The 288,358-nt window shown below is 43.4% G+C and overlaps 2 protein-coding genes and 1 long non-coding RNA gene across 6 annotated transcripts; 2 read left to right on the top strand and 1 right to left on the bottom strand.

The window, feature by feature from the left end:
- Positions 1-36,186: 36,186 nt before the first annotated feature.
- On the top strand, positions 36,187-43,718 carry LOC144727442 (peptide YY-like). Its single transcript, XM_078606673.1, has 4 exons — positions 36,187-36,475; positions 39,197-39,384; positions 40,372-40,443; positions 43,174-43,718. The coding sequence occupies exons 2-4, from the start codon at positions 39,200-39,202 to the stop codon at positions 43,196-43,198; spliced, it is 282 nt and encodes a 93-aa protein (XP_078462799.1). The 5' UTR covers positions 36,187-36,475; positions 39,197-39,199; the 3' UTR covers positions 43,199-43,718.
- A 36,903-nt stretch (positions 43,719-80,621) lies between these two features.
- LOC144720321 (protein PALS2-like) lies at positions 80,622-236,075 on the bottom strand. 4 transcript variants are annotated; one of them, XM_078596987.1, is made up of 13 exons: positions 235,808-236,075; positions 187,948-188,089; positions 119,953-120,074; positions 117,980-118,132; positions 116,958-117,122; positions 115,972-116,199; positions 112,375-112,509; positions 105,367-105,517; positions 103,336-103,407; positions 100,168-100,329; positions 97,980-98,182; positions 87,045-87,173; positions 80,622-85,413 (listed from the first exon to the last, which is right to left on the bottom strand). In XM_078596987.1, exons 2-13 carry the CDS (start codon positions 187,979-187,981, stop codon positions 85,237-85,239), a joined length of 1,731 nt encoding a protein of 576 aa, XP_078453113.1. In that variant the 5' UTR covers positions 187,982-188,089; positions 235,808-236,075; the 3' UTR covers positions 80,622-85,236. The 4 variants fall into 4 exon arrangements, with proteins under 4 accessions (XP_078453113.1, XP_078453142.1, XP_078453122.1 ...); XM_078597016.1 differs by having other exon boundaries at positions 105,409-105,517; XM_078596996.1 differs by having other exon boundaries at positions 112,375-112,506.
- Positions 236,076-241,599: 5,524 nt separating this feature from the next.
- LOC144720316 (uncharacterized) lies at positions 241,600-242,010 on the top strand. The gene is made up of 2 exons (XR_013585742.1): positions 241,600-241,695; positions 241,918-242,010. It is a non-coding gene; the product is annotated as an uncharacterized LOC144720316 (long non-coding RNA).
- The last annotated feature ends 46,348 nt before the right edge of the window (positions 242,011-288,358 follow it).

The following is a 288,358-nucleotide window of genomic DNA, read 5'->3' as shown; positions in this document are numbered from 1 at the left end:
CTCTAGATAAAATAGACGTAAAATAATTCCTTCCACAACCCATTGACCTCACGGCCTTCCGGGAGTAAATAATTTCAGGAGCATTGATTCAGTAGAAGCAAACTGTAGCTTGTACAATAAACTAGTTATCAAGTCTAATTCCAAACTCTAGTTTGCTTGTACGAGAGACATATGTATGTATATTTCAACATATGAAGCAAACCATACATATTCTTGTGGAGACATATATGTCAGAGAAAAATGTTCTGCTAATATATTGTGTTCCTTTTTCAGTGTAGTTGAGGCTTTGTGATCAGATACCCAACATCGTAAGCTTTATATAAAGAAAGCTCTGGTTGTACAAAAATAGTTCAGTAGAGTGTAGCAGTTGTACTAATCATTTGTATAGTTACAAAAATAAACACTAAAAGCTGTTATTATGACAAAAATTATAGCCCTGTGTAAATTACCATAATTATATGTTCGGCTAGTCTTATGCATGCTGGAAAAAACATTCTAAGTGATTTGTTGAGATGGGCTGAGATCTTCTGCTGTACTATACTCCAGTATAGCTAATGCATTTGCTCTAATTTTGTAATCCGTGAGATTGCGCTTACTCGGATGCTGCCGTGTTGCGATGGTTAGGAGACAATCTTCTGGTCGCCGATTCGATCTCCGGGTGTGGCAGTTGAAACAATGGTGCAAGTTTTTTTAAGTTCCTCTGTCGACACAGTTATTTGATCGGGATGTCGTGTGTAGTGGGGTAAGTGGGGGTACCCCTACCACTTCCAACTGTCCGGCCCGGGGTGAAGAGTAGGCCAAATACCGTCTAGAAGGGTTTTCTAAGAGCTCACTCTAGCGGAGGCACTTCCATCAGCGCCAGCAGTGGAGTGTGCAAGCAATTACAGGGTTATACCCTTACGCTTAAAATAAGCACGGGCAATGTCTGCACCTCTGGTGTCTAAAAAATAGAAAACAAATTCCACGTGCAAAGTTTCAGCACACGCTCAGTGTTAGCAGGGTTCAGGTCGAGTGCGCAGCAAACACTTCAAAATTACAACACAGAATTTCTACTTAAGCAGTGCTGCAGTTTCAATTGACAGATCGTTATTGCTCGTGCTTAGTGCGTCATACAAAATAGATCTAAAGTCCGTTCATCGCAGCTCAATTTGTGATATTTATAATTGTGAAATAGCTAAGCATATCAAGTGAACAGGATCAATATTCAGGAGACATTATGCGCTTAACAGTTTGCTGATTTAGATGGCACATTTCTTAATGCTTTGTATATGGCACCACTTAGGGGGGCTCTCAATTCTGGGCACTGACCCACAAATAGAGGTCAACAGCCCTAAATAACCATTTTGTGGTGGCTGATGGACTATCGCAGTGCGGTTTCATGCTTCATGCAACAATTATGAAATTCCACTTTAATAGAGCTAATAAACACAGCCCTTAACATTTGTCATACGGTATGGAACAGCATCATGATTATCATGTTTATTATAAATATTGGCCTGGCTTTTGATAATGTGTTGGAAGCTCAGCGTATATAGGTATAAACCTGGCCAAACTGGAATTCTGATGCGTTCGTCGCATTTATTTGACATCAGCCAGTGACAGATACATTTCAATTCTTATGATGCAAGTTTTCAGAAAAACAATACATTTATAGTTTTGATGACATATACGTTATGTATTTTTAATTATCTGTCTGTCTGTAATGGGGGGGGGAGGTGGAGGTGGGGTAGGCAGTAGCGCTTGCAAAGGTGATCTAATATGAATATAACTTTAGTATTTAAACTGTCCAATTGATTAAAGGGTTGCCCAGAACTCGGAGACACAAACCAGCGTTAAAAGCACTGGTTTTGGTGTCCTGGCACACTCCTTCCAGCAAAGCCACAATCCGAACCAAGTTGATAACTCATTAAAATGATCAAATAATAATACGAATTAAACCTTTATATAGAGTTATGCTGCTTTTAGGGACTTTCTGAGAGGCCAAATTGATCAAAGGGTTGCCAATGTGCTCCCCGGTAGAGATGGCATTTGGGACCCGTCGTCCCATCTTGGCTTACAGATGTGCTGCTTAATTTAATACTTCTGAGGAAAAACCCGTATTGGAAAGTATCATGATTTCTCGCACTTCCGTTTAGTATGGTTAACTGTGTGCAGCTCCGTCCTATCGTCTCCACCATTAAATCATCCACCTACAAACTGGCCCGATTTCTGTCGGAGACCCTGCTTCCTTTCTCCGGATGATTTGCTTGTCAGTTTCGATGTAGTCTTTTTGTTCACCAATGTACATGTACTTGACACCATTGCAATAATTGAAGACTTGATCCAACAAGGACTGAATCCAAATATACCAACTTTGGTAAGGCACTGTCTTACCAACACATACTTCACCTGGAATGGTACATTCTACAAACAAAATGAGGGTACCTCAATGGGTTCTCCCTTATCGCCAGTGGTAGCGAATGTTTTCATGGAGAAATTTGAGACAGATGCCATCCAGACATCCACCCTACGTCCTTCCTTGTGGAAGAGATACGTAGATGACACGTTCGTCATCTGGCCACATGGCCTGCCAGCACTGAACCAATTTCTCAGCCACATCAATTCCATACACCCGTCTATCGAATTCACCATGGAAGTGGAAAAGGATGGCAAGCTACCATTCCTGGATGTTTGATCAAGAAGAGACCTGATGGCTCGTTGGGACATTCGGTTGACAGCAAAGCCACCCACACCGATGCCTATCTAAAGCCTGACTCCCACCACCATCCAGCCCAGAAGAATTCCCTCATCAAAACACGACACCATAGGGCCCATTGCATCTCCGACCAGTACCACCTAGCTAGTGAGTTGGAGCACGTACACCACGCCCTCAGGATGAACGGATACTCGGACCGTACAATCCGCAAAGCTGCCTCCCCAACCATGAAGAGACCACCTTCTGAGGATCCAACCAAAACCATAACTTTGCCATACATAGCAGGGGTTACCAAAAATATTTCCAAAATCTTCGTTTCAACACAGTAGACAAAATCCGTGATTTAATCCCATCTGTAAAGGATGCGATTCCTGACATGCAATACCCTGGTGTCTACAAACTGAGTTGTGGTTGTGGCAGCAGTTACATTGGGGAAACGAAACGACATGTCTCGGACCGCGTTCGTGAACACAAGGCGGACCAATACATCTCCCATAGCTGACCATTGTTTTAATGCTGTGGGCTCTCACGAAATTGATTTTTCCAAGACGGAGGTACTCTGAAAACCTACCGGCTGACCTTCAGAGATTTGTTCATGAAGCCATCCAGATATATAAACACAGACACAACTTCAACCGAGAAGATGGGTACAAACTGAGCAACCATTGGAAGGACGTTATTGACCAGGTAAAGTCTTAACTGACTGTGATGTTTCCATCCTACCTGCCTATGTCAACTGTTATTTCGGACTCTCTGTGTGTCTTTCTCTCTATGCCTCTCTCTTAGATCTATCATGCTCACATGCCTTTTGGATTGCACTCTCATGCTCACATGCCCTTTCGATTGCACTCTCATGTTCACGTCCTTTGGATTGCACTCTCATGGTGCTCATCTCTCATTAACACTGCTGGTGTGCGCATATGCGCGCATGATACTCTTATGCGGTGACGGAAGCTCATTCATGCTAATATCCCTCCCTAATCCCTCTCTCCCTAATCTCCCCCATTAACACAACTGACGTGCTTGCATCCGGGGGTGGAATTTCTTTCCAGCTCAGACCCCGCTTCCTTGCCCATCGCCACATATATAACCTTGTTGTAACTGCTCTCTCACCAGTTCAGAGTTGCACTGCTGGATTATATTTTTCCTGCCTGAGGACGACCGCTTGTGTTGCGATTGAAACGTCGTAATTTATTTTATTTTATACCTACGTGACTTTACCGAAAGAACCAAAGAGTATAGTGTGAAATAATTTCAACATGCATACGTATCCGTTATTTTATTTGTTTTTAAACAATACTGTCATTCAACGTATTCAACTATATTCTACTTTTATTCTCTAGAAAACGTTAGAACTCTCAATGTTGCATTTCCTGACAATGTTTGCACAGGCCCTTTTTATTTGTCCATAAAATGTGACTTCTTCTACCTTGCAGAGTTGTACTTGTTAAGGAAAAACGATAAACGTAAAAAAATCACCAATATGTATTACAATAATGTGTTGAACAAAAATACACTGGAACATTTGTTTTCTGTTTCATTGTTAAGGGGTTCAGAGTGCTATTATCATCTTGATGAGAATGCCTAATGCTTTAAAGTAATGCCTCTGGGAGAAAAAGCCAATCCTGTCAAGCTCGCACGAAATCCTTTAAGAGTTCCCATTAAAGGGACATTATGACACGTACATCAAGATTTGACACGCATGTATAACCTCTTGAAAATCACACTAATGGCATCTCCCAGTGGTGTGGTAAATTAATGTTATGGTACTACAATTCCCAAATGCAATGCAATGTGTGGGAAAATGGCCACTTGTTTATTTTCGTTAATTATATAGGTTATACGTTTGTTAAATGATTTAGGAGTATATGAATGTTTAACATGCATTTTACATTGAACCCAAATTCGTGTCACTGCATATTGCAGGAATTTTTAAAAATGTATTGTTGTCTTAAACAATTACGTTCATTGCAATTTAATTCACAGAAGAAAATACACAGACATCACCAGTATTGAATTCTAAAACTAAAATATACGCAGTGTCATTATGTTTTCTAAGATAATTACAAACTTAAATATGTAAACACAATATTGGCGGAATCTGTAATTTTACTTGAAAATCTACTACAATTTCTAGCATGCACCCCAAGTATCTCGCATAGTTGTAATAACTATATTTAGTTCAATCTTGATTTGAAGCTTTCGTGACTGCAGGAATCCATACTATTTGGTTCTTTCGGTAAAGTCACGTAGGTAGAAAAAATAATAGATCACGACGTTTCGATCGCAACACAAGCAACCGTCTTCAGGTGAAAAAGAGGGGGAATCTGCTGAGGCAGGCTGTTTATAAAGGTTTAGAGATGGGCGGGGCAACTAATGTTAATGTAAATGCAAGCTCTGCGAGAGCTGAGCTCGATCAGGGCCCGGAAATTTGCTTGTAAATGTAAGAAAATTTCTGGACCTTGGCCGAGCACGGCCCTTGCCGAGCTCGCATTTACATTAACATTAGTTGCCCTGCCCATCTCTAAACCGTTATAAACAGCCTGCTTCAGCAGATTCCCCCTCTTTTTCACCTGAAGACGGTTGATTGTGTTGTGATCGAAACGTCGTGATCTATTGTTTTTTCTACCTACGTGACTTTACCGATAGAACCAAAGAGTATATTTAGTTTCTGAATTTATAGTAAATGTTACAGTTATGAACCACAGAGCCACAAGGTAGATAGTATAGTTACTTTAGATGATTTGCCTACTACACATTATCACATATGATAAGCCACTTCAATGAGCCATCAGCTATCCTGTGTGGCCAGAACACCTCTGAAAAAAGGCTAATAGCTCAATGGCCTTAACCTGGTAACTCAAAGTTTGATTTTCAGTTCATCATTCAGTTACCAGTGTAATTTTTTTATGTTTTAGGACGTGTTCCAAAACAGTTGTGCAGGTGTTATATTGGCTTACTGTTTCAGTGTGTGGAACCAAACTGAACACGTGGACTGTGCTTTTCATGCTGCTAGAGGGCAGCATTTCCCCATGTTCAGGCAACGTGCACGCATATGACAATTGAAGAAGTGGATCATGCAGTTGTATTTAAACTATATTTTAAATAAATATTTTAAAAATTATATATCGACACATTGAACAGCATATTTTTTTCAAGGTTTTTTTTCAGCAGGCATTTTGAGATTCACATTTATACTAGGTTCAAATCTCACAATGTGACTTGAAAGTTGTATTTTGCTGCAGCCGATTTTACATATAAACCTAGTTCAAGCCATATCATCTGCTCCGAAGTAGGGTAAATAAACAACAACCATTAACCAATAAGTGGCGGTAATGGCACCACGGCGCTTGTGCCATGCTAAGTGCACTTTGAGGCCACGTGAAGTGTCGAAGGCCGGCTGGCAGGAGGTCATGGAACAGGCCCAGGTGTTATGGGTTGAGTGACTGCGATGACTGGCAGATGCACCAACTGTGCTCCCCACTGCCCCAACTTTGCGTTTTATCCGCCCCTTGCTCCACTTAATGTTGAGCACGTCATTACTCTGCCCTCCGTTTTTGCTGGAGGGCAACTACCTCCAATTCCCCAGCAGCGCCCTTCACGAACCTCTTCCAAAGAGGCCAATCTTGACATTACTAGCAACAATAATTTTGAAAGTCCAATGAACTCCACATCCTTTTGTACCACATCATTCCATCTCTTCTCTAGCCTGTAAATAAGCAGACACTCAGCAGGAGTGGGAGGGAACCCATTCACTGAGCACTGAGGTGCACCAACTGACCCGGTCATCTAGATTCCAGCAGCAATCAGTGGGCATGAGTGGAAATGACAATTATATGTTTTAAATAAATGCACAAATTAAAGTATTTAAAACCTCTCTATGAAACCTCTCTATAACAATATCTTCAGAAGTATTATCTGGGTCAAAATATTCGTATGAACTCGAAATATCCAGCTTCAAAACATTCATTAATTCAAGCGGATCATAATTACGTGCAATTTTCGTGATGGCACAGGCAGGTAGGGGCATCTGTCTGCATCTCACTTTACGTGTCAAAACACAAGAGCGTTCACAGAGCTGACATGTCATCTGCAAGCTGTCTACTTAGAGATTCATAAATCCTTTATATCTTTTATCATCGTGGTTAAACACGATATGCTGAAAACAAGTTATGTGCCTCACTCAGGCTCTTGCAAGCAACACGATGTTAGGTGTCATGAAAATTACAAAATGAAATTTGTATTTTATTTACATATGTTTCTATTACTTACAATTTCATATTATGTCTATATGTACAAAATACTCTATATTTAAAGCATTCCTACACGTATGTAAAGTGTTTACTATATATAAAGCATTTCTAAACATTTCACGTGTTTATACCAATGTTAATATATACAGATAATTTTAAAATAAAGTATAACAGTCAACCAATATCCACCGAAAATCCACTAAATGACTGATTTAATACATCAGAAATAATAAATGGCATTACCCGCCTCACCAATTAATGCCACAATAGCTTATACCGCAATTTTTGCACCAACAGAGACATGCCAACTCTACAGTGCGCCATTACTTACCAGGCAATTTGCTCAAATTACCTGCCCATATAAATCGTACAGTTTTAAAGTGGCAGTCAATACACCATTGTCCATTCTACCGAACTGTGCCAACAATTCCAAAAAACCTGCAGTCGAATATTTGACATTACCACAGTTCTCCAGGGATTCTGAATAATATATCTTCTGAAGCGTGAATATAAAGTTGCTCTTTCATAATTTAAGGACTGATTAATTAAAACAGACACGAAAAAAAGTTTTGTTTTATCATTGATAGAACAGAAGAACACAAGCACTACTTGAGAACACGGACTAAGTTGAAGGGGCACTTCTCAGAATGCAGAAACCTTTTTGGATTACAGCAACTACAATGACCAAAAACGCAATATTGTACGTATATTTTACATAACTTGTAGCTAAACTGATACCAAGATAATAAAGTTCTCATTCAAAAAGTCAATTATTAAAAATTATGCACATGCATGGATCATGTAACGCTTTCCGACATATGTTTGTCTTTGGAAGCATTTGCAGCGCAGAAGCTGTTAGGACAAAATGCGATTGCATATTTACAAATATAGGTTGTGTCTCCATATTGGGCAATCGTTTTATCAATTTTGTCCAATTTTAATGAGGGTAAGTCCCAAATAACAACACAACTTTACACAAAAAATTCACTTATTTGTAATAATATTACCAATAGTAATCATGACCCCATATTACAGGCAGGCAGATGGAAAAACTGAGAGATATAATTATCAAACGCGTTCAACTTTATTGGAAAGCATTCAAAATGAGCAAAGTGCAATTATAAATGAACCCATTCTTTCTGTGAGATTACATTGACCTCACTGCGACGCATTAGCGTAGAGCACCAAAAACGTGCATGAGCATTAAACACCTTTAGGGCACTTTGGAAGATTGCAACAATTGGCGCAACTTGCTCTTTGCATTCTCTGCATGTGAATTAAAACTCGCTCTTCACATGTGTCTAATAATTATTGTTATTATTTATTATTATCGTCCTGTCACCTTGCCGAACCAGGCCACATCCGTTTCATCAGTAGCAGCAAGGGATGACGCTGAGATCACCGTCATTTCCAGTCACGGGGTACGAATCAACAGTGGGTGTTACATCGTCTGTCGCTGAGCATATGTTGCACACTCGAAATGAAGGACGTGGGCAGGTGCTCCAAATCGAGGGCAAACACATTTATTGTGGTTAATCTGTAAAATGCAACATCACGTGTATCACACACAGCAATATTCAACCAAGTCTCCATTAACCACGTGACTGGTGTACAAGTGCGGTTAATCAAATAACAGTTTCTATTAAAGCCAATTCTACGACTGATACACCATCTTTGTCTTTGACAATACCCTTTGCACTTCGCTATTCGAATATTACTTTAAACCTAAGCTGTATGTCTATCTATCTATACCATCCACTTATATCGGTTTCTTACACCCATTACTTGTACTGTATGTACTTGTCAGTTGTCATCATTGTACAACTTACTACTATACATGTGTTATATTCTCAATAGCATTGTAAGTAGTCATACTCTGGGTGTATGGGCATGGTTATAGAATAAACAGTATCAGGGTTAGAGAAGTACAATTATTAACTACATCATCCATTACAGCGCACAGTGCTAAAATCCCTCCTATTGAATATATCACAAACTAACAATTCAAAGCCGAGCTTGAAGTCTTGAACAAGTCTATACCATTTCTATAACGATCAAAAACAACCTTTGGGTCCTTTACCTGTACAATGCAACAGCAATCTTCAACCGAGTCGCCATTAACCATGTGACTGGTGAACAAGTGCTGTTAATCAATAACCCTACCAGCCGCCTACAGGCCCAACTTCGTTATCGCATGCTGGTGTTCACACGTGCATTGATGTACTGCACAGCACATAAGGACATTCACAAAACCACACTTTACTCCCTTGCTGCACGAGGAAATAATTAAAAGAGTGGTCCATTCCTAATGTGCCACACTCACCCACACAGTGAGTCGTCACGTTGGCCCCAGGTGTGGATGTTGGCTGTGCAAAATGGAACGCACTCACGTAGGAAGTGGCATAACACCGAACCTAATGAACCTTGAAGATAAACAGAGTAAATATTGGAAGATGGCCTTCCCATTAGGCCAAACCCCACCGTGGCTAGACAGCTAGATCATCAGCCAGACGATCATAAACGTGTCTCATAATGTACACTCCACTGGGCGACAGTCATCAAACCGGCTTGTTTGGCACGGAGGATGGATTTGATAGACTTTTAGTTCTAACAAGGTCGTCTTAAAAAAAGGTGTTGTTTGTTACCAGAGTAATAGAGGCAAATTAATGAAATTGTACACGTTTAGAAGGCTGTAATAAGCACCTGTCAGAATGTATTAACATTCCAAATAACGATTAGCTACATATACGTACTTGTGCATTCATTCATCATCATCTTCATCTATATCTATAAAAGGGAAATTTGTGAATATGTGTGTCTGTTCAAAATGTTTAGCGTACTTCCCGACATGCAACAAACTTGAAATTTGCCATGTGGGTACTTTCCAGACTGTACACCATGCCAAAATTCTAAAAAATACATTTTGTATTTTTTTTTTTTGGGGGGGGCGCAATAATGCATATATTTTGCACGGCAAGTGAGCTGTGACGTCACATCTGTCATGTCACCCGCGCTGACGTCACGCATCACCCCCCCCAACCCTCCGCGAGTAAAATGCCATACATGTTTTGCAGGTCTAAGGCGTTCTTCGCGCAGCATTGCTTTATTCTTTCAGTCGTTTACTGCCGTACGCACCCTGAAAGTTGTGTGTGTCTGCAGCAAGCGCGTGTATTTGTACCTATGGATGCGCTCGTTTGTGTGTGTGTGGGGGGAGCGGTAGTGTTGTGGTTAGCGCGCTGCGCTACAAACCTGGCGACCCGAGTTCGATTCCTGCTCACGGCCACCACCGTTGGTCGACTCAGCCTCAAACGAGTAACTAGTGTGGTGTGTGAACATCGCCACTGGGGGGATAAAGGCGGCCGGGCGTGGTGAATCCAAGTCCTGGGCAAAGCTGGGTAGTAAAGCTAGTATTTCACATATTTAACAGACATCAAAATAATACCTCAATTTAAGCTTTTCTTTCATATCCACCTACTAGAATGTCCATATCAGTATTGTACTGCTGAATTAAATTGTTAATTTGTAACGTTAGACTTGGTAGTTTAAACAAAATATTCGATGCAGCATTGCTGCATTGATTTCAACACAAGTCCATTGCAATTGTTTAAAACAATTGAGATGTACACAGATTTGAGGGTATGTAACTTTTCTCAAAAAATGACAAGCAAAAAAATTACATTTCTGAAGTCAAGTAGCTCTCAAGCGGCAAGACAGACAACAGAACACGAGCGCCTTTGATGTTGCTTTTATATAACTGCTGTCAGCAGCCTTCGCTAAAATCGTTTGCTCTCTGTCCAATACCAATAATACAATTGAGATCTACTATAATTGGTGATATTATTGTTATTCTCTGCAAAAATGTCAATGCACCGCTGTTAAACATGGCCCAAGTATGACGAAGCCAATTTACAATCGTAACTTCATGAAGATTCACACGTGCCAAATGTACAGCATTTAAATGTTCATCATTGCCCACACTCATCCCCGTCTCGACTCACTAGCTTGTCTCCGTGCTCTCAACTGGCTACCCATCGCCAGTATGGTCACATACAAGACCGCCTGCCTCTGCCACAATGCCTTCATATCCGCCTGCCCGCCGTACCTTTCTTCATTATTGATAACTTGCAGCTCAGCACACGGCAGATGCCTGCGCAGCGCGACTCACGACCTCCTTTTGTTACCAAGATCCAGGATGGTCATGTCTATGCGCCGCTTCTCGGTGGCAGCCCCAACAGTCTGGAACGATATCTCTCTGCACATTCGCAGCATCACCTTAATCGCCTCCTTCAAGAGAGACTTAAAAACTCACCTCTACAATCACGCTTTCGAGCGACTCTGAGCTTGGCTCCGCGCCTCTGAGTTGCGGCCACTACGTCTGCAAATTAGCGCGCGTTACAAATTGAACTATTATTATTATCATGCCTTTAACTGAAAACAGGAGACCTAAATAGCAATGATCATACAATACTGCTGTACACTAGTTCACATGTAGCGTGCAGAGATTCAATGGAAAGGCAGCTTTGAAGCATTGTAAACATGCTTTTAAGTCTTGATTTGAAGCTTTCGTGACTGCAGTAATCCATACTCTTTGGTTATTTCGCTTTCCCACCTGATGACGGACGCTTGTGTTGTGCCCGAAACGGCGTGATTTATTTTAATTTTATTTTATACCTACGTGACTTTACCGAAAGAACCAAACAGTTTGCTTTTAAGTATTTCACACATCGTGAACGAAGACTTGAAGATGCACACAGAATACTAAATTCTAGATTTGAAGCTTTCGTGACTGCAATGATTCATATTCTCAGGTTTTTTCGGTAAAGTCACGTAGGTAAAACATTAAAAGTAATGAAAGTAAAAAAAAACAAAAATAAAATTCACGACGTTTCGGAGGCAACACAAGTCTCCGTCATCAGGTGGGACCGTCACAGCCAGATTAGCTGCATCAAGTGGTGCAGCTAATCTGGCTGTGACGGTCCCACCTGATGACGGAGACTTGTGTTGCCTCCGAAACGTCGTGAATTTTATTTTTGTTTTGTTTTATTTTACTTTCATTACTTTTAATGTTTTACCTACGTGACTTTACCGAAAAAACCTGAGAACAGAATACTAAAGTTGAGCCATTTGGCATAAAACTAACAAAACGGGTAATATTTATGCTGGGGTCAACTTGCATATGGTTTATATTGTAAAATAAAAATACAAACATTATGGAATCTTCGTCAAAATTTGTATCAACAGTAATGGAGCACTTGATAGCAGGCAGGGTTGGGTGCAACCATTCTTTTTTAGAGAGTGGCAATCATGAGATAATGATTTTCAATTGCACATTTTTGAATTTGTGGGGGGGGGGGGGAATGGCATCACAGCAGCCCCATAATCAAATTTAATAATTTGCTTTCCACACTCTGTAATGTTCCAGGCCGCACTTCTGAGCAATGATGGCAGTAATTTGTGGTTCTACTCTTGCTTTTGTGTATCTGAAAGGTGTACCCCCCCCCCATACAATCCAAATTAAAGTGACATTTACTCACAAGCAGTACACAGTGGACGTTCCCTGTCTATCAAGTTAGGTAATACTGAAGTTATATTTGTCAAGCTTTAAAACACGCAAAAATATAAATTGCAGGGTTTCATTTCCTCACTTTAAAATTGGCACTGGCTTCCAGTTGGGCATGACTGAATGGTGTAGAGGAAAGTTGTAATGAGGATGGTTGAAGGTGAGAGTTAATGTTTGTCAGTATATGTACACAGAATCATTACAAATATCATCATTACATTATTGTTCTTGTCTTGTCAAGGTGAAAAAACTGTTCATTGCTTCATCAAAGGCAACGTGTTTCAACCCCTAAAGTAAGAGGTAGTGCTTCCAACGAGTTTTTAATCAGTGCATATTACCTGCTATCACATATACACGGGAAACATGAACATTGACAAATAATATGTGGAAGCTGAAAAGTGTGAAAACAAGCAAGGGGCCGTGTATGCATCGAAGTTAGACTGATAGAAAGAGAAATACATCAATCATAGACCAAATACAAGTTAGAGAGAGACATAACGTTGACTTGTAATAAAAGTAAAAGGGTTTGAGTAGGACACATAATTGCTCGAAGGTGTTATGGCCAGTGGTCAAGACTAACTATGGAGTGGGAGCCAAAAGCAGGGAACGTGCCAGAAAAGGATGTCCATTCGGGAGCAGCAGCAACACACAGAAACACATGGACTCATGTTGAATGTGTATGAGGACATCTGCACCATTTTATGGAACAATTACAATTTGGACTGCAGAATGTTTTCATGTCAGACAGATTCTTGAAGACGATCCCAGGTGAAGGTGGTCTGCGATGACTGCAGAGAATAAGGAGGATGCATTTTTGTGCAGAATCGTCCCCATCTGAATTGGAAAATGCATGACGGTGCCGATGTGTAGTGATGCGAAGAAGTAGCGTACGAATATCAATACAGTTACGCAGTTTTGTGTGTTTCAATGTTTCCACCGAGGGTACCGATAATGTGCAAAATGGCGCATAGTTAAGACGAACGTGCACACAAATAAATGTACAGAGACGCAAAAGGGGGACAGGGAAACGTCGCTACAATTTCACTGATGCAAAGAGGCGTGCAGGGCAATGCCGCGGAGGGTAGCTCCCTCTCTGTGCGTCCATTGCGCGCGATGCCTGGCACGTATGACCATTTTGCTATTGGGCACTGTGAAGGTCATATCTCATTGCGGTGATGACGAACGCTGATAATGTATTACGTAGGTAATAAGAAAAAATGGACAGCTGAGTGTTTCGATGTCTTATTTGAGTGTGTCGCAGTGCTAATGCTGCTGCACAGCAGATGCCAGGAAGGTTTGAATTATTTGAGATCTGAGTGGTTCTTAGACAAACCATTGCAAGTGTAGTGTCTTGAAAAATCACTCAGACGGACACGTTGTAACAAGTCACCTGCTTACACTTTATTAACCTATTCTTGCACCAGTTGTAGGCACTTAAAACTATCTACACGGTCACTTAGATCTAACTTCTTCCACTCGTCTCTACGTTACACCTCACCTATCCTGCCTTCGGCAACTCTGCTCCCAGCGACTCCACACATAGCTTAGTCGCACTCAACATCTTCACTCCCAGAGGCTTCGCACACAGCGCCTCGGCACCCAGCAGCTTCTCACACAGAGGCTTGAACACAGGGCCTCAGCACCCAGAAGCTTCTCATGCTCCACCGCTGCCCTCGCCTACGCTCCCTCAGACCCACTCACTCGTCTGTCCCGGGCGGGGGGATCAACCATCACCCGTCCGGTGACTCGTGAGGGATGAGGTCCGTTGACGGCTTGAGCGGCAGCGGTGAAGTGTCTTCACTCTTGTCCCCAGCAACAATTACCCCACTCCGCTCACTCACCTCTCCTTATATCCCCCTGCCAATTATCCGAGACCTCCCCTGTGTCTCTTTAAGGCTAGCCAGGCCATTAATCAACCCTTATATCCCATCTCCCTGGCAACACCTCCGGTGTCAGCGTGCAAACCCGGTTGAGCCGGTTTGCACCCGCTTAGCCCTTTAATTAGGTGGCGGTTTGTTCGTGCAACCCCATGTTGCACACGCGCACCTGTTTGCCCTCAGATGCCCTCGGTCAACAGTGTGCCCCGCGTATTTTACCACACTACACAAGTAATGTTCCCTTTTTTCCATCACCAACTGTTTTCCCTTATCTCATCTTATTACTCATAGCTTCTTTAGTAATTTCTACAGGCAGCTGTACAGTAATTATGATACAAAACATTCATATTATCAAGTCCCGTATCCCACAGTCGTCACACATCTCTTTTTCTCAGTTATATTTCATTGTATTGTAATGAGAGAGCGCCATCCAGTGGGTGCCAGAGGGTAACTGGGTACAGGCACTATTATGTAATCGGCATCCAATCCGAAGAGGGAATAACATCTGGGCCAAAGGTGACGGGCGGAGTCGAGAGAGATGCTTCGGGAATCATCGGGAATGTTCCACAAGGGGGCATGGCTAGAGGCAGAGCCTAGCTCCGCCGGGAAAATTTAAGTAGGGGCAGGGGAGGACTCGTGGTCGGTATGGGGAACCTGAGGTCCAGACTGCGTCGCTGCTAGTCTTTTCCGCTCTTCGTCACCGACCACGTGGCAGGTTCCCCAGTGAAGCGTGCCTCTTCTCTCCGGCACGCCGCCAGCCAACGACGAGACTGGGGGAGCGGAGCGAACCTCGCTGGTGGACTGGAGAGAGACGCCTCGTCCATGGCGTTGTGAGAAAGGAAATTACCCGGAGAGGGAAGGAGAGGAGCTGTCCAGTACTACAGTTAATAAAGAAGCACTCTTGCAACAATCGTTGTGTAAGTCGTTTATTACAGTATTATGATTTCTACGTCTTTAAAATTCTGAGTTGTGCTCATGTCAGATTTCATGGGAAAAGAGATACCTTTGTGAAATTTTACTTTGGGACGGGGTGACCAATTGTTATATTAACATGATTGGCGATATAAACCAAAAGGACCTATGCTTCATGTATTACATTAAGCCCATACCGGCTACAATTAGCTGAGCCATATGTCCACAATAAACTCAGAATGCAGGTCTATCCACAAAACACTATCACATGAAATATATATCCAGATAGATCAGGCAATGTAGTATTTACCCACCCAAAAACCCATTACCTTTATTCCCCTATCCTGCCACATAGAATTTAATCTGTTAAATGACTGCATGCAGATCATTATGTTTGACGAAGCAAGATACCATGACATATGCCACATCTGTAAATAGATATTACATGCGTCATAAAACAATGAATACTGCATTGCCATTTGTAAATTAGTTATATGTGTAAAAACAAGGCTGAGTTGGGTGTGATTTTATTTGTAAAATATTTGCATTCTTGTTCAACCAAATATATGCACCCGGTGTGACCAGGAGGCCCCCTTTTAAGGGAGACCTGTGTCAAAATAAATACATCATACGGAAAATGTTTCCCAGTGGAAACAGCTCAAAGTGCAAAAGATGAACGAATTAAATGATACGTGAAATGTATGTACGTTGAACTACATAGTCAACCGTGTTAATTAGATATGCAAATAACATTTGCTCAAATGAACAAACTTAAATGTGAATTTGGTTATTCTAATAGCTTATACATCGCTCATCATAGGGGAATGCATAATGGGGTTTCTTCAGGGCGGGAAAGGTGCCTCAATCGCTCCATCCCTCGTCTTCGGTACCGAGCTTGAGTAGCACAATGGTTGATTAAAGTCATTGAAACATCATGGTCTGTGGGAGAATCATGTCTGTTGATTTCAGAGGATGTAGAACCAGAGTGTTTAATAATATAATTTAACCAATGACTGGATATTGGCTAACGTTGCATTGCTGACTTAATGTCCTTCCTCCAGACCCTGACGTTTTTGTCACTGTTGTTAAAAAAGAATACTTTTTTTTCCACGTAACAATATAATAAAATAGTATTCAGGTTCATTCGGCTATGGGCCTTCTATGTTTCCCAGCATCGGTGGATGATTTCTACTTTCCGAGTTTTCCTATACGATCTAAGTCTAATAAACAGCGTATGGCCTGTTGGCAGATTGTAAGGAATACAATAACAGATACTAGTCTGTTTAATCGTTCAAATATGAAAAAACATAACATAAAATTCCATATTAGATCATCATCCTATACATTTTCTGGACCAGTGTTTGCCTGCAGTCTTTGTTTAAGCAGGTAAACTTTGGACTGGTTCTGATTGAATACATTTTGCACAATGAATCTGGAGAATATTAAATTGCTCCTGGAAAGGCAATTTCATTTGTGAAGTATCTATACAGTTTTCCCTCGTTATTCACGAACTTGCTATTTGAGATTTTGGCTATCCGCGAATCGCATCTGGAACTCGACGTCTATTTAGGAGCAACGACATCACAACGATCATCAGCATCACCATCATCATTATCATTGTCATCAGCATCATTGTTACTGCATCCTCCTACAGCATCATAATTTAAGGTAAGTTCGTTTATAAACTATTATTTCATACTTTAATATTAATTTTTTTTACGTTTATTATAACCAATGATTGGTGTTCATATGATAATCTTCACATATTTATTACATTCTTTATGAATTTCTTTAAGGTAATTAAGGTTTTCGTAGGCCAATATCTTCCACGAAATTTTCTCTTCACGAGCATCACTGAAACGAATCCCTCGTGAATAACAAGGGAACACCGGAAATAGATTCACTTTTTTAATTTGATCAATGTGTATATTAATATATCACATAAAGCACAACGTGCCAATGTCAATTTAAACTATTAAACATTCAGTATCCTGACAATATTTGGCCCACTGTCTTCCCCATTCCAAAAAATGTATATATCTGTAGGGGTGTCAGGAGAAGGATTCCCACCAATAGGTGGGTTAGTGGGAGGGGTGATCGAGGAGATATAAGGAGAGAACGGGCGGGAAGAGGGGGCCTTTGGCGGGAACGATATTGGGACGGCTGGGGACAGGTGTGGATGGAAGAAAAGGATTAAAGGACGAAACCCCTGCAATCTTGTGTCGGCTCTCCTTTACATATCTATCAAACGACTGACTCAAATTCATTGAGAGCAACAACACTTTGGCACAGGCAAGCCATCTTAAAAGAAGATTTAAAAAAGGTGTGTGTGTGTGTTTTCTGTACTTGCCTAGTATGCACATTACACAGACAATGCTCCCCAATATAGCCTTCAACAGACTGTTGGGGTAAGTGCTGTTAGCGAGCACTTATGAAGGCCAGCACAGCATACGAAGGAATGGGTGGTCAGAACCACCCTGCCTTTGTCTCCCCAGTGCTGATGTTTACACTGCACTGGGTACTCATTTGAGGCTTAGTCGACCTAAAGGAGGCCCAGCACCGGTTCAGATTATCGTCACTGGTGCTGGTGTTGGCCGTAAGTGGGAATCGATCTCAGGTCGCCAGGTTCGTAGCACAGCACACAACTGCTACACTACCGCTCGCCACAAAACACACTGTCACAAATATTTTATCAAATTGGCTTTTTATTTTAGAGTTATTGTTCAATATATCAGGAGCAAGGACAGCTGATACCATTGCATTGATGGCAAACACTTATCCAAGCCATTTGCAAATTTCCCTGGAGCAAGAGCCAGCACAGTTTAGCCTCAGAGAACTCTGTTTGCTGCCTGTGTGTAAAGCTGTTATGTTATTGGCAGATGTATCGCGTGTCCTGGCATGTGTGTGCAAGGTTCATCGGGCTCATCCATAATTTTAACTTTAAGTCTTCAATATAGTTAAACAGAGAGATAAACCCAAATGATAATCAATAGAGCGGCGATATACATTTCACTTTGGAAGGCACTGCTTGTTTGTATATCGATGTAAATGAAAGTTGACATTAAAATATTCGGAGTGAGAATGTGTATATGTCAGAATGTAATTGTGGCTAATCCTGCACAGGTTATCATTCATCTTCAAAGCTAATCCTGCACAAAGGTTTAGATTCTAGCCTTAGTGCTTGTCTTAACCTACTAAATCAGGTAACTGACCATTAATACATGTATAATTATCATCTGTTATTTGATGTAAATATGCTGCCTTTGTTGGGAGTAAATTATGTTTTTACATAACAAAACAAGTATGGCAGTATCTCTGTAGGCTAAATCTGAGTTAAATATGGAATAAAATTCCGAATATTGAACTTACATTTTGTAATTATCCTGGGTCATGTTATGCCATTATTACAACTACAGTACGTATTAGGCAATGTACATTGGGTGAAATTCAGATAATGCAGTCAAATTACGGCTTCTCAAAGGTGCCCTGGGATATCCTATTTCTTGAACCATTCTCCAACGTGAAGTGTTGCACAGCTGTAATCCCAATGGATGTTTAGTCTCATGACGTGATGCCTGTAGCACAATCAGGATAAAATTACAAAATTGAGAAAAGTATATACACCTACTACATTTTATACACGTAAAAAGCGACATGCAGAAACAGGCATAAGTACGCCCGCAAAGTTACATGAAAATGCCAACCGAAAGCAATAAAGTTAATACTAGCATTGCAGACTGTAACAATGCAATTACAAACTTAATTTGGAGCTTTCGTGACTGCAATAATTACTCTTTGGTTTTTTCGGTACATTACATCCAAGACACATAGTAGAATAACCGTAATCTAAGACACATAGCAGAATAACCTTAATTTGTAATCCATATAAATGTAACACTATTATTATTTTTAAAGGCCAAAAATTACCACGTAAAGGGCTAAATTTTATATTAATATAAATTATGACAAACCTGAAATTGAGAAAATTAATAGAGGAACCCCTTCGATTATATTAACGACCTCATTACATTAACAGCATTGACTCTTTTCAGCCACTGTAGCAGGTTCCAATTAGATAAGCAAATGGATTGGCCTCAGATTAACAATGCTATCTGGAGCACTTTACTCGATTACCTCCAAAGGTATTTAAACTAGACTTCTTCGTAGCTATATTTAATTTTCGAGTGTTAATTCAAGCAATTCTCTGTTTTAATATGTTAGTTTTTTTTATTAAATTACAAATTGCAACGTATATGTCCTCCAAGGCTTTTTTTAAAGTTGTAATCATACACACGAACTAAAAAATGGTAAATGAACTTAATTTGTGTAATTACTATGTACATCCATAAGAGGTGTTTTGGGTTAGATCGTGTAAATATATAAATGTGTCTTTAAAACCCGCCACCACCCGACAGAACTTCAACATTATCAAAATCAATTGAGTGTCCTTTATGTGCGAAACTAGCTACTACTGGCCAAGACTAATTAGATAACCTATCGAAATTTAAAGAAATACAAATAATTGTAACCGTTCGGATAGCTACCGCCTTAGTGCTGTGTGGAAGCGAATCATTAAACAATACTTAAAATTTTCGTGACTGCAGGAATTCAGATTCTTTGGTTCTTTCGGTAAAGTCATGTAGATATATAGAAGAAAACATAATTAAAATGAAAATAAAGTGAATAAAATATATCACGACGTTTTGATCGCAACACAAGTGGTCTTCATCAGGAAAAGGATTATCCTCTAAAGGCAAACTGTTTATAAAGGTTTGGAGATGGACGTAGCCCAAGTGTATCAGCAGCACCAGCAGCATGGTTGGGGCAGCAATGCCAATGCACCAACATTGCCAATGCAGTAGCAATGCCAATGGAGTAAAGGGCTGCCAGGAAATCACAACACCCCGTTCCACACACCACACTGCTGACGGTGGAGGTTGATTGACAAAAAAACACAAGTCAAGTCATGACCCATCATCAACCACTTTAAAGGGCACCATACTTCAATAGGGATTACCGTTGGCACGGCTATTTTAATACACACAATAGACAGGAGGGACAAGATCAAAAGGCTCGCATAATGCACATGCATAATGTATGATGACTCATCAATCCCCCCCCCCCCCCACTTTGCACAAGAGCGCAGAAGTGTGGTCACCACATCTACGCCTCTATATAAGGAACGAAACAGGTGGACTTCTTTACTCTTTGGTTCTTTCGGTAAAGTCACGTAGGTAGAAAAAAAAACAATAGATCACGACGTTTCGATCGCAATACGAGCAATCGTCATCAGGTGGGACAACCACAGCAAGAAAACACTTCTGAAGTAGGCGAGAGATCTGCCGTGGCACGAGGTTATATAGGCCTCGGCAGTAGGGCGGAAGAGAGAATGGGGGTTGGAGGCGGGGCAGAAAGTGGACCCCACAGCAGCACCCGGGTCACTGTCTGAGACCCTGCTTTCTTTCATGGGCAAGACCACCTCAGCTGTACTGAACTCAGCTCACTTGGTCTCTCTAATAAAGGACATCTCACTGTCTCCAGATGATTTACTTGTCAGTTTCGATGTAGTCTCCCTGTTCACAAAGGTACCTGTACCTGATACAAATGCAATCATTGAAGACTTGGTCCAACAGGGACTGAATCCAGATGTACCAACTTTGGTAAGGCACTGCCTTACCAACACTTACTTCACCTGGAATGGTACATTCCACAAACAAAATGAGGGTACCCCAATGGGTTCTCCCTTATCGCCAGTGGTAGCGAATGTTTTCATGGAGAAATTTGAGATACATAGATGACACATTCGTCATCTGGCCACATGGCCTGCCAGCACTGAACCAATTTCTCAACCCCATCAATTTCATACACCCATCTATCAAATTTACCACGGAAGTGGAAAAGGATGGCAAGCTACCATTCCTGGATGTTTTGATCAAGAAGAGACCTGATGGCTCGCTGGGACACTCCCACTACAGGAAAGCCACCCACATGGATGCTTATCTCAAGCCTGACTCCCACCACCATCCAGCCCAGAATAATTCCCTCATCAAAACACTACACCATAGGGCCCGTTGTATCTCCGACCAGCATCACCTAGCCAGTGAGCTGGAGCACGTACACCAAGCCCTCAGGATGAACGGATATTCTGACCGTACAATCCGCAAAGCTGTCTCCCCAGGCATGGGGAGATAACCATCTGAGGATCCAACCAATACCATCACTTTGCCATACATAGCAGGGGTTACCAAAAAGATTTCCATAATCTTAAACAAACACAAGATCCAAGTTCGTTTCAACACAGTACACAACATCTGTGATTTGACCCCTTCTGTAAAGGATGTGATTCCTGATATGCAATACCCGGGTGTCTACAAACTGAGTTGTGGCTGCGGCAGCAGCTACATTGGGGAAACGAAACGACATGTCTCGGACCGCGTTCGCGAACACAAAGCAGATCTGAAACACGGTAGGACCAATACCTCTGCCGTTGCTGATCATTGTTTTAACACAGTGGGCTCACACGAAATTGACTTTTCCAAGACGAAGGTACTCTGCAAACCCACCGGCTATTATCAGAGATTTGTTCATGAAGCCATCCAGATATATAAACACAGACACAACTTCAACCGAGAAGATGGGTACAAACTGAGCAATTATTGGAAGGACGTTATTTACCAGCCGATCTCTATAGTGCTGCCACGGTGGTCCACTTTACTCGTAGTTTTCGCATCCAATAGAATTACAATACAATTTTTGGTTATAACACATTTAAATTTGACCGCATCTCGATATGCTGCTGTAAAGTAAGAAGCGTTGTAAGGTTGATGCTATTCTTGCGATGGTTTTTGTGTAGTCATTGGTAACTGGACTGAGGCCATCAACTCGATAGACTTCAAAACCCAGCTTAATCCGGAATGTTTTGCCCAGAATAAAACTTTACAATCTTAGTGGAACAAACTTTAGTGGTTTAGGGTGGAATTAGCCACGAGCTTCTGCTTTGATGCCCGAGTTTGAGAGAGTGATTGATAAGCAATATAATGATAGGCCCTGATTTTCACCAGCTTGAAATCGTTAGAATTATCTTTTGAATAAAACGTATACAATTTGTTGCATGTATGGAGCTATAGTAGATTTGTGAAAAAACCAAGTACAGCACTGCTGACCCAAAATTAAATCTTAAAATTATCTAATATGTATGTATGTAGAACTTATTTTGCACGGTACATAGTCAACTGTGCGAATCGAAAGTGCAGGGGAAGGACAACAACCTAAAAGTAACAGTTCCCAAGGGGAATGCTGTAATATGGCATTGTTTTATGTGCCTCGAGGTTAAAAAAAAGAGCTCAACTAAAATTTTCTCAGCATTAAGAAAACATTGATTGTGCCTACACCGATTACATTTACTACATTTCAGAATTGTGAACAAGCTACTGATTTTTTTTCGATTTAAAGCTTTCGTGACTGCAGGGATTCATCGGCTTGGTTCTTTCGGTAAAGTCACGTAGAAGGGAAATAATAAAGTAATAAAAATACAAATAAAACATAATTAAATAAAATTCTCACGACGTTTCGGCCGCAATGCAAGCAGCCGTCCTCAGGTGAAGAACAGGGCTGTTGGAAAGACAGCGTCGAAGCTGCTGATTCCCATTTGGACGTGAGAGCATTTTTGTATGATTTTGGGACCCAAAAAGAAAATAAATGGCACGTTCTTAAAGTGTTGCTCTTTTACTTGAACATGGGATGAAAAGTATCGTTTGTGAAGATGAGAAAGAGACTCCAAGATTTGAGTTAACTTTTTCTTCCAGCTGTGTTTTCGGAGTATGTTTGGACAATAAATTGGCATTATAGAACTTTACAATATAAAACAAACTTTCATATATTTTCACAATTGTAAATGAATTAAACTTCTGGATAATGCACTTTCTTTCATTAAGTCTTTTGTCGTGGAAGACATTTTGACATCAATAACAAATTCCCAAATATACAAAATAAACAAATGCTGTTCCTTATGTAACAAATAACTTGAGAAATATATCAGTTGAGAATAGCAGGACAAAAGTTGTGTTTTAATGGTTTCTTGCCAAAGCTACTCCACACAGCTGCTGTCGATAAATGCTTCCCGCAATCAGTGAACACAGACACCTCGACGGTCAAAATGTAATTACAAATTTTTTAACGAGGATCAATGCTCATAAGCTGTGCATGGTATTGAGTTTAGAGGTTTTTTCTAATTGCCTTAGCGCTATCTCTGTAACTTTTGATGTTTGTGTGATCAGTCAATGAAGGGCTAACTCAATTAACGAGCCTTTTCATTGATCACATGTCAAGTCACTTTCCTTGCCCTTAAAGTGCACTGACCCCTTACAATTTGCAGGATATAGTTTCCTACACGTGGGAGTGAAAAAGGCATCTTGACACAACCCTACACAATACATGTAAATAGATTAATGTATATTGCCCCGTGCTATCCGAAGAACATATACCGAGACCGTAATTGTAACGAATGTTAAAGGTACAATAAAAATGATGTGTGGAATTGTATTTCCTCATTTCTTCAACACTTTATATTGCTACCCTTTTGTGTGGCTCATTCATTTGTATCGTTTATAACTTTAATAACAATTATATAACATTGATGAGATCAGTTCCTGTGCAGGAAATACATTGATTGTTGCACCATAAGCCGTTTTGGATAAAAACAAATTCATTCGACAGTGGAAAGAGCATGGCTGAAGATAACTAAAAAAAAATTCAAAAAATAACAATTGTATGCACGATATTTTTTTTTATATATAACGTGTGTAAATATTAGAATTGCCAATGGTAAGATCTATTCCATTGTAAATAGATCGAATAACTTGACATGCTTATTCAACCTTACATCGATCAGCATGTTTTTTTTATATTTTTATAACTTTGCTGTTTGCAAAAGTTATCTTTTTTTCCACAACGTATGTTTATAAAATGGTGCATGATATATATTTGGAATGTGATTGTAATTACATTTAAATTTCATCCTTAGGGTCTCAGAGGGGGGTGTTTCCATGTCAATAATTGAAAAGGGAATTCACTGTTAATCCAATTAAAATTTAAATTCCAAAAATCGCTCCCTATGCTGGCAAAAATGGTACTCTACGATGCTTCTCCTCAGGCTACCTCCAGATGTCTTTGAAGTTTCAAATAATGTAGGAATTCACATCATTAAGCCATGAAATACATTTATCATGACACCACAAATACTGCATCATCATCATTGGCCATAATCTATACACTGCTGGATGAAGGCCACCTTCCACTATCCCCATCTTTCACAGTCCTACAATGTGACAGTCCATCCTCACTCCTGCACATGAGCTTAATCGCACCGCCCCAGCTACTATATGGTGGTGGTCGTCTTGGGCATGTTTTCTCATTTGGCTGTTTCAATATACCCATTTTTCAACTGGTATTGCATTTAAGGTGACAATTAAATGGTAGAAATCCATTTAAAATGGACTCCAGGTGCAAAAACAGACTCTTCTCTTGAAAATCACATGATGACACCAATTATGCCTCTTGATTGGCACCATGGATCATCATGAGCTATCAGAATTGATCAGATACTACTGCATTGGTGGTTTTTAAAGCAACACCTACAAACTGCAAACTACCCATCACACGCTCCCAAACCTAGCTCTCTGATCAGGAAGAATTCTGTCATTGTCACAAGTCAGCTGTTCCACGCATGCATCATTTGCCCTGTTCATTATTTGTGAAGCGAGGATCGAAATCTATTCAAGGCGAGCTCATATTACAACTGCCCAATCGCAGTTACATTATGATCGAGGCACTGTAGTGTGGTAGGTTTTGGCCTGCCCTTTCCTCCGTTCTCATGCCTGGTACAGCCCAATACGTAACCTAGCTAATTTGCATTGAGTTACTGCTGTGCATTGCTCACGAAACAATTATGGACAATGGTTTTTAAACATGCATATTTTTGCGTATTATTCCTATTATGTTAACCAAAACAGTAATTTTATGTATTTGTACTAATCCTCAAGTCTAGTGTTAGCAGAAATGTGTAGTGTGACTTGATACTGATGATTAGTCCATAAGTAGGCTTCTATAGTGGGTGCTACAGCAGCTTGTAGACGTTTCTCCTTCAAATAAATTGTTCAGGTCGGCTTGGGTGACACAGTGGCGAAAAGTTAACTCCCTTGCCTGGTATAGAAGAGTTCGTGGGTTCGATCCCGACCCTGACGCCTGTATATTTGGAGTTTGTTCTCCCCGTGGTCACGTGGATTTTTCTCTAAGTCCTCCGGTTTTTCCCTCCACATTTAAAAAATGCGTTTCGAGTATTTGGCTGCTATACATTTTCACATGATAAGCCCCTTCGATTTAAAGCTTTCGTGACTGCAGGGATTCATCTTCTTGGTTCTTTCGGTAAAGTCACGTAGAATGGAAATAATAAAATAATAAAAATTAAACAGATTATGTTTTATTTTTATTATGTTTTATTTGTATTATTTTATTATTTCCATTCTACGTGACTTTACCGAAAGAATCAAGAAGATGAATCCCTGCAGTCACGAAAGCTTTAAATCGTGAATTTACCGAAAAAACCAAGAAGATAGGCCACTTCGTTGAGCTATCATTTGTTGCCATATCACTTCTGAAAAAATATCTGTATAGCTTAGTGGGCCTTACCTGGTTTAAAATAATAATAAATATATAATAGATTCATCTTGATTTTAAGCTTTCGTGACTACATGAATCCATACTCTTTGGTTCTTTCGGTAAAGTCACGTAGGTAGAAAAATAATAGATCACGACGTTTCGATCGCAACACAAGCAATCGTCATCAGGTGGGACTACCACAGCAAGAAAAAACTGCTGAAGTAGGCGAGAGCCTTCTTGTCTTGCAGTCTGTTAAAATATCTAATAGTTGTGTGGAAACCCTCTCCGTGTAAAGCGTCATTCTTAAATCCTTTATATTAAGTTCACTTGCTTGCTTGCTTGCGCGCTTACGACCGTGCAAATCTTTCGGTCGTTTTTTAACCCACTTCCCGTGATCCAATCGAGCTGACATTTTGCACACAGACTCGTTGTGCGTGACAATTTATTTTCGTGAAACATTTTTTTCCAAAATTTTACACTTGTTAGGAAAAAAATAATTATATTTAATTACCAATTGCTTAATGGTGGCAGGCAATCATCTGACCCATAGGTGGCAGCCATCTCAAGCCAGAGGACGAGATGACTCTAGCCGCCACGCATATAAAGGATTTATAGTGAAAAACTTTGTTTTTACGGGTAAATATTTTTTTTTTATCTAAATCCTACACGTGCTAACAATGTGCACATTTCCAATGTCACAACCTGAGCTTCCATTTGTCATAAACTTTACATTTCCAGATATTACGTGGACAAATGAGATATGGTTACACACACACATACATTTCTACGGACATGAGATCCACAACTGAATATAAAAGTCCTCTTCGGTTATGTATATAAAAAAAACTGTCATGTGAGATTACTTGGTCTCATAGAAGCACACTTAAGACACGTGCCACAAAAAATGAATGCCCCTGAGAAAATGACAGTCACTCGTCACACCAGGGTACCCCTGAATCTTTTGTGTCCTTGGCAAAATATCATCAATCTCTCCTACTTGTGAGACAAGCGCTGATGAGACCCATCACTCCTGGTTAGCCAGCTTAATAACAACCTCATTTGTATGCAATTACCCAAAGCCAATTGGCACAGCTGCTGCAGGTTAATAATACATTGTCTGAGTCCTAGTGTTAATTCGAGTTCATTATACATTTTTTTGTTGCTTCTCAATAGTTCGACTTTTTAAGTGTATATTTTTAATCTCCAGTTTAGTATACACTCGTTAATGATGTCACTCATTTTTACAAAGGAAATTTAAATTTTAACCTTATCAAAACGTGGTGAGCTGCCATCACTTTGATAGCCCTGAGCGGTCCAGTTAACTCACCTTCAAAAGCTGATACCATGATTTCAGCCATTATTCTTAAATGGCATATCATTGTATCAACTCCGGTGCTTGTGTTCTCATACCTTAAACTATTTATAACATCTTATGCCACACCTAATCTTTCACCACGTAAAATTCCATTTCGATTTGCATTTTTGTTCAGCATTACAGTATTGCACTTATAGAATATACAAACGAATATTTGCTTGTAATATTAATAACAGTAATGTCACGTGCTTTTAGGTGTTTTATCTTCCAATAACGATGGATAAAACATGACACGAGCAGAGACACGGTGGTTTGCACACTGACATATGAACCAGGCAACCTGCGTTAGACTCGGCCAACATCAGCAGCAAGCGATATTAGAGCCAGTCTCGACGCCCATCGACTCACCAACCCGCTGAGGCCTGTGTGGCAAGGCCGTAATTATAATATATATTGGGGGGGACACATCCCCCCCTCAAAATAATTGCTATGCTATGTAAATAAAACATTTTTTTTCTAAACCTTGGCCACAATATCTGGACTTGTCTTCATATAAATCAATGCATAGATTTCTGTTTATTTGATTGTGGTTATGGTTGTACTTTATTAATCCCTAATCTCTGCCATTACATACAATGAAGCAAGAAATGGTAAAAAAGTAAAAACAGAGCCATGTAATACAATACACTATTAGACATTATTATAAAAAATAAATAAAAAGTCCATCCCATGTGTTAGTGAATCTTTAAATATTTTAGGGATAAAATTAGTTTAAAAATGTAGATATTTTCCTGGGTTGGGACCCCCAGACGCCCTGGAAGATTTGGTCCCCTCCAATGTTGACTCCATGGCTACGGCCTTGCTGTGGGGTAAAATATGACCAAAGCCACCCCTATGATCAACAAGTCAAAAATAAAGTAAAAGTGATTTCTTCTTCAATGGTAATTGAAGTGGTGCTTATCTCTTGTTTACAGCACTGAGCAAGTGATGCAAGTTCCACATTCCAACCGCCGTCGATTTCCTCGTAAAGTGGTAATCATGTATCGACCCTGGAAGGATGATGTGCTGAGTCAACCACCAACCTTGATTTCAACTCGCAATTTTCCGAATGTGAGCCGCTCACACCCATGACTGAGCTACCTGATCAACAAAGGGTTATAGATTACTATTTTTATTATTATTATTATTTTAAATCTAGCCTAAACATTTCGATATTTCTCATCGTAAACCATAAAGCTGGTCGTAAATGGGCTCGTGTTTAAAACTAGAAAAGTAATTCGAAATGCCTCACTGAACCTCAAGGATCTTGTTAAGTGGGTCCTTATTAGAATTTTTTCCAATTTTCCTTTTCAGAAACAATCAAAACTTTAATGGTGGCATCAAACTCTAATCTCAGGTGAGATAACTGCTCGCTATACTTACGACATTGCTCCCAGCATCAAATGGATAACATATGCTCCTTTGATATATGCCTCATTCACATACAGTATGTCTATCCCACGGAAAAATTAAAGTAAAGAAAGACTCTGTTGATGATATACTTGATGTCAAAACTGGCCCATAGTTTGCTTGTGCTGTTGCTGAAATGATGCCCTCCCAGAAGGCCTTGGGCTCGATGGGTTGTGTAGAAAAATAATTAAATTTTTTCATGTACAGAGACAGATATATTATCGAGACATATTGTTTGCTTACCTATGTTGGCTATGTACGGTGCGAAAGAAGTTCAACAAATATATACTTAATTACGTGTACGGTAATTGTGCTGTGCAGATCAACCAAATGATCTCCAAATTGAAAGGTATTCCATTATTCTGAATAAAGCAGGCAGTGGAAATTTGTAATGAAGGGGTGTGTTGTTAACCGAGCCCTCATAGTGCATTGTCTTTGTACTGTTCGCCTTTGGCGTTCTCTGGTTTACACTGGTGATACTAGGCCCTAAAGAAGGCTGTCTCTGGTGTAGCCAATCAGTTGCAAGGACAATGCATACTATCAGAGCATGTTTTATTTGCATGTTCACCACAAGTATGTGTGGTTAATGCAGACATGATTCCTTGCAAAAGGTTTGTATTTGGTATTTGAATATCTTAACACCTGTTTTCTTGCCAGATAGGGTAAAACCTATTTTTATTTTTTCATCCTTCTTTAGAATTCTCCAGGATGCCTCTTCTGCACAACCTCTGTGTGCTTTAGTCGTCACGTAAACCTATTTATATTGCATTTTAGTCATTCTTTGAGGCCCCGGGGCTTCTAACAGCTTGTATTTTAATCACTTGAGGTGTTTACATTATCTGAAACGACTCAATTGTGACACCCTTGTTTTTCACAGATGACCTTTTCCAAAATATTGACATATTGACTGTGAACGCCACTCATTGCCTGCTCTACAAAGGCAGGAGTTTTACAGAATACAAACTACCTTAACTGTTGCGTTTGTGTTCTAACAAGACTGGACATTGTCTCAAGTTACAAGACGTTAGGGATACTCGAACATAATAATGACGGACTGTAACCTGTCTCGTGGAATCAATACATGCTGAGCAGTTGTCCACTTTAAAATAACCATGAATGATTATAATCGTCATTATTTGTATAACACCTCTCTCAAAATGTTTTGAAAGTTCTAAGTTCTAAACAGACGACAGAAACTATTAAATAAAATGTAACTTCGTTTTGTAAATCCATAATGCGGATTACGTAATTAGCATCCAAAATGTTCTGATCATATCGAAGTGAGATTTCTCTCACCATATTTTCATTACAGTGATCTCATCATAAGAGGGATTAAATTATTGCCCAGGTGCACAATACACCATTGGTATTGTATTTTACATGTCAGCGAGGCTGTAGAAATGTAGAACGTCCCAATGTTCATTTTACATTTTAATAACATGAGATACATGTTCTTGTATTTTGTTTACACACAATAGATTGATATTTCACACCGCACTCTGTCTACACCAACTTCACCATATCTTTCAACCCAGAATGCACTTCCCTATTCCTCTCTCTCTCTCTACCATTAACTCAATGCAATTTTTATCATTAGGATTATGCTTGAAGATTATTCCTTACAAGCAAAAACAATTAAATATTTTAACGTGACCATCACGGTCCACGTACACTTTACCAAAGCTGCTCTCAGTCCCGTATCTCACTCTACCAGACACTTCTCTCTCACACTTATTCCCTACACTGACCTCACACACAATCTCCCTCCACAGACCACCCTCCCAACCATACATGGTGTAACCACAGGAGACTGGCAAATATGCACTCTCGTAAATATATTTCTGTATAAAAAAAACTATTCAAAGACAATGCACAAACTGCCTTGTCTTATCCATAAGAGTTTTTTTTTGGGTTAGATCGTGTAAATATATACATGTGTCGTTAAAACCCGCCACCACCCGGCACAGCCAACTATTAAGGGTTGTCACGTAAACAAAACATGCCAATTGTGTCACTATTACAGCACACTGGTGTGTTGGAGAGCCAAGCCACAACATTTACAATCTGAGTATGACGTTTCGTCAGTAATTACAACTAGCTTACAAAATCATAAACATGTATACTTTTTTATATAGCATACAAACCATAAAGCCAAGACAAAGCATTTATAATTGAAGTTGTTTTTGGGTTAGATCGCGTAAATATATAAATGTGTCGTTAAGACCCGCCACCGCCTGACACAGCCAACTAGTAACATGCCATACTCGTAGGTTTTTTCGGTAAAGTCACGTAGGTAAAAAATGTAAATATATATATAAATAATAATATAAATAAAATAATAAATCAATTTATTTATTGTTATATTTCTATTTTTTTTATTAACTACGTGACTTTACCGAAAATAACCTAAGAGTATGAATCTTTGCAGTCACGAAAGCTTCAAATTTAGTAACATGCCAGTTCGTCACTAGTACAGCACACCAGTGTGTTGGAGAGAAAAGCCACAACATTTACAATCTGAATCTGAGTATGACGTTTCGTCAGTAATTACAACTAGCTTACAACTAGTTGTAATATATAATTTTACGCGATCTAACCCAAAAAAACCCTTCAATTATAGATGCATTGTCTTGGCTTTATGGTTTGTATGCTATATAAAACAGTATACATGTTTATGATTGTTTTATGAGTGTACATTCAGAATATATATGCTTAATAAAAACATGCTTTAAAAAAATATCGAGGACTTTTATCTCACACAGGGAGATAAATATTAACATGCTGCTCTTGTCCCTCTGCATGTTGCGTTAGTGCCACCCACAGCAATGATAACTTATAGCACAACATATGCAGCATCATACCTTAAGATGTATGGCTAATGTCTTTGCATCTTATTTATTGAAATTGTTTACGTTTTTTAAACTGCCACCACCAATTTATGTTACCTACTGTTTGGTAACATGAATACGGAATTTCCTTATGAAAGACAAACTTCGTTTGGGATTATATCTAGAAGGAATTTAAATCTTGCGGTGGAATGACTGGACATTGATATATCTCAAGAAAAGTCTTGTGCATCTTTTTGGTTCTTTCGGTAAAGTCACGTAGAAGGGAAGTAATAAAATAATAAAAATAAAACATAATAAAATAATTCTCACGACGTTTCGTCCACAACGCAAGCAGCCGTCCTCAGGTGGCCGAAACGTCGTGAGAATTATTTTATTATGTTTTATTTTTATAATTTTATTACTTCCCTTCTACGTGACTTTACCGAAAGAACCAAGAAGATGAATCCCTGCAGTCACGAAAGCTTTAAATCGAAAGTCTTGTGCATGTTAATTTGATTACTTATAAAGGACCATATTATTTATGGTTGAGACCTACTTGTCTGCTAGGAAAGTGAAATCTTCCTTTTGAAAGTTAAATATTTCAGCAAAGTAATTTTGTGAGAACTCACATTTAAAAAATATATGAGTCACGACACCATGGGGAAACTCATTTTTGCACAATATTTTCTTATTTCTTCAATACATTTCCACAATAATTTGTCAGAGGGTACGGGGGAGCTGCTGACTCACATGATGGGCAGTTAGTGTGTTCCAAAAAATATTGACGAGAATAACATATTCAATGAAAAACACCCCCACTTTAGCAAAGATATATGTAATAACAACAAGAAACACAATTCATGCAGTGTCAAAACGTAATCAGATGTTGAGATGCTTTACAAAAATGAAGAATTACAGTAGGAGGGATGTAAAGAACTCAGTGGAAGGAAACATGGGAAAAATAGCACAATGCCGTGGCACAGTCCCAGATGAAGAAAGGAGGTTCCAACACCAAAATTATCCTCATATAGATATTTGGGGCAGTCAGAGCAGCACCAACGAGTCTCAGGGCATCCTTGAGGGCCAGAGGCCTTCACTAACAAGCCCCAAGGCAGAATTGTGTCGGCGCAGGGCATTTTAGCAACAAATCCCAGAGCATATTGGCATTGGGAGGCAGGCTGAGACCCTTCACCAATGAGTCTCAGGGGCAACTGGGGCAGTATAACGAGTTCAATGGCAACCCTGGCAGCAGACAAGGCCCAGGGCAGAGATGGAAGGCAGCTTTGATACGTTAATATATGGATTAAAGGTCAGGCAAGGATTTAAAGACAGTGAGCACAGATGGGGGACAATAATGAGGTGGGTGGAAAGATACAAAGACAAAAGAGAGGGAGATGGAAGGCAGGACTCAGGAAAATATGTATGAGATATAAAAAATAGTTTTTTGATGCCACTGACTGGAAACAAATATTCAGCCATTTTTACGTAACACAAGAATGAGCCCAGACAGGATCCGGTAGTCTGCGATGTAATGTAACAGTGGAAAGAAACAGGATTATGGGGATATGGGAAATCAGGTATCAGGCGGAGAGATGTACCAGTAAAAATTCTAGAAGCGAAAGGATTGTGACTGAAAGAAGCAGTGAAACTAGCTAAAAAAAGAGAACCACGGGAGAAATTAATTTGATCCCATTGTCATTAAAGAGCCAAAGGAATGGGCAGATGGCAAGGACAATTACACAAAAACATATCATTCAATTCACAATAATACGATTATATAGTAACGATTTTTATCAATTAATTTGTAAGAAAGAATGACAATCCCAAAATATGATTGTTGCAACTTTGTACCATAATAACCATTGTATTCAATGGAGGAAATACTTAAATTATGGCAATTTTGTATCTCAACGAATGTGTAGTGACTGACTCAGAGGCACTAAGAGTAGGAGGAACTCTGTTTATTAACACTTAGTAACTACGGTTCCCAGTCAGGACAGCTGGTAGACTGCCTGACTGGCGACACCGAGGTGGTGAAGACGGAGACTGCGGCAAAGACTCCAGCAGCATGACGCGATCCCACTCCAAACGACAGCCCCGAGGTCCCCTCCCGGGGCCCCTCTTATACTGCCAGCGTGAACTGGCTCCGCCCCTGGCCACACCCCCCTTCTGGAACCTACTAACGGGTTCTCGATGTGCTCTTTCCGTAAACTTTCCCCTACATCCCTCTCTGGTCTATCACGTGACCTGCTGTCAGGGCTGCTGTAAGCTGCAGATCCCCTTACTTGTCAGCAGTCAGTACTATGCTGCTACGTGACCGATTCTATGTAACTCCAAATGTAAACACATGCCATGAAGCGTGGTTAAGAGTAATGTGGGCTCTGAACGTACCCTGACAAGCAACCACCTAAGAGCTTTATGCTCGACAACGAGCACCTCTCAGCTCGGCAAAGAGCACCTCTCAGGGTGAGCAATGCTCCGTCAACCAACTTAACAGGCTCTCTCCTGTGATGTCCTTTCTAATTGTTTGGCTCTTTCAGCAAAAACTTTAGTGGCTATTTACGTATTATGTATGGTACATTCTTACATGCAGTACATTAATGGTAGTGCTCACATGGCCAGAGGAGTAGCCGCACTTTATTACTCTATACAAATGTGCCGGGAGAAAATGCATGCCACTGATAATTATAGTGGTGGGCAGTTATTATTTGGGCTGCCATAAATGCATTATTTTTGGACATTTTAATACAAACGGTAATGGTATGGTCAAAATTTGCCTTTGTTAAGCAACTTGGAAAATGCATGTTCAAGATTATAATCATGTATGCATTTCATTCACTGCATACCATTAATAAAGCATAAAATATCCACATGAATGGGTATAAAACACAAGTGTCCGGTAATGTGTGCTGAGAGGCAATTCAAAACATGTTAAGTAACATTAACCTGAAGAAGACTGCTTGTTTTGCGATCGAAATGTCGTGGTTTTTTTTTTGCTTTTAATTTATAATTTTAGTTTTCTATGTACGTGACTTTACCGAAAGAACCAAGAATATAATTAATTTTGATCTACTCTTTGGTTCTTTCGGTAAAGTCACGTAGAAAGAAAATAAATAAAATAATAATAGAATACGACGTTTCGATTGCAACACAAGCAACCATCATCAGGTAAAAATGAATGAGAAAACAAACATAATAAACATAAATATAATGCAATACAACACAGAGAGTCGGCTAACACAACAGTCAACACCCTACCTGTTTGATTACGTTCTTCCAATGATTGCTAAATTTGATCTACTGATTTTTTTCAAATCCTGCCCATAAGATATACACTTAGTTGTAGTTTTTGGCATTTTAATTGTTACCAAATAAACCCAAATCAACCAATATGCATCAAACCTCATAATTCATGCAGGGATGAGGCAAGTTAGGTAATAATTGGTTTGGTGCCCATAAGGACTTTCCAGATGTTGTAGGCATTGAGGCTGCACAGTCTGGCTAAGAGATGACAATGTTGGCCATCAGCATTCGATATTAGGAAGCCACTGGAGCTATGTAGGTTCAAATCTAGATTGGAAACTCATTTTTTTAAATAACTGCTTTTGTGTTTAGTTTGTTGTTCTGCCCCCCCCCCCCTCAAATCCGATTGGAACGGTTGGCTACGTACGGTGTGAAGGAAGTTCAACATATGTACTACATATGTCACCCCTCGTATAAATGGGGTTTTTCCGGGTACTCTAGTTTCCTCCCATATACTGAACACTCAATAATAGAATTGGCCAAACGTTCCAACGCAGGACTCTCCTAAAAAAGTTTATTGAGACTTAATGTGACTTTCCTTGGTCATGAATTGGCTTTATTACTAGTTATCATGCTTTTGGTGTGTTGAATGGGGTAAAGGTGGAGATGAAAGGCGAAATGACCTCTACTTTACATCACAAAAAGACTCCACGTTAGCTGCAGCTGTCATCAAGGCAGCAAGGCAGCTACTGTTCAGCTCCCACTTTCATATTTCATAAATCTGACCGAAAATCCACCTTTAAATGTAAATTAGTCTATCAACTTAACATTGGGATCACAACAAAAATGAGAACATCAACATTCGATCAAAGCTTTTTTTATTGGAAGCATAAGTAGGATGGGGGAAAAAATGTCCTCAGGTTTATTTTTTACAGCAGGAAAATTAATGTTTCTACTATTGCGGTGATCAACTGTCTGCCCTGATGTCTCTGTGTTCACCCGCAGTGGTTAAATTAAGGGAAAATGAGAAAGAACATCGTTTCTCTGCTTTTGGGGTTGATAAATGTGTTTGCTGGTGCAGTGCCGGCATGCAAAGTAATAACAATGATAAAATAAAATACATTTGGAGGGGGGGGAGGCAAATAAAAATGAAAGTATGAGTTAAAATGAATAGAAAAGCAAAATAACAAAAAAATATGGCACTGAGTAATACATACTCAATATTTTATCCGCATTATCTTCTCTCAGATGTGAATTAAACGTTTGCATGCTGGGGTGGATTTGTTCGTATTGTGAGTGTTCTTCTACCAGGGCGTGCTGTGCGCGTGTGTGTCCTGCAGCGCGTATGTGTGGTGTGTGCCCACAGCCAGGCGTTGAGTATGTCCCTAGCGGCGGTGAGCGCCGTGGGTGAGCAACGTGGGTGAGCAGCGCCACTCCACGACGCACCACCTCCTCGTTAAAGATCAAGTGGGGCAGTGCTTGTGTTTTCTTTGAAATTTTTTTTGGTATCCGTTCTGCCTAATTGAACAACCGTGGGGCTCCTCCGGACGACAGCGGCTAAGGTATAAATGAGAGGCGAGCGCAGGCGACGGCAGCAGAGCTTCAGGTCACAGGGAGGAGCCACCCGACAGAGACGCTCAATCTTCACAGCCTCATCTCCCGCTCGCCCGCCCGCTCGCCCGCATCCGTGAGTCTTTCTGTCTCGCCCTGCGCTCGCTCAGTTGTGGCTTTTAGCACCTGGCTCCGTCCACCACACTCAGTTGGCTTTGCCTGGAATTTTATTGTGATTTTCTTTTTTTACAAAACACAGACAAAATACCTCGTGGTGTTTTACTTGAAGAGGCGAAAGGATCTTCTAAATCATGTGCAGTATGCTCCAGAACTCAAAATAAATGTTAGATTAGTCTTCTCGAATAGTTTGTTGCTTATGGGAGAAAAAAAATATTGGACTTTGAAATATTACTGGAAAATGTCTAATCACTTTTCCGTAGTCTAATCTGGAAATAGGATGCACAATGAATGTGAATTAAAACAAATGAGAACCTTACGGTAATAATTGTCAGTAAAAGCCCGTACTAACTTCTGGAGTTTGACAAGATGCTATCGAGCAATAAAGAACTACATAACATGTTTTAACATACTATAGTAATAATGTACAACCCACAGTGAATCAAAGTTAATAAACCTTTTTTGTTCTGAATGAAAATAACTTCAAACGAGGAAACAAACGCGGGAAACAAAGAATCCTGCATCACATCTAGTCTTTCCTATCGGCAGGTTGTACAGTACACTATTTACGCGGCGTGTCAGAAAAAGTGCGCATCTCATTCGTGCATCGGCACAGCGACACTGGTGCTTGAGTATAATTAACATAAATACAGGACACGCAATGAAACAACCCATGTATTTTAATTATATTTACTTCATAAAAGCGTTATTTATAGGATGATTATTTATTTTCAGAATCTTCTCAGTCTTTAGCCAACTTCTGGAAATTATAATAGAAATATACCAGTGAAAACATTTGGTACAATTTTAATTCAATAAATGTAGAGTACTGCAAAGTAAATACATTGATGCTGATTTAGCACATACCAATTTTGAAACATGAAACAAAAAAAATCGCACCTCTGACAACATTCGAATCTATCAGTAATGTACATAACCTATACACATTGTAGGATGCATGTATATGTGACGTAATAAAAAAAATTGCCTGTGAAATGCAATGGTCTATGGGAATCCATGGTTCTATAGCAATGTATCTATGGCCATGTACACGTCTTGTATGGAGAATGTGTGAAGTGTGTGCCTAATTGCATTATCTTCTCTATGAGAAATGCCATTGCTTAACCAAACTGTGACAACTACATTTCATTGAGTACATCAATTTTCAAATTGTTTATTTTTTGCCGTATGACTGAAGTTAAATATGTAAATACCCCGTTTATGTAACCTATTGTAACTGTGTTTAAGCCACTGTATTTAAGCCATTAAGCGTCCAATCAAGATTATAGAATAAATAAAACTCTAATACATATAACATTTTGGCTTAGTGCTTGCGTGACTGCAGGATTTCATATTCGTTTGGTTTTTTGTTAAGTCACGTAGATAGGTTAAAATTAAATAACCATAAACTACGACGGTTCGATCGCAACACAAGCGGTCGTCGTGTGTTGCGATCAAAATATCGTAGTTTTTGGTTTTTTTTATTTTCTTTGAACATATCTACGTGACTTTAGCGAAAGACCCAAACAATATCTAATACATATTGCGAACAAAGGCCACCTTGGCATTACGTGCATAATCCAAATGTGTCTCATGGGATGTTTTGTCTTTTGTTTTTCAAAATATCACACATTCTTTGCAGACATGAGGATTGTTTTTCACGAGACTTTTAAATATACATTTTAAATAAAAGTACATTACTTATATGTTGCATTTGTCTTCAGGTCATATGCTTTTAAATATAATGAAAAAACTATTGTACCATCTTTCTTAATTTGTCATGCTATTAAATATAAAGGAATACGTCAGAAAAGTACTTGCAATAAATAAATGTGCATCAGTAAAACATTGAAATATAAACGCTAATTATTATACAAACTTGCTTTTCTGATTTTTGTTGTTTTAATTTACTGAAGAATTCCAACATGAAATGCATTTGTAAACGTTAACACACTGCATTTGTAATGTCACCATAGAGAACATCCACGATCGTGCGTGTTCACTCTGTCGCTTACATAAATTCTTTACTCCAGACATATGAGACCTGTACAATGTGTACCAGATCTCACTTTGAAGAGATATTCGTTAATGTATTTTAACCCGGTTACACATCGTGTTAGTATGTTAGCGTGCATTAATGTATTATGCATACGTGCATTGTCTACACGTATGCATAATACATTAATTATGTATAACATACTCTACGCACGCAGTGATAACATTCAATGTTGTATTATTGCCAACGTATGGCATCATGTAAAGCATTCTAAATAGAATATGCGTGATTATTTATGCACAGACGTGAATGTGTCGAGAGTGTCGTGTGGTTAGCGAGCTGCGCGAGAAAATCAGCAACCCGCTGCACTGTTCACGGCCAATGCCAGTGACGATTCATCTGAACCGGTCGTGTGCCTCCCCTAGGTCGACTCAGCCTTATACGATTACCTGGTGCGATGTGTAAACATCGCCACTTGGGAGACAGAGGGGGGGCTCGCGGGGTGCTGGCCACCCACCCCTCGGGTACCGTCCCGGCCTTCATAGGCGCTTGCTGACAGCACTAACCCCCCAAAACTGTTCACCCTATACGGTAGATCTTTGCCTTTAGTATCGGTGCATTATGCATCGTGAATTTATATGCGCGCGTGTGTATGTGGGTGGACGCTGCCCATTGTGACGACAGACGATGGTCTCCCCACGTGTGCGCCTGGCCGCTCTGGCGCTGAGCGTGTGCGCCATCCTGTGTCTGGGAATGCACGCGTCTGCCTTCCCGCCCAAGCCCGACAACCCCGGAGACAACGCGTCGCCCGAGCAGATGGCTCGCTACAAGGCGGCCGTGCGCCACTACATCAACCTCATCACGCGCCAGAGGTCCTGGCGGATTCCCGCTCGCATTGCGGCTCTCACGCGGCTCGCATGGCACGCGTGGATATGTCGTGGGCTCGCACGCGAGTCGCATGGCACACGTGTCTCGCGTGACGCGTGTGAATAACATGGACTCACCCACATGGCTCACATAGCTCACATTACACGCGTGAATAACGTTGGGCTCACATGATAAACATGGCTCACATGGCACACGTGAATTACATAGGCTCGCATGGCTCACAAAGCACACGTGGCTCACACGCCCCTCCGATTAGCACGGTTGACTAGTCACGGTGCGGAAGAAAGTCAACGTACATGATAGACGTGTGAAACATGGCTCACGTTGGAACACGTGCAAAACACTTCACACCAGGGCACACAGGCTCACACGGCTCCCGTGGCTGACACAACAGACCCGCAACAGGGATACACGCTTGCTGACACGACTTAACCCAGGTCATGTACATAACGCGCATGCATGCGTGCGCACTCACTAGTATTTGTCCCTTGCCCGGATTAATGTGAAGTTCTCACACAGGCATTAATCTCTACGGCTCGCAATCCATAGGCATGCATCAACATGAGAACAATTGCAATGAAACTGTCAATCGTTTCGGGATGTATACTTCGGTAATTATCATTACCGGAAGTATTTGAATTTACATACGAAGTCGCGAGTATCACAAGTGCCGCATATGATGAATACGGAGGGGGGGGAACATACGTATTACAGTACTGGTGGAAATTGTATTTTGTATTCATTGCCATATTTTACCTGGATAGTCTCTTGAGATGGAACGCTTCATTTGCACGGTTGTCCAGGGTGTCAAGTGACGCACAGTAATGGCAACTGTACGTATATGTATGTATGTTGAACTTCTTTCGCACCGTGCCTTGCCAACCGTGTGTTAAATTTACGAGTGCACACGTCAATTCTTGCCACCCAATACAGTGAGGTTAACATTGGCGTATACGTGCGCATGCCCACAGGTATGGTAAGAGAGCCCTGACCCCGGAAAACTGGATCTACCGGGACCCGGCAGAGGAGAGGGTCACCTATGGGTGAGAATCGCCGTCACCTCTTCAACTCATCCTGAAGTCCGCTGTCGTGAAGACTCACCTTAGTCCATCTGGATTTTCTCTCTCTGCTCCGATAAAAAAAAGGCTTATATCCAGAAATATGTTGTGTTTTTTTAATGTTGTAAATAAGCAGGGTGAATGATGGTGGTGAGTTCTTTTTGGTTTGTACTTATACAGTTCTGCAAATGCAGCCCCTTCCTTTTATACACTTAATCTTCTGAAATAAAACGTGATAAATTTGTGCATTCATAAATGTACTTACTGACTTATGCCTTAGTTAAGCCCATTTTAAATGAATAATCTGGACAATGTCTATTATGTTAGTATTAACCGAAAAGGAAGACAAATTTACGAACCTCTGAAGTATGCAAATGTTCTCAATCAGTTCCATATTCATCATTACTTCGTTTACTTTATTTAATAGATAGCGTGCCATAACCTTTTCTATTTCACCAATCTGCCAGCAGAGTTCTAAAATTCGTTGTATTAGTCCTGATTTGTCACTGTCCGCAGAGGAGCGATAATCAAAATTGACCAGATAGTTTGGGAACAAACACGCATTTAAATAATACATAGATTGCATGAAAGAAAGTTATAACATGAAAAACAGTGTGTTCAAAAATAAATCACACCGACTAAAATTTATTTAAAGGAATAAAATTTGCCGGAATATAACCCTCGTGAAAAATATTGTACTTGTGATATATTTTGTTCACGTACATACATAGACACAACAACTACCGTTCTACACTAATTGGTGGTGATGTCACCACGATGCGCCTTGAGGCAAGAAAAATGCAAATATCCCCCGTGTAGCCTTTACAGACTTTTTGGGCCAGTGCTGTTAAGTGAGCTCACATGAAGGTCGGCATACGAGGGGGTTTGTTTTGCCAGAGCCACGTCCTTGTGGCCATGTTTACACATCGCACCAGGTCCTCATATATCCTCGGGGAAGCCCAAGGACAGGTTCAGATAATCGTCACTGTTATTGGCCATGTGCTCCTTTGTGACACACACACACTCTCATGCAAACATTGAATACACGTGGCGTGTCATCAATGTGGCGTGTCATCAATGTGGCACAGTTGTGCTTTGGCCACAAAACCGGAAAAGTATATTGAGTCAACATAATACTCGTATGTTGCTTTACAAAATGAAGACCCGCAATATATTGGGTTGTATAACCAAATGGAGTACAGAGTAAGCAAGCGATGGTGCACTGCTACACCAGGACAGGCCACGATAAACATTATGGTTCACGGCATGATGAATCACCTTTTTCTACATCATGGGACCTCCTTTTCCAGTACCAAAATATGAGAATAGGTTTTCCCCTTTCTTCTGGCAACAAAGCAGGCGTTAAGATGTTAAAACACCAAAGGTTTCAGTTTGGTGTTTTAACATCTTAACACCTGTTTTGTTGCCAGAAAAAATGGGGAAAACCTATTCTCACCTTTTTCTGTTTCACATTTATTTTGTATTTGTTATATGGATGGTTCTGTTCCTGGCTAACAAAATTGATCCATGCTGTGTGAGCACAGCAACAACAAAACAAAGACATAAATATTGCAGAGAACGAGTACACGGTTCTTAAGAGGTATTAATGGTAGTGTAAACGAAACGTGCGAATGTAATGTAATGCAAATGTTAAATGAAAAAGTTATGTACACGTGCAACTAAGCTCTACATTTTAGTTTAACAGTGACAAAAACACAGGCAAATCGAAAGAGACAGTGTGAACATCTGGGAGCTAGAGGCACCAGAAAACAAATATAGGTACAGGCGCAAGTGTGCTCTGTGTTTTAATTTAAAATAGCATGAGGTGCATATCTCCTCTAACTGTAGCATACAATATTTGTTTTAAAATAAAGCTTATTTATAAAATGCTAATGCATCACTGCAGTTAGCATGCAAAATTTACCCAGGGTTATCTAGCTAGGTTTCAAGCACTGCAGCAGTATGTATCCCATATCACTGTAAGACTCGATTAATAATTGTTTTACTGGGGCTTAACACACCTGTGGTCCCTCTTCTATGGAGCATACATCGCTTATTTGTGTGGTAATTTGTGACCAATATTTTTTTATACATCAAAATAATACCCAACACCATAGTGTGACAGCACATAGAGCCAACTGGACAATGCACTCAATTCTAACTCTGGCCGCCAGTTAATTGAGCTCTTCATAATTACATTACTAACACTTTTGTGATAAGTCAAAAATAGTTAGCGAATAATTAATCTTGTTCCTGCTATGGGAATGTGGAATTTACACCACTTGCTCAGGACCGCCAGCTGAGTAAATACGGGTAAAACTAATTTTTGTCTCGTAATTAAATGAATGTTTACAATTCAGGGTCATTAATTGAAAGGTTTTTGTTTTTTTACAATGTGGTGAATATGGTATACCGGTCTCTAACCATCGCAAGGGTCACATGAACCCATTTTATGGAACATTGATTCTTACGCATTCAGTTTGATGCATTTATTGTGAGCGTCATAATAAAAATTAACCAGTGAACGAGGTACGCTCAAAGAGGAGATGTTTGGATATGGAGGAGATATGTTAGCTTGGACTGGAGTTACGCAAAGCTACTTTTTCCTTGAACAGATAACAGTCACACATTGATTGTGGGCTCAATATTGATGGCACACTATCGTTGTTCATGCATACAGAGCTAACAATGGTTCTTTGTGTGTTCCCTACCCAGGTTGGACGATTATGCAATGTGGTGATGGCGGTACATCTCAAACCTCGCCTTCCTCTTCACCTCCTCTTAAATTATTCTGGCATCAAGGTTACTTTATGAGCATTTAATATCACGAGCCTACATAGTTTACTGATTCAATTTATTGTAAATAAATATGACATTCATGAGGTAAAATAAGACAACTGTCTCAGTATATTGCGTATTAAATCACAATGTAATATGTTTCATTCTATGTGACACTATTTTCATGCCTGACTGTAGGATGGTTTAAGTCAAGCCACTCTCCAGTCACATGGCTGCTGTAGTCACGTAACTCGCTTATTCACCACGAAAATAAAGTGGGACTACGCAACTATTCTGGTTAATGTCAAGCGCCGTTAAGTCAAATAAAATTCAAGGTGATGTAATAGATCCGTTGTCGAATGTGCTCTTGAGTTGCACTGCATGTTGTTCGGCATGACGTCCGACGTTTCACTACCATGACAAACAAACTCGCGGGGGTACAACCCGAAACAATAAAGGAGAGCTATATGGAAGCGCTAAAACGTACACCGTCCTGTCGTATCTGTTATGCGAGTGATGTGAACAGCACATAATTCATGCAATACTACTGGAACCTTTTCCTTTCGTTGTAATCATGTGAAACCTTATCTATTGTGATAACAGTGTTAATATCTACAATGTTATCCAACTCTCCCTAACTATCCCAGCAGTATTACACATCTCAATAATGAGCAGAGGTCAATACGCATTATTTCCAGTTAAAATTGTTAAACGGGGAAAGATTCACGGAGTATCACGATTCTTTTCCAAGCGCGTCCTGCACTGGGATATTTGGTCATCACCATTAATGAGTGTGTGGGGGTATATGGGATAATACGTGAATACGGTACTTCGTGAAAACCAACAGCGCATGAATGCATTATTCTGAGCCCTGCCATCTCTTGGCCATACCTCCAAGCTATACGTCTACCCCACATGACAAGCCCTGGTGGTCAAATCTCAGCAGACACCGCAAAGGAAGGTCCACAACAATGGATACACATGAACTGCACTGTAGTCATTCACAACGATGACAGAATTTACGATGCTAGACTACGCTTGCGATGACTCGAAAATCTTGAACCCAAAAATCTACGCTATCAAACCCAATCCCTCGTCCATTTTTTCCCCTCAAACTATTAATTTGTTCACGACTAATCAATCCCTCGGTCAAACATGTTTGAGTAAATGGTCAATTAAATTGAAGGTTGTCTCATTGTTGTTCTTTCCTGTTCATATTGCTTGGACGGCATATAATAATCTGCCTATGATGCCCCCAAGATTATCTTGAGTTTGTTATCTTTCGAGCTGGCATTTAACCTATATACCACCCATATTAACCACGTTGGCATTTATCTGCGTCTGTCACGAAATTTGTTCTGAAGCCTGAATAAACCCATGTAAGTAAATACATCCATAACCGTCAATGCAAGACGAGCACCCACCCGTTGACATGGCACTCCTCTGCCACATGCAAGATTGACATATGGGACAGTGAAATTACTACAATATCCACTGGCAGACAGACATAATTCCAGCGCACTTATCATCATCCTCACGCTGGGCTCAGTGGCTTCTTCACTTTATCACATACGCATGTGCTGCAGTTGCGTTCAATCCTACCAAGCTACAATGCACCTGCATAACCCACGTATATTATGCAATGATAAAACACCAAACAACTATTTGAAAAAACACCCGTATTGCATGTGAAACGCCTTGGTTTCCATCAGAATTATTCTAGATTGAAAACCCATTTCTATAGAACTGCTTTTTGTGCTGAGTTTGTTGTCCTTCCCCCGCACCTCCAATTAGCACGGTTGACTATGTACCATGTGTAAGAAGTTCAGCATACATATGTAATGACATGATGACACCTGCTGGGTGGAAAAGGGAAGCACGGGTACGGGTACCGCTAAGACAACATCCAATCTGAAAGGGAGAGGTATCTGAGGCTAAGGTAATAGGAGGGGTTGGCCGAGATGCTCCGGGAACCTGATCGAAGGTTCCACGATAGGGCGTGGTCAGAGGCGGAGCCTAGCCATGCCTGGGGAGATATAAGAGGGGGCGGACCAGGGCTCGGGGTCTTGGGTCTGGACTGCGTCGCTGCTCGCCGTCATCTCTCTCCGTCGTCCGGCCACGTGGAAGATCTCCTGCGGGCTTCCATCACCATCCTCGTCACGCCGCTAGCCAGCGGCGTAGCCAAGTGTGGATGGTGGAACTGCACCGAGTGATCGACCGTGAGTGTGTAGCCAGTCGAGACACTAATATCTAAGTGTTGTACTCAGAGTGAGAAAGATAAGGTTGGCCTGTGTTGTGCCTGTGTAAGAATAAAAGAAGACGTACCCTCTACACGACGTGTCGCAGAAGTCGCTCATTACACATACATAATCAATGTAATAATATGTTACCCCCACATCAACAATAACCGAGTCATGATGACAACAGTTTTCGGGTCGTTTAAAGTTTCACTCCACATGGTCTATGATGCAACATGCTGATAGCAGTTGGGGGATCTATTCCCTTTGTAATGACGACTTGACACACTTGCCTTGAGATGGTTTCTTTATTGAAGAGACACGTTCACTCGAACAGGCGGAAACTTCACAACAACAGCCCCGAGTCTCCCACGCATCTTCCTTATATATGGACCGAGGCCACGCCCCCATTCACGAACCTTCTCGCTGACTCTGGACGCTGGCTCTACCAGCAGACTCTACCCTCCTCTTCTGTCACCTGGCCAAGGTCCAATTCTCGATCATTCCCGTAGCCATCAGTCTCACCGTACAGCAAGCGGACACCCCTGTCATTACCTCCCGTGGCCACTAGTCCATTCGCACTGTAGGCTGACTCCCCTGTACTTACCTCCCGTGGCCACTAATACACTCACACCGCAGGTTAATTCTACTGTCATTACACCTTCATGGTGACCAGCCCATTGTATTTCTGGACAGCACCAATCCACACGTATTGACTCTGCCCTGCTGCACAGGCCCTCCACTTTCTCAAGCTCTATGCTCCATTAAACAACGTCGCCAAAAAAGTAATAATCGGTTCCAGAGAGGCATGTGGCTCTCTTCACACCCACACACAGTTTCTCGCATCACCACACGCCGCCTCCTATGCAGCCCCCTGCCAGGCAGCCCATCACTGCCTCTCAGCCTCAAACTGCTCCTCTCCTGTGCTCCACACCACACCAAATTTGACTCGTCATAACCCATAGAAGCTTTTGCTGTTACATTTAGAAATTATATTGACTCAGTTGCACGGCTAATAAACTCTTACACTCACCCAAATTGTGCCACTCTATCTCCAGCAGCTGCAATGGTGGCATCTCTCCATCAGTTGTCAGCACTGCCCCACTATATGTTGGGATCGGCACCGGTCGGCTATCCCAGTGCTAAAGCAAATAACTTAACACTTACGAAGGTCCCCAGAACAGCTTCTCAGTTGCAGGAGACACAAGTCAACCAGGCCGTTGGTTAGCGATACCTGCATAGCTCAGCCCATCAGCAAACATACACTTTGCCGTGTCCATTTCCTGTGGCCAGTGCAAGTTCTGGGTCAAGTGGCATTCCAGCGGGTGATGCTGCGCATAATCACCGAGGTGAATGCCACACAGCATTTCAGGGTGATACAACCCTCTGCTCTTAGTTTTGCTCACCTTCCTTTTCAGAAGCTCGATGCTTCAATGAGTTTATTTGTCAACACATATCCATTTGCAGTGAAAAATAAATGCACTATATGTGAACGTGCATGATTTAGAATGTTCCAATTTTGCATATGCCGTACTGTACGTATCAATACTTGATTGTAATATATGAATAAAGAAATACGTTATTATAATCAAAGCATGCTTACTTTCATATGTACAAAATACGAAGCGTGTGTGTGTATGTATGATGCTTTTTCAGTTTATATATACAACTGTGGTCTATATATGTCTGTTAATTAATGCTTGCTTTGTACTTCAAAAATTCTAAATTATAGCATTCATTATATACAAAGTAAATGGGCCATGCCACCCACAATTTAATCAAACAGAGCCCTATTTGCATGAATGTTTTTGAATATATAATTTCTCACACATAGCTAAGCAGTTGAAATAAATAGCATCAGCTCATTTGTTTTTCCAAAACTCTTACTCTGTAAACTGTTCCAGAACATCATTTTCATTTAAGCTACATTTTATTTAATTTGCTTTACAAGTTTCTCAAAGTTATGGACATTTAAAGTTAAATATAGTTCAATGACACAATTTATTGTATCACCTTTCCTCATATATTTTTGCATCTATAATTGTTTAACAATGTTTTCAGTTTAGATTTCAGCCATAGCAATGAAAACCCCAAAATATAACTTTCATTATAATTATAATATTGAATGGATTCCTGTATTTGCAATAAAGACACTTTTAGCCCAAAATGCTTAATTCTTTCCAGATGTATACAGATTTTAAAACAACTATATGGTAATGTCGTTTTAATACTGAAATACACACCATGGGCTCGATTGAGATAGAATTTGGCCATCATTATGCCATTTTTTGGGTGCAATGATGGATAATTTCCATACATAACCAGAAAACGTCACATTTTGCCATTAACGTGCCATGAACTGTGTACAAAAAAACGTCTCATGCTGAAATTTAAAAATGGCCTAAAGTGAGCGGGGTCTGGGCAGAGACAACAATGGCAAAAAGTTTGCGTAAAAGTATGCAATTTCAAGAATTTTCTGATAATGCAAGAATTGCACAAAATCATGAAAATCGGCCACATGCCTCAGTCTTCATACCATGAAATCATCTCCTATGTGCGTTGTTCATCTCCACCTCTTGAGACCATTGTGAAAATTGTGCCTAAATAATAACCTTCGAGGTTATGCACAATTCAAGTAAATATTTCAATAGTGATAAATATTTAATGTACTGTACATTATAATTGTGCTTGCACTAAAACTGACACGCAAGATAGATCTTTTTTAGCTAATAATTTAGATTTTAATGTTTTGCTTATCAGTAAAAAAAAAATATGTTATAGGTAAAAGTAAAAAAAACCGTAGTATTTTATTAAGCATTAATATTTTAAAATAATGAAGCATTAAACAGCACAATACAAATAGGAATCTGGAATAAAAATTTTACTTCCTCTAGCCATCATCTAATGGAACAAAAAAATCGTATTGCATTTACAAGGACATGCACTTTATTAAAATTCTTTGGGCCCAGTTATAAGGTGAGCGTGCCAATTAAAATACACATTGGAGAGCTCTCAAAACACATTTAAATTCAGTGATGGCATGCCTGGAGACATTCTGATAAAATAAAGCACGGTGTTCACTTGACCATATTACTTACATTTACGATAAGAGTAATTGCCATTGGCCAAAGTAAGCATGTACCTTTCATTGCCAAATACACATAATTGTTCAAATGTAGATTTGAAGTTTTTGTGACTGCAGGGATCCATACTCTTTGGTTCTTTCGGTAAAGTCACGTAAATATAAAACAAAATTAATTAGATCACGACGTTTCGGGCGCAACACAAGGTGGTCTTGCCCGTGAAAGGAAGCACGTCTCAGACAGAAATCGGGCCAGTTTGTAGGTGGGTGAGTTAATGGTTGAGACGATAGAACGGAGCGGAGTACCTTCTTTATGGATTTTTGGAAGGCCATAAAATCTGGGTGGTCTAGCAGCAGAAGATTTTAGAGAGAGCTGCTTGGTCGGTTCGATTGGAGAAGTCGAATTAGTGATGATATTGTTGGTTTTCGTAGCCATGCGGTTGGTAGGATCTCTATTGATTTTGGTATAGCTGCCATCATTAAGAAGGTCCTGCATTTTGTTGTTGTAAGTGGTTTCATCCATGATGACAGTGACATTGCCCTTGTTGGCTGAGAGGATGACAATGTCATCTCTCTTTTTCATTGAGCGAGTTAAAAATGCTCGTCCTTGCTGATGTTGCTCATGGGTTTCTTAGCGTTTTTGAGGATAGCAGCGATTTCAGATCTTGCAACGTCTGCCAGGATGTGTCCCAAACCTCTTAGGGCTACGTCGACCTAGGCAATGAAATCTTCCACTGGGATGTGTTTTGGGGTGACTGCGAAATTTAACCCTTTAGCTAGTACCGATTTTAGGCTGTCGGAAATTGGGCTGTTACTCTGATTGATAACAATCTTGTTAACATCTAACTTTTTAATGTGTGGCTCTAATTTATTTTTTGACAGGAGGTTGAATTTAGCAATCAGGTTAACTTTGCATTTGGTTGACATGGAAGTAGCTGAGGAAACTGTAAAGTTATTTACTTCAATGTCAACCAAATATAAAGTTAACCTGCTATACCAAAATCAAGACACAAAGCACTGTTTCGTATTCAACGTAAAACGCTGTTTTTCGTTGCAACGAATCAACCTCTCTCTCCCGGGCACATCCATCAGCGAGGTCACGTCGGGACACCATGTACAAAACAAGCCACTCGGCCATTCCTAACATCCCATGCCCCATTTGTGAATCACGTTCGGTGTTGTTCTTTTAGCACACACTCCAGGCACTACCGTAAAATACATAAAGCTAATATTACCTTGTATCCTGGCGCAGTAAATGAGCTGACTTGAGAGGGTTATCGCAGTGGCGTGAGAAAAAAAAACCTCTGCACATTTTGCTCACCGGGAAGCAATACCAAAGACGTCCTGCTGCACTGGAACAGGTCATGCCAGAAAAGCTTCTCCTCAAAGAGTGTGCGGAGTGGGGGGGGGATTGACAAATGGGAAGCTTTTAGAAAGTTTGATCTTCACATCAGCAGCAAGTATCACAGTGTATCTACACCATCACATTCAGGCTATTTTTATTGGGGACCGTTCATAAATGACGTCACGCGATTTTTGACCCCCCCCCCCCCTCATCACACGGCGTCACAAAAAAAAAATCGCTTTAAACTATTGTCATTGTAGTGCGTATTTAATGTGGCGCTGCACTCGGATGTTTTAGGAAAAAACATTTATTAAAAAGTATATTTCATTAAGTAGAAGGTGTTGTCTATATTTGTTTAAAGTTGCGGATTTTGATGTGACGTCACATTTCTCAACCCCCCCCCCCTCGTCACACATCGTCACAAATGTCTGACCCCCCCCCCTAGGTGCGTGACGTCATTTATGGACGACCCCTTGGTAGTTTATTTTATACATTATTTCCCATTTGAGTACGTGTGATTTTGGGGGAACTGTCATAATATTTAACAGCATTAAAGAAAATGTATATGTTGTGTTGAATGAAGAACATGAAAGTTAAACGCATGTAAAAATAACACGTTTTTAAAAATTTCATGTTTAAAACATTACCCACTTAAATGACCACGTTTTCAACCCGATGACTACACTGTTCAGAATCGGTGCCAGGTGGGAGCACTTGAAGTATCAGGTCACACTAAATGTTATAATGTCAGGAGGCTATTTATAATGTATCTGGCCATGCAAGAGCTCACTCATATTATATTGTACCACAGACCTAGAACAATAAATAAATACATTGTTATTTATTTATTCTTCATCACCCACCATGGTCAACCCACTGCTTGATGAAGGCCTCCCCATGCCACCACGATCTATTGTGATCCTGTGATGCAATCATCTACCGAGGACCTGCACACAAGGTGATTTCATCACTCCATCTCCTCCGTGGACGTACTATCAGACGCGTTCCTTTCTCTGGCTGCAACTTCGTCATCATTGTTATGGTTAGGGATTTTATTTTACCAATAAAACCCTTTGATGGGGTTACATTTTCTGTATTGTCCAGCAGATTAACGAACATCTAAAAAACACTGTCTTAATATAATTAATTTTACTAACTATTCTCAGTTATATTCGTCCCAGATACAATCCAATAAATTACTGTCAATATGCTAAGACTTAAATTTTAACAAGAACTAAGATAATAGTTTTTCAATATTTGGTCCAAACCCAAAATCCTAGACAAGTACAGGACATAAGAGTCCATGCAAATCCCAAATGGCCCTACTCGTAATCTTTTTCTGATATTCAAAATAATTATAAAATACAATATCCGATGTTTTTTGTTAACCAATACTCATTCCTTGGCCATATAAAAAAAAAGCTAATTCACATCGTGAAACAGTAGCATAATGGCACCGTTTTGGAGATTTGCCTATGTTGATCATGGACATACTCGTATCTGTACAATTTGTCACAATTGGAAAAGAAAATGCTCCAACGTGAACTGGCCCAAAACACTTCAGTCACACCTCAATATATGCAAGAGATGCCTTGCTGGAGCTTCGTTCGTATGTCAAAACGTTGTATATTGAATAACTTATAACATAAAAACTGTTTTTTTTTACCCTTTTATCTGGCAACAAAACTGATATCTGCGGTCGGAATGCAAACAAAAAACACAACTCTGATAATGTATGTATTGTCCTTGAAATTGATTGGTCCACACCCGAGACAGCTTTTCTTAGAGCCTAGTCTCACATGGTGTTGGACCAGATGACGCCAAAAGGCACACAACTCAAAGACAATGCACCATCAGAGTATGAGAGCTCGGGGTAAGCATTTACACCATTGGAACCTCCTTTGCCAGGAGCTAAATATGATCATTGGCTTTTTACACTTTTATCTGGCAACAAAACTGACACCTTTTTCACAAGTGGTCATGTTTTCATTGACCACAATATCTGCAGTCGGAATAAATACAAAAAATACAACTCTGATAATGTATGCACTGTCCTTGAAATTGATTGTTCCACACCCGAGACAGATTTTATTAGAGCCTAGTCTCACATGGTCTTGGACCAGATGACGCCATAAGGCACACAACTCAAAGACAATGCACCATCAGAGTATGAGAGTAATTTTATTACCTATTAATCTCAGTGTAATTCTTTATTACTTTACTTTGGGCCCCCCCCCCCCCCCCCCCCATTAATATAATGGTAATAAATCCAATGTGCGTTATACTGAAACTTCGTTTATCGAATATTCGCATATCGAGGTATTACTATAACAGTACAGTACTCCGATTTAGCTTCTACACTAATTTCTTTCCACAAGAGGGCGACTTGTAAACCAGCACAGCACCCTTTGCGGTGCTCCTCCGAGTTTAAATGGGATAATGTACTCACAAATACCCATCATTACCCACTTATCTCAACTGAAAACGCAAATTATTGCAACGAGTCACGTATAGCACATTCATGTATTTATAATGATTAATAGGAGTAAAAATAATCACAAACTTTGTCAAATGTCTGTATGTCCAGATGCATTCATGTCTTATTGGTCACCCCGTGCTCTTATAAAGCTCAACGTTCAGCCTACAAAGTCCCATCACAAGGGAGAAATACAAACAAATAGAAAAAAAATATGTTAATAAACAAAAATTGTTTACGTATCAATGTTGATAATTGGTGTCAATAATGTTACGTATCATGCTACTGTCCGTGACCTTGCATGCTGCTGCTGCTTACTCTATATGTGGATGCACACACTCATGTTGTAAATGTACAACGATAAACGCAGACAATGATTAAGGGTTAACAATACACTATCATTCATGTACATCCCAATTCTGTTTGTACAAATTTCAGGGAATCCTCAACAGAAATGCTTTACGAAATGTATTGTCACCAACACAGGTATTGTCACCAACACAGGTATTGTCACCAACACAGGTATTGTCACCAACACAGGTATTGTCACCAACACAGGTATTGTCACCAACACAGGTATTGTCACCAACACAGGTATTGTCACCAACACAGGTGGTGACAATGATTCGGCTGCTGTTGGCCGCTACGAGGATCGCTAATCTCCAGAGTAACAAAAAAAGCTGTCCCATGACTTTTTTTTTATCTGGCCGTATGATTTTTTTGCTCATATTGAAACGGCTGTATGCTATATGGAGCAAAACAAAACCTCAATTTCCCTCTAGAAGAATACAGGTAAATCGTGTGGGTTAGAAAGGTATGCAGATGTGTAGCAGCATTGACCATTTCAATTGCATAACTACGTCCAGTATCGTAATCAGCCTCCCCAAAGCCACGAATCACCATCTCTAACGGTTCTGCGATTTAGCAATCGACCGATAATCTACGCACGACCTGATTTCATCCTCGCTGGACATTTGATTGAATGAGTTCCAATCCTTGGTGGCCACTCCATCAATATTCTTGACCATCGGCCATCATCCCTTCGAGCTTGAACCACAATACCTTGCTGATCTCGCCAAGGAGAATAAACCATCACGCAAACTCCTGTCATCCTCGCAACGGCTTTTGGTTAGCCATCAAACAAGGACGGTCACTGCATCGTGTGCTTACGGATGCGATGCTAGAAATCGCTGGAGTTATGCACTCTCAAATCTAGATTGGAAACTAACTTCTTTAGAACAGATTTTGTGTTTAGTTTGTTGTCCTTCCCCCGCACCCCGATTAGCACGGTAGGTTATGTGCGGTGCAAATGAAGTTCAACATATATAGCAACGTGTCATGCCCAAGCCCACTTATGTTTTTGGAATTTTGAATTATGTCTCCAACATTACAGGGTATGAATACCAATTGTGTACCTTATTCCATGTTAGCTATATGGAATTAATATTGTGTAATTATTGAAACTGAATAAAAAATACAATAATTATGCTGTGTGAATTTGTATACGAACGCGCTCTAAATATGTTATGATTCTCAAAATAAAAATCCAATACAAATCCCGTGACCATGAAAAATGTAATCCTCTGAGCTTTGCTTTTTATTCTGTGGAACATGCTGAGGTTACGCAGCACAGCGTCCGTAACTAAAGGTTAACGCAAAGATTAACATCACCACGAGAGAAAAAAAAGTTCACAATTAAAGTATGAAACATGGCCTGTAAACATTCTTAGTTGCACCTTCCAATAACGTTGTTAACATCGATCATACTCCTGAAAATGCAGTGCTTTTAAAGCCAAATCCATTGAAATCTAATTTGGGTCAATAGATTAAAGAACAGATCCACTTTAAAACCTCTTAGTCTTAGCAACCTTTTCACGGTGTTATGCCCGTTACTTTCTAGTGAGGTATTCTGAGAACGAATGCAATGATGCAGCATTGGCGTCATGTCACGAGACGAAGTATGACAAGCATTGCGACCATTATGTTTGAGAACGGCCCAGGGAAGTGGATATCACAGAGCTACCTCTGAGATTTCTTCAAGTGACCTCTGGTCCACACAGTAGAGGGCAGCACTTCTCACTTTCTGTCCTCAACTGTGTGAGGGTGATATTTGTTGCACGACACTCAAACGATGTGTTTAATTCTCAGAGCGGTGTTTAGCCAACTGAATTGGAGAACCACATCTAATATAATGATGTGTCCAGTCGTCACTATAGTATGTAGCAACTAACCTCTAGTGTAATATGTATTAATGTACTGAAATTAATATATTTGTAGTGGATTCAACTGAGTCGCAGACCTACTCCTTGGAGGCAACACATTTACACATTTATTGATACCAACAAACGGGGTAACTGCCCGTTTACCAGATAACAATCTATGGTGGTGGACCACCAGGCTAACTACACTAATTACACTGGGAGTAGCTACAATGGACAGGACCCCGGCTTGGTGCCAGGTCCACGTGTTGGTGACTCTTCTCGGATGTAGAACGTAGATCTTCAGGATAACAACAGCAACGCTAAACCCCGGTCCCTCTGGGGACCCGTTTTATATCCTCACTGGTCGTGGCTGGCTCTGCCCTTGGCCACGAGCACCTTCTCGAATCCTCTAGCAGGATTTCTCCCCGACACGTGACCACCCCTAACCCCCACTTGGAGCCCCTGTGCAAATTTTACCTGTCACGTGCCTTCTAGGGTCAACCAGAGTGCTATGGCCTACATTAACCCCATTCATGGCCGGCACTATCACACCCCCTCCTATAGGGGACAGCACTGCACGCCGAGCGTGGTGCCACTCAGCGCTCTCTATCAGCGCGAAACGAGCCTCTCTAGGGCTGGTACTACACCCACATATACGGGGTGTCCGCGATGTCACTACACATTGTAAATATGGAAGACTGCTGCCCTCACAGTATGTTCCTGATGAGCTCTATCTCCATAGCAGAACTTAAATCGTGTTATTTAGTTCCACTCTCTAGACTTGTGGGGCCTGATTTAATCACAGGCAACTAACCAGATTCAAACTTCGGACCTCAGTGGGGCCAGCTCAGTGCTCTGACCTCTGAGCCACGTGGCCAACTCTACTTGCAGTCTATTGTTACCACAAGGGAATGTAATGCTGGATCATGCCAACAAAGGTTCTGCGTTTCATGCAGTTCTCAAACCCGATCTTTCCTGTCATATCATACTCCAGACGCCATAAAAAAACATCCACCATCGCGCCTAGTCCATCCAGCCCCAGTTTTAAAAAATATGCAAATTTTAAATGCATACATCTAAAAGTAATGGCAAAAATAAAGTTATTAATAATTCGAAACGTTCTTGAAATATGGTTCCTCAGAGGTTTAAACTCATTACGCAAAATGACAAGAGCAGATGATGGGCAAAACTATGAAATGACAAACAGGTTGGATAGATAGACAGACAATTTAACATCTATAGACAACTCCACAAGAACAGATGAATCTGTCACTGCGATACAGAAGCGGGTCTGGACACAGAATGGCTCCAATGTCTTGCCCATGTTTCTGGTTTGTTTACAAATGTGTCTATCTCTAATAAACATATGCAGCTGTTACAATTTAATGCAGATACTTTTTTCAATGTGACAATTGATCTTAATTTGCTGCATCTATCAGCTTTGTCCAATTTTGACAAAAGTTTTAACTAGACCATCCAAACACGCTGCACATTACATGATAATGTGATGGTTATACAGCTGCAGAAGGGGGCATGAAGTAGGTGTACATGGAGCACATTCGAATTTTTATAGGAAAATCATCAATATAGGAGGAAAATGCCCACCTATTAGTTTCACAGTGCCTTGGTAATCCTGTTAGAGCAGTATTCTTCACTAATCTTCAGAGGGTGGCCACTTTCACCGACACGACTTCACTGGTGTGAGGTCCGCCACACATTTGAAACCATTGTGTTTAACAGCACGATAATATGGAGTGTTTGTCACACGTTGTGTATTGTCGGGAGGCCGCATGTCAGAGGCCGCACTAAAGGCCACCAGGGGCCGCTAGTGACCCGCGGGCCTTGCAATGAAGAACGCTGTGTTAGGCCATACAAGTGCAATACGCCCTCTCACCAAACATAAGACAAAAGCTAATCCTCAAGATTACTTATGTTAACTCTCTTCCCTCCGCACACATGACGAGCATATTAGGAAGCCACTGGAGATATGCACTTTTAAATCTAGATTGAAAACTAATTTCTCCTAGTACTGCCATTTGTGTTCAGTTTGTTGCCCCCCCCCCCCGCACCTCCGATTAGCACGGCTGTCTACGTACGGTGCGAATGAAGTTCAACACACCGTACACACGAACAATATATCTCTCATCCCCCACATTCTCCCTACTTGCCCCCCCCTCCCCTTATCACCCCTTTTGGCCCACCTCACCTCACATTGTTGTGCAGACAAAGTAACATCATTCCAATATAAACGCGTGCGGTAGAATTACTCGTTGTACAGTCAATGTTTCTTTTACAATAACATTCCCACAACAAAGGGTGCAATGCCCCCACCCATATTTTACTGTTCTTAAAATAACTTACTGTTATTATAAGTGCCTGTTCAAATTGCTCTACGTTACCAGTTTCACTCACCGTGCCAGAGCCAATCTCTCACGCCATAAGAATGCAGTGTCCGTCATCCTATCCATCTTTAGTTATTTACTTACGTAAGAGGTGTGTTCTAAATTTGGAATTACAATTGTAAGTTTAGTACCGATTGCATGAATGTGTTACTGTTAACTATAATTGAGATTAATTGCAAGCATTTTACTAAATTATGCAAAAGAACATTCAAGAATACTTTTGCATAATTTTGCCATATTCGCGTCACACATTTTTATTGACGAGTAATGTGTTTCCTTCTGGGTGACTGGGCGTTAATGACTAAGGTCAAATACTTCATTTACTTAAACTAAAGCCTGCACTTTTAACACGATCAAATTAACTGTAAGGATACACACATGATGATGTGGTAAGGGGCACTTTAATGGTTCAATGGACTTGTGGGAGCCCACAATGAGACAGCATTTCCATAACCTCAATATGCTTGCTCTCCATTCATGATTTAGATTGATGATTTTGTCTGTGAATTGTTAGACGTAGTCAAATGGACAGAGGTAGGCGGTTGCGTCAGGAGGCCTGTAGTTTGCAAACTGTGAAAATCAAAGTGTGCCCCTTTATGCTATGACCACAGCACTCCGTGAATTGACCTAACTCTTCCACGTTGTCGAGTCGTACATCCCGAAGATGAGGTCCCACATTTGCGCACAAAATGAGCAATCCACCAACTTTGACTCATTGTGGTATACTCATTCTGATGTTAACTGCTCTAGTGGGAGCTGTCACAATGTATCAACCACTTTGCGAATTGGATTGTGACTTAATTGTGTTTTGTACCTGTATGTTGCAAAGATTTCCAATTTTAGCCTATCAATTCAAATCAACGTTTTCTTTTATGACTCTTCAGAATAAAACGATGAATTTATCACGTACAATCGTGCATTTAGAAGTTAAAGTCCTTTGTGGGAAGTCCTTTGTGGTCATCCAGTGGAGAGGCTGGAGAGGCCGAGTGCACTGAGGAGATGGAGCGATGAAATCAGCGTGTACATTCGGGTTATATTTCCCTTCGTGTTGCAGGTATGCAGGTAAGAAATGACTGGCATATTCCCGGTGGCCAGGGTTCATTTAGCAGAGCTTGGGAGAGATCTACTGCTCCAGCTGAGGGTGTGCCAAGTGAGTAGGATAAAAAGAACACAAAAAGGTGTTTGGAGCGTTTTTAAACAACAGGGAATTTGACGTACAAGTTGCTCACCCGTACTGAAAGCCATTGTTTATTAATGGCCCCACGGCGTCCGTGCGATAGGAGTGCAGTTTCACGGTGGCAGCCCCGGGTGGGACAATGCATGCTGGAGCGGGTGGATTGATGGATGGAGGGATGAATGCTTTGGTGAAATAACTTCTACTGCCGCTTGGGGTTGGCACAGTTCCGCATGGGTTACTTTCTAGATGAGCCCATGTGAAGAATTTGGAAAAAATTAATAATGTGATTCTCTCGACAATATTTTTATGGGTTTATAATTGTGCTTGAATTCAGGCATGTGGCGTGTGATGCGGAAGATTCTAAGCATGTAAAATACATCTAGTATAAAGACTGTCACCTTTACCACGTGCAATATAATTGTGTAAATGTGCATGTCAAATCACGCACTCAAACCAAGTGTAATAAGTGGCTCCGACACGATAAGAACTTGAGTCGTTTATTAATAAATCTTCGGTACAGCTTGGTTGTCTCTCGTCTCTCTCTCACTACGGATGATTGCCGCCCAAGCGGTTTCGCCTCCCCGCGCCACGTGGCGCTCACCCACTCTCTAACACGCCGCTGGCTGACGGCGCGCTAGGGAGCGGTTGAGTGGCTGGAGGTCGAGGCAGCAGCGATGAGGAGCTCCCCTTGATTCTTCACACACCGACCCCGCACCTTGCTCCGGCCCCCGCTTATATTCGCTCCCCGGCGACTAAACCCCGCCTCTGACCCCGCCCCTCATGGAACCTTCGGGAGCGTTCCAGAGGCTTCCCGGTTGGCTCCGCCCTTTCCACCTGATGACGGAGACTTGTGTTGCCTCCGAAACGTCGTGATATTTATTTTATTTTTTTAAATCCTTTATATTAAGTTCGCGTGCTTGCTTGCTTGCTTGCGTGCTTGCTTGCTTGCTTAGGACCGTGCAAATCTTTCGGTCGTTTTTTAACCCACTTCCCGTGATCCAATCGAGCTGACATTTTCCACACAGACTCGATGTGCCAGACAATTATTGTTCGTGAAAAAAAATTCCCAAAATTTTACACTTTTTAGGCAAAATTGTTTTATTTTACATATATTCAAATAGAACGCATTCATGGCTTTGGCTGAACGTCAGAGTGTAAGAGCCCAGAGCGTAACCCCTCCGCAGGCCGTGGCGGAGTAGCGCAGTTGGTAGTGCCCTCGCTTCCCATTCCAAAGGTCGCAGGATCGATCCCCGCGTCCTCCACAGGCGAATATATTTTTAAATCCTTTATATTAAGTTCGCTTGCTTGCTTAGGACCGTGCAAATCTTTCGCTCGTTTTTTAACCCACTTCCCGTGATCCAATCGAGCTGACATTTTTCCACACAGACTCGTTGTGTGTGACAATTAATTTTCGTGAAAAAAAATCCAAAATTTTACACTGTTTAGGGAAAACAAATTAAATATTTAATTACCAATTGCTTAATGGTGGCAGACAATCATCTGACGCATAGGTGGCAGCCATCTCAAGCCAGAGGACGAGAGGACTCTAGCCGCCACGCATATGAAGGATTTATAGTGAAAAACTTTGTTTTTACGGGTTTACTTGTTATTAATTTTAATTTCATTTTTAACCTACGTGACTTTACCGAAAGAACTAAGAGTATGAATCCTTGCAGTCACGAAAGCTTCAAATCTAGAACTTTCACCTTTGTTCTAGATGTCAACCCTTACCCCAAATAAATCATCACTGCATAGCAAACAACACCCCACATAATACAGGAGATGGCGCTCTCATTACACAAGCATGGTGTTGAAGTTAATCTCCTTTGTTGACCCTCAGCAGAGAACATATAATCCCTACGTGGAGACCCATCCCTCCAATAATACATGTACATAATTATACAATGTATATATGTCATTGGAAATCAACAGCATTTCCATCATATTTTTTTGTATAATATACGACAGTTTATAACTGCTTCATAATAGAGGTTTTGGATTAGATCGCGTAAATAAAATGTGTCGTTAAACCCGCCGTCACCCAACACAGCCAATTAGTAAGGTTTGTCACATAAACAAAACATGCCAATTCGTTACTAGTTTAGCACACCGGTGTGTTGTAAAGTAAAACGAACAACGTTTACAAAATTGTAAATTTGTGGGTTTACTCTCCAACACACTGGTGTTAGTAACGTGACAAACCTTACTAATTGGCTGTGTCGGGTGGTGGCGGGTTTAACGACACATTTATATTTACACGATCTAACCCAAAAACTTCTATTATGGATAATATTCGTCCCGAAAGCCCATATGTTAAACTGAATTTTACACTGATAAACATTAACAGTTATAATTTCATAATATTTGTAGAAATTGGATGTGTACGTGTCAATATGTAATCAATATAAAAAGAGCCTAAAACAACCCTTATCAGTGCTGTGAATACCGTACCTCTTTATCCCACCATGTACGTATGTATAGAGATTTGTCTGTGTGTGTGCATGTAGTGTTCTGGGTAGCGGCAGTGTAGCGGTTAGCACTACGCTGCGCTAAGAACCCAGCCACCCGAGTCGAGATTCCCGCTCACGACCACCAACACCAGTGCCGATTACATGACTCGGTGCTGTGCATCCCCTCGGTCAACTGAACCTCAAAGGAGTACCTGGTGCGATATGTAAACATTGTAACTGTGCCGTGCCGGCCTTCATAGGTGTTCGCAAACATCACTTCTCCTAACAGACTATATACGGGATCTTTGTCGTATATATGCAAATATGTATAAAATGCATTAACTTCAAAAGAGCTACGTTTCCCTGTTACCTGAATTGGGTTATATGCACACTGCGCCCGTGAATTCAAGAACCATAATTTTTGCAAGATATTTTCTCAAGCGTTTATAATGTTCACACCTCAAACTCCCCAGGGTAAATTCATTTAAATTCGAAAATGTGCATGTCGCGATGAGGCTGATAAAACTGTAGTGAAAGCTGTGAAATACGTCTCTTGGTTTGCAATCCCCATCTACTTGTTCATAACTATTAAAATAAAAAATAGGCATTTAAAAATGATGCTAGGAAATGTGCACGTTATTAAAAGGTGCGACCTCATTTAAGTACTGCAACAAAATCTAAATGAACTTTCGCGCTACATTATAGTGCTTTGTAAAATGTTTATTTCAGAAACAGGAACGACAAATGAATACACATTCTGATTAGGACTTTAATATTAATTGCTCGAACGTCATGTCGTATTTTAGATTTTTAAGGGCCCAACCAGCAACGTGCCACGTTTTCAAGGTCAGGTTGGTCATGAAAAGATGAAAGTTAGCACCCACTGCAACAATTATGCTCTAAAATTTGAATTTTTACAACCCGTTCAAAAGTGTGAAGTTGCCATTAGCAGCTATTACCGATTGCTTTTATATGCACTTTGGTAGTAAAATATGTCAGCAGAGGGAGCTGAAGATGCGTTGGATAAAATTTAGAACCGGGAGTTATTCCACTATTGATGGAAATGGCGTTGTTACACGTGTCTAAAGTCATAACTCTCACAGCAACAACTTTACATAACCCATTCACCTTCTTCTCCTACGCTACTCACACTGAAGGCCCAAGTAATGACTGCAATTGTGTATTATATTCTATAATTGTTGATTGCATTTGCATTGTATGGAGACGCTATTAAGAATAAAAAAATGTGCTGATGACATAGACATTGCAACATCAAATTGAAATGAACTCAAGAAAATGATAGCATCACTGAATAAAGAAGACTGAAAGTGGGGCTCAAGACAGACATGAGCAAAACCCGAGTGATGCGAAAACACGTTTATGGACCTGGAACAAACTAATGGCAAAACGTGTTTTTAAATCTAAGTCCTTGGAAAAAACTGAACTTAACTTACCTTATAAGATCTCTTTTACCAGTGGCAAAATATAGTAGTAGGTTTTTACTCTTTTAAACTGGTAAAGGTGTCAGTTTTGTACCAGTTTAAAAGGGTAAAAACCTACTACTATAATTAACTTACCTTCTATGACATGGATTTAGGAACATGGACGTTGACAAATGAAATAGAGAAAAAATCTGTAAAATGCAGCTAGTAGCATGGGGAGGTGCATTGCGTGGAATTGCAGAGAAAGAAAGGGGAACACGTGGTTTAGAGTTATATACACAAGTTACATAGATCGCATTGACTACTAAGAAATGTGAGTCGGTGTGGGCAGGACATGCCACTAAAACGGACTATGGCTGGTCATAGTGATATAAGAATGTCGTGGCGGCCAAGGGAGAGAATGCGTCTGATAAAGCAATGCAACGTGAAAATGGAGGATAATCAGCTCTGGTGCTGGATTGATTTACGCAATGCGGGACCGTGAGAGATGGTGACAGCTTGAAGAGGCCCTAATCCCGCAGTAGATTGATGACGATTGATTCCGACGAAAAATAAAAAAAATCCTAATCATACATTTAAATGTATATTCCGGAGTTTCTAATACACAACTTGCCACTTATAGTATTATGCTACATACAACTGAACAGGTAAAAAAAAACCCATGAATGGATGCAGGGCTGTGCAGCTGTGCAGTGATAACTGCCCAGCTGTTAGCACTCCATCACTACCCTCCCTCAGCTACAAGACCACAAAATATTGAAAGATAGAAGCTGTACAAAATATCAGCCCCTTACAAAATGCCTCTTCCTAACATCAAAGTGCATTTTCATGAGAGGCAGACTGAAACACCTCGCACACATATGGTTCAGATGCAATGAATAGTTACATATGAAAAAAAATATTTCCATTGATAATAATCTGCAGATCAATCACATTGAAAAATCTGATTAACTTGGATTAATACACAAATTCACTTAAGTCCAAATAGCACTAAACAATGTATATTCGTTCTTCTATAGACAACTAGTAAAGAGTTGTTTCAATCCATACAAAATGTTGCAACATAACAAGTTACATCGATTCACATATTATCATAATTTAACATGTTTAACGGCAAAGTACGTATATATCTGGTGACATGCAGCTACACCGTGTCGTTTCAGGGTGCTCGGGCAGTGTTGCTGGGCATCTCTGAAAAATAGTTTGATACCTCATCAGATTAATCCAGAAAATACGTACAGGATTCCGATTCCGAGTGTGCCAACATACCAGGGACAGCCATGCCCCCTGCAAGATGCAGTCCATCAGGGCACCCAACAAAACCCCACGGTCGCATGGCATCTGTGTCTGCCACATCACTTACCAAAGAGAGTGCCAAGGCCTCGTGTGCATAACTACACGATGGTGTGCCAAGGGTAATTGCTTGGCCAAGGCTGCCACGGGCATTTATGATCTCCCTGGGCCTTGCCTAGTGGGGGTGATGCAGCACAAATATTTAGCTGACATCTCAGGCAATGGCTTCTAAGCGGTGACATATGCATGTGTTGGACACCCACGACCAGATGGGCCACTTACATTATGGGATGTCACAAAGAGGCTGATATCACAACTAATTGTACGCAGTGACAATTTGTGAAATATGTATAAAACTACTAATGGTTTTGAAATTCATTGATGAAGTAATATATAAAATAAGGGCATTGTGATCCCAGAATTACTCTGCTGTATTGTACAGGGTTTTCGCAAGCACCAGTGCAGTCAACGTTGATTTTTTTTAAACCACAGTGCAAATTAATATAAACTCCAGCGTATATACATTATCGAGTGCTGCATTAGCTGACCTTAATTTAATTTTGTTTAAACATGTTGCAGTCTACCGCTGACGTAAGATAATGCAACGTATGTCATCAAGATAACAGATTAAGATTGCTCCTTTCATCAATGTGATGACATTTGACAAGCCAGTTTGGTCACCCATACAACCCCTATCACTCACCACAACTACTAAACAAACTTCCCCAATCCTCTTACCTCACCTCTAATTTTACACGAAACAATTAGTGTAAGTGTTTTATACCATCACGTGTGTTTTGTCAGTAATACACTTCAAGTAAATTGCAATCACAGTCCATTCATGCAGGATATAGGTTTACTACAATACTTTAGACATACTCAGCTCACATTGGGATATATCTGGACACAAAGCCATTAAACATGCACCAATTCGTCCCTATTCATATTATTAGGTTTTTCCGGTAAAGTCACATAGGTAAAAAAATTAAAATTTAAATTAATTATTGTAAAATAAAAATAAAATAAAAATCACGACGTTTCGGAGGCAACACAAGCTTCCGTCTTCAGGTGGAACCGTCACAGCACGATAGCTGTATCAAGTAAATGAGAGATTACAAGAGATACCACTCCGTATATATAATGGTTGAGGGGGGGGGGGATGGGCCAGGAACGGCCCACTTTTTAATCCTTTATATTAAGTTCGCTTGCTTGCTTGCATGCTTGCTTGCTTGCGTGCTTGCTTGCTTACGACCGTGCAAATCTTTCGGTCGTTTTTTAACCCACTTCCCGTGATCCAATCGAGCTGACATTTTCCACACAGACTCGTTGTGCGAGACAATTAATGTTCGTGAAAAAAAAATTCCCAAATTTTACTATTTTTAGGCAAAAAAAAAGTATTTAACATATATTCAAATAGAACTCATTAATGGATTTGACTGAACGTCACAGTGTAAGAGCCCAGAGCGTAACCCCTCCACAGGCCATGGCGGAGTAGCGCAGTTGGTAGCGCCCTCGCTTCCTATGCCAAAGGTCGCGGGATCGATCCCCGTGTCCTCCACAGGCGAATATATTTTTAAATCCTTTATATTAAGTTCGCTGCCACGCATATAAAGGATTTATAGTGAAAAACTTTGTTTTTACGGGTTATACTTATTTATTAAATCCTTTATATTAAGTTCGCTTGCTTGCTTGCATGCTTGCTTGCTTACGACCGTGCAAATTTTTCGGTCGTTTTTTAACCCGCTTCCCGTGATCCAATCGAGCTGACATTTTCCACACAGACTCGTTGTGCGAGACAATTAATGTTCGTGAAAAAAAAATTCCCAAATTTTACTATTTTTAGGCAAAAAAAAAGTATTTAACATATATTCAAATAGAACTCATTAATGGATTTGGCTGAACGTCACAGTGTAAGAGCCCAGAGCGTAACCCCTCCACAGGCCATGGCGGAGTAGCGCAGTTGGTAGCGCCCTCGCTTCCTATGCCAAAGGTCGCGGGATCGATCCCCGTGTCCTCCACAGGCGAATATATTTTTAAATCCTTTATATTAAGTTCGCTGCCACGCATATAAAGGATTTATAGTGAAAAACTTTGTTTTTACGGGTTATACTTATTTATTAAATCCTTTATATTAAGTTCGCTTGCTTGCTTGCATGCTTGCTTGCTTACGACCGTGCAAATTTTTCGGTCGTTTTTTAACCCGCTTCCCGTGATCCAATCGAGCTGACATTTTCCACACAGACTCGTTGTGCGAGACAATTAATGTTCCTGAAAAAAAATCCCAAATTTTACACTTTTTAGGCAAAAAAATTTGATTTTACATATATTCAAATAGAACTCATTCATGGCTTTGGCTTAACGTCACAGTGTAAGAGCCCAGAGCGTAACCCCTCCACAGGCCGTGGCGGAGTAGCGCAGTTGGTAGCGCCCTTGCTTCCCATGCCAAAGGTCGCGGGATCGATCCCCGTGTCCTCCACAGGCGAATATATTTTTAAATCCTTTATATTAAGTTCGCTGCCACGCATATAAAGGATTTATAGTGAAAAACTTTGTTTTTACGGGTTATACTTATTATTATGGTAAGGTGCGGTTTGAGACTACGGCTAGACTACATAACAAATGACTGAGCCTATATTATGGTGAGGTGCGGCTTGAGACTACGGCTAGCCTACATAACAAAATGCTGCAAATGAGACCGAGCCTCTGCCATGTAGATGGTTAAAGCACAAAAGCAGGTCAGGAAGAAACAGCCTCCTGCTATGTTGTTTGGTGGGTAAAACTTATAGCAGGAAACCAGTGTGTGCAAAAATGAAGTTAAACCTGGTAAAACAAAACTGGCTGTCTATCAGTAACCTGTACAGTAACTCAAGAATAGTTGTCTGTCAAATAAGATGGTCCAAATAAGTGTAGTTAAATCTTTTTTGCATGGTAAATCACATCTTTCCAATGATTACTCAGTTTGTAACCATCATCACGGTTGAAATTATGTCTGTGTTTGTATATTTGTATGGCTTCGTGTACAAACCTTTGATGGTAGCCAGGAGGTTTGCAGAGCACCTTGGTCTCGGAAAAGACAATATCATGAGAGCCCACAGAGTTGTAGCAATGATCGGCAACGGCCGAAGAATCAGTTCTGCCGTGTTTCAGATCTGACTTGTGCTCTTTTCCGAGACCAAGGTGCTCTGAAAACCTCCTGGCTACCCTCAATGGTTTACAGCTATCGTGCTGTGACGGTTCCACCTGAAGACGGAAGCTTGTGTTGCCTCCGAAACGTCGTGATTTTTATTTTTATTTAATTTTTATTTTACTTTTATTAATTTTAATTTTTTACCTACGTGACTTTACCGAAAAACCTAAGAATATGAATCCTTGCAGTTACGAAAGCTTCAAATCGAGAATCAATTCGTCCCTGTTAATCATCACAATATTTGTTCACAATTTGATTCAATACATAGTTCACAGTGTGGCGCATCTTAAACCTCCAGTGGCTGCAGGAGTCATGTACAAGTGGGGCACATCCTTTTTGTCAACCCACTACTGGGCGAGGGATTCCCCACTGCCATTACTGGTTGCAGAGTTTTTTTGATCATACTTCATCATGCTGGTCAATGTGCTTTGGTGAGAGTGGAGAGCATAGACATCGGATTATAGAAGTGGAGTACAACAATGTTTTTTTAAAATCCTTTATATTAAGTTTGCTTGCTTGCTTGCGTGCTTGCGTGCTTGCTTGCTTACGACCGTGCAATTCTTTCGGTCGTTTTTTAACCCACTTCCCGTGATCCAATCGAGCTGACATTTTCCACACAGACTCGTTGTGCGTGACAATTAATTTTCGTGAAATTTTTTTTCCAAAATTTTACACTGTTTAGGGAAAAATAAATACATATTTAATTACCAATTGCTTAATGCTGGCAGACAATCATCTGACCCATAGGTGGCAGCCATCTCAAGCCAGAGGACGAGAGGACTCTAGCCACCACGCATATAAAGGATTTATAGTGAAAAACTTTGTTTTTACGGGTTAATTTTTCTTCACTGCCCTTTGCTGTTCACAACATAGCCCTTTAGTCCGAATGTCCGATGGCAACCTGTTTGTTAACGGGAGTTGTGGGGGCCGTTGGCCCCCGGGGTCCCTCCCGCCTGCATCCCCGATTCAGTTTATGTTACCCCACCACCCTAATACCCGCTAGGGTTTCGCCGGCCTTCGAACGCGACGCCCCTACCCATACGGCTTCACGTAGCGCTCCCCCGCTGCAAGCATACGCGCGCACGGCATCATCAATCAAACGCCATACTCCCCCTCTTTACACCGCTACGTACAGCTCTCGCCCGCTGCGAGTGTGTGCCCGTCTACAGCCCTGTGTGGCACTCGCCTCCACGTCGAATAACCACGATACCAATGTGCACCCGTATCCGACACGTAGCGAACGTACGGGCACTCACGCACACAGCTCCCCGCGGCACTCACTCACCGCTGAATACTCACGTTGTGATCGCGCACCTGTATCATACACGTAGTGAACACAAGCGCACCCACACGTGCAGCTCCGCGCAGCGCTCACTCACGTGGCGAACCACTGTGTACGCAGCACCACACACGTTCACACCTCTCCACGAGATCACACGAGGCCACGATTCACTATTAATGATTTATTGTCCGCTGTTGTATACTAAACCCTTCTTCCAAACTTGATATTTTTATATATTATCTTTTTACTTGATATATAATGAATGAAAACACCCCAAAGCGCAGCAAACTGCAAAACACCAGGTGTTGTTAAGTGATGAACTGGAGGAGGGCTGGGATGACAGAATTTGCAACCTTGCCTCAAGGAAAGATAAATCCAGGGTGAGTGGTCAAACGAAGTGGGTCAGCTCAAGGCTGTGTACACAGGGGGGGATGATTTAAACAACCCTGCACGGCTGAACGTGAGGGGGCCTTTGACCTGAAATTAAGAATAACACTCCCAGAGCAGAAGGTTGGATGGCCACAGTGAGACGAATAAGAGCGTTGTATATCTCAAGGATGCAGACTCAGCTGAATAACAAGGCTGCGGGGGTCACCAGAAGTTCGCGTTCGCCTAGTTAAGACGAAAAACTCAATTATTCTGTACTGCTATTAAAGTAACGTTAAAGTCAGAATTTAACAACAGGGTAGGCTAAAGTTATTGATATTCACACCCACTCCAATTAAACCAGGCCACAAGTTACGCCTACTGAACCATCACCATCATTAAGTCAATATGAAATGTTATTTCCATACTTTAATATACAACTCGACCCAAAGCATATGACAATCAGAACCTTCCTAAGTCAAAATTGAATCGCACCCAGAGAGGAGCGAATAGTCGATATAAGGTTGAAGAGGGAAGGAAATTAAGAGCACGGCGAACTGCAAACGTAAGCAAAAAAGCCGGGAACACACCAACCCAGCGACCCACCAGCCCAGCAACAGCGAGTCGGGCTTCGACAGGCCATAAAAGTAGAAATAATAACTCCCGGGGTCAGGGGACATCAGAAGAAGCAGGCAGACAAAAACCAGAACTGACTCCAAGGTTCAACCGCCCTCACCTACAAGGAGTGACGGAAATTAATGAGGCCTTGAGTTAACGGCGTCAGCTGGACAGCAACAACAACGGCGAGCAGAGACAGAGTGAGGCAAAACCTGCGAGGCTATGAAATGCAACTTCATGTCAGTAAAGCCCTGACCAACAAGTTAAGTTAAAGACATCACAATACATAATATCGTACATAACATCAATGTTAACGCTATTCACCGTCAACTATATTCCGCTTATATAACCATGCAGACACCAAGGAATACGAATTCCTAGGATCAAGAAACTTACCCCTTAACCTAAGATATCGGAAATAAATTAATAATAATAAGCCTATGCATGAAAAGACAAAAGTAAAACTTATGAAAAGCCAGGATAGCGGGATAAATCACCACCAGGTCAAAATAAAATACATAATAAAAGAGCGATGTTAAACCCAGGGTCGGAGAGAAAGGGAGATCCCGGCCGTCTTTGTATCCCCGCAGCGCGGGATGGGAGTGTGTATGTGCTCGGGGAGGCACCTCCACTTGGGTCAAGCACCACGATGGGAAACGACACACCTTAGGTTACATACAGAATCATAACTGGGAAATGGTAAGGGACAAATGTTAATTTAAAACTTTTTAACCATGTCTGTGTGCGTCTGTGAGGGTCGGAGGGAGTGTGCCCCTCCCTCCAGGTCGTGCAACACGGACAGAGGCGCCTGTGAGACGATTTGTAACGTCTGTGTTTTGGTTCATGAAGAAGGCCAGACAAGAGATAATATTGCACCCAGACAGAGAGACGATTTCGAGGCAATTTGTAACATCTGATTGTTTGCTCATGGATTTTATGGAGGGAGTATGACAACGGAATATACCGTGGGTGATGCACACAAGGACACGGACGTACGGACACACACATGGACACACCTACCTACGGACAGATCCTGACACAGCAAAAATCGAAAGAAACCCCGCCTTGTGGGCAGGACCCAAAGGGATTTTTCGGCATAAAAGAAAGGACCCTGAGCATTGGAAACCAGTTCGACCAGGAGGGTCAACTCATCAGCCGAGTTCGACCAGTGGGTCGGCTCAGGAGTTCGACCAACAGGGTCGGCTCAGGAGTTCGACCAGCGGGTCGACTCAGGAGCGAGCTGCGACCAACGGGTCGGCTCGACTCTTCAGCTCGTCTGGGACTCAGCCGAGTTCAGCCGGCTCTCGGGGCTCGACTCAAGCGGCTCCCCATCTCCTCTGCAGGCGGGCAAGACCCGCTTGACAGCTCAACTCGGCCTGCGTGGGTCAACCTCTGCCGAGTCGGAGGTCTCTCTGCAGCTGAAGGTCGCGGTTTGGCGACGAGGCGACGACCCAGCACTGCGCGCTGCGAGCGAGCTGTGGGCGCCACCTACCGACCGGGTTCCGAACTACGACAGCGTATCAACAGGCATCCAAACCAATTCAACACGGCGACAGGAGAGCGACTGATACGTATGACGCGCACCGCCCCCTCACCACACGACCACCAGGCGTCTGTTTGACATAAAGAACCGACTCCGAACATTGACTATTCAAGACCACTCTTACCACTCAAACACACTCGAACCCATAAGCCATCCGTGGCTGTGAAGAAAACACTCGAGACCGAGTGATGGCCATCCGTCGTTTATAAGAGTATTCGTAATTTTTATCTTTAATATTTAGTGGGCTGTACTCTTAATCGCATAAATTCCCAACAGATCCATCAATACGAATTGATTCTTGGCACCTCCTTCCGCCGAGCCACGCTCACGTGGGGAGTGGTGGCCCACCAGATCCTTATCAGGTGATCTGGTCCCCAATTAGTAAATTTGATATAAGATAACGATCTTCGGAAAAGGAGCACCGTCGCAGGCCCTTACTCCGAGCCATTCTGTTGTCAGATAACCTGCCGATGTATCTGTTGAGATTGGTGCCTTTAAGAATAAAAACTGTTTTGATTGTGTTTTTTTATCGCCGTATAATCTTTCAAGTATCTTTCGGTCATAATCGCCGCACGTACTCGCATCCTCTACAGAATATTCAACTGTCCCGTGACCCAAGGTGCTAACAACGTGATAAGGGTTGCGTATGATCAATAAGGAGGGCGGTACTGCATGAACAATATTGAGTATAATCATTCATTAAAGTTAAGGTTTTTCTTAGCATAGTATTTGCATGTTTTAACGACTCTCTCTCTCACTAACAACCATCGCGTTATGCGGGATCCATGTGCCGTTGTCAAAGTTAAATCAGACAATCATTGATGATACTGTATTGATGCCGTGTTGACGTTCCGGGATTGAGAGTTCGCATACTATATCATAGTTGAGGTTGAATTAGTAATAAATTGATTAATACAGAAGTGGTTGTGTGATTCCTTCCTGAAATCTATGCATAAGATCTGCTTCTGCGTTGAGATCTGAACTTGGTGACCTTAATAAACACACTAACACATACTCAATAAATGTTAAAGCGATAACGGGGTGAACCGGGGACCTAAAAATATAAGCGAGAATGAGACGAACCTAGACAACGATGCCGAGTTAATCTAAGTTAATCTTGCATACTTACACCACACCTGCATAACTGCATACGATTAATTGCCTTATTCCGATCGATAACCCACCCTCGTCACCGAGGCGGGGTCTGGTTATCATAACGACTTGCATTATCATAATTACACCCACTCGCATAATTACTACGATTACCTCTCGAATTGGCATAATTAAATGTGCATAATTACCTCAATTAACATATTTCCGGATAATTACACATTTGGCCAAATTTCATTTGATTATTATTATTTTCACTGAATATTCATAACCCACATATACAACATAATAATTTCACCCACGCACGCATACAACACATCAAAATTTTGATACCCAACATATACAACACCGCTACCTGGAACTAGGTGTTAAATCAGTGAGTCGACGAGGCTGGCCTACGCTGATACCTTTATGCCTATTCCCGATTTATCTGCTATGATTCTAATTCACCTCCTTACTCACTGTTAGGTGCTCACGGCGGGTCGTTGATCCCCTGCTCGCAGCGTACCTCGGTGCGTCTCACGGACGTCTGGGTCGCTGGGCTGGAGCTGCGTCTTGTCGCCTGGCGCTGGAGTAAGAGAGCCCGATCTCTCCTTTGCCCCCCTTTTTATCCTCCCTACATCAAAGGGATGCGGCTCCGAGCGGGATGGCGGCCCTCAGCTTTTCCTTAACAATGGGCTCGCGCCCTCTAGCACGCGCACCGCGGTTCCGGGCGCCTGTGATATGCTAATCAATGTGCGGCGTTGCGCGGCGTAAATTCTAATTAATCCCTTTCCCTCCCTAACAATGGTGCCTGCGCGCTCAAGCGTAATTATCCCAACCATCCATGACTATGCGCAAGAGAACCTGCGGTCCCGCTACTCATGCTGTCTCGTCCCGCCCCTGCTTGCCCCGTCGACACGTGGGTGGTGTGTGTGGGGGATGCGCTTCAACCGCGGTGGCCGAATGCCCCTCGCCGTGGCCATACCATCTTAAGGCCGGTCGCAGCGCCGCGGTGCAAAGTAGCGTCGGGGGAGGCCGTCCAATTCCCTGATCGCCGGAAACCGTGAGAGTTAATCCCGATAAGGGTTTCTCAGATAAAAACCGGTCGATCAGGTGAGCTTCCCTTCCAGCTCTATGGGGGGGGGAATGCGTGCGGGTGTGTTCATGTGAGGTGAGGTGAGGGGGACGAGGGGTTGGCTCCGTTGCTTGGTGGTGGCGAGGTCGGGGATGGGGCGCCTGCCGAACGGCTTCGTCACGGCGGCATCACAGAGTCACCCATCCAACGCTGGATCAACGTTGGCCCAACGTTTGCATGTTTACAGGGCAGGCTCAACCTGCTTAGCTTGCGCGATCCCACAGGATCAGGTGTATTGTGGGTGATGTGGTCATAGTCAAAGATCTAATATAACCTCATTACATTCAATTTATATATGAATCCAAATTGGTTCTCACATGCGTGATTCCATGCATGACGGAGAACATTATAATCAACGTAAAATGTTGAATCGATTGGTTACAACACCCATAATCTCCATAAATACTGAATAAGTAAAGTATGCTTCTATACCAAATAAAGGTCATAATTCTTTGATAGATTTGGCGTAGATAGGAAAGCTACACGAATTTGTTGCAGTACATTGATCATGCAGAGTGTCCCCAGGCCAGTGGTGGATTGGCCACAACCCTGAAATATTGATGATTTGCTTGCTGCCACTGTACCTTAACTCCTCAACACCACAATCCATCACAGCTGTCATAATCCATATAGGATGACATCAAAATGCAGACAGCGCTGGGAGCTGGGGAAAAGTCGAAGACATTAGCACAGCTGCTAGACCCCGAGTCACATTCCACCTTTGACCCTTTGCCACAGTTGAATTGCTCAGTAATGAGCACTGTCCTGCAGCTTGTACTGTGGCGCTTCAGACAGCTCGCCACCTGCGTGTGTGGACCATCCTCCACTCAGGGAAGGAAACTGCCAAACAACAGGGAGTGGCTCATCTTCTACTGTATTTTAAACTTATAATTTGCATTTTTCACGTAAAAAAAGTTGTTCAAGAGTGGAAAATTTGGGGGCTGAAACATATCTCAGCTTTTAACATGGGAGTCAATGGGAAACCGATGATCACTCAACGAGTTTTCGCTTAACGAGCAAAATTTCGTAGAACGTATCTCGCTCCTTAAGTGAAACATGCCGGTACAGGAATTTCGAGTCTCGTGCCATTGGCTGTGTCGTTGCCTGCTGAATATTTTTTATCTGAATCTTAATTTACGTGATGAACCCTTTAACGTGTTAGATTATTTGGCTGCGATAAATGTCCAAATGATAATCCACTTTATTGAGCTATCATTTGTGGCCAGGTCGATTTTGAAAAATAAGTTAATACCTCAGTAGGCTTTGCCTAATAGCATGGGAAAGGTTTAGTTTTATTCATATTCTTGGATATTTCGGTAAAGACAGAAAATAACAAAAAATAACAAAAAACTACGATGTATCGATCCGCTTGTGTTGCGATCGAAGCGTCGTAGTTTTTTGTTATTTTTGTTAATTTCTTTGAACCTATCTACGTGACTTTACCGAAAGACCCAACAATATGAATTCCTGCAGTCACGAAAGCTTTAAGTCAAGATTTGGGTGATTTGTTTACCTTTCTTGTACTTTTCACTCCTATCGTGTTTTTGTAGTGTTTGTTGTTGTAACCTCTTTGCCTCGTCAGTCTGTGACCTACAGCGCGCACTTGAACGGTATGATGCCGAGTGTGAAAAAGGCCGGGATGAGGATCAGCACCTCCAAAGCTGAGTTCATGGTTCACTCCCGGGAGAAGGTGGATTGTTCTCTACAGGTGAGAGGGGAGGAGTTTAAGTACCTCGGGATCTCCTTCGCCAAGTGAGGGTAAGTGGAGGTGGGAGATTGGCCGGCGGATCAGTGCAGCGTCTGCAGTCTAGCGGGCGATGTACCGTTCCGTGGTAGTGAAGCGGGAGCTGAGTTCTTGAACAAAGCTCTCGGTTTACAGGTCGAACGACGTTCCCACCCTCACCTATGGTCATGAGCTTTAGGTAATGGCCGAAAGGATGAGATCGCGAATACAAGAGGCAAAAATTACGTTTCTCCGCAGGGTTGCCGGGCTCACTCTCTGTGATCGGGTGAGGAACTCGGCAATCAGGAAGAGCCTCAGACTTGAGTCGCTGCTCCTCCAGATTGAGAGGAGCAAGTTGAGGTGGTTAGGGCACCTGGTAAGGATGCCCCGCGGTAGATTCCCCCTGAAACTCTACCGGGCAGCATGTCCCACTGGGTGAAGTGTGATGCCGCCGCCACGAAGCCGCTCGGCGGGCGCCCCATCCCCGACCTCGCCACCACCAAGTGACGGAGCCGACCCCCGCGTCCCCCCACCTCACCTCACATGAACACACCCGCACGCATTTCCCCTCCCCCCATAGAGCTCCGAGGGGAAGTCACCTGGCCGACCGGTTTTAATCCGAGAAGCCCTTATCGGGATAACTTTCATGGTTTCCGGTGACCAGGGAATTGGACGACCTCCCCCGATGCTACTTCGCGGCGCTGCGACCGGCATTAAGATTGCAAGGTCGCAGCGAGGGGCCACTCGGCCACTGCGGTTGAAACGCACCCCCACACTCACACACGTATCGACGAGGCAGGCAGGGGAGGGACGGGGCGGCATAATTAGCATGACAACAGGGGCTCTTGCGCGTAGTCGCTGATGGTTAGGATAATTACGCTCGAGCGCGTAGGCGCCATTATTAAGGAAATTAGGGAAGTTAAAGGGTAAAATCTGGAATTATGAATAATCATAGGGGCGGAGGCACGCGGGGAGCCCGTGCACAAATTCCCACGGCGAGCCTTTGTGATGGACGCCGCGGCATAATTGGCATAACAAAGGCATCATGCACCGGCGCAGTCAAGCCGACCACCCATTGTGATGGGGAGGCATGAGAATGGAACTGATTAGGATATGCGCCACGCATAAACGCCGGAGGAGGGAGAGGGCAGGGGAGGCGGGGCCTGGGACGGGGGAGATAGGATAAAAAGCGAACGTAACGAGGCAGAGGGATCTCACTCCAAGAAGCCAGCGGTCAAGGCGGCTCCCAGCTCTGCCCTCCGGACGTCCGTGTGACGTGTCCAGACGAGCATCGAGGAAAAGCCAGAGGACGCCGAATACTTCGAACCGTGAGTAACAAGGTGAATTAGTATCATAAGCCGATAAATAGGGAATAGGTCCAGGGGTAGTAGAATAGGCCAGCCTCGTCGATTCATACTGATTTAACATCAATTCCCAGGTAGCCGAAAATAAATCATTAATAGCTGATCGTGGCCTCGTGTGATCTCGTTGAGAAGTGTGAACGCGTGTGGTGCTGTGTACACAGTGGTTCACCACGTGGGAGCGCTGCGCAGAGCGGCGCAAGAGAGGGTGTCGCGTGTGGAGCTGTGTGTGGGTGTGGGCATACGTTCGCTACGTGTAGGATACAGGTGCGCGATTGGTAACGTGGTTATTTGGCGTGGAGGCGAGTACTGCTCAGGGCTGTAGACGGGCATACGTATACTCGTAGCGAGTGAGTGCTGCGCGAAGCTGCGTGAGGGGGAGTATGGGGTTTGATTGATGATGCTGTGCGTACGTATGCTCGCAGCGTGGGAGCGTTGCGCGAGACTGTAACAGTAGGGGCGTCGCGTTCGAATGCCGGCGAACCCCTAGCGGGTATTAGGGCGGTGCGGTAACGCAACCGGAATAGGGGATGCAGGCGGGGGCGACCCCGGGGGCCAACGGCCCCCACATATTGGTGTCAGAAACGGGACGATCCCCCGCACCCCCAAGGGAAAGAGGCCCCCCAACCCAGGTTAAAATCAAATGCACATTTACGGGCAAAGGAATTCCATCATGGAAATCGTTTGCCCGCAGCATCAGGGGGGCTAAAAAGGTTAATGGCTGGTCAGATGAGGAGGCGTTGCAGCAGTTAGAGCTACATTTAGATGGGCGGGCAGCTGACTTTGTGGAAGCTTTGCCCGCAAGCGCACAAACTCAGTGGGAAGAATTAATGTGCCAACTCGAACGGCGCTTCGGCACCTATGACGAAGAGGAGGCGCAGGCGGCCTTAGAGGCACGCTGCCGCCAACCCGGCGAGAATCTACGAGATTACGCCGAGGACGTACACACGCTGACCCAGCTCGCGTACCCGGAGTACGAGGCAAAAATAATTGAGGGCCTCGCCGCCGGTAAAGTCCAGCGATATTTGGCATGCACCCCGTGGTGGCAGCCAAATGTAGACGGTGCACGCCTCTCCTTTAACACCCTCGTCGAGCGCGCGCGCAAATGCGAGAAACTCTCGGGTGAGCGCGCGCAGCCTTGAGGTAGGGGACGAGAGTGCGCCGTAGCGAGCCTACTCTCCGACGAGGAAGAAGAGCTCGCCATCGCAGTAAGGGGACGGGCAAGGGAGCCCCAGAGACCCAGCGAGACAACCCCGGGGTGGGTAGCCGGGTTACAGACCGGCATGGGAGATATTGCTGGCCGGGTAAACCAAATGGACGGTAAGATAACCCAAGTAGGTGAGAGGGTAACCCACGTAGGTGAAAGGGTAACCCCGGGGGCCAACGACCCCCACAGAAGAACCCCGTGCCGGCCCAGGACACGCTGGTGGGACTATGTCTACGTGTTAAACGGGACTATGTCGCTTGGCTGGCCTGGGAACGCCTAGAAATTCCCCAGGAAGAGCCAGAGAAAGGGAGGTCTGGACCGACACAACTCAACATGCTGTTGCCGGAAACCTCACCAGAACAAGCGGATTGAGATACGAACGAACTGGCCTTCAATTTGAAGTATAGTACTTACATTTGTTTCCCCAACTCATTTTCAGAAGAAAAAATAACACACCATACAGCGTTCTTATGGATTTAAGTTTAAAATAAAATAATCTCTCATTGATTACATTTATTAAGTAAATCACACGTAAAAGATTTAACAATTCCTTACAACCAACTGCCTATACAGAAGGGAGTCGTGTAATGAGCATTGTGCTCAGCCACCTTTGTCTCAGCTTCTTTGTTTTACGAGTTATTGTTGAACTTCTTTCGCACCGTACGTAGTCAACCATTATAAGCGGAGGCGATGAAAGGCGCTTAATAATATTACATAACTACTCTTAATGTCTATCATACCACAGCAGGTGCTCAATTTAGACGGAGTGGCATCGGGTGAATATCTAGAGCAGGCGCAAATACCAATTTCCTATTTGCATTGCGCTTGGCCAGAAATTGAAACGTAATGACTTGGATTCTAACAATGCGCACTCGTCACTGAATCTATGACTGCACAAACAAGCATACCAAAGACACACTAAGACACAAATTATTAATTAAATACAGCTAATAAATGACACAACTAATGTTCTGTACATCGATAAAAAAATCAACCATTAGTTTGCATTTTTAAACAAAAAAAAAACTTTATTACGTGGTTGCACAGAGTTCACACAAAATAAATATCTCCATTTTGTTCGGGATCGGGCATGTTGTCAAATCAATAGTTTTACAAGATGTGCGTTAATATGAAAAAGCATTCCTTTAGAGCTATTACGCGAAAGTGGTTCAGATTGTTTTTAGTGATTCCATCCATAAAACATGAACGTGCAAAACCAATCGTGTACTATATATCGAGACTATAATTCTAAGTGTACCACAACATGTCACACACAAGTCACAAATTATATGTTAAAAATGCCATTGAATGAGCACACAAGGTACATGGGAATACAGGATTTGAAAAAAAATCCATTCTCTCTTCTCATAAAAGACTGGCTCATGAAACTAAAGGTCGATAGTGGTTCTAAATGCACTCACATTCCCATTACAACGATGTCAATGTTTGTGCAACATAAAAATGTTTTTATTTAACATTTAATTACAAAGTGTTAAATCCATCCAAAAACTAAAGAAGTGCAGATTAACGATTTATAAATGTGAAAACCTCCTTTTCTGAATACAGTTATTGGACCGGAACCAAGGCTGTTGCAATCAAATAGGCCCACTTGATCCAGAGAATAGTTTCTGAAAATCTATCAGTACCATTTTGTAACGTTCATACATTTTTTACGACACATTAAGTAATCACTGAAAGTAAACACGTGTATTTCAAATATTTAAACAAAGTGGCGCGTTTAGCACAATTTGAGACGTTTTATTCCATAAAAATATTGGTCAACGGGGCACATGTTGAATCAAAGGTGAAAAACTATGGTGCCTTGACAAGGTGAGACTTAAAAAAACACTTTACACTCAGTGCAGAAAATATTTAGATGAAGTAAAAGAGAAACAAAAACATCCAATCTGAGATAAGAAATGTCAGTCAAGGATGCATTTGTCTACCATGGCACAAGTCACGCACTTGTATCAGGTATGTGTATCAAGCATTATGGACAGAATTGGTTTGAATTCTAAAAAGCGTTTTTTATATAAAGGTAAAATATATTTTTGGCACTTTTGGTGACAAGGTGAAAATTTTGGCACCACTTTCCAGCTTTTGGAAATGCAGCAGATCATTGCACGGACACATTATTCCTTATAAACGATCAGAATTTAGTAAATAAGAGAATCGCACGGGACTTTCGTGTATGTGGAAAAAAAATGTTGAAACTTTTCAGATTGTTTTATCATTTAAAACAATTGTTTCAATGGAATGTTCCAAACTGCGTGTGTCCTGCACCACTGATGGACCGTGATTATAGCTTGACAATTAGTACAAAATGTATGAGGAAAGAATAAGAAGCTTGATATTCAGAATCCTTCTACTAGCACTAAGTCAAATTGTGCCTCACTGACAATGATACATATAGCACACTACTATGGTTAGTCCACTTTGTTGTTGCTGAAATATTGTAGGAACGAGTAAAATTTACTCAACATAAATGAGTGGCACTGGGATGCACCAGGGTCTCTGGAACGATGCAAATGTACTTCTTTACAGATCTAGAAATGGCTGGATATAAAGAACCTCCCATTGATCTCCCCAACAGTGCAAGCAAAAAAAACATTTGCAAGTGTTTTACAATTCTGTTATGTTCTTTTATCCGCAAACCCTCAAAAATTGTGCCTACATCCGCATGTTGCAACAATCTGACAATGCGCTGTTTAATGTTTGTACATTTTCCGAAAAAAAACCGAAATGAAAGATTACGTTTCTTCTTCCAGCTTGGGTACCTTGTTTCCTCTTCAACATACAGCTGTGATAGTCAACCAGTATTGAGCAGGGCTAAAACAGCGGATAAACGAGTGTATAATGCATTATTCCCATGAACAGATACATTTTATTGTGCTAATACATAATTTAATCCACATAACGGTGCCTGCCGTGTTCACCATCTACTTAGTAAACAGCAGGGTTTTAATCCATGGTAACCTTAAGAAATATGCAGTGTTATGTTTAAGTCGCATGTTCGTATCTCATTCAAGTGATCCTGTCAACTATGTTAAAAGAGAGCAACGTGGAAGTTTCTGTAGTGTCCTATTATAATTAACTTTCTTCAAATCACACAAATTCAACTCCGTTCATCAGGCAGTCTGCTTTTATAATTCCATCGTATTGTTTCTAACAATAATGCTAAATTAGTTATTTTAAAATCGGAATTAATACACTCGTAATAACTTAACAGTGCTAGAACAAGTAAAATATAATACCCACCGAACAATTTTACAAAATGACCACTGTCCATGTGTATAGCAATTCTATACATAGCAATGCAGCTGCACATCCCTTGGCAGGTGAGGTTGGTGTGAGAAATAATGATTTTCTGTTTGTGTTCGTGTGCACATAGCATACACATATATTCTCAATGGCATCACTCGTGACGATTATGATAATAAAACAAGCAAAACAACTCTCTCTAAAACATCTTCAATACTGACATGACTCATTCTATACAATAATGTCTTAACAGTGAGGACTGCAGCTCAGAACAGCCGGCTCTATTAGCAAATACATCTGCCTCAACCCACCATTAAAAATATCTATATATATACGGTGATACAAACTCCTTGAAGAGTGTAAAATATTTATTTTATCGTATTTCTACCGACGTGACTTTACCGAAAGAACCAAAGAGTATAGTGTAAAAGATTGTTCGCACAAAATAGATGTCGGCACGGCCTAGTTGTCGGCACAAGAAGCAAGGCAGTTCTTTAAAAAAGAATTCTCAAGAAGCAATTATGCCTTTTTTTATTTTTAAACGTGGAATGCATATTCATTTACTACAATTTACATATACGTGCACTACCTTAAAAAAAACACTTGAAACAATGCGTTTAATGGATAATGAAGATGTTTATGCTTCAACAGGAGAATCAGAGAGATGAAACATTTGAATAGTTTTGCGTAAGTTATCTTACGATGCTATAAACAAATGTGACTGAGTGCAAGTTTCGGCCGTGCTGAGAATTTCAACAGGTGCAATGCAATCAAGTGTCAGGTGTTTACCGGATTAAAACAACATTTGAGAATCACCTTTGATGTAAAAGAAAAAAAAACACATTCCACACAGAACTATTGGGAAATAAATTACACTTTGCAGTAGGATAAGATGAGCACTTTTTGTAAGCAGCAATCACTGGCACATTTCACATCGCCCAGCAAAAGCACGTGGATCTTTGTGACAATGGAATTTTTTGTATTTAAATCACCATCTTCAGCAGTGGTAGGTGGTACGTCAACAGCTCACATCACCATATGGATCCGCCAACATCAGTCCTAAGACCAGGACAGCTCAGACAGGTTACAGATAGAGTTGCGGCTCTATCTCCCAGATCGTGTTCAATTAAAGATACCGATCTGCGATTTGGCAATGCCTTGTCTTTTGCCATGGGGTTGTGCGAGGACTAGCGGTGCCACATGTTCCGCGTGTATTCATGGAGTAACCTTGTGTTTTTCATTCGATGTTTAATAATGATGCGACTTCGAAAATCTGTATTTCTCCTGGAGAAATCCGATGAGCTACGAAGCTCTTTACAGATGTCCAGTAGATCAATGAGGACTAAAACAAAGATCAACAAACTCTGACTGAAATTAAAATGATAAAACATTTCTTTTAAAATGGATGAGATGTAAGAGAAGTTACCATGAGACTGGGTATAACCTGTTAAGCCCCGAGGTGGAACTAAACTATAAAACCCAAGATACAGTTTATATAAGCCGATGTGAGTCACTAAAAATAAAAGCCAAGGTTGTAAAGATTCATGGCCTTGATATTTTCATTGTATTGAAAGCAGTGTATGCATTACGAGAATGTTCACCTCTGCTTCAAGTCATAAATTGGGGACTCACAATACAGATGGTGTGTGCAATGTTTTAAGACTAATAATTCTACACGCACGTTTTTTCACTAAATATACAAAATGGAATTTTAACTGGAAATTATGTTTTCAGAACTCACTTAAGCATGTTAGGGTCAGATATGACTTGGAATTAAAATAACATACATGTGTGTAGTGTACCCTATCCATCTGGACACGGCCGACATGGTGTGGGAAGTCCTTCATCTAGCAGTTCAATAGTTTTACAAAGGCTGTAAAGAATTATTTATATTACTTCTACTACCGCATCTTATCTTAATATATATAGCGTCTTGTCCAAGGTAGTTCAACAAATAACGATTTATTTGTAAAACGGCATAGTGTCATGAGATGAGCCAAACTAATGAGAAGGATGGGAGTGCAAGATGAGTATGATGCGTGAAATAAACAATGATGCGAGTGACAAGGAGTGGTTAATAATGATGAGTGAGTGTGATGAATGGGTAGAGAAGTTGACAATAGGGATGATGATGGTGTTAATAATGGGGAGGGGGAAGAGCGAGTTTGGGCAAGCGGAGGGGGAAGAGCGAGTTTGGGTAAGCGAGGGAAAATAAGTGAGTTTTAAGGGAAGAACGAAAAAGAGGCAGTGAGGCTGATTGTTTGACGTGTAGGGTTAAGCCTGTTCAAGTATAAGGGGGCCAGAAGCGAGAACGAATGGAATTTGTGATTGGGCATTACGGAGGTAGGGGAAGAGAGAGCTGGGATTGTTAGCAGAGGTGAGAAGGAGCATAGAATGAAATGTTTATGTCCGCTTTCATGTGTAACATTGTTCTGATTAATGTAAGTAAAAATTATGTAAACGCCAGTTGAATTAGTTCAACGCAGCAGTACAAAAGACAGCACGAGTTTGTTTGTTTCAATATCACTTGAGAGTAAAATAGTGATACCTCAACATTTTCAAGGAACCAGCCAAATTGAACAATAGATGCAGGAAAATGTTTAATCAGGGAACATTCTATTTATGTCAATGGAGACTTTGGAGCCTTTAAAATGGGATGCTAAATAAGGGAAAATGTACAAAGAGAAAATGTAATATTTGAAAGTATTGTAGATGTCCATAATATAGTTTTTTTGGGATTAGAACCTCTATTATGGATGATATTGGTCGCGAAAGCCTACGTGATATATTGTAGATGTATGTATGCTGAAATGATTTCGCACCGTACGTAGCCAACCATGCTAATGCACAGACACCCTTGCAGATGAACAAAGTCAATTCCTGTCGGTTCATGTTTGGCTACATTTAATCAGAAGTATAAATATTGATACATGTCATGGATGGTTGCTTTCCCAGTTTTATGAGTATATTAAGGTTACCTATGAAATATTCGGCACATGTTAATATTTTCCAGTGTTTAATGGTCCATTTACAAGGCTGGAGAGCCTAGTGGTTATCACAACAGTTGTAGAGCTGGCTGAAATAATCTCAATTCTGTAATGTTGCAGGGTATTATCAAAGTAGGTCATGTGGCCTAAACGCCCAGTAGCATTAATGTATATTTTAGAGTAGATATTGCATGTCAGTGTCATTGACAAAATGTGCAGGTATCATATCCCATTTTTATAAAACGTAAAAAGGACCACCAGTTTAAAAATGAAAATAAAAAGAGGACCAAGTGAAGGCCACTCCATTGCATCAGGGTTAATTGAGACCTGTTCTATCCTGGGAGTATTTCCTCTCGACTAAAATGGCAGCATGGAAATGACACACAAACCGATATTAAGAAATGTATGCATTCTTGCGTGTCCACAAATGGCACAAAATATAACGGCACGATATTCTACGTGTCAAAGGCATATAATATGGGGCTGATGAAGACAATAATAAAAAATCACAAGAACATAAAACTTATTAGTGCAACAAATTGTGCACGTGCATTCAGGCACAGTTACATCAACAAGGATGATAATTTCACACAAATCCATCAAGTTCCCTATACGTAGCAACAGAGAAGGCGACTTCAAATACTTTCCTATCATCGTCATTCGTCCAACAACATAGGAGCAAAGGTAAGGCGCTTTACAACTTTTCTGGCTCAAATAAAGCTGCAAGCAAGTAGCAGATATCAAAACTACCCTCAATAATATTTGGTAAAACCTTGCTATGTGAATGAGAGGTTTAAGTATAAATAGTAGCAGGGTATTATTTCCAACTGCAAATGGGCCGATTCAAACAAGTCCATAAAAAACAGTGATCTAAAGAGATAACCGTTTCGATTTTTTTTTAGAAAACAGTTGTGCAATATTAGGTGAGTGTTACGATTTATTTTTTAAATACAGATTGGTTAAGTACCTGTAGTTTATAAACCAACTGTAAAACTGATTACACAGAAATCCACACTGTTCATCTTGTATACACTTTGACACAATTGCCAAGCGATAATCAAAGATCCAACTCAATTAACAGATTGGCCTTTCACAGCTTCCTTTCCCATTAAACGGAGACTACCATAAGTGACCATGAATGAAAGTGCGCTGTGCCTGTTTTGTAGGCCTAAGGGCTACAAGGCCTGCACAACAGCTTCTCGTTTATAAAATATATATTTGTCGCAAAAATGTATGCGACTGAAATATTAACAGATGTTTAATATTTTGCCTAATTTAAGGCAAAAAATAAATAAGATTTGTTTATATTCTCATGCTAAACTTATGACTTGCAGATATTTTCAAGGTGATTTCATGCTTGCGTAGATGAAGAAATTTCCAAGAAAAGAGAAATGCAAAAAAAATTTACACGAAAGATGTAACAAATAAAACATAATACTCTCTGTATAACGATGTGGGGACAAGCATGACAATGCTGACCAATGATATTTATTCCCCAGCACTAGCTTATATGATTAAATCAACAACACATCACTGTATGTGGAACACCACCACTGCTGCTGCATTACAACATAAACAGACATGTCATTTGTGAGATGAATGCTCTGAATTCTGAATTAATATAGTTGTCAAAGATGGACTTAAAGGTTTGATAAAGGTTGCCTGGAGCTAATTTTATAGAAATAAACAGCACCATTATACGCACAGGCTGGCATGAGACAACACATTGCATGTGTCCAGTGCAATGGTACACACAATAATCTCTTTGAACCTTTACTGCTAGTCACACAAGGTAAACCGTCCCTATCAACAAGCAAAAGCAAATGAAGCAAACCCAGTTCAGTGGACACAGGTGAAGTGAACAGGTGTCCACTTTACAAAACAGGTGCTAAGCTTTCATTTGGTTATCCCCAAGCACCACATTTGCATGCCAAATATTCCGCTACGCTCCTGCGCTTCCAAGAAACGTGTGATGGGCAACTCAAGAGGAATCTTCTCCACCGGGCCCACCTGGCTTTGAAATCAAAGGCCGCCACCAGTATCCTCGACAGAGTGGCAACCTCGTTAAGGTCCACAAGGGGCAGACAGTGAGCTGATGTGATGACCGATGGGTCTTTCTCATGAATGCCCCTGTCAGTACACCCAGCTGATTGGCACCCACTGGGGCTCCTTGACCAGCCTCTCGAGGTAAGCGCGCAGATTTGCAAAGGCCTCGTCCATGTTGTCGTTGACTATCGTCAGGTCAAAGTAGTGGATGTATGCGCGTTGAATGCGGGCACTCTCATCCACCGTCTTCTTCAGGTCAGCGTCCTGTGGCAGAGAAATTGCAATGTTACCACGCCGACTCCCGAGCAGTAGACATGGCCAACCCATAGGCCACACAGCTGGCACAGTCAGACAAATGATACTGGAAAATTATAAGTACTGAAGCTTGAATTAATATGTTACCTTGAGTATATTACTGCAGCCATTCTTAATCCACCTATGTTGGTTCTGAAGTATTTTGACTATACTTTAGCATGCAAAATAAACAAATAAACAAATAAAATGACGGTCGGTGCGGATTGACAAAGGGGGGGGAGGGGTTTCTGATATCACTTGTACTGATGTTAGCAAATCAGTCATAAAACATTTAAACAAACACCCCAATGAAAGGCTCCCTTCAAAGAGTAGCAAGATGCAGTGCCACATTCCTAAATAAATAAAGGACTATGATTATGTGTGCCTGAGCTATTACCAGGTAGAGCTTCGTGTTTAATATTAAACTAAAACTATACCGTACATCAGCAGTGGCCAATACATAGATCACGATCCATGAGTGGATCGTATTCCATGAGTAGATCGCGATCCATGAACAGATTGCAAAACATGTTTTTGTCGATCTCAGGACAAATCAGAGCACTAACATAAGCACTTAATAATTTTCATGTGGCTGATGGAAAATAAAAATCCCCGACTAAGAATTCATACATTTAAAAGAAAACATATACCAATTGATGGTGTTGGTACATTATGTCTATACTGTAGTATATTACAGGGCTGCATGTATGTTGAACTTTTTTCACACCGTACATAGCCAACCGCGCTTATGGGAATCCATCCGGGTAATTGTTGGTCATAGCCAGGGGTGAGTAACATGTGGCTTTTTAAGGACTGCTTTGCGGCGTAATTCACATGCATTGTGGCTCTTGAAATACTGGTATTGAAATTTTAGCAATTTAAGAAAAAATGGCTCCTCTTATTTTGGTTGCCAACCCCTGATCATGGCTTTCTAGTGGATTATAGAACCCATTGAGATCCACCAAACAGGATCACAGTGCTTTGTGTATTGTATAAAATGAGAACTATTTCTTTTCACGTGGCTTTCTGTTATTTCTGGACTCAGCAGGTTACACTCACCAAAATAAGCAGTTCTTTTGAACCAGTCCAGGGCCCCCACTTCGACCTACAGGAAGCCCAGGACCAGGTCAGATAATCATCACTGGTATTGGCTGTGAGTGGGAATTGAACTCTGGTTGCTGGGTTCTTAGTGCTGCATGCTAACCACTGTGCCACCACTCCCTACACTGAGGACACAAAGATAAAGATCCCCCTGTATAGCCTTAATAGACTGTTGCAACAAGTGCTGTTAGAAAGCACCTATGAAGGCCAGTACGGCACACGAGGGGGTGGGGTGGCCAGCACCATGCCTGGCCACCTTTGTCTCCTTAGTGACAATGTTTACACACCGCACCAGGTACTCATTTGAGACTGAGTCGACCGAGTGGAGGCCCAGGACCGGGTCAGATAATCATCACTGGTGTTGGCCGTGAGCGGGAATTGAACTCGGGTGACCGGGTTCGTAGCGCAGTGCCCTATCCGCTGGGCCAATGCTCCTCACACTGAGGACACACACACTCACTTTCACACGCCTGCATGTAGACACGCAGTGGGATACTCACGGTGAGATGTTTTGCGGTGAGGCCAGCGTCAAGTGCTGCCTTGTGCATAGAGCGGAGGATCTCCACCGATGGAGCAGCGATGAACACCACGTAGGGCATGAACTCGGCCGTCCGCAGTAGCTTCAGTGCCTAGAGCGGGGCACACACGGCACGGATCCCTCGGGTACATTACCACACCGCTCTGTGAATCACAGAGTGCATCAGGTGACGTGGTGACATCATCCTGAAACCTGTCATTAGCCTTCTTATGCAACAAGAAACATGATCATTATCAACAATAATTATCAACAATAATTATGTTTTGGCATATTAGATTTGATTAAAAAAATATTTTGCATCATACAATCTATAAAAAAAGTCAAAAATTGTGGGTTTGTGTGTGGGTGTGTGTGTGGTCGCGCGCTTGGCTCTCCAACGGTGGGGTTTATGTAAAAAACAAATAGCCAGGCACCACACCGTAAGCCCCATGGTCAGCAAGCGCTATTCCTTTTTCATACCCGTCAACTTTAAATTAGTTGAATTAGGGATTTAGTGCGATTTTTGTGCGCTAGAATTTTTATTATTTATTTATGACGCCTGCACGACCGTACCAACTCACGCGCCTTTGGTGGGGGGGGGGGGGCGGCCCATGCCAAGTCCCACGCCTTCGGTGGGAGTGAAGGGGACATTTTCTTTCACATAAAAAATGCTTTAAAATTACACTAAACGCTGAGCTTAAATCTTCACTGTGTGATGTCCCCCCCACCCCGATGCGTGCAGTTACTCATATATGCAGTCGCTAGCACTAAAGGCTGTAGACCTTTCACTTATTTATTTATGACGCCTGCACAACCGTACCAACTCACGCACCTTTGGTGGGGGGGCGGCCCATGCCAAGTCCCACGCCTTCGGTGGGAGTGAAGGGAACATTTTCTTTCACGTTAAAAATGCTTTAAAATTACACTAAACGCTGAGCTTAAATCTTCACTGTATGATGTCCCCCCCACCCTGATGCGTGCAGTTACTCATATATGCAGTCGCTAGCACTATAGGCTTTAGGCCTTTTATTTATTTATTTATGACGCCTGCACAACCGTACCAACTCACGCGCCTTTGGTGGGGGGGCGGCCCATGCCAAGTCGCACGCCTTCGGTGGGAGTGAAGGGGACATTTTCTTTCACGTTAAAAATGCTTTAAAATTACACTAAACGCTGAGCTTAAATCTTCACTGTGTGATGTCCCCCCCACCCTGATGCATGCAGTCACTAATATATACAGTCGCTAAATGCTACCACTATAGGCCGTAGATATTACTGCAGAGCGGCCGGGGAGATCGTGGCTTGGGAAGCAGTCAGGGGTAGCAGCCCAGCCCCAGCCTGCCAAGGTGCCACCTCGACCGGCTGGACAATCTAGGCGAGGCCGGAGGCTCTGCACGGGACTAGGCCTCACCACGCCACTCTGTCAGTTGAGTACTTTGTGCTATAGAGTCGATAAATACTGCTATAGAGTCAGCATGTACTACTGTCGTGATAGCAGGTACCACCACAGTCGGTATGCACTGCTGTAATCATAGCAGGTACCACCACAGTCGGTATGCACTGCTGTAATCAAAGCAGGTGTAGGGGTGTTACGGAGGGGCTGTTATACAATGGTATCAGACGGTGCACAGGGGGGTGCTCACAGCGACGTCCGCACCGGGCAGCCTGGGGGGCTGACTCGGAGCTGGGATCCCCCGGGGCCCCACCCCTCAGGGGGGAGTTGGTATATAAGGGGGTGAGCCGGAGGGCTCGAGGCAGAATGTATGAAGCTTAACCAGTGAAGAAGGAAGATCTGCTAGATAGAGCCCTGGACTCCCCTGGATCGCCGCCCTTGTCAGGGCCGACCAGGACCGAGCCAGTGGCGTGGCACCGAGAGCCAGAGCCGGTGCTCTTGTCAGAGCTGGTCTGGGGACTCCGGGCGCCGTGAGCCCAGATGGCCAGTGCTGGGCTAGCTAGCCTCCCCTAGCCCGATAGTGGAGGACCGAGAGGTAGGCTAGGGGTAGCCTAGAGTGTGTCTCCCCAGTAAGACGGGTGAAGGGGCCGACACCCCTTCCAGTGTTGTATGTCCCGGTCTGTATTGCGCCTTGTACGGAATAAATAAGTGTGCCTCCAACCCCGGCGTCCAAGTCCTCCTGAACGTTATTACATCTGGCGTCAGAAGTGCTCTTCTACGAACATGGACACGCGACGGACGGCTCGTGCCAGAGAACCGGGGGCGGAGGAAACCTGATGCCGACTTTGAGCCCGAGATGGCTGACGGTGACGCCGAGCAGCCAGGGCCGGGTCCATCCACACCACAACGTCTGGACGGATGGGAGCCGTCGGCTGACGGACTACGGCAGGCTCATTCGCGACTGGCGGAGCTACTTTACGCTGCTGCCGCCACACTAGAAGAAATTACGCGGCTGGTGGAGCGCCGCGGAGCGACGACAGCCGACGGCCAGCGCTGGTTCCCGCCGTTTCCACGGGGCCGGATTTCGAATTTCCCGCCATGACTACAGTGGGTGCTGAGGGCGGGGCCGGCCTGAGCCACGCGCCCGACATCGGGCATACAGTAGCCGCCACGTCATCAGGAGCGGTCAGCGCGTCACCAGCAGAGCGACCGGCGATGCCACACGCCCTTCCCGCCAAAACCGTGCCGAGTGACGGGAGCGACGGGGGGCGACCATCGACTGCGGCCGCCGTGTTACACCAGCGCTTACCACCTCTCAAGGAGTTCGTGGGCGAAGACGGTGACTGGGGCGGTTTCCAGAGGCGTTTTCTCGCCCACCAGGAAATGGCGCAGTGGACGGATGCCGAAGCTCTCCGCGCGCTGCCGGCGATGCTCGACAGTGATGCCCTCGCTACTCTCACCTCGGCGCCGAAAGCGAAGCGCGCCACACTGCAGATGGCGTTTCAACTCCTCGCTGCAGTCTATGGACCACCTTCGGACTGCAGGCAGCTGTTTTATGATCGCCAGCGGGGTGCCAAGGAGTCGCCCCTGGCGTACCGTATGGCTCTCCTGGCACTGGGGAAAACGGCTTTCCCGCGGATGGATGAAGAAGGGGTGGACGCTATGGTCACGGAAAAAATCCTGCTGTTTGCTGACGAGTTGGACATTGTCGTCTTGGCGCAAGACGACACGGAGATGTGTTCCCTGCGGGCCGCGCGACACATCCATGCAAACTTGCTGTCCCAGCGTCGAAAGGCCAGCAAGGCGGCGGCCGTCCATACCGTCGCTGCAGCCACCCTCCCAGCGGAAGAAATCTGCGCCGTCGACCGCCCGATGGAATGGAGATCGGGAGTACGACCGGCTCGGGACAGACCGAGCCGCCAGGACCAACCCAAGTCATCGGGAGCACTTACGCGCTGCTACAATTGCGGCCTCCGGGGCCATGTGGCCTCGGGATGCCGCTCTCCTCGGCAGCGCGGCAGGACGCCTCGACAGGACGTCGCGCCTCTTCCCAAGCCTCACCAACAAAACCCGGCGAGTCGCGGCACGCCACATGTTTGGCCCACGCACACACCCGTCGCACACTCACGCACCGCAACGGACGGGGGTCGTAAATTACCTGTCGTCGCGCCAAAACGTACCACTGTGGAGACTGCATTTCAGCCCAGCCAGTGGTCCGAGTTGGCCCATCGTGTTGTTGCCGCATCGTCGGGGTCGTCGGTCGTTGTTGGGCATATTGACGGGGTTGAGGTGCGAATCCTTGTCGATACGAGAGCATCGGCGACTATTGTTTCCGAATTGATTTATAACATTCTTCCTGTTCAAAGCCGTCCTTTGCTTCCCGTTGATGTTCCGTGCTACGCTGCTAACGGGGGCTCACTGGGCATAATTGGACAAATCCGCGCACAAATTTGTATTGGGGATATTAAATTATCTGGCCCAATATTGGTCTCCTCCTCGCTGGCGGTTCCGTGCCTGCTGGGGACAGATTTCTTGGCCAAAATGCCGATTCGTATCCTGGTCGATCAAGTTTGCATTGAGCTTCCGTCGGGCCGACGTGTTTCGTTCCTGCCATCCCCCTCTACGGGTCGGACGGCGTTTGCAACAGTACCGGCGCTGGTTGCAAGGACAGTACGCGTACCGCCGGGAGCCCAGATGCTCGTGCCTCTTAGGCTACGTCGACCATTTGCTAAGGGGATTGGGGACCAGGGGGTTCTGCTAGGACCATCTAGGGTCGGGGTTAGCGGACCTGACATATTACCGGCCCAGACCATTGTGAGAGGGGACGGGGACCCTTTCATCGCGGTCCTTAATGTGGGGTCGCGTACGGCGGTGGTTCCTCAAGGGACCGTGCTTGCGCACGCAACGCCGGTGCCCTGTGAGGAACCCGTCATTAATCACGTAACCACTGCTCCTCCACCGCGACCACATACGGACGGGGATGAAGGGTGGCTCGATGCGCTTTGTGCGGGATCGTCGGACCTGTCCGACTCACAGCGTGAAAAGCTTAGAATCCTTCTGCGCGAGTTTTCCGACGTTTTCAGTCAAAACAAATATGATTTGGGCTGTACTAATTTGCTGCGACACCATATTGACACGGGTGACAGCGCGCCAATACGCCAGAATCCTTTTCAGTTGAGTCCCGCCGAAAAGGAACATGTCAAATCGGCCGTTGATGACATGTTAGCCGCCGATATCATTTCTCCTTCTACCAGCCCTTGGGGTGCGCCGATTGTCTTAGTTAAAAAACATGACGGCTCGTTGCGCTTTTGCGTCGATTTTCGTCGGCTGAACAAAATTTCTGTTGCCGACGCATACCCGCTCCCTCGGATGGACGAATCGCTTGACGCCTTGGCGGGGGCGCGATTCTTCTCCACATTGGATTTGCTTTCGGGATTCTGGCAGCTCCCTCTGGATGACGATTCAAAACCTAAAACTGCTTTCCGTACACCGCACGGCCTTTTTCAATTCAACCGGTTGCCGATGGGGCTCCACTCAGCGCCGGCAACTTTCCAGCGATTGATGGAATGGTTTTGGCTGGGTTGCAATGGGATTCATGTTTGATTTATTTGGACGACGTCATCGTCTTCAGTAAAACATTCGACGAACATCTCCAGAGGTTGCGGGCAGTTTTTCTCAAAATGCGGGCTGCTAATTTGAAATTCAAACCCCAGAAATGTCATTTGTTACGCGAATCAGTGCGGTATTTGGGACATATCGTCGGACGCTCAGGTATTGCTACCGATCCCGCCAAAACGCAATGTGTCAGCTCCTGGCCGACTCCCACCTCTGTGGGTGAGGTCAGGAGTTTTGTTGGATTCGCGTCATACTACCGACGGTTTGTCGCTAATTTTGCGACGATTGCAAAGCCCTTACATGCTTTGACATCGAAGGGGGTCCGGTTTCACTGGGGACAGGAGGAGGAGGCTGCTTTTCGATCCCTCCGGGACGCTCTGGTGAGAGCTCCGCCATTGATTTATCCGGACTTTACTAAACCATTTTTGCTCGATACGGACGCGAACAACACGGGAATTGGGGGCGTGCTTTCGCAGGTGGTTGACGGCGTGGAACGTGTGGTAGCGTACGGCAGTCGGGTGTTGTCTCCGGCGGAACAAAGATACTGTGTCACCCATCGGGAACTATTGGCAATTGTCATTCAACAGTATCGCCCATATCTGTACGGTCGTCATTTCACCGTCCGCACAGATCATGCGGCACTACAGTACGCCCTGCGAGTTCAACAGCCATCGGGGCAATTGTCTCGATGGTTGGAGATTCTCCAGGACTTCGATTTTGAAACCACGTATCGTAAGGGCATTCGCCACACGAATGCGGACGCTCTGTCACGGCTGCCAACCACCTCCGAATGCGCGTGCCTCCTTGGGTCGGGGCGTTGCAAGCCTCCGAATGACATGTCTGATCCGGTTTTGGCGGCTGCCGCTGACGCGCCTTCAATGATGGGTCCGATTGAACAACAGGGAAAGGATTCCTTGCTGGGGTTGCCTGTTGCTGAATGGGGGCCTCTCCAGATGGAGGACACCTCCCTCCTCGCTTTGCGCCGTCGCATCGGGGGAGCCGGTCGGGGGGGGGGATGTCGACTCGTGCAGGGATACGTCCTCGACAAAGGTGCTCCGGAGCGGCTGCTGACCGACCAGGGTAGAAATTTTTCGGGTAAACTTCTCCACGAAGTCTGCGAGCTCCTGGGAACGAAAAAAATTCGTACCTCCCCATACCATCCGCAAACTGACGGCATGGTGGAGCGTCTGCATCGGACTATCACGTCCATGCTGTCCCAACAGGTCTCTGACTCACAGACCAATTGGGACCTTCAGATTCAGGGGGTGTTGGCGGCATACAGAATGGCTCCCCATGCGGCAACGGGATTTTCGCCCTTCTTCCTAATGTACGGCCGCGAGCCTAACCCACCTGTTCCGACACAGCTGCAGATGTCCACGCCGCGGGGTAAATCTAAATTGGCCGAACATGTTAAATTCAATATCGAGAAATTGACAGAGGCACGGGAGGCGGCTATGCAGAATTCGGACCGCCGCCAGAAGGCTAATGAGAGACTCCGGCTGGGTCGGGCGCATGTACTTCAGTGGAAACCAGGTGACAGGGCGTGGTTGTACTGTCCCCAAGTACCACTGGCAACCTCCTCTAAGCTGGGGCGGCCGTGGCGGGGTCCTGTGGAAGTGGTGCAGGTTTTGCGGCCACAGTGTGGCTCCCCATGCGGCAACGGGATTTTCGCCCTTCTTCCTAATGTACAGCCGCGAGCCTAACCCACCTGTTCCGACACAGCTGCAGATGTCCACGCCGCGGGGTAAATCTAAATTGGCCGAACATGTTAAATTCAATATCGAGAAATTGACAGAGGCACGGGAGGCGGCTATGCAGAATTCGGACCGCCGCCAGAAGGCTAATGAGAGACTCCGGCTGGGTCGGGCGCATGTACTTCAGTGGAAACCAGGTGACAGGGCGTGGTTGCACTGTCCCCAAGTACCACTGGCAACCTCCTCTAAGCTGGGGCGGCCGTGGCGGGGTCCTGTAGAAGTGGTGCAGGTTTTGCGGCCACAGTGTGTGCGTATCAAATGGGGGAAGCGTCGGTGGTTCGTGCACCCCTCCAGATTGAAACCGTTCGTTGCGGTCCATGTTCCCACTTCACACACGCATGGCCAAACATGTGAGGGGTCCGCCAACTCCCGGGGTCCGGCTTCGCTGCTCTCGCCTAACTTGCCGTCAACTGTTCCGCCTCCAGGTGCATCGGGAGTGACGGGCTCATGCCCGCCAACCCCCCCTGGGGATGTCGGGGGTGACTCAGCAGCACAGAATGACTCCCTCGAAACCGGACTGTTGACACCTACCATTGCACCAACCGGGGTTGCCCTGTGTGACGGGCCTGCTGCAAGAACGCGCGCAAAAATGCGCAGACTTTTGTGAGATCCTCAAAAATGTATATATGTTGGTTTCCTGAGATTTGTATATGTGTTGTTTTTTTCCTGAAAATTGTATATATGTTGTTTTTACGGGATTCGGTATTTATTCGGGGGGGGGTGCGTCGGGTTGTTTTCTCTTCCTGTTGTTATTGTTGTTAAAAATTTGTGAGGCACACACGGGTTCAAGGGGGGGATACATCTTTTTTGTTATTTTGTTGCAGCCGGGACGGCTGCGAGCTGTACAGGGGGGGGGGGTGATGTAGGGGTGTTACGGAGGGGCTGTTATACAATGGTATCAGACGGTAAACAAACACAGTGGGCGTGGCTATGTCGGTGCACAGGGGGGTGCTCACAGTGACGTCCGCACCGGGCAGCCTGGGGGGCTGACTCGGAGCTGGGATCCCCTGGGGCCCCACCCCTCAGGGGGGAGTTGGTATATAAGGGGGTGAGCCGGAGGGCTCGAGGCAGAATGTATGAAGCTTAACCAGTGAAGAAGGAAGATCTGCTAGATAGAGCCCTGGACTCCCCTGGATCGCCGCCCTTGTCAGGGCCGACCAGGACCGAGCCAGTGGCGTGGCCCCGAGAGCCAAAGCCGGTGCTCTTGTCAGAGCTGGTCTGGGGACTCCGGGCGCCGTGAGCCCAGATGGCCAGTGCTGGGCTAGCTAGCCTCCCCTAGCCCGATAGTGGAGGACCGAGAGGTAGGCTAGGGGTAGCCTAGAGTGTGTCTCCCCAGTTAGACGGGTGAAGGGGCCGACACCCTTTCCAGTGTTGTATGTCCCGGTCTGTATTGCGCCTTGTACGGAATAAATAAGTGTGCCTCCAACTCCGGCGTCCAAGTCCTCCTGAACGTTATTACACAGGTACCACCACAGTATGCATTGCTGCAGTGAAAGCAGGTACCACCACAGTATGCACAGCTGTATTCATAGCAGATACCACTACAGTATGCACTGCTGTAATCATAGCAGGTACCATCATAGTCATTACGCACTGCTGTTAGATTTTTTTAAGTAGCTTTGAAATATTTTTAAGACCCGGGCAATGCTGGGTACTTACCGCTAGTGCTTTATATTATTTACATGCAACTCTGCACATAGATATAATTTGTTTATGCATTGTTGTCAATGATACTGTACATAAGCTCTCAAACTAACTTAAACATTTTTTTCCAATAACCATTCAAGCCAGGCATTATTGTTTTCTTCTTGATTGATGATCTTGACTTTGGGAGACAAGTTAACATCATCTGAATCAGGCCATGACGTATTAAGTGCTTAATCCACATAATCTGTCATGCCCATTTGGAAATGTATATAGACAAATTTGAGTAATAAATACGTAATTCTGCTTTAATTAAAAAAAGATAATAGGTTTTCTATACATAAACTTAATATTGTAATAATCAGAAAGCACATTATATTTTTTTCTTCAGAAATTAATTTGTTCTCAACAGCATTTACTATTTATTTATTTGTTTAGGCAAATAGTGTCAGTCCCTACAAAACTAGTGTCAAGTTATCATTATCCTAACCCTGATTCCATTTAGCCAGTATTTACGTATTACGTTGAACTTCTTTCACACCGTATATAGCCAAGGCGTCCTAATCGGAGGTTAGTTGTCACCGTTGTTCATACTTTGCAGAAGATAGGACACACTTGATTAATGCATGCTGGCTCCCTGAAACCAAAAACCAACACACCACCCTGAACACACCACCCTGATGCCCCCACCCCTTTATGGCAGTGGTCCCCAAACTTCAGCTTATCGTGTATCGACGACCAGCCCTATCAACTTGTCAGCGTACCCCAACAGAGAATATGATACTGCAAATTATTAAATAACGAAACAAATCACATTTGATTACATTGAGATGTAATTAACACCCAAGCAATTGATTTGACATTTTACCTAAAATCAATGTACTGCAAATCTACAAATTCATATTAAGACGTTTTTAACATATAGATTTTTACTATTGTACAGTTTAGGTCTTGGCACCTATCATCACCATGAAGCAGAGGGGGGAAAGCTCGGCTTACCTGTGTAGTGACATCGCGAATGTCACTGTGTGGTGCTGGCGCTAGAGGGGCACGGCATGCGATGTACTCGCATCGCGGACATCACGTATGTAGCGACATCGTGTATGTCACTGTGTAATGCCGGCTCTAGAGAGCACGGCGTGTGATGCATTGTCATCGCGTACACCCCGTAGGTGGGTGTAGTACCAGCCCTAGAGGGGGCTCGGTGAGCACTGGGATAGCGCAGTGGCACCACGCGTGGTGTGCAGTGCTGACTCCTACAGGAGGGAGTGTGAGAGTGTCAGCCATGGGATGAGGTTACCCAAGGCCATGGCACTCTGGTTGACCCTGGAAGGCACGTGACCAGTAAGATCTACACAGGGGCCCCAGGTAGGGGCTTGGGGGTGGTCACGTGTAAGGGTGAGATCCTACGGGAAGGGGCGAGAAACTTCAAGAGGTTTCTCGAAGGTGGTCGTGGCCAAGGGCGGGGCCAAGACCCAGGAGCATATAAACCAGGTGGCTGTGTTAGTGAGACATTTAACCTGTTAATGTAAAACCAGAGAGTCGAAAATAACTACTAAAATCTCACTAACACAGCCACCGTTGCTCGTTTTCCTCCATGTGGCGGTGGCTGTGCAATCTTACATTGACATGCTAATCTCTCACAATACAATAGCCACCTCCGCAGCTTCGTCGTCGTGGACGTAGCTCTCCGATCTTACATTTACATGCAAATTTCTCACTTTAACATCACTAGCCCTGCCCACTTCGCTTATGACCCTTGGGCTACACCCATTTCAAACCTTTAAAACATCCTGCCTCAGCAGCTTTCCCGCATTTTTTTCTCCTGATGACGATTGCTTGTGTTGCGATCGAAACATCGTAATTGCTTTGTTATTTTATTTTAACCTATCTACGTGACTTACCGAAAGACCCAAGAATATGAATTCCTGCAGTCACGAAAGTTTTAAGTCAAGAAATAACTGACTCATTTCAATTTAAAGCTTTCGTGACTGCAGGGATTCATCTTCTTGGTTCTTTCGGTAAAGTCACATAGAAGGGAAATAATAAAATAATAAAAATAAAAGATAATAAAATAATTCTCACGACGTTTCGGCCACAACGCAAGCAGCCGTCCTCAGGTAAAGAACAGGTCTGTCATTCAGACTCTGTCTTTCCGACAGACCTGTTCTTCACCTGAGGACGGCTGCTTGCGTTGTGGCCGAAACGTGAGAATAATTTTATTATGTTTTATTTTTATTTTTTTATTATTTCCCTTCTACATGAGTTTACCGAAAGAACCAAAAAGAACTGACTCATTATGACAACAGTCTTCAGGGCGTTTAAAGTCATATATCCACGTTGGAGCAAATTTGATTTGCACTTCCGATTAGAACGGTTGGCTACGTACGGTGTGAAATAAGTTCAACATCCATCCATCCATGGGACAATAGAAAAATAATGCAAATAAAGTACAGCAATGAAATCAAATATAAATCGGCTCCAAAAACAACTGCGTCACGTGAGAAATCACCTGGGGGTTCACGTCCAGGATGCACATCTTGCCGGCGCGCACCACACCGTGGATCGACTCGATCTTGGTGCCATACAGGTTTCCCTCGTACTCGCCGCTTTCAAGGTAGCAGCCAGATTTAATGTCCACCTCCATGTCAGCCCTCGCCACGAAGTGGTAGCCCTGGCCGTCCTTCTCGTCGTCCCGTGGCCGCCTCGAGGTAACTGCGGGCCCGGGCGAGGGTGTTCGGCGTAGTCAGACGATGCGCCATTTTTTTAGGACAAACTAATCGTCGCACATCTCGGAAATCTTCACACCCCCACGCCTGCTCACGATCGTCTCGCGTTATTTACAGAGTGTGTTCCAAACATTGACCTGCAATGTGTAATTACTCGTGCTCAGTAAATCTTTGAGGATCAATTTTGTTAAACTGGGTCACGATCACTACTCTCTGGGTATTCCAATTTACAAATAAAATCTACTTAATATTTACGTAGGATGATAGCTGATTGTCTGCAAAAGTGTACTTTAGGGATATAATTGCTCTATAATGCTACTAAATAATTATGTGTATGTTCTAAATCTGCATTTTATTAAAAGCCAAAATATTTTGCTGAAATTAGAGTACATTGGTTATGTTACGTAACCTTGGTTATGTAAGTAAATTGATTGAGGTTATTTGAACCGTATGGCGGGACCCCAGGGTCCCTTAAGCCCCCAGCTCTTGCATAAACATTATATTAAAATGTCAACAAAAACTTTGCTCTTTTTCACCAATGGCTTTGAAGGATAGTGGCAAGTGTTGTTAAACTATAAACTATGCGCTTTAAAACTACTTACCTGCAGTACCTCTATTTAAATACACTATCGAAAAAATGATCTACACCACTCTGTCAATCATCATGTTTCTCAGTGTGGATTTGTGAACGCACTTTGTAAACAGTACATAAAATAGTACGCCTTTTCAATGCGCTGTTCATATTGTAACAAGCGTTTATATCAATGTTACTCTACAGAGTAGTGGGTCGCCGCTCCTCTTATCCACATGGATATGAGCGGTTTGTGGGGACTATCTGCACAGATCCATACAGACAAGATAAGTATTATCAAACAGGAGGAACTAACGGTGCAACGCATCTTATCTGTTAAATATGTGCAGGTAATAGGATTGTCATCGATTGATCCTGGCAGCAGACATTGGTTGGTCACAAATAATAATGAAGATAAGAGAGCAGTATCACTGTATGATGCATACCATTATGACAAATAAAGGACTTAAGTCGTGCAGGCAGTTTGAGCAGCTTTGGATAATACTTATTATGATCCTGCCCATACCCGAGCATGGAGTGGCATTCGCTTGTTCAGCTCTTCTGCGCATTCGTTCTCGCTGCGCTTGGACGACATGACAACAGAATGATCCGCGCTAGGTGGGTCACGGCATTTATGTGCGTGGTAGGATGGAGTCGCCAAAAATAAATAACTTAATTACGATTTTCACTGACGTTTATTCGGGACCCCGGGGACCCGCCATAAGGTTAATTTACTCCTTATGTATCGTGATCAGCTGGAAACAAGGTAGAGCAACACAGACATACTACTTCTAAATGCAAGTTGTGTTCGTGCTTGTCATACAATAACTATTGAAAACAAATGTCATGTGTAATTGTTTGGGCATTCACACCAGTGATAGTGTAAATCTCAAGTCTAAATTTACTATTCATGTGCTGAGCATTGAGGTTTTTTTTAAATAAAACTATAAAACATGTGTCACTTTCTTATTATCGAAAAATCAAAACGTGCTAAATTAATAATTTCAACTTGTAACGTGCCGTATAACACAGGACAAGTGAGAAGGCAGCAGCCACAAGGTGAGCTGGCGATAACTGCCAAAGCTCTGCTGTCCTCATAAATGAAGGTGTTATCAGCAAATTAATTCGCGTTTATACGCGGGAGGAAGTTGGAACACCCGGAGAAAGCCCACATGTGCAAGGGGGTAACACTATCCTGTACAGACCGAACAGGTGAGGTCTATATTTGCTCTCTTGCCTTCTCCTGGCAAGCCTACGGGAGGCGAGTTTCACGACATTTGTGCGATCCACCAACCCTCGCCTCCGAGGTGCTGGATTACAGGCGTGCGCTCGTGATCTGTATTTGGATGAGTAATGGACCGTGCGATCGAAGCGACAAAAGAACCACACGCAGCTCTCACAGGGTATGGTCATGCCGTATCGCGATAGCTCGGATACCAAGAGGCGATTCTTCAGGCTCCTTCGACCGACACCCTGTGCTCCAATCAGCACCAATGTCTTCCGCTGGAAGGGGGGCATCTTGGCCATCTCTTCGTAGATAAGGATCTCATGACGGTCAAACTCTGTTTCAGACGGAAGGGATAGAGATGGACACATTGTATGAGGTATACGGTAAAGGTGCAGCCCGTGCAATTGCCAGCTCCCACCACTGCTGGTGGAAGGACTGCCACTACTAAAAGGAGCTCGAGAAGGTCCCTATTAGAGGGTAGTTTGGCCAACTATTCCACTATGGCCAGACATCTTGGAGTAGAAATAACGTTTATATCATGTATTGCTTTAATTACGTTACGAATAATGTGAGCATATTGATTCACTTAAATATTATGATATAATATTGCATGAAAAAAATATATAATGTTTATGATTTCTACATGGCATCAAGCTTTACACTTTGAACCATGGCTTCAACAAATTCGTAAGAGAAGTATATATATTCAACTATCCAATTACATAGCACTTACATTGTGCTCCATGTATTTTCTATTTTTAAATCCTTTATATTAAGTTTGCATGCTTGCTTGCTTGCGTGCTTGCGTGCTTGCTTGCTTACGACCGTGCAAATCCTTTGGTCGTTTTTTAACCCACTTCCCGTGATCCAATCGAGCTGACATTTTCCACACAGACTCGTTGTGCCAGACAATTAATGTTCGTGAAAAAAAATTCCCAAAATTTTACACTTTTTAGGCAAAAACAATTTATTTTACATATATTCAAATAGAACTCATTCACAGTATAAGAGCCCAGAGCGTAACCCCTCCACAGGCCGTGGCGGAGTAGCGCAGTTGGTAGCACCCTCGCTTCCCATGCCAAAGGTCGCGGGATCGATCCCCGCGTCCTCCACAGGCGAATATATTTTTAAATCCTTTATATTAAATTCGCTGCCACGCATATAAAGGATTTATAGTAAAAAAACTTAGTTTTTACGGGTTATACTTATTATGACTTAAATCTAAACGACATGTTTTCGCACGTTATTTGTTCATGCAATTTACTTAAAAAAAAATTTTTTTAATGAAATTCCTATCACATTTTTATTTCTTATTGACATTCATTGATGATGAACAAATGAAATGATTTATTTTACTGGAAAATGAGGAGGGAAATAGAGACTGCAGAATTACAACTTAGATATGCAATCTTGAATGAACAAAATAAACCGTCACTATTGCTGTATATGTAGATCTAGCCTAGCAATTAAAAACACAAATGATGCATTGCCACAATAATAAAATGAGATATACTTGTATACAATGGAGCTGCAAGAAATGTTAGAAGTACGTGATGATCAAGAACACTGAAAAGTTGGGCTCAGGATAAATGAGAAAAACAAAAGTACAAAATATCTGTTGGAGGGGACATTACTGTAAAATACTGCAGCATATATACCTAGGCTATCTGTTATAAGTGGACTGGAATTAAAGTTATGAAATCAAGAGGCAGAGAAGAGTTGGTAAGAGTGATTTCAGAAAAATTAATTTGTTCATGAAAATTAGCATAGCAACGTACCTAACAAAGAACGTTTAAATCAGCATACATTACTTGCTGTGACAATTTGCGTACTATCTGCGGTGACTTATGGATCATAATCGTTGACATTAACAAAGAGAATGAAACAATGACTAAAAAATTGCACAAAGCATGGAAAGATGCGTGACTGGAATTGCACTGAAAAAAAACTGAATGAAAGAACATCTATATATATAAAAAAGTCAAAAATTGTCTGTTTGTCGGTTTGTGGCTTTGTGTGTGTTCGCGCGCTTGCGAAGGATTTGGCTCTCCAATGGTGGGGTTTATGTTAAATAAAAACAGCCAGGTACCACGCCGTAAGCCCTGCCGTGAGCAAGCACTATTCCTTTTTCACATCCGTTAACTTTTAATAAGTTTAATTAGCGATTCAGTGCGATTTTTTCGCGCTTTCGTTTTATTTATGAAACATGCACGACCATACCAACTCACGCACCTTTGTTGGGGGGTTCGGCCCATGCCAAGTTGCACGCCTTCGGTGAGAGTGAGGGGGACATTTTCTTTCGCGTAAAAAATGCTTTAAAAATACACTAAACGCTGAGCTTAAATCTTCACTGTGTGATGTCCCCCCACCGCGATGCATGCAGTTACTAATATATACAGTCGCTAGATGCTACCATGATAGGCCGTAGATATTACTGCAGAGCGGCCGGGGAGATCGTGGCTTGGGGGGCGGTCAGGGGTAGCAGCCCAGCCCCAGCCTGCCAAGGTGCAACCTCGGCCGGTTGGACAATCTAGGCGAGGCCGGAGGCTCTGCATGGAACTAGGCCTCACCACGCCACTCTGTCAGATGAGAACTTTGTGCTATGGAATCGATAAATACTGCTATAGTCAGTATGTACTACTGTAGTGATAGCAGGTACCACCACAGTCGGTATGCACTGCTGTAATCATAGCAGGTACCACCACAGTCAGTACGCACTGCTGTTAGATTTTTAAGAGTAGTTTTGAAAAAAAAAATTGGCCCGGGCAACGCCGGGTGTATAAGCTAGTATATATTATAGTACAGAAGCAGGTTAAATACATCATTCTAACTTCTAATGAGAATAAGTTTGCTGGGCAGCATGTGTCACGAGAAGGGAAGAAGGCCAATAGTTAACAAACATGAAGGAGCAACAATGAAGGGAAGGAGTGAGTCTGAGATTACATCCACCGAGGAGATGCAGTGATGAAATCGGCTCGTGTGCTGCTGCTAGGTCTACTTTTAACCTAAAGCAACATGAGACGGTGACAGGTTGGCTGGGCCTTCATTCAGCAGTGGATTAATCATGGCTGGTGATAATGTACACAATGAATTGGAAATATGTAACACTAATTGTTATTTTGACAGTGTTTGGGAATCTTTTATCACTTTGGGAATTTTGTAATGAGCAGTTATGTGAACCATTAAACACCTATGATGCTAATTGGAGATACGCTTTTCGCAGGAAAGAGATTTGACATCACACCACACGGCTACTCTCTGTGGAGCCTTATGGGATGGAAGAAGCACCCACAGCAAGGTTCTCTGGTGAACATCGAGTCAATCCTCTCTCAAACCGCACCTGCGTTTTTGGTGGACATGTACATCAGCTTCTTTTTCTTCTTTCCACCCAAGACTCCACACAAGGCTCCTCCTGTACAGGGCTCTTAGGTTAAGGCATTGACTTACAAATAAGCACCGTCACCATCCACGAATTAACTGACTTTCAGAATTCCACCTTCACAAAAGTCTACACAATGTGCATTAACTTTTCTTTTGTATGTTTTTTAAGCAAAATTTATTTATTTTGGATTAAAATAATATAATACATGGAATTATTTATACATGAAAACGTTGGATAGATTTTTTGCTGTTGGTAGATACACTTTACTTTGTATCATAAGACTACGTGAACAGTGATCTTTTTATATTAATCTAGTTTTTAACACAAAAAAGCTATGGAATGCATTCATCAGCATCGCAGGCTTTGCAGATACATGAATTCATGCAAATATATTGTAAAAACAAATGTAAAATACTAATAATTTCGACTTAAACTATGTAACTGTCATAAAACATATGCTATTGTGATGATTTATAAACCGTATATATCTGTGATAGTTCACAGTAAAATTGTATCATTATTTTTATTATTACAATTATGTGTCGAATGTGAGTGGGAAAATGGTTCAGGGTGAACGAAATAAGAACTTTGATCTGAACATACATCACACATTCCTACTAGAAATGTGCATTGCATGCATTCACTATTAAACACATCTGATAAAAGGTCTTTGTATAAAAGCATGTTAATAAAAAAAAACCCATAAAGCTACACACTTGTTATATTTTCACTTTTCCTACAGAAGAAGTCAAATTGAATATACACGATTCACACACGTTATCCTTTGCACAAGTGCAGAGATGAGTGGAAGTTTACATGTTAATTTAACTAGTTCGATATTAATAATAATGTGAGTTTATGTTGCGTTTAACCAATTGTGAATTCATGAAATAATGAAGCATTTCCCTACTTGCATTTCACTACCTGTTGAAAAAAGTCGAATTTTCAATTAACAATATAATTTTAAACTATTAGCAGCTAAGTTGATTTGGGTTTACATTGAAGTATGGACATATTTTAACACTGTTCTCACAGTATCCCCACTCACCATGCTCAGCAATCTACCTAGAAAATTTACACATTAGTCTGTGCAGCATTAGTCTGTGGGATCGAGTGGTTATGCTTAGAGACCCCTCATATGAGCTACAGAGTGTTTGCCAGGCACACATCCTCTAATTATTCGTGCAGTCATTCACTCCTGCTTCTGTTCTGGTTACAATGTCTCTTTACTTCACAGGCCCAGAGCAGATATTTCACTTGTTGGCAACATTATGGCTCAAATTTGTCATATTAGTCTGATGCCTGTATATTTGTAGTTTGTATGTGCATATTTTATCCGGATCCTCTGGTTTTTCCCTCCACATTTAGAAAAAGTGTTTAGATTACATAGATTATTTGGCTGCTTTAAATGTCCACATAAGCCACTTCGTTGAGCTATCATTTGTGGCCAGGTCACTTCTGAAAAATAAGCTAATAGCTCAGTGGGCTTTACCTGGTAAAATGAAAATAGTAAATTTTTGTGATTTGCTTACCTTTCCTATAGTTTGCACTCTTATCATGTTTTTGTATATGTTGTCATAACGTTCTGACCCACCCCGACTGGATATCTGTGAAAAAGAGATTATAGCTTATCGGATTCCTTCAGTAAAAGTAAGATTCTGATTCTGAACTGGAATATATACATCAATCATCGCCACAGGCAATTAAAAAACAGCAGGACCCTCCTGAAAAAGAGAATTGAGACTCAGCGAGGCTTTCCTGTGTAAACAAATGGAATAAAATAAATTCTGGATTAATCTTAGGTTACATAACCAAGTTGTTGAACAATCTGAAATAAATCAACATTTATCGAAAGGTTAGTGCTTTAACTTGACTCAAATTTCATGCCATCTCAGGGTGGTATCAACGTCTGCTCTGGCACTCAGCTAGCTGCCATCATGGTGAAGTGCGGTGTGGCTCGATGAGAGGTAAAGTGTAAAGTGTGCACACCTTGGTTAGGCCCCTCCGGGAGACGAGACGCTGCACACTCACCGGAGGCACTCGTGAAGTTCACCTCCTGCCGCACGTACGCCTTCCGCTTCTCCTCCAGCATCTGGCTGGGCACCAGGCCTGCACTGCCCCCGTCTTGTGCTTTGCATGCCTGAGCAGCACGTGCACACGGTTATGGTATGTATGTTGTATGTATGCATGTTGAACTTATTTCACACTGTATGTATCCATCAGTGCCAATCAGAGGAGCGAGGTTAGTGGCATCGATAGCAGACGAGCTGAAGGAAGTTATTTACGGAGTACACAGTAAGCATTGGACAAAATGTCAAAAGTGCCATCTCCGTGCTCACAGAGATAATAGAGCAGCACTCATTTCCTTCGGCAGCCCCGAGCCACAGATGGAATTCCATATTCCGACGGTAGGGAGAAGTCTCTATCATGGGATGACCGCTTGAATTGCCACAATATTTCCTATAGAGCAAAATCCCATTGTGAGCCAAGCACATGAATCCTATCACCCCACAGAGGAAATGGTAACAATATCTAATATACGAATAGGTAAACAGTGGCATAGAGTAATGTGTTCTAAACCCGGTGACCAATGTTTGATTCATGACCATGGCTAACGTCAGTGGCGAATGATTTCTTAAATCTTCCCCCCCATCCACCTCTACTCACCAATCTGCATGAAACAGCACGGTGAGGTATGCTCAAACAACCCCCCCCCCCCCATAACCGACACGGGCTTGACCAACAGTGCTGTTATAATCAATTATTACATGAAAATGGTCTCGTGGAGGTTTATCCAGCCCAGGTGGTCCTGTGGGAAGTCATCAGTGGTTGTCTTATGGAGAGAATGACCCCCCTACTAAGGAAATGTGGCAATTCCACCACAGACTTAAGGCTCCCAAGTTTACATGTGTAATGACATGCTGACACCTGCTGGCCGAGAAAGGGAAGCACGGGTACGGGCTCAGCTAAAGTAACAACGAATCAGAGAAGGAGAGGTATCTGGGGCAAAGGTAACAGGTGGGGTTAGCCGAGATACCCTGGGAACCTGCTCGAAGGTTCCATGAGAGGGGCCTAGCCACGCCTGGGGGGATATAAGGAGGAGCTGGACCCGGGGCTAGGGGTTTGTGTGTGGATTCTTGGGTCCTGGCTGTGTCGCTGCTCGCGGACATCTCTCTCTCTGTCGTCTGGCCACGTGGAAGATCTCCTGCGGGGTTTCCATCGCCATCATCGTCAAGCCGCCAGCCAGCGGTGTAGCCGAGTGAGGGTGGTGGGACCACGCCGAGTGATCGGCTGTGTGTAGCCAGTAGAGACGTTCATATCTAAGTGTTGTACTTAAAGTGAGAAGAATAAGGTTGACCTGTGTGATGAGAAATAAAAGAAGTACCTTCTACACAACGTGTCGCGGAAGTCGTTCATTCCACATGTAAAACAATCTGTGTGTCAGGGGCCTAGAGATAAAATATTCTTACAAGTGTAGTGACACAGCGCCGACTGCTGTACAGCAGCAGCAACTACACTTAGCGCACATGTTGTTGAGCATATGAACCTTATGGCAGTACTCGCATAATGTCCGTGATGCAGTAATTTTTAGTCTGTTGATGGTCGGTGATGCGGAAATCGACTCATCTGGAAGAGCTGTACACGATGCATTATGGTGCATACGAGCGTTCAGGGTTTCAGCACAATCGTGCTCGCTGCGTTTCGACATCGCGGAGTAGCACTGATTTCGGATTGATTGGTACCCCAGTCACGGAGTTAAGATAATGGGTTTCATACACCATCAAGAAGTTTGCATAATAACATCTGTTTAGTATCAAACTAACCATGTTGTTTACGTGTAGTTGGCAAAACTAAAATATTCAAGCCAACTACAATCCAATACTTTAAGTTTCAATAGAATAAATGATCACAAATTAATATATTATTTACAATTTTGTAGTTAAACAATGCTAGTGTAGTGTAATAGTGCCGGCTAGTGGACAGCGGCGCCAGTGAGGGTGTGCACGGTGTGTTGGCAGAGGGTAGGAACTAGGGTAAGGGTCACAGAGGACCCCGTCTGGAGGCCCCTGGAGCCTGCTAGCGGGTTCAAGAAGGGAGGCGTGTTCAGGGCGGAGCCAGGCCGCGCTGGGAGCATAAAAGGAACTGAGAGTGGGAGCTCGAGGCTGCCGGTTCTGGGAATGGACTAATCTCGTCGTTGCTGTCGTCGAGTCGCCGTCGTGGCTAAATGTCTTCGCTAGATATTGCGCTATGAAGGATAGTAGTTTGCTATCTGAGTCAGCGCCGTCAGTGTTAGATGGCTAGTGTTGTGTACAGGCTAAACTAAGCTACTGTGGAGAGTGTGCAGATGAGACCATGAAAGTTGTTATCAAGAAAGTGCTTCCTAAGGGCCTCCAAGGGCAGCATAACAAGCTTTAAATCCTGCTGGACATCACAATACAGAACAAACACTGGTACCGAGTGAGCCTCCCCCACGTATTAAAACTGAATCTCTCTGTTTTGTAGTATCCAGAGACGAGCCACATCTGACAAGACCGGCATACACATCCCATATCCACTACTGCACCTTCCTTAGAAGCTAAACTCCCATTGAATATTAATGTTGGTAAGACATTGGAGAGTTCTAAACTATTCTCGTCCCACAGCTGCATGTTCCAATGCTGAATGCCTGTGAACATGTGTTGGAAATTCAAGTTGCAATCCAAAAGTGAGTTTCAATGCATGACAATATTGCTCTGGCATACTATAGACTATATTTTTTTAAATCATAAAATAAGACTTGAATCTAAAACAAATGTCTATGTTAATATTGATAGGATCGTGTAGTTTATTTTCAGTTTTTTCGAATTTTTGCTACTTTATTTTAATATGTGAAATGTAAAATATACACCAAAGTAACAAAAAATGTCTTTAGCACACATATTGACTGCCCTCTATTCATATATTGCAGCATACACAATAACACAAGGCACTGAAATTTAATATTCCAAGACATGTATACAACACTGCATTAAAATCTCTTGAATCCAGACTCAAGTAGGAATTCATGAAAAGCCAGAAGGCTTTCTAAAGTAAATACATTCTAACCAGAAAATAGTTTGCATGCTCATTAAGCAGTATGGAGGAGTAGCAATTGTACAGCTAAACACATGTTCAGTGCAGCTGCAGGGAATTATAAAATTAATTAGCTCGGTCGCCATATGCCCTGTTAGTGCTGTTGCCATTTTTCTTTTCTCCTTTCACAATCATCATATGCTTATTATCCAAGTAAGAAAAATAAATTCTACAAGCCTACCAGAACATCTATTCACCAACTTCTACATCCAGTGAACCTGAGCCTTCATCATCTTGCTACACAGTGATGGCAAGTGGCTCGGTGAAACTGTATAGAAGTGAATTGAGTTTGCTTCAAAATTGTAAAAAATATATATAGTGTTAATTGAATGTCTTAGGTGTTACATTTAAATGAAATAAACAATGTAGTATTTTCTCAACACTGTGGGATATCTCCTGCATTGAGAAAGGCTCTCCATGCAATTAGTCTGGGCTTCAAGAGGTTTGATTGCAAGTTTAAATGCACACAGAGTTTGCACACATAACCATAATGCCAATAGTTGTTACTGGTCATATGCTGGCCTTGTAACTTAACACGCAATCGTATTTATTATAATCATTCTTATGTGAGCCCTAACCGTGTCTCTAGTTCATGGAAATGCAATGCAGATGAGCATATGAGTGCAGTGTGCCATTTATTAATCTTTTGGGTATAAGATGCCTGTATCAAGCCAGAGGAATGTTACTTTCATTACAAACCACGAGCATGCTGATGCGATAATAGCGTGCATGTAAGCTGCTAAGCCTGCAATCCCAAATCCAAGCGATAATCTTCGGCATTTATTTGTGCTTAGAACAATGATGTACTCCACGTTTGTCATTTGAGCAGCGTTCACATTTCACGTCTGGGAAATGCAATTACTTCTGCTTTCTGATTGTTACCAGATTCTCAATCAAGGGGGCAGCCAGAAGTCACAGGATGTTGTTATGCTCACAAACATCACCATGCAGCCTGTGATCTATGTTGCTTTGGGATTATTCTATAACATCAATGTGTATTACCTGGCACAGAAAGTTTCCAGCTGCATTGGCAAAATAATCATAGAGTTTATATCATCATGTGAGGGAAAATATGTTCTAAATGCAATCAGAAAACAGTGGGTGCAATAACACACTTTGACTTCATGTTTATATTGATAACTTTGCAAAAGAAGTGTTACATGTTGATATTGCAGTGTGGTATAATTTCAGTTTTGTGGCGACATGCCTGTAACCCAACAACGTTATCATTAAATATGTATGTATATACAGAAGAGCGTAGTTTCTGTACTATATAAGCAAATAACTAAATAAAAAAATAATATAAATAGACGCAAAATAATAAAGCAAGCATATTATGAAAAGGACAGTTATTTTCACATGCAGTACAGTACAAATATGATCTAAGTGAAAATGCTTCATGAAATACATTTACGTTTATTTTCATGAACAGTATCAACAATGACATAGTCTTCTGTCTTGTAACATAAAACCCACAACAATGTGCTAAGGTGTACTGTCACTTAAAAACAAAATCAAACTGTCCTTTGGAGTGAAAAGCACAATACCGTCCAATTCAACGCAAGTTATTTTGTTTCAGAATAATTTTCCTCATTTTCAGCTGCCCAAAGACTTTAAAGCTCGTTATTATTGTCAAACAACGAGTTTGGGGGGAGGCATCATGACTACCCCCCCCCAACTCAGCAGGGTGCCCCATGCTCAACACTGCAGGAGCAGCACACACTGTGCACATGACTCACGTTGCTGTCAACGCCGCTATGACTGCACACAACGCCTGGTGCCATGTCTCCAAATTAACATTTCTCAAAATGATGCTAACTTTAATTATAGTGATTCCTCCGTTTAACATGTACCTCTGTGACAATAATAAAATGGACACACACGCAACGATCAGAATGCCTTATAGGCGGATGAACCAAGCGACGTCAGCTATTAAGGCCATCATCTCAAACTGCTTCCTTTTTAAATCCTTTATATTAAGTTCGCTTGCTTGCTTGCGTGCTTGCGTGCTTGCTTGCTTACGACCGTGCAAATCTTTCGGTCGTTTTTTAACCCACTTCCTGTGATCCAATCGAGCTGACATTTTCCACACAGACTCGTTGTGCGTGACAATTAATTTTCGTGAAAATTTTTAAAAAAAAATTTACACTGTTTAGGGAATTTTTTTTAAATATTTAATTACCAATTGCTTAATGCTGGCAGACAATCATCTGACCCATAGGTGGCAGCCATCTCAAGCCAGAGGACGAGAGGACTCTAGCCGCCACGCATATAAAAGATTTAGAGTGAAAAACTTTTTTTTACGGGTTAATTTTTTCAGACTCAATGCCGCTGTTAACACAACAATTGAGATACTCTCTTTTGGATAAGCCAACCAAAGGTAGTTTGAGCTTATTTGATTTGTTACGCGGGTTGAGTTTATTTGATTTGTTATCCGGATGATCCCATTTAGCCAGTTGTGCCACTATTTTAGATCCAGATCAGGTTTAGATGCCACATGCCACCAATCATACCGGGCTGAGAAATGAGCTGCGATTGTAGCACAGGCCACAACCAACGACACACACTCACTCACATTCTGACATTCAAATGTCATACATATTTTAGTTTTAGCAACATTCCCTTGTATGACTATTATTCAACTGAATGCATGCATGAACATTGTATTTTTCGGGTTTGTGTGTACAAATGAGACTGTGAAATTGTCTTTCAGGCTGCGTGAACCTTCTAAATGCTTTATGGTGCCCATTACTCACTCTGCTACTACCTGGCTGCTCCACACATTCTAATTAGCATCCATGTGTTCACCTCCTGTCAAAACACAGGATGTGCAGGCATCATTTGTATTACTTAGAATGAGTTCCAAAGTATCAAATAGGTTGTTATTTTTCTTATTGCATGCTCACGCTAGTGGAAGATAATATCGGCTGCAAAAATGTGGAGACAGTTTTATTCTATAGCATTTTCCCCACTTTAACTTTTTTCTTCTTTGAAGTTTGCAAAATTTGGGAACTGATATGAGCAAAAACATGCCTCATTTAAAAACAGAATATGCAGCATTCATGCGGTAATGTCCTGGCATGGCACATTTACAAATATAAGATGACATAATGGAAGAACAAAAATGCATAATAATGGGAAAGGCGAGAATAGGTTTTCCCCTTATTTCTGGCAATAAAACAGGTGTTCAGATGTTAAAACACCAAACTGAAACCTTTTACAAGGAATCATGTCTGCATTAACCACAATATGTGGTCAGAATGCAAACAAAAAACATACTCTGATAATATATGCATTGTCTATGAAACTGATTGGTCCACACCAGAGATGGCTTGCTTTTGAGCCTAGTCTCAAATGGTGTCAGACCAGAGGACGCCAAAAGGCGTACAGCACAAAGACAAGCATTATCAGGGTGAACAGCTACATCATGAAATAGGAAAGGTATCACTATTGACCGCTAAGTATGTGGACATAGATAGGCCACTTGGTAAAAGATGATGGCCCATGGATGACTGGTGATGGTATGGCAGGCAAATGAGAAGAAAAAAACACACCCAAGAGGATGACCACTGAGGAACAGTACTGACATTAGCTCATGCGCAGGAGTGTGTTTTTGGCATTATGGGACTGTAAGCAATTGCGACATCCAGAAGTGGATGGAGCATTGCTTGATAATGATTAATTTAATTCATGTTCAAATACATTTACTTATGTATTCAATGACCTGAGCATCATATTATAGCGTTGAATGTTTTGCACAGAAACACAATTGTCTAAAAGGACAGAAGCATTCCACGAGTCTTCATCAAGCGTGCACGCAACGGTGATGACAATGTAAAACGTAGCAAGGTAATTGTATACGTTCCCATGGATCGTTAAGAGTACCTGCCACCAGTCGGGGTCATCCTGGCTCACGATCTGCAACACATCCCCCTGGCTGAACTTGAGGCCCGCCTCCTTGCATGGTATCAGCTGATCATCCGCAGGGTTGTAGTCAAACTGGCACTTCACAAAAAGCTGCTGGCACATCCAAGCACACACAGACGGTAACAGTCACGGCATGAAGGAGACACAGCGTTTATTTTGTGCGAGCTTTGTAGCCAGATTCCTGTGCCAATGCTGTCGCACCGTATGTAGCCAACCTTGCAAACTGACAGAGCCTAAAGCATGAGCTTTACCTAAACACTGTAGCTCTTAGTCATGTAGAGCTGAAGAGCTATTTTTGAATGGCGACCCCGTGGCAGGCATAGGAAGCAATGCATCCGTAGGCCCCGAAGACATACCGGTGCTCGGATAGCGACTCTGCCGGGGAGGTTTCAAGAAACCTTTGATCAAGTTGGCCGTTTGTTTGTCGGGCAAGCCCCTTACTGCGACCGAACTTTGTACATCAGTTTTGTGCACACTGGAAAATCTTAATGATTGTTATTGTGACCCTCTCATTCGAGACAGATCGACGGATGCTTGCAATTTCAGTTGTAAATGCTACAAAGAGCATGATTTAAGAATAATAATTACTGACGTTTACAAAATAGGTCTAAAGAAATAGTGTCCGCTTGAAACCGTGTAATTATTTTCAATAAACCTGAAATGTATTGCTGGATTTATTACATCATAAGAGATGGCGGTGGCGTAGGGAGGCCTTCGTCGAACAGTGGATTGACCTTGGATGATGATGCTTATTACATAAGGTCGCTACAGTAGAAACATTAAAGCATAGATATTTCATATGGCTTCTCAAACGCTTGCAAACTGTGTTGTGCGGTGGTAACCACCAATTCCAGCATTTCCTTTCCATCTTCACTCCCACCACTGTACAGTGTAGGAATAACAATTGTATTTATATACTGCCAATGTGTGCTAAAAGCTCTGAGTAATAACAATGCTATTCTCCTCATATTCATAGTTGCAGAAAATTCATATGCATATGCTGTCATAAAATATGGCCAGGAAAATTTGATTACTACTGTAATTAAAGATCATTATTACATTGTTAGGAAAATATACAAGTGGCTTTGGTTTAGATGGATGACACAAAACAAAATAAAGTGATTTTTCACTGGTATACGGAGCTTAATGTGATCTTTGACTCTTGGATTTATTTTAGAATGCTGTTATTTATCGTTAAAACATGTGGCATTCTAGGTTAATAAAAAAACGAATTGTTAAGGTATACGGCTGCAATTTTCCCCAAATCAACGACTGCCTGTTTACGAAGTGATGCTTAAAAGAATGCCATGTGTAGTGGGTACAAATGGACAAATGGAGACGAGGCTTCTCTAGAGGCAACATGTTTATTTAGGTAGTCCCTCCGGACTAACTAGCCCTAACACAACTGGGGGAGGCCGTCAAGCCTGGACCCCGACTCGAGTCCTGGTCTTGACTTCGGGGCTTCTTCTTCAGGAAGACGTCTTCACATCTTCAGATGAACAACAGCAGTCGGACCCGTTCAGGGGTCCAGCTTTTATTCCCAGTCCCGGGGCTTCCTCCGCCCCTAGGCAAGCCTCCCTTCTCGGCCCTTCCAGAGGCCCCTGGAACCGGTCCCGGGGTCCCCGAGCCCCCCTCATTGGGGGCCTCACCCCCGGTACTTCCGGCCACCAGCCCTCCGGGTTCATCCCCCTGTCACCCCTGCGCCGCTCCAGGCGCTCTCGTCCCCTAGCCTCCAGGGGCTGACACTGCACACGGAGTGCAATGTCGCACAACTGCTGTGCTGTAGGTGGTGTGAGCAGCGTGTCTCCTGCTCCACACACAGGCCAGCCTTACGTGGCATGCAGTGGCATCCACCGATGCCACTACACATGTAAGCATTTGCTCAGCACATGCATGTGTTATGGGATGTGTTTACCAAGGTTACACCTCTCCTAGGACATGTTAACCACATCCAGAAGTATCACCCAATGTGTAGTATGCAGGTAGTATACTACACATGATATTCTCAAAGAGAAAAGCATTAATCATTATCAACAGCAAGGCTGGAGTTAAAATAAAATTCTTCAGAAAAATCGGAGCAACCAAGGCTAAATAGACGCTGCATTTCTCATAAATCTGGGGACATTCACAATTGCGAGACATGTGCTGAGCGGTCTTTCCAGTCGTTAAAAAGTATTGCAAATGTATTTTGATATTGCTGACTTGATTGCAGCAGATTTATATGCCAATAATATTTTCCCCCCATGAACATTTTCCAAATTCTTTCGGAAAATAATTTCCTTACACAAATCACGGACCCTGAACCACATTTAGATGCTGAATTATTAATAGATAGATGCAATCAAACAAGTGCTGTTCGACACATGTCAGCAACTCTTGTGTTAAACCCAACATTGTATTATTCTTTCTACAGCCATTGCACAAATACTAAGTAGATGCTACTTATAAATATATATATAATGGTGTGATGAAAGCACATCAAGCGAATAACTAGGTCTCCTGGATTTATAAATAAATAAATCTAGATGCAAAAATATCCACTTACAATAATGAACAGCTAAGTGCATATTGGGTATGTAAAAAACAGATATGCCTGCTTAAAGCAGGAAGCTATAAAAGCTGGCACAGCATATAAAAGGGCTGATATAGGCAGCCTAATGCCTTTCTCTGTATCCAGCTTTCATACTGCCACTATACAGTATGTGTATATGCTGATCTGACCGAGAAGAGGTCAATGCCAGATTTAGACTCATTACAGCTGGGTGGAGTGGTGCACCCCTATAATCCTGAGCTTGAGGGGCTAAGTTGATAGAACTCAAAGCAGTTTGAAACCCCCAAACTTGCTCTGCTGTAAGATGGCTAGTTGATGGCAGTACAGAAAGTAGGTTTATTAACTCCTCTATATGGTTCTGTTGGTGTTCTCCTTGTGTGGTTTTTCTTCGTGTACTTTTTTTTTTACCAAATTCAAAACACTGACGCACAAAGAATTGGCTAAGTGACGACACACCCCAATGTGAAACTCTTGAAAAAGTCGTGAGACTCAGTGACTCCTTGCTAGAATACTCAATCACATAATTATTAGGGTTGTAACAATTCACCCACTGTGAGATTTGATAATTATCTGTCATGATTCAGCGTTGATTCTATTTCGAGAGTCCAATACGTACAGGGTATGCGAATCAACAATTCTATTTCCTGCTCGCATGATTCTAAACATACATTGCGAGCAACGAGGATCAATTTTAACCCATAAGCCGGCACGTTGTTACACCTGGGTTTGTTTTCACCATCTCCCATGATGCAATGGATAGCGATCGATAAAGAGAGCACATGCCCATCAGCTTTGGTCCCATTTTTTGTGATTTGTTTACCTTTCCTATACTTTGCACTTCTATCGCGTTTTTGTTTCGTTTGTTGTGATAACTTTCCAACCCGCCCCAATTGGACATCTGTGAAAAAGAGCTTTATATACTCATCAGATTCATCTGATTCCAGTGCCTGCTATGCATGTGTCCTGTGGGGCCAACCAAACCCCCCCTCCCTCCCGGTGCGTACCAGTGCGGGGTTCTGTGGCAGCGTATAGCTGGGCAGGATCTTGAGCACGACGCTGCCCGTGGCCTCGCGCAGGTAGCGCTGCAGCCCCACGGGGTCATTGCTGACGTCACGGCCGTTGACCTCGCGGATGACGTCGCCCACGTGCAGGAGGCCCTGCTGGTCGATCATGCCGCCCCGCAGGATGCGCGCGATCACCAACTCGTTGCTCTCCACGCGGAATGTCACGCCCTGGCGGGTGGCGTGCATGCGCAGACACCATGTGCACTGTTTAATTAAATCTTTAAAAATATATATTTCTGCTGGCTTTTTTTGGAGAGGTCTCAAAGTGAAAAACCTACCCAGGCCAGGGTGATTTGCTCAACAAAAAATCATTTAAATTTCGTTTGAGGGTTGCCTCAGCCCATCATCCCCCCACGGACAATACAAATAGTACTACTTTGTGAATCAAAGATTGGTTGTACTCTTGTAAGAATGTCTCCACCATGGGTAGTGGGCTTTTGAAAGCTGCCTTCGGGAGTCCATTGGAGAGGAACACCAGCACAATGCGTTATTGAGCATGAAGATATGGGCTGATATGACAAAGACAACATGAAATATAAAAAAGCCCATCATTGCCAAGCATTTAATTGTTTTGTTATTACATGAAATGCAAACGCTGGCCCCTTTCAGAGGAATGTGGAATTTCAACCATTGATTTAGGTCCACCAAAACAGAACAGCACTACCCAATGCTCTTTTGAGCAGATATGCCAACCCCTTTCATGTTGCTTCCTTGCTAAGAAAAAAAAATGCTTCCCCGAGATACAACAGATGACCAATTTTTTGTTACAACAAAAGATATGTGCATTGAACTTCTTTCGCGCTTTACTTTGCGAACCGTGCTAATTGGAGGTGCGGGGGGGGCAACAAATTAAACACAAAAAGCAGTTCCAAAGAAATGACATTGCAGCAGCTCTACAGCTCACGCGGTGAGTGCGTCGCACCTACCAGGGGCTCTCCCTCCATCTTGCGAATCCCGACCATGCGGATGGCGTCTGTCACTCCCGACTCGAGTGTGCCGAGCTCATCGCCGCTGTCCGCGTTGAGGTGCGGGCTGCACGGGAGGCACTCGTAGCTTTTGGAGGCCACCGAGTCATGGGCTCCTAAAAGCGACTGGCATTGTCGTGCAAGGGGGGGGGCAAAGTATGCGTTTGCATATTTAAGGATTAATTACCTCATTTATTATACCTGCTGTGATTGCTGTCTCCCCGTCAATGTACTGTCATAAAAACGCAGCCTTTGGGGTGGGTAATCATAGCATCCACAAAGAGGACATGACTGTTAGGGGCACCACAAGTGTTTTTTTTACCTGATTTTACCGACCAATTAAAGAGCGTGCGCATAATGAACAACACAAACACATATGGCTTCCATGGTGGATAAGAAATTGCACTAAATGATGTTGCCATAGGAAAGATGCTGAAATGAATCACGATTAACTGAAAAATTCTCAGGAGATAAAATGCTGCACATTTTGGTATTAAGCGAGTACTCAGTTAGCTAAGAGGTACAATGGTTGTGACACAATCAGAATCAGAATATGTATTTATACTGCAGGAATCCAATAAGGTCCAAAGCTCTTTTTTACAGATGTCCAGTAGGGGTGGGTTAGAACATTACAACACAAACAATTCAAAAACACTATATGAGTGCAAAATATAGGAAAGGTAAACAAGCCCACTGAGGTAGTGACTTATTTTTCAGAAGCGACCTGGCCACAAATTATATCTCAACAAAGTGGCCCATCATTTTCACATTTAAAGCACCAAAATAATCTAAATAATCTCAATGCATGTTTCTAAATATGGAGGGAAAAACCGGAGGACTCAGAGAAAAAATCCACGCAACCGCGGGGAGGGAGAGACATGCAAACTCCAAATGTACAGGCGTCAGGGTCGGGGTCAAACCCAAGCCCTCCTGCATACCAGGTGAGGAAGATAACATCACGCCACCATTAAGAAATGCCCAACCTGAAAGTGGGGCTCCTGGAGGATGGTGGCGAGCTCAGCAGCACTTTTGTCTCGCTCCGTCATCGGGGATATGTCCTCCAGAATCTCCTGGACCAGCTCTAGGTTGTTCTCGCTCACCGCTTCTAGCTTGGGTTCCTCAAGCTTGCCCTGAGCCTGTGTATGGCGTGGAGTGGGTGGAGACGGCAGGCAACACCAGGAGGAGGAGTTAGAGGAGTAAAACATTCCAGAGTGCACACGTGTGAGATTCTATTTGAAGCATGGGGCAAAGAGTTAAGTGGCATTACAGCAAGATTATATAAGTGTTTTATAGTATCAGTGGCAGTTGAACCATATTGAGAAGGGAATAACATCGGCCTTTTCACTGGCTAGTCACTTACAACCTAAACAATGGAGGCTTGAGCAGCGACTCTAAACATCATTGCCAGAATCAGCCATTGTCTATCCACTGCTGGATGAACCTTCCCCACACCATAACCATTTAGATGCAATCTCTCTGCTGCACGAGCCAATCTCCACTTCTGCAGTGATCATCCTCCAATTATCACAGTTTCCTACGTACTCCTCACCTCCGATAAGCACAGTTGGCTACGTGTGGTGCGAAAGACGTAAAATAAAAAACTAACACTGTCTGTTTTGGCTGCCATTCTGTCGTCAGTCTTGACCACTGGCCATCATGCATTCTATGTGTCCTGCGCAAGCCCACTTATTTTTTTTAACCACCAACATGATCTCCCCGATTTTTCTTTGTTCAATGACTCGTGTAGTCTTCTTTCTGCATCAGCGTAATTCCAATCGTGGAACTCACAATGCTTCTTTACACTTTTCAACAGTTTGTCCCATATTCCTTGTCACTGTGTTACATTTATGATCCATGTCATAGCTTGTGATACGAAGTTGTTGAAAACCTACTTTTTCTTCGGTAACATCGTAATACCGCTTTTCGAGATCAAATTCAGTTTCCCAAAACCGCTCAGTCATGCTCTTATTCACATCATCATTTCGATCCTGATGCATATTAGCTAATCGCCCTTGTTATACACATTATGCTGTGCTTTCCAGTTACGTCCTTCCGATAATTATTTTATTTAGCCAACTTGTTGTATGTGACTTTATGGTGCTCATGTTTGTTGACTTTCAACACATACCATTATATTTTTGTTGTCTATGGTGTGCAGTGTTATAAATAATACGCCTCTATGTAAAATGAATGATGAAAAAAATGTCAAAGTGAAGTAGGAGGTTAACGGTTATATTATTTACACATCTTAAACATCCCAGGTATATGCTTTGTGTTAGTGTGCCATGTTGAATTAAATCCCAAAAAAAAGCCTTAGTTTGAAAGCACATATGATATATTTACGAATTTTGAGGACTTACATAAAGTCTGAATTATACAAAGGGTCAGTGCATTTTAGGGCAAGAGTCGTCAATTATTTATGAAGGATTAACCGGTTTAACAAGACTACCAACTCTGTCATAGTTGCCTGAAGCTGAAGACGCCAGGTATGAATTGCACAAACCTTGCCATGTCCTTGGTTGACAGGGAGGTATGGCTAATACTCAAATAATATACCCTTGAAAATGGAAATAATGGCTGTAAAATGTAGACAAAAGTCTGCCAACATAAATTAAAATATAAAAACCTAGCCTGCTCTTAACCAACCTCCTGGTAGATATAGGTGTATGAATGATATCATGTTGCGTTTACTCAGGCCATGATAAACTTTTCGTTATAACAATGCTCAAGCTTCCTGAAACACCCACGTAAATAAAATAATTACGGATGTTACCATCGTCTCTACCCAATTGGCAAATTAAAATGTCTTCTTCTTACTTATTTCGAAAGGTGGCATTTTCCCAAGTTGATATAAGAATTGAGTGTGATACTGCATGTATTTTAATATTCAGCTGTAAAATTCCCATTGTCGTAAATGCGCTTGGGAATATTTGTACTGTAATATAGCTCCACCAACCTTGGCCAGACACTGCACCACGGGGCTCTCCATGAGGCCTTTCAGGAAAATGAGGTCAGTCTCCTTGGCGCTGGCAGTGCGGGGCATGTCCGGAAATGTCTTCAGCACCTGCTCCATGGCTGCTGTGCGACACACGGAGAAAGGGGGCCATGAACCACATTACCACATTTGGGTCAGACGCCATGACACACCATCCAGCTATGCATGTTATTGCTTGGAGAAAGTTTGCATTCATATAGCGTATCCACTGGTTGTTATTCATTCGTCAAGCATAGCCAGCGAAGGACCGTTGCACCAAACGTGTAACCTCTTGCAACAGCGTTGGCATAAAATGCTCTTGCTGTCATACACCGGTGTCGAAAAATTTGTTTTATCCACTAATCACGGGGACTGCGCCATTCCTTTGAGGGTCGCAGTCCACTTTGAACATCAACTGTCAACTGAAGTGTTATGCATTCACATATTAGCTCTCCCTACTGTTGGCCAAAGTCAAATCTGTTCACAGCGACGTATTTATTTTATTCATTAAACAAAAAAATAACGATACAATCGGTGAACCTGTGCCTTTAGATGCCTCGGTAATCCACATGCCCTGCGAGTGGTTTCTCTTGGTTTATTACATTGATTTAACATTTACCTTACAATACATCGTTTATGGCCATCATAAAATGTCCCTTTCACATTTAGTGAACTTCACTTTTTTATTCCTACTTCATGGTGGTTGTGATGCAGGTTAAACTGGTAATGTTTGAAGAGTTATTAAATGGTAAGTATAGTTATTTAGCAATTATTGACTCACTTTCAGACTTCTGGACATCTCCCACAGCAGGATTTTTTCTCTGCCCAAATTAGACCAGCTTCAAGAGCTTTAACTGCATTGTGATTTGGAGAATTGCTTGTAAGACGTTTGTGTCTGGTATATCACTAGAGTTGTATATTGCTTATTATTGCCAATTGTAAAATAAAGCCACAATGACCTGATAATTATTCAAGTAGCATAGTGCACAGACTATATGCACTTGACAGTTAAATGGAATGAGCTAATAAATTCAAAGAGAGAGAGTTTACCAACACTTTCCTATGGAGTTTTTATAGATGAATACCTAATGCAGCACACGCCTACACTAAAAGCTTTTAGAGCATTGACGTAAACGGAGAGTGATGGAATTCCCTTTGACAATTAAATACAACGGATGAATGGACACAATGCTTACGGCTGGAAGTTGTAAAAGTGCTACTTCAAATAACGCTAACACTTCTTATAAACAAATCAAGAATGTTATGTAAATGTTATGCTTGAAATAACTGGTATTTTCCATGATACACACGAGAATACATTAAGTGACGTCTTTGGATGTAGTAGAATTATTTTCAAATTGGTGGCTGATAAAAGTACCATCCTGACGTTGAAAATAGACATTTTCTCAACAAAATTGCAATAAAGAAACGTCTTCTCGTTACCCCCATCACCTTTAAAAATAACGCATTTAAATGATGGACCTTTAAAGTGATAGATATACTACATATCGATAGGTTGTCATTTCACTCTTAGCAATGGAAATTGGATGTGAGCCAAACCCACGGAAATACTCAAGCAAATTAAACATGTGGTGATTTTATGAGTAGATTCTGAGGAAAAGGACATGGTGAAAACAAACGAATGTAACGGGACTATAACTTTCCAGGCCTTGTAACCTTTCGGATGATTTTATGTTCCAGGAACATATGCCAATTCATGTGAAAAGGAACTTGCCAATTACCTCGTGCAGAGTGTGACTACAGGGGGTAAAGTCTCCATTTTTTTTATATTGGTTCACTTGAAACCAACACAAAGGAACTTAGCAACGGCGACCTGTAGAAACGGAAAAGGATTATTGTGCAAAGGAAGGCTTTGAAATTTGAGGAGAGAGATAAGAGAGTGTGAGTGTAGACAATCAACAGGTTTCATATTTCCCTGAAAAATGCGATTAACAATAAAAAAAAGAAAGCATCAGGGCTGTTAGTACACTGTCCACCAAGTGGACGTATTGGCGGTATACCAGTGCGCGGTATATTAATTATTTTACAATTCGCAACCCCGGTCATAAAATCTTGTGGTAGGCATCAAAATCAGTTCTCGTGATGTCGAAGTAGTTGGAAAACAAATGTTATGAGCAGCTGAACACGAAGCTTCACTGTCTGTTGCCGTATAGCTAACCAGCCTGTTGACGATTGGCTCCAAGTTCCAAAGGCAGATTGGACTCGTGTCATAGACTTGGTTGGACAATTCCTCGATTAACTTCTGGAATAATTTCTTGGCGGACAGTGGCATCAAATGATGATGGCTCATGTCGCACGTTCGAATGGAAAAGTAGCTGCTGAATCAAACACCTTCTGATGGAGAGTCTGCAGCTCACTCAAGGGCAACAGCGACACCGTCAGACTGTTTTATGAGAACCGGTGTACCACCAATATGTTAATATGCATAACATGTGTCTGTGTGTGTGTGTGTACCATTCAGCATGCAGTATATTACACTCATCACTGAGCTAACATCCTTACAGAACAGCCCTGTGATGTGTTTTTGAGTTGTACCACGTGTTGATTGGCATAATGTCTGCGGTTTTGCTTTATGTGATGAGAACTTCTTCAGGATTTGAATTCAAGAAGCTCCAAAAGCATGTGGTAATGAAGGGCATTAACATTAAGCGCAGTTTGTTATCAAGTGGATTCTGAGCATCTTATGATATAGTTTAGTGATCTACATTTAATTTACAGTAAAATGTATTATCATGGTACAATACCAAAATGGTTACTCAGTAGCTGGTTTCATGAACACACATTAAGGGGAAAGAATTGACCAAGTGGCTTGGAGGTGAAAGCGCTGAGCAAGCACTATTGAGAACCTGGGCTCGACCCCAAGCAGTGATTATACCGAGTAATCAAGTAAAAAAAAGTCACTAGTCTCAGCCCAGTCACCAATATGTCCATAAAAAAACAACACACAAAGTTTGGTTATGCACCTGATTGGATGAATTCCTGTTCCGAGAATTTAAAATAATGCTTTAACTGTCAAGTACCAAATAATCTATTGGCAGAGTGTATGGCAAAGTGTAATGGTTATTTTTGTCTAAGAGACAGTCATTCCTTATCATGCTATATGGGAACATAATAAAACAGCAGGCAATATATCTTCTTCATATATTTTATGTGGATGGACAGATATATAAAGGCAATATATTGTCTGCTTATTCATTTTTATACATATACTCTCTACAATGATGCTAATGATTATTTTGTGTTATATATTCGAACATGGGTTATCTGCTCTCGCTTTCCATTTATTGACTTGCACGACCGTTTGTGAAAGATTTAATTTTGAAAATATGTACTACGACAGGACTTCATACAGATGTAATGTCTTTACACTGGTTAATTCCAAATTACAAGCAGTTGCCTACCCGATTGGTCATACTGGCCTTGAATTTTATCACGGATGACTATGTACGGTGCGAAAGAAATTCAACATATGTAAAAAACACACATCGCTGAATAACACTAATAGCCTGGATATCTCAGGCAGCAGAAAAGTAGGCTCTTGAAAGTGAACTTCAGGTTGACATGCCACCCAGGGTCAACTACATAAACATTGGTATCAATCACTCGATAACTAAATTGTATCACTTGGAGCAGCGACTGCAGTGCTTCCTGAATAATCTGGTTGCTGCCATAAAAAAAACATTGAAACATAGATGAGCGGCCATCCAAAGTTTTAACGAAGAGGGGAATGGTTACCTGTGTAAAGGAGACAAATAAGCTTTTAATTGTTATGCAAGGGGAAAAGTTATCTCCTTTCATCTCTCCCAAGGACACTGCACATGTTTTTACAAAAAACTACAAAGCCTCTAAATGAATCACTTATGAAAATTACCACACTACATTACCACTACAGCACAGACCCAGAGAGTTTCATAACGGAATTGGTGACAAATTAATTTAAAATAAATGCTATCGTTATTTTGCTTACCAAAGCAATTGGTGCACGTGTTAAAATTTTAGCGTAGAAGCGTTAGTGCGTGTGTGTTTGCTGTCTCGTGGCCACAGCACAGGGTGTGTTCCCACATGGAGTGCAGAGCCCAACTCATTGTATATGTAGTGACGTAAATGATGTCACTATGGTGTTAGCGCCAGGCACTGTTATGAGAATGCTACTGTGCGTCTGGAACCTCTCTCTGGGGCCAGAGTGAGTACGGCATGCGAACGGGCCCTAGGGGGCATCGTCCTGGTGACGGTCTGAGAGAGGGTACGCGACCGGGACAGGATAGTGAGGGGGGCCCGAGGGGGGCTTGAGGGACACGTCATGCTCGGTCGAGGTCCTTCGGGAAAGGTCTCGAAGGGGACGTGGCCGAAGGCGGAGCGAGGCCACGCTCAGGATCATAAAGGGGCAGTCCCGAGAGCAATTGGTGCACGTGTGTTAACATTTTAGCATAGAAGCGTTACTGCGCGTGTTTGCTGTCTAGTATCCACAGCACAGGGTTTGTTCCCGCGAAGAAGTACATAAATGTTCCTTTGCGCACAGGTTTAGAATAATATTTTGCTTGTTTTTTTAATTGCAGTCGGAGCTCGGTACAGAGCGCAAACCATGATGTGGGGGGGGGGGGTAAGTCCAAAATTCCGTGCACCTGAGTTTAGAGAAGGGGGGAGATTGGGCTCGCTGCCCCACCGAGTGGGGACCGCGAGCAGGGTGCGTGTGTATTTTTTCATATGGGAAGTTGTGAGCTCTGTGTTTCGATTAGTACAATTGGCTACGTACAGTGCGAAAGAAGTACAGCGTACATACGTACACCACATTGTAGGAGGTCGACATAGAATGCCCCTATGGATACAGTGGTGGCCGCTACAGGAGTGTAACATTTCCAGCAATGGCTCGGGAATGGAAATAAGGATGAGCACCAGCCAAAGCACACTTTAGTATAAAGGACATGATATATAAACTCATTTAATGTGTAAGAGGTGTCTTCGTTTCAGCTCAGTGCTTTATGTTTTATATAAATAATATTTGAACGTCATACAATCTAAACTGTTCTACAGTTATTAAGTCGAATGCAATATTGCATTAATGTTTGCACACTCTCTTGTGCCAAAAATAAAATGCCTGGTGGTGTGATTTGTTTTATTTCAGCATAAATTCACATTCACTTGCATCACAGTCTTGGCACACGCTGCTGCATTTGACTCAGGTGCATTCTATTCCTTACAAATACTTAAAGCAGGTTCACCAAATGTCAGCCCAGCACTGCAAAGGCAGCAGCTGTAAATGTCGATCACAAGAAGAACAACCTATTTTACAATTTGCATCAAACACATAATGGCTAGAATTAGTGCATATTATGCTCGTACTAATTTATCATGCCCCTGGCCATCAAAATTTCTGGAAACGGTTTAATTGGCATTTTTACCATGCTCAAATGCATTAATGAGGTGTACTAAATTGTTCTGGCAGCTGTAATAATAATAATTAACATTTATAATATGCATTCCATCCTAGGATCTCAATGCACAATGCATGGAAAGCAGTAAACTAAAAGATAACCAGGGAAACCAACCAAACTAAAGTGGGAAGGCTACTTCTTTCAATATTTGATGATGAATTGTGAGGCCGAACTTTCTCCAAGCACGTTTTGCTTTATGGATGGTAGTTTTTTGCATCCTCAATTTTGCAGTGTACCATAGCGAAGGGCGATGGGAAGCTATACAATGGGTTCGGAGGGGAGCCAAATGATCCAGGATCTCTGACAAAACAGAGTAATATAATTGAGCAGCTTTTTCAACGGGAAGCACGCACACATCGGGTAGTGGCGAACTCGATGGGGCATCTATGAGAGAGGACAAGGTGATAGATGTAATTTTGCTAAATTAAATTCGATGTTTAATAGAAGGACCAGGAGGGGGGAGGGATGTATCAGGGAATCATAGCAATCCACTCATAGGCAGAGTTTGACTTTTATATTTGAGATGGTAGAGATTCGCTTTGTCCCTCGCATTAGGAATCGCGGGTGCATATAATTAATGTATTTTTAATCTTAATTGTAAACTACTGAAAATAAATTAATAAAGGTGTCCGGTTGGGCGGGGGGGTATTACCCTCCCCCAAACTTCGCGCATGAATCTACTGACTAAATAATATAAGGTAACTACTTTGACTTGAACTGTCATAATTGGGGATACACATATATATCAGGGTGTTTACCTCAACCGCAGTGCATCATCTTGGCTGTACTGATGGGGAGGTCACAACTTGGATACGTCACGTCAGAAATAATGAGCTACTGGATTTAGCTCCCTCAAGAGTGAGCGAACCCAAGAGTCATACTGTGTTGCACAATCTAACGGAGCGATCAAATCGCTTGTTGAAATCAAGAGGAAGCCTGTAAAATAAATTGTGTTGTGACCAGTTTCGAGTGTGGAGCAAAGAAATAATGACCATTCCTCTAATAGTAAAAACTAAAGGTCAGATATGTTAAGAGGCATGGCTGTCCCATTTTTGTAAAACTAGAGTTTTGGCAGCCTATGGCCGATTTATTCTCACTCCTGCGGAGATCTTCTCAGTGCTCCACGCCTCGCCCGTCTCCCCCATTGATGTCCTCTTACCCCCCCCCCCCACCATGTGTGCAGATACTGCTAACTCTATTGTATGCTGAACGATTTGGGGAAAACATCTAATTGCGATTTTTCTAACATTGCATTACATTTTTTAAAGTCAAGCTTCAGTTCAATATTCACTGTGTAATAGATATAAAACATGTGATGGAGCATTACCACATGATACCATCAAAATATGAACTGCTCTATATATTCTAATGCAAGGATGAGAACTTAAAATATATTAAATGCTTCCAACATTTATTTATAAAAAAAATTTTAATTGAAATAGAACGATCAAACATAGAACAATTATTAAGTTAAATAAATAAAGTTATAAGAATACAAAATAAAAAATTCCAATAAGAAAGTAATAGGGGACTTTTCAAATCGCCAAAAATGGCAGCTTTTGTGATTTTCTAATCGCATTGTTTCAAATTGCGATTTCGATTTGCAATCGATTAATCGTTCGGCCCTAGTGTGTAGTCATATAAGAGGTACGTGGATGACACTTTTGTCATCTGGCCACATGGCCGGCCGACTCTAGACCAATTCCTCGACCACATCAATTCCATACACCCAGCCATCAGATTCACCATGGAAGTCGAAAAGGATGGCAAGCTACCCTTTTTGGATGTCCTAATTAAAAGGAGACCTGATGGTTCAATGAGCCACTCTGTCTACAGGAAAGCTACCCATACGGATGCTTACTTAAAACCGGATTCCCACCACCATCCCAGAAGAATTCCCTCATCAAGACTCTACACCAGGGGTGTCCAAACTTTTTGCAAAGAGGGCCAAATTTGATAAAGTGAAGATGCCCGGGGGCCAATAGTTCCTTCCGACATTGTTTTACCACAAAAGTTACGTGAAAACACACATTGTTATAAAAAAATTTCATTGTCACAATTACCTTTATTTTTCAAATGACAATGTAACCAAATATAAGTCACTCAGGCAGACGTGAACAACTCTAAAAACACAATTCTGCCTTTCATTCAGTCAGATAACATTGAACAAACTGTATAGAATACCTTAAATTTCCATGAGTTAAATATCTTTACCTCATGAACATTTTAAACAGGAGTTATAAGTAATGCAAAGTGGTCTGTTATCATTACACTTTTAAATGAGTGAATTTTGCCCTTGCCTTTTACAAGATCTTTCAGAAAGCAATAGTTTGTGTCACATCTACAGGTACATAACATCAACAGTTATAACCAAATCTTATTCAAGAGTTTAATAAAACAAGTGCCATAAGTCCAAGTGCATTAGTGTGCTTTAGGCTTTTCACTGTTAATAGTGACAGATGTTACCGTTCAAAACACTCAATTTCAGATTGATCAAGGAACAGATAACTTGCTGATACTAATGAGAAGAGTGATACTGAGATATAGATTTCAGTAAAGAGACCAGGTCTGACTTGAGGGCAGTGGTTGAGATGCGTAAAATGCCACGCAAGTGGGAGTCACTCATCCTTGACCTCAATCGGTTCTTATTTAAGTTCATGACTGAGAATGTTTGCTCACACAAATATGTGGAGCCGAATAAGCTCAGCATTTTCTTAGCGAATGACCGCATTTCTGGAAACCTGCTTTTGTCCAGCTGCCGGTAAAAGTCAACAAGATAACACTGCTGGTGTTTTCCGCGGCACTCATCGTCACACTGCAGCTCAATGAGCTCCAGCTGCAGCTGTGGAGGAGCATCATCAGGGTCCACGGAGAAGGGAGAAGAGAAAAGCAACATGTCCTTTTAAATAACTGCAAAGTCCCGAAAGCATTTGTTAAATTCCACAGAAAGAGATGCGATAGCTGTTGCATAACTCTTCATTTGCGCACCGATGTTGTCCTGTGGGAAACTGTCAATGACCTCTTTCAAAGTTGGGAAGTGCGCGGTGCAGGGCTCTGTTTGGGACAATTGTCTTTGGAAAAGTTGCAGTTTGGTTCCAAAGGCCTTGATGTGAGCATATAGCTGGCTCACCACTGCATCTTTTCCTTGAAGATTAACATTCAGCGCATTCAGATGCTTCGTTATGTCAACCAAAAAAGCCAGATTTGCCAACAATACAGGATCGGACAGTTCTTCCATTGGTTGTCCCTTCTCACCCAAAAAATGTCCAATTTCCTCTTTGAGAGAGAAAAATCGATGCAGTGCGGACCCCCGACTTAGCCACATCACATCGTTGTGATATATTACGTCATCGTATTCAGCCTGGATGTCACGCAAGAACTGCTGAAACTGTCAGTGGTATAGAGCTTTAGAGCGAATATAATTGACTGCCTTTGCCACTGGTTTCATAACATCGTCAAATTTGAGATGTTTGGCGCAGAGAGCCTGCTGGTGAATGATACAGTGAAGTTTAAAAGTGTTGCCTCTGCTTCTTCGCTGACTTTATTGCAGATCAGTGTGAACAATCCACTTCGCTCACCAGCCATGGCAGGTGCACCATCGGTAATGATCCCGGAAACTTTACTCCATGGTAGTTTCATATCAACAGCTTCACAAACAGAAACGAAAAAATCTGTTCCTCTGGTTTGCCCATTAAGGCTTTTGAGGTCAAGCAGCTCCTCTGTCACGTTCATGTTGTCATCAACTCCTCTTAAAAAAATAAGTAGTTGTGCAGTGTCAGATGCATCGGTGCTTTCATCGCAGGCTGATGAGAAATAATCAAAAGCCACTCCCCTGTCCCCCAGTTGTCTCTGAATATCTGACGATATGTCCTCAACTCTCCGTGCCAGTGTTGCGTGACAGGCAAACATTAATAAAATCTTGCTTCTTCTCGGGGCAAATGTTCTCCACCATTTTCATGACACAGTCTTTGATAAATGCACCTTCAGTAAAAGGTTTGCCATTGTTAGCTATTAACATGGCCACTTCGTAGCTGGCTTTGGTGATGTTTTCCTTTGACTCACAGGCCCGCGTGAAGAATCACTGTTGCGATGCCAGAGCAGCACGGAGTTGCTTCACTTTTTCAGCGCGGTCACTCCCTGTTAGCTTGTCGTATGTTGTAGCATGTTTAGTTTTGTAGTGTCTCTTTATGTTGAAATCCTTAAACAAGGCATCCGTCTCTTTACAAATTAGACAAACACAATTGCCTCGATTTCCAGTGAAGAAGTATTGTAATTCCCACCGCTCCTGAAAGTGGCGGCCCTCACTGTCAACTTTTCTCTTTTTTTTTTGCAGTCGCCATGGCAGAAATAATTCGAGAAGGGTTCGCGGCACGTATGCAAAGCCAGAGGGCATTAGAATGGTGCTGCACCGTGTGGCGGAAGGAGGAAGTTTTATGATTTATTTATTCTGACAGAGATAGCGAGCCATAAATAACACATTATAAGAAAAAAGCTGCGGGCCGAATGAAATCTGACCGCCGGCCGTTAATGGCCCGCGGGCCGGACTTTGGACATGCCTGCTCTACACCATAGAGCCCAATGCATCTCCGACCAGGAACACATTGCCAGAGAACTCAAGCACGTACACCAAGCTCTTAAGGCTAATGGTTACTCCAACTACACAATCCGCAAAGCCATCACTCCAACCATGAAGAAGGATCCTCTTGAGGAGCCATTCAAAACCATCACCTTATCCTACATTGTGGGGGTCACAAAAAAGACCTCCAAAATCCTGAATAAACACAAGATCCAGGTCCGATTCAACACGGTACATAAAATCCGTGATCTGATCCCATCTGTAAAAGATGTGGTTCCAAACATACAGTACCCGGGCGTATAAAAACTAAGTTGCCTCTGTGGTAGCAGTTACATTGGATAAACCAAACGACATGTCTCGGACCGAATCCATGAACATAAAGCAGACCTGAAACACGGTAGGACGAACACCTCAGCCGTGGAATATCACTGTTATAATTCCGTGGGTTCACATGACATTGACTTCTCCAAGACGGAGGTTCTCTGCAAGCCATCCGGCTACCATGAGAGATTCGTTCACGAGGCAATCCACATATACAAACACAGAGACAATTTCAACCCAGAAGATGGATTCTGGCTCAGCAACCATTGGAAGGACGTGATAAACCATTTCGGGTCTTGATTGATTTTGTTTTATGGTGACTTTCAGACTGCAGTCCATTTGCTGGCATTGCCTCTTAGTACCTTTCACGCGACGGTCAATGGTATGGTTTATAGCAGATTGTATAATAATAAATAGTATAACAGTATAATGTTTAATATCATTCATGAGGTAATATATAGTATCGTAATTGCATAGTGAATATACAGCAGTGTGGTATACAGTAGGGTTGGTAGAATAATACATAGTGTAATATTATAAGTCTAATATTATTATAGTCTATAGTAACGCAGTGTATAATTCAATGTTGTGGTCTGTCTATGGCAGTTTATAATATGGGGTATAGTCGCGTGATGTAAGAAAAAAAATTAGATGGAGGCATATTATAATAATTTTTGCGACATTGAAGTGTAATGTATAATGACGTATTGTTAGTAGCTCAGCTTATTGGAGATTATATTGAGTATATTGATGATATTGATGTAGTTTATATTTTAGTTTTTGTTTATCGGTTCACTATATGATAGTCATTATATAATGTATTGTATACCCAGTTACTTAATGTTAATAGCTCAGCTTATTGGAGAATATATTGAGTACATTGATTATATTCATGTAGTTTATATTTAGTTATTTCACATCGGTTTATTATATGATAGTGGGTGGTTGCAGTTCTTTAGTGTCAATATACTAAACGCCACTGTTGATATGTAAACTCTGACTTTAACATAGCCACTTCCGTGACCAGTTACTTGCTAATTCCTCACATTAACATCACGCTAATCTCCCAGTTACATGCTAATTTCTGACTTTAACATCCTGCTAATTTTCTCACATTAACACAGCTTATTCATTGCTAAATTCTTATGTTGATATGTAAACTCCTTTGTCAAGGCGCTCTTCTCCTCCCACGTAGCTTATAATACGCTGCCAAGCTTAGCAGTGTTCATTCGAGCGCTGTCTTTCAGACAGCTTTATTGTGTTGTATTTTTATTATTTTATTATTTCCCTTCTACGTGACTTTACCGAAAGCTCTAAATAGAAACTCTGTTTTGTTGTAAATACTGTTGAAAAAGACCCTGCAATGTAAACAACAGCTCTTCAATGGTGGAACATGCAGTACGGGCTGAGAACCATTACAATTAATGATACTGCCAAGTGGATGTACACGTAGTTTGTATTCATTAATTCCTTGAATAAAGGTTTTATTTGGTTCATGATTTTCAAGCACTAAAAGGCTGATAAAATATCGAATATATACACAAAAATATAGCTTGCACTAGTAATGCTGGCATCTAAACCATTACTCAGGCTAATTAAAGTGTATATCTTAAAATACAGGGCTCTTTTAACAATAGTGGGTTACAACTTTCTCCAGAGACGTTTAATACCACATATGTGAATAAAACATGACCTTAATTTCACGTCATCTAAAGATAACTGTAACCTGTGACATTCCAAGATCGAATCACATAAGGTTGTTTTGTGTTTTTTTAATCAACCATACATTCAGTTGCATTGAATTTCAATATAAAAGATGAGGGGCCAATGTAAACCGCTTACGTTGAAAGATTTGAGAGATATCAAATGTAGGCTATTCGCTTTATTTGGGCAACACCATATATTGCAGACATGATCAACTCTAGTTACTTTTAATTTACTTGCACGTTTTTGAATGAACCACTTTTGTGTGGATAGTATTAATGCAGCTGGCCTATGTGTTTCAGCTCCCTGGAGGGAATGCCTAGGATTGAAACGCAGCATCTGCTTGCCTGCCAGGTGCCATACAGTGCACAGGAACAGCTCTTAAAATACTTATTAGCAAACTGACCCTACTGATACAGGTCCCCATGACAGACTCATTGGCGGAATACAATTCTTTGAGTCTGGTCTTTTCATTACGCACAACGTTTTTAAGCCTTAAAAATAAACCGTTTATTAAGATTCCCACCATCTCCCCCACTCCCCTTCATATGTATTTCGCCAGTTAGAGACATTCACTTACACATCATGACTATCATGCATCTTCATATGACCGCTGATGTTGTAACTTTACCATGACGCATATAGTTCAAAACAGCAGCCATGCACACTGGTGCCTATGGCTGGAAGCAATGCTCCAGATAAACGACAGGATGCTATAATTAATGCATACCCCATACGTTAAACATTCACGATTGTACAGGAAAAGGTGCATCCTTGTAATTGCTTGGTCATACCACTGCTTGCGGAAAGGCCACCACTCCGGGGAGCTACAGAGAGCCCTTTTCAGAGGGTGTTTTGAACTAACTACCGGCGTCTGGGAAGAGGTTAGAGTACCCACACTTTACCCCACCACAAACAACCTGCCGATTTTAATAACTTGTACTGCTCGGTGGGCAGAGGCAGGATACATTTAAGAAACCTGCCATATTTTGAGAATAGGTTTTCCCATTTTTTCTGGCAACAAAACAGGTGTTAAGATGTGAAAACACCAAACTGAAACCTTTCACAAGGAATCATGTCCGCATTAACCACAATACTTGTGGTCAGAATGCAAACAAAAAAGTACTCTGATAATATATGTGTAGTGACTGTACTTGTCACTGTGTGGTGCCGGGACTTGCGAAGTCACGGCCGGTAATGTTGTGGTCGGGTGAGCGCTGGTTAGCGCGGAGGCACCGCGAGCAGTGTACGGTGCCGGCTCCCAGTGAGGAAGCGAGAGCGAGCATCAGCCAGCCAGGGTTACTCTGGGGCATGACACTCTGGCTGACCTGTTGTCACGTGACCGGACGATACTGGAGGGGGGCCACCGGTGGACGGGGGCCAAGGAGCGGTCACGTGGTCCCGAAGAGCTCTTGGGAACATTCGAGAAGGAGCTCGAGAAGCCTGGAAGGTGGGCGGTGCTAGGGGCGGTGCCAGCCCCAGCCTGGGGGCATATAACGAGAGCTCCGTGAGGAGCTCGGGGTTCTTCAAGTGTTGGTGTTCGAAGATCCACGTCGGGGAGAAGAAGCCTCGAGCCACGTGGTCCGGGACCCAGCTTGTGGTCCGGACCGGGATGGCGAATCGTGTCTAGTTCTGCAGTAGCATGGTTAGATGGGCATTCGAGACCCGAGCGTAGGTTGTGTATGTTACGTATTGTGAATAACTAATGTTGCTCCCAAGATAACGTCTGTGACTCAGTTTGACTCACTACATATGCATTGTCTTTGAAACTGATTAGTCCACACCAGAGACAGCTTTCTTTTGAGCCTCGTCTCAAAACGGTGTAGGACCAGAGGACGCCAAAAGGCATACAGCACAAAGACAAGCATTATCAGAATAATGAGGGCTCGGGGTGAGCATCTACATCATGGGACCTCCTTTGCCAGTACCAAAATATGAGAATAGTAGTTTTGAGGAGAGACCACGTCTGTGCCTCCAGCACGCCAGCGGCCACGTGGCAGGCCGGAGGCTGTCTCCCGAACGCCGTTAGCCAGCGGTGTGAGGGAGCGTGGGAAGCGAGCGAACGCCACGCTCGGGTAACGGGAGTAACGGGAGAACCGGGAAAGAGGAACCCAGCGATAAGAGAGAGCTGTGTAACGAAGAAAGAATAAAGACAAGACACGAAATTATGGTATCGTCCGGAGTGGGTTTATTACACATATTTCACAAATTCTCACTGCGTACAATTAGTTGTGATATCAGCCTCTTTGTGACATCCCATAATGAAGGTAAGTGGCCCAACTAAACACAAACAGCAGTTCTAAAGAAATTAGTTTTAAATGTAAATTTATATAGTGCAATGACACCTCATGTGCAGCACTTGCTGTGAGTGTTGCAGGGGCTGTGTCCATGTGGGGTGTGGGACAGCATCAGCGATTGATGGTTGACACTGCACATGGACCCTCTGCACGTCACACCCTCAAGCTTTTTGCTTTCCATCCGGAGGAAAAATTTTTTTGCCGTCACTCTAATTCTGCTTCAGAAGGCTGAAACAATTTGTTACTTTTATATTATACAAGGAGTCTCTATCAAATAAGTGGGGGCAATAATGAAAGGTTCTCCAGAAGGCAATAAAAAGTAAATAAAGATGCTTGATGGTTGCATCGCTGAGTTCATAATCAAATGAGCAAGAAGAAAAGCAACTGACATAAAGATCCGGTCCATACTGAGTGTCGGTCCATACTTTACACTGAGTCCCTTCCATGACTGTGTTCTTACATTTACCAACTTGAGTTTTTATTTCTATGAAGCAAATAAAGTAAAACAGAACCAGGATACCCTACCATGAATCAGATGGTCTGACATGAGGGTGGATGTAGCGGGGCCATAGTTGTGCTCTAAGGATATGGGTCTTTAATCCGCACATCGTTTACCAGGCAAGTCACACTTGTGTAATTAGGAAATCGTAACTTCTCCCATTGAAGGGGGGCACATTGCACCTGAACCTACTGAGCTGTTGAAAGTTCCAAGTCGTAGGGGTACAGGCGTGGAGAACTAAGGTTTTGTAAAACTGAGTTTAACCTGCCTGAGGCTTTGTGGATGGGGTTCACTCTCACGCTGTATTATAAATTTAAACAGGGCGTACAAATATATGTCATATCATACTTAAAATATATGAAATATAACAAATACGAAATCTAATTGTAAAAAAAGTAACAAAAAAAGAATGCAGGAAATCAAATAAGCTACAGAGCAACTCTCGTCTGCTGCTGCATGTCTGGGAAAGGGAAGTAATGCTGTTGGAGCTATAGGGAATATCATCGGTGAAGTAAAAAAACACGCCTTTACTATGACAAATAATAAACTCGGTTGTCTATAGCACGATTCCCAGAAGGCCTCAAAGCTCTTCATGTAATACCTTAAGTTATGAAGAAAGCCTACAAAAATAGGTGAGTTTTAAGATGTGATGAAAAAAAAAGCATAATGGATCGAGGAAGGGAATTCCACTATCATGGAGCCTGGGTGCAAAAAAGCTCTTTCTCCCATAGAACAAAGTCTGTTTTTGATATGGATTATACAAAAATCTGAGATTGGATCGAGGTAAGACGGCTGCATGCAATGTCGTGGTACAAATGCTTGCATGAATGCAGAGGGTACGAGATTGTAATTTGCCTATAGATTAACATTACTAAAGTAATTTTACATTTAGTAGCAATACAGTAATCCCTCGCCACTTCGCGGTTCAAGTTTCGCAGCCTCAGTGCATCGCAGATTTTTCGAACTGATTTAAAGGCCTCATTATACCTGTGCAGTAACATCATCATCATCATCATTCATCATCACATTCATCGAACTGCACAGGTCTGTCATCATCGTCATTGTCATCGTCATTGTCATCGTCGTCATTACTGGAGTCAAGTCTCAAGATACTACTGTCATTGGTGAGTGTAGAACACCATAATACGTATCGTATGAGAGAGAGAGAGAGTGAATGTATAATATTAAGGTTTTATAATTAAATAGATTTAAGTAAAATATATATATAAAGTATAAATATACATATTTTAAACATTCTGGTACCCACACACACCTATATACGGAAATTCCTAGGGGGCCAATCCTACTTCGCGGATTTTCACCTATCGCGAGGGGTTCCGGTCCCCATTAACCGCGATAAACGAGGGATCACTGTACTGGAGTAGGTATCATGTAAAATTTCTGACCAAAAATGGCAGGCAAAACACAAACTGTTCTAACAACCTCACTTTTTGATTTGCACTATTTAAATATTCCTGAGCAGTACTGCTTAATCAATAATTCGATTTGTTGCCTGTTTAAAAAAATACTGGCATAGTTTTGAAGTTTAAATCGTAGAGCTTTGTTCGAGAACTCAGCTCCCACTTCACTACCAGGGAACAATACAGTACCTGCAACACTGCGGACACAGCACCGATCTGCCGGCCGCGACCTCCTGCCCCCACTTACCATCACTTACCGAAAGAGACCCCGAGGTACTTAAACTCCTTCACTAAGGGCAGCTGTCCCCCCCTCACCTGGAGAGCACAATCCACCGCATCTCTGGAGTGAATAATGACCTCAGTTTTGGAGGTGCTGATCCTCATCCAAGCCACTTCACAATCGGCATTAAACCGTTCAAGTGCACGCTGGAGATCACAGACTGACAAGGCAAAGACAACTTCATCTGCAAAAAGCAGCGACACCACCTCCCATACTGGATACTCTACTATAGCTGTGCCTTGATATCCCGTCCATGAAAATCACAAACAGGAGTGGAGACAAGACACACCCTTGGCGGAGTCCAACACCCACAGTGAACGACTTTGATTTAACACCAAGAATACAGACACAGCTCTCACTCTGGGAATAGAGGGACTGGATTGCGCACAAAAATGTCACCGGTACATCATACTCCAGCAGCACCTCACACAAGACATTGCGGGGACACGGTCGTCTACATTTTCCAAGTCTACAAAGCAGAGGTAGACTGGCGAAGCATACAACCATGACCTCTCAAATATCTGTGAGAGGGAAAATAGCTGGTCCATTGTTCCACGACCATGTCGGAATCCGCATTATTCCTCCTGAATCTGAGGTTCGACCACAAGGCAGAGCCTCCTCTCCAGTACTCTGGCATAGGCTTTACCTGGAACACTGAAGAGTATAATTAAACCTTATGGCAGTACCCCGGGGTATCATAGTACCCCAGCTCTTTCATAATGTCCGTGATGCAGTCATTTTTAGTCTGTTGATGGTCGGCGATGCGGCAATCGACTCATCGCGACGAGCTGTGCACAATGCACTATGGTGCATACGAGCGTTCAGGGTTTCAGCACAATCGTCCTCGCTGCGTTTCGACATCGCGGAGTAGCACTGATTTCGGATTGATTGGTACCCCAGTCACGGAGGTAAGTACACCCCTGGAAAAAATAGTGTCCCAGAAATATAATTAATTGCCTCGGCCATTTTGTATTATTTGGTACCCCGGGGTACCGCCATAAGAATCAATTCCTCTGTAGTTGGAGCACACCCTTTGGTCGCTTTTTTTTAATGGGATCCACAAACCCAGTTTGCCAGTTCAGAGGTACTGTACCCGCCTTCCTTGGAACACTGAAGAGGCGTGTTAACCACGACATGCCTACACTGTCCAGCGCTTTAAACAACTTTGGGCGAATCTTGTCCACCCCAGCAGCTTTGCCACTCGACCGCTGCAGCGACTTCGGCAACCGTGATGGATCCGACCCCCCCAGCTGTTTCCAGGGCTGTCTCCTGAAAGGAGGGCATGCCCACCGGGTTAAGGAGCTCCTCAAAGTGTTTCTTCCACCTCTCGTTGAGGTCAATGTTACGCCACCCTTACTGAAAACAGCCTGGGCCACGTCCGGTCGACCTCTCCTAAAGCTTTGCCAAAACATCTTTGAGGCTGTCCGGTAGTCCCTCTACATGGCCTCTCCAAACTACACCCACGCCCAGGCTTTCGCTTCAGCGAGTGTTGCAGCTGCCATCGTCTTGGCAAGCTGGTAACCTCTCAATTAAATCGGAAAACCTTTTTCTAAGCATAGTTGGAAAAGCCTCCTTCTTCAACTTGACAGCTTCCCTCACCACTGGTGACCACCAGTGGGTCCTAAGGTTGCCGCAATGACAGGCACCAACTGCCTTCACGCCACAGCTTTTCACAGCTGCATCCACAATCAACGTCCTGAATATCGTCCACTTAGACTCAATGTCCACGACATCCCCTGGAGTGCAGGAGAAGTTTTCCCGGAGGTGGAAGTTGAAATCTTTATGCACTGGGTCTTCCGCCAGACGTTCCCAGAAATCTCACACTATTTGTTTGGGCCTTCCACGTCTATCTGGTCGGTGCCCCAAGCATTGGAAACAACTTACCACCAGGTGATGATCAGTTGACAGCTCTGCCCCTCTCTTCACCCGAATGTCCTTGAACATAAGTCCTTAGGTCCGATGATACAACTATAATGTCAATCACTGACCTTCGGCCCAAAGTGCTCTGGGACCATCCCTCTCCCTGCCATACTAGCATCACACCCGCCCCTCACCCTTCATCCTGCGGATAATGGGCCCACAGGACGCGCTACGTAGCCATTTCGGGGTGGACTCGACCAGGTTATGTGGGTCACCTGGCCACCAGGAGCTTGCCAGCGAACACCACCCCCAGGCCGGGCTCCAGAGGGGTGTCCTGGTATACCTTGTCCGGGTGAGGTTCTCTGATTTTTGTATTTAACCATTCATGAGGGGATTTTGTTTCGGACCGTTATTTGTCTGGAACCTCCCCCCAGACCTGCTCGCCAAGGGAGACTCTACCAGGAGTACAAGACTCCAAGCGATATAGCTCTGAGGGTCATTGGAACACAAAAAATCCACCACCACAATAACGTTACGATCCCTCGGTGGGGGTGTTCTGCATCTATACTAAAGAAATATCAATCAGAAATAAAAAATAAAACAAATTTAGGAGGGTTTTATATGTAATTATGAGCAGGTAATTTTAAGTGATGATTCAAAACGTCACACTTGTGGTCTTATCAAGTCAGTCATGCTGTCTGATGTTGGTAACTTTTGTATAGTTCTCTGTTGTACGAGCATTACTCCTCACACAGCGGATTAGGTTTAGGAGCACCGCCGCTCAACCCAAATCACCTTAATGCACCACCACGTTTCTATCCACATGCAATTCCACAATTCCTTGCCTGCGAATATTCAAACTATAAATTGTATGCATTTGCTTAAAGATGAGTGAGGGAAGTTAATCTGTCTGGTGGCCAGTGCTGTAAAAGTAATGCATTATCATGATTATGGTTGTTTACTCCATAAAGCCGAGTGTTAACTCTTTTCAGGAAGGTCCTGCAAAGTTTTCACAAAAAGGAGCTGTGTATTCCCAATTGAGTCGCTTGCGCGTACATTTTCCGAATTGAAATGTTTGGCCAATGCCAGTTACACCATTCGGATTTTTGTTAGCTATGAGAGGAAACTGAAAACCCCAGAGAAAACTCATGCAGAACAGGGGGAGAACATACAAACCTCATACAGAAAGGTGCCGAGTTAGGGATACAACTCAGACTATTCTTGCTGTGAGGCACAGGCGTTACCACTGTGCCACCCTGCTGCCCAGTGACGAATATTTGAACTACTCAGGCCTAGTGTGTTTCTATAGGGCAGTCAGTTAAACTATCTAATTGGGTCCCCAAACAGCTCAGCGATAGGCTCAGTGTGCGTGAGTTAACGTGTTAATTCCCCACAGCCATCCAGAGGATGCTGTGGGGAATTACTAATGCTTGAAAATTGTCCTACAGCAGGCGTTAAAGACCCTGTTACAGCATTCACTAAAGTGAACCACTGTGCTCCCGGCATCATAGGTAAAATATCAACATGTACCTAATCTATATATGTAAAAGGGAAATTTGTGAATATGTGTGTGTTCAAAATGTTTAGCATACTTCCCAACATGCAACAAACTTGAAATATGGCATGTGGGTAGCTTCCAGACTGTACACAATGCAGAAAGTATAAAAATTGACTTTTGTATATGGGGGGGGGGGGGGCGCAATGATATATTTTGCACGGCAAGTGAGCGGTGACGTCACATCTGTGATGTCACCCGCATGCGGCAGCGTCACACAGTGTGCCTGCTGACGTCATGCATCCCCCCCACCCTCCGCGTAGGCCGTGTATTAATCCAAGACAAAAATCGAAGTCCCGGGCGAAGCCAGGTAGTAAAGCTAGTTATAGTATAAACTACAATATAAATGCCTCTCATATAATTTTATATTGGAGGCGATTGGTGGATCCTATTATCTATGAAAGGGTCCTTCTTCCGAGAACACGTGCTGTTAAGAAGGGCCGTTGCTATCACCTCAAAACGTTGCCCTAAACGTTGCCTATTATGAATATATTAATTTCGTGTTAAATTTGTTTTGTTATTTATGCTTGTGTATCACGATCATCAAATAATGAGTGATATTTCTGCGGCTTGCTTAAGGGATTTAATGCAATTAAAAGGTAACCGACATGTAGAGTGAATTCACACGACGATTTATTAAATATTCAAGGTTACCCTTCCAGTCATAATTTATGCACTGTGGATACGTCCACTGATGTGGCACACGTGCCCCATTCAAGGCACTTTCATGCGACGATGTGCACAGGTGCGCATGTGCTATAGTACAACATACACCATAAAAAGTAAACAGGCATGTACGTGCATTGCAAAGAAACAGACATTCGCATAATTTCAAAGAGCAATGCCATATAACATATGCTTCCAGGCCTGTACTCTATAGAGACTGCTTCACTTGCCGAGAGCCATCCCAAATAATCAATTTGTTTCATGAATTTCAGGGTGCTTACGTTATACCAAAGCACACACTTTGGATACGCTTTGAAATGAAATTCATTACTCAAACTACGTGAAAATTAAATATTGCCTGCTAATATATTCCATAGTTTATAAGGCCAAAGATTGTGATGATGATGGATGATGATGGATGATAATGCACAGATACTTTTTGATGCTAACTATCCCTAAATTAGAAATATTGTGTATCACAACTAGAAATGTTCTATATCACTAAAAACGAATTTTAAATGTCAATGAGTACGCTATAGTAAGTGTTCACTAACCAGTACAGAAATATTAGAGTTAACAATAACTTTACAAAGTTCTTGCACAATGGCTTGGTGTCAATTAAAACTCCTGCATTGGTCAATCAAGGATTATACCAATTCATGAAAATCAATTACCATTGTGCCTCGCCTTTGCAGACTATGAAAAAACATTTGATCCAGTAGATATTGATGCAGTCATCAAGGTTTTCACAAACCAGGGCTAAACAAGTATTTACAAAAACATAACATACATTAATATTCCTTGAAGTACCAAAAATACATTAAAAACATTTCAGCGATATTAGAAGATATTTTTCCTAAAAGTGAATTGTCGAAACTAAGGCATCAATTATAAATTAAGAAAACATTAACCATATCAGATTTGCTGATGACATTGTCATTATAACATCTAATTGGAATGAGTGGCAAGGAAATGGTTGAATAACTTAATTAATTTTTAAAGGCTGCAAAGTTGGGCACAGCAGACTATGTATACTATTACAGGTAGAACCGAAATCAACATCGTGAAATATAGAGGTGGTGGGCGAGAGCAGGTTGGAGTGCTTTTGGGAAGCTAAAGTTGATTAGGAAGAGTATCACACTAATGTTCCTAAAAGAGAACGTTTTTCATCACTGCATACCACCAAATACAGTAAATTTAGCTGTGACGGTCCCACCTGAAGATGGAGACTTGTGTTGCCTCCGAAACGTTGTGATTTAATTGATTTATTTTCATTTATTAGTATTTTATTTATTTTATTATTTTTATTACATTTTTTACCTACGTGACTATACCGAAAAACCTAAGAGTATGCATTTGCATCACACAAAGGCACTATTCAATCCACACATTACAAGAGGGTTGGGCGTGTATTTTAAATGAAAGGTTCAAGCATTATTTGTGCTTTTACTGACATGGCTGTATATAAATATGTTAACATAGTCCAATTTAACCCTATACATTTCTCAGATAAAAAAAATTAGAACAAAATAAAAACTAGATCATGAAAGGGACTTCCACGTCAAATGGCAAAAAGCACCTCTTAAACTGTAAGCATGGGGAGTGCTGGCAATGTGGCATGAACCTGGTGAACTGAGTTGGATTTCCAGCCATGGCAAACATCAGTGGTGAGCAATAAACTGAAGCAGTCCTGCGTGCCCCATTCACCAAGCTGCCTTGACCACTGTACAGTGGTTTAATAAAAAAAAAACCTTCACGAGCAACACAAAGAGTGGAGATGCATACATCCAGAAGTGGATTTACAAAGGGCTTTACATTACTTAATTTTTTTCAAAGCAACAAAGAGAGGCGACAGCACAATGCAACTCAGCCATGGCGGATTTTTCTCAAGGTCCTTCTGGTTTTCACTCCAGAATTCTTAAACATCCGTTTAGAATATTTGGCTGCTATAAAGTTCCACATAAGCCACTTTGTTGAGCTATAATTTGTGGCTGGGCCACTTCTGAAAAAGAGCTATATAGCTCAGTGGGCATTAAATCGTAAAATAAAAAGTTTAGTTTGGTTTGCATGCACCTTTATAAGCTGCGACTGAGACCAGAAGCTCCACGAGCATCACTTTTTTTAATACAAGCTAACATTTGTATGGGGACCTGGCTTGGTGAACCAAGTAGACTGTTCCATACACATAAGGGTGTATTAATGAGCTATGGGCATCTGTTTGAATGGTTAGGTATAAGTGGAGTTTGGACTGCTGCCCAATCTCCACTTGAAAAATCCAGCACCAACATTGCACTCTCAAAACTTTCGAGTTTAATATTACTTCACATTTGGCCATACTCTTTCAGATGTTAGTTTTATTACAAATGTTGGTTTACCTGTTCCATTTATGCTTTCACTGAAGCAACCTACCCTACAAATCAAGCTCTGTCGGCTTTTCATTGATTTGAAATGCAATGTATTTAGCTTATCGATTAATCTACTTTGTTATATAAAAACAACTGGCACTAAGAATCAAAGCTATTTGACTACGGTATTAAGGAAGCCATTTGAGAATATGTTACAAATGCAGTGTAGCCTATTTGTGTCAAAAGCACTGCAATTGAAACATACACTTCAATTTGATATTATTACTGAGGTCAGTACAATACATATGTAATAACAGCCATAGAGGGTTCACGTGGGGATTGGCTTGCCGGTCCCGCTTTGTAGCCAATAAGGGGTGAGCCAGGGAGCATGGCCTCGGCGTGATCACGGCATGTTAGCAGGGGTGATTGGCCTGGCCAATCGGGGCCTCAGCTAATGGGAAGCCGGATCAGAGGCGTGGTCCCGGGATTGACAGGGAACCATCGGGAACGGTCAACGCTGTTTACGAAGGATTGGCTGGGGGGTACCACGTGACGAAGGGATTAAGAGAGAGAGGGAGAGAGAAGTCGGGAGCAGACTTGGGAACGAGAAGAGCAGGAGTCACGTGCGTACGGGGCTCTGGGTGCCACGTGCGCGGTGGGGACTTGGCGGGAAGTCTGCCCGCTTTACGTTGTCTGTCAGCAACGGGGAGTGTGTGAAGTGTAACTGTGGAAGTTGAAAATAAAAAGGACTGATTCCGGAAGCCGTCTCAAGAAGGTTTATTACATTGGTGTCAGAAGTTCTTCTGCGACCGTTTGGACGATCGTCAAGATGTCCAAGCACCTCAGAAAAAAGAACCTGCCCGAGCCTCCATCGGAGGAAGAGGCCGAGACGGACGAAGATGAGCTGTTGGGGGCTACAGCCCCTATTCCGCCTGCTGATACTGCTCTCCTCGATGCCTCTCAGCGTCGACTGGGAGAAGATGCGACCACCTCAGGGACGAAAGACGGATGGCGGCTGATGGCGGAGCAGATCGAGTCGTTACGCGCCATTCTGCTGAGTCTGGTGACCGCGGTAGCGTCCTCATCAGCCGTGGGTCGCCAGATTGCGGATCAGCTGGACGCCGCGGGAAGGGGTCCTACAAAAGAATCGGAGTCCGCCATTGCTCCTGCCACGCGGGAAGAAGCCGACGTTTTGGGCGGGGCGGCTGCGCTGAAGCCGTCGGCCGCCATTTTGGGCGCGCCTGCCGCCACGCGGCCGCCGGACGCCATTTTGCCTGCGACGGGTGGAGCGCGGGAACCGCAGTCGGAGACGCCCGCGGCGCGCGCTTGCCACCGTGGACATCGCCTTCCACAGATTAAAGAATTTCTCGCCGGGGGCGATTGGAGTGCTTTAACGTGGCGCTTCGAGTCAGCCTTTAGATCCGTGCATTGGACGGAGGAGGAGGCGCTGGGAGCGCTACCTACACTGCTTGATGATGTTTCTCTGGGGGTCTTCCGCTCCATCCCGGCGTCCAAGAAGAAGACACTGCGAGATGCGTTCGCAGAGATGGCGGAATTTTACGACCCACCGACATCAGCCACCAGAAAATTTATGTCGCGTCGCTGAGGATCGGAGGAGTCGCCTTTGGCTTATCGGGGGGCGTTGATGGCACTGGCCATGGCTGCCTATCCCGACGCGATGGCCGATCATTTGGATCCTCTCATCCTTTCCCGTATGCTGGAATTGTCTCAGGAGCTCAACATTTCTCTACCAGTGTGCGGCCATGAACCGCTTATATCGCGATGGGTGGCGCGCTGCCTGGACGCCAAGTTTAACATCAAGCGCTGGGACCAGATGGCGGCGTGGACGGGGAAACCCGAAATCGACGGGCCGCCCTTGGGGTGGTCTCCACGACGGGTTGTCCAATGCTCCGACGACTCTGGCGACGACGACGTGCTGGCTGCTGCTGTTCCGCACGGGATTCCGGGACGGCGGCTGCGCGATCAGCGTGGTGACTACGCAGGCCGACCACGTGCGGGGGCCGGGTCATCCGACCGCCGGCCGAGAACGGCCGTGTGTTTCAAGTGCGGCAGACGAGGCCATTTCGCCCGCGACTGCCGCTGCCGACCTCTGCTTTTGCCTCTTCCGCCGAGGGGACCTCCATCTCCTCCACCTGCTGCGGAACTGCAACAACCTCGGGCGAGTCGGCACAAATCAGACACCCGGCAGGTCGTGTCACATCATTCATCCACTCGCACTCATTCTTACACTCCTAAGGATAATTTTACTTCTTTTGCACCATTTACACGCTCTGCTACACAGTGGAAGAAATTGGCTCGCAGGGTTGTGGCTGCGGCGTCGGGCTCGTCGACGGTACGGGGTACCATCGACGGCGTTGACGGCCGTATTTTGGTGGACACTGGCGCATCTGCCACCATCATTTCAGATGTTATTTTTCATTTGTTGTCCATTCCTACGTCGCGGATACGCAGGGTTAATGATGCGTGTGTAGCCGCAAATGGGGGTAGCATGGGTATCTGTGGTCAGGTAGATGTGAGCATCGCTTGCTTGGTACTGATTTCCTGCGCCGGATGCCGCTGAAAATACGGATCGACCAGGATTGTTTGGAAATGCCGGGGGGTCGTAGGATGTCGTTCCTGCCTTCCCTGCTGGCCAGTGCGCCTACAGGTAACGCAGTTACTGCCGTAGTCGCTGCTACGGTGGAGGCTCCGTCGGGAGCGCAAATGCTCATTCCGCTGCGTTACCGAAAACCCCTTCAAATTGAAAGGGATGCAAAGGGCGTGCTATTATCCCCATCAAATTCGGTAGCTAAATCTTTTTCCTTGGCGGCGGCACAAACGATCGTGCGACCAGGTCAGGCACCTTTCATACAGGTGTTGAATGGGGGACCTGACCGCGTTGTTGTTCCAGAGGGATCGGTGCTGGCTCACGCCACTACCGATTTCGCCTCTTGTGACGAAACGCCGCGCGCCCGGATGCCCGCTGGTGGGCCTCCACACGATTGTTCGCAAGAACGCTGGATCGCAGATTTATGCGGGGAAAATTCTTCTTTGTCGAATGAGCAAAGGAATGCTCTGCATTCATTATTGCTACGGTACGCGGATGTTTTCAGCAGAAATGATTTGGACCTCGGCCGCACGTCGCTTTTGTCGCACCATATCGACACCGGTGCGACACCTGCCATCTGTATGCACCCTCATCGCATGAGCCCAGCGGAAAGGGAACACGTGCGCGGAGCAGTAGATGAATTGCTGGCGGCGGATATTATTTCGCCGTCCCAACAGCCCTTGGGACGCGCCCGTCGTTCTGGTTAAGAAAAAAGATGGCGGTACAAGATTTTGCGTTGATTTCCGCCGGTTGAACAAAATTTCGGTGGCGGACGCGTACCCTTTACCGAGGATGGATGACTCATTGGATGCTTTATCGGGTGCTAAATTCTTTTCCACCCTTGATCTGTCCTCGGGCTTTTGGCAGCTTCCCCTCGATGACGAGTCAAAAGCCAAAACGGCATTCCGCACGCCGCAAGGTGTCTTTGAATTCAATCGGTTGCCTATGGGCTTGAATGCGGCTCCGGCGACGTTTCAACGGCTCATGGAATTGGTGTTGGCTGGACTACAGTGGGAAACGTGCCTCATATATTTAGACGATATCATTGTTTTCAGCCGCACGTTCGAGGAACACCTCCAACGCCTAGAGACGGTTTTCCAAAGAATGCGGGCGGCTGACCTCAAGTTTAAGCTTAGAAAATGTCACCTTTTGCAACACTCCGTCCATTACTTGGGTCATATTGTCAGCTCGGACGGCGTGTCCACTGACCCTCTGAAAACCAAATGTGTTCGAGAGTGGCCCACACCCACTTCCATGGGTGATGTTCGGCGGTTTATTGGATTCGCTTCCTATTATCGCCGCTTCGTTAAGAACTGTGCGACATTGGCGAAACCATTACATGTTCTAACGGGCAAAAATCAAAGGTTTAAATGGGGAGCGGAGGAAGAAAGTTCTTTTAGATCACTTCGGGATCACCTCGCCACGGCGCCTACGCTCGATTACCCAGAATTCTCACAGCCGTTCATCCTTGATACGGATGCTAGTGATATCGGCATTGGGGCCGTTTTGTCGCAACGTAAGGACGGGGTTGAGCGAGTGGTGGCTTACGGCAGCAGGGTTCTGTCTCCTGCGGAAACGCGATATTGCGAGACAAGGCGGGAACTTTTGGCGATTGTGCATTTTGTTCGTTTGTACCTGCCGTACCTGTATGGAAGGAAATTCCTCGTTCGCACTGATCATGCGGCTTTGCAATACTCCTTGAAATTGGACCAGCCGTCAGGCCAATTGGGTCGGTGGTTGGAATCGTTCCTTCCATATTACATATCGTAAGGGGGCCTGTCACGCGAACGTTGACGCGCTCTCAAGGCTGCCACCCGTTCCTCTGTGCACTTGCCTGACGGGCACGCACCGCTGCGCGGCACCGCCCACCTCGCCCTGCCCGGTTATGGGGGCGATAGCGAATGAGGACGACCAGAAGGTGTCGGTGGACACCGATGATACCTTACGGCTGCCGCACGTGGTCTGGTTACGTGAGCAGGAGGCTGATACCTCGCTGTCTCCGCTACGGAAATTGATAGGGAAACAAAAAGCTCAATTGGCGGGATGGAAGTGGCAGATGTTCCGAGGCAAGTCGGGACTGTTAATGTGCACCGACGGGTTGTCTGACCGACCACGCTTGGTCGTGCCTACTTCGCTTCGCTACGACCTGCTTCGCGCTCTGCACGCTGATAAGTTGATGCACCTCGGCGTCCAGAAGACTTTGGCCGCGATGCAAAAGGGTTTTTTCTGGGCCGGCATGACGGCAGACGTCAATGACTTTGTCCGCTCATGCCATGATTGTGCGAAGAGGAGACCGCCTCGGAACCAGTATGTACCGCCGTTACGTTCCATTGAGGTGTCCCGCATCAACGAATTAGTTGCTCTGGACATTTTGGGCACGTTTCCCCCGTAGGCTAGGGGCAATAAATACCTTCTGGTCGGGGTGGAATATTTTTCTCGATGGCCGATGGCCTGGCCTCTACCCGACCAAACGGCTGCGTCCATCACCGACGCTTTCTTGAACGGGTATGTCATGGATAAGGGGGCACCTGAGAGGCTGCTCACAGATCATGGGCGGAACTTCTCCTCTAAATTGCTTAAGGAGGTTTGTGACGCGCAGGGCACAAAGAAAATTCGCACTTCCCCATACCATCCGCAAACGGATGGTATGGTGGAACGATTCAACCGTACCCTCTCGGCTATGCTTTGTCACACGGTCAGTGAAAAGCAAACCGATTGGGACTTGCACATACCAGGCATCTTAGCGGCATACCGCATGGTTCCACACGTGTCCACGGGATACTCACCATTTTATTTGATGTATGGCCGTGAGAATGTCCCACCCATCGATGTGCAACTGGGTAAGCCGAGTAAACAACTGTCCCGCTCCTTGCCTGATCACGTGCGGGACTCGCTTGAACGAGTTACGGAGGCGCGAGAGGCTGCCAGGTGTGCGACGGCCCGTGCCTGGGCAAGGAACGAACGGTATGCGCGTCGATCGCGTACTCGCATGCCTTGGTCAGTGGGAGACTTGGCATGGCTCCACTGCCCCCAGGTGCCGGTGGGCACATCCCCTAAACTGCACAGGCCGTGGCGAGGGCCCGTAACGCTGGTGGATGTTTGGAACTCACAGAGTATCTGCGTTCAGTACGGAAAACGTCGGTGGTATGTTCATTCCTCGCGACTTAAACCCTATGTTGATACGCGTGTCGGTCCCTCATCCCCACTAGCTGACCTGCCGGGTTCTGCCGGGCCGATTACGCCGATTGCCACGCCCGTTGATCCCAAGGGGTTCTGAGGGCTGAGGAAGCCCCCGCTGCCCCCCCTCCAACAGGGCCTGCCCTGGACATGACCGAGAACCAACAACCTTCTTCTTCAAGCCTACCACCTCCTGTCGATCTGGCGGCAAAGCGACCATGCGCTGGAAGCGGAGAGGGTCCCGCGTCGCGTACGCGATCGAAATCTCTCCCGTTTCGTTAACGTTTGATCGTCTAGCTGTTTCTTCCCTGTCGTTACCGCGCTGCAGGGGCGCCCTAATGTATGTCGGGTTTTTTTTCATGGGTGACTGTTTTTAAGTGTTGTTCGGCGCGGGGACGCCGTTTCACCCTTTATTGTTAAATGCACCTTGGTGCCCTAATAAGATGATTTACGGAATTGGTTGATCACCCTTTTCCCAGCCGAGACGGCTGATTTTTTTCACCAGGGGGGGGGGGGTGATGTAATAACAGCCATAGAGGGTTCACATGGGGATTGGCTTGCCAGTCCCGCTTTGTAGCCAATAAGGGGTGAGCCAGGGAGCATGGCCTCGGCGTGATCACGGCATGTTAGCAGGGGTGATTGGCCTGGCCAATCGGGGCCTCAGCTAATGGGAAGCCGGATCAGAGGCATGGTCCCGGGATTGACAGGGAACCATCGGGAACGGTCAACGCTGTCTACGGAGGATTGGCTGGGGGGTACCACGTGACGAAGGGATTAAGAGAGAGAGGGAGAGAGAAGTCGGGAGCAGACTTGGGAACGAGAAGAGCAGGAGTCACGCGCGTACGGGGCTCTGGGTGCCACGTGCGCGGTGGGGACTTGGCGGGAAGTCTGCCTGCTTTCCGTTGTCTGTCAGCAACGGGGAGTGTGTGAAGTGTAACTGTGGAAGTTGAAAATAAAAAGGACTGATTCCGGAAGCCGTCTCAAGAAGGTTTATTACACATATTAAAGACACATATTTTGCACACACCAGGAAATTTATTTTTCAGGGTTTACAATCTAATGGCATTATTTCTGAATTTGTTCTTGCTTTTCAGTAATCATTGCCAAACATCAGCTCAGTATATGCATCGGTCAAAATATTTTTTTTACAGGATATAAAAATAGTCAAACGAAAGCTTATCGAATACTGCTTGTATTAAGTTGTTTTGGCTTTAATTGTAAAATTCGTATCGTTTTATATATTTCAAACGATTCAAAGCAAGACAAAACGATGCTTATTTATATTTAAAAAGGCAAGACACATAGCAGTATTACATAAATGAACAAATAAGTTCAATGTTGATAATTATAATGACTGTCCAAGTATAATTATTTAACTTTTTCAATCTACTTCATAAGGCCTTTAACCTATCACCGCAAAAGCCAAGGTAGTCTCTGATAACTACTGCCTCAAGCGTTCTGGGTCACAAGATAGACCAGGCACTGCCTACATTTAGATGTCACGTGTCACAAGCAATCACCGTCCTAATTTTCTGCATTTGCCTCGGCAGTCATGCACCACTCAACAAGGTGCTGTGTGTTTGTGGGGGGGAAACAGTTCGGTGCTACGTGCACGCACATAGGAGCCACTACTCAACGTAGTAGTTTTGTATGTTAGCTGGAATCCGCGCGAGGCACTGGATCGTACCGATATCGGTTACGCACATCCAAAATGCGTGACAATCAGTAATATAAATAGCGTGCCGCTATTGTAACATCAGTATCATGGTCGTACGTGCTATTAAAGCTCACATTAATAATGCAATGGCACATATTATTGCGCTGTCGTTTCAAGATTGTGATAACGTGGACCTGCCTGAATCAGGGGGAATTGCTTAATATTTACAATCCTGTGGCAATGCGGTGACTTTCTCAAGAGGGTAAAAAGTTTCAGATTATCTTCTTTGTTCTTTCGGTAAAGTCACGTAGAAGGGAAATAATAAATAATAAAAATAAAACATAATAAAATAATTCTCACGACGTTTCGGCCACAACGCAAGCAGCCGTCCTCAGGTGAAAACCAGGTCTGTCGAGGCGACAGCGTCTGAATGAAACAGCACCATGCTTGGAGCATATATTTAAGCTGGGTTGGAAGGGGGGGAAAGGGCACCTTGACAAAATAATTTGCATATCAAGAGGAATTCAGCATATTTATGGGAAATGCAGGTATGTGATTAGTACTACTTATGCCCGTGCATTATGCAGGATTAGCAGCATCAAAGGGAGGGGATATGGGAAATGCAGGTATGTAATTAGTACTACTTATGCCCGTGCATTATGCAGGATTAGCAGCATCAAAGGGAGGGGATATGGGAAATGCAGGTATGTGAATAGTACTACTTATGCCCGTGCATTATTCAGGATTAGCAGCATCAAAGGGAGGGGATAGGGGTAGCATTAATAAAGGGAAGGAGTGTTAATAGTATGTAGCTGCAGTAACTAAAACCGCCACGTAAACAACTAAAGTATAAACTACATAGTATCATCAGTATACTAAATATACTCTACAATAAGCTGAGTTATTAACAGTAAGTAATACATTACAATTATACGTCGTAAAAAAATATTATATGCTTCCATCTAAACTTTATTCTCTTACATCACACGAGTCTACACCGTACTATATACTGCCATAGAAAAAAGTTTCAGATGAATTATTTTCCCAGCATACAAGTACACAATACTCAGACCTATTTAGGGTTCACACCATTGGAACCTCCTTTGCCAGTAGCAAAGTATGATAATTGGTTTTTATACCCTTTTATCTGTCAACAAAACTGACACATTGTGAGACTAGGCTCTAAGAAAAGCTGTCTCGGGTGTTGACCAATCAATTTCAAGGACAGTGCTTACATTATCAGAGTTGTGTTTTTTTGCATTCCGACCGCAGGTATTGTGGTCAATGCAAACATGACTCCTTGTAAAAAATGTGTCAGTTTTGTTGCCAGATAAAAGGGTAAAAAACCAATTATCCTATTTAGGGTTATTTATTTTGTATTTTTAAAGTGCCACTCATCAATGCAGTTATAATTTCAAAAAGCATGATATGTATGTATAGTATTTCTTAAGATATAGCCTATGCAGCAGTAGCACAGTTATTCGTATAATGCACTGTCAAAACGGCAACCTGAGTTTTATTCCTGGTTACTGCCAACATCGGCAGTGAGTAATTTTCTAACCGGTCCTAAGATCCTCCTTTATGAACCTGCATTGACCAGCATGGTGATTCTTAAAACAACCCTGATGGCTGACATGGCGAGGAGACGCCTAAATCTAGCAGTGTGTTAAAAAAAAGGTCAAGTTATTGTATTATTACTATTATTATATACCCAGTACTGAGGCGATAATGAGAAGTCTAACCCTGGCCTATTCTAATAATGCATCGCGATTTGATGAGAATGCCTGCATGGTAGAGCATTAAAGAGCAGCACGCATAAGTGTGCATCATTTATCAGACACGGGGCCGCTAGACTTAAATGGTATATCTCGGCCGTGAACGCTGTCTCGCATCTGTCAGAAAAAAATTTGAGGCAAGTGACAATTCTAGATTGTTATGTTGAAGATTGTGTCGTCACCCGACTCAACTGAGCATGGTGTAAGTATTCAACTCCACCAGTGGTCCAAAGCAAGTGGCAGATTTTCCACATTTCTATGACAGGATAACGTTTAAAGTTGAACATAATAATGAGAAAGAGCATAGCAATGTGTCTGAAGAAGAACAGTTTAAATCAGTGCATGCTGTCATCTATAACGTACAGATGAGCAACATGTACACAAACAAAGAGATAAGACACAACTGCAGAAACATCGTATTGATAATTAAGAAGAGTAAATGGGCTTTGGCCAGACCCATCTCTGGCCGATGGAACAAACCGGTGACAGAATGTATGTTGAACTTCTTTTACACCGTACGTAACCAACCGTGCTCATCAGAGGTTGAGAGAATGGCAGCCTAAGGAGAGAATGAGTCCAAGAGGATGACTGCAGAGATAGAGTGATGCTATCAGTTGATCTGCAGGTGTAAGATGGATGGTAGCAGCGCTGGACAGTAAAAAATGGTGTGGCGTTTTTTTTCAGCGGTGGAAAGACAACTCCTGATTAATAAATTGAAATCAAGATTGAAAACTAATTTCTTGAGAACTTATTTTTGTGTTAAGTTTGTCCTTCCCCCCGCACCTCCGATTAGCATGGTTGACTTTGTACGGTACGATAAAAGTTCAACATATGATAGCAAATGTATGAAGCTAGATTTGACGTGGAGAACCTAGAACAGAGTAGAGAATGAACAAGTCAGCATTAAATCTTGAATTAAAGTTTCGTGACTGCAGGAATTCATATTCTTTGGGTCTTTTGGTAAAGTCACGTAGATAGGTTCAAATAAATAAGAATAAAATAAACAAAAAACTACGACGTTTCGATGGCAACACAAGCGGTCGTCATCAGGCGGATAGAAAAGGAGGGTAAGCCTCGAATGAAACTGTTTATAAAAGTTTAAAAGTGGGCGTGGCCCAAGTGTTAGAACGGAGTGGGCAGGACACAAGAGTCTTGGTCAGCAGTGGATAGAGCATCCTATAGAGATGGAGTCTAGGCCATGATAGAGCAAAAGCTATAGAGATGGAGCCTAGGCCAGCAGTGGATAGCGCATGCAGTAGGCATGGTGTACTAGAGGTAGTCTAGGCCAGCAGTGGATAGAGCAAGCTATAGCCAGTAGTCTAGGCCAGCAGTGGATAGATCAAGCTATAGAAGTAGTGGTCTAGGCCAGCAGTGGATAGAGCGGGGCTCCTCACCTCAGCTCTCTCCCCAGCGGTTGCAGACGGAATGAGTGGAGAATGTTGCGTGAGGGGTTAAAAAACTGGTGAGCATCGGAGAGTGTTAAAAATGGAAAAATTACAGCAGTTATGACTAAAACTGGTTGATAACGTCCTTCCAGTGATTGCTGAGTTTGTACCGAAAATCTCGGTTGAAATTGTATCTATGTTTGTAAAAATGGATGGCTTCATGAACGAATAATTGTTCATAGCCAGTGGGCTTGCAAAGTACCTTCGTCTGAGAGAAATAAATTTCGTGTGAGCCAACCGCACTAAAACAATGATCAGCCACGGCCGAAGTGTTCGTCCTGCCGTGTTTCAGAACCTGCCTTATGTTCACGAACACGGACCGAGACATGTCGCTTAGTTTCCCCGATATAACTACTGCCACAGATACAGCTTAGTTTGTAGACGCCAGGGTAATGCATATCAGGGATCCTATCCTTCACAGATGGGATCAGATCACGAATTTAAAGTACTGTGTTAAATCGAGCCTGGATCTTGGTGTTTGGTTCAAGATTTTGGAAATATTTTTGGTGACCCCTGCTATGTATGGCAAGGTGATGGTTTTGATTAGGTCCTCAGATGATTATTTCCAAATGGTTGGGGTGATAGCTTTACGGATTGTGTGGTCTGAATATCCATTCATTTGAAAGCTTGGTGAACGTGTTTCAGTTCACTGGCTAGGTGATGATGGTCGGAGATACATGGAGCTCTATGGTGTCGAGTTTTGATGAGGGAATTTTTCTGGGATGGATGGTGGTGGGAGTCAGGTTTTATGAGTTGCTTTCCTGTAGACCGAGTGTCGCATTGAGCGATCTGGTCTCTTTTCGATTAGAACATTTAAACATGGTAGCTTGCCATCCTTTTCCACCTCCATGGTGAATTTTATGGATGGGTGTATGGAATTAATGTGGTTGAGGAATTGGTTCAGAGCTGCTTGGCCATGTGACCAGATGACGAATGTGTCATCTATGTACCTCTTCCACAAGGACGGACGTAGAGTGGATGCCTGGATGGCATCCGTCTCAAAATTTTCTATGAAAACATTGGCTACAACCGGAGATAAGGGAGAGCCCATTGCAGTGCCTTCAACTTGTTTGTAAAATGTTCCATTCCAGGTGAAGTATGTATTGTGGAGGTAGTGTCTAACCAGGGCCGGTACATCAGCATTCAATCCTTGTTGGACTAACTCTTCAATGATTGCAATGGTGTCGGGCACAGGGACTTTGGTAAACAAAGAAAGTACATAGAAACTAACGAGCAAATCACCTGGTGATAGTGAGATATCCTTAATTAAGGATACCAAACTCTTTGTTTTTTTTCGGTAAAGTCACGTAGGTGAAAACAAAATAAGATTTATTGATTTATTTCGTTTTTTTCACCTACGTGACTTTACCCAAAAAACAAAGAGTATGGATCATTGCAGTCACAAAAAACTTATAATCTAGAATTAAGAATACCAAGTGAGCTGAGTTAAGTACAGATGAGGTGGTCTTACCAGTGAATAATTGCAAGGTCTCAGACAGAAACCAAGGCCATTTTGTAGGTGGGTGAGTCAATGGTGGAGACGATAGGACGAAGGTGTGTACCTTCTTTATGGATTTTTGGTAAGCCATACAATCTGAGTGGTCTAGCAGCAGAAGGTTTTAAGGAAAACCGTTTGGTTTGTTCAATTAATGAAGCTGAATCAGTGATGATGCTGTTGGTTTTTGTAACGAGGCTGTTGGTGGGATCTCTTTTATTTTTTGTATAGCTCCCATCATTAAGTAGGTCCTGAATTTTGTTATTGTATGTGGTTTTGTCCATGATGACTGTGGCATTGCCCTTTCGGCTGAGAGGATGACAATGTCATCCCTCGTGTTTAACTGAGATAGCTCAAATCGTTCATCCTTACTGATGTTGCTGATTGGTGTCTTGGCGTTTTTAAGGATTGCAGCGATTAACCATTTTGCTACATCTGCAGCGATGTGTCCCAACCTATTAAGGGCGACATCGGCATGGGCAATGATATCACCCACTGGGATGTGTTTATGGGTGACTGCAAAGTTCAACCCTTTAGCCAAAACCGATTTTAGGCCGTCGGAAATTGGACTATTACTCAGATTAATAACAACCTTGTCAACGTCTAACTTTTTAATGTGTTGATCTGGCTTATTATTTTTATTAATTTGAACCTATCTAAGTGACTTTACCGAAAGACCCAAAGAATAAGTCAGCATTAATAAAATTAACACACAAAACGATCTGCCAATTGGAAACCTTAATATATTAAATATTTCAAACATTGATGTGAAATAAAAGGCGTACAATAATTTTACCTTAATGACACAGCCAATTACTAAAGACGTTAATGAGGCACATGAAGTATTGACATATTACACAAACGCATTGTAGGGGAAAACATCCACGAAAGATCAATACCTTGTAAAACGGCAATATATCACAACAATTCACACGATGTATTGACAACTTATATGAACGTAACATATGCCTCCCAAATATCACACCACTAAAAAGCATTTAACAATGATCGACCCCAAGCATGTATTATCAACAGGTCACACAGTGTCAACTGATTTAACCTAGCCTCTGTCAGCCTTCATGTTTAATTGTGTAATTTGCACAACATCTCAACAGCATTTTCCAAACTAAAGGGCAGTGCATGCCTACGCAAAATGTACACAACACTGCTTCAGGATCAAATTGGGCATTGTTGAATATAAATCGTTTTCACGTTGGTTTTGTGGAAAACAAAAAATATTAATTGGAATATAAAGTGTTTTATTCCTGATCTCGAACCACAGCCACTATGTATTTTCACACCACCTGTGGTGGGATAAGGCTGTTGGCGTTGGCATTCACCATCTTTTCACTTTTGTGACAAAGCACAATCGTACCTAAAGGGTTGAGAGACAATTATTTAGCGCCTTACGAGGTCAGCTGTAAGTTTTGCAGCGCCGAGAATGACTTAGCAGGCCAATCCTTGAGTGGCAATCCTTGCCACATAAATTGCAAGTGAATGCGGTGGCAGCTCCAGAGGTATTCATTGCTTTTTCTTTACGTCGCTCCCTTTTGGTCTGCCAAGCAGTGTGTGTTTTCTCCTCGCCTCTCCTGAGGCCTGTTTTCACAGCCTGATGCTAACTGAGTCGGTCGCCGGCAGTTTGCTCCCAGTCACCTGGGTTGATGTCGCAGCTCTTCATGTCCCGTTTGCAGACATCTTTGAAGCGCCGGACTGCGCAACCAGTGGCTCGTGTGCCTGATGCCAGCTCGCCGTACAAGACATCCTCGGGTAGTCTTCCATCCTGCATGCGGCGCACATGTCCAAGCCATCTCAGGCGCCTATGACTGAGTAGAGAGTACATGCCGGGAATGTTGGCCAAGTTGAGGACTGAGGTGTTGGGAATGCGATCTTGCCATTTGATACCGAGGATACGCCTGAGACAGCGGAGGTGGAATGTGTTTAGTCGATGTTCTTGATGGGCGTATGTTGCCCAGGACTCAGACCCATAGAGGAGGGTGCTTAGCACACAAGCCCGGTACACCTGTACTTTAGTGTTGAGCTTTAGGGATTTTTCTCCCACACTCTTTTGGTCAGCCTGAACATAGCTGTAAACGCCATCCCAATGCGCTTGTCAATCTCTGTGACAAGGGACAAATTGCAGGTGATGGTGGAACCCAAGTAGGTGAAGTCCTGAACGGCTTCCAGGGTGTAGCTGCCAATGTTTATAGAAGGGGTGTATCTGACATCCTGGCCCATGACATTGGCCTTTTTCAGACTGATTGTCAGGCCAAAGTTGTTGTCGGCATTGGCAAGGTGGTCGATGAGTGTCTGCAGACCTTGTTCTGTGTAAGCTGTCAGCGCGGCATCACCAGTGAATAGGAGTTCTCTGATGAGAACTTTGCGGACTTTGGTTTTGGATCTGAGATGGCCAAGGTTGAAGAGTTTGCCATCAGATTTTGTATGGAGAAAGACTCCCTCTTCTGCTGTCCAAAAGGCATGTGTGAGCATAAGTGAGAAAAATATGCCAAACAGTGTTGGGGCAAGCACGCACCCCTGCTTTACACCGCTGAGTATAGGAAATGCCTCTGAGGTGGTGCCGCTATGCTGTATTGTTCCTTTCATGTTGTCATGGAAAGAGGAGGATACGTCCTCTCAGCTAGTATCTGTAACCTGCTGAGGACCACACGGGCAAAGGTTTTCCCCATGATGCTCAGCAGGGAGATGCCGCGGTAGTTATTGCAGTCCCTCAGGTGTGATGCCGTCCTGTCCCGGGGACTTGCCGCTGGCTAGTGAATTGATGGCTTTATCAAGTTCCTTCAAGGTTGGAACATTGTCCAGTTCGTGTATCGTTGGTAGGGGCTTTACAGCAGCAAGGGAGCTTCCGACACACCATTGTCTCGTGAGTAGAGCTCTGAGTAGTGTTCTACCCACCTATCCATTTGCTATTGTTTATCAGTTATGATGGCCCATGTGCTGGATTTCAGGCGGGCAGTCCTCCTGATGTTTGGACCAAAGGCTGTCTTGATGCCTTCATACATGGCACAGATATTACCAGTGTCAGAGGCGAGTTGGCTCCTACTGCTGAGGTTCAGCCAGTCGTTGTTGGCGCAGAGTCTGGCGGTCATTTGAGCTGCACTGCGGGCAACTTTCAGAGCCTTGAACTTCGAGAGCACCATGCGCTTGGCTTGGAGGATGGGTTCCAATATAACCAGGTGTTCCTCAAACCAGTCTGTGTTCTGCCTTGTCTGCTTGCCGAAGGTATTGATAGCTGCATTGAAGAAGGCGTCTCTGATGTACACCCACTTTGTCTCCACACTTCCATCTGGTGTGTCATGTAGAAACTGCTCAAGGCTGTGTTGGAATAATTGAGTGAGCTCTGGGAGGGAGGTCTTGTCAGAGTTAATGCGTAGGTAGCACTTTTGTTTGAGGCGGTGTATTTTCTTGGGGCGTAGTCTGACCTTGCTGGATACCAGTGAGTGCCAATTAAGAGACCTTGGATGTCTCCATGATACTTTATGGCAAGGTTTTGTGAGAAAGAATGAGTTTGTGATACAGTTATTGTGGTATGATCAGAGCTTCAGTAGTCTTTGGCCAATGGCATTCATCTTTCCAATGCCATGATAGCCAAGGCATTCGGGCCACGCGTTGTGGTCACCTCCATCCATTGCATTGAAGTCTCCCCACAGAAACATGTGCTCAGAGCTGGGGATTTGCGAATAATATTGTGAAGCTCTTCATAGAACTGGTCATGAATCTCCGCAGGTGAGTCGAGTGTTGGGGCGTAGACACTAAGGATGTTTACATGGCCAGAAGCAGTGAGCAGTCTCATAAGCAGAATCCGCGAATATATTTTTCAGTTTTTGTTAATTGTGCTTGTGCATCACTGCCAATGCAGCACCACCAAATAATTTGTTTCACAACGTAGTATGGCTGATTAGATGCAGTGAATATCACTTTAAAATCCACACTGTGAATGAAGCCGTTACATTATAATTAAAACGAAGTGAAGCCAAGACAAAAAAGCACATGTAAAAAAGTGGATTGTATGGCATTAATGTATAGGTTAATGCATTAACTTAATCAACCCTATGGCATGCTGTTCCAGAAAGTGAAAAGATATATACAAAAACTTGTAGGCTGTTTATTTTTAAAGTAAATCTGTCAGTGTCTACTAGAAACAATCTGTGCGGTGCAGTCTTTTTGGCTATGAAAGGCTGTTAGGATACATAATGTGAAATGAACACTTACTAAAACTGAGTATAGTAACAACACTCAGTCATTAACAAGCCACTGAACAACTTGTTCAACAAATGTATTTAAAATTTAAAAGTAGACTTTAGCAACTACCATTTCGTGTTAATGGTGGTGGTGCAGAAAGTCTTAGCAATAGTGGTTTAAACTTAAGAGGAACAACTCAGCCGTTGGCACTTATCTTGTAGTATTGACTTGGCATGAGACCATGGCAACAATGGAAGGATGATAATTTTACTGGTAATACTTAGTAAGATTTGAATGTAATACTGAAACAATGTGTCTACCTTTAGCCACAAAAATATCAAAGTATGAAAAATAAGAATAGGTTTTACCCTTTCTGGCAATACAACAGGTGTTAAGATGTTCAAACACCGAAAAGATACCTATTGCAAGAAATCAATTATGCATTAACCACACGTACATGTAGTGAACATGCAAACAAACTTGCTCTGGTAATATAGATCGCATAAATATAAATGTGTCGGTAAAACCCGCCACCTCCCGAAACAGCCAATTAGTAAGGTTTGTCACGTGAAGAGAACATGCCAATTTATTACTAGTGTAATGCGGGCGAAAGCGACCTTCCGGATGTGACGTCACGAGGAGGCGGAGCCAGGTGACGTGGGTGAAAGGTAGGGGGTCCTTAAGCGCGTAAACCGGAAGGAGAAGTCAGTCGGGGTGTGAGCGGAAAAGAGTGAGGCCACGCGGGCGAGTGTGGAGAGGGGGGGGCGCCGACGGCCATCGGGAGCCAACCCCGAAGATAAGAGGAAGCTGCGGAGTGGTGTGCAGCTGCAGATGAGACAGCCAGAAGGGCTGCGTGTTAGAGGCAGCGGTGTGGCTGCCAGGAGGAGCTGCGGAGAGAGAGAGAGAGAGGGCTGCATGTTAGAGGCAGCGGTGTGGCTGCCAGGAGGAGCTGCGGAGAGAGAGAGAGACAGCAGGAGGCTGTCAGAGCTGCGGAGGGAGAGGAGTTGCAGCGAGTACAGCCAAGGGGGGCTGTGTGAGAGAAACAGCAGCGGAGCTGCTGTTGTGGATCGGGCCGACATTGGAGTCAGCACCGTGGAGAAGCTACAGAGTAAAGACAGCCGTGTGGGTGTACAGCACGAACCCGAATAAAGGACACTGAGCCAGACATCGTGGTCCAGTCGTTTATTACACTGGTGTCGGAAGTGCAACGGCATGTCGAAACAAGTGAGGAAGAAAGTTAATCCGGCGCCTGCATCGGCTTCTTCGTCCGACGACGACGAACTCCCTCCAACCACGGATCCTGTTGGGGTGGTGGAGGAGAGCCCGGCTGAGGCGACCACGGGAACGGGAGTGGAGGATGTTGGCGCGGTGGCGGGTCCGTCGACATCATCAGACGCGGATCAACGATGGCAAGCGATGGCGGTACAACTGGAGGCACTTAAGGACGTCCTGGCGCATCTATGCCATCTCGTCGCGCCAGGGACGATGGATGATGCAATTGGTGCTCCGCGGGCCGCCACGTTGCCTGTCCTGCCGCCGCCATTGCCCACGCGGCAAGAGGCCGCCATTTTGCGCGCTCCGTGGCGCCAAACCGCCATCTTGGCCACGCCGCGGGCCGACGCCATTTTGAATTTGCCATCACAACCACCACCATTGGAAGGCGGCGGGAAGAGGAGTCGGAGTCGCCACCTTACAACGGTTAAAGAATTTTCCGTCGGTGGGGACTGGAGCGCGTTCGCCTGCCGCTTCTTGGCGGCGGTACGCACAGCAAGATGGACCGATGCGGAGGCTTTGGAGGTGTTGCCGACTCTCCTGGACGACGAATCTGTCCGATTCTTCCGTTCCATAACGACCGATAAGAAGGCAACTTTATGTGGTGTTTTTCAAGAAATGGCCGATGCTTATGAGCCACCAGATGATGCGCATCGGCGATTCGCTCAACGACAACGAGCACCAGAGGAGTCGCCCGTGGCGTTCAGGGGTGCGGTGCTGGAGCTGGCCATGGCAGCTTATCCTGAGACGCCACAGGACCTGCTCGAGCCTCTCATATTAGGGAAAATGTTGGAGCTGTCTCGGGATCTAGGGATCCCCATGCCTGTGTGTGGGCATGAGAAGCTAACTTCCCGGACGGCTGCTAAGTGTCTCGATGCGCAATTCAACCTCCGTCGCTGGAAACAAGTGACGGCGTGGAAGGGGGGGCCCGTCAAAGAAGGGGATGCGCTGGGGTGGAACCCTGCGCAGGCTGTCTATGTTCCGGATGACCGGGGCCCTCAACAACTGACGGCCGCCTCCGCTCCATGGACGGGACGCGGCGGGCCGAGACCGCGCGCGGCGCTACCAGAACGGGGCCGTCAGGAGGCGAGGCCTGCGCTTCGGCGCAACGAGGCCGAATGTTTCCGCTGCGGGCGTAGGGGCCACTACGCCAGAGACTGCTGGGCCCGCTTCCCGGCTCCGCCGCAGCAGGAGGCCTCGGCACCGGTCAAGTCGGCTAAAGATCCTCCGAAACAGGCATGTCGGCACGCACCAGACACTCGGCAAGGCTTTACACCTCACCCATCACCGTCGTTGCGCCATCCTAACGTTGTGGTTAAAGCATGCCCTTCGACGGGGCCTTGTCGCTCGGTCACGCAATGGCGCAAGTTGGCACGGAGAGTCGTCGCGGCCGCTACGGGCTCGTCCACTGTACCGGGGTCTATACAAGGGGTGGACGTACGCATTTTGGTCGACTCCGGCGCGTCTGCGACTATTATTTCGGATGTCATTTTTCATCTGTTGGGCACCCCGCCGGGGGCTGTGCGTCCGGTTTATGGGTCGTGCGTCGCTGCGAACGGGGGTAGCATGGGTATCGTGAGTCAGGTGGATGCTAAGATATCTATTGGGGATGTGTCGGCCTCGGGTGTTGTGTTGATATCGAGATCTTTGGCGGTTCCTTGTTTGTTAGGCACCGATTTTTTGGCTAAGATGCCCATTTTGATCAAAATCAATGAGAATTGTATTGAACTGCCGGGGGGCCGTCAAATCTCGTTTCTGCCGTCGCCCTGGGGGCGACCTGCTTCGGCCGTACAAGTGCAGGCGCTGTCCGTCGCATCTGTGGACATCCCACCTGGTACACAGATGCTTATACCCTTGCGGTATCGGAAGCCCCTGCCTGATCGGCTAGGAGCAGTAGGGGTCTTGTTGTCACCGTCCGCCGCGATAACAACCGGGTTGGCGTTAGTGGGGGCACAGACCATCGTCCGGCCGGATCAATTACCGTTTTTACAGGTGCTTAATGCGGGGGGAGAAAACGTCCGTGTCCCGGCCGGTACGGTTGTGGCACATGCCACTACGGCGTTTGCGACCCATGATTGTCCACATAGCCGGGGAGTTGTTGCTGGGGTTTCCGAGCCAAGGAGTTCGGATGATCGTTGGGTTGCTCATTTATGTGACGAAAATTCTTCCCTGTCCATGGAGCAACGTGGTGCGCTGCGTAAATTGTTGTTGACATATTCCGATGTGTTCAGCTCCGATGATTTGGATTTGGGCCGCACTTCGTTGCTTTACCATCACATTGAGACGGGCGATGCTGCCCCTATTCGATTAAATTCGCATCGGATGAGTCCTGCGGAGCGAGAACACGTACGGGGGGCAGTGGAAGACATGTTGGCTGCGGACATTATATCGCCATCTAACAGCCCATGGGGCGCTCCAGTCGTCTTGGTTAAGAAGAAGGATGGCAAATTGCGATTTTGTGTTGATTTCCGCAAATTGAATAAGATATCGGTGGCAGATGCGTACCCCCTGCCGCGTATGGATGACTCCCTCGACGCATTGTCGGGGGCTAAGTTCTTTTCCACACTGGACCTCTCTTCGGGATTTTGGCAGCTTCCCCTTGACGAGTCCTCACGGGAGAAAACCGCATTCCGTACGCCGCAGGGGTTATTTCAATTCAACTGTCTCCCGATGGGATTGAATGCGGCCCCTGCTACATTTCAAAGATTGATGGAGCTCGTTTTGACGGGGTTGCAGTGGGAGACATGTCTTATATATTTGGACGATATCATTGTCTTCAGCCGCACATTTGATGAACATTTGACGCGGCTGGAGACAGTGTTCACGAGGATGCGTTCTGCCAAATTGAAATTCAAACCAAAGAAATGTCACCTACTGCAACGGTCCGTCCGCTATTTGGGGCACATTGTGAGTGCTGAGGGAGTGTCCACGGATCCGGAAAAGACGGCGTGCGTCCGGGATTGGCCGACTCCGGCCACCGTGGGGGATGTTCGGCGGTTTTTGGGATTTGCCTCGTATTACCGAAGATTTGTGCCGGGTTTTGCGACGATTGCGAGGCCCTTGCATCTCCTTACGGGTAAAGGACGGAAGTTTGTTTGGGGACAGCCGGAGGAGGCGGCCTTTCGGAGTCTGCGTGATCTATTGGCCACGGCCCCAACATTGGATTATCCCGATTTCGATCACCCATTCATTCTTGATACGGACGCGAGTGACACAGGTATTGGGGCGGTGTTATCACAGTCTAAAGGGGGTGTAGAGCGTGTCGTGGCGTATGGTAGCCGAGTCTTGTCTCCTGCGGAAACCCGCTACTGTGTCACTCGCAGAGAACTATTGGCGGTTGTTTTTTTCCTACGGCAATTTCGACCATACCTCTACGGTCGTTCTTTTATTGTGCGTACGGATCATGCGGCCTTGCAATATGCCCTTAAAATTGACCAGCCATCCGGACAGTTGGCACGTTGGTTGGACACGCTACAGGAATTTTCCTTCCAAATTCAACATCGGAAGGGAGTGCGCCATGCGAACGCTGACGCACTTTCCAGATTACCGCGGCGCGCCCCTTGTAAATGTGAGTCGGGGACGCATAGGTGTTCGCCGATTCCAAACCCCCCTCAGCCGCTTACGTTGGCCGTCGAGAAGTCGGACACTCCGATGGAACCGGGACCGGCTGACGGGGTTTTGAATCTGCCGCGGTCTGTCTGGATCCGGGAACAGATGATGGATGAGTCATTGGTGTCCTTGCGGAAGCGGTCTGCTAAGGACAATGGGAGTCCGAGTACGGCTGTGGGGCCGCAAACCGCTCTCCGAGATGGTCTGCTTATGTGGCGGGAGGGGTTCCAGGAACGTTGGCGCCTGGTGGTACCAACGTCCTTGCGATTCGAGTTGATTAGAACCCTCCATTGTGACACTCTCTTACATTTAGGGGTGCAGAAGACCTTGTTGACGTTACAACGTCATTATTTTTGGCACGGCATGGCGACAGATGTCGTAGGGCACGTGCGCGCGTGCCCTGAATGCGCCCGGCGTAAGCCGCCTAAACATCCTTACGTGCCGCCTCTCCAGTCGATTCAGGTGTCTCGAGTCAATGAATTGGTGGCACTGGACATATTGGGACCCTTCCCACCATCGGCGAGGGGAAATAAATATTTGCTGGTAGGGGTTGAGTATCTCTCCCGTTGGCCGATGGCCTGGCCGTTGCCCGATCAGTCGGCCGCGGCCATCACCGACGCCTTTTTGTTTGGGTACATTATGGACAAGGGGGCGCCGGAGAGACTCCTCACGGACCAGGGCCGAAATTTCTCTTCTAAATTATTGGCTGAAGTGTGCGCAGGCCTTGGGACTAAGAAGATACGGACATCTCCATACCATCCGCAGACGGATGGTATGGTTGAGCGGCTGAACAGGACATTGTCTGCCATGCTTTGCCATACTGTGAGTGAACAGCAATCGGATTGGGATCTGCACATCCCCGGAGTGCTTTCGGCGTACAGGATGACGCCCCATGCGGCTACAGGGTATTCGCCGTTTTACCTTATGTATGGTCGGGAAAACGTGCCTCCGGTGGATGTGCAATTGGGTACTGGGGTGAAGGGACCTCGTAAACCACTCCCTGAATACATTCAGGACACGGTTCGCCGGGTTACGGAGGCGCGGGAAAACGCCCGCGTGGCTACGGCCAAAGCCCAGGCCCGGAACGAGCGGTATGCTCGGCGGTCTGAGGGGGAGTGCCCCTGGAAGGTGGGAGACCTGGCCTGGCTCCATTGCCCGCAGGTGCGGCCGGGGACCTCTCCTAAATTGCACAAACCTTGGCATGGTCCTGTGCGCCTCATTGAGGTTCCCAATCCACAGTCGGCGCGCGTTCAGTTTGGTTCTCGCCGTTGGTTTGTTCATACGTCGCGGTTGAAACCATATGTTGCTCCCCTACGTGATGCGTCATCTCCCAATGTTGCCTTGCCGGGGTCTGTTGCTGCTGACTCTGACTCTTCCCCGCCTGCGTCCATTGATCTTGCTGGAGCGCCTGTCGTACCTGTTCCAGACAGGCCGACCGTGACACCGCGGGGGAGGAGTGGGCCTGTTCGGAGGGCGCCTGCCAGGGCTGCGGTACCTTCAAGCCCGGCGACCCTTCCGACCCCGCTGCAGGCGCATTCGCGGAATACGACCAAGACTGATTCGTCAGGGACACGAGATGTCGGTGGACTTCCAATCGCAGCAGGGGAATTACCCCCTGTCATTTCTCGTGTTCCATCGCGTCCCCGTTCTACAAGTGGGCCGCCGACCGTCCGGGACGGGCCGGCGACCCGCACTCGTTCCAAATCGCTTACGTTTCGTTGATTGTATGTTGTTATTGTTCTTGTTCTTGCCGTCGTATTTATCGCATGCTTTCGTACGTTCGTCGATGTTACTTGTGTGTTGTTCTTGTTGTTATATTGCATGCTTAGTGTCCTTTAAGGGGGAAGGTCGGTTCACCGCATTACGCTTTGGTGTTGTTCAGCCGAGGTCGGCTGGGTTTTTTCTATGGGGGAGGGTGGTGTAATGCGGGCGAAAGCGACCTTCCGGATGTGACGTCACGAGGAGGCGGAGCCAGGTGACGTGGGTGAAAGGTAGGGGGTCCTTAAGCGCGTAAACCGGAAGGAGAAGTCAGTCGGGGTGTGAGCGGAAAAGAGTGAGGCCACGCGGGCGAGTGTGGAGAGGGGGGGGCGCCGACGGCCATCGGGAGCCAACCCCGAAGATAAGAGGAAGCTGCGGAGTGGTGTGCAGCTGCAGAGGAGACAGCCAGAAGGGCTGCGTGTTAGAGGCAGCGGTGTGGCTGCCAGGAGGAGCTGCGGAGAGAGAGAGAGAGAGGGCTGCATGTTAGAGGCAGCGGTGTGGCTGCCAGGAGGAGCTGCGGAGAGAGAGAGAGACAGCAGGAGGCTGTCAGAGCTGCGGAGGGAGAGGAGTTGCAGCGAGTACAGCCAAGGGGGGCTGTGTGAGAGAAACAGCAGCGGAGCTGCTGTTGTGGATCGGGCCGACATTGGAGTCAGCACCGTGGAGAAGCTACAGAGTAAAGACAGCCGTGTGGGTGTACAGCACGAACCGAATAAAGGACACTGAGCCAGACATCGTGGTCCAGTCGTTTATTACACTAGTGTAATGATGTTAAATGGATCACTATGGCGCATAGCGCCAAGTGCCGTTGAAACAGGCGCAGAGGCTAACATACCGTGCAGTACCATTCAGTGGGCCACTAGGGCATGGTACTGGGTGCTAGCAGGAGGAAGCCAGATGAGTCCTACCAACAGAGTAGGGGACTGCAGCCTCCACCAGCGCCGCAGGGAATCACCACAGAGTGCGCCACTGGAAGAGTGTGGTGGGGGGCGACTGGTGGTAGGATGAGTCACCCCAGCACCGGGTTAAGCACATGATGGGCCGGGGTAAATGTGGGCCAAAGGTGAACGAGGGGGCACGGGGGGAGTAGCTGAGAACGTCTAGAGAGTTCCCGATAGAGGCGTGGTTAAGGGTGGAGCCAGAGAGGGAACAGGTGCGGTGTCTTCTGTAACCGTCGGGAATATTCTGGACGTAGGGCACGGCCAAGAGTGGAGCCAGGCCGCGTCGAGAGAGATTAAAGAGAGATAAAAGAGAGATAAAAGGGAAGCCCCGATCAGAGATCCGGGCTGTCTGCAGGTGAAGTGGAACCTAAGTGCTACGTCTACGTCTTTGTCCCCGTCTTCGACATCGTGGGTCAGGCAGCACGTGGCTGCTCTGACCCGATTATAGTTATCCTGTATGCGAGATAAATAGGTATATTGTGGTCCTATGCATAAGAGTGAGAATAGGTGTATTTAGTCCCATGTGTAATGGTGCTGTGTAAAGTGTAGACTAAACGTTGTTGCCTCCTAAATAGTGTCTCTGAATGACTCACTACACTAGTATAGCTCACCAGTGTGTTGGAGACCAAAGCCACAACATTTACAATCTGAGTACGACATTTCGCCAGTAATTACAACTAGCTTCATCAGGTGACAGCACGAGACTAAAAGAACAACAAAATATTAAATACTCCCAAATACAACTGTCGACAGTGGCAGAACACACGTGCCAACAAGGACACTCAATTGTTTTTGATAATGTTGAAGTTCCGTGCAAAACTAGTTACTACTGGCCAAGACTAATTAGAGACTCTATCGAAATTTAGAGAAATAATTTTAACCGTTCGGATAGCTACTGGCTTAGTGCTGCTTCGAAGTGAATCATCAAATAATTAATTGTTTAAGGTCACCATACATCAATGAGGATACCTCAGGATTGCACGCAAACCACAGGAGGTACAAGAACAATGTGCATGCATAATGTAAATGCATAATGTACGTTGATTACCATATTAATAACCCAACTGGCAATAGATACCCCATTGGAATTTAAATGCATTCATGAATCCCCCCCCCTTCGCACAAGAAGGGCTCACAAGTGACGTCATCACATCTATCCCTCTATTTAAGGAACGAAACAGGATTTCTCCACAAATCTGGCTACCCTCTGATGAAGCTAGTTTAAATTGCTGGTAAAACGTCGTACTCAGATTGTAAATGTTGTGGCTTGGCTCTCCAACACACCGGTGTGCTGTACTAGTAACGAATTGGCATGTTCTGCTTATGTGAAAACCCTTACTAATTGACTGTCGGGTGGTGGCGCGGTTTAACGACACATTTAGATTCATGTGATCTAACCCAAACAACCTATATTATGGATATTGGTCGCGAAAGCCTACGTGTTAAACTTAACATATGATGGTAATGGGTCTTCTACTTTTGTTTTAAAGGTACATGTCTTTGAACTAGCGGTCTTTACAACTGACACTCACCCTGCAGGCTGTAATCCAAGGAATGCAGGAATCACTTTGATTTCGCTATATTTTTTTGAGTTTATTATTTGTTAGGAATTTAAAAGCGTCAATCTATCTTCGCAGCCATTTTTCCAAGATAACTAATGCTACATAACCATAGTCTAATATCAAGTATTACACATTGTTTTCCAAGCCAATTATTGTAATTAAAACGGTGTTATTGCCACGTCAAAAAAGCTATAGTTTTGACATGCCTAATGTTGACAGATTATGCTTCATTATAGATATCTAACGAATGTTATGGAAATTAATTGTGACAATAAAAAAAACTTTAATACATGGTTGATGACAAGCAAAGATTATTTCTGTGAGCTTTGTGAATACAAGTTGGCATGCCTTAGGCAGGATTTTTTTAACAGGATACACTGTGTAATAGTTTATAGTGTATATTGTAGTCTTTTTCATTGTAGACTTAGCCCTTATAGGATTTGGCCCTTATATATATCTCTAAAAACTAAACCATTTTTTCTTTTACCAGGTGAGGCCCACTGAGTGAAATAGCTCTTTTTCAGAAGTGACCTGGCCACAAATGGTAGCTCAACAAAGTTGATTATCAAGTGGAAATGTATTGCAGCCAAATACTCTAAACATTTATTTCTAAATGTGGAAGGAAAAACTGGAGGACCCCGAGGAAAATCAACGCAACCATGGGGAGAACATGCAAACTCCAAATATACAGACATCAGGGTCGGGATCGAAATTACGACCTCCTTGCGTACCAGGTGAGGCATTTAACATCTCGCCACTGTGGTGAGATATAATAAATGTACAGCATTGTGGGACGCAATGAGCATGAATGCTATGGGAAGGCGTCTACAGCTATGTTTAGGTTGACTAAAAGAGTGTGTGAGAACAAATCCCTAACGCTCAACACCAAAGTACAGGGTCTGAGTCCTGGGCAACATACGCCCATCAAGAACAATGACTAAACACATTCCAACTCAGCTGTCTCAGGCGCGTCCTCGGAATCAAATGGTAAGATTGCATTCCCAACACCTCAGTCCTCAACATGGCCAACATTCCTAGCATGCATGCTATACTCAGTCATAGGCGCCTGAGGTGGCTTGGACATGTGCGCCGCATGCAGGATGGCAGAATACCCAAGGATGTCTTGTATGGCGAGCTGGCATAAGGCACACGGGCCAATGGTCGCCTAGTCCTGCGCTTCAAAGATGTCTGCAAACGAGACATGAAGAGCTGCGACATCAACCCAGGTGACTGGGCGCAAACTGCCGGCGACCGACTCAGCTGGCAGCAGGCAGTGAAAACAGACCTCAGGAGAGGCGAGGAGAAAAGATACACTGCTTGGCAGACCAAGAGGGAGCGACGTAAAGAAAAAGCAACAAACACCTCTGGAGCTGCCACCGCATTCACTTGCAATTGCTGTGGCAAGGATTGCCACTCAAGGATTGGCCTAAGTCATTCTAGGCACTGAAAAACCTACAGCTGACCTCGTAAGGTGCAAAATAATTATCTCGAGACACACAAGCCTATTGATTGATTGCTTGTCTTTAACATACTTACGTGTGTTGTTGTTGAAAGTACAAATACAACTTTTAAAAAAAGTTGTACGTAAAGGTACATTTGTAAGGGCCTGCATTTCAACCACCAGGTTTAATGATTGATCTAGTATACTGCTGCTTCGTTGCACACTTGTCTCATTTTGCCAGATGCTCTAATTAATTCCAGTATAGCCAAGGCTTTTCAATCACTGCATTCAGTTAAGCCTCTTGTGGTCTGCCCTTTGGCTTCAATATCAATATGAACATCGCTGCCACACAACTGCAATACAAGGATTCTCCAACAAGAAGAGTCAACAGCATTCATTGCGTAAAAAATACCATATGGAGGGCATATGTTATCCGTGTCATTTTACTTCTCGGTTTTCTTTTTTGAACAGTGCCAGTATATTTGGACAAGGACTATATTGCACCGGTGGCCACTAGTTGGATGCTTCCTTTAGGTGTGTCACAGAATTTGGTATGGTGTGTGCACCGCCTCTCAATACCGATTTGTATGAATCCATGTTGCTGCCACTAACACCCCTTCTCTACGGATACCTTTCAAACTGTCAAAACACAAGCACTGCATGCCAGCGAAACCAGCTGTGTGCACCACAGACGCTCCACCATTATTCCACACTGCCTTTCTAAAAAGTAGATGTCGTGGCTTCATCACATGAGACCGTCTAGTAAGAGAAGGCTCGATTACTTCTGAAAAGCGCCTTCTTTTGTGACCCATTTCTATATGTTATGGAGAAAATCAGTCTTTTTTACACTCTTTTATTTAACTCACTTCGTCTGTTGTATCCTCAAAAAAGAAATATTGTAACTCATTTTTTACACACTTCCCAATGTGCTATCGACTGCAAACTTTAAATAGCTATGTCATACTAATGACAACACTATATTATATCATAACAAATCCAAAACATATATTTTTTAACATTTTACACGCTTTTATTTAACTTACTGTGTGTTGTCGTATCCAAAAATCTTGTAACTCAATTTCAACCGTATTCCCAATGTCGTATCGACTGCAAACTTGGTATAGGTATGTCATACTGATGACAATACTATATTCTATCATTAAAAATACAAATTTAATATTTTTCAACAATCTTTTTTACGGCTCTAATTGTCCACGCTCAACTGACGTTGCCTGTAAATCACCACGGTCCCTTACGTCACGGCAAGCCTCGGGGAGCCACGCCCAGGGGTGGGGGATGTGGAAGGAGGGGAGGGGCGATGGGGGAAGGGGGCAGGGGGAGGGGCAGCTCGGATAGTACATTTCATTAAAGCGTGATTTTTTAAAAAGTATTTTTTAATATTATATTTTAGCTAATGATGTAGATCACAATCAGCGCATTATTTGAGCATATACGGCAATATATGCATTTGTTTTGGAAATATTTTAAACGAATAAATGCATGCTATTAAAATGGTTGTTATTGTTAGGCGTGTTAGATAATTATTTCGCTAATTATATCTGATATAACAAAATATCTCGCCGCGAAACTGTACAAACACAAAACAAATATAGCACTGTATATTGTGCCAAAATAACTCAACTCCTGTATAACAATAATGTATGTCTATGCCAGAGAACATTGCTTAGTTTCCAAGCATCTTTTTCAAGAAGATCGTGTTTGTGATGTGTAAATAAATCTCCGTTGAGGATGTGTTGATGTGTGGAAGTAAACCAAAGTCAAAAACTTTATTTATCCTGGAGGAATCCGATGAGCTTTGAAGCTCTTTTTCACAGACGTCCAAAGTGTAGGGCAAAATCCACCCACGAGGAAAGGGCTCTCAAAGTTCGCACACATGCTTGAGCGACAGGTTAGCAACCTCATGTTCTGTAACTTCAAAAAAATACAGCTAAGTATGGTCCACCAATCCTGACTCCAATTTAGTGTATTGCACGAAAAAATAAGGTTCTCTACAATGTATCCAGAAGTAACGCAGTACAAATCCAATGCAATAACATCGCAAGAGCATTTTTAGGTTAAAGTAGCATCACACACGTCTGTACACAAGGTGTTTTAAGCTTCTGCTCTAACGCTGGACATTATTCGACTCTTGTGTATAGCAACAAAATCAGGAGCTAAATGCCAATGTCGAGGTCTGCTAGCCACGAGAGGGCTTCAGGAGAGAGTTTGGTGCAGCTCTGCTATTCCTACGTTTAAGGGCGAAAGTGTTTTAATTCCTGAATGTGAATAAGCAACTGCACGATAATGACCGCGAGCCTGCAAGGGAGCAGGGAAATTAATTTTAACTTGAAAACATATCAACGTGCTTTGGGTATCTCGGTGCCAGCAGCTTGACACCAACATGAGCCTCTAGTCACTGGCACCTATTTTTAGCGCCACCACGGCAGAGATCACATACAATAACGCGTGCAATACATCACGTGCAGCGGGGCCGCCACCCCTGAGCACGTGACTTCTATCTCGACGTTTTGGTGGCAGTGCTCTTCTTCACAGCCTTCAGTACAGTACAAAGTCACCTATTAGACCTACTGGGGACTAGAACACATAGGCAGATGTGTGAAAAGGTCAAATATGTGAATATCTATTTTTTTTAATGTAAATTTATAGGATAAGAGACAACAATATAGTGCAATCTTCTTCAAACATTGGAAATGTATTTACTTACTTTAGAGGTACGCAAATGTAAATGAGATTAAGAGCATAGTATATTACTTTTCGTGAAAGGACATTTCTTTTACATCTTTGGAAAATGGCAGTTGCACAGTGCACACATATCACACTAGGTGTGGGCAGTTAATTGGTCCGGGTGGATATGTGACAGTCGAATGTTGTGCTGCATGTGGCAATACCGTACCGACTTACTGTGATTATTGTGGATGGAAAACTGTCTGGTAATATCAGGCGTTGTATGCTTGAGCTATGAGGTCACCAAGGAATGGCAGTCGAAAAATTAATTCTGAAATCTGAGTGACGAGTTTTCGGTGGTATACCTTCATTATATATGTTGAGTTTCTCTCGTTACTCTGGTTTCCTCCCACATGGCAACAGCTCATGCAACCTTTCCCATTCCGAGATGTCTGCGATTTGCAGGGTGGATCCTGTTCACAGCTGAATTCCGGAATGCGCAAGCGGTTAGCGTTAATTTTATTTAGAGGCCTAGCGCCGCTGTTTTTAAAGACATTGTACTCACTGCAGAGAACTGTAGCGACACGACCGCACTCTATGACCTTTCAAAAAGTAATGATCAGGGACATACATGAAAGTCTATCAATTGTAAATACTACTTTTCTGTTATTCAAAATAAAATAAAAACTGAAGTGGTGCATATAAAACAATTTCTCATTATTAGATGGACTTATAAATACTTATCATGGCTGACTTTTCCAAACCTGGAAAGGGATTTTATCTGATTCCATGACATTACTGGTATATGAATGTGATCAGTATCTCAAAAGTGTGCCTGTTTAGGAAAGTAAAACTCTGCTTTAGATATAATTGCATTTCACAGCTTTATGTTTATTGAACATCTTCTGTAATATCTAGCCAGGTGGCTCAGCAATAGAGGAGGCCAGCTCGCAATCCGTAGGTCCCAAGTTCATCCTGGTTTGGGGTTGACTCAGCCCATCAACTCTATGGGGCAGATAAAATTAGTACCACAATGGTTCTCCTATGGATAGACTCAATTCCACCATAATAACGTGGAATTTGCACTATTGGCTGAGGGCTCTTAATTGGAGATGAGCTCCCCCTCAATGCTCATTTGATCAGGAAACCAACCTGACTGCGATAATATTGTGCCGTTATTGAAAGATAATTTATCGTGACTTAAAGCTTTCGTGACTGCAGGAATTCATATTCTTTGGGTCTTTCGGTAAAGTCACGTAGATAGATTCAAAGAATGCAAACATGCAAACATTCTGACCGCAGATATTGTGGTTAATGTAAACATGATTCCTTGTAAAAAAAAGTTTCAGTTTTGTTGCCAGAAAAAAGGGAAAACATTTAAATTGACAATCTGGAAGGAAAGACCTCTTATTCAGAGACTGTATTTGCAATGCAGATGTGATGTTGCATATTGGATCACTCGTATTTCAAATGTATTATTTATAGAATAATAGACTGAGGGGGGTACAATATTGTTGCAATTAGTATGGAGAGCAAATTGAAATATATTGTGAAAAATGAAAGATTATTACTCAGACGAAAACTATTAATGATCATTATCGCCATTGTCATTTTATATTGAACAACCATTGTATTTGCAATCCAAAAATGTCTAATTAAATGTTTTTTTTACGAATGAATGAAATAACTTTTCTGATTTGTTCTAGAATTTTTGGAATGGATAATCCGTATATTCTGGATAGACAAACTTTTTTTTCAGCTGAATATTCAGGAATTATTTTGTAAAGGTCACATTGAATATAACAAAACACATATAAAAGAAGGCAGAGGTGGCTGTCTTTGAGCAAATGCAGAAGCTCTGCTGTGCAACCAGTGATCTTAAACGTGTTTCTTTAGGCTAACATACATTACTTACATAATTGAGAACATATTAGAATTGACATATAAGAATTGAGAACTGAGTTGTGACTTGTCGTGCCGAGATCTACAACTAAGCCTTGTTGTGTTTTTAGATAACACTGTAACGCCACCCTCTGCTGTTTAAAGTCTGAGTCGCCTTCCAAACCTTTGAACATTTTATTTCATTAATATTCTGCCAAAATAATACTTCAAAGGACATGGCCGGTTTTCTAAAAATCAAACCTTCAGAAAATTATTCAAGTGAAAAGTGCATGTTTCGCTTTCATATATTCTCGTGTTAACTATATTGTAAAATACCGTACATTGCAAGAGCCTTTCAATTACTTTAGTGTCTATACTAGGCACATGACAATACAAACCTTAACGAAACAGATGTGCTTTCATGGTCTAAATATATTGGTTGTGTATGTATAAAAACATCTTCCCTTTAACATGTTCAGAAAATGCAGCTTCCCACATTACTTTGCTTTTCAGAGCAATATCTACTGAAAATGTCCCTTTTGCAAATGTCATCCGAATAACTGCTCTTCTTTAATGCAATGTAAATGAGACGATACTTAATAAATAACGTCACAAAGCAGTCTTTATAGAGCCGCTTGCGGCTCTATAAAGACCGAGTTACGCATGTGATGGGCCAGGGTGAGGAATGTGGGCCAAATGTGAATGAAGGGACACGGGAAGAGTAGCTGAGAAACATCTGGAGAGTTCCCGAAGGGGGCGTGGTTAAGGGCAGAGCCAGAGAGGGAACAGGTGTGATGTAGCCTGGAACCGTCGGGAATATTCCAGAGGTAGGCGTGGCCGAGGGTGGAGCCAGGCCGCGCCGAGGAGGATAAAAGGGAAGCGCCGATCATATATCAGGGCTGTCTGTAGGTGAAGTGGAATCCAAGTGCTACATCTCCGTCTTCGACATCGTGGGTCAGGCAGCACATTGGCTGCTCTGACCCGATTATAGTTATCCCGTATGCAAGAGAAATAGGTGTATTGTGGTCATATGTGTAACAAGAGTGAGAGACAGATGTATTTAGTCCCGTGTGTAACTGTGTTGCATAAAGTGTGGCATAAACGTTGTTGCCTCCTAGTGTCTCTGAATGACTAACTACACTTGTAGTACGCCCAACTTCATGCGGAGATGGTTAAATGTGAAATCAGAGAATCAAGAGAAGGGTAGGCGCATGAACCCTGGAGAAATTAGTAAAATAAAAATAAAACAAACATCGGAAGGTGACAAGATGGAAACATCACAGCCATTTATGATTTCTGAGTTTGTACCCATCCTCTCGGTTGAAATTGTGTCTGTGTCTATATTTATGGACGGCTTCATGAACGTATCTTTGTTGATAGCCAGTGGGCTTACAAAGTACCTTCATCTTAGAGAAATCAATTTTGCGCGAGCCAACCACATTAAAACAATGATCAGCCATGGCTGAAGTGTTGGTCCTCCCGTGTTTCAAATCTGTCTTATGCTCACGAACACGGCCAGAGACATGTCGCTTAGTTTCCCCAATATAACTACTGCCACAGACACACCTTAGTTTGTAGATGCCAGGGTATTGCATGTCAGGGATCCTATCCTTCACAGATGGGATCAGATCACACATTTTATACAGTGTTAAATCGAACCTGGATCTTGTGTTTGCTCATGATTTTAGAAATCTTTTCGGTGACCCCTGCTATGTATGGCAATGTGATGGTTTTAATTGGGTCCTCAGATGGTTCGTTCCCAATGGTTGGGGTGATAGCTTTACAGATTGTGTAGTCAGAATATCCATTTGTCTTGAGAACGAGGTACAGTAGAACCTCTGGCCACGACCATAATTCGTTCCATAACTTTGGTCGCAACCCGATGTGGTCGTGACTCGAACCTAATTTCCCCATTGGATTGTATGTAAATACGATTAATCCGTTCCAGACTTCTACAAACTGTATATAAATATTGTTTTTTAAAGATTTTTAAGCACAAAAATTGTTAATTATGCCATAGAATTCACAGTGTAATAGTAAACTAAATGTAAAAACATTGAAGAACACTGAGAAAACCTTGAACAACAGAGAAAACTAACATTGGCGCGTCAAGGTTTAGAATCGTTTAACAAGATTATTGTTTCGTCTGCTACATCAGTCGGTCGATTCTGAGAGAAAGAGAGAATATTCGTATGAGCAATTCATGTTTCTATTGAAAGTAAGTTAACAGTAATATTTGGGTACAGTATTGTTTTTGGAAGCATTCACGTAATATCGTATGAACGTTTACTTCACCGCATCATCGTATGAATGATGCGAGAAGAGATTAACGAGTTCTTATGTTAGCGATTTAAATACTGCACAGTTCACAGCGAATGAGCGCACGTCTGACCGAGACCGATTACTAAGCGAGACTGACTGAGCAAGCGGCCACACGTGGGTCGCTGTTATTTGTAAACAAACAACAGAAAATTTGCGCTTACAAAAAAATATGGCGCGGAAGGGGAAATCGGCCGTGGCCGTGTTTGATCGCCACCCGAGTATGTGTTTGTGACCAGATTAAATTTTTTTGTGAATATTTGGTCGGAACCCGATTTGGTCGTGGTCAGAAGCGTTCATGACCAGAGGTTCTACTGTACACGTGTTTCAGTTCATTGGCTAGGTAATGATGGTCAGAGATACATCGAGCTTTATGGTGTAGATTTTGATTAGGGAATTATTCTGGGATGGATGGTGGTGGGAGTCAGGTTTTAGGTAGGCATCAGTATAGGTTGCTTTCCTGTAGACAGAGTGGCCCATTGAGCCATCTGGTCTTTTTTTGATTAGAACATCCAAGAATGGTAGCTTGACATCCTTATCCACCTCCATGGTGAATTTGATGGCTGGGTATATGGAATTGATGTGGTTGAGGAATTGGTTCAGAGCTGGTCGGCCATGTGGCCAGATGACGAATGTGTCATCTACGTACCTCTTCCACAAGGGCAGGCGTAGAGTGGATTCCTGGATGGGGTCTGTCGCAAATTTTTCCATGAAAACATTGACTACAACGGGAGATAAGGGAGAACCCAATTTATTTCAACCCCAGCGACCGAAAGCAGAAGAGAATAAAGTATCAGAGTAGTGAATTTGAACAAATTGAAGATCGGTTATATACAGTGCTACAGTGACATGAAGTGAAGTGTTTTATGACTTCGTTTTGAGCCAGATTCACTGCCATTAATACAGTGCTACAGTGAAATGCAGTGAAGTGTTTGATGATGTACTTTTGTGCAAGATTCACTGCCATTAAATTTACACACAATACAATTATACTCTGCTAAATATGTTCGTAAATATTACAGCTTCCGTCCTAGGACGGGCAAACAAGCTAGTATACTTATAATGCAGTACATGTAAATTTTGAAACAGTCTCTAAAAATACCTTAACCAAAATAAATGGCAAGACCAGTGTGCTTTGTAACATTATTCACGACAACCTCAGACCAGCCAGTGCATTTCAAGGTAGATTCACATGCCTGCAATACAGAATTGGGGAGGCGAAGGTTGGTCGATCTCATACATTTTGGCTAAACTCCCTTTCAGTGGGTTTGAAGGTGCTATACCCTGTTTAACACCATTAGCTACAAGCTTAGTGCTGATTGGAAGCGAATCATCAAATAATACATTGTTTAAATGCATGCCTGTACAGGTAACCATACCTCAATGGGGATGACCTGTGAACAGACAAAAGCAGGTCCTGATATTTTAGTGCACACAAATGACAGAAGGTACAAGAACAATGGGTTTTCACAATGGACACGTGTAATGTACGTTGATTACCATATAAAAGACCCAACCGGCGATGGATATCCATTGTAATTTAGATGCAATCATTCATCCCCCCACCTTCCACAAAAAGGGCTCACCAATTATGCCATCACATCTACCCCTCTATATAATGAATGAAACAGGAGGATTTCTCCACAAATCCGGCTGCCGTCTGATGATGGTGGTTGTAATTACTGGCGATAAGTCGTACTGTTGTGGATTTGCTCTCCAAACGCACCGTTGTGCTGTACTAGTAACGAATTGACATGTTTTGTTCACGTGACAACCCTTTCTAATTGGCTGTATCAGGTGGTGGCGGGTTTAACGACATTCATATTCACGCAATATAACCCCAAAAAAACCTGTATTATGTTGTACCCTGGCCCACCAGGAGAAGACGATACAGGAAATTGCAGACGATTATGATCCCTCCCTTCTGTATTGGGGAGTGGTGCCCCCTCACATGTGTGGGGTTTCTCTCAGTGCACATGTTTCCTCCGACATGTATCAAACTCATTAAATGGCTAAAACATCCTAATATATAGAGCACTGCAGAGCCTGTGCACTTGTTGGTGCTTGGCTGCTTTGCAGCTTGTAAAAACTAAACTATTTTTTATTTTATCAGGTAAAGCCCACTGAGCTATATAGCTCTTTTTCAGAAGCGAACTGGCCACAAGCGGTAGCTCAACCACGTGGCTTATCATGTGGAAATTTATTGCAGCCAAATACTATTGTAATGGATTCAACTGAGTCGCAGGCGTAGACTTGGAGACAACACATTTATTTAACTCCAACACATGGGGTAACTTCCCCTTAACAGAATAACAACCTATGGTGGTGACCACCAGGCAAGCTACACTAGTTACAACGTAACTGCTACTATGGACCGGGACCAACAGCTCGGGTCCGGTTGCACGTGTTGGAGACTCGGTAAAAGGTGAACGTAGACGAAGGTTTCTTCCAGGATGAACAACCACCTTGGTCCCTTTCAGGACCCGGCTGAAATTTTCTGTGGCGTGGCTGGCTCCGCCATTGGCCACAACCACCTTCCAGAATCCTCGGGAAGTATCTGAGTCACAACCACGTGACCACTCCTAGTCCCCACTTGGGGCCCCTTTGTAGATTTAACTGGTCACATGTCCTCCCGAGTCAACCAAAGTGCCATGGCCTCAAGTAACCTCATCCTTCGGCCAGGACCCGCACACCCTGTCCTGTAGGGTTGGCACTGCACGCAAAGCCTGGTGCCATCTAGCGCTATCAATCAGCGCTCACCGGGCCCCTCTAGGGCCGGTACTGCACCCATACCATTGTGGTATCCGCGATGTCGTGACACCACATGCTGTGCCTCTCTAGTGCCGGCACTGCATATTGACATCCCACGATGTCACTACATTACCCCCCCCCCCCTTCGTAGAACTCAGCCGTCCCGGCTGTCAACTCCCCCTCAACAAAACAAATAAAACCCCTTAGTATGCCTCAACAAATAAATACCACATGGGATCTCCTTTGCCAGTACCAAAATATGATCATAGGTTTTCCCCATTTTTTCTGGCAACAAAACAGGTGTTAAGATGTTAGAACACCAAACTGAAACCTTATACAAGGAATTATGTCTGCATTAACCTCAATGCTTGTGGTCAGAATGCAAACAAAAAACACACTCTGATAATATATGCATTTTTCTTTGGTTCTTTCGGTAAAGCCAGGTAGCATATATTATCAGAGTATTTTTTTTTATTCTAACCACAAGTATTGTCGTTAATGCAGACATGATTCCTTGTAAAAGGTTTCAGTTTGGTGTTTTAACGTCTGAACACCTGTTTTGTTGCCAGAAAAAAGGGGAAAAACCTATTATCAAATAAATACCCCATCCCATATATACAATATACACAAGGATGAATGGGGGAAGGGGACAGAAGTAGAGAGAAAAAAAAACACGCAGTAGCACGCGAAACCTCGGGACCCCGTCCAGCACCAGCATCTCCCACCCTCACCGTGTAACAACACCCGCAAGCACAATAAAGGCCAGGTTCAGCCAATGACCAATACGACATGCCAAGTGCGACAACCAACTGACGGTGTGGGAGTGTGTGTGTTTACGGGGGTCACGAAAACCGAAGAGTCTTTGATCAAGGACTTGTGGCCGGGCACCCAGGAGAGGTGGGTGTACTCTTCCTGGGGGGTCCCGGGGGGACTTTGAACATGTCCCGTCGAACCCGGCTGCTCACGAAGAGCAGTCGGTCGGGCAAACGGGCCCTCCGCTCCCGAGGCTTGCGGAGATGGCGCAGGTGGTGGCTTGTGGGACGTTAAACGCGCGGAACCCGAGGATGGGAGCACATGACTCCCCTGAGGACCAACCTCAGCGGGTACACACCTCAGCTCGCCCGACACATCCGACACTCGGCCCCTGCATAGTGGAGATGGCATGAATTCACACGGCGCGATGAAAGGTTTAAGGTGAGATGGATGCACAAACCAACTCTGTCGACCCCAGCGAATATGAACACACTGGGGCTGAACGACCCGAATCACATCAACCGGCCCCCTCCAGGGTTTAAACAATTTGGGTGACGTACCCACGGCACCTGGGAACAGTGCAGCCAGGCTCTATCACCCGGAGCCCACTCATGTACAGAAAGATGGAGACCCCTTAGCCGCTCATTTGGCTGGAAGCCTCACGCGCTTCCGGCTCATAATTGGACATCAATCGGGGGGTCGTGTTCTCTTCTGTACATAAACAAAAAAATGGCGAGTAGCCGGTGGACGCGAGAGGGACCATCCTATAGGCAGCCAGGACCCCGGGAACATGCAAGTCCCAGTAAAGCTGGGACTCGGTGACCTGATGGCTCAACATGGAAGTCAGAGTCCTGTGCAACCGCTCCACCATTCCATTCATCTGGGGATGGTATGGCGACGTACGCACTTTCTTTGTTCCCAACAAATTGCACACCTCCTGCAGCAATTTAAAAGAAAAATGTTTACCCTGATCGGTCAGAATGCGCTCAGGGGCCCCCTTATCCAACACATAGCCATCGAGGAATGCCTCGGTGATGGCTGCAGCCGACTGGTTGGGGAGTGGCCAGGCCATCGGCCACCGAGAAAAATATTCTACGCCCACCAGTAAATACTTATTGCCGCGAAGGGTGGTTGGAAATGGACCAAGGATATCAAGAGCGACCAGCTCATTTATGCGGGAAACTCGGATGGATTGCAACGGTAGACAACAGAGTTTAGATGGGGGTTTCCACCGCGCGCATTGCACACACCCCTTTAATACATTAGCGACATCTTCCGCCATGCTGGGCCAGAAGAAGTCGAGCTTAAGTGTGGCTAGCACCTTATGCACACCCAGGTGCAACAGTTGCTCGTGCACCGCCCAGATAATTTTACCCCGCAGGGCAGTGGGCACGATAATGTTGTAACGGCGCAACCCTCCATTCCAATGCATGAGCAATCCGCCTCTGAGGATGACAAAGGCTACATGTACCCTGTCAATCCCCACCCCCGTCCGCCCCCTTGACATGGCATCTTAACTTAAACAGGCAAGCGTCCTCAACCTGGAGGCGTCCCCACTCCGCATGGTCCAAGCCAATGATGGCGTCATGTGCCACAGGACCGTCGGCTTCATCAGGTGTCAACCTCGGCCGACGCCGCAAGGGGAGGGGGCGAGTCCTCGGCAGGCGCCTTACAGCGCCGAGCCCGAGAAACACACGCACCCGTCGCTCGTTGGTAATCGCGACAGGGCATCCGCGTTCGTGTGTTGGGTACCTTTGCGGTAGGAAACAGTAAAGAAATAGTCCTGCAGGACTTCCAACCAACGTGAAAGTTGGCCAGACGGCTGTTCAATACGCAGCGCGTACTATAGTGCTGCATGGTCAGAGTGCACTTCAAAGGGTCGGCCATAAAGATAGGGGCGATACTGTTGCACACAAAAAAAAATAGTTAAAAGTTTCCGGCATGTAAGACAGTACCGTTGTTCGGCCGGAGACAGCACCCTGCTGCCACATGCTACAACACTCTCCACGCCATTAACGACTTGAGACAGAACAGCGCTAATTCCGGTGTTGCTAGCGTCTGTATTAAGGACGAACGGCAAGGAAAAGTCGGGAGGGGCGTTCACCAAGACATCCCGGAGTGCAACAAATGTGGCCTCCTCCCCCAATTGGAACTTCTGACTCTTTGCCATCAATGCGTGGAGAGGTTTGGCAATAGTGGCAAACCCGGCGACAAAACGGCGGTAATAGGACGCAAAACCAATTAAACTCCACACCTCCCCCACCGACGTGGGGGTCAGCCAAGAACGCACACATGCGGTTTTGTCCAGGTCTGTCGCTATCCCTGATTTACTAACTATGTGGCTAAGATACTGTACTTCTGCGGTTTAAATGTGAGGTTCGCCGCACACATTTTAAGAAATACAGCACATAATCATTCCGGATGTTCTTTAAACGTACGGCTAAAATTGATAACATCGTCCAGATATATCAGGCACGAGTCCCACTGGAGGCCAGCTAGAACCAGTTCCATCAATTGCTGAAACAGAGCCGGAGAGGAATGAATACCCATCGGAAGCCGATTAAATTTAAATAAGCCTTGAGGTGTACGAAAAGCTGTCTTGGGCTTAGAGGATTCATCTAGGGGCAACTGCCAAAATCCACATAGGAGGTCAAGAGTCGAAAAATACTGTGCTCCTGCTAGAGCATCCAGGGAATCGTCCATTCGAGGAAGGGGGTACGCGTCGGCCACAGAGATCTTATTAAGCTTGCGGAAGTCGACACTGAAGCATAAACTACCATCCTGCCTTTTAACAAGAGCAATCGGGGCTCCCCACGGGCTGGTGGATGGCGAGATAATATCGGCGGCCAACATTTCACCAACCGCCAGCAGTATGTGTTCTTTTTCCATAGGACTCAACCGATAGGGGTTCTGCCGGATGTGAACGGCGTCGCCAATATCGATGTGGTGACTCAAAAGCGCAGTGCGGCCAATGTAAAATTTGCCCTTGCTAAACACATCGGAGAATTCACACAAAAGCACCCTCAACTCCCTCCTCTGGAACTCGGACAATTCCGAATTTTCAGAACAAAGCGTATCAATCCACTTTTCATCGGAAGCCTGTTGCGGCTTTATATTTGACGCGACGCCCACACCGCCAACGATGTTTCCCTCGCGAAGCGTGGGCGTCGCGTGGGCTAGCACGGTACCCTACTGAATGAAAGACGTGTCCAACTCTGCATTCAAAACTTGAATGAACGGTTCCTGGTCATTAGATACCAAAGTTTGGGCCCCTACCAACGTCAACCCACGAATGGCTTTGTTTGAGGGTCCCAGGAGGATTCCCTCCCGCAGTCGCCTCCTGGTCTAGCGGTTTCCTCAATCGTAAAGGAACTAACATTAGCGCGCCGGGGGGAATCTTTACGGTCCTACTCACAAGCGCTTGTACATTAGCGTTGGCCGTGCACAAACGAGTGGGAGGAGGTAAAAAGGCCATGCGAGGCCTGATGGTAACTCGAGGCAACCTTGATCAATCTAAATTTTTAGGGGCATCTTCCCCAGAAAGTCAGTCCCGAGCAAGCAAGGAACAGCAAAGGACGTTGATACGAGAACTGGTCCCGTCAATTTGATATCTCCAATACACACCTCTGCTGTTATTTTCCCAATGATGCCCAATGAGCCGCTGTTTGTGGCAAAGCACAGAACCCCGACGGGACATAGGGTATGACCTTTAGGGGGCAGGATGTTAAAAATCAACTCGGAAATGATAGTCGTGGACACACTAGTATCGACGAGCATTCTGATTTCAACCCCCTCTATCATTCCGTAAACAGCGGATGAACCTGCGGCCGTGGCAACCACCCTATGGGCCAACTCCGACCACTGACCCAGTCGGAGCGGCCAGTCAGCCAGAGAAAAATCCGAACCCTTACGCCCCAACACACGACGGGAACGAAATCCATCCGAACGCGATGAGTGAGGTGGATTCAGGGGCCGAGTGTGAGATGTGTCACGACTCGCCTTCGGATATAGTGGAGTGGAGGACGGTCGGGTGGATGATGGCGGTGGACCGGGGAGGCGTCGTCGCGGCACACGGCAGCCCGCCGAGACGTGACCCGGCAGGCCGCAGTTGAAGCACACGACGAGCCCACCCCCAGAACGAGGAGCGGTCTTCCGCCATCGTTGTTGTTCATCCCGTCGCACCATGCCATCCTCCCGCCAGCCTCCGCCTTCCAGGATGAACAACCACCCTGGTCCCTCTCGGGACCCGGCTTATATTCTCTGTGGCGTGGCTGGCTCCGCCCTTGGCCACGACCACCTTCCAGAATCCTCGGAAAGGATCTGGGTCCCAAACACGTGACCACCCCTAGCCCCCACTTGGGGCTGCTTTGTATACTTAACTGGTCACGTGCCCTCCCGGGTCAACCAGAGTGCCATGGCCTCGAGTAACCTCATCCTTCGGCTGGCACTCACACAATCAGTGCTCACGGGCCCATCTAGGGCTGGTACTGCACCCACACCATTGTGGTATCCGCGATGTCGTTACACCACACGCCGTGCCTCTCTAGGGCCGGCACTGCACACTGACATCCCACGATGTCACTACATGATTAACGCATGTTGATTATAAATGTGGAGGGAAAAACCGGAGGCCCCAGAGAAAAATCCACGCAATCACGGGGAGAGAAACATGCAAACTCCAAAATATACAGGCATCAGAGTCGGGATCAAACCCATGGCCTCTGTATACCAGGCGAGGTAGTTAACATCTCACCACCATGGCACCGCGAATGTGAGAAGCAATATGCATGAACGAGACTAGATATAAAACTAAATATTATTATCATTGAGTACAATAAATAACTCAAATTAGGAATCAGTATAATGCACAGAGCATTGCACCAATGGTTACATTTTAGTGATTTATATTGGTGTTTGTGTACCCAAAATTAAAACAGATAAGCAAGCTTACATGCAGCCTAGTAAAAATAAAATAAAAATCTACAAAACACAATGTGCATTCTTATTTTTCACATTACCATTTTTAGATTGCAAAACAGAATTTGCAAAGGCGGGAGACCTTGCGCAGTACAAGTGTGGAAAACCAAAAGTGGCACATTGAAGATGGCAAAACCCTGCCAGAAGCGACGCTAAGTGACACATTAAGTGGCACAACATGCAAAATACATTTTCACTGCACACAGGGGACCTCGGCTCACCCATTTCAATGGCGAGGCCGATCCTAAGCGAGATTGATTGCCTGCTTATTAAAATTCGCTGTAAACCAGCAGGTAAGAACAGGTTAGTCTCCACAGAAAATATCCACAAGGTACTGAAAATTAAATGTATTGTATTCTTATTATTATTACTGTACACTTGTTTATCCTCACCGAGTCTCAAGACTCTTTTTCAGGAAGGTCCTGCCGTGTTTTTTTGCAGGAGGTTGACGATGTTGCAATGTAGAAGGTGCCCGAGTCGGGAGTCGAACCCAGGCCGGTTGTTACTGCTAGTCACAAGTGTTACCACTGTACCGCCCTGCCCATATCATGCGGGGCCCCTCTGTTATTGACTGACACGATGCACGCACGGTTCCAAACTGCACGTAGCCATTCAGACTTGGTTTCATGCGGGCAAAATAATTGTCTCGCTGGGGGCTCTCTGTTGCTGTAACGACGTTGTGTCAGAGTTCGAGCTTATTTTTCATTTAAAATTTACACATTTGCATCACAGTAATGTTACGGCAGAAAAAAACAAGTTCTCATATACTGTAACTGAAAAAAAAATCCTTCCAGGATGAGATCAACGTGTAGCTCAAGAGAATACGCTTTCCCTGTCAAAGTACTGCACCAGCACCTCCAAGATCCTAGGTTCACGGCACAGATTAACCTGCAAGTGCAACATATGCCGAGCATCACTGCCTCCGAACAGTCACTGATGAATTTACAATAAACCCACAATCTAAAGCGGCATCATATGGGATACAGCTGTGCCCAGGTTTACAGAAACATAAATGGAATCACGGACAGAAGGAAATATGCATTTTCCCACTGGCTACTGACAGACTTGAAAAATCCCCTACAGGATTTAGTCTGTATCTGTTTCCCATTTCAGTACAGTAAGGTCTCGGAGTACACAAGTTGAGAGTACGCGGACCCGCTCATGCATGACCGACCCCTGGCTCGTACTTTCGCTACACGGATGGGGTGGGAAGCAGGTAAAATCACCCCCCGCCATCACGTGAACGTGTACAGGTAGTGTCTGGGTTACGGAAGTCCAGACTTACAGAAATCCCACTTTACGGATATGCTCCCATAAAATCATGTAAAAAAAGATTCAACACGTGTAAATGTTTGCGTTAGTTATGTAAGCGCAAATAGTGCAGCTTGGTGAGCTTGCGGATGAATACCACCAAAATGCCGCCTTCACCAAGCCCAAGCTTAACGAGGGTTAAGGTAAATAAAAAAATTTGCAGCGTTACATTAAAATCCTCTTCCTTTTGTAGCATTACGTCATTGTTTATTTTCTATGTTTAGAAATGGATTTTTCCCCACGTTTCTATTGCTAGTTTTCTTAATTTAACGTTTATTTCATGAGTTATTTGCTATATGTACTTCAACACAATTACACTACGATTGCTTATGGTCTCAGCCAACAGCGATCAGAGAAGTCTAGGTCTAGCCAAATGCATGGTAAATGAACATTCGGAAGTGACTGCTTATTGTTAACAATTCATATAAAATCTTTAGTGGTATTCATAAACAAATGGATACAGTATATGTTCCATTAGTTTAATTATTGGTAAGTATTGGAGTAGATATTCCATGAAATGAAAGAATCATTTGGAGTGCAGAGCATATGTACAGCGATATGATACAGGTAGCAAGACAGTTCTGAGACAAAACGAACTAGTCGGATAGGAGAGGCACAACTTTTTCCAGCCATGGGATTTAATCTCGATTTTGGAGAAAAATTGTTCAGTTTCTGACATTCTTGTTATGGATTATTCTTGGGAACCTAACCCTTCCATAACCTGGGGGACTGCATGTATTTGACGGCGTGTAACTGTATCGCCAGTGCAAGAAACGAGTCCACCCAGGTAGCACCTTCCGTATTTATCATTAGTGAATGATGTACTATACAATACTGTACTTTATTTAAAATGTACATACATTTATATTCATTTTATATACACTCTTACATTTTATATATTAAACTCATATAAGCGAACCCCAACTTAAGCGAATTCCCACTTACGCGGGGGTACATGGAACTTAACCCCCACGTACTATATTTGTAAGCACTCAAACGATGAAAGACAGCAAATTCGCTTTGCAAATGAAACTGGTAGAAAGTATAGTTCAATACAGAAAAATACAATTTCGACAACCAATGCATTAGCTATATTCCTATAACTTGAAAGTCAAAGGGACTTAATGCTCAAAAAGGCACGGTGCATTGCTCATCTCCATTCCCAGAGACTGGGTCTTGTGTCGCTGGTACAGTAAAGTATGTCAACATCAGCACTGGGGACAAAGGCAACAACGTGTATGCATCGTGGTGGCTATACCATTTCTAAGTATGCCATTCTATCCTCAACGCTCACAAGCATCATTAACCCCACTAACCTAGGAGGCTTAATGGGGAATCTTATATTTTGAAAGACAAGTGTGCCCCTTAAAAGTGTGCCCCCGTGGGTACCTGTATTGGAGTTGGCTGCAGATGTTGTAGACATACTGCCACAGCAGACAAGTGGTTATGATGTTGATCTTCCTTGAACTTATTGGAGCACAAGAGAAAACTTCTTTCCCAGCCAAAATAACCGCAGTGCAACAAATGGATTCTGAAATGACAAGACAAGGTTTCGTGTTAAGTCAAATTAAGTGTTATATTGATGCGGCGTTCTTTCTGTATTGATTAGATGATTTGTTTTTTTACAAGCAACAGCTTTTAAAGCAGCTTACCAAAAAACGTGACCTACAGTTAACGCGTGTGCTTTTAATAGCGCCGGCTTTAAAAGTCACGGTGTGTAAGGAGGAGGAAACAAATATGTTTTATATATAAAATGTAAATGGCGCAAATAATGTAGACAGCTCAGTTGACACGGCAATGGCGTATTTCCATAGTGAGCCTGCAGCCTCTAATTTTAGGTTTACAAAAGCATGTACGTACGTGCACAGATACCCTGTGTGGACGTGTATTCCCTTGACAGAGTAAAAAGTCCTGCTCACATTCCTTTAAAAATGTCTTGTATAACCATTGATCTCTAATTAAAGGGCAAATTAAGCTTTGATTTTTACAATCATTTAGCACATTTATTTTCCTATCAATAAGTTACAAATTTACTACTGTGTGTATTTTAAATTCTAAATATTTATTATATTGACATAACTTTGTTAAATTTACTATTTGTTCCATTGCAATACATTTTAAGAAATACCTAACAATGAAAATGCTCTAGACAGGATCCTCACTACAGCAGTGTCTTCCATTAAGTCTTCAGTGGCATACGCACATAATTTGGTGTGCACACGCCCGCACAAGAGCACACCACACCTGTATAAGGAATGTCAACGCAAGTGCACGTTCAATCCTTTAGCATACATACGATACATCCGCTTCGAATAACTGAAGAACCAAACTTCATTGGAGGAGAGGAGTAGTGGTTGTATGTACTTGGCATTTAGGTAAGAGGATGTGTGTGAGTGTAACGGGATCGTTAAAATGTTCTACAGATCACCTTTGCATAATAACACACCCACCGTTTGGAAAAAAATGGGGCTGTAAAGCATTACATATTAACAGTATTTGTGTTAATAAAATATGAGCTGAATTAGCGACTGTATTATAAGTTCAGCAAGAAGCACAACATTCTTAATAGTTTATGCATTGCTGGCTGTTCTCTTGTTTGTGACATGCAACTTGAACTTAACAGACATATCTATGGGACCTTTTTCCAGTATTAAAAATGATGACAAAAAGAATATGCATGTTTTGCTACAAGTAGAGTATGGCGTTTGCACATCTTACAACTGTTTTAGTGCCAAAAAGGGCAAGACCTAGTCTTCTTAATGGACATGGGTAACATATTTGAGCCAAAAAGCAAATGTATTACATTCAAAATACAAAAGTAAATGAATTCCTCAATAACTCAAATCACCTTAATTTACATTTCAACTCAACCATTGCAATGGATTTCTGCAGTCTAGCAGAACGCCATTGCTGTCCCTTTGCAGCACAAAGAGTATGCAGCATCAGCCTGCAAATGGACGCGAGTCTGTCAGTAGGGGGTGATGACGTTAAAAAAATATCCTCCCCCAACTAAGTAATCATTCAATTTGAACCGTGAAGCCACGACCTATTTAATTTTTAATAGCCTCACGGGACCTTTAACGTTCACCGTGAATCAGACGGCGTACACTCAAGGTTAATTGACCAGGGTGGCCACTGGGCTCGAAATGTGAGCCACTGCAACAGGCGGGAAACAACGCTACTGCTCGACCTTGTCACCATCATACAAATGTAAGAGTAGCCTTTCTGGAAATAACAAAGTTTAATCATCTTGCATCTTGAATTATAATGCCCATACAGCTGAGAAATGCTGGCTGAAAAATGGTATACATGCACTTGAGCTTTGTTAATATACAATTATACACACACATGGCCTTATATAGCAGGTACACTTTTGAAATTACATCAAGGTGGACGAGATCCGGTTGGAATGCTTTAAAAAAAACTCAACTTGATACCGAATAGTAGCATACCGATGTGACTAAATAAAATAGTGTTTAAAAACAAACATATACGTGCATAACTACATACAGCACAGCATGCTATGACATATGAATCGGAAAGATGGTTGTGGAAGAAAACGTAACAAAAAAAACTGACGAGTGTGCAAAAAATTAAGAGACGTGCTTTGAATTACATTGGGAGATAGACAAAGGAACACAAGCATTAGAGAACATACACAAATGTATGAAAACATTAGAGCTGATAAGAGCAGTAAGTGTTCTTGGACAATGTATCCACATGAATAACAGCATTATAGTTGTTGAGAGCAGTAAGTGTGCTTGGGCAGGACACGGCATGACCAGATCGGATGATGGTCGATAATATAATCAACTATAATGATGGAGTGGCAGTGCAGGGGTGGAACAGGTCGGATTACGTCAACCGAGGAGATGGAGCAATGGAATTAGCGTCCGTGTAGCTGCGAGATAAAATATTACGTCGCATGATCATGAGAGATGGCAACGGCTTGGGGAGGCCTTTATCTGGCTGTGGGTTGATCATGGCTGATGATGAAACTTTAGAATACGGAGCTTGAGGATAACATACATATATATACACTCTTAACTATACCTCATTGTTTCTAAACGCAAACTATATGAGGCTGATTACCTATTTTACAATTAAGTAAAAGCCAACACCAGCGTGGTGAAGTATGGTATGGTCAAACAACCTATTGACCAACATAGCATGTGGAGTACTTAATACAATAGCACATTTACAAAAGGGCTGTAAATTAAAAACGAAAAATCCCAAACATTTCTGCAATTGAATTTGTCACCAAAGCAGTAAGTAATAACACTGCGTGGCATATTTTTGATTGTAAAGAGATGTAATGTAGTATTCTTTGATGAAAACTGTAATATATCTAGTCAGCAAGTTTTATTCATCTTTTGAAATAAATGGATAAGATTAGCTGTCACCTGATAACCAAGCCAACACATTGCACAAAATGTCACATTTCAAGTCACTAACTGCAATTTTAAGCAATGATATGCAATTTGTAATATGAAAATAAATGCAAGGATGACATTGAGCTCCGTATTGTCCCTCCAAGTTTTTGTTCTTAGTTTAAGACCTTTGAGCACAAAAAAGCTGTCATTACCTAAACTGGGATGACACGGAATCCAGACCCAAATCTGTCACCTGCGTCGAGCTGATAAAATGTGCACAGCTGAAATGCTACCTCTGTATGATGAGCCTTATCCTTTTGCCAAGTCTACCTTGACCCCAGATGTCAGACCGATATGGATAAATTGCCACAATCTCCCTGCTGGAAACAGCCCAATAGCTATTGGGCTGCTGCTCAATGACATTACGTATCTCCTTACTTGGTGAAACGGCTGAAAAGGAGACATTCATTTTGGTCATCCGCATTATTCTTCCGATAAAAGCTCTGTAGATTACCAAGGACAGAAAAAAAACCTGATCAACATCTCGATGGCATCTGCACGACCAAATATCATTCTATTTCAACATTTCTGGTTAAAATAAAGTGTGTGTCATGGTTTAATGAATTAAAAAATGTTTTTTTTTAATATAAAAACAAAAAATGCCGTATATATTTACTGTTGAATATGAAATTTTCAGAAAAAAGCTGTCATTTGATACAGACGTTTCAAGCTGGATAGTTTTTATTAAATCTCCATGCCTCTCTCGTGTAACACTTCATCCCTAATTACATTTGTATCATTCATTACTGAATGCTGCACGACTACTGACCATCACAATTACTTTCATCCCTTTATTTATTTGTAGTGTTGGTACATTGTTGCTACACTAACCTTCCAATTATAACCGTCTTTTATGACATCAGTCATATTTAGCTTATATTTCATTCAAATTATTTCTCTCTGTTCCAGATGCATTCATTCAACAGACGAACTCACAGCAGGTGAAGTAGCAGCACTAGTGTGCATAAAGCAACGGAACATCAGAGAGGGCATGAACTGTCATCCCTTGCCAAATAGCAAGGCAGCAGTGTGGGGAATGTGTGCATTAGCAGGCTAAAAAGGCAAGCACAAGCCCTAATGGTTCTTCAAGTGGAGAAACTGCTTTATGGCAAGATGACAGAATGAGGTTGAGCTAGCAACTTTTAAAACTGATGATTCATCTGCTTAGCAGAGTTATGACACAGTATTGATTAAATGGGTGGCATTGCTTAAAACAAATGGAAAACTTTGATTAAAAAGTTATCTATCAAATTCCTAAACCATGCCAAATACAAGGAATGCACCATGAGAAAAAGTGGACAAAGGACAAGATGTGCAGTTTAAAGTAGAAACTTTAAATGTGGAAATCAAAACTCTTACACCTTAAGAATGTAATAGATGTCTACATATAACGAATATGGAAATCTCAATCAACCGAAAAAGGGCATTATTTTAGTAATGGATTACATTCAAGTTACGAGAAGAGTACTGCATGGACTACATCATTCTGCAGAAGCAAAAATGTTGAATTATAACACAATCTTCAAATATTCACTCGTTCAGGAATGGGGGCAGTGAGATCAGCATTGTGCCATGATCAGTTGGTTGGGAAACTACTGAAGTTGGGTTGTCTTTAGAGATGTCATGATTCACCCTCTCCCACTGCCCATAAATTTGATAAATTTTCGAGACAGGATTACAATCAGATTCACGAATAGTTGCAGGAATCACATAAACGCATAGCATAGAATCCAATGCCCATTGAAAAATATCGATTCTTATTTGCAATTTTGACGCATGTACAATGAGCTTAAGAAATGATGAATGATGCATCGTTACACCTCAAAATTTTCCCTCATTTTAACAGACTGTTGCACTTTCTGAGCAGAATCTTCCATAACCACTGCTTATGTTTAACACTGGCCCTCTACACATGCAGAGCAAAAAACACAGGCACACATGTATTATTTGCACTGTTAAAATATTTCACACAAGTGGATTGTAATGAAAGTGCCCCACTGAGGGCCCATCACTTACAAGTTAGCCACATGACTCCGTGTGCTACCTTTGCGGCATACCAGCGGCCTACATCTGCAATGGACGCACACCAGGTAGAAACAAGCCTCAAAGTGAGTGCAATAAACAGATACGGACGGAAGACCGTTTGTTTCACTGTGCTTAAAAAAGCCAACGGAAATTTATGCATTCCGCTGTTCTTCGTCGGGCCTGATTCAGACTGGTTTTAAGCCTACTGAGCACAGCACCAGTACGGACACATGCGTGTGAGTGTGTGTGAGTGAAACGTTTCGCTCACAATGACTCTGAGAAGTCAGCACAACACAGACACATTGATTGAAAGTAAAATTGATTCGCGTCTTGCTCACACAAATACCAGTGTGCAATGGTGCATACATCAACACACAATGTAAAAAAAAGCAAAGATTTTACTTTATACAGCTTGCATCTTCTGAAAAAACTATTACTGAATTACTTTTAACTTTTTTACTCTTCATCTTCTTTCATACTGATGAAATTTGTGTCGCAATCATAAATCGGTGTCTCAGTTTGAAATCCAGTGGATGTCTTGATGATAGGGAATGTATTCCCCATAGTCCTCCCGAGATGGAATACAGAGGGCCTGGATTGACCAATGGTCGTCTATTTGGCCGCTCTGCAGTCACACCTGGGACATTCTTTCATCTTCCAAGAATGCAGTAGATGCCCGCATCCTCCATGACCTGTGTGGATGTGGTTTACAACAGAGCATTGTTTGTGTGGAGGACCCTGGTGGTGGAGAGGGTCTTCAGTCCAGTAGGCATTAGGTAGTACAACAGATTCCCCAGGTACTTTTCAACTGTTGCTCAATGCTTTCTGAGGTTCAACAGAGAGTGGCAGCGAAGGTCCAAAGACACTTTCTTGATTTCAGGCAGGTAGACTGCTGGTGAATTGTGGAGGTTGGTGCGTTTCTACTCTTGTATCGGAAGGTACTGCAGCGGATATATTCTTACAGCAAACGTTTGGGGGCAATATGTGAAAACAGGGGCAGCCAGGATAGAGGGGCCAATTTTAAGGTACCACCTGTGATCCGCATTACTGAATTCAGCTGGACGACAACAAACCATGAGCAAACTTGGATTATTGCATGACCATAATCATTTAAATCAACGTTTGTATCAATGGCGTGCCTTACGAATGCATCTTCGCACTGCTATGCAGCCACTAATAAATAAATATTTGTAGTTATTTGCTAATCGAATATTGCTTGAAGGCCTCCCCACGCCATGTCAGTCATGGGAGTTGTTTGACCGTACTTAACCATGTTGGTCAGTGTGGGTTGGTGAAGGGGGCACTCAGGACTGGATCAGATGTCACTCGTTACAGATGTTGGCTGTGGGTGGGAACCAGACGCAGGTGGGCTGTGCCTCGTAGCACAATGTACGAACCACTGCCCCACCGCTGCCCCCTGCAGCAACTCGGAAGAGTAACATCAAGCTCAAGACGCCTGTATCGAGCAGACGTGTTTGAACATATGTAGTGGTTTAACGCGCGCCAAGGGGGGTAATTGTAAAAACGTGTGGGCTGGAAACAGTGGGGTCGTACCGGGACAGGCTGGTGTTGCTGGGGGACAACGGAGGAGACAGAGACAGCCCGTTAGGCAATTAGGAATGCAGGGCAGTGATTGGCTGGTTGTTGTTGTCTGGGAATGGGGACAGGTGGCGCCGGGGGCCGGGGGCGTGGGGCGTTAGGGGGGACGCCAGTAATTAATTGGAAATTAATAGGGACGGGCATAAATACGGGAGAGTGAGAGTGAGACGTGGAGTTGTGCTGGGAGCTGGACGGAGTCGGTCGGAGCAGAAGAAGAAGAAGTGTAGGGTAGCATATTTCGATTTAAAGCTTTCGTGACTGCAGGGATTCATCTTCTTGGTTCTTTCGGTAAAGTCATGTAGAAGGGAAGTAATAAAATAATAAAAATAAAACATAATAAAATAATTGTCACGACGTTTCGGGCCACAACGCAAGCAGTCGTCTTCAGGTGGAGAACAGGTCTGTCAAGTAGACAGAGTCTGAATGGCACGCTCCAGGCTTGGAGCGACTATTTATGCTGGGATGGAGGGGCGAAGAGCGTCTTGACAAAATAATGCTAATCCTCCATAATGCATGGGCATAATGACTTTAAACCCCTCGCCAAACCTCCTACGCATTTCACAAGTAGTACTAATCGCATATCTGCATTTCCCATAAATATGCTAAATTCCTCTTGATATGCAAATTATTTTGTCAAGACGCTCTTCGCCCCTCCATCCCAGCATAAATAGTCGCTCCAATCCTAGAGCGTGCCATTCAGACTCTGTCTACTTGACAGACCTGTTCTCCACCTGAAGACAGCTGCTTGCGTTGTGGCCGAAACGTCGTGAGAATTATTTTATTATGTTTTATTTTTATTATTTTATTACTTCCCTTCTACGTGACTTTACCGAAAGAACCAAGAAGATGTAGGGTAACAGTGGAGTAGAAGAAGAAGTGTAAAGTAGCAGTGGAGTAAAAGAAGTGTAGAGTAGCAGTGGAGTAGAAGAAGAAGTGTAGAGTAGCAGTGGAGTGGAAGTATAGGGTAGCAGTAGAGAAGGAGAAGCCGAACGAGAGAGATAGTCAGAGTGAGACGGAGAAGCCGAGAGAGAGCGACAGTCAGTGAGACGGAGAAGCCTAGAGAGAGCGACAGTCGGTGTGAGACGGAGAAGCAGAGAGAGAGCGACAGTCGGAGTGAGACGGAGAAGCCGAGAGAGAGCGACAGTCAGAGTGAGACAGAGAAGCCGAGAGAGAGCGACGGCTGGAGTGGGATGGAAAAGTAGAGAGGGGAGTCGGGAGAGACGGAGAGAGAGAGGGAGGAACGGAGCGAGCGAGGCCAGCGGAGCGTGGCGAGAAAGCGCACAACGCGCTAACGGATGATGGCGAAATGTGCTGTGTTGGACAAAATAAAGTGACGACAGAAAAGGAAGAAGTTGTCCACGTAAAGTTCAGCACTACACATATTAAATTCATCATTGGCTGTTTAAGGAACATCCTATCAATGCATGTTTATGTATGTACGTAGCCAAATGTGCTCATCGGTGGTGTGGTGGCGGGACAACAAACTAAACAGAAAAAGCAGTTCTAAAGAAATGAGTTTGTCAATCAAGATTTTAAAGTGCATCGCCTCAGTGGCTTCCTCATACCGGAAGAGCATTCCAGACGGCCGCAGAAGCGCGTCTGAAAGCGTTTAATACAGTAACCATCTTTGTTCGATGGTTAACCAAATTTGCACTAATCCATTTGGATTGCATACACAGATTCAAGATTTGTGGAAATAAGTGTATGACCCTACTTACTGCACAATTGTCCAATCTATCCTGCAAGCAAGCAGGATTGATCAGTCATTATTGTGTTATAGATTCAAGAGCTGATTACATTTAAAGTTCAGAAATGTTAGCACATTACCCATTATCTCCTTACCTGTATATTGACAGTCATGGCACACACACTCAGCAGCTCGCCATTCCAGGCGATGAATCCTAGCACGTAATGCTACATTGACGGCTGCCAACAATGCTGATCTACCCCTATTGTAGGTGAAATGTTGCCACTGCCAATTGTTCAGTGACAAGATCTATGTGCTTCATACAGAAACACAAATACTGGCAGAAAATTAACTCACCTTTGAGGCTTGGTGCATTGCATCAGTCCTCCTATTCCCATTTGATTTGATTTTCTTTATTGGTCACATAATTTGTAAACATCTACTTGTTGGGAAAGTAATGCCTTCCTGAAGATAAAGCTTATGGACATTAGCCTCGTTACGTGGAGAATAACAGTTTTCCAAGAAGTTCAATATGGGCAGACCCAGGATTTAGCACAAGCAGGCTATTGTCAATGTTTGTAGTTTTTATAGATTTACTAGTAGAGGAGTCCACATATTATGGACGAATTTCACGAGACCTGTCTACCTTTAGATAATCAGATCAACATTCCAATTCTGTAATTTAAAAGTCAATAACGGAATAGATTGTAAACATAACAAATGAGTGCTGAAAATACACGCACATTTGTCATACGATGATATCGTTGTGAAGTAGGGTAGAGTGATTACAAGCAGAGGAATACCAGCTTATATTTAATAAATGAGACGATTCGACTACAGTAAACGGATCATCGTCTCTTGCAATCCAACATACCCCACACGGTCGTGGAGAGTTAAAATAGAAGAGGCCACGTGGTAAAGTGGCTTCCCTCCCCCACACCCCTCTGGCACCCCCAACCTTGCCATATGCTCTACCAGATTTAAACCCATCGCGATCATGGAATATTTTAGATTTGTCATGAGTGCTCATATTCCCAGCTGCCTCACCGGTGTTCGTATGAATTACAGAAGCATATGCCGACGTGTAAGTGTCATGCTCAATTCATATTACGCTAATGCCTTGTAAACATTTTTCGCAGTTCCAATTTAAATGTATACTCACGAAAGCGTTTCCACTTCATCTTTTGCAGCTAAGCTTTAAACTAAATAATTCATTATCACAATCAGAAAACCAATACATTCATTACGGTGGTTTTTGTTATAGTTTATTTGTTTATTACGTTGAAGGAGAGAATACCAAACAACCTTTGTGCATTCAGAATACAGCAACCCACAACTTATCTAAACAAGAGGAAGCAGAAACCAACCAATTGGATGAGGGCAGTGTCCAGAACTCGTTGTAAATTATAAAACTCCCACCACATCACTCTCTACCTCTCTGCGGCTGATTTGTGTGGTAGTCATGCATGCAAATATTCACCCTTTTTGCAAATGTTTTTTTATACGTTCCTTTTAACACCCCTCCCAGTTGCATTCCAATCAAGCTAAAACCATCATGTTATGAGATTACTCTGAATGATCCCAGAAGATGGCATCACGTAACTCTTTATCGATATACGGTTTACACTTGTATGCATCATTCAGACGCTGTCGCCTCGACAGACCTGGTTTTCACCTGAGGACGGCTGCTTGCGTTGTGTCCGAAACGTCGTGAGAATTGTTTTATTATGTTTTATTTTTATTATTTTATTACTTCCCTTCTACGTGACTTTACCGAAAGAACCAAGAAGATGAATCCCTGCAGTCACGAAAGCTTTAAATCGAAACTTGTATGCATGTTGAACTTATTTCGCACTGTACAAGGCCAACCGTACAAAAACGTAAGTGTTCCTCGCATGTCATTTAAACCAACATTTTACAGTCTTAGAACTGGATTTTTTCCAAATTAAACAAACAACACAAATGTAATGCTTGCTTGTTTTTGCACAGAAATTGGTGACTGGGCTGAGACTGTCAACCCAGCTAGACTTGAAACCCCAGTTTAATCACAGGCAGCTTTCTCTCGATTATAGTTTTTTTTTATAGTTTACGTTTTTCTAGCCCATGATCTCTGAGCCACCCAGCCACCTTAGGTGACCTATAATTTTAAATGATAGATGTATTTAACACTTGCCATATGCAATAGACTATATTATTTTATTGTATAAACATACAGGCAGAAAAGGAACATATCTAGTTCATTTGTATGGTATATGAACAGCAACAGGTCGAGTTTATTCCGAAATGTTGGAGTTTGTATAGCTATTCGAAGGCATCTGAGGTTGCCTGGTGAATTCAATTTGGGTGGTGTTGCAGCATAAGCAGTAGCCTGTTCCCCAATTGTTGCCAAGGTTCACGGTTCGAATCCAGTTGCTGCCCTGAGTATTACTGCATCGGTAATAACCACAATATGGGCTGCCTGTTTCACTGTGGTTTCGAGAGTCCAAATTTGGCCAAATTTGAAAATGACCTACAAATTACTCAATTGGTCACTCTTGCAAACGAGACAATCCTGGCCTCTTGAGTTCTCCAGTGGTTAAACAAAATGAATGTGAATTTGCAACTCGTGCAAAACGCTTGTATTGGGCAATGATGTGAGTGGTATATTTGACTTCACCAAAGTTACAATTAGGCAACCGAATTCCCCAATTTGGTGTGAAAACACAACGAATGTCATCACACTGGCAACCAAATGTATTTGACTGACCTTCCAATCAGAAAAAGGAATGACTGCAATAAACAAAGTGTGTTTGTGTCCTCACATGAAGCAACACTCATGGACTGGTCAACCACACAAGAGCCGCTTACACAAGCCAGGAGACTCTTGTCAATTCTGAACATGGACGCGCATGACTGCTTCAAAAAGAGATAAGCCAGGCCCAAACACAGAAGTGCTGAACCCCATGCAATATTTATGCCAGATATGCAATTAAAGACTTAATTCAGCCTGCACAATAACAAATGCATGAACAAGCAATGGCATGACTTAGTAAATAAAAAAATAATAGACAGTAATTGGCTGAGAACAACAATGCAGCTCATGGTGCACGTTGCATTGCTATCGTTGAGGTATTGCGTAGTTAATATATTGTAACTGTTTTGCTGACTAGATAATGAGACATTTTCTGGCAACCCAGGAATATGTAATGGTAAACTGGGTGCACCTAGTGCAGTGATTTTCAAGACAAGGCTTCATGATCCAACAGTGGCCTTCGCATCCAAGATATTCAATATGTTGCACTCACTCACAAACTGAGTACCAATTGCTAAGGGATTAAATAGACAATGTGCATTTCAGTTCATGAATCAAAATGGATAAGTAAATTACTTGTATGTTATTTGATCTCACAGCTGTGGGCCTCACACATATTACGCAAGTGACAAGTGCCAAATGCAGTGATGAAGTGAAAAAAAATTGTACTAGTTAATATTTTAAAAAAAGTTAAATTTTTATACTGACCTTCTCAATTGACTTCAGAGCCAATAGAGACATGACCTTTAAACGTAAATTAACACTCTTAACCACCAAATTTAACGGAATTATACAAAAACATACATTCCTACCCAAGCTGAAAGCTTTATGAAAGTATATGCAAATCGAGAGCGGTACACTTTAATTTCCATCACTTCATGAAGCAATACTACCACCGCAAACAGAGATACAGAAAACCTACAGACTGCACGTTGAAACAGATATACATACACATTTTGTGATTGGAATGTGAATTTTGTACAGTTAAAGCTTGACGATTGCGGCCAACTGGATTAGGGAGCTCTTTATCACCTAATCCCCTATATCTGGGAATACTAGCTGCATCATTGCTTTTAAGATGCTGGTTTCTTACTCTGGCTTCATGGAGCTTTAATGAAATCCATTCTACTTAGATGGCATTTAATGAGCGATCCCATGTAGGCAAGTGTAATGGTTTTGGCTGTGTCCATCTGTAGGGGTGTTAGAGAGAGAGCCGTTATGCATGGCAGCTTATGGGAAACAAACACAGTGGGCGGGGCTACGTGAGTGCACGGGGGGGGGGGTGCTCTCAACGACGTCCGCACCAGGCAGCCCGGGGTCCCACCCCTCAGCGGGGGTTGAGTATAAAGGGGGATGTGTCAGAGGGCTCGGGGCAGAATGTTAAAGCTAAACCAGTGAAGACCGAAGATCGTCTAGCTAGAGCCCTGTACTCCCCTGGGACGCCGCCCTTGTCAGGGCCGCGCAGGACCGAGCCAGCGGCGTGGTCCCGAGAACCAGAGCTAGTGCTCTGGGACTCCGGGTACCGTAGCCCGACTTACCAGTGTCGGGCCAGACAGCCTCCCCTAGCCCGTTAGTGGAGGAATAGGAGGTAGGTCAGAGATAGCTAGCAGTGTATTCCCAGCTTGCCGGGTGAGGGGGCCGATACCCCCTCCAGTATTGTATGTCCGCGGTTGTGACAACTGTTGCGGAATAAATACATGTGCCTCAACCCCGGGTGTCCAAGAGTCCTCAACGGTATTACACATCCATAATCCCAGTCAGGAAAAGGGGAGACATTAAATTATTAAATATGTGTGGAGAGAGGCACTCAGAATAAGCTTTGAAAGACAGCATTTTTTAAGGTTTGCAGTACTTTGAAAAAAGAGCATCAAAAGGTAGACAAAAAATTATCTCATGAAATCACATGCCATTACATGTGTTACATTACATGTGTAGTGGTGTTATGGTAGAACCACACATCTGTTACAGCCGTTAGGATGCTACGGGACAAACACTTCGGTTACAGCTAGCACCCTGGGGGGCTGTGGGTTTTGGATCCCTCGCGCCCCTCCCAACGGGTGGGGCCTGCGGGGTGTGTTTCGATCCCTCAGAACCCCGCCACTCGGTGGGCAATTGGTAGAAAAGACGGAGAGCCAGAGAGCTCGAAGCAGTGTTCGGGAGCCGAAGAACGAAGACCTAGTTGAAGACTGAAGGCCGGCTAGATAGACCCTGGAACTCCTCTGACCCGCTGTCCTTCTCAGTGCCGGGCAGAGCAAGCCAGCGGTGCGGCCCCAAAGCCTCAGAGCCGATGTCCTTCTAAGGGCCGGGTCTGTGTGGCTGGGTGTCGTGACCTGTGCCTTGGCAGGGCCAGGCCAGGTAGCCTCCCCTAGTGCCTTTAGCGGAGGACCCGGGAGCATAGATAGCTAGGCAGATAGCCTAGGGGTGTATCCCAGTATAGTACGGGTGAAGGGGCCGTTACCCCTTCTCAGTGTTGTATATCCCTGTTGAGATATAATAAATAGTGCTGCCTCGACTACACCGTCTCTGTCGCTTGTGAACCCACTACACATGTAACAATAAATCTGAATGGATATTCAGACTACACAATCCGTAAAGCTATCACTACAACCGTTGGGAAAGACCCATCTGAGGATTCAATAAAAACCATCACCTTTCCATACAAAGCAGGGGTCACTAAAAATATTTCCTAAATTAGAGTAAACAGCGCTAAGCACATTAAGAATACCCCAACGTTAAGCAGCATATACACACAGTGTATTGTATATGAATATATATTTATACAAATGCCTTGACAGATCCTACACTGTGCCCAAGATGCCCGTCACATATTTCTATAGCCCTAACTAAAAAAAAGCTTCCCCGCATACATTAATGCCACAATGATGAAATGTATGTAATCCGTACACGCTAGAGTGAAGATAACAACACCCCTGATTGCACTCAAGATGGCCAACCCTGTGGATGCACCTGCCTGCTTGCTCCTGCTACATCTTTGGGCTGTGCCAACAGCACGTGCCGAAGTGCACCGCCGCCCAGCCCAAAACACACCTTTTTTTTAGATGATGCCTCAAGACCAGTGGAAGTGGCTGGCGCGCTGGCATTTTCTGAGATGGATGTGGTTCGTTCGATGGTACTGACAGTGTAGTTAGAGCTGTGCATTCCAGGCGGCGGATGACATGGTCCGGGTGGTTGGAGCTGGGCACACTTCAAACTGCTCAGCAGGTAATAATTTGCTGTTGTCATGGTCGTGGTCATTGTTTTATAGTTAAGATTCTCTCTCTGATACACAGACACATTCTATTTATGGGTTTTTGGGGGGATTTTAGGCAGTTCTTCACGGTGGTCTTGTTTTGTATTTCAGTTTCCCTAGCTACATCACTCTGCCATCTACTATTCAATACCAATTTAAATTTTCCCCAATCCCCTTTATACAGTATAAGCACTGTGAAGGCAGCAAGGGTTGATGGATCGCAAACATTTGGTTAAGTGTCCTTCCTGTCACTGTCGAGGCCACAATAACGTGGCTTGCCAGGGGAAGGCGGTACAGGAATAACTGGACTCTCATCTGTATAATGTTTGAGATATAGCGTTTCCCTCTCACATGTGTGGGTTTTCTCCAGGTGCGTTGGTTTCCGACTACGTGTATATATACTCATTACTTGGCTAATAACACCTTAATATAGAGGACCGTAGAGCTGGTGGGGAGGAGATTTGGTTCCAGCTCACCGCCTGGCTGCTGTTTTCCCGATTGTCTGTGATGTCCTTACCCTACACCTCTGATTAGCACGGTTGACTACGTACAATAAGAAAGAAACGTCGTGAGAATTTTTATTGTTTTAGATTTATATTATTTTATTATTTCCCTTCTACGTGACTTTACCGAAAGAACCAAGAATATGAATACGAAAGAAGTTCAAAATACATACGTTCAAGAGTGCGTGAATACTGTGCGGAGCATTACAAGTTGAAATTACTATTGTTATTATTACAGCATTGACTTAAAGCTTTCGTGACTGCAGGAATTCGTATTCTTGGGTCTTTCGGTAAAATCATGTAGATAGGTTCAAATAAAATAACAAAATAACAAAAAACTACAACGTTTCGATCGCAACACAAGCAATCGTCATCAGGAGAAAAAGAGTGGGAAAGCTGCTGAGGCAGGCTGTTTGAAAGGTTTGAAATGAGTGTAGCCCAAGGGTCATAAACGAAGTGGGCGGGGCTAAGATGTGGAAGCAGAAACAATTTACAGCAATGGTTTTTGCTGCACTGTCCTCTGCTATTCACCACGTAGGCCCCCAACCTATAGCAACGTGTTTTACATGGTGGTTACCCATCCAAGCACTGTCCAAGATCAAAGCCTGCTTAGCTTCTGAAATCTAACGACAGTACCATGTTATTTATATTACACGATATTCTGTGCAAAAAAAAATAGTTTGTGGGAAATACTTAATTATACGATCAGATGTCCTATCGTGGCTATCTCTTTGAGAACAATTACATATTTCAGGATTTTATTATTGATGTGTAATTTATTCATAAAAATTAAAACAAATTGCTGTGTGGCACATTTGAATGAACATTCATTATTTTTACATACATTTTACAATAAAATTCATAGTTTAAAAGTGCTGAGTACTTGCCTGTTGAATTAAGGTGCACGTAGATTATGCTAAATGCTACACATGGTTCTGCTAGTGGCCCTCTTGAGAGAGAAACGTGTACACATCTTCTCTTACTTTGATCTCATCCTGCTGAGCGGGGATTCAGCCATATCTCTCAATGAGACAGTTCAGAGGATGTTTAATTTCATGGCAAGCCACACGTAGATCCTCAATTTCTCCAAGTGCGACATGTCGTTCCAGTCGCTGACTCATTTTGGAGGTTCAATGGATCAGCGTTCACATTGCGCCTCTAGTCAGTACCTAGACCTCCCCCGGGGAAGCTCATGATCCAACCAGTGGTGACCGAATTCAGCAAATTCTAATTATGAATCCTGGTCTCACCACCACCTGCAGCAATCCATTTGAGAGCACAGTTTCAGATGTACCTCAACTTAAGTCACTCTTTCTGAGCTCCAGAAACCTGTTCATCACAGGACAGGTTATGCCAGTGATCCTAGTTCCTCTGGAATTACCAGTTGTGCTGGATTACTGGCATGTGCCACTCCTGCTTTCAGACAAATATGTGCAAAAATCCGAGACAGTGAACTTTTGGAAAGATTTCCCTTTGAGTTTCTTCACATCACTTAGCAATGTGATCTTGGTATATAGTAGTGACACATTCCCGTTACACCAAAATAAATTATTTATTTCTGTTATGTATTTGCATTGCATAACACATGTTTAAATGTACACAAGCGTTTGCATTGCATTTTGAGATAAATATAAGTAGGTGTGCATGTCCACACAACCGTTAATCGTGCCATGTGTGAATGCATGTGGACAGTAAGACACATGCTCTTGGGTTCAAAGATGCACTCAAACGAAGGCATAGATGAAGGCAAGCGAATATGATTTCTAAAAACAACTGCTCGTTGATAAGCACGTGCATGGACAAATGCCTGCACAAATGTATGTTTTCCTGAACATAAAGTGCATGTGTAGTGACTTAACTCGGAGACGATAAGAGTTGGAGGTACTTCTTTTATTTAACGAGCACCCCCGGCACAATACACACCCTACGCTGGTACACTCTTCTGTCACACGTTTATAGACAACTCTACATGGGTTGCTAGCCTATACACAACACTAGCCGTCTAACACTGATGGCGCTGAACCAAGACAGTCAACTACCGTCTAGCAGCACAATATCGTGTGAAGACGACAGCGACAATGGAGAGGATCTTCAACACCACGAGGGGGATCCCACTCCATACGACAGCCCCGACCCTCTTGCTCAGGGCCCCCTTTTATGCTCCCAGCGTAGCCTCGCTCTGCCCCGGCCACGCCCCCTCTCTAGAACCTACCAGCGGGTTCCCGGGCTTCCTCCATGTGCCCCTTCTATAACCTTTCCCCCAGATATCCCCCTCTGATGTATCACGTGGCCTGCTGACGTCAGGGCTGCTGTAAGCCACAGATCCCCTTCCCTGCCAGCAGCCAGCGCTATGCTGCTACATTAATTATTTTATGCCACTACACATATACCAAAAACCAACAATCAGATGGGTATCTGCAGAGAGAGAGGATGCTTCCGTGATGTAACAATTCGCATGTTGCACAGGTCGCCAGTTCAATTCGATCTCCCGGTGTGCCAGTTGAAATAATCGGCCAGTTTCTTAAATCCCCCTTACCGTCGGTGTCCGCATAATACTGTAATGTAAATGAGTGTGCCAAGTGTGGGTATGCCTACCCATTTCAAGATGTCTGGCCAACAGGGTGGAGAAGACCAAATGTATTGTATTCTCCAATACAGTTAGTGTGTCTTAATTATTGTCGACAGACATTATTTTATGAATATATATTGTCTTAGCAAAATTACCTGCTGTCTGTGTAGCATGTAATTTCGTTTTAAAATGTTTATCGTCAGATAGTGGGTATATAAATAAATATTTTGATTCTGATATTATTTAAACTCACTCACTTTTGTTGTTTATCTAAGCAATGTATTCATTCATGACAGTATTTGACAGTGTTCTGTAAATGTTTTGCAGATACCAGAATTGAAAGAGCATATATAAATCATGGATTGGTATGCCTTTTCTCACATTTCAAATTAAGCTGATTTTCTTAAGAAATTGTGGCAATTTGTGTGAGTTCGCCCATTAAATTAGCATTACAGACGGTGTCTGCAGCAAGGATTTTCAGGTCAGCCTTATTTGGGGACCTCCTGGATAATGTCATTAAGAAACTTTCTTTTGGATTCTTCCAATTAGTGTCGGTCTTTTGTTGTTGTTGCAGCCTCTGGATAAAAGGGCTGCAATTGTGCTTGCGGCTGTGCTTGGCAGTGGTGCATTTAATTACATCCTGGTATTTTATTAGTTTATTTTACTCGTTTTACCCCAGGGAAGGCCTCACTGAAGTCTCGCGACTCTTTTTTCAGGAGAATCCTGCCAGGTTTTGTTTTTCAAAAAGGTGGCAAATTGATGGCTATGTGCAATATACCTTGAGTAATTTGCAAGTAATTTTTAAAACTTAGCAATTTTTGGACCATGACTCCGGCACGCAATGGCCTACTATTTGGAATTACGTCACGGGACATTATATTTTGATGAATTATATGTCGTATCTAACATGTGAATTATAAGATCGAGATTTTGTTTTTAAACCCCTTGATACATGGTTTCTGCACAAGAAAACTAAAACGCTCTGCGCAAGTGAGAATACACAGCCCATCTGCTGCCTGTCCAACAGGCAAAGTGAATAAGAAGAGCCGGGTGGAAAGCATCTGCATATTTAAATATTAGTGCCGCGTTTTCCATTTAAAATAAATTCCGTAATTTTAAAAGCTCATCAATTCACAGCAGCAACGCTGTAGTGTTACCGTGCATGTGTAAACATTTTAACGTTATAGCACAGGTGCTGTTTATATGGCGCCACGACTCTTTTCGTGTTCATGAAAACCTTCTAGAGGGTCCATGCAAATCACACGTCCTCACAAATATCATCAATACGATCCATGCTACTACTTGACATGGTGACCCAAGGCAAACAATGACACTGTCTGTATTGTGTCACAGAAGACGACGGTCTTCTGTGACTATCCACGTAACACTAGTTATTTCGTTCGGCACATTGTGTTCTACATCACAACATAACCCCTACATCACAACAGAGCCCCCATTTCACCTTGCCCATGACATACTGCAAATGTATCCAGTATTCATTGTTCCAGATTGTGACACAAAATAATATTGTGGATAATTATGGTTTCAGGGACCCTGACCCTCATCAGCGAGACTGTTAAAAAATTAACCAAAAAAAATCTAAAATAAAACCTAGGGCCATCAGAATAAATGTGAAGGTCACAGCAAATCCAATTCGGAAAAAAAGCTTAACACGTAGGCTTTCGCGACCAATATCATCCATAATACAGGTCTTTTTAGGTTAGAGCATGTAAATATTTATTAATGTTTATTTATATTTACACGATACATATTTACATTTTTTGGTTAGATCGTGTAAATATGTATTGATATTTACACTCGTGTTACGTGGATAGCACAGAAGATCGTATACATATTTATTTATACCCTTTGGTTCTTTCGGTAAAGTCACATAGGTATAAAATAAAATAAATTAAATCACGACGTTTCAGGCGCAACACAAGCGTCCGTCATCAGGTGGGACAACGACAGCAAGAAACAATTGCTGAAGTGGGCAAAAATTGTTTCTTGCTGTGGTTGTCCCACCTGATGACGGACGCTTGTGTTGCGCCCGAAACGTCGTGATTTAATTTATTTTATTTTATACCTACGTGACTTTACAGAAAGAACCAAAGAGTATGAATCCCTCCAGTCACGAAAACTTCAAATCTAGATATTTATTTATATTTACACGATCTAACCCAAAAATATGTATTATGGCAAAAGGCTACAAGTACTTTTGAAATGTGCTGCTACAATAAGATGCTATTGGATCTTGAGTTTGTTTAAGATTTTGGCAATCCTTTTGGTGACCCCTGCTATGTATGGTAAGGATTCCTGCAGTCACAAAAGCTTCAAATAATAGCAGGGGTCACCAAAAGGATTGCTAAAATTCAAGATCCAAACTCTTAGGTTTTTTCGGTAAAGTCACGTAGGAAAATAAATAAATAATAAACATTTTTGAAATAATAATAGAAATCAAATAATAAATCACGACGTTTCGGAGGCAACACAAGTCTCCGTCATCAGGTGGGACTGTCACAGCTAAATTTACTGTATCAAGTGAGGCAAAATTCCAAGAGACAAGCTCTTAAATACAAGTTAAGGGGGAGGGGGGGCTTATCTGAATGTGGTAGCCAGGGAATGGAACGTGTTGGGGGGGGGGCTAAAAGAGAACAATCGGTGCACCTCGACTTGGGGTCGTTGCAACCGGTGTTGGCTGACAATCCACCTTCAGAGATTTGTTCATGAAGCCATCCAGATATACTCAGACAAAACTCTAATCGAGAATATGGATTCAGATTGAGCAATCATTGGAAGGATGTGATAAACCACGTCTCGTTTTAAGTACTATGATTTTCACTCACCTACCCGGTTGTGGTCATCCTCACTCACCCACCCGGTTGTCGTCGTCCAATTACTACTTGTGTAATGAGAGCCTATGTCCGGCTCACGTGGTGATCGGCTCTGCCGGTCCTGCTCTACAGCCAATGGGGGGAGAGCCTGGGAGCATGGCCCTGGCGTGATCGAGGGATGTCAGCTAGGGTGATTGGTTCTGCTGGTCTTGGCCTCAGCCAATGGGAAGTGAATATACAGCAGTGTGATATACATTAGGGTGGGTAGAATAATACATAGTGTAATATTACAATGGATAAGGTATAGGGTGGTTTATAGCAATACAGTATATAATTTAATGTTGGGTTTGTCTATGGCAGTATATAGTACGGTGTAGACTCGTGTGATGTAAGAGAATAAAGTTTAGATGGAAGCATATAATATTTTTTTACGACGTAGAATTGTAATGTATTACTTACTGTTAGTAACTCAGCTTATTGTAGAGTATATTTAGTATAATGATGATACTATGTAGTTTATACTTTAGTTGTTTACGTGGTGGTTTTAGTTACTGCAGCTACATACTATTAACACTTCTTCCCTTTATTAATGCTACCCCTATCCCCTCCCTGTGATGCTGCTAATCCTGCATAATGCACGGGCAAAGTAGCACTAATTCACATACCTGCATTTCCCATATCCCCTCCCTTGGATGCTGCTAATCCTGCATAATGCACGGACATAAGTAGTACTAATCACATACCTGCATTTCCCATAAATATGCTAAATTCATATTGATATGCAAATTATTTTGTCAAGGCGCCCTTTCCCCCCCCCCCTTCCAACCCAGCTTATATATATGCTCCAAGCACGTGTGCTGTTTCATTCAGACGCTGTCGCCTCGACAGACCTGGTTTCACCTGAAGACGGCTGCTTGCGTTGTGGCCGAAACGTCGTGAGAATTATTTTATTATGTTTTATTTTTATTATTTTATTACTTCCCTTCTACGTGACTTTACCGAAAGAACCAAGAAAATGGGAAGACAAGTCAAGGGCATGGTCCCGGGAGTTTATGGAGAATCTGGAACATTCAGCGCAGGCTATTAAGGATTGGCTGGAGCATACCACGTGACCCAGGCATTAAATAAGGGAAGAGCCGAGGGACACGGGGTCAGACGAGGAACGAAGAGAGAGAGGGGCCACGCGCGAGCGGGGCTCCGAGTGCCACGTGGCGGTGCGTCTCTTGCGATCTGTCTGCCCACTTCCCGTTGCCTGCCAGCAACGGGGAGTGCTTGTGAACTGAGATAAGTAAATAAAAGGACCGATTCCACAAGCCATCTCCAAGAGTATTATTACACATGGACTACAAGTCCATTTACTTGCTAATTTCTCTAGCCTCACCCGTCTATGCACGCCACAAACCCTCCCCCTCTTCCCCCGGTGCCAGCCCCCTCCCGTCCCTGCACGCCACAAACCCTCCCCCCCCTCTCCCCTGTGAACTCCTACAACCAAACTCCACCCCTTCCCTCTCCCCTCCCGTGCCTATATAAAGCCACAACAGCAGATAATTTTTTCTCACCTGAAGACGGACGCTTGATTGTATTGCGACCGAAATGTCGTGTTTTATTTTATTTTATTGTTTTTTCTATCTCGTGACTTTACCAAAAGAACCAGAGAGTATGGATTTCTGCAGTGATGAAAGCTTCAAATCAAGAATGCCCTCCCACTGTCTGAGATTTGAAATAAGTGTAAGTAATGTGGATTGCTGTGGCATCCTTATAGGTAAAGCATTGGGTCATTCCATATCGAACATGCATTTATTCACTCAAAAAACATCTTTATTTTGCTTTTACGTGTCTACTGATTTATTTAATACAGGCAGTTGGATGGTGATATGTGATTTATCTTGCTTGCTATGCAGAAGGTAGTGGGTTCGATCTCAATCTTGACAATGCCTGTACATTTGGAGTTTGCGTGTTCTCACTCCCCATGGTCGCATGGATTATTTTCCGGGTTCTCCAGTTTTACCCTCCACGTTTAGAGACATGCATTCAGATAGTTTTTCTCTCACATATGATGATATAAGCCACTTTGATGAGCTATCAAGTGTGGACAGGTCACTTCTAAAAATACCTCATGGCTCAGTGGGCTTTACCTGGTAAAATACAAATAGTTGAATTTTAACACATAGGCTTTTGCAACCAATATTAGCAATGGTAAAAAATAGGTTAGGTCGTGTAAATGTACAAGTGTCATATACCCACTTCGTCACTCAATTGTAAATGTTCTACAACACACCGGTGTGTTGAAATAGTAACTAATTGGCACGTTCTGTTCACGTAACAGACCTTACTAACTGGCTGTGTCGGGTGGAGGTGGGTATATGACACTTTTATATTGACGCGACCTAACCCAAAAAACGTTATCATGGACAAATAGTGTAGTTTAAAATACACAAATAAAGTAATCACTAAACTCTAGAAAATGTGTAAAACTGCAAGTGAGTGATTATGTTGCAATGACATGTGTATTATATAACACTTTGAATAAATAATTTCAATCTTTATTTAGACTGGAGGATCCGATGAGCTATGAAGCTCTTTTTCACAGATGTCCAGTAGACTATACATGTGTAGTGTAGCAGCGCCGACTGGCGACCAGGGGTAGCAATTGTGGGTGTACCCACCCAAGGGAAAGATCTGGGCCAAGGGTCATGGAAGGGATAATAACTGGGCCAAGGGTCATGGAAGGAATGCATCTTGTAGCTCCCAGAACCAGCTAGATGGTTTCAGAAGGGGGATGTGGCCAGGGCAGGGCTGGGCCCCACTGGAACGATAAAAGGGGGCGAGAGAGGGAGCTCGAGGCTGTCGTGAGAGTCAGGGTCGTCTCGTCGTTGCTGCTGTTCTCGTCATCGCCGCTGCTGTCTTTCTCATCGCTCGACGTCGCCACTGCTATATGGTTAGCCAGCTATCTAGTCAGTTAGCGCCGTCGTTGCTAGGTGGTCAGTGTTGTGTTATGTGCTAGTGAGTGTAACAGTGAGAGTTATGATAAATAAATAAGAAGGTGCCTCTATAGTTTATTGGCTCCGGAGTTGTACATTACACATGCTCGATCCATGCACAAACTTAATTCCTTAAGTGCACCATTATGAGTGTATCAATAACCTTGTAATTTTCAAACATATTTTATGAATGAGACAAAGCAACTATAACATTTACGTTTTCATATTTAAACGTAAATAAATAATTAAATGCTTATTAAATAAATCTCATAAATAGATATTCCTTCATAACGAGGAAAATAGAGTTATGTCACTTGCAATTACTCGTGCATGATGGTTTGTCTTATGAATAAAAACACTCCAAATGTATAACATCTGGAATGTATTGGTTTGATGAGCCCTCTTTGCACCTCTCATTATGTACCAGGAATCAATGTCAAAAATTTGCCAACATTTCTAAAATATCAGTTTAACACGTAGGCTTTCGCGACCAATATCATCCATAATCAAAGTATTTGGGTTAGATCGCGTAAATATATAAATGTGTCATTAAAATACCCGCCACCACCCGACACAGCCAACTAGTAAGGGTTGTCACGTAAACAGAACATGCCGGGTCGTCACTAGTACAGCACACCGGTGTGTTGGAGAGCCAAGCCACAACATTTACAACCTGAGTACAACGTTTCGCTAGTAATTACAACTAGCCTCATCAGGCGACAGCCAGATTTGTGGCGAAATCTTACTGTTTCGTTCCTCATATAACCAAATCAAATAACAAGAGCATCGAAATTGCCCAAGTAATTAAAACGATCAAAATACCGTATATTACGGGAGTAACTGCTAAACTAGCCAGATGTTTGGAGAAACAAAACATCCGAGTCAGATATGGCACGGTACATAAAATACAGAATTTAATATCTGGTACAAAATATGTATTACCGAAGCTATCAACAGAAGGTGTGTACAGGATTAACTGCACGTGTGATAAATGTTATGTTGGGCAACAGGACGAATGATCAGCACGAGACTATAAGAACATGAAAGAAATATTAAATTCTCCCAAATGCAACTGTCAGCAGTAGCAGAACACCCGTGCCAACAAGGACACTCAATTGATTTTGATGTTGAAGTTTTGTGCAAAACTAGCTACTACTGGCCAAGACTAATTAGATAATCTATCGAAATTGAAAGAAATCAAAATAACTTTAACCATTCGAATAGCTACCGTCTTAGTGCTGCTGTGGAAGCGAATCATCAAATAATACATTCTTTAAATGCATGCCTACAAAGGGCAGCGTACTTCAATAGGGATTACCGTTGGTAGGGCTATTTTAATAAACACAATACGTTCAAAGAGCTTGCATAATGCACATGCATAATGTACGTTGCCTCAGAAATCCCCCCCCTCCCCCACATTGTGCAAGAGCGCAGAAGGGTGGTCAACACATCTTCGCCTCTATAAAAGGAACGAAACAGTAAGATTTCTCTACAAAACTGGCTGTCGCCTGAAGCTAGTTGTAATTATTGGCGAAACGTCGTACTCAGTTTGTAAATGTTGTGGCTTGGCTCTCCAACACACTGGTGTGCTGTACTAGTGACGAATTGGCATGTTCTGTTTACGTGACAACCCTTACTAGTTGGCTGTGTCGGGTGGTGGTGGGTTTCTTAACGACACATTTATGTATTTACGCAATCTAACCCAAAAACCTCTATTATGGATTTCTAAAATATATCCACAAATTACTCAACTGCGATTACACATAGCAATGATCATCCCATACTGGCAGACTAATACAGGCGAATGTTGGGTCACCTTGTGCTACACAGGAACAGCTGCTGCCATGGGGGGGTCCCCCTTTGATAATTTGAAATTAGATGCAATCCTGTTGAGGCATTTAAGTGCCGTATAATTGCAAACATTATTATACTATCTTCGATGAGCTTCAGAAAATTGCGTCTCATATAATTGTACGAATGGTTTCTGCCTCTTGTAGCACAGAGTGCTACAAGAGGCAGAAACCAATTATTAATGTCTCTCTCCACAATTTTATGGCAGCCACAGACTTCCTCAGCTGTTTTGTATGCACATTTATGAAGTCAAACAGGCACTATCAACCAAGAGCTACACTGCAATGTGAAGTGGTACCAAGTGGTGCATACAAGTGTAGTCACGGACTTGGAGACGTAACTTCTTGGAGGCAATTCCTTAATTTAACACCGAGCACACTTTGTACACTTTATACAATACACACCCTACACTGTTACATGCTCTGATATCTCTCGCTTATAGGCAACGCTACACTGGTTGCTAGCCTACAACACAACGCTAGCCGTCTGACACTGACGGCGCTGAACTAAGATAGCCAACTACGTCTAGCAGCGCAATTATCAAGTGACGACGACAGCGACGAAGGCACGAGACGACAGTGGCGATGGCGATGATCTTCAACAGCAAAGACGACGACGGAGATCCCACTCCAAACGACAGCCCCGAGCTTCCGCTCGGGGTCCCCTTTTATCCTGTTAGCGTGGCCTTGCTCCGCCCCGGCCATGCCCCCTTTCTGGAACCTACTAGCGAGCTCTAGATTCCTCTTGGGTCTATCACGTGGCCTGCTGTCAGTAAGGGCTGCTACAAGCTGCAGATCCCCTTCCCTGCCAGCAGCCAACGCTATGCTACTTAGTGACCAATTCTATGTCACTACACATGTATCATTCATATTTAACAATATATACATTCCTTCCGTAGTCATTGTATACCGCACTATGATGCTGCTCAGCAGCACGTCCAACCTTTCGAGAATTGGCTGTACGATTTTTTAAATTAAACTATTTTAATTTGCAAGTAAAGCCCACTGAGCTTTTAGCAATTTTTCAAAGACGAATGGCCACACATGATCGTTCACGATCACTCATCGTAGTGGCGTATATCATCATATGTGGGATTTTATATTCGCAGCTAAATAATCTAAACGCTTGTTCCAAAACGTGGAGGGCAAAATCGGAGGACCTGGAGAAAAAAGTAGAGGCAACGACCACAGGAAGAACTTGGGAACTCCAAATACACAGGCATCTTTAGGATCGTAATCGAACCCATGACCTCCTATGTATCAGACAAGGAAGATAACCTCCCTTATGATCAACCATGCCAAATAACGACTTTGTGAGATACAACCGTCAACAATTATATAGCACACATCATTTCAAGAAGGGCTTCACATATAAAAAACCAAAGGTGTGTGTGTAATGAGGAACTGAATGTATGCATGCATTCATAATACAGCAATATAAATGCTTTTCTGATGGACCAATCGTGTTGCATGTGAAAGATACTTGAAAAACCAAACGGAGTGTATAATTTGGTTAAAAAAAGTGGTAGTGTCTAAAGTAATAATGTATAAAAAAACAAGACTCAATCATTTGCATGAAGCAATGAAACAAAAAAAAAGAGTGCATAGTGGATAAGCGCATGTATTTGGGTTACTGCATCGATATGCATCCAACAGCAATGACTGATCACCTCTTTCTGTAAAAACTAAAAAGTAACAAAATTTCACCCAACAAAACTTAATAAGGCTCAGTCAGTGGCTTAGAGCACTAACACACTGCGAGCTCCAGCTGCAATTATGACTTTTGGTCACCTGTGCCTGCTGGTTGGCAACGTACAGTACGAAAGAAGTTCAACATATACACACACAGCTATATTTACATCTGGCAAGCTCGCGAATTTCATATCAAGACTCCTGAGCTGTGCTAACCAAATTCAAAACCATAAAACTCCCCAGACAGTCATACAATTGTGTCCAATACAAATAATCTCAGTGGACCACTGCTCATTCTCAGAATAAGCTGAAAATGCATTTATATATCTTAAGAGCAAAAAAGGCCACAGTATTTCTCACTCTTGCAATGAAGGCTGACATAGACATGGAGCAGCTTTAACGAGGATTCCCATGCAACTTTAAGAGGTACTGCATGCAGTGCAATACATGTTCTGCTTAAAAAAAACACTTCAATTCATCAAACACCATTCAAAATGCAAAAATGAAACGAGACTATTTTTGCCATGGGAGTGCAAAATTTAATGCGGTTTGCCGGATAAGGCAAGCCTGTTAATGGAGTAAACAACATTGATTACGATAATAAGATCTGTCCAGTCATTAAATGAGCTTTGAGAGTTTATGGCCATCTGCTACAAAGTAATATACAGTGCGCACACATCACAATCCATTCCGAATGCTCAGCATAGATACATACAAATGTACATTCATAGTGCTGCATATGCATATTGCTACAATGTGACAAATATAGACCTTTAAAATCACAAACTGTAGCTTTCACATATGCTTTATATCAAGCCCGCAGTTTAGCATATAGTCTGCTTTCCTCGTATTTAAACAGGTGATACTGTATAAACAAAAGGCATTCATAATGGTAGTGGTGATGTAAATGACGTGGCTATGCAGCAAGCTGACAGCTATGCAATACCAATGCACATATCATGACTGATGCAGATCCCTTTCTAATGGCCTTCGTAAGGCTCTCCACACTCCACAATATGGAGCACCACGTGGCGCTGATTTTAAAGGGTTGCCACGACTGTGCACGGAAAAAGGCCCCAGTTGTCCAGGGCCGGGCCCCGCTGCAGTCCATCCGGGTTTCTCGCGTTAATGAGCTCGTGGCGCTCGACATTTTGGGCCCATTCCCTGCATCCCAACGGGGCCATAAATACCTCTTGGTGGGCGTCGAGTACCTCACACGTTGGCCTGTGGCGTGGCCTTTGGTTGATCAGTCGGCCTCCTCTATCACCGAGGCGTTCGTCCAGGGGTACGTGTTGGACAAGGGCGCGCCGGAACAATTGTTAACTGACCAGGGGCGGAATTTCTCGTCTAGGTTGCTCAAGGAGGTGTGTGACCTCCTGGGCACCAAGAAAATTTGCACCTCGCCCTACCACCCCCAGTCGGACGGGATGGTAGAGCGGTTAAACCGCACCCTCACGTCCATGCTGTGCCACCACGTGAACACGTCCCAGTCAAACTGGGACCTGTTCGTCCCAGGGGTCTTGGCGGCATATCGGTTGGCCCCTCACGCCTCGATGGGATTTTCGCCTTGTTATTTGATGTAGGGTAGGCAGCCCCCGGTGCATGTCCAAATGGACGTCGGGTCTTCCAGGAAGGGGTCGGCGGTGCCGGTCCCTTTGAAGGTCGCATTTGACTGGTTGCGCGAGGAAACGGCAGGCCGCTGTCGAAAATTCTGCCAGCCGGCAGGCGGCTAATGGGCGCCTGCCCAAACACCAGGCAGCTGGTTTCTCGTGGGTGGCAGGCCAAAAGGCGTAACTACATTGCCCCCAGGTTCCCATTGGCACGTCTCCCAAATTACATCGCCCTTGGCAGGGCCCCATTGGGGTCGTGGAGGTCCGACGACCGCAGTGCGTCCGGATTCGGTTCGGTTGCCGGCGGTGGATTGTGCACCCATCCCGGCTCAAGCGTTATGTACCATCTAGCCTGTGTGTGTGCCTCCAGGCCCCTCCCAAGTAAGGCCAGTGGAGACCCCTCGGCCACGGTGGTGGGCCCGTCACCCGCTAACGGACCACCTGCACGGGCGGCAGACGCTACACGAGGAAGCGGGACGGCAGCATATACCCCCTCGAGGGGGATGCGGCTCTAGTGATGGCCTTTGTGGCCGTTCATCGGGCCCCGGCCCGGCGCCAGTTCGGCGCTGTTGGTCAGAAGAGGCCTTCGGTCTCTCTCTTTTTTTTGTTTGTGTTGTTGTGCCTGTGGTGCCGTGCTGCTCTAAGGTTGAGTTGATTTCTAGTAGCCGGTATTGCCTTCAGGCACAAGCATTTGTTAGTTGTTCGGCCTTCAGTCCGGGTTTGGGCCCCGCTTGCGTTGTGGTTGCAGCTGGGTCGGCTGTTTTTTTTCACGGGGGGGGGGGGTAATGTAGAGGAGTAAAATAGGGAAGTGGCATCATGTGTGCTGTCCAGTGCGATGACGTCATGGGACGTGGCGTCATGCGCGCTGGGCAGTGCGCAATGACGTCATGTCTCCTCTAGTACTTAAGGGGGACCCCGTGACGTAAGCGGGGTCGTAGCTGGAGTCTAGGGTCAGAGTAGGATGGAACGGGGAGCCAGGGGCAAGGGGGTAGGAATAGGGGATAGCGCAGCGCCAGGGCTGGAGGTGGCTGCGCTCCTTGGTCGGCCGTGTTGGCTGAACCCACGGCCGGCACAGAGGAGGCAGCACGGGGCAGCCGGCTGTTACAGGAACCAGTGGGACCTAGCCCGGGACCCCTAACCCCTGGAAAGTTGTTACACCCGTGTGTTATTGCAATATCTTAATAAACCTTCCGGTGAAAGCCCTTAACCTACACGTCGTCTCCGAGTCGTCGTCGACTAGTTCTCTAACTCCTCTTATCCATGACAAAATGGGGAGCAAATTTCACAGGTCCGATTTGTAAAATAAGCAATAACCATCGGGAACCACTCACGACTACCACCGTGAACCTCCTGGCAAACACACCCTTTATTTTTTTCTGTCAGTGTAGATATTGAAATATTACAAGGGTGGTGACATGGCCTAGCAGTAGCGTGTTCGCCGCTTGTGTCAGAGGTTCTGACCAAACGGCTGCCCCAATTAATACTGTGGGTGTATTGACCATGAAACAGCCTTAAATTACCGTCTGCTTCACAATAGACGTTAAAAATCCCATTATTTCATTCGCAAGAGGCGACCATTTTTTCCCGGTGTCATGATCCAAATTTGCTCAATTTGAAAAATTACCCGCAGGTTAATTTATTGGAATCTACATAGCAATTATCGCCCCCTACTGCGAGAACTTGGCATTGTATTAAGCATATAAATGTTATACTATTTGTTATTATACACTGTACCATTGACCGTCGTGTGAAAGATACTAAGAGGAAGCAACGAAATATGTCAATGGGTTTCCTCCCACTACTTCCCATAAATATGCTAAATTCCTCTTGATATGCATATTCTTTTGTCAAGGCGCCCTTTCCCCCCCCTTCCAACCCAGCTTATATATATGCTCCAAGCACATGTGCTGTTTCATTCAGACGCTGTCGCCTCGACAGACCTGGTTTTTACCTGAGGACGGCTGCTTGCGTTGTGGCCGAAACGTCGTGAGAATTGTTTTATTATGTTTTATTTTTATTATTTTATTACTTCCCTTCTACGTGACTTTACCGAAAGAACCAAGAAGATGAATCCCTGCAGTCACGAAAGCTTTAAATCGAAAAATAAAATCTGTGATTTAGATACAATAGTATTTATGTTTGTTCAATACCGGCAAGCTTCTATCATGCCAGTGGATAATGTGTGTGTGTAATGTTCCTGAAGAGTACCATCAAAAGTCAGATATAAGTGGTTGAAGGAGCAAAAAGTAAGCAATGCATTCAACCTGCTAAGGAAATTATTCCATTTTATTTACAATACACCTGTAAAGGTCGGAGTAGAAAATACTAAAATTATTGGAAAAGGTTAAGTGACAATATAAAATACCATAGGAAGGCGAAGGATTTTTAAGAAAGTAGTACCATGAAGTACATGTTCATAGTTTGCCGTAAAATCATTGTAACTTCAACGCGTATTTGCCATTCACCGGACACACCTTGGCGGGCATTGCAATGACAAAAATTAAACAGAAGGCACGGGTTTGTGGAATTTCCTACATTTTTTTTCTAAATGTTTTACCTACAGTCCCATTCAAAAGCTCTCACAGCTGAAGGCCACCACCAGATGGGAGCTGATGCACATTCAAAGTTGGTAAAGTGGCTGAGATTGAACAAATCATGTGGTACAACAATCACGGCCCATGCACAAATTATTCATATTATAACTTACTTCAAACATGTGAAGCGTGAAATACATCATGACTCTGTTGATACTTTCAATTTTACATTATACCATTTGTAACCAGCAAATGTTCAATCTGTGCGGAAATAAGCTAGTAATTAAAACACTGTATAAGTGAGGCTGGATTATGACAGTTGGTTATACTGGTAGGAACGAAGTGGACCAGACCACCAATAGATTATATCGTCCGACCGTTTGTCCGTACGTCCGTCCGTCCGCGTCCGTTTGTCCGTCCGTCCGTCCGCGTCCGTTTGTCCGTCCGTCCGACAAGATGGCCGCCCGCTCCCCCTGCGCGTGTGTGTGTGTGCGTGTGTGTTTGCGTGCGTGCGTGTGTGTGCGTGTGTATGCGCGTGTGTGCGTGTCTGTGTGTGCGTGCGTGTGTGTATATGTGTGACTGTGTGCGTGTGTGTGCGTGCGTGTGTGCGTGTCCGGCCCACTCGAGCGGCGTGATGAATGGGCGCTATTGGGCTTCGGATCGTTATTCACGGCGAACTGGAAGCGTAGCAACACAACTTCATTACGTGTGCGTGTGCGTGCGTGCATGTATGTGTGTGTGCGTGCGGTGTGTGTGCGTGTGTGTGTGCGTGTGTACGTTTATGCGCGTGTGTGCGCGTGTGCGTGTGTGTGCGGTCGATATCCCTGTACCGGTATTAGTATTATTCCTACCAGCCCACCCCGCAGGGTCCTGTTATCCTGTCAATTAGAATATCTGCCACTGAGCCAGGCTTCATATTTTTACAATACTGTATATTTAACCAAAATTTTCCTTTTACAGAATCCTTTTGTTAAAAAGGATGTTGTCTCAATGCAACATAAATAATAAGCAGCACACGTTGCATTTTTCAACAATAATCTACAATGAGCCTCAGCTTATCGCCTCAAACTTGCGGCAGTCAGCTGTTGTGCTTCATTGTCTTATCATTGAACATTAGTGTTTTCAGAATGTTACTGATATGCAGGTTTTTTATTCGCAAATCCAGTGATGCAGCACAGTGATTGGATTCACACGGTCAAATCACATCTGCAGTCGCTGCAGATTAATGTTGACCAGGTGCTAAGTGGCAATAAATAAAACCTAATGGCTAGATTTACATCTTGTCAGAAAAGGTAAAACACATCGTCTTGGCGATTTTGCCCCATTTGTTCGTAAAGACGACATTGGCATTCTTTCGCTACAAATCTCATGAAATTTACATGCTTTATCAAATTGGAAATCTGCCCAAAAGTGGTTCCCTGCTCAAATAAATGATGCTAACCTCCATTTACTGCTCTCAGGCAGTGGTGAAAATGTTACATATGTAATGACATGATGACACCTGCTGGCTAGAAAAGGGAAGCACGGGTACAGGCACCGCTAAAACAACATCCAATCTGAAAGGTAGAGGTACCTGGGGCAATGGTAATGGGCGGGATTGGCCGAGATGCTCCGGGAACCTACTCGAAGGTTCCACAATAGGGCATGGCCAGAGGCGGAGCCTAGCCACGCCTGGGGAGATATAAGCGGGGGCGGACGAGGGCCCGGGGTTCGTGTGTGGAGTCTTGGGACCGTACTGCGTCGCTGCTCGCGGTCATCTCTCTCCGTCGTCCGGCCACGTGGAAGATCTCCTGCGGGCTTCCATCACCCTCCACGGCACGCCGCCAGCCAGCGGCGTAGCCGAGTATGGACGGTGGAACCACGCCGAGTGATCGGCCGTGTGTGTGTAGCCAGTAGAGACGGTAACATCTAAGTGTTGTACTGAGAGTGATAAGATAAGGTTGGTCTGTGTTGTGCCCGTATAAGAATAAAGAAGTACCCTCTACACCAGCGGTCCTCAACCTTTTTGGCACCAGGGACCAGTTTTGTGGAAGACAATTTTTTCACGGACTGGGGGAGGGGGGTTCATCATTGGGTCTTTCCCCCTTTTCAAAGAAGCTCTCCAGCAACTCTAGATTTGAAGCTTTCGTGACTGCAATGATTCATATTCTTAGGTTTTTTTCGGTAAAGTCACGTAGGTAAAACATTAAAATTAATGAAAGTAAAATAAAACAAAAAAAATAAATTCACGACGTTTCCTTCGAAACGTCGTGAATTTTTTTTTTCTTTTGTTTTGTTTTATTTTACTTTCATTAATTTTAATGTTTTACCTACGTGACTTTACCGAAAAAACCTAAGAATATACTCTCCAGCAACGTTTGTTTTTTTACTCATTTTGGCTAGGGTTAGCTTGTGGGCTTACCAAAACTGTGACTGAGACAAGTGCGCAGGGCGGGAAGGAGGCGCGGACGGAAGTGGTAAATAAAATAATGGGGGGGCCATGCGTGGACTCACCGCTCACCTCCTGCTGAGCGGCCTGGTTCCGGGGGTTGAGGACCCCTGCTCTACACGACGTGTCGCGGAAGTCGCTCATTACACATACCTAACATTGCACAAATGCCCATACATTATGGCACATTGCCATTTGTCGGAGCCATGCATTGCCATCAACAAGGAACCCAATACGAAGGAACTTGTGGTCTGCTGTACATGCGGTGGTGACCTATTTGCCAAAAAAGTCCGAATGAGAATACACGGTGAGCGCACGCACTTTCCAGATCACAGGGCCCCAACGTGCAGAATGTTCGACCGGACCAACTTAAGAACAACGACCTTGAGCGCAACCACTTTGACCATGAGCTGACTACACAATCATTGTTTTACAGCGCGACTAGAAGCCAACAAAGCTCGCTTTTAGATGCTTTAGGATACTTTTGTGTTTCATAAAGGACTATAAACATCATGTTATATTCCTAAGGTCGGTGAGGAGCCAGTGACATCATTGCACTAAACAAGAACACAACTGGACAAATTAATACCATTTGTGTTTTCCAATACAATAAAAGTGAAATCATGAATCCCTAACACCGTATTTAAATGGCTTGTGGAAGTGGTGCCACCCTGTAGTCGTATCTTAACCCAAGTGAAAATACTACTCGTTAACCCATCTTCAATGTTTTCATATAGCATGGAATATGTTAATATACTGTGTCTTCTTGATAAAAATAGCAGAAGTAGATGAGCTTTCGGAGACCTTAATTAATCTATATCCAGTGTGGAAAATGTAGTGTGCTCATCTCTTCTCACACTCTAGAGTTCTGACCAATTAAGTTGGTGTAAATGTTTATGCAATATCAGAAGAAAATTAAAATCCTGTTCAATACTATAAGTATAAAATACACTCGAATGTAACGCCACCTACAGTCTAGTATATTTTTACTGCAGTTCACCCTCAAGGGGTGAGAGGGTGAGGTGGGACTCATCACAAATTGTTTGGTGGCACAATAACAATCCTGCCACCACGTAATGGGCGTCGCTCTCCAGATGGCCACACAAAGAAGCTTTGTAAGGGGAATTTGGCAATTACATTGTAAATTACAAAGCAATACTCTTATGACTGTTACATTTTTGTGGAAGTGTCATAACCCTCAGTCTAAACCACTGGGACCCTACTGTGGCATATGATGATACATGCAATCCAATTAAGAGTACACGGATTTTTAATTAGGCATGAAAATGTGTTTTGTATGCATGATTGTTTCTTTCCAGAAAAGGTGTGCACTATAGTGAATTCAGCGTGTCTGTAAATAGTATTAGTTATTTACGCAGGACAGATACATTGATTTCAAAGACTCCTTTTCAGTGGGGTGCCTATTTTGGGATGTCTAGCCAACACCAACTACATTGTATAATGTTAACTATTGGAGAGATCTAGAGAACCTGAAGGAAACTCAAGCAGAACAGGGGGAGAACATACAAACTCCACACAAAAAGGCACCCAGGTCCTCCTTGCTGTGAGACCAAAAGTGTTACCCCTATGCCACCTTCCCCGCTCACACATGAAACTCAATTTATTTTGATGTAAAAAAAATGTAGTGACCTGGACAACTCAAATTCTCCACAAATCTGGCTGTCACCTGATGATGCTAGTTATAAATACTGGCAAAACGCCTGTTGATGCTAGTTGTAATTACTGGTGAATTGTAAATGTTGTTAGTTTACTCTCCAACATACCGGTGTGCTGTACTAGTAACAAATTGGCATGTTCCGTTTACATAACAAACCTTACTAATTGGCTGTGTCGGGTGGTGGCGGGTTTAATGACACGTTTATATATTTATGCAATTTAACACAAAAGACCTGTATTATGGATGATATTGGTCGCAAAAGCCTACGTGTTTAACTACTTGCTTTAACATTATCTTTAAAAAAAGGAAATCTCAACGTAATTTCCATCCTGAGCCAATGTCTGAAGTAAACGGCCAATGTTTACCCTTACGGGGATGTCTGAAGTAAAAGTCCAATTGATTTAAACATGTGGTTTACACATACAACCATAACAGTTGAGTCAACGCAAAAGCACGAGATCATGCTGACCTTTGGGGACGCCACCATTTTCAACCACAAGCAGGTTCGTTTGCTGCGCAATGCATAATGAGTCACGCATATGTGGGAAAATATGTTATTCCAACAGAACTCACGCCCAACTAATTAATACGAAGGTCTTGCAAATGGAAAACACGCCGTCATTTTTCAAACGGTTATGGCACTTACAAAATTTGCATTCAATTGAGTGTTCATTCAATGAGCTAAACGGAGGTCCTTCTGTAATGGTCACAGTACTTGCCACTGAGCCCACTTACACAGGTCACAATGATTTGCATCGTGTTTCTACCCAAGAACATTCTGGGGTATTATTTACGCTTACGTTGTTATGTAAAGCAGCCAATAAAGACCATATACATGATTTTCAACAGTGGGGAATATTTCCAAAAAAGGTAATTAAATTACACATGTACATTGTCATGGGGCTGACTATCTGTATATTTTGTGCTTTCTAAACGTGTGATGTGGGAACTCAAAAGCACTATTTGACAGGCCCAAATATTCTGCCTCCCTGGCTACTTACCTACTGTTCCCAGGTGTATATAATTGTGTACCTTGAAAAAACACAAAAAAAACACGGAAAAATATAATTGATCTGCCAGTGATTTTGTTCCTTTACAAAGGTTGTTGGTAAACCCATGACCATTTTTAAATTAAACTTGCAACGCAAGTGGAATTAAATTAAATACAGGACGATACATTTTTCTGTAATATTGACCGCAACAATAACTTTATCATCTAAATTGAATTTTAATGACCCTGGGGTAGATTGCAATAGATCCAATGGCTACTGGCCTTATAAAACAGTTATCCGATTCATTTTATACATAAGTGAAGAATAAGCGGACATGCTATAGTCATATATGTATTTAAACCTGCCATTCGTGCATGGTAAGTTATATTTCTAGTGCTGAATAAAGATTACATCCAATATGAAGTGACTGCTTTGTACATTTGCTTTGTTATACCTTGTGAAATGTGTATATATTAATATTTCAAGACCAATATGTAACAAGATGACTTAACGTGCTACATTTGTTTAAAATATTATTTTGTGAAGACTTTAATTATTGCACGCAGTACATGAACAAACTATTTTGATTTTCATAGCTTGGTACTAATTTTGTAAATTGTGCCATTACACTGGTCTCCCAAGCAAGAGAAATTCCTCTCCCGGGTACACACCTAGGTTCAGAATCAAAATCTGTATTTATATTGGAGGAATCCAATGAGCTATTAAGCTCTTTTTCACAGATGTTCAGTAGTTTTCACAGATGTTCCATAGTTTTCAGGTGCGTCCAGTAGGTTACATATTATTTGCAACAAAAACACTAAAGGTAACATGGTATCGGAAGAACGCCTGATAATCCTGTTTTATTGCAGCATAAAAGCACAAATGAAGATGGACTCGTTCCAAAACCATCAAATGGTACAATGAAATGTGTGGGTTGTGTGTAAGATAGCAGTGTGAGAATAAACGTTTTGAAAAAAATACTATTAAACACAAAATACATTTTATATAACATAAAAAAGCATCTTGATAAATATTAACAATTCATATGATCCACGTCTATCTATGCTTTACTGCAGAAATACATGTATTAATTTGCACTTATATACATGGGTAAGAGGATCCGTAATTTGTGGGCCTCCAAATCAGTCACCTCAGATAAAAGCAACTTATCTGCATTTCAAAACATCGTTAAGTGTGAATTCGGCCAAATACCAAAAAACTCGAACTGAACATTGGTGCAAAACTCACAAATATTAATGCAACCATTCTAGTAGCAGTTTACTGTGAGACGAGGTCCTCATCTTAAAAAGTTTAGAGGCTTCTTTTTAAGAAGGGTAATGTTTGGAATATCAGACCATTTCTCCAATTTGGTTTAAATGGGTGGTAAGTACTGTACTGAATTACATGAAAAATGTGCATCAAATTAGCAGTGGAACATGCATTTTAAACTGCGTTATTTGATTAAGTGGTTATACTTTATCCTAGAGCTTAGAGTGAAAAAATTGTTTTACGGTAAAGTCACGTAGGTAGAAAATATCATAGATCACGACGTTTCGATCACCTGAAGACGATTGCTTGTGTGGCGATCGAAACGTCGTGATCTATTATTTTTTCTATCTACGTGACATTACCGAAAGAACCAGAGTATGGATTCCTGCAGTCACGAAAGCTTCAAATCAAGATTGTTTTACGGCTTTAAATGGCTGATAATTAGGCATCCCGAATGTTCTATGACAATACACAGTGCAACATATATTGTCAACCAAATTTAATTCAAATAATATGCATCTGCTAATGCATGACATTGCCAGATGTTTTCCATCAGGCACCATATAATTAGACACGACACATTTGTGCCCTGTAATTTATTACAAGTAAGGATGCTTTGGCCGCAACGGAAATAAGTCATTGTAGTTTGAGCTACGAATGAACGCCTGCATCAATTTAACATGGGCAGCCACAGGGTTCACAAAACAGTGCATAGGATACGTACCATGAGCTGGAAATAGTTTCACAAATGTAAAGGTGCTCTGGAGGGAAGTAAATAAGATGCTAGAAACCTCCTGATCTTAGCAAAACCGTAACAATGAAGAGGTGTTGGAAAATGTTAAACTCTAGACCAAATTTATTCTCTGAAAATGGAATAAACTGATAACACCCTGGATTTGGACAAAGTATAACAATTTTATTTATGTTCTCCATCAGCCACCGCTTCCTATGATGGACATTTGTTTCATTTGAAGAAAATGCATTTGAAAAAAATCTCTAGACAAGAACAACAATGTAATTAAAACAAAAATTTATACCTGGAAAAGCCTTGACGAATCTTAAAACTCTTTATCAGGAGAATTTTGCAAGATCATATTTCGCTAATTCCATTAATAATTGCATGGCAAGTGGGCGAACACCAGAGTGGCCAGAGAACCCCCGCATATATGAAGGGAGAACACAAGTCCCACACGAATAAATTCTTATTTCTCCATTTCCGTGGTGGTCATCCTATTGGCGAATTCTCTCCTGGTCCATGCGCAGAGCAAAGGATGGCATTGGTGCACAGCAGCAGACCAAGCTCTGCGGGAGACCGTGCGCAGAGAGAGGCCACGCTAGCCATCAGCAGAAGCGCGTTTGCATGAGCGATCAATTACTACGCTATTACTCAGTGGGATGGACAGGAGACTGCGCCCAGCGGGAGAGCATGATGGGCAGGAGACTCTGCTCGGTGGGATACTATGTTGGGCTGAGACTACGCTTGATGGGAGACCACGTTAGTGTTCAGCGGGAGACCTTGAATGTTGAGGTAGAACAATGCTTTATTGCTTGGCAGAAGAGTGTTTTAGTGCTCAGGAGACTGCACTCAGCGTGAGTCCAAAAATGGGTAGATACAATGTGAGCAATCGGAGGAAGATCGAGCACAGACGAAGATCATGGGAGCGCTCAGTGAAAGACTCAAAAGTAACTGGTATGAATATCATGACCATTGTCTTCTTACTCATCGATGCATTAACAACCATGAATTCAACATAATACAGTTGCTGAAATTCGTGCCCACAGTGACCATACCTGGGTGACTCCTTTTACCAATGTATAACAGAAAAGGTCTTTTATCGGATTGTTTTGAGCCACAAGTAACAGGAGTCGCAGATAACCAGTTGCAAATAAGATGAGCCTCCTGTATTAAAACAATAACACCATGCATAGCCATGGTTTCTCTAACGTTTTTCAACATGCGCCTGTCCTCAGAAGTGTTTAATAAATGAAGACAACAATGGAAGCGCTCGTGTCAGGCGCAGAGGAAGCAGGCCGCTATAAGACAACAAAGCTCGGATCGCGTCTCTGCCCAGGAGGCTGCGCCTCGGCCGGCAGGGCAGGTTGGTGAAAGGGGGCCATTTATTCATATTGTGGCACCGCAGAACTGAGGCTTTCATCAAGCATTAGATAGATCGTGGCTAATTGTCATGAGGCAGTATTAGTGGCAAGGCGGCGAGTTTTTTTGTGATATTACAAATGAGCAGACACACAAAACGTGTGACATCATCTCAATTGATGTATTTCTATGCTCCCACATCCATGCTCCCTCACTTTCACTAATGCGCACTGACCAGGGCAGTGAAATATGGTCAAATAACCCCCCACAACCTGCACGGCATGGGGAGGCCTTCATCCAGCAATGGATTAAACACAGGCTATGCACGTACATAGCAGTGTGTTTACTATGCAACATTCATAAGCAAACTGATCATCTGTGGAAGAACTGTACTATAATTTCTAGAGGGAAAATGAAATCTCCCTTAACAGCAAATCAATGAAGCGTGTTGTGTATTCTTTATATTGCCTGACCTAAGTAGGTCATGGGTAATAGCCTCTGTTGACTCAGGGCTCACCATCAGCACAAATGAGGACATATGAGGCCCAAACATATTCAACCACTCTACGCAAATAATAATCACTCTTGGCTCAAGATATAGCTGAACCCAAAGCACGTCTTCTATCTCCTTCCAGTAGCTACTGTAAACAAACAAAAATAAGTAATGATATGCTGCCAAGCTACCAGCCATCCAGGTCCCTTAGAGTAAAAAAACGTAACTTTACATACCTTTTTTTTAAAGGCAAACTTTCTTTAACAAATATTTATCTTCATACACAACCCTCATAATAAATAATGTTTGTTGCTACATATTAAAATCTGTAATTTTTGTTATCCTTTATAATAAAAAAAAATTACGTTTTGAAATGTTTACATGTGTATGTATATACTCAAAGTACGATATTGGGTATATATCTGATTAAAGGTTTAACTTGGGAATGACAGTAAGTTGGTCTTAAGCTTTTTGATTTATAATATCTAAAGGGAGATGCCATGTAAAAAAACACACTCTTATCACCCCTTTTACATGGTTCATTCAACAAAACATTTCAGCAATTCATAAGAAATTGCCAAAACTCAGGATAAATGTTGAGCCAGCGGAGAAACCTACAGTCAAGAAATGGACTACCAAGATAAAATAGGAAAAAGTATTATTGATTGGAGTGCAGTCTACGCATCTGTTGTCTATAAACGACAACGGTTAACCGACGTGCACAAGCACAGGACACGGAGTATGTGCTTCTGATCACAGGGTTACTTACGTGATCCTCGTCTCTGGGCCACACATGTCAGTAATAGCGGTGACCTCCCCAGCTGTTCGATTAGAACTGCGAGGAAGAAGCCGCATGGGGAGGTTTCCCATCACTCAGCCAGTCTCTCTCCTCCTCTGTGTTATGAGTTTTTAACATGTCGATTTTTCCAAATAAATATTATCATTGATTAATTTCTGCATCTTATCTGGTATAATGGCATCCATATGCATACTAAGTCATTCATAAAAACACTTTCTTCCATGAGAACATCCCACTCTTTTTGTGCAAATTTTATGCAATATTCATCTGTGGAGACTAGAAAATGCAACAAGGAGGGAAAAAACTGTAATTAAAAGAATATGTTAACCTTCAGTGGCAGATAGCTGGATAAGCTGTATATGTGAACGTTTGTAGTTCTGACCACAACATGTAATAAAAATGTAATTGTATTGTTTGATAACAAAAAAAAATACTATAATGAACAATAAAAGAATGCTGCTGAACATAAGATGCATAATAATCACCTGCAAGACTAACAGGATATTGGCTAAATGTGAGTAAAATATGGAAAATAATAGAAAATGGCTTTAATATATATTTTGAAATGTGGTCAAGATATGAATTTGTGAATGTGGCAATGCAATATGTATGTTCAGTCCGTTGTTAAACCACTGCTGGATTAGGGCCTCCCCTAATGCCAAGGGCATGTGGAGATTCCACCTTTACACATAAGGTATACTCTGTAGTATATTTATACATTGAATCCTTAGGTAATCTTTTCCATTCGCAATGTAATTGTTTGAATGAGGGTTATTTAACCATACTTCACGACGTTGCTGATAGTGCATTGTCTTTGGGCTGTACGCCTTTTGGCGTCCTCTGGTCTAACACTGTTTGAGACAAGGCTCAAAAGAAAGCTGTCTCTGGTGTGGACGAATCAGTTTCAAGGACAATTCATATATTATCAGAGTATGTTTTTTGTTTACATTCTGACCACAAGCATTGTGGTGAATGCAGACATGATTCCTTGTAAAAGTTTTCAGTTTGCTGTTTTAACATCTTAACACCTGTTTTGTTTCCATAATAACTAATGAACTCCTTTTAAAAAAAATATTTAAAAACAATGGTTTTATTCAACAACTTCGTTTAACTCACGGTCGAGAAGTACGTCAATGGTGCCTGAGACAGCACCTGCTTTTTGTGCAAGCCGATTCCAGTTTAGGGAACACGACATTTTTTACCTACACAAATATAGAAATAATAAGGCGTCCATACAAAATATAAATTGCTTTAAAGTAGCAAATCTGTTTATTAACTGATGCCAATTTTGATACAGACATGCATTGTCACTGGATCTCAGTACGTGTGCAAAATGTGGAATTGATTGGGCAACGGGAAGTGGACAAATTTTTGATTACAAGATTTGACCACGACAACCAGAGGAATCAAGTTCAGTAAAACCGTTGAAAAGGGGAAACACCTATTATCATACCTCTGCATTGGTTTACACAGAGGCAATCCTACACCATATACCATGCACTCTCTAGCGGAGAAATGGAGAAATACAATTTAGAGGTAACCATTGCAAGCCTGGATTCAAAGTGCATTAAAGAGTGGCCAGGGTCATTAATATAGATATTTAAAAATATATTCTGACAACAGATATTGCAGGATGGCAGAGGAGTACCTGCTTTTGCTGCACAAACACCAAAATAGCTGGAAGACCAACATGGTAGCTACCACAGTGTGCAAGCAATCCATCTTGCTTATGAACGACATCAAGCTTCAAATCCAGAGCAAGTAGGTCCCCGCTCTCAGAGGTCGTATTATTTATGGAACGCATTTGGTGTTCTGAACATTTCTTCTCAAATGCTTCAGATGGCAGTGTACAAAAACATTTCCACACTTGCTTTCCAGTACGGTATCACTCGAAATGTCATAAAATATGACATTTTTTGGAGATGGCTATAATAAACGTATTTTATTGAAAAAAACGAATTGGGAATCCATTTCTTCTGTATTTGAAGAAAATATAGAATTTTCTATGCAAAAATGTATGCATTCGTGTGTTAGTGTAGGTCTACTCTTATCAGTTGGTTAGAATTGTACATTTTATTAATATGCACGGTAGACAGCAAGATCGGAATTTTTTGGTCACAAAATAGCTGTGCCAAATTGATTCAGTAAATTCCCCGCAGGATATGCATTGAAGTAAATCATAAAATACCAAGGCACGCATCACCAATAATTAAAAGCTACCTAGAATTTGCGATCAAGGCAACTTGTCTGAATTTGCCACTACACAATAAGATAAACAGAAACTCATGTGAAATAAACCGACGATGCGTATACAGTAATGCAATGGTGTGGACGAACAATGATGTGTGACAGTGTTTTAATGCTCACGGAAGGCCAATTATCCACTGTACTGAATAAGCGGTAGCCTAGGACAGTGCCCTGGGGAACACATAAATAAATGGAAGAGATAAAGCTGCAAAAAAAAACATAATCATTTGTTTAAAAGGGCAGCATTGTACCAGTGCATGAAGGACAGACATCACATACAAGCCAAACCTAAATGGAAATTGAAGTTAATGGATTGAGGCATTCAAAAACTATAACTGTCTCTAATTTCACCAATGAATTCCAAATTGACTACTTAAACCACACTAGGTTTGCATGATGGGGGCCACTTGTGTTTAGCAAAGCAACAACCAGATAACATACACTGAAAGCACACACATACCACTAACTAGTTACACCATGTATATACAAACATCTACCTTTAGTTTATCACTTCAGAAGAAAGTAACATGTACAAATATTTTATTAAAAGTCAATATACTTATAAACGTACGTAAATAAGAAATGTGCACACCATGTTGAGTTTAGCAAACGATTCTTCAATAAGCCACAGTTCTCTGAAATATCTGTTGTGTTGTCTGCAAATGGACTGCATCGGGAGGTTATAAGCACACCAAGATTACTCGTGCATGAGCACGAGACACCAGCTGCGGATGCATATTTACTTGTACTTTTTTTACCGATCGTATGCAATTAATCCTGGGGAGTTGTCAACAGTGACGTGAAAACCATGACTGAACACATTCAGTGAAAGTGATTTTCAAGGAACATACTGTATTAGTAAACGCCTTTAAATGAGTATGAAATGTAACCAACTAATTACAATGAATGCAACCACCCAATACTAATCTTCAACAAGAGTTTTTAGTTTTACCCTTTTAAAGCTCTACAAAATACCCACTGTCTAACACACCTCACCATTGCCAGAGAGGGCATGTTTAATTATTGAAAGTGGGAACAAAAAAAAACTTCCAACAGGTTCAGCCACGTTAAAAAGGAATGCGTTTGCATACATTTTTATACCAAAGGCAAACAACTCTTATCAAGGTCACAAGACCCTGTTCCCCAGCTTATACTGGAATGTAGAGCTGCATCTCGAAACACATTTGACTATGACACAATACACATGCAAAACAGTACAGTATTTGTATGCTTCATATTCCATAGTATGTACAGTATATACAAAAAAGACTGCAGGTCATGACATATATGGTAAACTCGCATGCAGATTAAAACTGTCTATATTTTCAGTATACAATACCAGCATAAACGTTCGCTATTTGCTATAATACGCAATTATTTGACTAGTCCAGCCACTTAAAGGAGTTGGTGGTTAAGTCAACACACGCCCAATGGCAAAGGTGTGTCTGCAGGGTGGAGTTTCTGCATCTATGAGTGTTGCTTGCCACAACCTCCAAGTTAAGGTCTCACCTCGTCGCCAGGCGGTGATGGGTGAGCCCCCGCCCGGGGCAGACGAGGGGGTAGACATAAGGGAAGTCGTACACTAGGGCATAGATAGCCGAGGGATGTCCGCGTAAAAGGACAGAGTTCTGACGGGCGCCATAACGGGTGTAAGCGTCGAGTGTAGAGAGTGCAGAGTGTAGAAGAGTGTGTAACAGAGTGTGAATAAACGGCAATCAGCCATAAGTAAGAACCCTCGTCTCCGTCTGGCTCTACAAGTCTCCTGGGTGTCAATAAGTACTATACAACACAATTAAGAGTATGTTGCCGAAGAGTATAGTATTGTATTTGACACAATGTTTTTATTATTTTTATTTCAGAACAAAGCCTGAATTGTGTATAACTAATGAACTCAGCACTGCATATTATGCTTGCCATAATGCTTTATAATAATGCTATATGCTTTATAATTCAAAATTGTGGTTGATAAGTAATCATACCACGGTTGGCTGCGTACGGTGCAAAAGAAGGTCAACATACATACATGTACATAGTACGTATGAATCATATTTTCAGATCAAGTAAAACTTTGAATCTTTAACGGAGCTGTGGGCATTCCATCGCAGTCAGGTACATAAATGTATTTTAAACCAGTCCATGTGTACAAATGCCGTACAACTTCGTCTGAAAGTGGCTCTTGCAGTGTAGTTGAGAGACCAAGAGACCCAACACTGTGTCATTCCCCTCCTGCTCAGGAGGTGAGACAAATCCTCAGCCCGGGTGGCACACTCCAACACCAGCACACTGGCTGCAGCCACAAGCCGTGCGTTCCTGACCCGGGCAAGATGTCACTCTAGCTGTAACTCGAACCCGACAGCTCTAAAATCCAACCGAGTGGCAGAATGAAATCGTGCACAGCTCTCCGTCTTCAGGTCCTGACTTAAAAGCCTGAATGTTGGTCATCTCAGCTCATATTCTTTCCAGGAACTATGAAATAATTACCACTTTGCGAAATAATTACCATGGCCCAATGCATTTTCACTTCCGCCATAGGATGTGGACTTGTTTGGGGCTATTGGCGTACAGGGAGTAACACCCAACGCAACACCATGGCTATAATGGTGCAAGCTAACAGCCCAGACCCCACACACAGATTGTTTCTTATCAGCCAATAAAATACGTGGGCCTGCCCAGCATTGACAGCCTCTGTAGTATATTGGATGCACATTGTTTAAGGAGAATACAACGCTGTTATGTATGACTGACATCTCAAGAAAACACATATAGGCAGCTGGAACATAACTCATACATGTGTTTTCTGATGGATGTAAAGGTGATATTCTGCACAATCGAGTGAATACGTATTTTGACTCTTCAAAATCGTCTTCCAACCTCCTGGTTCACGCGCACGTGTTCTAGAACTCGGCCATCACAATGAAGCCCTTCCCGCGGCCAACCCCACGAGGATCCTCCTACAGAACAGTCGCGCTGGAACAGGATAAATAAAATAGATCCGCGACAGAATGATCAATTATGTTAATTATTGTAGGCCCATGTATGGAGCAAAACACGTGTTCGAGCACGGATCAAAGCAGTGATATTTTGAATACAAAATTTATTTGGAGCTTTCGTACATGTATGGAATTACTCTCTGCTTCTTTCGGTAAAGTCACGTAAAAAGAAAAAATAAATAATAACATATGCTATTATTTAATTTTGAATACAATTCATTTTTTTGTTACCTGTCACGTGATTTTCTGGACTGCGAAACCGACGATTTGCGGATCGCGCGTGATTTTCTGGCTCTAAAGAGACGATTTGTGGATTTAAAAAAGGGCCCCACGTTAGGCCGCCCCTTGACGCCGAACTGCGTTCCTTCTGCATCAGCATAATGCTGCATCACTCATTCAGTCGCGGATTCACTTGATCTCTGCGACAGCGCAAGACGATTTGACCCCCACCCCACCCCCCTCTAGAACGCAGTCACGTGATCCCCTCCCCCGATTCCTCCCCCCGAAGTTTCAGACCTTGGTCACGTGACACTGGGGGGGGGGGGTCGAAGAGCGACCTCCCCGACCCCCCCCACACACAACGCGACCCCACCCCCCCCAACGCGACCCCACCCCCCCCAACGCGACCCCACCCCCCCCAACGCGACCCCACCCCCCCCAACGCGACCCCCCCACACACACACAACGTGACCCCACCCCCCAACGCGACCCCCCCACACACACACAACGTGACCCCACCCCCCCCCCCCCCAACGCGACCCCCCCACCCCCCAACGCGACCCCCCCCACACACACACAACGTGACCCCACCCCCCAACGCGACCCCCCCACACACACACAACGTGACCCCACCCCCCCCCCAACGCGACCCCCCCACACACACACAACGTGACCCCACCCCCCCCCCAACGCGACCCCCCCCACACACACACAACGTGACCCCACCCCCCCCCAACGCCACCCCCCCCACACAAACACAACGTGACCCCACCCCCCCCCAACGCGACCCCCCCACACACACGTGACCCCACCCCCCCCCCAACGCGACCCCCCCACACACAAACAACGCGACCCCCCCCACACACAAACAACGTGACCCCCCCACACACAAACAACGTGACCCCCCCACACACACACAACGTGACCCCACCCCCCCCAACGCGACCCCCCCCACACACACACAACGTGACCTCACCTCCCCCCCCCCCCAACGCGACCCCACCCCCCCAACGCGACCCCACCCCCCCCAACGCGACCCCCCCCCCCAACGCGACCCCCCCCCCCAACGCGACCCCCCCACACACACACACGTGACCCCCCCCCCCAACGCGACCCCCCCCCCCAACGCGACCCCACCCCCCCAACGCGACCCCCGCCCCCCCAACGCGACCCCCCCCACACACACACAACGTGACCCCACCCCCCCCCAACGCGACCCCCGCCCAACGCGACCCCACCTCCCCAACGCGACCCCACCTCCCCAACGCGACCCCCCCCACACACACACAACGTGACCCCACCCCCCCCCCAACGTGACCCCACCCCCCCCCAACGCGACCCCACCCCCCCCCAACGCGACCCCATCCCCCCCAACGCGACCCCACCCCCCCCAACGCGACCCCCCCCCCCCCACAACGCGACCCCCCCCACCCAACACAGCCACCCCTCGTCACGTGACCCCGCCGCGGCGGCGAGCGAGCGATCAGCTGCGCGGCGGAGAAAGTGGGACCGGGATCCTTTCTCCTTATTGCCGCAGTCGCGCCGCGCCGCGCCGCCCCGGGGGTGTTTAAAAGGAGCGCTCGACTGCAGTCGCAGCTGCCACTGCTGCTGCTTCTGCTGCTGCCTGCGGAGGACGAAGCGCGCTCGTGTTTTGTCAGCGTGGGCTCGGTGTCACACTCACGGTTTGGCAGTAACCCACGGGAGGGTTGTGGTTGGGGGGGGATGTGGAGGTGTCCACACGCCTGCCCGCTCTCGCAGCCTTATGCGGCGGCTTTGCCCGTCTTGCGCTCACAACGAGGTCTTCTGTTGTTACTTGTCGAGGTGGGGGCGTCTAGGGGACAGCGGAGGGGGATACAGACGGACGCGGAGCCCGAAGACTTCTCACTCCTCCTCCGCGCGGCCCAAGTGCCCGCGCCAGTCGCCCGCTCACTCGGCCGGGATGGGGACGAGTGGGGGACGTCCTGCGCTGCGCGCACCTGTCAATCACCGCGCGCGACCACGCCCCCTTGCCGGGATTGGCGATCCAATGGCCGAGATGTCCCTAGCCCCACCTCTTTAATCGTTAATATTCATGAGGTGGGTTGGGCTGATTAATGAATATTCATTCGGCTGGCCACGCAGAGAGATGAATATTCATGATGTGGGATCAAGGCGAACCCGCTTGCCCCCGTGCAGAGGACCTCGTGCTCCCCGTGTGTGCTATGGGATCGTACATAAATGACGTCACGCTATTTTGGACGATTTTTGACCCCCCCCCCTCGTCACGCAGCATCACAAAAAGTCAGACCCCCCCCTCAAATATGACGTCACAAAGCTCTGCCCCCCCCCCCCCCAAAATAAAACATGCTTCAAATCGCTTTAAACTATTGTCATTGTAGTGCGTATTTAATGTGCCGCTGCATTCTGATGTTGCAGGAGAAAACATTTATTTAAAAGTCTATTTAATTAAGTAGAACGTGTTGACTATATTTATTTAAAGTTGCGCATTTTGATGTGACGTCACATTTCTCAAACACCCCCCCCACGTCACACATCGTCACAAATGTCTGACCCCCCCCAAGTGCGTGACGTAATTTATGGACGGCCCCTATATACAGTCTATAATATTCTATACGGTTGTTTCCTCGCTCACGTTTGCTGGGGTTGTCTCCTGGCACAGAGACAGCTTTCCTGGTGCCAGCCTCCTCCAGGGTACTGTGCACACGTGCCCATCGCTGGGTCCAGTAGCTGGACACGTGGATATTTATCTAACAGCCTCCCCCAGTCAACACTGCATACGGTGTCCTTCTGAATAGACGCCCGTTTGTTGATCACTTGTGCAACAGTGACTGCCTTAAATAGGGAGTCTGTTCTAAGCACGTGTTCACTATAGAATCTGTTGAGTATAAAAATGCAAATGTTCCGGGCTGGTGGCAGGAATAAGTCGACAGGACATTTTAATATGTTTTTAAATGTGTAGAAATATTGCTTTAGTTTCCAGTTCAATAAAGATACCGTCGAATGTCACTGAATAACTACCAAAAAAACTCATCTGCCCTTTCTGGTAATTTTGTTTTTTATTACGCTTGTTTACAAAGACTCGGGAAGGATCCTGCCAAATTTCTACAGTAGCCAGCAGTATTGCACACATGGTAATCCCACTTGAGTAATTTGCAGATATATGTTGTTTTCAGCATTGCGACATTTGGCCCATAGCAATTACATTTTATGTGGGGTTTTTCTACTATGGGAGAAAATCTGTGCAAAACAGGAAGACCATACTTCACACAAAAGGCCATTGCTTTGTCAACTAAATTAAAAGAGCCTTTCAGAAGCCCTGAATGAAAAGGGTATATAAAGTGGACCCCGCCCCCCCCCAGATGTGGGGGTAAAAAGTTGATCCAACAGGTTTACAAAAAATAAATCCCCCCCTCACAAAAAGAAAGACATTCTGTAGGTATTTATGCCTACACACCCTACATACAATAGTCAGTAGCATCTGCCTACACACCCTACATACAATAGTCAGTAGCATCTGCCTACACATCCTACATACAATAGAGTTAGTAGCATCTGCCTACACACCCTACATACAATAGTCAGTAGCATCTTCCTACACATCCTACATACAATAGTCAGTAGCATCTGCCTACACATCCTACATACAATAGTCAGTAGCATCTGCCTACACACCCTACATACAATAGAGTTAGTAGCATCTGCCTACACACCCTACATACAATAGAGTTAGTAGCATCTGCCTACACACCCTACATACAATAGTCAGTAGCATCTGCCTACACACCCTACATACAATAGAGTTAGTAGCATCTGCCTACACACCCTACATACAATAGAGTTAGTAGCATCTGCCTACACACCCTACATACAATAGTCAGTAGCATCTGCCTACACACCCTACATGCAATAGAGTTAGTAGCATCTGCCTACACACCCTACATACAATAGAGTTAGTAGCATCTGCCTACACACCCTACATACAATAGTCAGTAGCATCTGCCTACACACCCTACATACAATAGAGTTAGTAGCATCTGCCTACACACCCTACATACAATAGTCAGTAGCATCTGCCTACACACCCTACATACAATAGTCAGTAGCATCTGCCTACACACCCTACATACAATAGTCAGTAGCATCTGCCTACACACCCTACATACAATAGTCAGTAGCATCTGCCTACACACCCTACATACAATAGTCAGTAGCATCTGCCTACACACCCTACATACAATAGTCAGTAGCATCTGCCTACACACCCTACATACAATAGTCAGTAGCATCTGCCTACACACCCTACATACAATAGTCAGTAGCATCTGCCTACACATCCTACATACAATAGTCAGTAGCATCTGCCTACACATCCTACATACAATAGTCAGTAGCATCTGCCTACACATCCTACATACAATAGAGTTAGTAGCATCTGCCTACACACCCTACATACAATAGTCAGTAGCATCTGCCTACACACCCTACATACAATAGTCAGTAGCATCTGCCTACACACCCTACATACAATAGTCAGTAGCATCTGCCTACACACCCTACATACAATAGTCAGTAGCATCTGCCTACACATCCTACATACAATAGTCAGTAGCATCTGCCTACACACCCTACATACAATAGTCAGTAGCATCTGCCTACACACCCTACATACAATAGTCAGTAGCATCTGCCTACACACCCTACATACAAAGTCAGTAGCATCTGCCTACACACCGTACATACAATAGTCAGTAGCATCTGCCTACACATCCTACATACAATAGTCAGTAGCATCTGCCTACACACCCTACATACAATAGTCAGTAGCATCTGCCTACACACCCTACATACAATAGTCAGTAGCATCTGCCGACACACCCTACATACAATAGTCAGTAGCATCTGCCTACACACCCTACATAGAATAGTCAGTAGCATCTGCCTACACATCCTACATACAATAGTCAGTAGCATCTGCCTACACACCCTACATACAATAGTCAGTAGCATCTGCCTACACACCCTACATACAATAGTCAGTAGCATCTGCCTACACACCCTACATACAATAGAGTTAGTAGCATCTGCCTACACACCCTACATACAATAGAGTTAGTAGCATCTGCCTACACACCCTACATACAATAGTCAGTAGCATCTGCCTACACACCCTACATACAATAGTCAGTAGCATCTGCCTACACACCCTACATACAATAGTCAGTAGCATCTGCCTACACACCCTACATACAAGTCAGTAGCATCTGCCTACACACCCTACATACAATAGTCAGTAGCATCTGCCTACACACCCTACATACAATAGTCAGTAGCATCTGCCTACACATCCTACATACAATAGTCAGTAGCATCTGCCTACACATCCTACATACAATAGAGTTAGTAGCATCTGCCTACACACCCTACATACAATAGAGTTAGTAGCATCTGCCTACACACCCTACATACAATAGTCAGTAGCATCTGCCTACACACCCTACATACAATAGTCAGTAGCATCTGCCTACACACCCTACATACAATAGTCAGTAGCATCTGCCTACACACCCTACATACAATAGTCAGTAGCATCTGCCTACACACCCTACATACAATAGTCAGTAGCATCTGCCTACACATCCTACATACAATATTCAGTAGCATCTGCCTACACATCCTACATACAATAGAGTTAGTAGCATCTGCCTACACACCCTACATACAATAGTCAGTAGCATCTGCCTACACACCCTACATACAATAGTCAGTAGCATCTGCCTACACATCCTACATACAATATTCAGTAGCATCTGCCTACACACCCTACATACAATAGAGTTAGTAGCATCTGCCTACACACCCTACATACAATAGTCAGTAGCATCTGCCTACACACCCTACATACAATAGTCAGTAGCATCTGCCTACACATCCTACATACAATAGAGTTAGTAGCATCTGCCTACACACCCTACATACAATAGTCAGTAGCATCTGCCTACACATCCTACATACAATAGAGTTAGTAGCATCTGCCTACACACCCTACATACAATAGAGTTAGTAGCATCTGCCTACACATCCTACATACAATAGAGTTAGTAGCATCTGCCTACACACCCTACATACAATAGTCAGTAGCATCTGCCTACACATCCTACATACAATAGAGTTAGTAGCATCTGCCTACACACCCTACATACAATAGTCAGTAGCATCTGCCTACACATCCTACATACAATAGAGTTAGTAGCATCTGCCTACACACCCTACATACAATAGTGAGTAGCATCTGCCTACACATCCTACATACAATAGAGTTAGTAGCATCTGCCTACACACCCTAAATACAATAGTCAGTAGCATCTGCCTACACATCCTACATACAATAGTCAGTAGCATCTGCCTACACATCCTACATACAATAGAGTTAGTAGCATCTGCCTACACACCTTACATACAATGGTCAGTAGCATCTGCCTACACACCCTACATACAATAGTCAGTAGCATCTGCCTACACATCCTACATACAATAGAGTTAGTAGCATCTGCCTACACACCCTACATACAATAGTCAGTAGCATATGCCTACACATCCTACATACAATAGAGTTAGTAGCATCTGCCTACACACCCTACATACAATGGTCAGTAGCATCTGCCTACACATCCTACATACAATAGAGTTAGTAGCATCTGCCTACACACCCTACATACAATAGAGTTAGTAGCATCTGCCTACACATCCTACATACAACAGAGTTAGTAGCATCTGCCTACACACCCTACATACAATAGTCAGTAGCATCTGCCTACACATCCTACAAACAATAGAGTCAGTAGCATCTGCCTACACACCCTACATACAATAGTCAGTAGCATCTGCCTACACATCCTACATACAATAGAGTTAGTAGCATCTGCCTACACACCCTACATACAATAGAGTCAGTAGCATCTACCTACACACCCTACATACAATAGTCAGTAGCATCTGCCTACACATCCTACATACAATAGAGTTAGTAGCATCTGTCTACACACCCTACATACAATAGAGTTAGTAGCATCTGCCTACACATCCTACATACAACAGAGTTAGTAGCATCTGCCTACACACCCTACATACAATTGAGTCAGTAGCATCTGCCTACACATCCTACATACATTAAGAGTTTGTAGCATCTGCCTACACACCCTACATACAATAGAGTCAGTATCATCTGCCTACACACACTACATAAAATAGAGTCAGTAGTATCTGCTTACACACCCTACATACAATAGAGTCAATAGTATCTGCCTACACACCCAACATTCAACAGAGTCATTAGCATCTGCCTACACACCCTCCATAAAATAGAGTCAGCATCTGCCTACACACCCTACACAAAATATAATCAGTAGTATCTGCCTACACACCCTATATACAATAGAGTCAGTAGTATCAGCGTACACCCCCTAAATATGTAGTGGTTTAACGCGCGCCAAGGGGGGTCATTGTAAACACGTGCGGGTTGGGGACAGTGGGGTCGTATCGGGACATGCTGGTGTTGCTGGGGGACAACGGGTGAGACGGAGACAGCCCGTTAGGCAATTATGGATGCAGGGCAGTGATTGGCCGGTTGTTGTCAGGGACAAGGTGGCGCCTGTAAGTCTGGGAATGGGAACAGGTGGCGGCGGGGGACGGAGGCGCGGGGCGTTGGGGGGATGCCAGTTAATTAATTGGAAATTAATAGGGACGGGGATAAATACAGGAGCGTCAGAGTAAGACGGGGAGTTGTGCTGGGAGCTGGACGGAGACGGCCGGAGCAAAAGAAGAAGATACGAGAAGAAGTATAGGGTAGCAGTGGAGTGGAAGAAGAAGTATAGGGTAGCAGTGGAGTAGAAGAAGTATAGGGTAGCAGTAGAGATGGAGACGGGGAAGATATGAGAGGTAGAATAGGGTAGCGGTGGAGCAGGGGAATAAGAGGAGACGAGAGGACGGATAGGCTAGCAGTGGAACGGGAACAATAAAGATTGTTGGAGTGAGACGGAAAAGCCGAGAGAGAGCGACGGCTGGAGTGGGATGGAGAAGCAGAGAGGAGAGTCAGGAGAGACGGAGAGAGAGGAGGAGGAACGGAGCGAGCGAGGCCGGCGGAGCACGGCGAGCGAGCGGAGAACGCGCTGGAGAGTGGTGGCGAAATATGCTGAGTTTGATAAAATAAAGTGACGACAGAAAAGGAAGAAGTTGTCCGCGTAAAGTTCAGCACTACACATACAATAGAGTCAGTAGTATCTGCCTACACACCCTACATACAATAGTCAGTAGTATCTGCCTACACACCCTGCATACAATAGAGTCAGTAGTATCAGCGTACACCCCCTACATACAATAGTCAGTAGTATCTGCCTACACACCCTACATACAATAGAGTCAGTAGCATCTGCCTACACACCCTGCATTGCATTATTTAAAGGATACAGGCATGTAAAACTATTGTAAATACACAGCCATCCAAATTTAAATTCTTGCCATTCATTCCATACTTAGTCGTTGATATTAATTACGTAATTCATTAGTTATTCCCGTTAATTATATTTAGCCCTGCTTTGGTCACCGCCCATCATTGCTTAATCTGGAAGGTGCGCTGCTAATTACTTTAAACCAGGCTCCGCAGCAGATGGTGTGTTTTAAGTGATTGTGACTGCACCACCATTGTATTGATGTTGAGATGTACCACTTTTGAGACAACACTGGCTCTGTACTCCAGCATTGAGCGACTCCAAATTACCAGCATCCCTCTTCCTTCCCCATGACTCGTGATCTCGTCACTTTTAAAAAGGATGCTATGAGAGCATAAGCGCTCATGCACAAATGCAGCTGTGGCCTGCAGTAATACACCACTCTGTTATAAATAAGACACTACAAGGGACTCCATTAGACCTGAGAGCATTGTACAGAATTAAAATACGTGTGTACTGTCACTGCTGTCCAGTAACTTAAAGTGAGTGATGTGTTGCAGATATCTTGGATTGCTGATACAGACTTATTTTGAATTGCCACCGCTATCCATGTGTAGTGACTGACTTGGAGATGTAACTTCTTGGAGGCAATTTTTGAATTAAACACCGAGCATTCTGCTACACACTCTCTGCTATTACACAACGCTCTGTCTCTCGCTTAAATGCAACTCTATACTGGTTGCAAGCCTACAACACAACGCTAGCCGTCTGACACTGACGGCGCTGAACTAAGACAGCCAACTACTGCTAACAGCGCAATTATCAAGTGGACGACGACAGCGGCGAATGCGACAGCAGCGGCGACGACGACGAGGGGATCCCACTCCAAACGACGGTCCCGATCCCCCGCCCGGGGTCCCCTTTTATCCTGTTAGCATGGCCTCATTCCACCTCGGCCACGCCCCCATTCTTGAACCTACGAGCAGGCTCTCGACACGTCCCCTCCGTAACCTTTACCCGATATCCTTCTCGGATCTATCGCGTGGTCTGCTGTCAATCAGGGCTGCTTCACTCTGCAGATCCCCTTCCTTGCCAGCAGCCAGCGCTATGCTACGTAGTGACCAATTTTATGTCACTACACATGTATCATTCACATTTAACAATATATATTCCTTCAGTATTAATTGTATACCTCATTATATTCAGTTATCACTAATGTGGGAGTTGAATGGTGCCAATTTGTACAGGTTTGTGATAAATAATTATGTTAAAATGTTGTTTAGGAAGGGGGTGGAGGGGAAATGACACTTAAAGTGGTTCGAGACAGGGGTGTGAGAGGCCTCCACTGTTACTAGGAGTTGGCAGGTTTGCATGTTCTGTAGAAAGATCACGATAAAATAAACAGAGGTCACTGTACAGCAAACAAACACGGATCACTATGGAGCCATCCAACACACAACATGTGGTTATTACGGGCATCAAAGACCAAACCGCTGAGGAGTCAGTTCCCATGTGTATAAATGTGTTTGTTAATTTTGTATTAGTGCTCATCCGCGTCCAAACATCACAGCCTCAAAACCTACATTTTCAGATTGCACCGAGGACCCTATTTGGCGGAGATTCCCATGGGTCTTTAAACATGAGGAAATCCCACAGTGTTTATCAATGTATCAAAGAAAATATTTATATGCATTTACTCTGTATGCTTATTTATATATACCATATAAATGTCTTAATATATTTTGATATTTTAATACACTAAAAAAAGCTATTAAGCGTGCATCCCTTTGACAACCCAGGCACCATTTCTGGATGTACTGTAGTGTCTGTGATTACCCATGTATTTCTGTACACTGTTGAATTATTTTTTATGTATGACTGGCTGATGTGCATATATTAATAAACAAAAAGTCCCCTACTTGCCTGTGTAGATTGTTGGCAAAGTACTGTGAGCAACAATCTATTAATACGTATGTAGTGCTTGAGATACGCGTCACGCGCTGGGGTCGGTGTGCGCGCACGCGGCGGACAGTGAGAGCAAATGAGGACACAGGGCGCTGATTGGCTGGTCGTTGTTGTTGTCCAAATTAAGGTGGCGTGAAGTCTAAGGGTGGTGGTAGCAGGTGGCAGGGGGCAGAGGTGTGGACTCGAGTCATGTGACTTGGACTCGAGTCAGACTCGAGTCATGAATTTGATGACTTGCGACTCGACTTGGACTTGCATAACAATGACTTTGTCCCACCTATGAGATGTGGACTCGAGTCATGTGACTTGGACTCGAGTCAGACTCGAGTCATGAATTTGATGACTTGCGACTCGACTTGGACTTGCATAACAATGACTTTGTCCCACCTCTGGCAGGGGGTACTTAAGGGTGCAGGGCGCTGATTGGCCAAGAGGGGTTGTTGTCGGAGAACGGCGCCAGTGTGTCTGGAAAAACATGCCACGTGGCAGCGGGGGCTGGGGGCGAGTGGCGTCGCGGGGGATACCATGATTAATTAGGGATTAATTGGTTCGGGGATAAAGTCAGGGGTTTGTGGAGGAAACGGGAGTTCGCGCCTGGGAGGAGACAACGGATGGAGAGACGGAGCAGCAGAGTGAGTATAGCGTAGGGTAGCAGCAGAGAAGTGTAGGGTAGCAGTGGAGAAGTGTAGGGTAGCAGTGGAGAAGTGTAAGGTAGCAGTGGAGAAGTGTAGGGTAGCAGTGGAGAAGTGTAGGGTAGCAGTGGAGAAGTGTAGAGTAACAGAGAGACGACGGAGAGTAGGAAGCGGCTGGAGCGTGGGAAGAGAGCTGATGTAGTTACGACGGAGTGGGACGGCGGAGCTGATAAAGAGCAGCCGAACTGGGGCGGAGAGAGCGGAGAGGAGAGTCGACGGAGGAGTAGAGGGGAGCGAATGAGGCCGGCGGAACGCGGCAAACGAGCGTGGAGAAGAGTTGTGGGTCGGTGTGAGCGGAGGAACATTGAGCGATGTTGACGGAAGAGATGTTGAGCGACATATGCGAAATAAAGTAACGAGGAAAGACAAGAAGCTGTCGTGTCGGTTCGAGCACTTCACGTATATGGCAGAGCAATGTGGTTTAGGGATCAGAGCACTGAACTGGTACCTGATTTGGCATAAGTTCCAGCTCTGATAAAAAAAAATATCAACTTGACTGCCATGCAACAAAATCTACAGTGGGGTACATGGGAAAATGCAGTCCCTCTAGTGTGGATAAGAGTTAGGGGGCAACTGAAGAGCACTTTTTTATGATTAGTATTTCTACAAATTATTTTCAATAAATTGTCCGTCTCTCTCTCTCTACTTCTGTCTCTGTTCCCCTGTCTTTGTGTTTCCCACTGTTTGTTTCTCTCTGAATCTGTATCTCCCTATTTGTGTATGTTTATGGCATTGTGTCTTTATGTGTCTCCTTCTGTACGTGTCTCCGTCTGTCTGTTTCACTCTCACTTTCTCTCGAGCTGTCTTCTTCTGTCACCATGTTTCCTCTGTCACTTGGAGGCTGCGGCCAGATTAATACACCACTTTCCTGCGGTATTTTGTATGACAAAGTGTTATTTCAGGTAACCGGGACAGTACCATATTGTGCTAACAGCTGCACTGTCTCTGTCCCTTAACACAGACACACACGTTCCAATGTAATTAAATATGCAAAAATACTGTACAGTTAAACCATGTTATATGTAGTCCAGGGAGACTTCACAAAAACATTGTCAGTAGCTTATTGGTCAACTCTGTCTAAAGACTATAATACACTTTCCAAGTCGAGAATCTCCCAAACTTAAGCAACAAACCCTGAACTTTCTTTGTCAGATATTGCCTGACTTTGGGGACCTCGCTTAAAAATGCAGATGATAGTAAAATCAAAGATAGCAAGGAGAAATAAGAATAGAAGGAAGCCTTTTCTTGACCCATTCTTCTTACGAGATCGGCCCCACAATTCTTAAAGAGGTTGCATCTACACCTCCCTGGGTACCAAAAACCAGGTGCCCTGAGACCTGAGGGGACGGTGGCTACTGCTGTCACAAATCAGCATCTGGGTCATTAGCTGGTCTCTTATCATGAGCACCTGTGCAGCCACCAGGTCTTGGGCTGAAACCTCCATGCCTGATGCTTACCCTCCTATCTTTTTTCCAGAGACGAGGGTCATCCTCACCATCTCTGCTGATCCAAAGAGGGCCCCTACACAGAGTGCCCATATCATTCTCGTTCCGCAACTCGACTAACATATGACTTCCTCGACAATGTGTGGGATGACCGGGTTTCCAATTGTCCAGGGCACCCCGAAAGCCAAGGGGAGGTATTGTGGTGGCTGGCGTGGTTCCCTTTCACAGGGACTGACCATCCAATGGAGGCAGGCGCTAGCATCGCCACTTTGTAACTCTCTTGCCCTGGCAATACTTTTGGAAACCCTCCTGCATCTCTTCGGGGTGCCTGTAGCTAAGCCCCTGGGCGTTTTTCATCTAACTTGGTACCTTGTCTAACTTAGTGCCAAAACGGTACCGGCTCAGCTCAAACTCACATCCGAGCCGACATCAATCCTGGCATTGCCAGGCAACCTACCACACCTCCCGGTTCCAGTTCACAGGGGATGCGCCCCTACAGACTGTGCCCAATTTCCAAGCCCGATAAACATCGTGCATTAGTAACACTGTTAACATAGCTCCACGGCTCCCACAGGAGCCAGCAAGTGTGGCCATCACTCGTGCAAGAGTGCCTGGAGGTGCGAGCCCTGCTGAGCCAAATTCTTTTGATAGCAGATCCCAAACACACCTGTGACCGATGGAGGAAAATCCACAGAGCGTTGGTCATCCTGGTGCGCTCAAATTGGGGGTCTGCCACCAAATTAGTGGGCAGCAGGTCAAATAAATCAAAAGGCTGATGTCTAAGCAGGCAAAAAAGGATATACTTTCGATCACAATAATTCGTTATTTTAATTCAACAATGTTTTGGTTCCTTTTAATTCGTGAAGGTTCAATTGAAGTTCAGTACTTACTGTTCAGAGTGTGTTGGTAAGGTAAATTACAATACGTAAATGCAACATGTGAATCATTCCGAGGCTTGATAATGTTTTTAATTTTTTTTTTATAATTGTTATGAATTGGAGTCGTGATTTCAGTTTTAAAAATCGTATCTTTTTGAGTTAGTTTTTTTTCTGTCTCGTTTGCAGTCTAATTCACTCGATTAGCCTAAAATGTAGCATTGGAAGATAATTTTCCTAACATCTATATATAGCATCCATAATTTATCCTTACACCAATGATTTGATGCTCACATCGTGAGTGTGAACAATGATTAGAGATGATTAATTAATGCATTGCTACTCGCCTATTTGCTAACATCACAATCCGAAAGGGATACTACTGGAACGTTATCCAATGTTCACATTATAGACCCCATTGTATTGCTTACAAGTGCCCACATTAGTATTTCACTATACTGATAGCCATGGTTAATTTCGGAGAATATGCAGTACGATGATAATGATGATGTTTTTTAATGAAAATGCATCTACCATTCCACTTTGTATTTTTATCACTGGACATTTAATGTACGAATTGATTTTGTGTTAAGATCAACACAATGACTGAATTTGCTCTGTGACATAACTAGCTACTATAAACATTAATCACAAATGTTATGTTATTCATGGTTTAGATATATTGATATATTTCTCTTTTTGATAACATAAACGCTACCTTATTACCAGATGCACTCACATTTTTTGCATTATTTTTTTAAACCTAAGGCTCATATGTTCCTGACAAGGCAAACTTGCCAACCCTGGGGAACGTTATGAAGCACTGAAAATGTGTCTAAATAATCCCAAACAAAATTTGTATTTATAACTTTCGTGACTGCAGGAATTCATATTCTTTGGTTCTTTCGGTAAAGTCATGTAAATAGAAATAATAATAATAAAGCAATGGCTTTATGACTTCTAATTTGTGTTGTCTGAGATTGTTTCATGGATGGTGTTTATTTACTTATTTATTTGGAGCAGGTGACAGTTATGTAGAAAAATTAAAATTGAATTGTCATGAAATGTGGCCTCTGCCTTATCTGGTGACACTAATGTGTGCTGACTGTGCTGTGGCCGCGGTGTAGCTGTCACCTACATGGGGCTGTAATGTGTTTCATGTGCGACAGACATTACCTATACATCAATATGAGTGGGACAAATGGAGCCCCTACATGCAGCATGCAGTTGTGTTGTTGTTAATGGTGTCAGTAATCTAATCAGTTTGATTTGTCCGTTTTTTTATTGTGTTCAAAGTCAGCCCACTTGGGTGTGCTGTTATCTCGTTACTCCTACAACAAACCCCTCGTACACACAGAGGCCGACACTGAAAAGACACTTGTATTTAATGCATGGCTGCTGTGCCATTGAAGGTTTAATGGGTGTGAAAATGAAAAGGCTAATGATTCCCATGGATATTGACATGGTCATATTCCATAACTGTCCATCTGTCTGTGTGAAGACAGACAGACGGACAGACAGACAGGGAAAATGCATTACTGCTTTCAACCTAAGGTAGAAAGCAATAAAAAAGGATACAAGAAGTGCAAAGGTCAGTGCTATTTCAGAAGAGTACAACATCATTCACAGATGCCGTGGCCATAAAAGCCCATGGAATCTTAATTGTGTAATATTATAATAAAGAAACAAAACTAATTGTGGAAGCATTGTTGGTGAGCAATTGAGAATTCGTCTATGAAGCCAGTCCTGGAGTTATGCTGCCACACGCTCCGCCCAAATGAAATAATTAAATAATGTGAAATATACATGCTGTTTCAAAAAGATGGACCCCATTTGAAATCGCTATATCTCTGCAACCACGAACCGCCCATGAATGAAACTCTTACCACTTGAAAGGGCGGAGAATAGCGTTTCAAATGATTACCACTAGATGCCTCTCCCAGCGCACAAACAACCCCTAGCCTCAGTCATTCGCAAGATGGTGACCCTGCAACACAAAGCGTTTTGAGTTCTGTAGTTCAGCAAGACTGAATCCGTAATTGCGGTATAGCGTGCGTTTCAACGGCGTTTTGGCATTGATCTGCCAATGTCAAAGAGCATTCGTCGTTGGTACCGACAATTTGAGGAAACAGGCTGTTTATGTAAGGGGAAGAGCACAGGGCGACCACGCACCTCAGAGGAAAACGTGAGATGAGAGGCGTTTGGGACGAATTCAACCATCGGTAACAGATAAGATGAGTTGTTTTGTATAAACAGTTTTACATTATTGCATAAATGTGAAGAGCTGTTTTTTTATTATTAATTACATAGTGTGTTTTGGTAATATGTTGCGATTGCAACAAGTCGCATACCAACATTCATTTGAGAAAATCAAATGTTTGAGCTATACAGCTGGCATCACTGCAAAAAATAAAGTACAATATTGTTATATAAACTTTGACAGTTATTTATTTGTTTATTCAACTATGCATTGTGTAATTATAATAATTGGTTCCTGTTGTAAAATTAATATCCACAAATAGTTGTTTATTCAAATGGTCTCAGCACATAAAATAACACATTGACCAGTAAAGTATACACATTCATTATATGCTCCTACCAAATACCACTGAAATGTTATTCCGGCCACTATCATGTCCAACAATTAATTAATGAATAATACTGAATATGTAATTCCACCCGTTGATACATAGAAAGAAATACTGTAGTGTATAATTATTGTCATCAGTTGAACACAATAACCATTACAGTAGTCTCATACAATTATCACACAGTAACCGTGTGAACAGATGTATCACTTGCAAATGCTGTACCCTACCCACACATTCTGTAACCATAATGAAAAATACATTAATTTAGATGCGGGTTTTGACAGACAGATACATTGGGTTCGGTTAATTCAAAAGTACGGATGTTCCAATCAGTCGTTGATAGATGTTTGCATTGATTATACTATGTAACACAATTTTTGTTCCTGGGTAGTAAGTGTTATGTCGTATTTGCTTGTGCCTAAAAAGTATAGAAAATGGCTGTTATTCCCCATAAACTTTGCTTTAGTGACCAGGACAGTGATATTTTGAAATGTACCTATTTTCAATGAGAAAACAGACAAATGTATGTTTTTTCGTTCCCATAAAGTCAGAAAAAAACATATGAATCAAAATTAACATGTATTTATAGTAAAGTAATACAAAAAATACTTTCAAAGATTTAGAAGTGAGTAGTTTTTCGAGATTTACGATTATACTATAAATAACTTTCACGAATCAGTCGCCAAATGAAGTCTTCCATCATGTTCTCGTTATACTGTCCATGGTAGCGGCGTTCAAAGTCCAGTATATCCTGGTGGAAGTGCTCGCCTTGCTCCTCCGAGTACGCTCCCATGTTCTCCTTGAATTTATCATCATGAGCATCAAGGATATGGACTTTGAGGGACATGCTACAACCCATTGTGCTGTAGTTCTTCACCAGAGTCTGAACCAGCTCCACATAGTTTCCGACCTTGTGATTGCCCAGGAAGCCACAAACCACTGCGACAAAGCTGTTCCAAGCCACGTTCTCCTTACGAGTGAGCTTCTTGGGGAATTCATTGCACTCCAAGATCTTCTTTATCTGTGGTCCGACGAAGACACCGGCTTTGATCTTTGCCTCAGACAGCTTAGGGAAGAAGTCTTGAAGGTACTTGAAGGTTGCCGGTTCCTTATCTACAGCTCTAACAAATTGTTTCATAAGGCCCAATTTAATGTGCAATGGTGGCATCAGAACCTTCCGGTGGTCCACCAGTGGCTCCCACTTGATGTTGTTCCTCCCCACAGAGTACTCGGTCCGCTGTGGCCAATCCCACCTGTGGTAATGCGCCTTAGTGTCCCTGCTGTCCCAAAGGCAAAGATAGCAGGAAAACTTGGTAAAACCACCTTGGAGACCCATCAGGAATGCCACCATTTTGAAGTCTCCGATGACTTCCCAGCCATACTCATCATACTTCAAAGTGTCCAGCAAGGTCTTGATGCTGTTGGAATCCTCTTTGAGGTGCACCAAGTGAGGCAGGGGAAGAGATGGGTACTTGTTACCATTATGGAGCAGCTAGGCATTGAGGCTCCTGGATGAGCTGTCAATGAAGAGGCATCACTCATTCTGGTTACAGGCGATTCCGATTGCCTCGAACAGACAGGTCACATTGTGGCAGAAGCAGAGCCCATCTTGACGGGTGAAGAAGCTGCAAAAATGGTTGGTAACGCTTCCTCTGATCTGCGACTTGCACACTCTCATCCAACAAGTTTTACTGCTTGAGCCTAGATGTCAAAAGCTCGGCATTGGACTTGGTGAGACCAAGATATCTGATCAAGTCGTTGAGGTATTTTTGGTTGGGGTAGTATGGGTTTCTCTCCTCAGCTCCACCTCTGCAATTGTCATCTGGATCTACAACGTCTTCCTCGCTCTCTGATTGGCTGCTTTCTTCTAAAGACGGCTACACTATCTCCGGAGTAGTGGGTACGGGGAGGTCATGGCAGTGTGGCACCGGGGCGATGGATGAAGAAAGGTCCGGATATGTGAAAGCAGGTGCATTCTTGCCAGTCCGACGTTTGGAAGAGTCCACCATGCAGAAGTAGCAGTTGCCTGAGTGGACAGTGGGTTCGCGCCAAATTCTTGGGATAGCTAACTTCATGGCTCTCTTTTCCCCTCTGTACCATCCTTCAAAAATACATTTATTTCACCCATGATTAATGTGGAAGAGATGCTCGAAACATTTTTCATATAATATATATTTTTTCAATAATATTGAAAATTGTAAAAAAAATTAAAATTAAAAACTTTTACAATTTAAATAGTTTTTAACACATTTTATAACATAAAATTCTGAGCAACAATTGTCCATCTTACCTTCCACAGTTTTTTTGCATTGCTTGCAGGTGAAATGAGGTGCCCAGGGTTTGTCTTGATCCCCGACAGGCATGCCAAAATATGCCTTGTAGGCCTCACACATCTTAGCAGATGCTTCCACAGAGTACTTTTTTGCTCTTGTCTTGATAAATTGGCCGCAGACATAGAAAATGCGTCTGCCAGATGCTTGCAGCCTCTTGATGCCATCTCATAAAAATGCAGATATGTATCCACTTAGGCAGCTGGAACTAAACTGAACTGGTGGGCTTAAGGCACGTGTATTTATAGTACTTTAGTGTGGTGAAATATGTGGTGCACACTGTTGGCCGAGGGCAACCGAGGACAAACACGTGCGCGTGTGAAACATAACGTTGCACGGGCAAACCGCCACCTAATTTGGGAGAGAAGTAGGTGCAGACCGGGTCGGCCTGGGGTTGCACGCTGACACCGGAGGTGTTGTCAGGGAGACGAGCGCTGCTGTGTGCAAGCCTCTGTGTGAGCGCTGCTGTGTGGAAGCCTCCGTGTGAGCGCTGCTGTTTGCAAGCCTCTGTGTGAGCGCTGCTGTGTGGAAGCTTTTGTGTGAGCGCTGCTGTGTGGAAGCTTCTGTGTGAGCGCTGCTGTGTGCAGCCCCTGTGTGAGCACTGCTGTGTGGAAGCCTCTGTGTGAGTGCTGCTGTGTGCAACCCTCTGTGTGAGCGCTGCTGTGTGCAAGCCCCTGTGTGAGCGCTGCTGTGTGCAAGCCTCTGTGTGAGCGCTGCTGTGTGGAAGCTTCTGTGTGAGCGCTGCTGTGTGCAGCCCCTGTGTGATCACTGCTGTGTGGAAGCCTCTGTGTGAGTGCTGCTGTGTGCAAGCCTCTGTGTGAGCGCTGCTGTGTGCAAGCCTCTGTGTGAGCGCTGCTGTGTGCGGAGTCTTGAGTGCAGAGCTGCTGAGAGCAAGCGCTGCTTTGTGCAAAGCATTGAGTGTGACGCTGCCAAGAGAGAGGGCTGCTGTGTGCAGGTTAGCGAGGTGTAGAGTAGATAAGAGTGAGAATTGGTTAACAGTAGCGACATTGATAGGAGTGCCTACAACTGGTGCAAGAATAGGCTAATAAAGTGTAAGCAGGTGACCTGTTACAACGTGTCAGTCTGAGTGATTTTACAAGACACTGGTGTTAGAAGTGCCAACGAACCGTCGCCGTCATGTCCAAGTCGGCGTCAAAAGAAGAAACCCACCTGCTGCGTCGTCGGATGATGAAGTGGAGCAGGACGTTGTCCCTCCAATGGCTCTGGTTGCCGGGGCTTCAAGCGGCCGCTCCAACAACGTGCTGCAGTCGGCAAAAGAGACCATGGTGAGTCCAACCCTGCCGCCTCCCCCACAGAGCTGGTTGGACATCGCTGGTCATCTGGGGATGCTGTTGTCGGCTGCCGCTCATCTGTTCGAGCGGATGATGGCTGCATTGACCACCGGACACCAAGACACGTTTCCCACCATTGTCGTGTCCGAGGCAATGGGAGCGCAGGACCTGGCCGCCATTTCGGAGGCTACAGCTGCGCAAGTCATCCGATCCTCTTGCCTCCTTGGAGCGCGCTTGTGTTGCGGCTAACAGGGGAAGCCTGGGTATAATGGGGAAAATGTCGGCTTCTGTGAAAATTGGGGACATCCTTTTGGAAGGTAAAATATTAGTTGCACGGACGTTGGCCATGCCCTGTTTGTTGAGCACCGATTTTCTGAGCAGTATGCCCTTGAAAATTGGAATCTACCAGGGGTGCATTGAATTACCATAGGGAAAACGGTTGCAGTTTCTACCAAACCATTAAGGTGCCTGCGGGTTCTCAAATGCTCGTACCACTTCGATTGCGCAAGGAGTTGCCTTCGCCGGGGCCAGAGGAGGGGATCCTGCTAACCCCTTCTAACGTCGTGTCGCGATCCCCTTCGCTAGCGGGTGTTATGACGGTTGTATCCGTCGGGCACACGCCGTTTCTTCAGGTACTGAATGCGGGACATGCGCCAGGTGTGATTCAGGCAGGTACTGTCCTGGCACACGCTTTGGCGGTCCGTTGTCTTGAGAATGCGGAGCTGGCTCATGTGGTTGCGCGAAACGTCAATAAACCTAATGAGCTGGATTCTGCACGGCTCGAATCCCTGTGCTCCGAGAACCCTGCACTTATGGTAGTTCAGCGAGCTCAGCTGCGTCGGATGTATTTAGCACTAGCAAATAAGAAATTGGGCGCACATCTCTCCTCCATCATCACATCAATACGGGGGATTCACCCCCCAATTCGGATTAATTTGCATGGACTCAGCCCTGCTGCAAAGGAACAGGTACTCCTGGCTGTTGATGAGATGCTGGCAGCAGATATTATTGCTCCATCCAATAGCCCATGGGGAGCGCCCATAGTCCTAGTGAAAAAGCGTGATGGGAAATTCAAGCCACAGAAATGTAATTTGCTTCAAACATCAGTTAAATACATCGGCCACATAGTTAGCGCATCCAGTGTTGCCACAGATCCGGAGAAGACCTCGTGTGTGCGCACGTGGCAGGTGTTTCTGTTGTAAAATTGCACGCTGACATCGGAGGTGTTGCCAGGGAGACGTGTGATAAGGGGTGATTGATGGCCTGACAGGCACCAGCTTGTGTTGCGATCGAAACGTTGTGATCTATTAATTTCATTATTTAATAAATGTGTTTGTAGGAGGGAATTTTAGAGGTGTCTGGGTAGCTCTGAAGGGTTAGTTTTCACATTAGAATAATGAGTTGGCACTGCTATGCAACTAGGTTTGACCCTGGGCAGCCATAGATGATTAAACAGGTTCGCAAGTGTAGATAATTGATGGTCATGGTTTATGTAAGAGTGACTGCACACACATAAAAAAACATGATTGAAATGTATCTAAATGTATGATTTCTGTTTTTGCGGTTTTTTGTAAAGAAAAATAAATAAATATTATTTCCATTATCCTGCTGTTTTGACAGTGGTTCAAAAGAACAAAAAACTCACATTCATCAACAAAAATGTGATCTTAAAATTTAAATATACCAGTGTAATTGCCCGTCATATTATGGGTATTTTCACGTCGTATACGATCCAATGTTTCTTTACTTAGTTGATTACGCCATCTCTGCTGTCTTTCTGTTTAATCGACATCTTCTTTCATCTGCAGACCCTGCTGGATTCATCTGAATGAAATCTAAATTACGGAATGTGATGTACTGAATGTAATTCAGTTTGAGAGTATTGTATTACAAACCTGTAAATAAATAATTACAATAGTAAATCACTTTTATCGTAGCGTTATAAGAGCTGTTTGAGTTACCTTTCTATCAGGAAGAAAGTAAACGAATTGTTTCAATACAAAATTATTTTCCAAACTAAAAATGTTCCTCACCTGTGAGAGTGAATGAAACAATATAAACACTTGGTTCTCGCCTTGTGTGTGTTGCAAATGTGCAATTGTTGTAGGAATTATTTTTAATATTGTCAGTATCGACTTACTGGATTCTGTATTAATGTGAAGACAAAATGTTTTACTATTGTAATGCGAGCAAGGACAGGGTGGGCGCTGCCTCCGCACCACTCACACGGGCCGGTGTATTGGAGAGGCGGAGCCTGGTCGTCGGGGTGAGTGGGGGCGGAGACAGGGGCGGTATGAGAAGGTGGAGTTTGGGTCACGTGAGAGAGGGGATATAAGGAGAGAGACGGAGGAGGAGCGGGGGGGTGGGGAGTGAACCACGGAGGGAGACACGCTGGCGGTGGAGGGAGAAGTGGCGCCATTGCCACGTGGTCGGGGCCGATAGGCGTACTGGGGTCCAGCGTGCGTGGGCAGCGAAGCGTGCGGGACCGCACAGAGAGAGAGAGAGCCAGCAGCGTGTGCGGAGTACCCGAAGGGCGGTGTGGCCCGGGCGGGTGAGGAGAGAGCACACGGAGGGGCCGGAGGAGACGGCGTGGCGAGAGCCACACAGAGCGTGCGCGGGGCGCACGGCGACAGAGAGAGAGTCCGTCGGAGCGTGCGCAGGGCGCACGGCGAGGGTCAGAGCGAGGACCAGCGGGTGCGAGTAAAGAACCCAATAAAGGACCAACGGAGAGCGACATTTTGTGAAGGAGTCCTTTATTACACTATTTATAAGTGCGAGAAAAATGTATTAAAGTGAAACTGCACTGAGTTAAAATTAAACGTGATTCTGCTTCTATATTTACATTTCTATTCGATGTCCAACATATTTTTAAACAATTGTCACTCACAAATTAACTGAATAGATTCTGTATTATTATGTAATGGTGTGCAAAACGAAAAGATAAAATATAAAAACAGGGGCGGAATTGGCTTTCATCAAAAGCGGTGCTGGTATATTTTGAGAGGAAATTTATAATTCTTGTAACAAACGAATAATTAGTTACATTTTTAATAAGCCTTTCATGAAAAACATATTTAAAATTTCATGAAAATCCAAGTAAACTAAACCAGCGTTCCAAACAGCTTGGAGAGTGTCAGGCGTTAGGCACAGATCACCAAAATTACAGGGTGCAACAACACCACAAGAAATGTGCCTCCGGGCTCAGGAGACAACCTGGAGAAGATTCCAGGCACGTGTTGACAATGATGGTGAACAAGTTGAGACTCTTTGACTATTTTAAGCTATTAACATACATTTGTTATGTTACAGTGCATTATTCGTTCTTTTTCCATTGAAAACGATAGTCACTTGTAAGTGTGTCTCTCTCTGTGTCTCTGTGTGTGTCTCTCCCATATAAGTGTTAACATATTTTTTAAAGCACCCTGTATATGTGTAGTGGCATTGCGCTGGCTGCTGGTGAATAAAGGGATCTGCAGTGTATGGCAGTACTATGTTGTATATATTCGGTCTTGAAATTTTTATAAAAAATACAAATTAAATGAAAATTTAACAATGTGTAATTTTCTGAAATTAAATGATATATTATGCTAATTAGGAAGGTGTAATTGTTTCAAGTTATGCAAGTGTATGCAATTTTGTTAATGTATGTAATTATGATAATTAGGCTCTGCTTCGGGATAATACAATGATTCTAGCTTTAACTTTTACTGATTATGTTTTAATGTATTCATGTCAATTCAGATCTCATCGCAGGAAACAGTTTTTATCATTAAGATTATTATGCAGGAACTTAGGAAGGCATCACTCAGACTCTTTAATATCTAAAAACACGGAATTGTCAACACAGTACTCCTCGAGATGTCCTCATTGATCCATACATTTAACCCTCAATGATTACGTTTGTTAAACTGGGTAACAAACAATTGGCTCATTCCTCAGAGTACAGCGATAGGAAAAAGTCCTTAAAATAAATTAAGGTCCTGGAGTGGCCTAGCCAGTCTCCAGACCTTAATCCCATAGACAATCTGTGGAGGGAGCTGAAGGTTTGAGTTGCCAAACGTCAGTCTCAAAACCTCAATGACTTGGAGAAGATATGCAAAGAGGAGTGGGACGAAATCCCTCCTGAGATGTGTGCAAACCTGGTGGCCAACTACAAGAAACGTCTGACCTCTGTGATTGCCAACAAGGGTTTTGCCACCAAGTACTAAGTCATGTTTTGCAGAGGGGTCAAATACTCATTAAAATGCAAATCAATTTATAACATTTTTGACGTGCGTTTTTCTGGATTTTGTTGTTGTTATTCTGTCTCTCATTGTTCAAATAAACCTACCATTAAAATTATAGACTGAGCATTTCTTTGTCAGTGGGCAAACGTACAAAATCAGCAGGGGATCAAATACTTTTTTCCCTCACTGTATACACAGACAGTTGTCTTCGTATTTTCCCACCAATATTACAAAGTGAATCTGTGATGTCTGATGATCCATTCACATATAACTCGTGAGAGAGAACACTTGTTAGCTACCATTTATTTTTAAATTACGATGCAACAAATGTGACACGTCAAATTGTTGGAGCAACCTCACAATTTTGAACATGTACACAGCAGTTTAACACGTGGCTTTCGCGACAAATATCCATAATACATGTTTGTTTTGTGTTAGATCGCATAAATATATAAATGTGTCGTTAGGCACACGTTAATTGGCTCTGTCGGGTGGTGCCGGGTCTAACGACACATTTATATATTTACACGATCTAACCCCCAAAAAAACCTGTATTATGGATGTACACAGTAGCAAAGGTAGAATAACTCTCATTTATTTTGTATTGCAAGTCAAATTATTGTCTGCTCATGCATTGACAACAAAATCCATTTCATTTAAAAGAAGAAACATAAACCTTAACTTACGGGGACAATGAACACAGTACAAACTACACAACTACACTTCTATGGACCTAATGACTAGTTCCCCACACAAGTGACTATTGTAGGTAAACCCTATACAAATTACTTAAGATTTCCACATAATATAGAGCATTTATGTTGATTTCCCAATGCTTGAGAACCGGCAAAATTGTGTTGGTGGGGTGTGTTGTGTTTACAGATCATGCCATACTCGGTGGCATTATACAGTATTCCTTATTAAGGAATTCCACAGTAAGGAACTATTAATTAAATAAAAGAAAACTCAGGGTCAAGTTAGGCCAAACAGAAAGCCAGCCACATTTCCTCATCTTTAAGTGGTCTGCAGGCCATTATGTGATTGCCCCTGCGAGTACAGAGGGTGAAAGCACTCGATTTGAACGACTGTGCAGAAGTAAACGATTCTGAAAAGCAGGGGAGTGATAAAAGTACTGAAACATCAGGAGAAACTATCCCCACCACAAATTGTATGCAATAGTTGATAGGAGAACACGCAGTCCCAGAAAACACAACTACGGTGCACGCAGCATTTAACTAGCAAATAACCTAAGCTGGAACGAGTAATACATTGTGGCCTGTCCGAAAAGCCCTTTGAATTTAATAGGAAAGGTCACTGAATACAATGTTTTAGTGTCTTCATTCGTTATTTTATGTGCTGCAAATGTGCATGTTACAGGTGCAAATCAGATTTAGCATTGTTTCTGTGCTTGTCTTGCTGTTTTCGTATATGCGAGCCTTATGTTTTCTATGTATCACACCAACTCATTAACCTTATCCAAAACATGTATAAGCAATAATATGACTGTAATATATAGCTACTATAGACACATGTAATGAACAAAACTGTATTACCACATCTGCAATTTAACACACAACAGCACAGCGGGCTCATATAAAATATTCTTAATATGCAGGACGTTACTCTCTATGCAGTACTCTCAGCAAGGACAGACCCGTTGTGTGAAGGTTGACACCAAATTCACCCTGAGCCCCGACTCCGCCACCTTCATTTATGTCGGGAACGGTGGAAAGGGCTACGGATGAAAGTTTCAGAGCGATGCATAGTGGGTATGACTTTGTGGACAGAGCATGATAGTGATTTAGATGTGTATGGCATCATGACCATCAGATTACGTTTTATATGTATTTATTTGATGTAGAAATGAATTTATTGTAAAAAAAACACTCGAGTTAAAACATTGGGAATAACAGCCAAATTGCCAACTGCTGCCCTTACCGTATAAATGGGCGCAAGATTAATGCAAATACGGTAACATTGAACAGCCCAATAACGTTGGACAGAAACTTAAGATAATCGTCAATAACACTGCCCTAAAAGAAAAAAAATGGCAATGTTTTGGCGGCCCTTCTTCATAGCACACAGAATGTTTATGTACATATATATTTTCCTTTAAGGACACTGTTAATTGACGAATGTTGAGTTTTGATATTTGTGTTTATGCACCACTGATCAACACAGTTTCACAAAAAAGTGTTACGTTGGACACCTCTGTTTAACATAATGATATTCTCCATAAAAGAGCCACAGATGGAACAATTATAGTTCAGTTCAAGGCTGTGTGAATAGGCATACACTATATGATAAGGATGGCAACGTCAGAAGGCCAGCTTGTGATATTTCCATAAGGTAGGTTATACATCTGTAGTGAGCCACTTCAGAGACACGAATAGTAGGAGGCATACAGATTTATTCTACACTTTCCACAGTATAGGGGATAACTATATACGGGTCAGGACAGCCGGCTCACTGCATAACCCAACACCGATGAGGAGGTGAAGACGGGAACGAAGACTTGTGAAGACGACGGGTTCCATTCCCAAACCGCAGCAGCCCCGACCCAGCGTCGGGGCCTCCCTTTTATCCTCCCCAGCGTGGTCTGGCTCCGTCCTCGGCCACGCCCCCTTCTGGAACCTACCAGAAGGTTCTGGGCTCTGCCCCACGTGTCCCCAGTGTCACCTTTACCCTACATCCGTGCCTATCACGTTCCCTACTGGCAGACCGGCCGCTGTATCCTCAAATGCCCTTCACTGCCAGCAACTGGCGCTACGCGCTCCAGGGCACACTTCACCTACCTGTTGGTAGACCAGGCTATTACACCCACGATCCCGCTCTCTATCAGTAACCAGCGCTACGTGCCGTAGTGACCCATTCCATGTCACTGCACATCTTTAATGCAGCATCGACGGTCTGTGGTACACAAATTATTACATGGAGACTCCGAAGGCCATAATCCTGGCTTCATGCCCTATATATAGTACAAAAAACACACATTGATTTATATGAATTAAAAGGTACAAAAACATGCCTTAACTGGAAAATACACTTCATGCTCATGTGTACATATATGATGATACATCTTTACTGACGTGGCCGCATTCATAACACCATGATTTTAAACTAAAATTGAAAATGCCGCAGGGGGTATAGACATCTTTTTTTCTGCATAGAAAAACAGATAACTATCAATGATTAAATGAATTTAGGCAAAATTATGATCACGTATTAAGTAATATGTGTTAATTGATGTGTTCTTTAATTCACTTTAAAACAGTGATTTAAGGCATGTAACAATAACTCTTCACCCCAGTAATTGGATTAATTTTCATTTGGAGCTGAAAATCATTTCAAAATCTTTTCTGTTAAAATTTGTCATTTCAGTTGTGTCTGGCCCCCCCTACCCCCATCATATATTATTTTGTCCATTCTATTACATGAGTCTAAAATGTAACAATAGCTGATACATTTCATAAGCTCGGTGTTTAACGCAAATAATAGATTCCCACAAGCACAATCAAATGCAAATGTAATATCTTCAGTGTGAAAATTTATATTACTGGTAAAAAATTAATTCATCCGTTGCTACATTTTTAATTAATATAGACATCTTTTCCAAGCAACATCTGGGGAGCATACATCCCACCGCGGTGATTAAATGTTCACTACCTCGCCTGGTATGCAGGAGGTTGTGGGTTCGATCACAAACTCTTGTTGTCCCCTCTGATCCTAATAGGGGGTCTGCTAATTCTGTGGGATGGTGAATTACAACGGCATAACATTGTGGTGCCCTCCGTTCTGCGGGGCAAGGTTATATGGGCTGTGCATGTACGAGTGATGCACCTTGGTGTCCGCAAAAAAATGTCGACTCTTTAACTCGATTTCTTCTGGCCTGGGATGGAAGTAAATATATAGAATGTTGATAATTGGTGTTTTACCCTTCTATCTGGCAACAAAACTGACACCTTTTTTACAAGGAGTCATGTTTGCATAGACCACAATACCTGCAGCCATAATGCAAACAAAAAACATAACTCTGAAAAAAAAAGTGTCAGTTTTGTTGCCAGATAGAAGGGTAAAAAAACAATTATCATATTTTTTACTGGCAAATGAGGTTCCAATGATATAGAATGTTTTGAAAGGATGCACAAAATGCACCCGCTGGAAACCCTCCTGAAAACTGATCGGCCTCTTTTGAAATCCATTTCTGTGCCCCGAGTTAATGAACTCGTCCGATCGACATCCTTAGGCCATTCCCCACCACCCTACGGGGTAATACATATTTATTAGTAGGGGTGGAGTACCTCTCGCGTTGGCCGGTAGCCTGGCCTCTGCCGGACCAGTCGGCTGCAACAATAATGGGCACGTTCCTCCACGGTTATGTCTTAGATAAGGGGGCCCCAGAACGCCTCCTTACTGACCAAGGCAAAAATGTTTCATCCAAACTATTAAAGGAGGTATGCGATCTGTTGGGCACCAAAAAGATTCATACCTCGCCTTATCACCCCCAGACTGACGGTATGGTGGAACGCCTACACAGGACCCTGACTTCTATGTTGTGTCAGTAGGTCAATGAGGCCCAGTCCATCTGGGACCTGCATGTTCCGGGTGTTCTCGCTGCCTATAGATCAGCCCCACACGCTTCTACCGGGTTCTCCCCGTTTTTTCTAATGTATGGGAGGGAGTGGGACCCCCCGATTGAGGTTCAATTGGGCTCGGTGCCAACCAACAAAAAAATGCCTAGCCCCATGCGCCTTACCCTGACGCGGTTGTCTGAAGCTTCCCGAGGGAATTCTGCCTTGTGGCAGGCTGCTAACGAATGGCTTGTGGGGCTCCGGAAATCGGTAACTAAATGGATACGTCCCCAAAATTGTATAAACCATGGCATGGCCCAGTCGAAGTTGAAGAAGTTAGGAGTCCACAGTGTGTGCGGATCCAGTCCGGTTGCGGCATTGCTTTGTTTATTCATTGCGACTAAAACCGTTTGTTCCGTCAGATGGAATACATTCATCTCCACTACCTAATGGCCATGTGTCTGGTGTGTCTGGCTCGCTGGGGCGTGTGTCCGCGGAGGTTGTGCCTCAGGGGATTTCTGATTCTGCTTCCACAAGATCCCAGCACATAGCATCCTTGGAGCCGCAGGTCACACCGTCCGGAAGTGGACTGAGGAGTATGGACCAGCCGTCACCCACTCCTCCTCTTGATGGACTTCTGCCTACTTCACGGGCGGGGCCGCGCCCATTAGGCCATACTCATGTTGTCTCCGGGACCTCCAGGGAGCCCACACCCACCCGGCGACAAGGTCCCATTAGTTTTAAATTACTCTCCTCCAGTGGGAAAATTGTCCCTATGCCATCTGTTAGTGGTCACACAAGCGAGCCAGATGGGTCATTGGATTATCCTGGCTCTTCTTGTGCTCACGGGTGGTGACACTCATATGAGCATAGGGTTGTGCTTTGTCTGCAGGTTCAGTTGGCCATTGTATATTGTTCACATATTTCTTCTTTTTCCCTTTCCCCCCTTCTAGGTGATTTTACATATTTAATATTTCGTATTAATTGTTCAATCAACGGTTCTTGTTATCGTTGTTGTTCAATTTAACATTTTTGGAGGCTTGTTTTGTTCATTTAGGGGCAGTGGTCAGCCAGGATGGCTGTGTTTTATTAAAGGGGGGGGGGGGTGATGTAGTGACGTATATTGAGTCACTGTGGTGTTGGCACTAGCTACTGAGAGAGGAATGTTACTGTGCGTCTTGGAGCCTCTCTCTGTCACTAGAGGGCGTATGGCATATGGGACAGGCTGGGTGAACCTGAGAGGGCACGTGACCAGGAGAGGATAAGGACGGGGACCAGAGGGGGACCGAGGGAACATGTGATGTGGGGTCCCAGAACCTGCTGGCCGGATGGAGCAAGGCCACGCTCAGGGGGATAAGAAGTGGGTCCTGTGAGCCGAACAGGGCTGTTCTCTGGGATCAACTCTTCGTGCTACGCTATTCGGGCTTCGCTCTTGGACCAGGCAGCGTGTTAGATGACCTGCTCCGATTATATAGTTATCCCATCAAGTGGTTAAGTAGTTACCGTGATGGTCACCACCCTATGTCGTCATCCCGTCGAGTGTGTGTGTAGTTATGTGGTTACCCTGTTGGGGTCTATAATTAACGTGTTGCCTCCAAGTAAGAAGTGTCTGCCTCCGTGGAATCCACTCCACATATATAAAAACAAATATTTTAAATATATTTCTTCAGCATTGCTGTTACAATAGAGATTGTGCTTGGTGATTCGATCATAACACACACATATAACCACAAAGCAACATCATATTTTCCAATAAAAATTGCAGCATTTATATTCAAAGCAACCTTCATTGTGTCTCTTGGGAGCACAGCTTCAAGTGGTGCTAGCGAAGGGGGTAATAACTGACAGCTATTACTTTTACACATTCTGTGAAGTCTCTAAACTACCCTACCGGCGTTTAATAAATTGCCATTACACGTAAAAAAGATGGCTCATTTTAGAAAGTGCTTCTGAAATAGAAATGTTCACTCTACTTTTAGTTTCCATGCCTTGCTGGGGTTTTTTTTAGGTAGTTCTGCCTCATAAATCACATGCAAATATCCATTTAAAGAAAGCTAGCTTTTAAAGGGTTGCACTGTATAAACAGAATGGTTAGAAGGAAATGGGATCCAATATCCATACTGCCACGCAACGTCTATCAAAATCGGGGCCTGGCAGCTGGATGCTGTTGCTTATGATACATTTCTTCACAGAGGCCCTCTCTCAAGGCTAGGAGTGGACTATTAATTTGAGGGTTATTCTCTTAATTGTATCTCACTATAGCGCAAATTGACAAATGTTCTCATGTGAGACATTAATAATCATTTTGGCAGTCTCTATGAGGTTGATGGGTCATTATATTAAAAATCATATAAAATTGCAGTTTAATATAATCAGGATTATTATACTCCAAAGCCTTGGAAACTGGTAAAATCGTGTACCATTGAATTTTTGGAAATATAAGCTACTTGGTCATTTGTCATTTTTTCCATACCAATTGAATATATTTCTGTTCAATGTTGTTCTTTTACAAATTTAAAATAGGACTAAAATATCGAGGAATTAACCATGATCTTAATGTTCAGGCGAACGAAAGTGCATTGCACCAATTTAGAGAATAAAATAAAATTGCGTAAACAAAATTCAAACATGAAAATAAATACGTCCTCTTTTATTGTTTAATGCATTAAGTTATTGATGCAGGAAATGCAATGTATATAAAAAATATATCAAAAGCAAAACGAAATAGCAGTGGACTACTATTGTTAGTCCAATGTAATTGCAATGTGCCATTCTTTTCCAGCATGTGCTTTGTAGGAATGAATTCTGCTAATTAATGTTAATGTCGTACCCAGTGATTTGACACGAAGTAATTACCAAACCATAATTTCTTGCACCCATGTAATCAACCAAGGTCCATTTTATTCCTGCATGACAAAGGTTGCATTGTTGGCCATGATACAATCATGCTCACTACATATGCAAAGTAAATGAAATTAACATAAGTGTTATTCGTTACCAATTTTATAGTCACAGTGTTTGAATGACACAAAAGCTACATCTTAATTTCCATAAACGAATGAGTATAAATATACGACGAAACAGCAGACAAAAGAAGTGATAAACACCCAATTATGATTTCCTTTTTATCATTTTGACAATTATCCAATTACCAATGGATCAGAGCCCCATTTGTCATTACAATATTCCCTCGTTATTCACGAACTTGCTATCCGCGATTTTGGCTTTCCGCGAATCGCATCTGGAACTCCTTATTGAAAGAGAGAGAGAAAGAAAGTGATGATATAAAGTGATGAGCGAGAAAGTGATGAAATAAAGTGATGAAATCAAAATAATTGGTGTTATTATGATAATGTTCATGTATTTAATAACTTAATTATTTACGTATTTATTTAAGGTAATTCATTAAAAAGATAGGGTTTCGAAGACCAATATCAATATCCACGAAATTTGATATTCACGAGCATCTCCGGAACGTATCCCTCGCGAATAACGAGGGAACACTGTTAAGTGCTTCAATAATTGAGCTGCTGTGGCGCAATAGTAAGCACCTTTGAATGCAAAACAGAGTTCGCCGGTTTGAGTCATCTTTCGAGCGTGACAGTTAAAACGGTCCTACAATTTTTTTTAAATACCCCCCTCCCCACCCATCGCCTCTTTCCACTCAGCAGTGTTGGGGTAAAATGTGGGTATGCCGACCTCTTCAAACATTTCTGATCGACGTGGATGCATAGACCAAAACATTTAGAATTCGCTCTCATGAAGGACCTTCAAACTTGAGTGACACGAGCGAGCAATTGCAATGCGAGCGTGACGCGTTGCTTAGAACCCAGAGTGCTGTCTAAAGCGTATCAAGAGCATTAACTATCGGCAGAATGGGCTGCGTTATCGTCAATGCCATGGATTTCACACACACACATTGCATCTGCCTTCTGCAGCTGCTTCTCATTTATCATCACCGATCAATATTTAGAGTCATTAGGATAGTGCCTTTGCTCTTCAGATCTGCGATGTATAGTTAGCTGTGGAATTTTGTTTTCATGACAATTTTTTATCCATGCATTATTTCAGCTATAGGGATTTGAAATTACCATTAAATTGTCCGTTTGTTTTTATTATGATTTAGTTACATATTGAGTAAAGATTAAGATTATTGCTTCATGGGCAATTTTTACATCCAGAGTTATAAGCACAGTGAATCCGTTTACACTTTGAATGCATATATTTAAATAAAGCTGAGGAGATAAAAAATATACTAAAAAAAATTAGCATTAATACTCATTCAGTCTAAAAGAACAAGCCCACTAATTTGCAATTGTTTGTCTATCTAGAGTCTGTCATTGCTTTGTGTATATTTGAAATAAAGATCAACTCAAATTGGAAAAATGTGCCTCCATGATTAAATATTATGTCAAAGTCCATAAAGGTATCAGTTTGAGATGCATAGATTACCATTGGGATTATGTGAAAGATAAACTGTAGGTATATTGGTGAATACTTGGGAAAATATGAGTACTCAACACCGGTGTACATCACCAATATTATGGCAGGTGACTGCATTGTTTAAATGAGTGAAACGCAAAGGATATATTATGAATACAGTCGATTTGAATTTACAGAGTAAATGTGTGAGAGGGGTGGCCAAGATAAAACAAGTACGTAGATAATGCAACACATGTACATACATTAAACTATACAATGTATGTATCTATTACCGATGTAGAATAGGGATGAAGATGTAGATTGTATAAATCAGGTTTTTACAGCCGAAATGTTTCTGGCAAAGCACTGAGCTTCTGATCCTTGATGAGTGAGAAGGAAGCCAGAATGCATATTAAAATGCACTTTGGAACACGACTACAGTAATCTGCAACCCGGATAATCCAACATGATAATTGAGAGTTACCTGTTGAAACGAGGATGCGTGCATTTTTTGACCTAGCCGCAGCTTATGTATAATCATCATGTTTTACTCATGGATGATATCTTCATCAACGCCAGTGCCGGATTATCCTAGTCGCAAAAGTAGCATATGCTACGGGCCTCGCAATTTCAAGGGCCCCGCGCTAAATATTTTCAAGCTATCAATAGAGCAAGTGCAGTGATTCTGCACTTGCTCTATTGCTATAGTGCTATACTGCCTTAAACTTTTCTCAACGACTGAGTGTTTAAGGTTTGCGATTTGTCGTATTATCTGGCTGTATAGCAAATGAGAAATACAATTATTTTACTATACAAGTGAAACATTTGCGTTTTAATATTTACGTGTTTTTATTTTATTTAGGGCCCCTTTATAACATATGCTACAGGCCCTGCACTAGCTTAATCCGGCACTGATCAACACCCTGTACATTGGCGAGATGATAACTTCATAAAGAATATATCTCTAAATCAGCTCAAGCCTTATGTAAATCACGTGACTTGTGTGGCCACCTCCACTCTGAATCCCTCCCCTCTCCCCGCCCGCTGTGAAAACACGCTCACTTCCCTTCTCCCTCTCCCCTCTCGTCATCACTCTCCCATCCCCAACATATTGCCCCAGTAATTCCTTCTTCACCTCCTCCATCTCCTGCCCAGTGCTCCTTCTTTCCTGTCTGCCCGTTGTGTGCCAGAGATAAATACATTTAAGTGAATAATAACACAATCACAACAGACCTAGAATAATCCATCAATGTTCAACTGCTTGTGACACGTTTAGAAATGTAGTGACCTCTCTTCAGTCATATCACTAATTTTTTTACATTAAACCACAGTGAGATTATCGAGTACCTTTATTCGCACATTACACAGCACCACATGTTGAAAATGTCAGGAAATGATGTAGTGTCTGTCTTGAAATTTTAAGTGACGGCATGGCATTTGCAGCTTAATTAATGTGTGGCTGTTGAATGGCTCCAGGTGTCCATGGCTACTCATTGAAGTTATCATTACAAAGGGAGGGAGCGACTGGTAGTGTGGTTGAATTAATTGGAGATCTTGTACCACAGCAATGTGTTGTAGCTATCCCTTCATTAACGTTATGAACATTTGTAACTTTCACTCATAATTTCACAAACAGTCTTTCTATATGATAATTGGTTCTTTACCCTTCTATCTGGCAACAAAACTGACACCTTTTTACAAGGAGTCATGTTTGCATAGACCGCAATACCTGCAGTCATAATACAAACAAAAGAAACATAACTCTGATAATGTGCACTGTCCTTAAAGTTGATTGATCCACACCCGAGACAGCTTTCCTTAGAGCCTAGTCTCATATGGGTTGGACCAGATGACGCCAAAAGGCGCACAACTCAAAGACAATGCACCATCAGAGTATGAGAGCTCGGGGCAAGCATCTACACTATGGGAACCTCATTTGCCAGTAAAAATATGATAATTGGTTCTTTACCCTTCTATCTGGCAACAAAACTGACACCTTTTTACAAGGAGTCATGTTTGCATAGACCGCAATACCTGCAGTCATAATACAAACAAAAGAAACATAACTCTGATAATGTGCACTGTCCTTAAAGTTGATTGATCCACACCCGAGACAGCTTTCCTTAGAGCCTAGTCTCATGTATGAGAGCTCGGGGCAAGCCCCGAGCTCTCATACTCTGATGGTGCATTGTCTTTGAGTTGTGCGCCTTTTGGCGTCAACTGGTCCAACCCATATGAGACTAGGCTCTAAGGAAAGCTGTCTCGGGTGTGGATCAATCAACTTTAAGGACAGTGCACATTATCAGAGTTATGTTTCTTTTGTTTGTATTATGACTGCAGGTATTGCGGTCTATGCAAACATGACTCCTTGTAAAAAGGTGTCAGTTTTGTTGCCAGATAGAAGGGTAAAGAACCAATTATCATATTTTTACTGGCAAATGAGGTTCCCATAGAGTCTTTCTATAGTCAGAAAAATATTGTTTATTATGGTACATTTGGGACACGCAATTCACTTTAGCAAAGGCAATTTCCAAAACAACACTTAAGCACATTTGAATTATACATTCAACGCTTGTAAAAAGTACATAATTAAATATGTTGTGAAAATATTCAAAACTAGTGATGAACTGACATCACCTCCCTTTCTCTAAATACATATTTTACATATGTATGAAAGGGAGACTTCAATTGTGATGTGCTTACATACATGGAATTTCAAGTTTAGTGTGATGGTTACATTTTTAATTACAACTCAGCGACACACAAATGTCATTATAAATGCATGTGTAGTGGGTTCAACTGAGTAGCACACTTAAACTTGGAGGCGGCGCATTTATTAATAATTCAACGGGGTTACTCTACCCCTTAACGAGACAACAACCTAAGGTGGTGACCACCCTGGCTAACTACACAGGTTACAAGATAACTAACAACTTTGGACCAGGACAGCCAACATACTGCCTGGTCCGCGTGCCTGAAGATTGAAGACCGAAGATCGTAGACGAAGGGTTTCTTCCCCGGGATGGACAGCCTTGATCCCTCCCGGGACTCGGCTTATATTCCTTGCGGCATGGCCGAGCTCCACCCCTGGCCACGCCCCTTTTCCAGAAACCTCCCGAGGAAGCTCGGTCCCCATCACGTGACCCTTACACCCCCCTCTCGGGGGCCCCCCTGTCATCCCATCCGGTCATGTGTCCTCTCCGTTCACCCAGGCTGCCATGACCTTACCCGACCTTCCCTTCAGGCCGGGGCACACACCGTGTTCTTCTCGGGCCGGTACTACACCGCAGTATGGTGACATCCGACGATGTCACTACACATGCACAATAATGGTAGTAGAGATGATTAGATGCTTTTTAATCTCACATGAAAATCACTCAAATGCAGGTGTTGAAAAAAATTATACAAGTGACACAATTAATGTAATCACCTTCTTCTTCTTCCTAGCGTTGTTCCCGCTGTGGCACAGGGCCCGCTTTTCGGCATTGTCTTCTCCATTTGGCTCGGTCCAGGGCATCTTCAGGGGATGCGTTGACTGTCTTCATGTCTTCCTTTATTCGATCCATCCATCGCTTCTTCGGACGTCCGCGTGGACGGCGGCCCTCTGGCTCAATACGCATGGCAGTCTTGGCCACTGATGACTCTTCACTTCGCATCACATGGCCGTACCACCGAAGCCTTGCCTCAAGCATCTTGTCCGCAATGGGGGCCACACCAAGTCGCTTCCGAATGTCTTCGTTCATGACACGATGTACACGATGTAATCACCGTGTTTGATAAAAACATATTGGTTGCCATTTATGCATTCATTGCTTACAAGCAATGCTTACAAGCAATGTGGGTTGAGGATGGAATCTTTACCCATCTGTAGCCAGAGGCAAGGAACTGCTAGTAAAAAGTGCAAACACTCCAAAAAGGACATTTTCAAACATCCGAATGCTGGACCCTCATGACTCTCAATGAGATGCTGTTGAATTAATAAGTCAATTCAGACACAAAATAAGGCCCCATTAGACCCCTATACAGCCATACCACGATTGTTCAGTTTGATGAAATATACTGCCCATGCCACTGAGTGACGTTGAAAGCATTTTGTATTCCCTATATTAGTGTTTGGGCGACATCACTTTCACGTAGACACGCTCACGTTGGATACAGTTGTAGTGAAGTTAATGGAGTCGCTATGGCATTTAGTGCCAGCTGCCGTCACAAGAGTGGAGCTGTGTGTCTTGGGTTTCTCTCTGGCACCAGAGTGGGTATGCCATAGAAGCGGGCTCTCGGGGGCATAGTCCTGGTGACAGTGAGAGAGAGGTCAGGTGAGGACGTGACAGTTTGGGTGACCCCGAGAGGGCACGTGACCGGACGAGGTGGCAAGGAGGGCCCTAAAGGAGGAGAGAGGGACACGTGAGATAGGGGCCAGAGTCTTCGGGAAGGATCTGGAAGAGGGCGTGGCCAGGGGCGGAGCTCGACCGCACCGTGGCCCATAAAGGCCGAGTCCCGAGCCCCAATTGGGGCTGTTCTCTGGAATCAACCCTCGGTGCTATGTCTCTCCAATCGTAGGTCTCCGCTCGGTATCGTGTGTCAGTCAGGATGTCACTGACCCGGTTATGTAGTTACCCTGTTGGGGTCTAGTTAACGTGTGTGCGTTTATGTAGTTAGCCCTGTTGGGGCTGTGTAATAAACGTGTTGCCTCCAAGTCAAGTGTGTGCCTCCGTGAAGAACACTAAACAGTGATTGTTCGTCAAATAAGCTGCTCCACCTGATCATCAGGTACTACAAGTCTTGTCAGCAAATGTACTGGACACTGAATTACTTGACACCACGCCCCTTAGAAATAGCTCATTGACTGGAAACAATGCAAGGGAATATTAGTGTGCTTAGGTCAGCTCCAGTCCTGCACTCCTCACGAATTGTTAATGGAAAACAATAGGGCACTCTCTGACAGAGGTTTGTAATTGCTCTGAAATTTTTAAAATGCGAATGCTGTAAATGCATAAACAGTGTTAATGTGTCAAATATTAAGCAAACTCCCAAACATGTTGCATCGGTATCAGCATTCACTGTACCTATACTTATGCGATTAGCATTTATTATTTCGTAATATTATGATCTATAATATTTGTTTTTACCATAACTAATGCAAGAGGTTTGTGGAATTGCCCAATAATCAAACGAAGTTATTTTAAATTGGTGTCATTAAAACTAAATAATGTTCAATCCACACCTTATATCGCGCAAGGAGGCATGCACAATTCTATACAATCTTCATTTATAAGTAGAATTCTCACAGGGTGTCGGTAAAAGGACGCCTCAGGGATGGGAATGCATCACTTGGATGTATCTCTATTGAGCGCAAAGCATTATACTAATGTCTTGGTCCTCAAGTTACGGGTCACCTGCGAGTCCATTGTTTGATGAACAGACATGGGCTCAAGGGCAGAGCTCTAGGGGCTGGAAATCAATACAAAAAAACAATATAAAAACATTCCGTATTCACTGCGGCCTCATCAGGGCTGCCCGCAGTGCCTACAGGTTTAAACATTGATTTAGAAATGCCACCCGTATACTCTATTGGAAAGGATGTTTATTATTTTATTATCATTTTAAACCTTCTACAATAATCCCCCACATCCTGCCCAAGGATAAACCATATCCAGGTTTCCCTCGCTTTATTGGGTTCGGTTGGTATGATTTCGTGGATATACGGCGTACCTATTTCTACCGAAAACATCCATATAAGCGGTTTGATTTCACTCATATGTGGCTATGAGTTCGGACGTGTGGCAACATTGTCTGTACTGTGTGCGCTACTCGGCAGGCAGCTGTCTCGTGCGGTGCATGTGCGTTGAGTGACTGTGGTCTATGCTACGCGATTTCACTTTGTGCGCCATTATTTGGAGCACATCTACCACATACAGCGATATAAACCTGTACAGTATTCCCTCGTTATTCACGAACTTGATATCCACGATATTGACTATCCGCGAATTGCATCTGGAACTCAAGACAGAATTGAGAGAGAGAGAAATACATTGATGAGATTAAGTGATGAGAGAATGTGATGCGAGAAAGTGATAAGATAAAGTGATGATGCGAAGCATCTGCGAAGCATCATAATAATTTAGGGTAAGTTCATTTATAAACCATTATTTAATACATTAATATTTATTTTTTTCACTTCATGTTTATTATAAACAATTTCTTTTGTGTAATGATCATTGTCACTATTTATAGATTATATATTCATTTAATACATTGAGTACGGAAATACATATGTAGTGTCAACGATTCAGACAGAGTTTCTAGCAGGCACTTTATTTATTAACAACTTTCACGATCTCGTCCGCACACTCTCCACAGTAACTCAGCCTAGCCTGTATATAACAATAGCCGTCTAACACTGACGGCGCTGACTGAGATAGCCAAATACTATTCTTCGTAGCGCATTATCTAGCGTTGACGTTAAGCGACAATGGCGACGAGACGACAGCAATGACGAGACAAGTCCTTTCCCAGAACTCGGCTCATTTTATGTTCCCAGCGCGGCCTGGCTCTGCCCTGACCGCGCCTCCCTTCTCGAGCCCGCTAGCAGGTTCCAGAGGCCTCCAGATAAGGTCCTCCGTGACTCTTACCCGAGTTCCTCCCCTCTGAAAATACACCGTGCACGCCCTCACCGGCGTGTGTACTATCTGTCCACCACAGTTGCTGTCCAACAGCCGGCGCTATTACACTACACATATATAGGGTTTTGTAGGCCAATATCATTATTCGCAATATTTTCAATTCATAAGCATCTCTGGAAAGTATCCCTCAAGAATAACGAGGGAAACCTGCCCTAGATATGAAATTTCAAAATATCTAAAAGAAAATTCTGATTAATTCAAAGAGTATGACATTACTGGCAATTAAGTAACCTATCCCATGTCCTTTATTTACTGCTCCCGCTAAATGTGTCATCACATAGCATCATAAAAATACGTTTCAATATTCATCAATATCAATTATCCGAAAATCTGAAGAAGAAGAAAAAAAGAGAGAAATTATCCTTATGAAAATCATCTGAAAATCTGAAATGTTTTAATTCGAAGCTCATCCCTACTACATACAGCAGTTAGAAAATGGTATTACTAAAGTACTAAAATAATTAACTCATAATGCTTGGCAGCAGGGATTATTGCCTTACAATATAACTGACCAGGTATGAAAAATATTAAAATAGATTTTACCTTTTCTGGCAATAAAACAGATGTTAAGGTGTTCAAACACCAAATTGAAACATTTTTGTAAGGAATCAAGTCTGAATTAACCACACGTACTTGTGGTGAACATGCAAAGAAACATGCTCTGATAATTATAGAGGATGCTTCAAAACAATGTTAACACTTACATGGAACTATTGTTTTTAATGGAAAAAGAACGGATAATACACTGTAACAGAAAAGTCAAAGAGTCGCCACTTGTTCGCCATCATTGTCAACATATGCCTGGAATCTTCTCCAGGTGGTTTCCAGAGCCGGGAGGCATATTTCTTGTGGTATTGTTGCAAATTCTCAGAAGTGTTACAACATTTTTGAAGCACCCTGTATATGCATTGTCTTTGAAACTGATTGGCCTACACCAGAGACAGCCTTATCATAGCATGTTTGTTTGCATGTTCACCACACGTACGTGGGGTTATTGCAGACTTGAATCCTTGCAAAATGTTTGTATTTCGTGTTTGAACATCTTAACACCTGTTTTATTGCCAGAAAAGGTAAAACCTATTCTTATTTTTTCAATATAACTGGCCACTTTGCATACATGCAATTCTACTTGTAGCTAACGTGATTGTGATTCGCTGTCTCCAGCACAGTTTAGGTGATCACCAGAACAATATCAGTGGTGGTGGTCATTAAGCAGAAGGATATCACATATCGACAATAAAACACACAAGTGAGGAACTTACTTTCCTCTCTGCACTTCCCAAGAAAGAATTCAGTAATCATTACGAGCTCAAAATAAATTCTGGCTCTATTGTGTTGCTGTTCCTTGCTCCATGTGGAACAATTAACTCAATCATGGTCATTCTGCCGGTGTGTGGATTACTGCAGTTAAATAACAATATTTAATAACTGACATGTTGCAGTGCCGAACACAGCGACTATTAACTGGTCTAACCGGGATAGATATTTATGGGCGCCACAAGTGGCGAGATGTTGTCTCCTACCACCTGCTAGTCATGGGTTCAATCCCGACCCTGACGGTGCCTGTTTATTTGTAGTTTGTGCGTTCTATCGTCTTGTGGTTGCGTGTATTTTTCTCCGGTTCCTCCAGTTTTCTCCTCTCCAATTAGAAAACATCAATTTAAATGCTTTAGCTGCTGCTATAAATTCATGCGTATGCTCATATTGGCCATTTCCTTGAACTATCAAGCCTGGCCAGATCACCTCTGAAAAAGATCTGTAATCGCTCAATGGGCTTTAGTTTGTGAATATGAAATGTGATGTTTTTCAAGTAATTATAACCTTAATTCCTTCCTACCTGAAATAGCACAAGTCGCCAAATCTATTCGGAAGAAAAATGTTGCGATTCTTAATTGGCTGTGAACATGTTCTCATAAACACATAGATCGGCTGTTCAATTTTTCTATCGGTTGAGCCGAAGGAGCAACTTATGGAGAACATTATATAGTGAAGATGCTCCTTGCTGTGATGCTGCCACACTCTCTGTTGAAAGCATCACTCCTCCCCACAGACGGAACATGTCTGCCATCTCATCACTATGCAAAGGTCACTTGGCATGTAGTAGCCAATGCATAAAGCATCTAATTATGCAGCTTAAGCTTTTTGAAAATCCCCTTGCAAGTGTTACACTGTGCTATGATGCCTTCATGCATATAAGCTTTTGCATTTTATTTACGAATTTTCTGCATGATCTCCCTATTATCTAGAGTCTATATTTGAATATGGATCAAAATCAAACTTGCAATATTTATACATTTCATTACATGCCTGAGGAGTGAATGCACATTGAAAACTCGATGTTTAAAACATGGCTAATACTAATTGCATTTCTTTTTTCAATATACCAGTTATTTTTTTATATTTTCACAATAACATTCATACATTGCCCTGTTAGGTGCCTCTGCATTAACGGGCTGGGGTCTCACTAAAATGTCCACCTCTTCTCCCTTAGCCTCGATGTATCGATGGTTCTGGATGTGTGATGGGCTGTGTGTCTCACTGGCGTTTGGGTTTAATATAATGCATGAAATAATGATGTGGCTTGCATAATACTGTACACTCCTTGCCACTATCACTGCGTGTCTGTACATGAGATTCTGCAGATCGGAAACATATGTTTAATCACACTTGTACATCATATCATTACTGCCATTGTTGACACTTACAAATCATGTAATACTAATACCGTTGTGTTGTTCAGCAAAGTGTGGGCAAGTACACAGCCCTCTTGTGCATTTCTATGGTGTATTCCTGAGATTGTTCATTACCCCAAGTATATCTATTTTGAGTTAGCAGCTGAGCTTTCTGCAAAGGTTAGCGTGTGCTTGATTTTAAAGTTGATTTAACACAAAGTTTGGCGGGTGACCAACATTATACATGCCTAACTGTCTTTACCCTGCAGTATGAGCAAAAGGCAGGTTGAGAGCCCGAGCTCAGACGAACCTCTTACAATAAAGAGCCTCATACAATGAGCAGATGTAAAACGTTTAGAAACAGATGTGGATTGATGCCAGGTAACGACACCACCACCATCATTTTGTTCAATATAATGTAATAAATAGCCCAGTTAACTGGTAGGAACCTCCTGGTTACACCAGCTCACAGGGGATTATTGTGTTCGTCCGTCTGTCCGTCGTGCATCCAAAAATGGGAGGGGTGGGGCTGGGTGGAAAGGGGAGGGTGGGGAGGGGCTGGGTGGAGAGGGTGGGGAGGGTGGGGGTGGGAGGGAGGGGTGGGGCTGGGTGGGGAGGTGTTGGTCACCCCGTGGTGCCCTTATGCAACTCAACGTTTAACCTATTCACGCTGGCTTGTGCCCGCCCTCATAGTCGGCCATATTTGCGGAATACACCACGCCGCCATTGACCCTGGCCATTGACCGAGCAACCCAACGTTCCTACCAGCTCCCTCCGCAGGAATGTGTTTGAAGAGGAAGGTTGGCTCCATGATCAGAGCTGAGCTGGCAATGTTGAGATTATGAGTTGAATCCAGGCAACTGCCATAAGTTAAACTGGATTGTGAAGTTATGGTCTCAGCCCTGATCACCAATCAATGGAGAAACCCCCCCCCCCACCATATTTTTTGGTTAGATGTTTGAACCTTTATTGGTTAAATCCGAGCATTGAGGGTTAGCAATATCAGAATGATGCCCGTGTTACAATCTCATCGCAATGTGTGTTGTAAAAATCCAACATTTGTTGTACAAAGTATCACAAAGGCGCAGATTTGTGTGATAAACTAAAAGAGGAAAAAACTAAAAATGTAAAAGGGCAAAGAAATTCTTTATTTTTATCGTCCATTTTAATGACAATTTTGATTTATTTTTGTTACTTTTAATCCCAATCGCTTGGACTTTAAACACAGCAATGCTGATAGAAGTAATCCTTCATTTACCATGAAGGCACAGTCAGGTGGTGTGTCAGCTTCCCGTTTTAAATAGATAAGAAGTTATCAGACAGTGTTAATCTCAAACATCAATTGGACATTGTATCTGCATTGACCTAGTATCCACCGTAACATGTTGTGCAAGATCAGCAAAATGTGAACATCTCATACTCACTGTAGAGTTTTCTGAATCATATTTAACATTACTGACTTCATACATTAGACATGTTTGTGCCTCTTTTGCAGAACTAATGGAAAATACTTACTTTAGTCATCAGTACTTTTAAGTAAGATTTCATTAACTCTGGTGAATGTGGGTTATTAGATTAATAAAAGTCATGTCGATATTTCCACTAAAAGTGTTCATATTTTGCAGAAAACAATTACATGTAATGCAAAAAAAGCAAATTTAATCACGATTCATATCTAATTGCCATCAAATGCTAATATTTTATAGGTGTAACAACAGTTTTCAATTGTAATTAAATTCGTGACAGAAATCCATATTTTTTGTGAATTGCTTACATTTCCTCTACTTTGCACGCCTATCGTGTGTTTTTGTTTATTGTTGTAACTTTCTGACCTGCCCCTATTGTACATCTCTGAAAAAGAGCTTTATAGCTAATCGGATTCGTCTGGTATAAATAAAGATTCTTATTCTGTTAATGCCTTCAGAAAATATGTTCCTGAACCTTCGTACTTGAACCGTATCCCAACAGTCATAAATTGCATTATCTGAATTTTGTGCATAATGCAAGATAGATACACTGCCTTGTAGATGCATATGAGGTGAGAACATGATAATCAAGGATAAAAAAACGATGAAAAGCTAGCAGGACAGATTATATACAAGATACCCAGAGGAAAACTCTAGCTAGAGGTGTAAGATTGATGTTGGTTACCGCCTGTCTTTGTGTGCCTCGGCATACTATAATGCACACGGCAGGGACTAGACGAATCAAGCCTCACGAACTCCCGCCAATAGCCAGTCCTGGTTTGGCTGTGGTAATGATGCGGGTTGGGGTGCACCACGGTGGACTTGACAGCATGATGGAGTGCCGCATATATGAAGGCCGAAAAGTCCTTCATCATAGCCCAGCAGGGATACGATCTGCTTGCCTCGAGGCTGTCGCACTTGTTTTTGAGAAGAGAGAGGAGGGTAGGTAGGGGGTCGGGGGGAAAATGAGGCTCACCGAAGATTGAATCTTTCAATAGGGCAACGGCATTTTATTTAGTGTGTGTATTTTACTGCTTATTGCTTTGGTTCAACGGTGCGAAACAGAGAACAGTGGAATTGATCCTGCTGCACTTCATCCAACATTCGTCTATTACCAGGCGTGTGGGAAAGCATACAAGGTGTTTCGTAACTTTTTTGTGAAGAGATTACAATTACAGAATTGTGCATAAAAAGGGCTGCTTTTTGTTAAATGGTCAGCATTCCATGTCGCAACCAGAATTATAAATTGCGTCATTAATTATTTGACAGTTGTGTTACGGTTAGATGATTGTGCACACTGCATTTTGAATCGAGTTATAATTAACAAGTTTAATATTTCATTTTCCATATAAAGATCCACATTACAATTTGTTATGATTAATAAATTACAGACAATCTAGCGTGACTCTTGCATTGTGCACTCCCCCAAGGAAATTTGACAAAGCATATGTGATACAATTATAATTATTTAGCATTTCGCATACAATGTTGTATCAAACTGAAATTTTCAGCAGAGTTGAGATTTACAAATTATTCGACAGGTAACACGCGCATGTGAGATATGTCCAAGTGTGAGACTGTTTAACAACTTTCGATGACATTTTTAACGATCTAGCGAGAATGCACTTAATTGAACTGACATATTTGTCACTCATTTGCAGATCCATCTATATTCATCTTCTTGGGTCTTTCGGTAAAGTCACATAGATATCTACGTGACTTTACCGAAAAGCCCAAGAAGATGAATTCCTGCAGTCACAAAAGCTTTAGGTCAAGAGATCCATCTATGTGTAGCTCTTCTGCCCTGTCCCCTCTCCTCCCGTCGTGAATCCTTCAAAGGGGCGGGGGGGGGGAACAGGTCGTCTGAATAGACAATAACAACAATAAAAATACTATCTTCACTAACATAGCCACCGCTGCCCCCTTTTGCCTCGTAGCTCTCGTTCAATATGCTGTATGTCTCTCCCATTAACGCAGCTGTTGTGCCTGCGTGCGTGCGACGACGGTGCTCGTGTGCGACGACGGGGCACATTTTCTATTATACGGATAGTCCCCGACTTACGATGGTCCGACTTACGATATTTCGATCTTACGATGACGATAGCGATATGACAAAAATGTAAAATATTTTACATTTCGCGCGGCAGGCAAACGCAGCAGCGTACGAGGTACGATACTGTACGTTGGGACGCTGCCGGCATGTTCTGTACGCATCTCACGCCTTGTGTGGTGATGCCTCTCACTCTCACCAGCGGTCGACGGAGTTAAGTTGTCACGGTGTTAGCGCGTGTATTTTTTTTGTGTTTTTTGTGTTTCAAAGCCCAATTTTAGTGAAAAAAGCACGTCTTCAAGTATGCAGACGACGGACAGAATCTTGGTGAGTACAGTACAATATGATACGTTACGATACGCTCAATGCATGTTAAAAGTTTTTATAGCAGATAGGATTGTTTCCTGAAATTTTTTTCAATGAAATTACAGTTCATATAGGTAGGCTACGAATTTACCTTGTTTTTTACTTAAAATTTTACTGTGCAATACAGTATTTTAATTAATAAATACATACAGTATATAGTTTATACAGTACGGTACTATAAATTGCTCTGTTTTGCTAAATTATCACCATTCTTTAAGACTCCTGGGTAGGCTAGGCCATTTTCGACTTACGATGGGGTCGTCGTAACGCATCTCCATCGTAAGTCGGGGACTACCTGTATTCGTTTGCATTAGCATGCCAATCTTCCTTTGGCGCATCTCTGACCCCGCCTACTTACCCTTGGGTGACACCCAACACCAAAACCTATATATAGCCTCTTGTTGCAACAGCCCTTTCTTGTTCAGCAGTTCTACGGCTGTATCTTTCTACCTGATGATGATTGCTTGTGTTGCGATCGAAACGTCGCAATTTATTATTTATTTTTCTACCTACGTGACTTTATTGAAAGAACCAAAGAGACGGTGAGTGGACTGCGTTGTGTTTTGTCCTCTGGAGAAGTCGGCAACAGCTAAACACCAGCAGGAGGTTTGTGAAACGGCAACACTTTATTTCGAAAGTCCTTTTCAGAAGGGCAATTGCGTATCTGCAATAGCGATCAGAGATACCCTCCACATCAAAACACTGCAGCTGAATTCCTAGATCCAGAAGATGGCCCAAAAATACATTTGGGGCGTGCCTCATACTCTGCTGTGTACGTTGGGGCTCAGGGTCCAATCCTTGATCACCATTTGCCTGATCTTAAATAATACTTATTATAATAATAAACGCACCTGGCTACCTGTAGCTATGCAAAATGTTTCCTAGATTCCCATATGCTATAGAGTACACAATTATACGTGTGATTAATCACAGATGAGCTCACACCTGCTACATATGCATTGGTTTACTAAAAAGTTTCCCCTTTCATTTTTTATTCATTACAGACATCATATCCATACGTAATTGAAGGCACATGATCATCTTAATCTGTCCGTTCCGTCTACTCATTTGTGACCATGGGGCCAAACGAACTTCCACCATGGTTCTCTTTCTTTAGCCAGCAATACGGATTTGTCTAATCTTATCATTTGTTAGCTTCATTCGTCTGGTATTTACCAGTGCTTGACCGGTGTCAACCAGCTACCACCTGGGCTGTACGTTCGGATGCTAATCAGATTAACTATCTTTTAGTCTACCCCACATTCAATACACGTTGAGTGACATTTACAATGAGGGCAATGTTTTTATTTTAGTGATATTTTCGTAGTTTTTTTTACACATGAACAACGTATGTTATTAGCAGCCCCTCGTGCCACTTTTTTCCCTCTGTTATCCTCCACTCATCAATTGCCATCAACAGTTGTGAAATATAACTACTGCTCTCAATCCCGGCTGCTTGAAATTGCATTTTCGGGCACAGAAGCATTTGAGAGAGATAAAAAAAAAGAGCATTGCCTCTTGTCAGATGATGCAGTGAATATCATGATAGTGGGCAGAGGGTTGAGGGGTGGGGGGAAGAGATCCGTGCATTTGGAAATTATGAACGAGGGTACTTGTGAGATGCAACTTAAAGAAATATCACCCCAGTAGACTACAGAGTAAACGTGAAATCTTCATGCCAATTCCTCAGCCAAAACTGACTTTCTCCTCTTTACATTCATGACCTCCAGCCACATATTCAATCAAAATTATTAAGATCCTCAGACTGTGCATTGCTCACTCTCCCACAGTCTAGGCTTCACACTTGGGCTGACGGTGCCTTTGAAATTGCAGCACCTACATTCTTGGAACTCGTTGCCCTTCGAGGTCAGGACTTCCAAAACATTACAAATCTTCATATCTCTCCTGAAAACATATCTATTTTCAAACGTCTTTCTCACTTCTCCTTTCCTCGGTTTACGTTAACTATTTGCGCCTATCCATGCATAGTGCCTTGAGAACGATTGGTTAAGGACGCTTCGTAAATGATTATTTAAACATGTTATAGAATGCTGCCTCAGGTAGTTAAGGATCCCTGGAGAGTCAGCCACAGGTAGTTATCTCCCAGTGTGCATCACCTTGAGCAACGATGACGAGATGGATTCCCTGGATGAATTCAAACATCTGGCTTCCAGAACGCGTTGGCGGTTCCAAATGCAATGGAAGTGAAATGACAATAGAGTCTGCATGCAGTGTGAGGGGACTAGTGGCCACGGGTGGTAATGACAGGGAGGTCAGCTTACAATACAAGTGCACTAGTAGCCACGCGAGGTAATGATAGGGGTATCAGTTGTGAGTGCGAAGGGACGAGTGCGAAGGGACGAGTGGCTACGGGAATGTTCGAAAAGGGAGCGTGGTCAGGTGACAGAGTCATGGAGAATGATCGAGAAGGGAGGCGTGGCCTCGTGTTGATATATAAGGGAGATGTGCGGGAGACTCAGGGCTGTTGCAGTGGGATCTCCGCCTGATGTCAAGTGAACATGTCTTGAATAAAGTTCCATCTCAAGAGAAGTGTGTCAAGTCGTCATTACACAAGTATTGAGATATTTTTCAGCAAGGATAACCTATATCGTGCCACAAGGCTAAACATATGATAGTTAAAATCGACATGTAAAACTTAACAATGTTTATATTTTATATCTGGGAAATATGTGGTACTACCTGTATATTTTCACGATCCAAAAATGAGAAAATGTCAAGATATAACAAAATGCATATCAGAGAACATGACTGTTACAGCATTTTTCAAAAGACATTTAATTAGAATTGCGATGGTATTCTCTCCATTTCCCTCAACCCGTGAGCACTGTGTTTTAGGCCTCAGCTTGCCGAATGTTTGTGCCCCCTTCCATTTTTGTTGCTCGTGGTCTGTACTGGGCTCTAGCCAGAAATAAATAATTTCAATGGTAGAACGCCTCTTATCCACAACCCTATTACCATACTCTTTGGTTCTTTCGGTAAAGTCACGTAGGTATAAAATAAAATAAATCACGTAGTTTCGGGTGCAACACAAGCGTCCATCATCAGGTTGGAAAGCATACTCTGCTGCTGAGGCAGACTATTTTAAAAGGTTTGAAATGGGTGTAGCTCAAGGGTTATAAAGAAGTGGCCGGGGCTAGTGATGTTAATGTGAGAAATTAGCATGCAACTGTAAGCTAGGAGAGCGGCCTCCCAGACGAGGACACCGAAATGGCTATGTTAATGTGAGGGATTAGCATGATGTTAAAGTGAGATATAAGCATGTAACTGTAGAAAAGAAGGAGAAGAAGAGTGGCCTCCTCGACGAGGGAATGCAACCCAACGGGTGTAATCCGAAGGGCCTGTGAGTATGAGAGTGCAATCCAAAAGATATGTGAGCATGAGAGTGCAATCCAAAGCCAAGAGAGTGCAATGCAACGGACATGTGAGCATGAGACATCTAAGAGAGAGGCATAGAGAGAGAGTCGAAATAACAGCTGACATATGCAGGTAGGATGGAAACATCACAGTTAGTTAAGACTTTACCTGGTTAATAACATCCTTCCAATGATGCTCAGTTTGTACCCATCCTCTCGGTTGAAGTTGTGTCTGTGTTTATATATCTGGATGGCTTCATGAACAAATCTCTGAAGGTAGCCGGTAGGTTTGCAGAGTACCTCCGTCTTGGAAAAATCAATTTCATGTGAGCCCACAGCGTTAAAACAATGATCGGCAATGGCAGAGGTATTGGTCCTACCATGTTTCAGATCTGCCTTGTGTTCACGGACGCGGTCCGACACATCTCGTTTCATTTCCCGAATATAACTGCTGCCGCAACCACAGCTCAGTTTGTAGACACCAGGGTATTGCATGTCAGGAATCACATCTTTTACAGATGGGATTAAATCACGGATTTTGTGTACTGTATTGAAACTAACCTGGATCTTGTGTGTGTTGAAGATTTTGGAAATCTTTTTGGTAACCCCTGCTATGTACGGTAAAGTGATGGTTTTGGTTGGATCCTCAGAGGGTTGTCTCCACATGGCTGGAGAGACAGCTTTGCGGATTGTACAGTCCGAGTATCCGTTCATTCTGAGGGCTTGGTGTACGTGCTCCAACTCACTGGCTAGGTGGTGCTGGTCGGAGATGCAACGGGCCCTATGGTGTAGTGTTTTGATGAGGGAATTATTCTGGGCTGGATGGTGGAGGGAGTCAGGCTTTAGATAGGCATCCGTATGGGTGGCTTTCCTGTAGACCGAATGTCCCAAATGAGCCATCAGGTCTCTTCTCGATCAAAACATCCAGGAATGGTAGCTTGTCATTCTTTTCCACTTCCATGGTGAATTTGAAAGACGGGTGTATGGAATTGATGTGGTTGAGAAATTTGTTCAGTGCTGGCAGGCCATGGGGCCAGATGACAAACGTATCATCTACGTATCTCTTCCACAAGGAAGGACGTAGGGTGGATGTTTGGATGGCATCTGTCTCAAATTTTTCATGAAAACATTCGCTACCACTGGTGATAAGGGAGAACCCATTGGGGTACCCTCATTTTGTCTGTAGAATGTACCATTCCAGGTGAAGTATGTGTTGGTAAGACAGTGCCTTACCAAAGTTGGTACATTTGGATTCAGTTCTTGTTGGACTAAGTCTTCATTGATTGCAATGGTGTCAAGTACAGGTACATTGGTGAACAGAGAGACAACATCGACACTGACAAGCAAATCATCCGGAGACAGTGAGATGTCCTTGATTAGAGAAACCAAGTGAGCTGAGTTAAGTACAGCTGAGGTGGACTTGCCAGTGAAAGGAAGCAGAGTCTCAGACAGAAATCGGGCCAGTCTGTAGGTGGGTGAGTTCATCGTGGAGATGATAGGACGGAGCGGGGTACCTACTTTGTGGATTTTTGGAAGGCCATGAAATCTGGCTGGTCTAGCAGCCGAAGGTTTTAGGGAGCTCTGATTGGTCTGATCGATTAGAGAAGTCGATTTAGTGATGATATTGTTTGTTTTAGTAGCTAGGCAGTTGGTAGGATCTCTGTTGATTTTGGTATAGCTGCCATCATTAAGAACGTCCTGAATGTTGTTGTTGTAAGTATTGTTTCTTATCCATGATGACAGTGGCATTGCCCTTGTCGGCTGAGAGGATGACAATATCATCTGTTTTTTTTTAATTTAGAGAGTTCAGAACGCTCGTCCTTGCTGATGTTACCAATGGGTTTCTTAGCGTGTTTGAGGATAGCAGCGATTTCAGATCTAGCAATGTCTGCTGGGATGTGTCCCAATTCTTTGAGGGCTACGTCAACCTGGGCGATTATATCATCCACTGGAACATGTTTAGGGGTTACTGCGAAATTCAACCCTTTAGCTAGTACCGATTTTAGGCTGTCGGAAATTGGGATGTTACTCTGATTGATGACAATCTTGTTAACATCTAACTTTTTAACGTGTGGCTCTAGCTTCTTTTTTGACAGGAGGTTTAATTTAGCGATCAAGTTAACTTTACATTTGGTTGACATTGAAATAGCAGAAGAGACTGTCATGTTATCTACATGGTCCCAATCAGAAGTGGACATTTTATCTGTTAATTTTAAGTGTGACTGTAAGAGAGTCTTGTCTAAACTGTCAAGTTCAAATCGGAGCAATCTTATTCTCTCTGAGATTAGAGATAGGCTAGCTTTGAGCAAGATCCGTTCAGCGTTAAGAGAAGTGACAGCAGCAGATGTGAGTGTAAATGCGATCGGTATTACCTTGTTATCGCGGCATCTCTTGAGAAAGTTTAGCGACTCGATTAGGTGAGCCTTCTTGTCTCGTAGTCTGTTAAAAGCTCTAACAGATGCGTGAAAACCCTCCCCGTAGAGGCGGTTCAATCTTGATTTGAAGCTTTCGTGACTGCAGGAATCCATACTATTTGGTTCTTTCGGTAAAGTCACGTAGGTATAAACCCTATTACCCGTGACTCATATTATTTGTGGGAGCTGTTGGGTTTCAGGAAAAGCGGTCAAATCCGCGGCCCTATTCTTCCAATTATCCGCCGTCATCTAAAAAACTTCCAATTACCAACAGGTGTTTTGTGGTTGAGAGGAGTCGCGGCAAATTCACATAATTATTTGCGGGTTATCTTCAAATGTATTATAGATACGAAAATAAAATGCCCATAAGCACAGAGAGAGAGAGAGAGTGTGAAACCCGCTGTGCTTTGATTGCACGTGGAAACACAGGCAACACACCGAGAGACGGGGACAATCACAAAGACACAGATACACCTTTTTCTCTGGTATGCTAAGGAAACAAGTGGAGATACAGACATACTGAGACAAGACAAAGATCCCCCATTTAGTCTTAACAGACTTCTGGTGTGACTGCCATGAACGAAGCGCCTATGAAGGACGGCACGGCACAGGAGGGGGAAGTTGGCAAGTACCACGTCTGGTCGCTTTGTCTCCCGAGTGGCTATGTTTACACACCGCGCCAGATACTCATTTGAAGCGAGTCGACCGAGAGGAAGCCCAGTACCGATTCAAATAAGTCACTGGTGTTGGCCATGAGCAGGAATCGAGACACACAAAGATGCATCTGTGAAGCACAGCGGGTGTGCACACGCGCAGGTGTGCTGTATAATTTAAAATGTTTTTTAGTGTGTATAAAATTTGGAAGATATTATTCATATTGGATGTGTGTATCCAGGGAAGTAATGCACTGATCTCACTTTCAATGGGCACACGCTTGTTTGTATGTATGTTGATTTTCTTCGCACCATACGTAGCCAAACATGCTAGTCGGAGGTGCCTTGTAGTTCAACTAGAAGACACTGTCTAATTGTGTGGTACTGCGATGGTCTGTTGTTTATACTGCACAAAGTTTGAAATCAGGTAAATATTTTAAAAAAATCACATCCTGGTTATGGACTATATGTGACTCGAAGCATGAAAGACCATGGAAACCATTTGAAACATATACCAAAACATATACCAAAACAATGTTTTGGTATTGTGTAATGCAAAGCATGGTTATTTAACTTCAACTCCAGACAAAGCCACATACGATGCAGAGAATACAACACTTGGTTATGAATGCCAAATGCCAGGGAACTTCTTATTTGCTAGGCTAGCAGTCTATCAGCTCAGTGTTGACACGCTGAGACACTGAGATAGCACATGGTTACTGCGTCTAAGACATATTTTTGTTCAGCTGAAAATGGCCTGTCAACGCTTTTCATCCGTACATCAATAAAATAAAACTTCACCAAAATTTCGGGTCCAACATTTTCTGCATATATTTATGCCAAATACACGAATTTATCATTTGCATTCCAATGGGCTGAACACCTGATATGTCAATTCTTCAATTTCATTGTAATATTATTGAACGACACCTGTTTAAATAGAATATAAGTACTGCCACGTGAAAAAAGCTAAGCAGTGGGCTGACATAGTGTGACAGTTTATAATCTTTACGTTGTGCATGAGCATTAACTCACAAGTTAAGGTTTGTGGTTGTGAATCTCTGCCATGGCCCCCACTGCTACATTTCAAGTCACAGTGATTTTCCGCTCACATGAGCATTGTGACTGTGCTCATCTCCCATTTACAGCCCTAAGCCTGCAATAGAAATTCCACAACTCTCGTGTAAGTGCGTGGAAAGCAATACATTTCTGATGCACCATTGCTCCTGTTCCTGAATTCACGAAACATCCAGCCTGCACTTGGGTATTAGGAGTGAACTGAATATCACACACACACACACCACAGGGCTTTCCAAAACTTATTGCGATATTCCAACTTTGCAGGCCTTATAGAACTGGAGATTCACTTTATACCTGTGTAGTTGGTTCCACAGAGGCGTATACTCGAACTTGGAGGCAACGCATCTATTATAACACCCAAACAGGGTAACTACATGAACGTACACTGGTTAAATACATAGAGTGGTAACCTCCACGGGTAACTACACACTCGGACCAGGTCGGTTAACACACTGTCTGGTCCACGATGCCGTGTGCGAAGACCGAAGATCGAAGACGTAGCACTGCGGATTCCATTCCCTGTCATGCCCCTGAGCGTGGCCTGGCTCCGCCCTAGGCCACGCCCCCTTCTAGATCCTATTAGAAGGTTCTGGGCCTTATGTCACGTGTCCCTCTCGCCAC

This window comes from Lampetra planeri, chromosome 1 (assembly GCF_965212315.1).
Source record: "Lampetra planeri chromosome 1, kcLamPlan1.2.h2, whole genome shotgun sequence".
In the NCBI taxonomy this organism is placed as follows: Eukaryota; Metazoa; Chordata; class Hyperoartia; order Petromyzontiformes; family Petromyzontidae; genus Lampetra; species Lampetra planeri.
The sequence above is the reverse complement of the archived record's forward strand: the minus strand, read 5'-3'. Positions and strand labels throughout refer to the sequence as shown.

What these genes read in the sequence shown, in the direction of transcription:
- LOC144727442 (XM_078606673.1), top strand. Translation starts at nt 39,200, where the DNA reads ATGGTCTCCCCACGTGTGCGCCTGGCCGCTCTGGCGCTGAGCGTGTGC. An exon ending in AACCTCATCACGCGCCAGAG is followed by an intron (nt 39,385 to 40,371) that starts GTCCTGGCGGAT and finishes GCATGCCCACAG; the next exon opens with GTATGGTAAGAGAGCCCTGA. An exon ending in GAGGAGAGGGTCACCTATGG is followed by an intron (nt 40,444 to 43,173) that starts GTGAGAATCGCC and finishes TTCCCTACCCAG; the next exon opens with GTTGGACGATTATGCAATGT.
- LOC144720321 (XM_078596987.1), bottom strand. Translation starts at nt 187,981, where the DNA reads ATGTCTACAACATCTGCAGCCAACTCCAATACAG. An exon ending in TGCCACAGAACCCCGCACTG is followed by an intron (nt 112,510 to 115,971) that starts GTACGCACCGGG and finishes TGGATGTGCCAG; the next exon opens with CAGCTTTTTGTGAAGTGCCA. An exon ending in TCACCGCAAAACATCTCACC is followed by an intron (nt 85,414 to 87,044) that starts GTGAGTATCCCA and finishes TCTCTGCCACAG; the next exon opens with GACGCTGACCTGAAGAAGAC.